We start from the raw sequence: 288,358 nt of genomic DNA on the forward strand, positions 1-288,358 counted from the left end.
CACATTCCACACGCTACTTATTTTCAACAATTAATTCTTTTATTAGTGGAGATGAGACACTATTTCATCAAAGCCTTTTTGTCATTTCAAAAATACTCAAATTTTTGTAAACTTTGATTCAAATTTGCTGAGGACACGCTTGAAATTGAATTGGTGTTCATCAGATGCAGGTATGATCAATGAGAGCAATGCCTGAACCACAGAGCCGGCAGTCCACAGGCAGATGGATGACAACGCATACGTCTCTTCCACTCTGTTGTTTGGGCCAACAGGGACAGCTTTCTGTGAGTGGTGGGCAGAAGGGAGGGGGGCTTGCTATTCTTTTTAACACTGAACTGTGCACTGCTGGAATTTACCCAACAGTGGGGGTAGGGGCTGGACAGGTTGTCAGTCTGTCATAGGACCAACACATAGAGACAGACAACCGGAGAGTGCCCAGAAAGAACCCACACAAACACAGGGAGAACATGCAAACAGAAAGGACCCAGCTGGTTGATAGAATCAACAGTGCTAATCACTGCGCCACCCACAGCCGCATGTGACATTATTCACTTTGCCACAGCCCGGTTATGGACTCAGCACCTGAGTGCCTTCATTGCTTTGATTTCAACTGTCTCAACTTGGACGCTACACTGCAACCTTTACAGTTTATGGTCTGTTCCAGGAGATCATTTTATCTATCTTGGACTTCCCCAAAACATTTTCAGAACCTGGCTTTAAATCAGAATGAGTGGTCAGAACTCATTCTGATTTTATTTGTGTTATTTTATTATAACACAAATATACACAATATAATTTAGTCTTATTTGTGTTGTTACTCAGGTTCTCTCATTTTATGTGCCCTTTCTTAAATTCTGTCATCTTTTCCTGTGTTTTTATGTCAGTTGATTCTTTGACATAAATTTGACTTTGACCTACAGTATGCTAATGCTAAGGATGCATACAATCTGACCCTGGGGTCACGGGTATAAACAGACTCAAACTCATCCACAAGGCTGGTTATGCTGTAGGGAAGGAGCTGAATAACTCTCCACCACCTCCACTACAATAACTGTACACCTTTAATACGTTCAAAATGTAAACTTCAAGACTTGCATTTTTTTTTTTTTTTTTTTTTTTTTTTTTTTTTACAAAATATATACAAATATGTGTATATGTCTATATGACCACTAAGGATACCCTACCCTAAGTGATTAAAACCATTTAACACATCAGGTTTGAACTATGTCATCCATCATAAAAAAGTTTGAATGAAGACATATTTTCAAAAAATCTAAACAGCTATGAATCATTTTATTTGAATAAACTAATATTACTGATTGGTGGGAATGAGACTTAAAAATCATACAAATTAAGACCCGATTCAAGTGAAAAACTTCTCCACTGGGAAATACAAGAACGATCAGTCACCCAATCAGACATGGTGTGTTCCAGTAATGCTATATGGTGATGATAAATAAATACCCAATAAAACAAATTTTGCACATACCTCTATTTTTCCTTGCCAGTGCAGTCCGAGGCCTGCAGAGACAACCTGAGCTCAGAGCGCTCGGAGCTCCGCGCAGAAGATCACTGTGCAGATCCCCTCCCTACTAGGACTCAGTAATCGCCCAGATTTAGCCTAGCACACCGTTCATTCAGAGTATAACGCAGATCCTTTCAGGCCCTCATCTGTCTGCTAACGTCGAAACGCAATTGCCTCCATCTTTAACAGTGACGTCAGCTTCTTCATCTCTCCGTTTGTGGGAGCTGTGACGTATTAGAGCAGCGCTACTGCCCCCTTGTGCGGGCCCCTGGTTTTCAAAATCTATTTTTTTTTTTAAAGTTGAAAACCATTTTTTTTTCAATTTTGAATTCGAAAATGGTTCTTCAAATGAGGATTTCTTTTTTGTGAAACTCTTTTCTTTAAGTATTTATTAATGGAATGACAATTCATTTTAAAATATTGATTTAAAAATAGTGTTTTTATTTTAAATTTAATTATTAAACAATAAATTACTTTATTAATGTTTGAACAAATGAAATAATAAAAATGGAATTTACTAATGCATATTTGATTGATTGATTGATTCATTATTTAAGCACAGAATTGATTATTCCAAACCTTGTGGCTCTTGTAGTCCTACATACCTGCCATATTTTTAGGATTCAGCTGTTTATAATACTTTTAACTGTGGATTTGTAATCAAGAGATTTCAATGACTTTTTTGCCAATACATCTACCCCATTTTTCCAGACCAACATCTGCTTGAACCCAAAGAAATCCAACATTGTTGACCATTGTTCACCTGTCCTTATTGCAGTCTGCAAGTTTCATTAGTGCTGATAAACTGTCAGATGCAATAACTATAGCTTTCTGAATATTTCTGCCCACTGCAAACCTAGCATTATGGCTTCCAGCTCTACTGTGTTATGATTGATTAAATGTCTCTTTTTAATAGTTACTCTAAGTTGAGGAATGAAGACTGCAGCACCGGTCTTTTGATCCATCTGTAAATATTAGGACTTCATCTGTATATTGTTTCTCCAAGTAAATCTGTGCTATATACTGAACAAGTGTATGACTGGACTTTCCGTTATTGCCTTTTGAATGTATAAGTCGCTATATAAGTTGCTTTTACTGTGCTCATAGCACTCTTGCGTGAGCTTATCTCTTCTACTTTGGAAGGACATTTCTCCCATTTCCACCTGCATGGCTGTTACTGGAGATTTAAATGCACCACTGCAAATTCTGAGGGCTTGGCTTATTCTGCATCCAGAAATCCCCCCCCCCCCCCCCCCCCCCCGCAAGTCCAACCTGTTAAATAACATGTTAGTCTGAGCCTTCCTGATCTCTGACTGTAGGCATAGCAGAGCATCCATTGCATTTCTACCTTTACTGGATCCATTTTGGTATGATGAAAACAGGCACTTGCTTTCTAAAAAATAAGTGAGTCTTTCAGTGACCATCTTTTCTATAGTTTTACCTAACTGAGACGTTAATTGGTCTGTAATTTGATGGATCTGATAGATCTTTTCTGGGTTTTAAAATCGGAACAATTGCAGACTGTTTCCAAGTAGATGAAATTATACCCGTTTCCCAAGCTGCTTTAAATAATCACAAAACAGCAACAACTCAGTCATTATCCATGTACTCCAACGCAGTATAACATTTACTGTCTTTACCTGGAGAGGTGTGACGAACATTTGTTAATGCTTTCTTAGTTTGGACTTACTGTTCAGTATGAATTGTCTCTGAATTCATTTCTTTTTACATTTACCCTGCATCTAAGGTTCTTTGCCAGTGTCTCATTCCTGCACTGTTTAGGAATATCTGATAAATTACCAGAACTATGAATCTTTACAAACATTTGAACATTGAGTTCTGCCTTGTCTATATTATTAATCGCTATTCTGTTCTCTGTCCCCACTGTTTGGAAGCTTGTTTGTCCTCCTCACCACACCCCAAATGTCCACTAACCATGTCTCTCTGCCTATACTATTACAGTACTATTACATTGCCTCCAATATGTATGCTTTGTAGACCTTTTAATTCTTCGCTTGTGCTCTTGTAGTGAATCAATGCTTTTATTGAGTGGTAATTTTTCAGCTGTCTAAATGCTCTTTTTCTGTTCTTTACCGCTTTACTTACACTCCTCATGCCACCAAGGTACATACAGACTATTATATCAAGTTCCTTTGCCATTATTAATACACACTAGCCCCACCCTATCCATAAAATCCTACTAGCACTGGACTGACTAATCTGTACCTTATTCCAGTCTCCACAAATGTGACCACTCCTTCCCCTTTACCATCCTTACTACCATTCCTAATAACCATATATCCATGTGTAAGTTCCACTTTTCCACTGTTTTAACCATGTTTCCTGGATACATATTGCATATCATTTTTTTGTAATTGAGAAATAAAATGACTATAATGAACTACCCCACGAGTTTGAGCTAGGATTCGTACCACTTATCATTTCCTCAACTCTCTTCCATTCTGGACTCATGATTCCCAGGTATTTGTCTGCAGCCTTCACAATTTAGGATTTGTTCAGTTTTCTTGTCTATTTGAGTTGTGCAGTTTATTACATCCACCACAACTAACACAAAATCCTTCTTGCTCATAACCAAAGCATCTTTCTTTATTTTGGTAGGTCCTTCACAAGAGGTTGCTTTCTGTTTCAGCTTCTCTGACTGAGAAACTCTCTTTACCGCTTCTACATCACTTCTACAATCCCAACATCTGAGTTTTGTTTTGTTTTTTTGGACTTTGTGCAATGCCCATTCTAATGCTAGCTAGCACTTCAAATAACTGACCCTGATTTGGATGGATGGATTCTTCATCATCTTTTTGCAGCTCCCTTCAGGGGTTGCCACAGCACATTACACATTTCTGCAACCAAAAATTGTAATAAAGTATTGATTTTTTTTTTCATTGCTGCTGTGCTTTTTAAATGAAAACTCTTCAAGTTTCGCAAAAAAAGAAAAAAAAACTGTATGCAAATATCCCATGCAGCTGAATTTTTTTTTTGCAGGCCTGTGATATCTGCTTCCATCTCAGCATCCCCCTCTGTGACACCAACCCTCTACATCTCCTCTTTCACTACGTCTTTACCTCCTGCCTGGCAGCACTATCTTCATTATCCATTGTTTAATATATCCACTTTTACTCCTCTGCACATGTCCAAACTGTCACAACCTCGCCTGTCAGACTTTGAGCTTTCTCTGATGTACTCATTTTTAATCCTGTTTGTGAGGAAGACTCCCCATTTATATGAACATACTGGGTTACATTAGACAGTAGCTTTAATTACTATGCCATGCATAATCTCTTTAGTGAAATATTATGGTCAGCAGTGTCAAACACTGCACTGAGGTCTGGCAGCACAAGCACAGAGATGAGTCCACTGTCAGAGACAGCAAAGACAACAAAGACAGCTGGGTCAAGTATTGACTTTTTAATTAATGGTTTGATTATTGCCAACTGTGATACTTAAGCCCATTAATAGAAATAATCATGTTTAACATCAAAACATGAATACTAGGACTTCTTTGAGCAGTCTTGAATGAATGGGATCTATTAGACACGTTGATCGTTTGGAGGAAGTGATTGTTGATGTTAGAAGTTTCAGTCTGAGAGAATGAAAAATTTAGTATCTGGTTTTGGGGGGTTTTCCACCTTTTTTCAAGCCCAGACTACTTGGATTATCTATCCACAGATAAAAAACAAAGACATTAAGATGAACTATTTTCTGCTCTAGCAAGTCATCTCCCTCCAACTGGCAGATGACTTGCTTTATCTTGTGAGTTACAGCCACCCCATTAAATTAATTAATTTAAATAAATCCCTGAAAGTGGCGATGTTTCTCCCAGGGCTCGAGTTCAACGACATCTATGTGTCTCATATGGAGAATTGCTCAGCGGGATTTATAGTCCTGCAAATGTGTCCATCTGGGTACACGTCTTAGCCAGAAAGAGGGGGGTGAGGGGTTTTCACCCACGTGAGACATGCTCCCATGCAGTCCTCCTCAATCCTGACTGCAGTATGCTGGAAGTAGATAACATAAGAAACTGCTGTACATAATTATATATCTGTGAGATGATTATGAATATTTTTTTCTCTAACTGTTAAATTTTTATTTGTGGAGAAATTCATGACATCATTACTAGTTATGGTTAAAGTGGTACAGAATCCACACGCATGAGGATATAAAACTATTAAAAGAATAATCTACTTCTCTGGGAGTAGAGTTTAGGTAGCTGCTCTATACTGTTTTGGCACATAGTATTGAAGCGAGTAGAAGTAGAAGAATTATATCCTTACATTTAGTTACAACACTTTCTGAAAGACATTTCTTATAATGAAATGTGTTCCCCACTGCTGTGTAATCCATTACTGTAAAGTTAAACGTTATTAAGAAATGATCACATAAATAAGGGTTTTTGGGGAACACTATTTATGGCAGCAATGATTTGACAGAAGAGAAAGATGGAAGAATAGTTTTCTGAATATCGTTTATCACAACTCTGTAACTTTAATCTTTTACCAGGTTTTTCAAAAAAAATACAATCTAAAGAATGTCACAAAATATCACGTCTAGTGTAGTTAGAAAAGTATATTTTAACTTTTGCATTCAGTTGCTGGGTATAGTTAGGTGCTGCAGTTGTCTGCATTGCCTTTTGCCAACATTATGAGCAGTTCTTTATAATAATCATCAATAATTAAGGTTGTGTGAAAATTATGTAAGGTCTGTTTAAGGCTAGGCATAAACATAGATATGATTATGGTAACCAACCATTGGGATAATAGCATTACTTCATAAATAGCATTACTTCAAGTCTAGGTTTAGTTATAGCCTTTCCTCACCCATCAGTTTATCTCACCTTAGACAGCATTTTAATTTAATTTTCAAAGTCAAGTCATGATTTATATGGCCACAAAACGTCAATATCATGAAAACAGAGACAAAACTTCTTCAAGAAACTGCTATGTTAAGTGTGTCCTTAATGTCTTTGTCTGTTTTTATTATGACATTTCAAGGGCAAGCATGTTTAATATATACCGAAAATAGTCAGATAATGAAGACCTCAAGAACTCAATACATGTTTATATGAAATATAAGCAGTATACAAAACGGAAGGGACTATGTTGGACATAATTTACACCTCGAATGAAATTAGCCCAGGCAATAATCTGTTCTGTTAAAAAGCAACTTACTTACATTTAATAGAAAATGAAGTTATACCAGAGGTAACGTTAAGAGTGATCATTTTCACATTTCCATCAGTGAAGGATGCGTTTTATTTTGCTGTTACTCGTTCATTTGACTGTAACACCATGAGAATATAATAAAAATTAACATGTGCTTAAGGTGAAAATGATACGAGTTCATAAGAAGAAATGGAAGCAGATGCCTTTATATCTTCAACAACCCTGTGTTTATCACAGTTTGGGCATTTTTCATATCGTATAAGAAGATTTTAAGCTAACCAGCTAGCTTCTAACCAGCAGCACAAACATCAGCTCTCTTGTGAAAAAAATAGCATACCAGAGTTCTTAAAAGCATACACTATACATAACAAGAATCACAATAATACTGCAATTAATATCGCTAATAGTATTCTTATTAGTATTATTATTAAACACTAAATGCAGCAGTCACAAAGCTTCAGACTGAAAGTTTCATCAAAGGAAAAACTTAAAGTGACATGCAAACTTTCTTCACTCCATCCTCTTCCATCGTCTTTGTTGCCATCCTTTAGTGCAGTATATTTATTAAAACAAAAAGTTTTTCTTCACAGTTTCTTTTTTTGTCCAGTTCACAGCAGTGAGAACTCCTACTGGCTCAGGTTTCAGTATCAGCAGCTGCCATTGACTGAGCATAAAGAACTCTGATTGGGTCTCAGTCTGTTTGGCACATCATCCAATTGACTTCAGAACTCTTATGAGAATACTATGCAGGTGCACATGCAAATGTGAAAATATATGTCAATGTATAAGCAAGGTGTGTTTGTGTTTATGCTGCAGTTGTGATGTGCTGACCTAGAAAGAGGGATGGGAACATATACTTCTCATATATTCTAAATATTTACAGAACCATATAATTAAAGGGAGCAAATTTAGTCCACCTCAGTTTGTGAAAACAGTATCTGGGGCTCTAAATAAAAGCTTTCATCCACTCGTCCGTTTTCTTCCGCTTTTCCAGTTCGGGGGGGGGAGCCTATCCTAACTGTGTGTGTAAACTGTAATTTACACACACATTTTTTGTTTAGATCTTTGAATGCAAATGTTCTTATTCTCTTTTGAATAAATTCTTTTTTTGTCTGATAGTCTTTTTTTCTTTAAAGAAAATAGAGCGTGTCTTTAAAATTAAATGCAATTTTTAAATTCTAGATCTAGATAATAGACCATTTACTACACTACAGCAGCCAACAGAAAGTGATTGTTTATAATATGGCACTGATATGAGTAACATTAGCCTATTTTGCTGCCAGTGGGTTGCACTTTATTGTGCCTTTCAATTTTTACTTATCAGCAAGTTCAAATTGTGAATATACAGTCATAGATACCATGCAAAACCAAATTACCAAGAAAGATCTGTGAAAAAAAGAGTGGTTTCTACAAGAATAGAAGAATAAAAACTGGTTTTTAACTGGTTTCAGATCAGTTTTAAAAAAATTATTATATTACAAACAAAGCATACTGACATGTGTAGGGTGTTACCAATTAATTGGGATTCATGAAATAGCCCTATTGAATGCCTTATGAATGTGTGTTTCTGTTTTTAGAGCTTATTAACGAATTTTAAATATCTTCACTTTGTGGAAGTGCAACAAAAAATGATTAAAGTACCCCTTCAGTGTCTTCATGACAAATGACTGCCAATAGCTGCCAAACAGCTACACAATTTATGCGACTTGTCTGTGTATTTTTTAGTCCCTGTTAGTGTCCATATTCAGTAAGGATACCAGTATATTAAATAACTGCACAAACTTAAAGTTGCTATTTTCTGTGTATTTATTTATGGATAAAACCAATAATATTTAGATAAGCACTAAAAACTAACCTGGGGCTGATGCTTCACAGAACTTTGCTCTAAAACTCAATCTGACCTGCAGTTTTTGATCGTTTTAATTCACCTTCACTTAGCTGATTTTAATTCAAGCCTATGTTTGTGTGTGTTTTCCCTTTATTTGACCCAGCTCCGAGTGTATACCACCTATCTCAGTCTTTAACTTGCTGGGACACCTTGCATTGCAGTTTGCTTCTGCTAACATACATTTTTCTTTCTTATCACCAACGAGTAAAACTTCCCTTACTAACCACACCGTGTGATTTGTCCATAACCAGGGTTGAAGCTCCATCTAGTTTTCCTAACTCTATTTTGTGTATATAATAATGGTTAAATCTAGCTATGGCTAAATCTATGATCCTGTAGTTAACAGTACAGCATGAAAAACAAGGAATGTAAAAACTGCCAATGTGCTGTTTACACAAGGTGTTAAAATATATTTAATGGATTCAACATGATTTATTATGTCTATTTTATAATTTCATATGCTGATCATTAAACGTTTAGAGCTGTGTGTCACACAGTCAAACATAAATCACTGTTAAGCTATTGCCCAATGAACAAGAGGAAAATGTAAACATATTTACAGTAATTTTGCAAAGACTATAAAATATTCATGTTACCAAGAATCCAATTAAAATTTTTAATTGGATTAAACACTAAATATTTGGGGAATTTTGTTTAATTATTTAACATATCTTGGAGTGGACAACATTTATTGCATTATAAACATTAGTAATTGCTTCATTTTAATCGTAATACTGATGAGTGGTCAGTTTGAGCCAGGGATATTCACTTTCTCAGATTGCATTTGTTGATGCTTTCGGTATCACACCTTGCTCAGGTACTTTTTAACCCATTTCAGCCCATCCCTGCATAAAATTTGTATGTTTTTGTAGTGTTGTGTTGTAGAAGTGTTTATACTGTGTACCTGTGGTTGCCAGTCCACGCATCCCTTAATCTGGTAAAAGTTTCCACTCATTAGGGATTTTCAGGGAAAAATAAGGAAAAAAAATAGGAACAATAGCAATATAATTATCTGCTACCACAATTACTAATATTTTATGGATGTGATATTTCATTTCATCAGTCTGCTTTTATAACTCCTGATCACATTCCTGATTAATATTGTTATTGCGTTAGCATCATTGTTTCTTGTTGTCTGTACAAGAGGGGGAAAAATCCATTAAATAATGATGTGTATTTGTTTAGAAAACTGTCCACTGTGCTTGATTGCTTTTCATGAATTTGTATATGAACAGCCATTCTTCTCACTGATGGTCAAGTGACTCTCTTCGTTGATGGGCAGGTCATTGCTGAAGCCTGACAGCCAAGTGGTGGGTAGACATCTGTCCAGTCTTTCTAGCTGTAAGGCACTGGCTTGGATGTAGTCAGGAGAGATCAGTCATGCTGAGACTCATGGGTAATCCAGGACGGAGGTAAGCCACTGGAACACGACCATTCTCGCTGGTCGATCCTGTGATAGACAGACGAGCTTTGGAGCGCATTGCATCCGTGAATTTCATCTGTATAAGGACAAAAACACGTTAGCCACATTTTCATCAATGACACGTAACTTAAAGCTGCATAGACAGGGTTAGAATCACCAGTTAACCAGAGTACTGAGAGGAATCCGCCACTGTACTTCATAGGCACTGGACTACTTGAATCTTTTTTTGTTGCACTCACCAAACCCTTTAAGTTCCCCACTTATATACCTAATTTCATTTTTCAATCCTTTATTCACAAGTAATACTGTACAGCTGCTAACATAGCCTTTTTTAAGAGAACGTGCTTTCTCCTGGAAACCCTTTTAAGCCTCCTATTTCTTTAAACTTTAATATTTAACATACTAACTGAGGCATGTAGAATTGTGCTATCGCTGGTACTACCTGCTGGACATTGTTGATCAAGGGTCCAATACTAGCTGATATGGCTGATATGACTGATTACAACAACCTTGTGAACAGCCTATTACACTTTCTTATATAACAACTATTGTTGGGGTACCAGGGTGTGCTATTGGCTGTATTGGCTTTAGAGTTGTGGCAGCCGGACTGTCACTGAACCAGTGACTTTGTCCTAGAGCCCCCCAGGGGGCCCAGACCTGGATGTAGCATTAGGAGGGAGCTGCTGAAGTTAAGGAAAGACTGTTGGACAGCTGTGCATTCAGCTGTTGCGAAACAAGATGGAGCTGGGCTTTGAAACAGCTGCTGGACTAGACGTGGACAGAGCATAGATTGTGTGGTAATGCCTTGCTTTTTGACTGTTTTATTGAGATTTTAGAATATTCCCTCATCTGCTTTTTTTTAAATTTTTTTACGGTAATATTTAACAATTTTTATAACTCTTGTTCCTATTACTATTTCAGGTACAGAGGTACTTCCAATTTATACTTGTGTTTTTATTTGTGGGGAAAAATTTCTTTGCCCCAATGTCTGTCTTTGGGCTCCTATAGGCTCTTTCAAACCTAGGAGGCATTGTTTTTGAGCATAATCTGCTACTTAGCTTGACCTTACCTTTACCATTTGCCCACTTGGCTGGTACACATATGAACAAATCTGTGTGTAACTCGTGTGTCTGAATGTTTTTTACACAAGTACAGAAGTCCTTCAGACCATGTATGTGAACAAATGATAACCTGGTTGTCTTTTAGAATTTAATCACAAGGCTGAAATGAGTGCTTCTGCTACGACTACTAATTGTTATTATTGATTTCCCAAAACATTGTATACCACAAAACCCTCAGAATTACAATGACAATTATTATGGCTTCAACATTTTAATAAGCACTTTAAGCGCTTATATAGATACAGCAGAAAAGCATTACACGAGAACCAGTCCATTTACTTGAGGCAGAGTGTCTCAGGGGAAACAATATTCAGCAACCTGTTGTTTGAGCTGGAGCCTCACTTTTTGGTTTGTTTATTTATTTTTAAAGTGGTCATTACTCCTGTGGACACATTCTGAAAAGCAGCCTTTTTTTCTGGCTTGCTCCTTGGACCTCGGACACTATTTTAAGTTTCTTTCACTTCGTTTTTGCTTTAAACAGCTTCTTTCTTACATATTTACCACTCTCTCCACTTCACCTCCAGGTAACCTTATTTCCTTGTGTAGCAAAATAGGGGTGTGCTGTATGCAGCCTGACTGCTGACTGACTGCTAATATGAGTCTAACTTAGCCTGATGCACAGCTGGACTGGCCACCCAGTGGGCTGATTTTTTGTTTTTATAGGCCGATGTTTTGGGGTTTTTTTGTTTTTGTTTTTTGTAACGGTATAAACAATGAAAGGTGGTGGATTGGCCAATTGGTCATGATCGACTCCGGGCTGGACCAGTTACCGCAGAGGAGGTCAAATGCACCCTCCCCATTGCTTGGGCAACGGCTCTGAAAGCAATCTTATCACAGACAAACAGAAAATGGTACTGAGGTCAAAAGGAACGTGATTTGTCCTGTACTTCAGCTAAAATGAAACAAGCACACAAAGCTGGAGTTATTCTGTGTCTTTACGCTGCACAGCTGCTTCTTCTTCTCTCATTCTCTCCCCCTCCCTCTCCTGTTGCTACTTCAATCATGAAACTGATCAATCATCAGCAAGTCCCATCTCTCTTGTTTGTTTATCGCCCACTTTGAGCCAGAAAGAGGAAACCAGTGGATGTTGCACTAAACAACAGCAACAACATGAAGATCAAACCAGGAGATGTCCTTACTGAATCATCAGAGCTGAACAGGTGATGGAGAAACAGGTTTACCTTTAGGTGACATGAATGAGTTGAAATCATGAACTGAGAGACAAATAACACCAGGATCCTTTTCTATGTAGCTGACAGCTGGTAACTGTGCAGGTGTGGATCTAGCAAAGTTTTGCCAGGGGGCCAGGTAGGGCATTAACAGGGAAAGGGGGGCACAAAGAAATACTTTTCTTTCTTATTCTCGTCTAGCTTTTAATAAATAATTATCTCAATCTTACAACCAAAGTGGTCCTCTGATGTAAAATCTTATAGAAATCATATATATATACCAACAAGACAGTGTACATCACTGTAACAACAGCGTTTGTTTTCATTCAAAGGCTGTTTAGCTTTTCATATAACACCTGGTGGGCCAGAAAATTTGCAGATTTTTTGCCCCAGACCAGCCACCGTCTGATTAAGGCAGTTACACTTTCTGGTGATCATGTAATCAAGTATATTTGATTAGCAGTAGCTGGCTGCCTTTAAAGTTTGTTTCAATTTCTGTGAATATAATACAAATATACTAAATAAATAAAACCCAATTTTGAAAAAAAAATGTAAAAAGTAAATAAAACAGAATGCAATGATCTGCAAATCTTAAAGCCACATTTTATTGATAATGCAACAAGAAAACATTTTTAGATGTTTAATTCAGCAACACATCTCAGAGTTGGGTAGCATGCCTGTGGGTTCTAACTATATGTAAATATCTGGGAACTGAGGAGAACAGCTGCTGGACTTTTGAGAGAGAAATATTGTCTCATTCTTGTCTGATTGTAGGTGCTCAACAGTCCTGGGTCATCTTTGTCATATTTTTTTTTCATTTATGGCACACCAAATGCTTTGTATTGGTAAAAGCTCTGGACTGCAGCTAGGCCAGTTCAGCACCTGGACTCTTCCTCTACAAAGCCATGGTGTTGTAGTAGCTGCAATTCAAGACTGTACATACTTTTCAATACTGATGGTATGCAAGCTGCCAATTACATAGCCAGTAATCCAGCTCCATACCATCAGAGAGATGGGCTTTTTTAAAGTGAGCCCAGATAAGAAGTCAGATGGTCCTGCTCCCCTTTAGTCTGGAGGATGCAAACTTCAGATTTTCAGTTTTGATTCATCTGACCAGAGAACAGTTTTCGACTTTGGCTTAGTTTATTTTAATTGAGCTGTGGTCCAGAGAAGATGGTAATATTTCTGGAATACATTCACATGTGGTCTCTTTTCTTCATGATAGAGCTTTAACCTGCATTTTTGCAATGTACTGTGAACTGTATTCACTAATAGTGATTTCTGTAAATATCTGTCAGTCTGAGGATGATGATCATCCAAAATTGATTTCAGGTTCTTGTGCACAGAGGCTTCTCAATATTTTTTTGAAACTTTTAACGAAATTTACTGTAAATAATGAGATATTTAAGCTCTTTGCAATTTTACACTGAAGAACATTATTCTAAAATTGTCATACAATTTTACAAGTTTTTGTTTTTGATTTGTATTTTTGCAAACCTCTGATATATTTCTTTCTGAGAAACTCTGCCTCTCTAAGATACTATTTATACCCAATCATGTGACCTGTTCATTAATGTAATTAGCTGCAAATTGTTCCTCCTACTTTAAATACTTGATGTGTTTTCAGTGAGTGATTGAATAAAGTTGAGGTTTAATAATAACTGCATTCTGTTTTTATTTATATTTCATATAGTGTTCCAGCTTTTCTTTGACACTGGGGTTGATAAGTGCTGTATAACACTCAATACAGCACTTGATATAAGATTTTCAAAAGACTGCATGAAATGATATGAAATTTTTTGCTTTTCTTAATATTAGATATTGTATATACTGTATATAATTCCATTGATACATTGTATTAATGGATAGTGGCTGTAGGCCAGGAGGTAGAGTAAGTCAACTACTAATTATCTTCTATGGTTGGTGGTTTGATCCCTGGCTGCTCTTAAGTCTTCTTGCACAAGACACTAAACCTTAAGTTGCTCTCCAATGAATTTATCGGAGCATGAATGTTAGATAGAAAGCACTTAGGCATAGAAAAAAGTGCTTATATGAATGGCTAAATGAGGCATGTTGTATAAAGCACTTTGATTGCTCAAGCAGAGTAGAAAATCACTATATAAGAAGAAGTCCACTTACCATTAGGAAAGAAGCTATGTCAAACTTTAAGTATACTATAAAGAAAATAATTAGTGGCAGCAACTAACCCAGCCACCAGGGCACGTGTATGTGACGGGGTGAGGCCAAACCAGTGTCCTCCTAGTGTTGGTCCCAAACCCAGATAAATGGGGAGGGTTGCAGCAGGAAGGGTCTGCAATGTAAAATCTTTGCTAACTCAAACATATGGATCATCAAGAATGAGATTTCCATACAGGAACAGTCAGAGCCTGGCTTAACAGCGACTCCCTCCTGTGCTATCCGGTCTTTAAGTCTGACATAGCCGTTTCCGGGTCCAAACTCCGCTTCAGGTCCCAAACTCAAACTAACACTGCGGCATCACTTAAAGTTACAAACCGTCTAAATTCTTTCATCTTTAATCAGTGATCAGCTGTACCAGGTGTAACAATTAAGTTTAACATCCAGGAAAACAGAATTTATGAAATTTAATCGAGTTAGAAGTTAGCAGGAAGTTAGCTCGCTAGCTTCCACCTAAACATGATATAGCATGTTCTGACTGAGAGATTTCGGAAAAAATTAAAACGTACAGCTCTGCTATCACTTCCAACATAAATGAAGACAGAAAACTAAACAGCAGTGACGTTTGTAGGGTTACTGAAGTTGGGCTAGTTGGTATACAATGATGTGCTACCTGATCGCTAGTGACATAGCTATGTTAGCTTAACATAAACGCTGTGAAGCTGGAGGATGAACGCCAACTTTTTTTCCACTCGATAAAAGTTAACGTGAGGGTTCCTGATGGTTAGGGACAAATGCAATCCCATGGCAGGATGCTGTAAACAGACCAAACTTCAGTAAGAACAACTGAGATAATCCATATACTGCTGCATGGGCTGGGCTGTAGTTGCATCGTAAGGGTTTAAAAACTGAGCTTTAAAATGGTGGTAACAGTAGTAATAAAAACCGAGAGAGGCCGACAGTGATCACTGACTTTTATAGGGCCTTGTTCAGATTAAATAGAACCGATACAAAGCATTAAAACATGTTAAAAACACAACAGCCTTAATAAATGCAGAGAGGTTTGGACCCGGAAGCAGGGTTCATACGTGATCACTTAAAGACCAGACTGGCCAACAGGGTGTATCATGCAGGCTGAAATTTCACGACTCCACTTCAGCCAGAAGTTAACTGAGAGGCTCAACATCCGGTCTTATATGTGATTTAAGCACTCTGTTATTTGTGTTTTTTGCCAATAGTATTCTTTTTCTTTATTCTTAATCAAAAAGATAAAATAAATATGAGTTTGACCAATATGTTAACAGAGAAATGTAGTCTGAGGATGTCTGTTCTAACATCTACACATTTTGTGTGTGTAGACATGATCCATCATCTGCCTTTTATATTCATGTCTGGGATTAAGATAAGAACTGTGTCACTATACTTTTGAACAAGAAAAATAATGTTAAATGTTGTAATTAATTATGCTCACTACTGATCAGAATATAGTCAGTTAAATATATATTGTTTACGTTTAGCCGAAAGGATGAGAGTAAGGCAATATAATAATGATTCTAAAGACAGGCCTAATTCAGGTCGAACTGAGAGGCTGGGTAGGTAAGGCCTTGAGAAACATGAGGGTGTGTGTGTGTGTGAGGGAATGAAGCAGGAGCCACTCTGATCGTTGAATTTCTGACTTTAAAAATACACAACTGAAGGGTGATGGTGTAGATCAGTGGGTGAGCAGGGCACTATACACCATATGGCTAGAAAGCAGTAGGCCTGGGTTTTAGTCTGACCCGCAGCCCTTTGCTGCATGTCTTCCCTTTTCTCTCTCCCTACTTTCCTGTCTGTCTACAATGTCTCTATCAAATAAAGGCTAAAAGCCCCCCACCCAAAAAAATCTATAAAATATATTCAATTTGGTGAAAAAAAAGTATTGAATAAATAGTGATTGAGAGATGTCTGTGAAGGTTCTCAGTCATCCAGGTCATCGTAGTCAAAGGAGCTTGCAAAGAAAAGTGTCTGGACTTCTTCAAGTTGCTTGAAGACGTTTCACCTCTCATCCGAGAAGCTTCTTCAGTTCTAAGGTCAAATGGCGGAGAGTCCCAGATTTAAACCCAGTGGGAGTATCCCCCCACAGAGGGACAAAAGGCCCATTTCCTGGGCCATCTGACCTCAGGAAATTGCATGATAAGGTGGGGCCAGGTTTCACAATGAGCTCACCCAAAACCCTGGCTGATTGGGACCCACACCCGTTTTCACACCTTGGCTCATGTGATTAGAGGATCATCAGGGGGTCCTTTTGTCCCTCTTTGGGGGGATCCTCCCACTGGGTTTAAATCTGGGACTCTCAACCATTTGACCTTAGAACTGAAGAAGCTTCTCGGATGAGAGGTGAAACGTCTTCAAGCAACTTGAAGAAGTCCAGATGCTTTTCTTTGCAAGCTCCTTTGACAGTGATTAGAGAGTTTTAAAGAGAAAAAGTATTTGGATTAAGAGGGATTATGCTAAATTGAATGTGCAAATGAAATCTAAACTGAATGAAACATGAACTGAAGCTTATTCATATTGGACTGAATATTCAAATTTAACGCAATTTTCCATGTTAAATTAGAGAGATAGAGAGAGAATGAGAATGATAATATCTGACTGAAGATCGGTGGATCTCATGCAAACACACCTGATTGGTTGATTAGATACCAGAGAGAGAGGTGGGGGGAACGGGACTTGACAAAGCATAAATTGGAGTGCCTAGAGGAGTCCCTGCAACCTGTGAGATGAGCAGTTCAGAAGACTGAATCTCACAACTGTTTGAAATGTCAGAGCTGAGGACGCCGTGATCTACCTGCTCAATTGTGTCTACACCTATCTGGACCAACCAGAGGGCACTGTGAGGGTCATGTTTTTCGACTTTTCCAGTGCATTCAACACCATCAGGCCAAGCCTCACAGGTGATAAGCTGACAAGGATGGAGGTGGATGCTTCTATCCCAGGGGTCAGCAACCTTTAACACCCAAAGAGCCATTTGGACCTGGTTTCCACGCAAAAGAAAACACTGGGAGCTGCAAATACTTTTTGCCATCTAAAATGAAGATAACATTGTTGCTTATGAAATCCATGAAGTGCTACAGAGAAAATTAAATTTTATTTATGTAATTAACACATTTTGAACTCTTTAAGAAATATAACGAAAGGAAAGACACCCAGCTGAACTAAAATGATCCATGTAGCAAACAAAAACTGTTATGTCGCCTTCGGGCTTTTGGAGCCTTGACCTGACTTTTAAAAAATTATTGGAAAAAACAGCACTATGCTGCCTAAAAATTCTGTCTAAATATGTATTTTACCACGTTAATGTGTGTGGCGGGGCGTGGTCTGCAGCACCGCTGCAGGGGAGGCTGATGCACCTGAGCGGCACCCGCAATCACGCCTCGCCGCCTTTATGTCTGCGCTATCTATGCTGTTGTGTTGGTGTGTGTCGGGCTGTGAGCTAAAAAGCTACAGCCGGCTGTATGCGTCAGCAACCGTGTGTGAAAAGTTGTCAATAAAGAGATGCTGAAAAGCGTGTTCATGCAAACATCGTCGGGTCTGCCGTGATATGTTTACAATGGGACTTCTGCTCCTGAACCTCTGCACACAGCGTCTGCAAATCGAGGCTGTACGAAGTGACTTTCATCTTCACGCAGGACTGTAAGCTGTCCTCTGTGAGGCGTGAGTGGTGTTTGTTTTTAACATAGTTCACAGTGGAGAATAGCTGCTGACATAATGTGGATCCATAATTGGCCTACCTGGGGTTGACAGTCTTGATAAATGCACGGCGTTTCGGCAGGCATACCAGCTTCCGCGAGTGTGACGCTTATTTTGAGCGATGAAAGAATAAAAGAATATAATTTTATTTTTATATTTCAATATCACAATAATCTTCCAATATAGAACTACAAGGTAAAAAAGAACTAACATAAATAAAATACACTTCAGCTAAATACTTTCCCAAACCACGCGGAGCTGCACTATAAGGACTAAAGAGCCGCAGATTGCCGACACCTGTTCTATCCGGTCTTTAAGTGATGACGTGACGAATCCTGCTTCCGGGCCCAAACTACCCTGCGTTTATCAAGGCTTTCGTGTTTTTAACATGTTTTAATGCTTTGTATCTTGTTCTATTTAATCTCAAAAAGCCCCTAAAACAGTCAGTGATCACTGTCGGCCTCTCTCGGATTTTCTTACCGCTATTCATTTTAAAGCTCAGTTTTTAAAACCTTACCATGTAACTACAGTCCAGCCCATGCATCAGTATATGAATGACTAACCTCGTATTGTGGATCGATTATCTCAGTTGTTCTGACTGAAGTTTGGTCCGTTTACAGCAGCGTGCCATGCGATTCCATTTGTCCCTGACCACCGAGAATCCTCATGTTAACTTTTATCGAGGGGAAAAAAGTGTTCATCCTCCAGCTTCACTGTGTTTATTATGCTAACATAGCTGTGTCGCTAGCGATCATGTAGCATATCATTATATACCAGCTAGCCCAACTTTAATAACTCTACAAACGTCACTGCTGTTTAGTTTCTGTCTTCATTTATGTTGGAAGTGATAGCAGAGCTGTACGCCTTCATTTGTTTCCAAAATCCCTCAGTCAGCACATGCTATATTGTATTTAGATGGAAGCTAGCGAGCTAACTCCCTGCTAACTTGTAACTCCGTTAAATGTCATAAAATCTGTTTTCATGGATGCCTGGATGTTAAACTTAATTGTTACACCTGGTAGAGCAGCCACACTGATCATTTTATTACAGATGAAAGAATTTAGACAGTTTTTCAACTCTCAGTGATGCCGCAGTGTTCGTTTGACTTATGGATATGCAGCGGAGTTTGGGCCCAGACACAGCTAATGATGTCAGACTCTTAGCTGGCGTCAGCCTTTATGTGGGTTTGGAGGATTTTGCTTTTATCTCTAAAGGTTTTACCCTCACGGCTATAGGAGAAGGGGACGCTGATGAAGTGCTTGTGGAAACTGTTTTACTATTTGCCAAAAATAAACGTATTGGCTAGGTATCAGAATCAGAATCAATCAGAATCAGAATACTTTATTAATCCCGAAGGAAATTAGGGATTAGTATGGTGTTAAGAAAAGAAATGCAGAACAACACATGGTGATGGATTTCGTGAAAAAGATGGAAATAGCTGTGGTGAATATGTACTGTGAACATGATCGACTACAAACTCTCTCTACTTTTAAATCGTGTCTAAAACCCATCTGTTCAGAATTGCATACTCTTCATCATGACTTTTAGTCTATTTTTTCTTGTTTAGCATTTATACTTACTTACTTACATTATTGTTTTTTTTATTTTTTTGTTTACTGTATGTTTTTATTTTGTTGTACTAACGTAAGGTGACCTTGGGGATCTTTAAAGGCCCCTATAAATAAAATGTATTATTATTATTATTATTATTATTATTATTTAAGAAGAGGGAGGATCATAGAGTGGCATATAAGAGTAAGTGTGCACAAGTGGACTTCACCTTACACAGATGGTGGGATCTTAAAGACATAGGAAGCTGCAAGGTGCCATCAGTGGAGAAGGTAAATTGTTTTCTTATATTGTGCAATGATGTTTGCATTACGTTTTCATATATGTTCAGGTAGGTGTGAATGTCCCTTAATAGATGAAAAGTGGCACTTCCAGTTGATTTTAAACCAAAACTGTGAGCATGACCTGCTCTGAACCAGGCTTTGTACACAACAAAAGTTACCATGACACTGAAAATTTTGACTTAAAGCACAGCATAGCTTGCTAACTTTGTTTGCTTAATTTTGTTTTGTAGTCTAAAGCCAAAAAACAACAACCAAAACAGCAGCAACCAAAAAACAACTGTTATCTAACAAAGTCTTTCTCGCAAACCGTGAAATCCATGAGCAATTGTGTTAACATTAGGGATGTAAATTTTTATGGTAAACAGACTCTGGGGTATCTTATATCTTATATAGCAAAATGTTGTCTTAAACTGATACGACAGGCTAAATGGTAAAGTTTTTAACACACACAAGCCTGAATCTGAATCTGGGGCAAAACGAAGGAAGAAACTGAGATAGAGGCGACTGTTTGTTTTTTTTTATCCATCTTGGATTTGCTCTTAAATTCAATTGCCAACCAATTCCCATGGCCACTCTAATGCTGATTCTGTCAGGTTTCTCTTTGTTAAAAGGGGGTTTTAAGTCTCCTCTGTTACCAAGGGCTTGCTCAAAAGAGAATTATTGGAATTTTCTCTCTTATATTCTAAGGGCTTGTAAACTCGCATAATCACAGGTTATCTAAAGCAATTATAGGGTGGTTTCCAATTAGGTAATTAACAGAATAACTCATATTTTGTGTTATTACCAGTCTAAATTATTAGGGCCACCGAATAAAAACTGACATTAAGTCACATAGGAGTACTCAGTAAAGAGGATGATTGGCTATTAAGACAAGAGTAGGAGAAAAGGATAACGTACAGACAAACATAAGAAAAAGTAAAAGGGCAAACAACGAAGTCAGAGAGAAGGAAAAGGAGAGGGCAAGGACAGAAAGGAAAGTTTGGAGGAGGAGTGGAGAAAAAATGGGAGCCAAAGAAAATGAAGAGAGAAGGAAGAGGGATGAAGGAGGCAAACGAGCTGTTGAGAAATAAGTAAACGAAGGAAAAGAGTACCACAGCCATACATAGTTTTGATCTTTTACTTTGAAGTTTTAAAAAAAGACTTTATTATTGTCTCAGTGTTAGTATTGTTTGTTAGGAAAAATTGCTGCATTCACATCATACTCTGAACACACACTGGCTCATATCACAATGCAATGCGAGACTCAATGGCAACTTTTGTATTTATGTTGTTCACAGTCAAAACAGTTCATGTATGTCAACAATGACTAAACAATGCTTTATTAATTATAACGTAAATGTCACTTAATTTTTAGTTTTTCATTTCAGAACAAGAATCTTTTTAAATTTTAAACAAAAAGTTTGCTCGTTTTTAAACAAAATGTTTGCTGGTCACTGGTGTCATAAACTATCTGTACATAAAAATAAATTGCTACACTATAGTGTTATCATAATATAGATATATTGTTTTGTAGAAAAATAACTACTATAATAATAATAATGATAATTTTTTATTTTTAATGTATTAATTCATTCAGTAACTACCACCTCTTTTAATTTACCATGTATATCTGCCAATTTACCACCACTAGAGTGATCAGTTAGCCTAACGAATGACAACACTGCAACTATATTAAAAGCAGAAATGTATACTTATATCTGAAATGGTAAAAAAAATTATATGGACAAACCAAGATCTGCACAAGTGTTTGTGAAACAAAACACTATGCATCTGGAAAATTTGCCTGCATATTCTCTATGTTAGGTAACATCTACAGTATGACATAAGGCACAAATTCAGATGTACAAAGATTTGCAGATGACTAGATCTGGGTGCAGAAAAGTACACATGCAAGTAGTTGTGCATTAACTATTTAATATACTTACTACTTATTTCCCTTCACAAGTTTTTCTTTACATTGGTAAATACAGACAAAATGACTGCACAAGTTTAACTCCAACTCTACGTTATTTTTGCCGCTGAGGTTGCTTTGCACCAGTTTGATATGAATACAGCTGTAAATTGAATTTAAATGGATGTTTGAAAAGATGATTTAACACCAATTAGTTGAATGTCTATGACACAAACATTGTCTATGGCTGTAAGGTAAGGACACTTTTAGCCATCAATCATCACTCTCCTACCCGTGTTAGATCTTGACGCTCTCAATGCCGTAAACGTTGTAGCCTTCTTTATAGGTGGCGTAGTTTGGCTGGTGGCTGGGGGACAGCAGGTTGTAGTTGGGGGGGTGTTGAGGAGAAGGCAGAGTGTGTGTGTAGTTTCCTGTGTGCTGGGGTGATGACAAGGTGTTGGCTGCCACCTTCATAACAAAAATAAAGTCATGGTTATTGCTGCAGTGATTTTTCTAAGAAAAATTTGTATAACTGTTATTATTGTTACTTTAAGTTACAAAGTGACAATAGTAGTTTGAGCTATAAGACCAATAATAATTGAAAAAGCAAAATATGGCAGAAGTCAAAAGAAAGAAAATAGTCTCCGTGTCCATCCATGCAAAGAATGTGGTAAAATAATAAAAAAAAACATGACAGCCATTTAGAACTCTATCTATCTATCTATCTATCTATCTATCTATCTATCTATCTATCTAACTGTATCCACAGTCAGGAATGGACCGGTCTACTGGGTATGTTCCTGGTGGCCAATGCACTTTTGGGCCGGTGGGTCAATTGAAGGGCTGCTGCGCACTAGCTGTACAACAGCTCATACATTCATACAACTTTCATTACTTACACTTCATCATACCTTCGCTGTGCACGCACCTTGAAGAAGAGTTTAGTGTGGAAAAAGTATTGAAAAGGTGGAGCTGTAAAGCTAAATAGAAATAGAAACTAAAAGTAGATGCAGTAAAATATGTCCAGTTAACCAACACGTTAGCTGTCGGGCCTGCTGCTGCACCGTCAACAGCAGTACCAGCAACAACTAGTAACAAGCCCTGGTTCACAGGAGGCTGCTGTTGGTAGCACCAGCTGTGGAGAAGAGTAGGAGGAGGGACAGCAGTCTCAACAACTAAGTGAGGAAGAGATGGAGTAAGGTGAAATTAACATAATTAGGAAAGGAAAGATTCAAGGATATAGGTAAAATGAATGGCTACTTTGACCATAAACCACTCCTAATAGCTAAAGTGTGGCTTTTAATTGTAACATGCTGCACTGCAGTGCAACTAAGATGTCCTAACAAAAGTACAACTGTACCAATAACAATTAATATCTATAATCAACATAATATGTGTATACATGACATATTTATTTAATTTATTTTTGAGTGATCATGGTGGGCTTCCTGCCAGGGCCAAATTTTTGTCCCAGTCCAGCCCTGTCCACAGCCCAAGGGCCAGAGTTACTAACCTTTGCACCAGTGCAAAGTGTGTTTTGGTGTAAAAATTAAAAGTAAGTATTTAAAGTAAAAAAAAAAAAGTATTTACTAAGACAAAATTTTGTGTAAGAAGTGGGACCTGATATTTTTGTGACTCACCCTCTTGCATATGCATTTCTGTGAGTTCCTTTCTCACGGTGTGAAACATGGTGCCAACTACTAACTAATGTTTGCAACATGCAAAGTACTGCTAATTGCGGCAATATTTAACACTGAAAAAAAGCATGTTATTTTATTATCTTATGGGACTTATGGGAAACTATTATTATTATTGCTTATAATATTTGTCTTTTGCTATTGCAGCAATTATTGCTGAGGGGTTAATAATTAATTTTCTGTTCTTTTTGAGTTACCTGGCTGCTGTTAGTTTTTCTGTATTATGTTTAGTTATTGTCCATGTGGTTTTCCCCTCTGCTGTCTCTCATTTGGGCAGGTCAGTTTGTTGAGTTATGATATTTAGTTAAGTATTATTTTTTTGAGCAGAATTCTGTTTAGTTGACCTCTGTTATAGGCTCAATTAGTTCTTAAAATAGCTTATTCTGTGACTGTATATTTTTGAAATGGGGCTATAATAAAACTCATATTTTGAAGAATACACCTGTTCCTGTATGTTCTTGGCTGCTTGGTCTCTAATACTCCACTTGTGTCAGTTTATTAGGAATGTCAGACAAAAATGTGATTAAAACATATAGATTACCAAGCACAGGAACCAATCTTCTTTCAGCTCTTCAGTTTTTGGCGTTGAGTTCATTTCAATGTACTATAGCTTCTGTGGCAGGAATTTTATTAGCTTTGTTCCAGGTGGTGACGTTACTAATGAAAAGAGTGTAGAGGTCCAGCTCATTCCCAACTAGCGAGGATGCCCTTCAGCAAGTAAAACAGGAGTTTCAAACTAATCAAATACATGTATTGTTAATCCCTGAAACTGACCATGTGTTCCATAATAGGAAGTACACATTCTCAATTATTGTGCAAGTATTTTGCTAATCTATAAACATTATAATAAGCGTGATGTCCAGGGGTATATCCAGGGTCTGTTTATGATGCCTCTGTTTTCCAGGGGAGCAGACTTTTTCAAAAACTGTAGGACGGAGAGTATAGAGAAGATTGGCTTTTAGGAGTATCTTTTTTATTTTCCAATGATCAGGATTTCATTATGATGATCATCTTAGTTCAAGGTGTTCATGGAAATTACCCCTTAGACTCATGGATTATGACACAGGTTCAAAGCCTGACCACATCACCAGAGCAGCGCTACAACCATGGCCACATCTGTACCCGAAGCCTGTTTCCATTATAATGACTCTGTTTGTCAGACTAACACCGTAGGCCTACATTTAACGTACACATGTGTGGCAATTGTTTAAAGGGTCATTGTGCTGGCTGTTTTACCATTTGACACTCAAAAGTGTTCCCAATGTCATATTCTGAAATCAATTCATTAAAATAAACTAACATCCAAATGACATCCTGACAAACTTGACTTTACTTGTAGAACTGTGATTATGTACAAATGTAGGTATAATATGCTTACATTTGCATCATGTAAAGTGTATGGTATACATGACCTATATGTCTGGTTTCTCTCTGGTCTCCAGGACACTTCCTTATCAGTCCGTCCAATCCTTTTCATCCATGATGAGTGAAGCTTAAACTCAGTGTTCCAGTTATATTTCCAAGTACGCCAAGTATTTTGCTAAACCAGATACTGCTGCAGTCATGCTCTTATGTCTGGGTCACAATGCTTTTGCATTTCCTCACGTCCTATACACTTCCTGATATGAGCTGGAGTTGACTCACAAAGTTTGGCAAGCTCTCTGGCAATGCCGATGTCTGCTTTGTTAGGCTTTGAGTATTTTCACGGCAATATCAGTGGGGTGGGTGGGTTTGTTGATTTTAAATATTTACACCGTAGCTGCGTCCATTCAGTAGACCTGGTAAAAAGTCACCTCTGCTGAAATGTGCACAGCAGTTGAAATTTTACCCTATTCAAGTCTAAAGCCCAAGTTCAAGAGTCACATTGTGTTTTTTTGCCCTGTCTCCCTCCCCTTATTCTCAACAAGTTTCATTTCAAGTCAGTACAATTTTATTTATATAAAGCCAAATCACAACAACAGTTGCCGCAAGGTACTTTGTCTTCTAATATAAAAAAATTAATGCAAGGAAAAAAGAGAAAATCCCTACAATTATGTGTCCCCCTACGAGCAAACACTTTGGGGACAGTGGGAAGGAATAACTCCCTTTTAACAGGAAGAAACCTCCAGAAACCTGCAGAACCAGGCTCAGGGAGGGGGAGCCATTTGCCGTGACCGGTTGGGGCCAGGCCAGGAATAAAGTCTATTAGATAGATAAGATGGAAACCACCTCATACGCTTAATACCTACAGCATGCTGTAATCTGTAATAAAATATGGTTAACAGGATCAAACATCGCACTGACTGAGATGAGTCAACATTCAGAGCCCACAAGATCATTTCATTAATGCTTTGCTTTGCTGTGATAAGCTCTGAAACCTGACTGAAACTCTTTAAACCACTGCTCTGCAAATCAGTAAGTTGTTTTACAACTACTCCTTCAAGAAATTTAGAGATAAAAAGAAATTTGGTGTATTGTTATAGCTAAGACAGTTTGGTTAAGTGATGGCTGTTCAAGTAACAGTTTAACTACTGCCCCCCCTTAAAAGCCTGTGGTATGTAGCCCATTAATAGAGTCAGACAGATTGTAATAAGACTGAAGCATTAATTACTTCCATTCCATTCTTAGAGCTGTCTTATAGAAATGGGGTCTAATAGACACTTTGATGGTTTGTATGAAGTACTTAAGTTAGAGAAAAGAATCTAAATGGATATCAGTAGTAGTGGAAGTGACAGTGCAAAATGTGTCTGTGAAGGTTCTCAGACATCCAGGTCATCGTAGTTTACGGAGCTTGGAAAAAAAACGTCTGGACTTTTTAAAGTTTCCTTGAAGACGTTTCACCTCTCATCTGAGAAGCTTCTTCAGTTCTAAGCACAATTGTTGGAGAGTCCCATTTCTGGTCGTCCCTAGATGGTGTCTGGTCTTCTTTTTGTGCATCTTTGCTGACTTGATGAAAGACCAATTAGGATTACCACATGTTTTAAGAGCCTGGGCCATTTGACCTCAATAGATCTCATGATAGGACTGGGCTAGGTTTCACACCTTGGCTCCTGTGACTCAGTAGAGGATCAATAGGGGGTCCATGACCCTTTTGGGGACACTCTCATAGGGACTCTCCACCAATTTTTCTTTAACCTGATAGCTCTTAGCACCTGTTATTGTGATTGTATTGTTCTGTGAGTCATGCTATTTTTTCAATCTTTAAAACAAATAAAAAGATTTGAAATTTGAACACTTAAAACATTGGGAAGCCTTTTTTACTATTAATTTATTAATATTAAAATTCATTCATTTTTAGTACTAATTAGTATCAGATAGTGGAATCCACTGGTATACTGTTATCACTTTCACGATTCACTAACTGTAAGACCTTTCTGTTTGTGGAGGATTAATTCCATCATGTTTCACATCATGTTTTTAGTGAGAATCCTCAATAAACTTTATTTCAACATTGTTAATATATCCTTATATTATTATTTAAGATTGAAATTCAAATTCAGTTTGTACTTATAAAGATCATATACCTTCATCTTTTTGGCTTCTGCACGACTCTTGTAGCAAAACTCGACCAGTGCCACCATCATGGCTAATCCCAGACCTCCAACCAGGATGTAGAAGACTCCTGCTACATTACTAAGAGAGAGTGCGCTGGTCTTCTCCTAGTATGCACACACACAAACACACACACACACACACACACACACACACACACACACACACAAGGAAGAAAAATCATCAGAAACCCCAGAGAAAGTTCTAGCGGCATGCTCTTATATTAATAGCTAACTTTATTTACTGGGAAGGTCTACTCAAAAGTAGACTCAAACTGAACCTAAATCAGTCAAGCTAAATATATTATAAATGACCTAGATTAAAACTTTACATGTAGAACACTGTCCTCAACCTTAATCATTCTGTGTCTCTGCATATAAGAAATATTTCAAGCCTTTTTTGTTTTATTTTTAATGATTATGGCCTCAAGTTAATGAAAATCAAAAAGCCAGGATCTCAGATTATTAGAATATTTCAAAGTGATTATTGCAACCTTGGTGTCAAAAAGGTCAGGAACTGGGACAAGCTTCACAATACTAAATAATGATAACAGAAATAAATTTTATCTGTCACCCCCTCCTTTGATTTTTTTACGTTACCATGTTGGAGAGGTTTGCATGCCCTAGTGATCCTGGAAGCTATGTTTCTAGGGCCGATGGCACCTCGTAGGATCCTGGGTGAGAGGCTAGACTAAGAGCAATTCAGAACAGTCTTATGATGATTGAAAAACCAAGGGCCCAAGTTACCTTTCTTGAGCTCCACAGTGGAGCGAGGGCAAGAGCCTGAGAACAAAGAGCCTGCAATAGAGGTATGGTAATGGCTGGGGTGTTGGGAAAGTAGAGGCCCTGATGTTCTGAAATTTAGCTTTCAAATTTGGCTACAGGGACACAGAATCTGACCTCTTTAAAGGGGAAGGACCTTGAGCTTGTCCATGAAGTTGAGAGAGACATGAGGTTGAGCTGGACTCACCTAATCACGTAACTTGCACATCTTAGGTTCTAAAACCAGCTATATGTATTGAACACTTGGATGAAGAGAGGAGCTGAACCTGTAACTGTTTAGTATCTGGTAGTCAGTTGGATCAGGTAGCGGGGGAAGAAGCCAGACACATCAGTTGCACAATAAAATACACTGAGTGAGCTGGCTACGGCCCAGATCTGTGAGATCTTCAACTCCCACAGCAGCATCAACAGCATTACAAGGCAGGCTGAGTACAGTGTTTGAATGGACAGTATTATTCATCTAAGGCTAAAGCAGCTGTCGGGAACTATTGTCATAAGGTAATTGGTGGATGAGGGGAACAACTTGCACATCACTTGGGCCCTGCACCCAGAGAGACCACAACCAATCTGTTCACTCTGTGTTCCTCAAGGCTCTTGCCGTTTTGGCCCTGTCTTGGTTGATATGCCTCTTTAACACTGTGAAGGTCTGGGGTGGTACCTCTGGATTGGCAAACTAGAGTGATGGTTCCTCTTTTTAAGAAAAGGGACTGGTAGCTGTGGTAAAACTTCAAGGGGTATCAACTTCTCAGCTTTCTGGTTGTGGAACATCAGAGCAGTTCTCCTATTGTGGAAATTGGAGCAGACATGGGAATTTGCCCAATTAAACAGAATACATGTGTGTGGCAGAAGTGTGGTCCATGGCTCAGCTGCAGGGGAGGGGTGGAGCAGTGAGCTCAAGGGGCAGTGACAGGGAGGTTGGTGGCACAGGTGTGTTTTGTTTTAGTTATTGAGCTCTTTCTCTCTTCCTGTGTGATTTAGTGAAGCTGGAGCAGAGAGTGGAGAGGTGTGTCAGAGTGCAGCTGGAAAGCTGCGCCCATGGGTGCCGAGCCAGAATAACGACAAAGAAATTGTCAGCAGTGTGTGTCGCAGCAATAAAAAGGGAAAATAAAAATAATAAACAGTGTGTCCACTTTTGGTCCATTTTCACACTGGTGCCAAAAACCCTGTTGCCATGTCGGACCCGCAAGCCATGCCACCAGTGCAGCCACTGCAGATTCCAGGCCTGCCGGATGACGGAGGAGGAGCAACCGTTTGCCTGGGCCTGGAACCTGCATGATGCGGCGGCGAGGTGGCTACAGCCCGGGCAGTCCAGAAGGGGAGGCCCACATGCTAGGGAAAGTTGTGCAGGAGCAGTCCATGGAAAAGGGCTGTCTGCAGACACATCGCGGTGGGTGCATTGGCACCAGTCCACGAGTGTGAGGGTGGCGGTCCTTTTTGCTGGCAGCCAGAGCGGAGGGGCCAGAGAGGGCAAGACAGCCAACAGGGACACAGGCCCTGGTGACAGTGCTGAGGCGATGGGTTCCAGCAACTGCTCCGGTGGAGCGCGCCCTACACTGCACCCCACTAACCTCTTTCTCTCCATTCTGCCTTCCCAGGGCCCGGAAGGGGCTGGCGCTGCCCCCTAGCCATGGAGGGCGGCACATTGTTTATTGTTAGAAGACAGGCTATATCGAGTGAATCGTGACACTTGCACGGAGGAGACACACACCCAGTTGTTGGTACCACAAAGCCGCCGAGAAATGATTTTCCAGGCAGCTCACTATAACCCTAAGACAGGGCATATGGGATTTGACAAGACTCTGGAGCAAATTATGACCCAATTTTATTGGCCAGGTATCCTAGAGGATGTGCACCGCTGGTGCGCATCTTGTCCGGAATGCCAACTCATTAAGCAGCCAGCCATACCAAAAGTGCCTTTGCGCCCCCTACCATTATTGGAGGTCCCATTTGAAAGTATTGGCATGGACCTCATCGGGCCATTTCACCGGAGTACAAGTGGCTATCACTTTGTATTGGTTCTAGTGGATTATGCAACGCCAGAAACACCCAGAAACAGTGTCGTTGCAAACCATCACTGCAAAGAGTGTGGTGCAGGCACTGTTTCAGGTCATCTCCCGAGTCCGTATTCCGAAAGAAATACTGACTGACCAAGGCATGTGATTCATGTCTTGCACACTGAAGGAACTGTACAAATCATGGGGCATTAAATCTATTCAGACCAGCGTCTACCACCCTCAGACTGACGGGCTGGTGGAGTGGCTGAATAAGACTTTAAAGTCCATGATTCTGAAGTTCATACATGAGGATGAACGCAATTGGGATCACTGGTTAGACCCTCTGCTATTTGCAGTGCGGGAGGTGCCCCAGGCCACCATGGGATTTTCTCCCTTTGAACTACTGTTTGCCAGGAAGCCGTGTGGGGTGCTCAACCTAATTAATGAAAGCTGGGAGGAAGGTCCAGCAACGTCAGCAGCATCTGTATAACAGAGTGGCCAGGCAATTTTCACCAGGGAGACAAAGTGCTTGTATTACTACCTTCTTCTAGCTCTAAACTACTCACCAAGTGGCAACGGCCCTTTGTGGTCACACAGCGAATGGGGAACGTTGACTATGAGGTCTCGCGGTTGGACAGAGAGGGGGCCACACAGATTTGTCATCTCAACCTCCTTAAAGCATGGAGAGAGACTGAAACTGCGTCTCTGGTGAGCCGGGTCAAGGAGAGAGATAAGTTGGGGCAGGAAGTACCAAATTGCACCATTCCCACCTCCCTCCATTGCAACGACCAACTCACATAGGCCCAGAGAGCTGATGTTGCCACATTGCAACAGTGCTTTGCAGACATGTTCTCCCCCCTGACCAGCTGTACGTCTCTCATCAAGCATCATTTTGAAATGCAACCTGGCGTGACAGTGCATTCATGACCCTACAGGCTTCCTGAACATAAAAGACAAATTGTTCAGATGGAATTGGCTGAAATGCTAAAAATGGGAGTAATAGAAAAGTCAAACAGCACCTGGTGTAGCCTCATAGTTCTTGTAGTGAAGAAAGATGGTTCTGTGTCGACTATCAAAAGATGAATAAAGTGTAATGCTTTGATCCTTAACCCATCCCCTGTGTTGACGAGCCCCTGGACCAGTTGGGCACGGCCTGTTTTTTTATGACACTGAATTTAACCAAGGGCTACTCACAGTTTCTCTTATCTGCAGAGTTCATGGAAAAAATGGCCTTCTCCACTTTTGTATGGTTTTTGCCAGTTCGGTACACTTCTTTTTGGCTTGTTTGGGCCCCGGCCACATATCAGCACCTCATGGACTGGGTGCTGCGGCTGCACACTGCATATGCTGCTGCCTACCTGGATGATGTTATCATCTACAGTGACACCTGGGCGGAGCATGTGCAGTGGGTGGCAGTGGTCCTGGAGTCCCTGAGGCAGGCGGGGCTCACAGCCAACCCGAAGAAGTGTGCAGTTGGACAGAGGGAGGTACAGTATCTGGGGTACCACATGGGAGCCAGGCAGGTGCGTCCACAGGTGGAAAAGACAGCAGCTACTGCACCCTGCCTGCGCCCCAAGACAAAAAAAGAAGTGAGACGGTTCCTGGGGCTGACAGGTTACTATCACTGGTTTGTGCCTGGGTTTTTTGACCTGACCAGCCCCTTGACTAATCTCACCCGAAAGGGTGCTCAGGATCTGGTCCAGTGGACATGGCTGTGCTAGGCGTTTGTGCAGGTGAAAAAATATCTCTGTGGGGAGCCACTGCTCCACACTCCAAACTTTTCTGTCCCTTTTCTTCTGCAGACTGATGTCTCAAACAGAGCGCTGGGGGCTGTTTTGTCCCAGCAGGCAAGGAGGGTCGACCGGCAGGAAAAGGAGTGCCTGATGGTTCAGCCGGATGGCTCCCCAGCCTCAGTTGGGCGGTGGTGGTGTGTGGCGGAGGTGTGGTCCATGGCTCAGCTGCAGGGGAGGGGTGGCACAGGTGTGTGGTGTTTTAGTTAATGAGCTCTCTTTTCCAGCTGGAAAGCTGCACGCATAGGTGCTGAGCCGGGAAAAACGACAAAGAAACTGTGTGTGTCACGGCAATAAAAAGGGAAAATAAAATGGCCTGTATTTGTATAGCGCTTTACTAGTCCCTAAGGACCCCAAAGCGCTTCACACATTCAGTCATCCACCCATTCACACACACATTCACACACTGGTGATGGCAAGCTACATTGTAGCCACAGCAACCCTGGGGCGCACTGACAGAGGCGAGGCTGCCGGACACTCGCGCCACCGGGCCCTCTGACCACCACCAGTAGGCAACGGGTGAAGTGTCTTGCCCAAGGACACAACAATGTGTTTTGTGGACTTGAAAAGGCATTTGACAGTGTCCATCGGGATGTACCTCCAAGTCTGATGTCATGATTTTCAGCTGGAAATAGATGGACTGCCCACTATGGGTTAGGAATGAGTTGCTGTGTGGAGGAGTATTTTGATGTCTTGCAAGTGAGGGAAGGGTGGAGTAGGAGATTAACAACAAACTGGTAGCGACTCAGTGACAGATCTTTACCTTGATACCTATAAATTTTGTTTCAGAGATAGTTCCTTCCTCAATGGGCAGAAAAGGTCTGTTAATACACTTTTTGGTTAGCATTATACATGTGAATATTGTTGAACTGTCTCTGTTCTTGACATTACCTAAAGCTGCAAGTAATCCATACTAACTACTGTGAAGTCTTACCGTGTATATTGAATGTGTGAACAGACAGTGTGTTTGACTGACCCACAGACATAAAACTAACCTTATTTGTGGAGTCCTTGAAGCCACATTCTCCTTTATCGTACCACCACTTGTTTTTCATCTTGTCTAGGGTCCCTTGCTCATTCAGTTTCAATACGGCAAGGTTTACTGGCACTCTTCAATGGGAATAACATAAATAACATCATTATCAATGTTATCTTATGTTATTAATGAGGCAGCGGTTCTCAAACTCTGGTCTAGCCACCAAGACAGGTCCCTCATGTGCTACTAATTATTCATCATTAAAACTTTCATTGCAGTATTTGAAAAGATTACTTTCAATGTAAAGATTGTCTAATGGCTTTCTTTATTTTGTATGAGACACCTTTTAGCAAGTTCACTGTCTGTTGATTTTCAAATATTAAATACTAAAAATATTTAGACATGACCATGAACAGGAAGTCTGTAAAGACTCTGTGGAATAATCTTGTTTAATTTGGCAAAGCTGCTTAAAGAAAATCTTGTGTTGTCAGGGCCTCTCTGCTTGGCCCTGGAGACAGAGAATGAGATGTGCTCAGCGAAAAGGCTTTCTGCTTTTTCAGTAGCAGTACTCCTCCAGGGCAGAGCCATTGATAAATAGAGTTTGGGCAGTTGCACAAACTCTTTATCGACAGCTCTTCTCCTGCACTGTTGCTACCATCTGGTGTGAGGTCACCTGACCCTGATCTGTAAGTCCTCATCTGCCTGCAAGTGTGCTCTGAACCTGACCTCAACCAAACAGGGGCAACATATCAGCAAAAGAAGCATTACAGACTACAATGCTACATGTTCTGGTTCCTTATTGCATCTGCTAAATCTAGTAGTTCTAGCGTATTAGTTTTTCTTTGTTCTTCAATTTCTGTAGGGGGTTACAGCTAGCTACTAGTGTTTGATGTCACATGTGGCATTGTAACTCTGTTTCTTCTTTACACTTTTTACATTTAATAACCCAGTGTCACCTGTGTGTTGTGTGCTGTAGTGTATGTGTGTGTGTGTGTGTATTAACCTTGCTCTCCCCTCCTCCGCTGCCGCATTCTCCCTTGTCATACCACCACTTGTTTTTCAGTTTGTCCAGCAGCCCCTGCTCGTTCAACTTTAACACCGCCAGGTTCACCGCATTTCTACATGAACACAGTGGCTGTTAGCAGTTCAACTCTTGCCAGTGTCTGTCCTCCTGCTGATATGCATGTTAATAGGATGTAAATAATAATAATTACTGTAAACACAATAGAGATAAAAGGAAATCGATTTTCTCATAACAGTTATCTTGAAGTAATATTTATATAATATGGTGTTTTGGTGGCTACACTCATGGAAATCAGAATGTTGTGTGGTATGTCAAATTTATATTTGTTGTTATAAAACAGAGATACACAGAGATGGATTTTTGGTTCTCATACAGTTGTCAAAAGTTTACATTCATCACTGAGATGAATGCCATAGTAATTTGGGACTTTTATATATGTATATATCAAACTAAAACAAATACCTGAATCTCAAATATCTATAAAGATTACTTGAAAATATAACACTGAATGTGTGCAAGGTTATTTGTTGGCTTCAATATACTATATATATGTAGTGTGGGGCTTAAAATCTACATAACTGCACTGTTAGGATTTAAAAGTACCAGTCTCTTGAGCCCACTTTTGATACAAGTTGAGTGAGCAGTGCTTTGTCTTCCTGCCAGGTCCTCTTAAATCACATCTATTGACTTCAGAGGGTTAAGATAGTGTTTGTATATTTTTGAGTCCGCATGTAAACCTTTGACCATGTGGATTATAAAAAATAAATTTAAACTTGTGCATCCAATCAATTCTGGGTTTTTTTAAGTAATTGAAGATATATGCTGTACAATTATTCCACCCTGAAAACCCCCCCCAGTTGTTCTTGCTCTGTAATTAAAGTAAGTAGACTGCCCCTGATATCTCCGTATATAAGGTGTTAGCAGTGTGTTACAGAGGATGAAATAGACTGTCACTCAAACCTCCAGTGTAGAATTTAGCACTTTTTAAATAGCTTTTATTTTTAATAAACTGCTGCCAAATCCTGCCCATTTATACAACTGCAATCATTCATCAAATTGTTTTGATTTCTCTAGCTACACCGATGTAAAAAGTGTGAATCTGAAAATAACATTCACACTTGAAATAGCTTTCAGGGTGATTCTAGTAAATGGCAATGATTAGGTCATTTTTTCGATTTTTTGTAAAAGTTACAGCAATGAAAAATGATTGCATAATTAAACTCGGAGTAGCTGGAAAAGTGAAAGTGAGAGGTTTTGTAATTTGGTAAGACATATGTCAAGGGCTAGGTTAATGCCTTTGCAGATTACCAGTAATACTTTATGGGTATTATGACATACCTTAGAATGATATGAAATATATTTAGAATGGTGAGCTGCTCAAATTCCAATTATAAATATCCATTATAAACCAGCATACCTTTATTATAATAAACTAGTACCTACTCTATAATAATGTTCCACATAACCAGACTAGGAGCTGATTGCACACACATTGTCAGTGTCATCTCATACTCATGCTTGGTCTTGAGTCCCTTTTAATCATATTTGCATTTAATGGTAGTGCCATTTTAAAATATTTTCTACCAACTGGAATTGTACAGGCTTGTTCAGTTTTGGTGGTTCTGGCCCATATCTAGATGACATACCACTTACCATGTATGCTATGCTATATTTCCATCCTGATACAAAAACAGTCCCATTTAAATATATATATATATATAACTTGGATTAGATTACCAGATCATTCAAGGCACTGGTTGCCACCAGCAGCACCGTTAATAAAGAGAGTACTGGTAGAAACTATGAAGCAACAGTCAAGGAGAGGAGGAAAGAATGTCTGAAGACAGCTGATAAAGTAGGAGTATGAAGTTGAGAATCTAAACTGTGACTATTGCGGTGAAGGGAGGAATGAGTCTGAAATGATACAGAGAAGGAATTATTAATATATACATTTGTGCAAGTGATGAGGCAGAAGAGGATTAAAGCCAATAAATAGCATAAGCAGCTATGGCTAACAGGAAGAAAAGGTCATCTGGTAATTCCGAGGTAGGTTGTTTGCACCCTGGCATTTCCAGTCAGCATATCAAAATGTCCTTTGGCAAGATACTGAAACAGTAAACACTAATTAAAATATATCTCAAATAATCAATGAACCTGCCAGGTCTAATATAAAGAACATTCCCTGATCTGTAATTTATCTTTTGTACTAATGGAAGTGACAGCGTCATTGGACAAGGTGTTATTGATTTAGGGCTTGAGCTACGATCCTATTGCATGTTACAGAAAAACCACCTTAAGGGAACCTAGAATTATTTTTAAGGGAAAAACAAGCTATTTCGCACAGTCTCACAGAAGCCAGCAGACCTGGGGAGGGAACTTAAAGGAGAATGCCTGGTGGCCATGGCAACCCAAAGAGATAACCCACATAGCAGACAGGTCTGGCCTGGATCTGGTATCAAGCCAGCACTGCTGGCTGACTTCTGGCATGGTAAGTGGTATGTCATCTAGATATGGGCCAGGCCCGGCGTAGATGGCACTGTTTATGTGATGGCATGCCACATCTGTCCCAATTGTGGTTTGGTTTATGTGGCCCAGGCTCATAGAAAACAGGTCTGGCCCGGATCCGGCACTTCTGACTGACTGGTGTCATGGCAGGGTCTCTGTCAACCAGATGTGGGCAAGGTCTGGCAATGATGGCACTATTTATGTTCCTATTTTCCTGTTTTAGTTAGAAGACCCAAATGTCATGTTACAATACTACACTGCTATGGTAGCCAATGTTTCAAATGCAGGTTTGACAGGTTTGTGAGTGTACACTTTAGCCAAAACCTAGTGAGGTTTACTCATGCTTATTACTGGGTGGTTGTAGCTCAGGAGGTAGAGCAGATCACCTACTAATCAAAGGGTTATTGGTTCAATCCCTGGCTTCTCCAGCCTGCATTTCAGGAGTATAAATGTAGTTAGGAATCACTCCGTTTAAAGAAAGTGTGTGATTGGGTGAATGTGGCATGTTGTATAGAGCACTTTGAGTAATCCATGAGAGTAGAAAAGTGCTATATAAGAATCAGTCCATTCACTGTCTGAGTTTTGTCATGTTACTTTTGCACTATTATGTTCTGGCACACGTTGTTATTACATGGCTTGATTAAGGTACACATTAGGCTAACATCTGGGGCCAGAGCTAAAACTGTGTGTGTCTGCAACTGGCCTTGTGCAGGCCCATGTGTGGGCCACCTCTGGCAAACCTGATCTGGGCCACCAAAGGGCCATCATTCTTTGCAGTATGTGGGCCATGTGTAAGCACATTGTGTGGGCCAGATCCGGGCCATACCAATTTTGCTATGTGGGAACACGGGCCTGTTCTCTTGTGTGCTCGCTATCTGCAGGAGGCATAATAGGGGTTTGGTGCAGCTGGTGTCAGGCGGCAGTCAGGGACTGAGGCAACAGGGAGGTCCCATCTGAGCTGTGCTGAATGATATTCAAAGTGCAAAGAAGTCTTGGAGTCATCCAACCAGGTGGGGCAGCTGCCAGTACCCCACCTAGTTGGGTACTTGGGTACATCCTAGGTCGCTCGATGATTGATTTTGTAATTGTATCATCATATCTGCAACAATGGGCTCTGGACACGTGGGTGAAGTGGGGAACTGAGCTGTCAATCAATTGCCACCTAGTGGTAGGTTGGATTAGGTGGCAGGGGAGGATGGTAGACAGGCCTGGCATGACCAAACGTATAGTGAGGGTGGACTGGGAGCTTCTGGCAGAAGCCCTGGCCTGTGAGATCTTTAACTTTCACCCCCAACAGAGCTTTGACAGCATTCCAATGAAGGCTGGGGACACTATGTTCTGTACTTCCACTGTTGTGCAGAGCTGTAGCTGCAATGTGGTTCGTGCCTATATAAAAAAACTTGACCATGACCTTGTCATAGTGGCAATCCCCAAACTAGATGGTGGAAAGCGGTTGTGAAGGGAGCAATTAACCTGAAAAGCAGTGTTATTGGGCTTGGTTAGTTTGTGTGACTGAAAACAGCTGACAAGTATCAGCAGGCAAAATGCACTTGGGCTCAAACAAAATCTTGGGTGTGGGAAGAATTCATTGAGGCCATAGAATGAGACTGTCAGCCTTGAAGTGATTCTGGTTACGTCAGGCAACTTAGGAGGAGAAAGCTGCACTCTACACATATTTACATAGTGTACAGTGCATCTGGAGCACTGCTGACTTCACTGATGATATGGTTTGGTGCTGAAAGTAATACTTTGAGGATCTCCTAAATCCCACTGACATATAACTTCCATCGTGGAAGCAGAATATGGGAATGGCTTGTGACCTGTGACCAGTGTTTGTGTTTTCAATTTATACAATTCAGTTTTATTTATACAGGGCCAAATAACAACAACAGTCACCTCAAGGTGCTTTATATTGTAAAGTAGACATTACTTTACAATATAAATATAATGTAAATATAATTTGTTTTCCTAACCCTACACTAACAGTCATGCTTGAAACTTGAAGCAAGACATAAGAGCCATCAGACTTTATCCTCCAACTGTCGCCAAAGAGCGACAAACTTTCTTTTAACAGGAAGAAACCTCCAGCAGGCTGAGCCTGAGTCTTGGACTTTCAAGTTCTGTTTATTTCTTAGTTTTTGCATTGTTTAGATTTTCACCTCTGCATCTATGCATAGTCTCTAATGGATGCATCTTAGCGTATCTTGGGGTTAGTGTCTTGCCAAAGGACATTTGGCATGCAGACTGAAGCAGCCAGAGATTGAACCACAAAGCTTGCAACTAGTAGATGACCGGCTCTACCTCCTGAGCCACAGTTTCCCTGCCTGCCTATTTTCCCATGTGCTATTCTGTATTGCAAGGTATATATTATGTTGTATTTTGGACTTTTTTTTCTTGTAGTCCCCTTCTGTCATGATGTGGAGTGTGATAGTGAGGAATGAGGACCTCAAATGCAGGATGCAAAGACAGAGTTTTAAAACAAAGCAAGCCATTTGAATGTAGCTGGATAAACCCCCATAATACAAAGTAACACAGTACGACATGAAAAACAGTACAACATAATGGAACACAGGCAAAGTAAGGTAATGAGTGAAGTGGAAACAAACAAACAAACAAAAAAAACCCAGAAATTAAAAGTCCAAAAACACAAACACAGGGTCATAGGACGTGACAAGTCTACGTGTAAAGTAACTTGTTTATCTTAAACACCATATACTGATTAACGTAAATATTTTTTTAAGATTTCTAAAATCCTATGTTTGTTATGTGATCTAAAATCTTACTTATAGCCACTTATAGCAACTAATAATATAATCACTTATTTGTCAGTATTGCCATTCATATATTTTAAGTTTGATGCTTTGTATATACCAGTGTCCTACATTTTGTTTCTGAACAGAGCCCATCAGTGACTTAACACTGCTAATCTGTAACAGTGAAAAAATGAAAGAAAATCTGTATGCCTATGCTAGGAGCAGAGACCATGCAATTCAATACAGCAAGTAATTCAGTATTTAGCTCAAATCAAGACTTTTTCATAAGAGAAACTGTAGAAATGAAATGTGTGTCTCTGGTTCTACCATGATGTATACAGTGACAACAGAAATCCAATAAAGCTGTAAAGCTCCATTAAGCAAAGTTTAGCATTCATTTAAAAAAATGAAATGTACGGATCCTAACACTCAACACTGAACTCAAAACCTTATAAAGATCTCTAAATTCATTGTTCTGACTTATAAGTCCAGCGTGTTAAATCCTAGTCCTTAGCAACTAGCAGCTGTTGGCTAATACTCAAGTCCTGTTCCTAACATATAGTTTAAAACATTTTTAAGGCCCATATCCTCATTGGGATTTCTTTGTTCCAATTAGCCACAATGTAAACAAACAATAGCAGTGAAATTTTCCTTCAGTCTTCTATAACTAGATAGCAGAGGTGGTAAACGTACAGAAACGTAGTAGAAGTACGGATATACGAGTGTTAAAAATTACTACAGTAAACGTTGAAATACTCAGTTCAATTCAATTATATTTATACAGCGCTAAATCACAACAACAGTCACCTCAAAGCGCTTTATATTGTAAGGTAGACCCAACAATAATATATACCAGGGGTCAGCAACCTTTAACACCGAAAGAGCCATTTGGACCTGGTTTCCACGCAAAACAAAACACTGGGAGCCGCAAATACTTTCTGACATCTAAAATGAAGATAACACTGTATATATTGTTTTTTTTTACCTTTATGCTTTGTTTGAACAACTAAAGTGTGTTGCTTATGAAATCCATGAAGTGCTACAGAGAAAATTACATTTTATTTATGTAATTAACACATTTTGAACTCTTTAAGAAATATAATGAAAGGAAAGACACCAACATGAATTAAAATGATCCATGTAGCAAACAAAAACTGTTATATCGCCTTCGGGCTTTTGGAGCCTTGACCTGACTTTTAAAAAATAATTGGAAAAAAAGCACTATGCTGCTAAAAAATGAAAAATAGACATTTGCAAAATTCTGTCTAAATATGTATTTTACCTGGTTAATGTGTGTGGCGGGGCGTGGTCTGCAGCGGCACCTGCAATCCGATCACGCATCGCCGCCTTTATGTCTGCGCTATCTATGCTGTTGTGTTGGTGTGTGTCGGGTAGTGATGGGTCGGTCGTGAATGAAATGGCTCTTAGAGCCGGGTCTTTGACGTGAACAACGCGAGCCAGCTCCTTATCGCGAGTTGTGTTTTTTTTTTTTTCTTTTTCAGTTGCAGATGATAAAGGATTCAGAAAGTTTATTCATGCAGGCCCATATGACAGAGAATATGCATGTTCTTAAATAATATATATATTATATAAGAACATATAATGTTTATAACATGAAAACATATAATGTTTTCATATTATAATTTATATTTAATTGTGTTGTGGTTTGCAGTGTTTTGTGTTGTTTCACTTTAAATTTGTAAAAGGAAAAAGCTGAAAATTTAAATAGTTAAAAGTTGAAATGTGAATAGTTGATTTTTGTATTATATGATTTATTTATTACATTTTATATGGAGTGAATAAATAAAAGTATATTTACGGTGGCCCCTACAGACAAAGCACATACAAACTTCAAATCACGTACGAACTTTGAAGCACGTACAAACCCTGAAGCACGTACAAACTCCAAAACACGTACAAACTCCAAAACACGTAAAAACACTTAAAAACTCCAAAACACGTAAAAACTCAGAAGCACACAAAAACTCAAAACACGTACAAAAGACAACAGAAGTGCTCCAGGACGCTAGGGGCAGTGTTGAACTTTTGTTACCTAGTGGCTACACAAGCCAGCAAGTACCAACGACTGGATTTGGTGTGTGGTAATAACAGGTAAATGAACTTTTTTTTTTTTTTATTATTTGACTATATATGAATGCTTGTGTATAAATACACAAACAATACACATATGCTTTCATGCTTTCAATTGTGTAATTTAAGTGATCTAGGTAGCTCTGTTTTGGAAGTTCAGTTCATGCTAGAAATGTGTTTTGGAGTTTGTACGTGTTTTGTCTCTCGGGGCCACCGCATATATTTATATATAAACATATATAAATAAAAGCACTTTTTTTTTTACATTAGTAATTCCTTTTGTGCATAATTTTATATTATTGTTAATAATAAATTAATTAAAGCAAGAAAACAACCTGAAGAGCCGGTTCGGAGCCGAAAGATCCGGATCTTTTTAGTGAGCCGAACCGAAAGAGCCGGTTCTCTAAAAAGAGCCGGAAATCCCATCACTAGTGTTGGGCTGTGAGCTGAAAAGCTACAGCCGTCTGTATGCGTCAGCAACCGTGTGTGTAAAGTGGTCAATAAAGAGATGCTGAAAAGCGTGTTCATGCAAACATCGTCGGGTCTGCCGTGATATGTTTACAATGGGACTTCTGCTCCTGAACCTCTGCGCACAGCGTCTGCAAATCGGGGCTGTACGAAGTGACTTTGATCTTTACGCAGGACTGTAAGCTGTCCTCTGTGAGGCGTGAGTGGTGTTTGTTTTTAACATAGTTCACGGTGGAGAACACATAATGTGGATCCATAATTGGCCTACCTGGGGTTGAAAGTCTCAATAAATGCACGGCGTTTCGGCAGGCATACCGGCTTCTGCGAGTGTGACGCTTATTTTGAGCGATGAAAAAAATAAAAGAATATAATTTTATTTTTATATTTCAATATCACAATAATCTTCCAATTTAGAACTACAAGGTAAAAAAGAACTAACATAAATAAAATACACTTTAGCTAAATACTTCTAATTTATTTTCCCAAACCACGCGGAACCGCACTATAAGGACTAAAGAGCCGCAGGTTGCCGACCCCTGATATATACAGAGGAAAAACCCAACAATCATATGACCCCCTATGAGCAAGCACTTTGGCAACAGTGGGAAGGAAAAACTCCCTTTTAACAGGAAGAAACCTCCGACAGAACCAAGCTCAGGGAGGGGCGGGGCCATCTGCTGCGACCGGTTGGGGTGAGAGAAGGAAGACAGGATAAGGACATGCTGTGGAAGAGAGACAGAGATTAATAACAGATATGATTCAATGCAGAGTGGTGTATTAACACATAGTGAGTGAGAAAGGAAACTCAGTACATCATGGGAATCCCCCAGCAGCCTACAACTATTGCAGCATAACATCTATGTTCTTAAGCAAAAAGGAAAGTTTTAAGTCTAATCTTAAAAGTAGAGACAGTGTCTGTCTCCCAAATCCAAACTGGAAGCTGGTTCCACAGAAGAGAGGGGCCTGAAAGCTGAAGGCTCTGCCTCCTATTCTACTTTTAAATACTCTGGGAACAACAAGTAAGCCTGCAGGGTGAGAGTAAAGTGCTCTAATGGGGTGATATGGTACTATAACGTCATTAAGATAAGATGGGGCCTGATTATTACAGACCTTGTATGTGAGGAGCAGGAGTTTGAATTCAATTCTGTAACTAATGAGAAACCTAGGGTTATTCTTATTTACTCAATCAGTGATGAATAATAAGATGTTCTTATAAAGCACTAAACTATTTCTTCAGGCTAAATGATGATCTTCTACATTTGTGACACGCCATTTCCTCTCCGGCTTACGAGTTATCTGCTTTAACCTCCTAAGACCCGAACTCTTCCACGGCATGCATTTTTAATTTCTCTTTGATATTTGGGCATATTGGGCCCCAGTGAATGTAAAAACAAAGAATTGCTAGATTTTTTTTTTTTTTTACCTTATTTTTGTTTTTAAGAAAAATAAGGTAGCATAGAACAGTAGCAGTATAATGTCCTTGTAAGTGGATATCAGGCCCTTGTAGAGCAAAATTGAGTATTTTGGTCTAAATAACCCAAAATGTGATGTCCACATATGTGGACGCCAGGTCCTAGGAGGTTAAGCTACGTGTTTGAAAATTATACCACAGAGTCAAATATTTCTGATTTGAGGCTCTATTTTTCACAGGAGCTATAGTATCCAGAGTCATATGTACTGAGGAGGTAAAATTATTAACAAGATGATCGACCTCTGTTGGAGCAGTGTCCAGGTAGCTGCTCTGCTCTGTGTTGGTACAGGGCATTGAAGATGATAACAGTGGGTGAATTATATTCTTAAACTTAGTTACAGCACTTTCAGAAAAACGCCTACTGTGATAAAGTCTACTCCCCACTGCTGTGTAATCAATTATTGTAAATGTAAATGTTATCAGGAAATGATCAGACAAGAGAGGGTTTTCGGGAAACACTGTTAAATGTTCAGTTTCTATGCCATATGTTAAAACAAGATCTAGAGTAAGGGTGGGTTTAAAAATCTCTATCTCTGTCTCAAGCTTTTATTCTTCTCTCTCTGTGAAATACAGTCAATGGACCTTTAGCTACTAATGCACTGTGCTGCAAACTGCACTCACAGCAGCAGTTTGTGTGTTTCCTGATGTCTGTTAAGCTGATAGAAATGTAGCATTTGAAATTACATGCCACTTTAAAAAAAGTAATCCCTTTATGCTTACTCCTTTTCTGTACTGGTAGCTAGATGCTGAAGTACCACAAGCGCAATTTATGGACAAAACAAACAAACAAAAAGCCGCCAGCCCATATTAACACTTGAATATGGCACACGGTTTTATCTCTTTCATCTCTTTTTATGTGATACCCCCTGGTGATTAATACATGAACAGGATTGTGTTGCATGTATTTGCTATTTAGACTCAAATCGGTGTGATGTTTGATAGCCTACAATGACGTGAAATAATAATTTCCATTAAATGTGTTTAATCAAAAGTAATGAGCCCGCTTTGAAAATGTGAGGGGTATAATGTAAAGTGCAGATAATTAAAAATTCTACGTATGTACAGTAACAAAGTATTTGTACTCCATTACTTCCCACCTACGTTTTATAGTCTTTTCCTACATAATTTGAGCACTCAAAACGCTTTCTAACTCCAAGCTTCATTCACCTATTCACAAACACAGTAATATAAGTACTTTTTGAACCTAACATTTATGCACTTATATTCCGATAGATACATTGTAGGCAACTCACAGTGGTTCAGAATGTTGGACAAGGATACTTTAACATGCAGGCTGGAGGAGCCACCAACCTTTCAATTGGTAGACGATGGATTATGAAAGAGTGCGTTTGTGGAGCATGTGGCTAAAACGGACAAGTGTCCTGGCAGGAAAGTGACATATAAACTGTCATGGTGTGACTGGGAGGAACAGCCAAGCCAACACATTGATCTGAACCTGAGTGGTGTTCTCTCACAAAACTTCTAGGTTCACAGATTGTCCATGATGAACATTATGATCAAGTAAAACCATGTTTGTGATAAGAGTTGGAACCAGGATGCCATCAGTCGCAGGTTGATGATTGATTTTGCAATTGTATCATTAGACCTGCTGTCATATCTTGCACATTTGGGTGAAAAGATCCATTCACCTGGTGGTGAACAGATCAGGTGGGAGGGGAGGATGCCAGACAGGACTGGTGTATCCACATATAAAGTGAGGGTGTGCTGGGAACCTCATTCTGATCTCCCCAGTGCAGGAGACTTTTAATTTCTGGAGAAACTGAGTCTGAATGGACCATGTTGTGCATCTCTATTGCTGAGGAAAGTATGGGGCTGTGGCCACCAGGGAGCCAAAAGGGAGCCAACACGCTGAAGGAGTCTGCTGACCTTGGCTAGCTTGTCGGATGCTGGAGAAAGGTATTAAGCAGAGCCCAGCTCTTGGTGCAGCTGAAGCTGAAGCATGTTGTATTATTGTAGGGTCTACCTTAAAATATAAAGCGCCTTGATGTGACTGTTGTTTCTGATGTTAAATTAGCTGGTATCTGATGATAGAGTTCTGCTGATCTGCAGAGGGTGGTGAGATCAGCACAGCGCATCACCAGGACTGAACTGCCAGTCATGCAGGATCTCTATAGACAGCGCTGCATGAGGAAGATGCAGCGGATCCTCTCTGATCCCAGCCACAGACTTTTCACACTCCTGCTGTCCGGCAGGCGGTTCAGGAGCATCCAGACCCGCACTACCAGACACAGAGACGGTTTTTACCCACAAGCCATTAGGCTTTTTTGAACTGCTGACATTCTATACACACCATTACACACTCACTACAATTACAATTACACACTGTCACTTCAACTAATCCCACTTAAATGCTCATTGCACAAGTTTTGCACAAACTGTAAATACCAAAACTTGTCTTAAATTCTCTAAATATTTAATACTTTTTTCTCTTTATCATTATTATTACTGTTATTTCTGTTATTTTCTTCTTCATTTAACTGCACACTTTTATATGCTCATGTAAAGCTGAGGAGCACAAGCCAAAGAATTTCATTATGGGTAAATGTGGCTACACTGTTTATCTGTACATGACAATAAAACTTGAAACTGATCTGAACCGAGAACCTAGTTAGGCAGTTCAATGAATATGCTGAGGATCTCTGTGACCTGACCAACAAACCTTTTGTACTGAAGGAGAGTTGAAGTCACAAAGATAGTTAAAAAAAAACTATTTGTGGTCCGCTTGGTGCAGCTTCTGCAGTAATGTGGATAAAGTCTAAGGAGCTTGGAAAGAAAAGCGTCTGGACTTCTTTAAGTTGCTTGAAGACGTTTCACCTCTCAACTGAGGCTTCTTCAGTTCTAGGGTCAAATGGTGGAGAGTCCCAGATTTAAACCCTGTCGGAGTATCCCCCCAAAGAGGGACAAAAGGACCCCCTGATGATCCTATACCTAATCACATGAGCCAAGGCGTGAAAACGGGTGTAGGTCACAATCAGCCAAGGTTTCGGGTGAGCTCATTGTGAAACCTAGCCCCACCCTATCATGTGATTTCCTCAGGTCTGTAAAACTATAAAACCTCTTACTACCTGTGGGACAAAAGCCCATGTCCAATCCTTTGGACATGGGCTTCAGTTGATATAAAATAAATAAAGTTAGTGTTTTAAATGGTTTTAAATGGTTTTGTAGCTCCCTGCTAGTGATGTGCGAATCATGAACGAATCGTTCAATACTCGAGAATGAGATTAAAGTTATTAGATTAGATTAGATAAAATAAAACTTTATTAATCCCCCGGGTGGGTTCCTCCTTGGTTTTCACACAGCTCAATAAACGTCAAACAGAAAACTGATTAAACAGAAGTTTGAGATGGTCGAGAATTTACGCCAGTGTCCTGTTAACATGGATAGCAAGGAGCAGACGGCCGAGTTTATTAAACTCCACCGAGACAGCCTAGACCATGGCTATTCAACTACGAAGTTAGTTGGGCCAGATTTTCAAACCGAGGAATTTATCTGGGCCAGATTTTTTTTTTGAAGCCAGTAAGCAGCAGATCATGATCAATTTCAAACCCACACAACTGTATTGAAAAACAAGTAATTTTTTATTCCTTTTCCCCTGTAAATCTGGTGACCTCACATATGCACACCAAAAGGTCCATTTAAAAAAAAAGGGAGCTATAACTAAACTATTTTTTGCACATTTGAAATAATAATAAATAAAAAAAACATTTTGATAATTCCCTTTAAATTAAAATAGATATTTCGCTGACGACTCACTTTTCCTGCCATGGATGGAGCCCCATCCGTCACAAGTATACAGACACGCTTCATATCCAGACCATTTTCCTCAAAAAGAGCTGAAATCTTCTCAAACATTATTTCGCCAGCTGTGTGTCCCTCTAACGGTAGTAAGCCGAGAAATTTCCCATCCAAAAAACGGACATATACGCACAACTGTGCATTATCAGTTCTGTCTGTGATCTCCTGCTATAGACATTACATCAGTTTTCTTCAGGTCATCTAACAGCATTTCAAACTTGTCTGACGCCAGAACTTCAACTCTACAAATATTTGAACTGTCCTACAGGGGTACGTTTTTAATAGCAGATGTCACACTTACTTTAATTTATTCATCACTTTTCACCGCATCCACCACGGCCAGCATGCAGTATTTCACCGTTTCAGAATCTGAGAAAGGCCTTTTCTTCTTCGCCAAGAAGCAAACACGAAGGGAAGATGCTGCAGCTCTCTCTTGGGCTGTACAGGACCCTCACCATGGTAGTACAACTCCGGTTGTAAGATTATTAAACTCAGTAAAATGAATAAGTATTTGTCAGTCCAGGCAGGGTTAAACCGACAGTTTTCATTGTCAATTTTGCGCTTTTGGAGTGAGAAAGACATGCTGTTGTCGCTTGTTTAATATTTTTTGTTGTTTAATATGTTTACATCACAGTGCATTGTGGGTTAAATATTGCTAGGCTACTAGGAGTGTTGCATTCACAGTCTACACTACGCTGTAGGAATTTTTAATTTTGTAATTTTTTTAAAATTAATTAATGAATTAATTTTTTGTGTTTCTGCCAGGACCACAGGCAGGGCCACTCGCAGGTTGCTTCTGGGCCACATTTGGCCCGCAGGCCGCCATTTGAATAGGCTTGGCCTAGACCGTCCAATTTCACAGCCGTTTACTTCCGGCCTACCTGACCTTCTGAGGACCTGGCCCACGTAGACCGTGAAGGCCGGGTCCTCAGGAGGATGCAGCCCATGAATTTGGAGATGACTACTCACTCACTCACACCCCCCCAACCTTCCTGGCTCACAGCTTCTTCTTCTACTTCTTGGTTGGCAACCAATGTTAAGGCACATTACCGGCCCCTGGCTCACAGCTCATTGGACATTTAGATGAGAAAATATATTGCAGTGGGTCAGGGCTGTTCGGGGTTCTGTTTGTACAGTTATGTTTTGTTTATGTTGCCATAGTGACAGGTGACGCCCTCTCGCTGCGACGGTGTGTCCTTCCGGGGTCAGAGGGCACCCTGTGTTGTTGTTGCCGCGCTGAGCAGTTAGCTAGCGGCAGTGTTCTTCTGCAAATGTGAATAAACGGCTGTGCTCCCTGGCTAGCTCACGGGAAGCAAGACCAAATGATACCTCCGTCTCCTCCTTGTCTGAGCTCGCCACATTGGTGTCAGAAGTGGGATAGCTCATCCTCGCCGTAATGGAGAGAGACATTCAGAGGCTGGAGCAAGCCGTCGAGGAGAACATTCCCCGCTTGGGAAACTGGCGATGGAAGAGAGAGGATGTGAGCGGCCATGTAAGTCCCCCGACGGGTCCCGATGGTGCGAGCGCACCGCGGCGGCGGCCCGTCGCGACAGATGCTAGGGCAATGCTTCATGGGCTACCTCTGTCGACCCACACGCCGAGCCCCCAACCGCGAGCAGTTATGCCTACCACGCCAGTTAAGGTACCGAAATACAACGGGCTAACCCCGTTAGAGCCCTACCTCTCACAAGTGCGGCTAGCCGCCAGACATAGTGGCTGGAGCGAAGAGGAGACTGCTACACACCTAGCACTAGCATTAGAGGGAGATGCACTGCAGATACTCCTTGACCTAGCCCTGGCAGAGCAGCATGAGCTCCAGGCCCTCACCGCGGCACTCGAGAGGCAATTCGGGCAGCGGCACTCCACTGATCAGAGCAGAGAGCAGCTAACCAACCGGAGCCGTCGACCAGGGGAGAGCCTGGGCACCTTTGCAGCAGACGTGTTGCTGTATGCTCGTCGTGGCTACCCGGAGTTTCCAGCAGCGGCCCGTGAGGAGCTTAGCCTGCATGCTTTTCTGCGAGGACTTTTCCCAGAGCAACTACGCCAACACGTCCGCCTGGCCATGCCTCAGACCCTCCGTGAGGCGCTCCTTGAGGCTGAAAGGGCCGAGCCGGTGCTCACCTCGCGACCTAACCAGCAGGTGCCCCCCCCCAAACTACCCCCAAATCAGAGCCGCAGACTGCGACGGGGAGGGGGAGGTCGCCGAGATGTCCCAGCTGCAACCCTCGGTGCCCCGGAGGCGTCCTCGTCGACCAACCGACCGCTGCTACCGGTGCGATGAGCCTGGCCACGTGGCGCGTGACTGCCCAGCAGCAGCCCCGAAGACCGGAACTACGCAGCCTCAGGGAAACGAGGAGGGAGCGGTGTAGCGAGGGGACCACCGCTCCAGCTTCCTGCCCCCCTCCAAGGACGATGCACGTGGTGGGCCGAGTTGGGCATCTCAAGGGACTCTACCTGAGCTGCTGTGTTGAGGACCAGCCATGCCAGGCCCTGGTGGACACGGGGTCTACCATTTCCCTGATACGACCTGGCGTGCTCCCTGAAACATCCGGGCCACTGGTGGAGGGTTGGTTGCCCACAGACACCCAGCTGATGACAGTGACGGGGGAGAAAACTGTTATGCGGGGGAAGAAACCGTTGCGGATCCGAGTGAAGGATCTAGAGCTGGTGCACGACTTCTGGCTCGCCGACATTCAAGACCAGTGCATCATTGGCCTGGATCTGCTGAGCCGCTGGGGGGCCTGCGTCGACACCGCAAAGCTGGCTATCACTCTTGGCGCAGAGACTTTTGCTCTCCAGCGCGGCCAAAAGCAGGGAGCGGGGACCAGACGAGACAGGCGTCGGGCAGCTGCCGCTCAGCAGATTTCGGATGCCGGTGGCTCCGGGTCATCTCCACTCGCCTCAGCCTCAGCTTCTCAGCCTGACAAACCTCCTTCGACCGAGACCATCGAGGCTGTTGATGACCTTTGGCAGCGCAGCAGCGTAGGCCTCAACGTCGACCAGCGCCAGCGGTTGAGGTGCCTCCTGGACAAGAATGTGGACATCTTTGCCGCCAGTGACAAAGACTGCAGGCAGACGAGTCTGGTCCAGCACACCATCGACACCGGCTCTGCTCAGCCCATCCGTCTGCGCCCACACTGGCTGCCCCTCTCGGCAGGTAGCGGAAGAGAAGATCCGTGAGATGGCTGCGGCTGGGGTGATCGAGCCGTCCAATAGCCCATGGGCGGCACCCGTGGTTCTGGTGGGGAAGAAGGATGGCAGCCCGAGGTTCTGCGTGGACTTTCGCCGTCTCAATGCAGTCACCAAGAAGGACTCGTACCCGCTGCCGCGGATCGACGAGGCCCTAGATTACGTTACCGGCTCCAGTTGGTTCAGCTCCCTCGACCTACGCAGCGGTTACTGGCAGGTGGAGCTAGCCCCCGACGCAAGGCCTAAGACTGCATTCACCATTGGACAGACGCCAAAACTCTCCGCCGCCTCAGGGGACGGTTCTACTGGCCTGGCTGCCTGCACGGCACAGAAGGGCCCAACTCAACGCTCCACTGCCCCCCTTCAGCAGTACCTGGTGGGGGCCCCAATGGAAAGAGTGGGAGTGGATGTTCTAGGGCCTTTCCCCATCACAGAGTCAGGGAACCGGTATGTGTTGGTGGCTATGGACTATTTCACGAAGTGGCCAGAGGCCTACGCGGTGCCGGACCAGAGCGCAACGACGACGGCCGAGAAGCTGGTGGAGGAGATGTTCACCCGTTTTGGGGTCCCGGCTGAGCTCCACAGTGACCAGGGGCGTAACTTTGAATCGAAGGTCTTCGGGGAGATCTGCCGGCGACTGGGGGTGGAGAAGACGAGAACCACACCGCTCCACCCACAAAGCGATGGCTTGGTTGAGCGTTTCAACCGCACGCTGGCCACCCAGCTCGCCATTCTCACTAGCTGCCACCAGCGAGATTGGGACCGACATCTGCCCCTGGTCCTTTGGTCGTATCGGACTGCGGTGCAGGAGTCCAGCCAGTGCACACCTGCCGCTCTGATGTTTGGATGGGAGCTCCGGACGCCTGTGGATCTGGTGTTCGGGTCCCCCCCCGAGCCGGAGATTGATGGTGGGCCAGAGATGGACTACTACAGGAGGCTCAGGGAGCGGCTGCAGGTGGTTCATGTCTACACCCGCCAGGCCCAGGCCAGCGCCGGAGTACGACAGAAAAGAGCCTACGACACCAAGTGCCGAGGGGGGGTTTTCATGCCTGGCGACAAGGTTTGGGTGTACTGCCCGGTTCGCAAGAGAGGAGTGTCCCCCAAACTCTGCAGTCACTGGCAAGGGCCGGCAGAGGTCATGGAGCGGCTAACAGACGTGGTGTACCGTATCCGCATGCCGGGCCCGGGGCGCATCGTGGTGTTGCACCGGGACAGGCTCTCACCGTACCGACCGCTCGCTCCAGCAGACGCCGGAGCAGGGGATGATGGTGGCACCCCATGTTCTGACCCAAGTGACTTTTCCCCCGCCGGTCGTGACCGGCCGGTGCGCCAAAAGAAGGCACCTGGACATTTGCAGGACTTTGTGTGGGGTAATGGGGTCGTCGGGGACGACTGACCCCTTAGGTGGGGGCTATGTAGTGGGTCAGGGCTGTTCAGGGTTCTGTTTGTACAGTTATGTTTTGTTTATGTTGCCATAGTGACAGGTGACGCCCTCTCGCTGCGACGGTGTGTCCTTCCGGGGTCAGAGGGCGCCCTGTGTTGTTGTTGTTGTTGTTGCCGCGCTGAGCAGTTAGCTAGCGGCAGTGTTCTTCTGCAAATGTGAATAAACGGCTGTGCTCCCTGGCTAGCTCACGGGAAGCAAGACCAAACGATACCTCCGTCTCCTCCTTGTCTGAGCTCGCCACAATATATTTGACATTTGAGGAAAAAACTAATAAAATACAATAAAAATAAATAAAATAAATTTTCCCTTTAGAAATCGTAATTTTTTTTTGCTCTTTTTTGCTCTATAAAAATAGTTGTTATTCTTTTTCAATCATCTTAGCAGTAGGATATACATGAAAAGAGAAACACATTAAGTTTGAGTGAAAATGTCATTTTTTTGCACTCTCTGGGCAACTGACTCAGTAATCAAATGACTCAAAAAATCCGATTCATTTTTGTGAGTGACTCATTAAAACTCGATTCAGTAAAAAGAATCAAATTTACCATCACTACTCCCTGCATTGTTTTTACTTACATTTCACATAGTTAACTTTTTTCTTTGTGGAAATAGGGGTGTGGATTAAAATGCCATTGGGTGTCATATGAATACGAGGCCAACAATGGTGTAACAGCCTAGAAACCGGAAAGATAATTTTGATAAGGACCCAATGTTTGTAATTTTGCCCCTATACACCACCAGATTTTTAAATGAAACAAGATTTAAGGAGGTTAACAAAAATACTGCATGAACAGTTTAAGAATTACAGTAGTTTTATACTGAATCTCTGAATCTCACATTTTAAGAGGATTTTCTAAACTTGCTGACTACAGCAATTTATTTCTGTCATGGTTATGGGTCTGGTGACCCAGTGTTTATGTTTTCGATTATATTTTTGTGATTTCTAGTTCTTAGGTTTTGTTCCTGTGCCTTCCATGTACCATCTACTGTAGGTTTATTTCTGCCTCCATGTTTATTCATCTGTTTCCCAGCTACATTTCTTGCTCCCTCTGTGCCTTATATCCAGTCAATCCACATCTCAGTTTTAGTCTCTGGCTTCCAGTTTTATTGTGATAGTTCTGTGTCCTGTGCTGGTGTATTCTGTTTTGCTTCCTCCCTGTCTTGTTATGTCAGTTTAGATCCAGCTGTGTTTTCCTCCTGTTGCAGATTCCCTCGTTACCCTCGGTGTATATATTGGCTGTGTCCCAATCCAGCGACCACATGCTTCGGAGTACGCATTTTGAGACCTATTATGTCACAGCGATGTGACCATGGCTGTCCCAATCCAAAGTGTACTCCAAATGCGGTCTCCAAATACGCCGTCGTTTTCCCCAAATATGAAGTTTGGTCCGCTGTAGACTTTGTGGTCCCATATATCCCAGAATTCATAGCGCGGCAGTGGGTGTGGATAATTTTGCGGAAAAAAGCGGCCGAAAAAGTAAACTTTCAAAAGTAAGTACTGAATATTATGTCACTTATTATGTGCAAATGTTTAATAATGAAGAACATTAAAACATTACTGTTGGCCACATGTCAGCAAAGTTGCAAACATTAGCAATGTTAGTACTATAGCTGACCTTAATCTTACAGAGAATGTGATGATTTTATGGATAATTAAAGTCAGTCATATATCCACAAACACAACAAGATGAAAGTCAGTGATGCTGCTCGGTTTGCAGTCCTGAATATCACGGCACAAGCAGGATTCACTGCACTGTTAATGTTAGCTATGTCATATTGCTGCCTCTGTTCGGTGGTGTCGAGCCAAACAGACTTTAACGTGTGTTTGAACGAGCTGACGGTTTCACTCGTTAAACTGAAAGAAAGATGCTTTAATCACAGGAGTCACACATGTGTCCACTGGACCATCTTGGAACTCTTCTTGTTTAGCACTCGTAATAACACAAACACTAAATCCTCCTTCTCTTGTGCTGGTTTGTAGCAGTGTATACACCTGAGACTGTCACCTGTCTGTCCTGCACTCTCTCTCTTTTTCTTTCTCTCTGATTGTGTAATAAAAGTATGAACATGTATTTATAAGTTACACTTGTGTTTGAATCCTGCAGCTTATCACACATTTGATTTCCATGTGTGACAACTGCAAGTGTCCAGAGTGAGGACAGACTGAGGGACCCACTGCTGCACATCATCTGTGAGGCTTTGCACCCCTGATGATCCACCAGGACAAACTCAGCAGTGTGTGAGGAAGAGGAGGAGGAAGAGCCAGCAGCAGCTGACAGATGGAGAGAATAGACAGACTGTTCCCTGTTTGTGAAGGACTGCTAGAAAAGTTTAAAATAACTAATTGTCTGTCCTGAATCAGTCTTATTAGGTCATGTTCAAATAATTTTATCATTCCAGTGTTTTCAGTGTGGGAGAAAGTACTCAGGGCCTTCAGGTTACACACTATGAAAGGCAGAAACAAGTTTAATATTCAGAAACCTAAAGTATGTATCAGCAGCAGAATGGACCTAAAAATAAATGTCCATGTTTGTTTCAGTTCACTTATTGGTAATGTCACAAGAAAAACAATGGCGTGCTTGGTTTCAACGTAACGTTATTCTTTCATGAGTTATTTACAAGTTTCTCTTTGTTTGTGAGGAGCGGATCGAAACTGTGTTGATATCTGGTGAACGCAGTAACCGGGTCATTGCAGCAGATTTCATTGCAAGACACCCTACGAGACCACCCATCTCCCATGCTACAGTTAGAAAACTGATTGCTAAGTTTCGTGAAACTGGTTCAGTGTTGGATTTGCAAAAATGTGGACGCAAGAAAACTGTCACTAATGAAGAAACATCAGTGGCTGTCCTCGCTTCATTCAGCAAGAGCCCACAGCGTAGCACTCACCGCATGTCACTGGAGAGTGGCATTAGTCGAACATCCCTTTGGCGGATATTAGCTACTCACAAATGGCACCCTTACAAACTCCAGCTACTGCAGCATCTCAACAAGGATGACCCAGATCGGCGCACAGAATTTGCAGAATGGGCAAAACAAAAATTGGAACAGGACCCTCAGTTCACGCAGATTTTGTTCAGTGATGAGGCAAACTTTTATGTAAATGGTGAAGTTAACAAACAAAACCACCGCTATTGGTCTGATACTAACCCACATTGGATGGATCCCTCCAAGACTGTTGGAACAACAAAAGTGATGGTTTGGTGTGGTATATGGGGTACAACGATAGTGGGTCCATTCTTCATCAATGGAAACCTCAAGGCCACTGGATATTTGAAATTGCTACATGATGATGTGTTGATGACGTGTTTCCCTCTTTATGCACTGAAGCTGGCACGTTCCCTGAGTTTTTCCAGCAAGATGGTGCACCACCACATTATGGGTGCCAGGTCCGAGCATTCCTAGATGAACAGTTTCCTGGAAAGTGGATTGGTTGTCGGGGGCCAGTTGAAAAGCCCCCAAGGTCTCCCGATCTGACCCCCTTAGACTTTTATATTTGGGGTCATCTGAAGGCAATTGTCTATGGTGTGAAGATACGAGATGTGCAGCACCTGAAGCTAGGGATACTGGATGCCTGTGCTGGCATTTCTCCTGCGGTGTTGCTATCAGTGTGTGAAGAGTGGGAGAAGAGGGTTGCATTGACAATCCAACACAATGGGCAGCACATTGAACACATTTTATAAGTGGTCAGAAACTTGTAAATAACTCATGAAAGAATAAAGTTACGTTGAAACCAAGCACACCATTGTTTTTCTTGTGACATTACCAATAAGTTTGATGTGTCACATGGCCCTCTTCCTATTGAAAAAACAAAAGTTGTATCCAAGATGGCCGACTTCTAAATGGCCACCATGGTCACCACCCATCTTGAGGAGTTTGCCCCTTCACATATACTAATGTGCCACAAACAGGACTTTAATATCACCAACCATCCCCATTTTATTACGGTGTATCCATATAAATGGCCCACCCTGTACAATACAGTGCATTGTTAGTAGATCACCCTGCAATTGTGATATCACAATAATTTGACAGTTGTGGACAGGTGTATTTTTATGGCTGGCCTTACCGCATATGTGTTTGTAAGAGTTTCATTTTCAGTAAGTTAAACTAAACCATGTTTAGTAAACAAACAGGGTGAATTATTGCCTATAAAATATAATACATCTTACATATATATATATAAATATTTACATGCTTCCATCTCCCGTTTTTGGTCCGTGACATCTCTTACTTTTCGGCTCTTTTTCTCCCTCCCTCGTTCACAGACACATAACTGGTATGGCAGTCCATTCTCCCTGCAGCACGGACTACACTGCCCATGAGGCTAGATTCTTTAAGGCTATGCCTGTAACACTCTGCCTATTGCCTTCATATTAAATCATTTTTGTGAATAATTTTTTAAAATATTTCTTCACGTCATTATGTGGGCCGCAAGTAGAGGTGACATGGGCCGTGAGATTGAGACACAGACATGAGAGCCTCTTAATGCGTGTTTTGTTTGGGTTTCCACCGGCGTGGACACCAAAAATATAGAGTTCATAGCCTCATGAAACAGGAAAATACCGCCGTGTAATCCATTCATTTGATTTGGTATTCAGAATACAAAGTAACTGTATTCTGAATACCACCTTTTAACACGGTAACTGTAACGCAATACAGTTACTCATATTTTGTATTTTAAGTACATAACGGCGGTACATGTATTCCGTTACTCCCCAACACTGTTGCTAATCCACTTAATACCATCTGATTTTTTTTTTACTACATTTATTAAAGTGTTCTTTTTCTGATTTTGCTTTGTTGATTCTGAAGTGTACATATTTTTTGTCATATATATGACACAAATATTGTTGAGCTATATACCATTCTTCTTATTTAAGCTATTTCTTAAGGGCCACTTTAGATAGGTCTATCTAAAGTGCTAAATGTTGTTTATTTATGAATGTAAATTTGTTGTATTTTCTGTAGCAATTTTTTTTAAAAAAAGGCTATTAATCTGCATGTGTAAACATGTATGTAAATTCTTGTGCAATTGCATGAGATAAAAGAAAAATATAAAACTACTACTACTTTCACATATTAAAAAAATAAGAGACAGCTCTGAGGGAATGTAGGGGGAAGCTAATTTATGTATAACTGTCCGTATGTAATTTAAACATTTTATGGTGACATATAGTGCCCTCCCTCTTCCCACCAGACACACACACACACACACACACACACACATGTGTACACACTCAGACAGACGCAAACACACACATGCAAATTGCAAATTCCAACTTCAAATGGAATGCAGCATTAGGTCATAAACTTTGCAAAAATCCCTTGATCCAGGTCTTAAAGAGCCAAGTTATCAATGGAGAAAAGCCTGCAGCCAAAAATAATAACTAACACTTAAAAAAAAAAAAAAATCAAACAGAATATGAAGACACTTTAATTTGCACAGGTTTGTTTAGAATGTTTTACACTATAAATGTCATCACATTTATTTTCAAGATAAAAGGAGCCTATCTGAAGGGGTTCTTTAAGACCTGGAAGCAAATCAAACACCCTATCCCCCATTTGTCATGGAAGCCACCGCTAGCCATTGGTCAGAGGTGGTAACCATGGTAATAAATACAAACCACTGAGATGGTGTCATCAGGGTAGGTGGATTATTATAACAACGAGTTAACCGCCGTGTCCCATTCATCACACTCGCATACTGCGACACCCAGCTGGCAGTAAGCCTTGGGATGAATCTATCTGCTCTCCGTAGTGAGTTATGTGTATAGGCACAGGGACAGCTTGAACACTGGCTAATTACCACCTGATAACAAGCAGTTTGTCAGCCAGGGTTATTACTGTGACTTCAAGCTACTGAGTTTAGGAAAAATCTGGATCTCTTTAAAGCTCAAAGTAGTGTAGCATGATTTTCTCTTTCATCTACATATACAGAGAGAAGAACTGTGGGAATTAGGAGAGGGATGGTATGCTAGGCAGCAGGTTAGTAGTGTGAATGGTACATGGCAGTGCAGGTTGGCCAGCATTGTTATACTGATCCACCCACCTTAATGGGGATCCTTTTGGTGTGGCGATGCCATAGCCTTTTGAGTCCAGGTTTCCTCCAACTTTCATTGTGTCACAGGGTTTCCTCTGCTCGATGTACTCATTCATGGTGGACTCCAGCAGGTAAGCGTACTTTCCCTTGGATTTCCTGACACGCTGGACACCCTCTGATGTTTTCTTGACAAAAACTGAAGGTTCTGCGTTTTTCATGTACTGCCACATCTTGTCAAACAAGGCGATTTTAGAACGCTAAAAAAGAGAAACAGACACAGATAGTATGCTATAACTTAATTTTCATAACTTACCTTTAGATAACCTGTAATGTATGTAAAGAAGGTGTTTACCTAAAGCACTTTTGAAGGTAAAGAGAGTATGACTGTATCCTGAATGAGGATACAAGACAATATTCTAAAACTAGCTCCATAATGCTCCACTGGGCAATGTTGTTAAGCCTAAATTGTAAAACTGTTAAAACCTAGTAATACTGTAGGTTCTGTGGGGATCAGGGAAATTATTTTACTGCTACTGTTCATAACCATCATCTTTATTATTGCATTAATCAGCATTGCATTAAAGCATTTATTGAAGCTGTTAACATTACATTAAAGTCTGCATTACAGGTGGTATCATAATCATATAATAATCTTTCATTGCAGGAGCAACTGTAATCATTTTATACACATTGCATTTTGGTGCTTATTAAAGAGTTGAAGCTCGGTCAGTTAATTGATGGTCAGAAGCTTTGTCCGGCGCGATCTATTGAGCAAAGTGGCCTAGAGCTATGGAAGAATTGCATACACGCTTGTAATACATATATCACATATAATCTAGAAACAGGCCTGAATAAAGACCTGAGTGTATTCAGCAACCTGCTGCGTTTGACTTTGCTTGGTAACAGATGACTCAGAGTAAGTCAGGAAGTGTACTTCTGAAATGTCTTTGTTTCCTCTGTAAAGTGTGCATTTTTTGGTGGTTATTTTGAGGAGCAGTTTGGATGATGCTATTTGAATAACCAGGTTATTCATTATTATCTTTTATTCATTTATATCTTTTGATTAAGCTTTTAGTAGTGGTTCTTGATTAAAACATTTATTCAACATATTACAGATATAGTTTCAGTTAGGTTATTATTCACATGAGAATTGGCCTCTCTTCTCATAAGACAAAGTTCGTGTGAGGTCGAGCCACACACACACACACGTACACATACACACATACAGAGTAAGTGAACTTAGGTCTAGGTGAGAGTTTAATCATATTTTGCTTGTGACTGCAAAATTGTGTCTGCATCAGTGACAGTTTGTTGCAGAACTGCTGCTGATGTTCCAGACGATAAGCGAGCGTCCGGCAGCGACAGGAAGCACCTGCCGCGGAGACGGAGACAATGTTCTTTTTTTAAACTGTGTCACAAGTTGTCAACAGAACATTTGTGGTTTTGAAACTTATGCATGTGATGAGGGGGCATCAAGAAATTAAACCCTGATGGTATAAAACAACTGATTGTGTATTGTTCGAGTGAGATCGATGCTGTCTGCGTACAGTGTTCATCTCCCACACGTGTGTTCATTAAAATCATCGTTTGACTCCACCCGGCCGGATCAGTGTTGTTATTTGGATTTCCTCCTGTATCCCTCCTCAATATTTGAACCCTTAACAATATACATCACTACAACTATTATAGCCCAAATTTTAATAATATGTATGCATTACGTGCATAGTAATTACATAAATTTAAAAAAAAGTGCAATAAACTACAAAAAAATTGAAAATCGTTTTTGTTTTTTTAACATTTATTTCTAGTTAGAGAAATTTAAGAGGCTTATCCCTCAAAACTGTAAATACAAAAAAGTTGCACAAAATAGTTTCCCACCACAGGAAATTTATTTTAAGTGTCTTCATAGTTTTATTTTTGAAATACACCAATTTTTATATACTGCAGGAAAAACGAAAATAAATATTATAATGCAAATTTGCAAAAAAAACAGCATATGCATCAAAATAAACTATTTCCAGCAGTGCAATATGAGTCCTAAGCATCCCAGAAACGACACAGAAAGTCATAATGTCAAACATAACTTTTAAAAACACCAGTACAGGCTCGCAAGGCCCTGATGGTAAAAAACTACATTTGCGCAAAATGACGTCGGTTTCGGGCAGGTCATGGTGGACATGCGATAGTTCGCGCTGATGGACGTAGGAAGTGTTACGAACAGCTGATCGGATCGGCAAAGCATGTTTCTGGAATATTATGTTTTTGTTGCTGCAAGTGCTTTTTATGCAGTTTTTGCAAAGCTATATGTGGAAGGAAACCGTGACCTAGGACAAGCTGATGGTATAAGATGTAAGTACAACTCCTCCGGTTTCATATGCAAAAAAAATTATTGCACTAGCTTACGTGGTTGCAGTGCTACCGGGATTTAAAAATAGTTACGCAAAACAGAGCGTGCCCGCTCCCACCGGCTTTAAAGGGTTAAAACAAGTACTCATAATAGACTTCAGGAGGCACAGACAGGTCCACGACCCTCTCATTATAAATGGAGAACAGGTGGAATCTGTCTCCACCTTCATGTTTCTGGGAACCCACATCTCTGCTGATCTCACCTAGACCCACAAAACAAACGCCCTGTTTAAGAAGGTCCAGTAGTACCTGCACTTCCTTCATGTCCTGAGGAAGAATAACCTGGGCCAGAAGCTCCTGCTGGACTTCTACCACTCCTCAGTGGAGAGCATGCGCTTCTACTGGCTGGGTGTTTAGTACACAGGGGCCACTACTGACAACAGGAAGGCAACACAGAGGGTAATTAATACTGGTCAAGTTGGCTGACCTCAGCCACCCTTAGAGGCCATTGCCAGCTCCTCCTGTCTCAAGAAAAACAAGGCCATCACAGGTGACCCCTTGCACCCCGCCTACCACCTGTCTGACCCGCTCCCCTTTGGTCGGCACCTCAGGTCAATCGGGTCCCACACCTACAGACAGACTAAAAGTTTATTCCCCTGGGCCATTCGGACTTTTAAGAAACACTCCCCCCCAACCCACCCCTGCCCACTCACCTCACTAATCTGAGTACCCTGATCACTCAGAACACTCACATGTGGACTCTAAACTCAGTGCAAGTGCTTTGCACTTCTTCCAAGCACTTTGTTCTCCAATATGTGCTTTTCTCTTGCTTTGTATACATTTCTTCTGTTTGTTATTTATGCCTGCTGTCTTACTATTTATATTTTAGTCCTGCACTGATGCTGTGGAGCCTCCATAATTTCATTGCATGTACAATGACAACAAAGGGTCATTGGGATGTGACAGTAGAGTCACATCCCACTCTGGGCAGCGCATGTTCTTCTCTCTGCCTCTTCATTTCAGACTCGCTGCCCCGTGGGAAACCTCCCATAGACTTTCTCCGCACATTTGCAAATAAGTTGAAACCTCACATATTCTCCCACTGTGCACCTGTAAATAAATTCACCATCACATCAAAGTACTTTGAGTTGTGTGTCCGCCCTCCAGTACCCTGTTCCCGTTACCAAAGGAGCCTGCTGAGCCCATGCAAATCGGGCAATCCAGGCTCACTCCGTAGGAGAGAGAAAGGCGTTTTCCTGCATGGGAGTTTGTACTGTGATCGGCCAGGGCATTTCATTGGCACCTGAAATTTGGGGGTACTGGTGGGCGTTTCAGGTGCAACTAAACTCCATCTCCCTCCCTGTGAAGCTCAAATACCGTCAGACCTCTCATTCGTGGAGTCCGGTTGTGAGAAAAATTTAATAGACATGGATCTAGCCCGACAGCAAGGTTTCCCTTGGTGCCTCTCAAGCCTCCCATTCCAGCCTCCACTCAAGGTTTTGCCTATATCACTCACAAAACCAAACCCGTGCAGCTAATCACATCGGCCAACCATTGGGAAACAATAACTCTCTTCATGTTTCCATCCCTTATCCTTGGTTTTCCCTGGCTGAAAAATCACAACTCCCACCTGGACTGGACTGCTAGCAAATACTTAACTGGATTTAAACGTGCCACTCTCTCTGTTTGCACTCAGCTCTACTCTCAGTTTCCAGCTCCTTTGAGGTGCTGTACACAACCATCTTAGATCTATTTCTGGTCCCGGAGGAGTACCATGACCTCAGAATGGTCTTCAGTAAGGAAAAGGTTCTTTCTCTGCCACCACATCATCCCTATGATTGTGCTATTAACCTCCTCTCTGGTGCCGCTCTCCCCTCCAGTCCACTATACAATCTTTCTAGGCCAGAGAGGGAGGCAATGGAGGAATACATTCAGGAATCACTAGCGGCTGGCATAATCCAACTCCTGACTTCCCTGGTAGTATTCCAAGCCCTCGTCCATGATGTACTAAAAAATTTTTTACTCACCCCCTGGTTGCAGAGACATAATCCTCACATTGATTGGACCGGGAAAAAAAATCACCAGCTGGAGCCTGTTTTGCTTGGCGAACTGTTTGAGGTCAGCCATTCCCACTGCAACAGCAGATCGAGCTCCACCCCTGTCACAAGCACCAGACCTTCCCTCCAGAGTATCATGATTTACAGGAAGTGTTCAACAAAGACAAGGCTCGCTCTCTACCGCCTCACCGACCATACGATTGCACCATTGACTTACTTCCGGAAGCCCCGTTGCCCTCTAGTAGACTGTATAACCTGTCCCGTCCTGAGAGAGAATCTATGGAGAACTACATCCAGAAGTCGCTGGCAGCAGGAATAAATAGACCTTCTTTCTCCCCAGTTGCTGCGGGCTTCTTCTTTGTAGGAAAGAAGGATGGGTCGCTGTGGCCGTGTATCGATTATCGAGGTTTGAACGATGTTACTGTAAAAAATAAATACCCTCTCCCACTAATCAACTCTGTTTTCGAGTCTCTCCAGGAAGCCACAGTTTTTACGAAGTTGGACCTACGGAATGCCTATCACCTGGTTCGAATACGAAAAGGTGATGAGTGGAAGACTGCTTTCAACACTCCATTAGGGCACTTTGAAACCGCCTTAACTAATGCCCCAGCGGTTTTTCAGGCCCTAGTCAATGATGTGTTACGAGACTTTATGAACTTGTTTGTTTTTGTGTATCTGGACGACATTCTGATTTTCTCCAGGACCCTTGAAGAGCATCACGTCCACGTAAGGAGTGTGCTACAGCGGCTGCTCGAGAACAGATTATACGTCAAGGCAGAAAAGTGTGAGTTCCACGCCTCATCTATTTCCTTTTTGGGCTACATTTTGGCAGGAGGACAGGTGAAGACCGACCTAGTAAAGGTCAAGGCGGTGCTGGAAAGAGTCACGGAAAAAGCTTCAAAGCTTCCTTGGGGTCGCAAACTTTTTACCGCCGCTTCATTCGGAACTACAGCCAAGTGGCTGCGCCTCTCACCTGTTTCACCTCATCTACGGTACCTTTCACCTGGCCCCCAGAAGCCCACACAGCTTTCGCTAAGTTGAAGCACATTTTTACATCCGCACCCATTCTAATCCATCCTGATACTTCTAAGCAGTTTATCGTGGGGAGTGACGGACTGAGGAGGTAAGTGACGGAAGTGACGGACAAGGTAAGCGACTCATGTTGTAACTGACGTCAGACCCCGGAGATTTTGGCGGAAAATTAAAGCGAATGGTAGTTTAGAATTGAACAAAGTTTCTTTAAGCTTCAGTATTACCAAATATACTAATCAATTGTCATATAACTAACAACATCTGTCCTATCATCTCTAACACCCTGGAGGACAACGGGGAGAGTTTAGACGCTCTCCAAGATTACATCGACCGCTGTTTCCAAGATTTAGTCATGAAGAAGGCTCAGAGTGCATCTTCCCCGGCCAAAATTGAGACATGTCCTATTGTGGCCAAATTCGGCCACTTCAAACAAAAGGAACAGGTGAAAAGCCGCGGCAGGGAATTAAAAGGAACGGACTTCAGCGTGAACGACCAGTTCCCCAAAGAGATCCTGGAACGACGCAGGGTCCTCTTCCCAATCCGATGCGGCTTCATCCAGAAGGGCTCCCGCGCTGTCATTGCTGTGGACCGGCTGTACGTGGACGGACAGCTTCACCGCGACCCCGACATCACTCCGTGGCTGTATTAACTTCACACCAGATAAGAATCCGCTACACCCTTTCCCTATCCACTCACACTAACTTGCATTAACTTAACATTAACATCTGTTTAACTTACCAGTATCAAATCGCATCTTAAGTGTGATATGATAGCAGAATTAACACCGTCACTCTCCGTCAACAGTTTGATTGGAATGTTTCCGGGTTTGTTTGGTTTTTTTTCCTTCTCGTTTTTTTCCTCTCTTTTTCCTCCTCTTGTTTTTATGCTGCTCACCCTTGTCCTTTGTTTCTTTCTTTATTTCTTTCACTGCTTCGATCACCTGCTTCCACACTTCCACAAACGACATCCTTTATTTTGACACATACGCACAGCACGATCACGCACAATCATGCGCTCAACGGCAGCACATTTACATCAGTCAGACAGCGCACACAGACCTATGGGATACACACACTTAAGCCAAGCGTACTCATACATTCTTTCTCTCTCTCCCTCTCTTTATTTACAAACAAGTGATGTATTCTCTCCACCTGTCTAAGCGACACACACAGCGTACACCCCTAGTTATACACAGACATCTATGGGGGCACTGAGGATTGTTACATGGAATATAAATGGAGCTGGCTCCAGAGAAAAGAGGTTAAAAATATTTAACCAACTCAAAAAACTACAGGCAGATGTTGTCCTTTTACAAGAGACCCACAGACCTCTTAGAGGTTCGAATGAACTTAAAACACCTGAGTTTCCTAATGTGTTCTCAGCTTGTTATAATTCTAGACAAAGGGGAGTAGCAATTTTAATACATAAAAATATTAATTTCACAGTACTCGATATAGTTATAGATCCAGAGGGCAGATTCTTAATCATTAAACTATCTATACTTGATAAAAAAAACTATGTATTGTAAGTGTATATGGTCCAAATGTTGATGATCCCTCATTCTTTCACGTTTTTTTCAGTGCACTCTCTGAACACTTAGATGGCACACTTGTTCTTGGAGGCGACCTCAACCTTGGACTAAATGAAGAAATGGATAGGCTCAATACAGCAGGAACTCAGTGCAATTGGCAGTCCACAAATATAATCAAACAGTATATGAGCGACTTTGGTCTTTGCGATGCATGGCGCTCCCTTCACCCCACCAGTAAGGAATATACTTGTTCATCACTCCTACTCTCGTCTGGATTATTTTTTGGTCAGCAGCTCACTGCTGAGCGACATTTCAGACACTGAGATTCACCCTATAGCTGTCAGCGATCATGCTCCTGTATCTTTAACACTAATGAACAAGAATAATACTACGCCAAGTACAAACTGGAGAATTAATACATCGCTGCTTAAAGATGAAGACTTTATTAAATATTTTAAAAAAGAGTGGACTTCATATTTAGACTATAATGACACTCCCGGAACATCAGCTTCTGTTCTATGGGAAGCAGGGAAAGGTGTGATGAGAGGTAAAATAATTTCTTTCTCATCACATAAAAAGAAAGAAGAAAACAAAAATATTCAGGAATTAGAAAAAAACATTAAATCACTAGAAGAAGCCTACGCGTCCCACCAAGATCAGGAAACATTGAACAAAATACGCAAAACAAAACTAGAATTAAATGAGATAATTGATAAAAAAAAAACAAAATTCTTAGTACAAAGACTACGCTTACAAAATTATGAACATGGTAATAAATCCGGTCAAGTTCTAGCAAACCAGCTAAAAATAAATAAAGAAAAAACAACTATATGTGCTATTCAAGATTCATCTGGGAACACAGTATATGACCCGAAACAAATAAACAACATTTTCAGGGATTTCTATAAAAGATTGTATTCACCACAAATAAACCCGTCTAAAAAGGAAATTGATCAGTTTTTAGACAACATAACACTTCCAAAATTATTAGACACTCAAGCAATGGCACTGGATTCACCACTGACATCAGGTGAACTCCAGGAAGCCCTGATAAGTATGCCCAATAATAAGGCTCCAGGTCCAGACGGCTTTCCTGCAGAATTCTACAAAGAATTCTGGACGATTCTAGCACCAGTTTTTTACAGAACGTTGTTGGAAATCAAAGAAAAGGGCAGACTTCCATCAAATATGAATTCTGCATTAAACATTAATCTCCTGCTAAAACCAGGCAAAGACCCTGTATATCCCTCAAGCTATCGTCCAATATCCCTTATAAATGTAGACCTTAAAATAATCTGCAAAGCTCTCTCAAAGAGACTAGAGAAAATAACCCCCCTCTTAATTCATCCTGACCAAACTGGTTTCATAAAAGGTAGGCACTCATCAACAAATACACGTAGATTACTTAATTTGATAGACTACTCATACAGTAAAAACCTTGAAACTACAATATTTTCTTTAGATGCAGAAAAAGCATTTGACAGAGTTAACTGGAAATTTCTATTTGCAACTTTACACAAAGTTGGTTTTGGATCCTCTTTCATTAACTGGTTAAAAATATTATATAACTCCCCAACAGCTTGTGTCAAAACAAATGACCAAAAATCCTCCAGCTTCTGTCTCCTGAGGGGCACCAGGCAGGGATGCCCACTCTCCCCTTCACTGTTTGCAATTTTTATTGAACCAGTAGCAGCAGCAATTAGATAGAATACAGTAATTAAGGGCATAAAATGCAAGAACGTGGAACATAAAATCAGCCTTTATGCGGATGATGTGTTACTTTTTCTCCAAAACTCACAAACCAATATCTCTGGGGTGATTGAATTGATAAACTCTTTTGCAAGAATATCAGACTACTCAATTAACTGGTCAAAATCTACAGTCCTACCGATTAATTGCTCCTTCCATAATTCTTCTTCTACAACACTGCAATCGGGAAATATAAAATATTTAGGTATTAATGTTTCTCCCAAGCTTGCAGATCTAACTAAATTAAACCATATCCCACTTTTAAAGAAAGTAGAAGGTGATCTGGCTAGGTGGAAATGTTTACCCATATCACTCATGGGAAGGGTTGCCGCTATAAAAATGATGGTCTTACCAAAAATAAATTATTTATTCTCAATGAGCCCAACTAAACCGCCACAAGATCAGATCTCTAGATTCATTCATGTCCAAGTTCCTTTGGAAAAATAAACCTCCCCGTATAAGCTTAAAAACACTACAAAAAGACCAAGGATAAAGGAGGATTAGAACTACCTAACTTTCAGCACTACTTCTTAGCCAACAGGCTTCAGTTTATCTCAGGATGGCTAAAACATACCCTCTTAGATGAACCTTGGCTAGATGCAGAACAAGCACTTTGCAATAATCTAGAGATTTCAGATCTACCATTTATCAGCTCAAACATCCAACGACATGAATGCTTCAAAAGCGTCAACATCAGCTCTTCTCTGGCAGCATGGCGGGAGTTTCTAAAATTGACGGAGTCTTCATTAATCCCATGCAAACGTACATATATCTGGAACAACCCTGACATATTACAAAACAATAATATGATAAACTTTCCAGATTGGAGTGGTAAAGGAATCAAATACTTAGAACATATATTAGAAGGAACAGAATTTATTCCATTTGACAGACTAGTTACACAATATGGGATCAACAAGAAAAGATTTTTAGAATATCAACAAATTAAATCCATAGTAAAAAAGAAATTTAAACTGGGTCAAGTTGAATTACAAACACCACCAAGTGTGGTTCAATTTCTTACTCTTAAAACCCCCAAATTACTATCCAAAATATACAGAATGCTTTCTAAAACAGATGAATCAATATCACTTCCTATTGCAAAATGGGAAGCGGATTTATCAGTTAACTTAGACCAAAACTTCTGGTCTCAGATTTGCTTAAAAACCTTTCATCTAATTAGAAATCCCAGTCTTCAATTAATTCAATACAAAATACTACATAGAGTGCACTATACAGGTCATTGGATGTTCAAGATGGGTTATACGTCTACCAACAACTGCTCACACTGCCAAACCAACTCACCGGACAATTATATCCATGTTCTTTGGTTCTGTCCACCAGTTCTGAAGTTTTGGCGCGAGATATGTGAGGACTTATCAAAGTGTCTGAAATGTAACGTTCCAACTTCCCCTGTGGTGTGTTTGTTGGGCAGCTTAGATAATGTCACTACAGATAAGAATATAGCCCATATGGTTTTCACTGCCCTATGCATAGCCAAGAAAACAGTCCTCATGAACTGGAAAAATAAAAATAATCTTAATTCTAACCAGTATAGAAATTATCTATTAGATTACATTAGTCTTGATGAGCCTCTGCCACCACATCAGATCAATTGCTCTGGGCTCCTTTGATTAGCTCCATCACCTAGCGGGGATGGGGGGTCATAGTTTGGTCCCACCTTCGCTGTTGTGATTGGTGTGGGGGTAGGGACAGGCTTAGGGCATCGGGGGGTTCCCCAGGAGCATCTACCTTGGAGGGCTCAACCTGGGGTAGCGGTCATGGCCTATTAAGGGCTCTGTTGGCTCTTAGGTGACGGTTTCCTCGTGGCTGTGTGCAGTGGGGCTAGGGGAGGGTCTGTGCTGACGGACGTGGGTTACTGACCTGGTAGTCTGGCTGCCCCGGGGTGGGTCCAGGACGGGCGTGGGGTTGTGGGGGTGCACCGTCTCCGGGCTGGGGCCCTGGCTGAGCCGCGGGGGCTTGGGTCCTGGTTGGTGTGTTGCCGGGGTTGTGGGCGGGTGGGTGTATGGGGGCCCAGCCCTGGCGCAGGGTGCCGCCAGTGCATCGAGCCACCTGGGGGGCTCTTCGACTGGTGGGGGAGGTTGTTACATCTCGCAGGAGCTCTCCTCTCTTCAGGAACTCACTCTGCAGGAGGGGGAGATACAGGAGAGGTGGAGGAAGATCTCAGCCTGGGCGTCTATTCTCTCGTGTAGTCTGGAAGATGAGTGGATGACGGGGTGGGTGCAGTTTTCTCTGTGGTGGGGTCGGGTGGGCTGTCCCGGGCTCTGTGGGGCCAGGCGGCGCTGCTGTACTGGGCCCCCGGTCCAGATGGGTCTGGGCCCCCTTTCCCTGGCGGGTTGCGGAGTATGGGGGTGCCTACTGGGGTCAGCGGGGGAGCTGGCCCCAGGGAGGGGTCACTTGCCCCTCCCTTCCTTCCCTCCCCATCTCCAGCTGCCTCCCTCTTCCCGCTCCACGACAATCACCCACACATGCAGGGCCTTGGGGTAAAGGTGTGTCACCAGGGTGCAGGGGAGGCATCCCCCCCTCTGTCTCCTTCTGGCTGCCTGTGCCTCAATTTTTATCTCACAACTTACCTGGGATTACTCCTTATCCCCTACACAACCCTGTTGCTGGTCACGTGCTCTAAAATGTTGTACGGTGGACATTTATGTGCTTTTCTGTGCAGAGGAGTTTTTTTGTTTCCTGTTCTCATGCTGTCCTCCTGTAGCCCAGCATGAGTAGAGGTCTCTTTTTTCCTCTTGTACTTTTCCCATTGTAGTGTCCATTTCAGTGGTTTTTCTGTAATGCAACCGTTCTCTGACTTGTATCCCCATGTGATGTCTGTGTTGTGTGTGTAAGGTCGGGGGGCGGGTTCATTCCACTGCAGGGCAACCTGCATGTGGCGAATAAACTTTAAACTTGAACTTCACATTACTCACACTCTTATAACACATACATATAGGATCTTGGGGGTGGGCACGCTACACGGACTCCAAATTACCATCAGGGTGTACACCTCACCCCTGGCGTCGTTGCCCACCTCTCAATTTTAAATACACGTAGACATTGAGGGCTATCAGGAGGGGCTATGCGCTTACCTGCTGCTCTCTGGCAGGTAGCTCCATGCCCTCCTGGGTTTTGAATGCACCTTAGAACACACATGCATCAACAATACATATGAGCGGGCGGAGGGAGGTCTGGAGTCTTCTCACACCCCCGTTCTCTGCGGCCTGATGGAGCGGGGGGGCTAGGAGGAGGAGTTGGCCGTCGACTGGGGTCTGGAATGTGGGGCCTCCCTGCTGCTGCGGAGTCGGGGCGGTCTGCATCTCCCCACCACAGGGAAAAGGGTAACACCACCTGGGTCTGGGTGCAGTTTCCCCCTCCAGGGGCAAGGGTACCTAGACCCGGGGCTTAGAGTACGCTTGGGGAGTGTGATTGTGTGTACAGTGTCTCTTTATGTCTGTCTCCACGTTGGGTGAGTGTTGAGTAATTGCATATGAGAGCATGAGGGTAGGAATGGATGTTTGTATCTGTATGTGCCTGTATCTCTGTGTCCATATGTCAGGTCGGGTATCAGACGTCACCTCTCTAGGGACATCTCAGGCCCTCCAAGGTATGGAGGCCTATCTCCCCCCCACCACTTCCCCTGCCAGTGGCAGACGCCCTCAGACATCGGTGCGTTGGTGGGTCTTTGTGTCCGGGGATGGGCGTCACACCGGCTCACTCCTTGGTGGCTGCTTATCGGGGCCTGGAGCCTGGGGCTCGCTCGGGCCACTTCGGGGGTGGGGTGCCCTCGGCCTCGGGCTCGATCACTCTGACGCAGCTGGCTGCAGGCGGAGCTCCCCGGGCACGTCACTGCTTATGCTCCGCGGCTGCTGAGTGACCCCTCATCTGGGACTCTCCTCAGCTCTTTCTGGGATAGTGGCGTGGCTGCCCCTCTGTTGGTCTTCCTTGGTCTCTTGTGTTCTGAGGGCCTCCGGATGTCTGGAGTTTTGATCTCCTCCATACCTGCTTCATGCCCTGGTGGACGGGGCTGTGGCTCCCCACACCCTCTAACAGATCATTACATGTAGGAACCTTTTAAAAACAAGCGCGTTCATGCTCACAGGTGTACAGACGGGTGCTCACACACACAAACTACACCCTTTTTGGCTCCGACCTTAAAGCACACTGTGCGCTGTCAATCTTACGTGCTGCACAATAATGTTTAACATTTAGTATTAACTGTTATATTCCCATAGATCATCACGATGTTGTTTATTCTATTGCTCTAGTTTCCTTCTGCTTGTTTTCTTTTTTCTTTCTCAACAGGTGATCCAGGAAAAGAAAAAGAGAAAAAAAAGACAAAGGTGATGAAGCAGTCTTTTCTCACTATCTCTTTTCTCCTTTTTCTTTCCCTCTCCTTCTGTTAACTTTCTTCTGAACTGTTCTTCTTGTTTTTCTTTCCCGTCACCGAGTCCAGTCTGGCCTGATTACAATAACTTATAAAAATATAAAAATAACTAATAAAGATCAAATAAACTATGACAATCAAGATGACCAGTATAGCAAAAGGCCCACTTGGGAAAGTAAATCTGTTGGGCATTTTTCTTGGCCTTCAGACAATAATTCTGATTGCTACAGTGCCAGACAGGACACACAAAAAAAAAAGCAGTTTATGCGTCCGACACCGAAGTTGGGGCAGTTCTCTCCCACAAGCTAAGCTCCAGCCATGCGCCTACTTCTCATGCCGACTCACCCCCATGGAGAGAAACTATGACAATGGCGACAGGGAGCTCCTGGCTATAAAACTTGCCTTAGAAGAATGGCGCCACTGGCTGGAGGGGGCGGAACAGCCTTTCCTCATATGGACAGACCATAAAAATTTATCTTACCTCAGAACGGCCAAAAGATTAAGCTCATGGCAAGCCCGCTGGTCTCCATTCTTCACTCACTTTGACTTCACTCTCTCCTATCGCCCAGGGTCACGGAATGTCAAGCCTGACGCGCTCTTCCGTCAGTGTTCCTCGGACACTGAAGCATCCTCCACTTGGTTCACTTACCTGCCCTGGGTGGAGTATGCCCATAACACTCTCACCTCGTCCTCCACCGGTTTATCTCCATTTGAAGCTTCCCTCGGTTATCAGCCCTCGCTCTTTCCTGAAGAGGAACTGAATCTCGCAGTTCCCTCAGCACCGCATCACCTCTGGCGCTGCCAACGGGTGTGGAGCAGCGTCCGGCGAACCCTCCTTTGTGCCAAGGAATGGCACGCACTGTGCCAATCACCGCCGTGCCCCGGCCCCTGAATATCGACCAGAACAGAAAGTCTGGCTAGCGGCTGAGAACATCCCGCTACGGGGCTCGTCTTGGAAGGTGGCCCCCCGCTTCATTGGGCTGTAGGAAGTGGAGAAGGTTATCAATCCGGTGGCAGTCAGGCTCAAGCTTCCAGCCTCCTGGCGTGTGCATCCCACATTCCACGTCTCTCAGTTTAAACCGGTCCGCCAGAGCCCTCTGCGCCCTCCTTCCGAGCCCCCTCCTCCCGCCTGGCTCATCGGCGGCCATCCGGCCTATGCGGTCCGGTGGATGCTGGATGCGCGCCGGCGCAGGCGGGGTTGGCAGTATCTGGTGGATTGGGAGGGGTACGGCCCCGAGGACCGTATCTGTGTTCCGCGTTCCTTCATTCTGGACCCTCGTCTCATCTCTGAGGACTATTTAGGGGGGGCGACCGTGGTTCAGGGGGTTGGGAAGCGTATCTGTAACCGGAAGGTCGCCGGTTCGATCCCCGGGCTCTCTGTCCTGGTCGTTGTGTCTTTGGGCAAGACACTTTACCCTACCGCCTACTGGTGTTGGCCAGAGGGGCCGATGGCGCGATATGGCAGCCTCGCTTCTGTCAGTCTGCCCCAGGGCAGCTGTGGCTACAACCGTAGCTGCCTCCACCAGTGTGTGAATGCGAGAGTGAATGAATAGTGGCATTGTAAAGCGCTTTGGGTGCCTTGAAAAGCGCTATATAAATCCAATCCATTATTATTATTATTATTATTTAACCCCACACGGCCGGCTGCTCTACGCCAGTCCGTCAACGGCTTCTAGAAAATTATATGTCAAAGCCGAGAAATGTGAATTTCATGCCTCCACAGTCTCTTTCCTCACTTTTGTAATGGGGGCAGGTGAAGACTGACCTAGCCAAGATTCGGACATTCGCTGAGTGGTCAGTTCCAGAAAGGTGAAAACAATTGCAACGTTTTCTAGTATTCCGAATTTCTACTGGCGCTTCATCATGGACTACAGTAAGGCAGCCGCTCCTCTCAAAAATCGGTTCGAAGAATTGTTCCTCAACAAGCTACTTTCTGTCTAGGCTGCTGGAGGATTCCCATGATGCACTGAGTGTTTCTTTTTCACTTACTATGTGTATGCACATTTGCATACACATAGTAAGTGATAATTGTGCTTCCCGAAACACAATCTGGCACCTCTTCTCCCCCATTGCTGTTCCTCATCCAAAATCTTAAAAAAGGGGCAGATTGACTACAAATTTATACAAAATAAAATCCAGAGAGTTAAATTAAGCTCAAGGGTATGGAGCGCCAGCAGAGCCCAAAAAAATATGCCATTAAATAATTAATTAAATGTTTCATTCATTCATTAAAATTGGAATCTCCATACAAGGGAAAACTTTTCTGTCTTGCAGATCAATGTTGTGACAAAGATAATTTGGCACAAATTATTTGACATAGTTTTTTCTGCTTAATGATCATTCCAGCAGAGCTCACGTTGTAAATGATAGCAGAAGTTATTTTCTAAATTTCAAATGTTCAGTAATCTAACCAGATGGCAAACATTTTTGATTGGGCAGGAAATGCAATCAATGAAAATGAAGTGTCAACATGACAAAAGAATATCAATCAGTCAGTACATTCACAAAGAAAGTGAAAAATAGATTCATTGTTCAGGGCTTCATCACTTTTATCTTTACATCTAGCTCAGTGGTGTGCCGTTGAACCACTACGTGAAACTAAGTTAAATGAATGTGACATACAAAAAATTAACATACAAAGGGCCTGAAACCATGCTGACTTGAATTCAAGTTTTCTTTTGGATGACAAAATTTTGTTTTGGGGACAAATATATCTTTCAGCTTATAAAGAGGACAGGTTTCAGGACATGATTCAGTTGAACTCCAAGGAAAGATCTATCGGAAATTTTGGATTAAGTTGCGAGACTACAATCATCATATTTTGTCATCTAAGGATTCCCATTTGAAACAATAAATTTCATAAACACTCTAGGTGCGTGGAAGTGCTGAAGCAGGCTCTTCCTATTGTCCAGCTGATACTAAAAGTCCTTACCCTGAAAAACTCCTTGGTGGATCCAGAGTCCAGTGTTCCATATGCTATCTCCGTCTGCTTAGCCAGGTCTTCAGCACTCTCAATGGGAGACACCATCCTCTCCACCGTGAGGAAGGCAGCCAGGTTAGCAGTGTATGATGAGATAATGATCAGAGTGAAAAACCACCACACCCCACCAACTATACGTCCTGAAAGAGACCTGCCCACATAAACACATGAATCAAATTAAACTGTTCTAGGACTCATGACAAATTCATTCAATTACATCCTGAGGCACTTGTTGTTATGATTTGACACATTGTAGATTCTTACTGAAGGCATTAAAACTGTAAATTAACACACATGGAATTATGTAATAAAAAGTGTGAAATAACTCAAACCATGTTTCATATTTAAGATTCTTCGTAACAGCCTTTGCTTTGATTACTGCTTTACACACTGTTGGCATTCTCTTGATGAGTTTCATGAGGTTGTCACTTGAAATGGTTTTCCAAGCATCTTGAAGGAGTTTCCAGAGATGCTGAGCACTTGTTGGCCTGTTTACCTTTACTCTGCGGTCCATTCCATCCGAAACCATCTCCTTTGGGTTTTAGGTCAGGTCTCCTTCTTGGTTCTAAAAGTTCTAAAAGTAATGATGGACTGATAATTCTCTTAGCTGTCATTTCTACTTAGCTGATTGGTTCTTGCCATAATATGAATTTGAACAGCTGTCAAATAGAGCTGTCAACTGTGTACCAACCTGACATCTGCTCAACACAACTGATGGTCCCAACTCCATTAAGAAGGCAAGGAATTCCACCACTGAACCCTGACAGGCACACCTGTGAGGTGAAACCATTTCAGGTGGCTACATCGTGAAGCTCATTGAGAAAAGGCCAAAAGTTTTCAGCACTGTGAACAAAGCAAAGTGTGGCTACTTTCAGGAATCCAAAATACTGCTACATAATTCCATATATTTTGCTCCATATATTTGATGTCTTCAGTATGTATCTACAATGTATAAAGTAGTAAAAACAGAGAAACAACATTAAATGAGAAGGCGTGTCCAAACTTTTGACTGGTATATATAAGTCATTGTGGATAAAGAAAATATTTTCAGCTGACAGGCTACAGTGACTTGCCCAACACAGCTAGCTACAGCAGCAATGCCATAGTGGCAACAGCCTCACCCAAACTGGACAGTTTAACAATGACCACATACATCTCTTCGTGGCCATAGTTAACATTACAAACATGATGCTATACCAAGTCAGTGTAAAAATATTAGGGTTGAAGTAGAACAGAACAATTGTAGCATGAACAGAGTTTCTAATGCACTTAGAATACGATAAGAACTGCGGCTGTTTTACAGCCCTTAATTAGTATTAATATTCAGTTCCTGATTAACGAGGCAGTGAATGTGTATTAATATAATATACTGATTACAACATCGGGAGCTAATACCGTATATGACTATGAAATGTCAAGGGCATACCAACCTTGGTGAGATGTCACAACCCTGTCGCATGAAAGCACCCAAAGAAAACCAAAGAGAATTAAAGATCCCAAACTCATTGGTGGATTCAGTGGTTAATGGCAAGGCTCCATCTTCTGGCTCCTCAAGCGTCCATTCATAAGGGCTGAACCTGGATACCTGCAGCAGCAAATCATTAGAATGTCAACAGAAATACACAAATTACATAGATTGTTATAACAGGGTTTTCTAAAAGTTTGCAAAAAAAGGCATTTCATTTTTTTCCACTGTTTCAAAGAGCCCAGCCAGAAAGTAGGTGCCTAGGCTGTGAAGAGGGGCTTCTGTCTAACTATACTGCCATAAAAATAAACAATTGCTCTTTAAGAAATGACACATTTTTAACTAAACTGCTCCTCTGTAGTGTACCTCCTTGTTGTTAAATCAGATTACATGTAATCAATTGATCATAAATATAAAATCTTGCTGAATCGAAGCAAGTTTCTAGTTTTCTATTAAATTAACCCTAAAGTTGAGGCAAGGAAGGTTGGGCTTCAAACTTGAACTACACTTTTTGAGACATAATACATTAGTCTCAATAAGTAGGTCAGTCAGTAGGTATTATGTCACTTATTTCAAACATAGTATTTATGCCTTCTTTTAACATAACCATATTAGGCACTGATACTTATGAAAACAGGATAGCACCTAAAAGAGGATTTCAACAAAGCATGCAAATTCATAATAGCAGGCTTACTTACCAGAAAGAGAACAACACTAACTCCTATGTAGGCAAAGACAATGCACATCCAGATTTCATAGGCCAGTGGGTCCAGAAAGGAGAAAACACCTGGTTTGGATTTTTGTGGCTTTTTAATCATGATGGAGATTCCCAAAGACATGAAGGGTTTGGAGAAATCTATCACCTCTTCACGGACAAGAGTGATTGTCAGGGGAGCAATAGCTATATCTGCTTTCTGTTGGGAAGTAGAGACACAGTGACAGGGACAATGTGATTGCTTCATGGACTTGGAAGAGCTGCTGCTACTACAGCGCTTTGGCAGTCGTGGTGATCACATAAGTGATTCTAGCCTACAAGCCACATTTAACTATACAATCATATAATGTTTAATTCTACACACTGTAAGGACGTTCACCTAACTTTACATCCATATCTCTGGACTGCAGGAGGAAGTACCTGTAGAATACTGGAACATGCACAAAGAAGACTTTAGAGGCATGCACCAGGGGCCACATGCCTGAAACAATAGTTTCTATGATTTTTTTTTTCTATGACTTTATGGTGATTTGTGTGATTAACAATTCAAGTATAGGTAAAATTTAAGATTATAATGGACCATAAGTTCCTAGAGCTCCAGATTTTTTCCTAGAGAACCAGCGAGAAGCACACATCAGTCCAGGCATAGCAGATGGCCCAGTCAGTGATTGAGGTCAAGGGTCATGCCGTTTGGGCTCCTACTGGTCACCTCGAGAGGATTCCAGAACCACAGCAATAACCACGAAGGGGTTGGCGGAAATCCAGAAGGACCAGACTAAGAAGGCCATAAGCCCTGACTTGGCTGAGTCAGAGAAACACCCAGACCTCAAAAAGGGGGCAGAATAATCCCCTGGTCTGTGGAAAAAGACCTCAAGGTGGTCCACCCATGAGGTTAAAGTAAGAAGAGGAGAAGAGCACAGAGAATTGCCTGTCCCAGAAGATTAGTTGTTTAAATGTAAAGAAGGTCAAAAGCCCTTTAGACAGAGTTTCTAGTTTGAGCACAAAGGTGGAAGCTGAAAAGTAATGGGAGGTCTGAGAGTATTAGCTTTACTAATAGTTTGTGTGATTTTTATGTTATGTTAATTGCCCGAACACAGTGGTCATCCCACATTTGGTCCAGCCGTTAAAGGGGGACAGACTGTGTGGCGTGCGTAGCCACCCGCCCACACCTGTTCACCGAACCTGGCCCTGTCTATTCAAATGACACGCGGGGATTTGGTTGTGTGCTTATAATAACCAGAAGTGCAATTCCACCAATTGATAATAAAACTACTCCGGGACCTTTTACCTGAAGAAACACTAACTATACCTGTTTTGATTTTACAGTGAGCAGCAAGGGAAGTCAGAAGTATGACATAGGAGAGATCCCAGCGGACTGGTGTATGGTGGTGTATCCAGCCCAAGGGAATGCCTCCAGGGGAAAACATGACATAAATTGGCCCGTGGGGTTTGTACTATTATGCTGGGTGAAAAGGGGGTAAGGGTCTCAGGAAACAGGGCAGGGCAGCTCACAGCCCAGTGTAGATGCAAGGTGCTGTTCTGGACGTAGACTTACTTGTTTGACTTATTTGTGGGGTTTTTAACATATACGGATGCAATAGGGGTGCCTAGGGGAGTAGCAGCATCAGAAGTATGGTGACCTTCTTTCGAAGGTCAAAAGGGGGAATTGTTGAAAATATATCATGAAGCAGTATTTCAGCAAAGGCCATATTAACCCAGCCGCTAATAAAATGTGCTAGATCATAGGGTATTACCAGAAGTGCTTTGATTGTAATTGCATACGTGCTTGCACAGCGACAGTCAGAACAGGATGGACTCAGGATGTGTCATTTACTATTATAAGACTCATAACGAGAACAACAGGAAACAGGTGGGGGTGAAAGGCAGTTAAGATAGATTTCTGAGTAATTGTAGAAGATCACCAAAAAAGGAATCGTGTCTAGCTGTCACTAACTGTAACTGATGCATGTTATGTTATCTGCTTACGCACGAAGGGGCGTGAACCCTGACATATAAAACTGTGTATCAAAGTGCTTCCTCTTTGAGAACTACACGGAAGGAGGTATTGTGTACATCTCCCTTGCATGCAAGCTAAATAAATAATTGTGAATTGACTAGACCTGCTCTGAGTATTGCTTGTTTGTTCTCAGCCCAACATCAAAGAATTTGGGACACCTTCATGACCCAATAGCCTACTTTGAATGGAGGGGAGAGTAGGGAATTACTAAGCTGGAGAGAGTGGGGTTGAAAAGCCTCCCTCCACTGTTTTCACAAATAAGAAGTGTCATGTGCTGGCAAAACTGTCTGTTGGTCTGGGTTCTTGTTACAAAAGATAAGAATATAGTGTGAACAGGAACAAAACAATAAATCTGGGCGATGAAGCTGGAATCCACCCCATCCTCTCCATTTTATCTATAAAATGGGGGATTGGATGGTATTAAATGGTTATTTGAGTCTCATCCAAGAATCTCATGTAATGGATTTGTCGAAAAATACGTTGTAACTCACTAAATTACTAAAGTTATTACACAGTGTTAGAGATGAAACCCCAACAATCAGCTAATCTTATATGAGGAAATTTTCTGAACTGGTGCTACATAAAGCTTAATTTTCCAGATTTTTCAGACTGCCTCCTCTAACTTAAATGATCGGAGTGTTTGGTCAGTTACTCAGATCTTTAATGAATGTTATTAATTACTAATAATACCAATGTAATCTAATTAAAAGTAAAGAAAAGTTCAAGTTTAAAGTGTCATTCACACTGCAGGACGTGCAGGTAAAACCACCATAAAGAAATATGCAGCTGCAGTTGGTGGATGTCCACAAATTTCCAGGCATTTGGTTAAATGTGCTCATGCAATTCTAAGAGAGAGGTTCAGCAGAGATAAAATCTAGTACTTAACAATTTCTATTCCATGTCTTAAGTAATATTTATAAACTTTGCTTTGAACATGGTTTTCACACACCATTTTTGTTTTGCACTACCACCAATATTTAATTTGTCTCATGCTCAAGTTAAATAAAACATTCTGTTGTTTATTGTGCCTGTGTAAAGTCTTACCCCATATACCAGCTCTCCAACCATACCATTCCAGATTTTGGTTTCAGCATCTCTTGCTCCATATTTTCCATCTCCCACAATCCTTAGCTGGTAGCGTATCCCACAGTGCTTTGCAATCTCCGCAGCCAGGTCGACACAGTAACCTTGCATCAGTACAAACAGCCAAACAACAAAGTCGCTTATATGAGATACAAGAGTAGTGTGTAATTGAATATCACATATCTTAATATCAAATTTACTCTAAATTAACGGCACCTTATGTGTCTTGAAAAAGTTTTAAAAGTAAGGAAAAACATATGCTATTGTGGTATCATAGAGCTATCTTCATGGCACATACTTCAAACAACAAATTATTTTCATTAATACTTCAAGTAGAGGAATGAATAATGAAAGGTTTTATATGCAGAATGCTATACACACTGGTTGCCACTCACATGGTGCTACTTTAAATGGTGGCAGTAGCATTTGTGTGTAATCTATAAATCCAATCCAACTTTATTTATATAGCACTTTAAAACAACAAAGTTGACCAGAGTGCTTTCCAAAAATAAAACAGACAAACGTTAAAAACCATACACTAAGCAGACAAAGAAATAAATATAAATAACAGTAAAAATAAATACATAAATGAAAATGATAAAAATAAATCAGTATATATATTAAATATTAAAACATGAGTAAAATAGACAATAAAATATACAATGAATAAAACTAACAAAATAAAAAAGATTAAGAGCAACAGCTGACTAAAAACTGACTCTGTTACTACTCCTAAAAAGCCTTTGAAAAAAACTGAGTTTTTAAAAGTGATTCAAACATTTCAAGTGTTGGGGCCAACCTAATATGGAAGGGCAGTTTATTCCATATTTTGGGGGCCACAACAGCAAAAGCAGTCTCGACATGGGGACAGCAAGGAGTGACTGGTCAGTTGACCTGAAAGACATTCGTGGAGTGTATCGATGTAGAAGGTCTGACAGGTAAGAAGGAGCCAGGCCATTTAAAACTTTAAAAGCAAACAATAAAATTTTGAAATGAATTCTAAAATGGACAGGCAACCAGTGTAAGGAGGCAAAAACAGGGGTAATGTGCTCACGTTTGCGTGTCCTTGTCAGCAGGTGAGCAGCAGCATTCTGGACCATTTGCAAGCGTGATTGTGAAGCCTGATCAATATATTAACCAATATAAAGCGCATTACAATAATTAAGGCGAGTGGTCACAAATGCGTGTAAAACTCTCTCGAAGTCATAAAAAGAAATAAAAGGTTTGACTTTAGAAAGCTGCCTCAACTGAAAAAAGCTATTTCTCACCACTGTATTTATTTGTTTGTCCATTTTAAGAGCTGTGTCAATTTTTACTCCAAGGTTGGAAACAATTGGTTTCACACAGGAAGTGAGAGGACCCAAGTCAGATGGAGGCACACCAGGGCCACTCGGCCCAAATATAATGACCTCTGTCTTCTTTTCATTAAAATTAAAAAAATTCAGAGCCAGCCATGCTCTGATATCTTTAAGACATTCTAAAATAGGCCTGAAGGGGTTAGGGTCATTGTGTTTCAGGGGTAAATAAATTTGACAGTCGTCTGCATAAAAATGAAATGGAATTTTATGTTTTTTAATAATATGGCCAAGGGGAAGTAAATACATGCTAAAAAGAAGGGGCCCAAGGATGGATCCTTGGGGTACACCACATGGGAGGGGGGCGGAAGATGAATAAAATTTACCAAGTGAGACAGAGAAACTTCTGTCAGACAGGTATGACTTGAACCACTCCAAGGCAGTGCCTCTAATTCCAACATGATGTTCTAGGCGAGAAATCAAAATGTTTTTGTAAACTGTTGCCACTCCTCCACCTCGGCCGTAGTCCTCGGTGAGTTAAAATAGGAACAGTCTGGCGGTAATAGTTCCGAGAAAGCGCTTAACTCACCGTCACTTAGCCAGGTTTCTGTCACACAGAGGAAATCCAGATTATGAGAAGTGAAGAAATCCTTCAATATGAACGTTTTATTTGCTAACAACCTAGCGTTACCCAGAGCAATCCGGGTAGGGTCCATCATTGCGGTGACAGCCATCCAAGGAACCTGTTTCACTGGATTCTGCGGATTTACTCCACCGCAGCGAAGACGAGGTAAGAGAAGGCGGGGACGCAGGATCTCCTCAGCCGAGCCGACAACAGGTACCAGCCAGGCAATAGGTTCCAGGAAGCAACGGGAGACGAAACAAAGGTCGGATTTCCGCCAGAGTGCATTGGGAAACTGTTCTGTCTCTGCCAGATGAAAAACCTAAATATGATTTCAATTTCACTAACAGCCCGCTGCGTTTTCTCCGACGTTTAAAGCGCTTCTTATGAGATGGGGTAGGGGTGTAGCCTAGGTGAGCCGGTACTCCAGAGAGTAGCGGAGGTGGGAAAAAGTCCTGTCCATCAGCGCTAGTCCTTACCAGTTTGTCTGTGGCAAGTCGAATATTTAACAGTTTCACGATCGTAGATCAGTAAAGAGTCAGCGTTGTTCAATAAAAGTGACAAAAACAATATAAACACGCAGAGCAAAAGTGGATCCGACAGCCGTGGACGGCGAGTCATGCACTCCGGCGCCATCTTGGATGTAGGACTTGGCTCTACTTTATTTTACGTCTTAATGCATGCGCCATCATCCAGGCAAGGAAATCCCAAAGGTTAATTTTGTTCATCTGCACGTAGCGTTGTCATTTAGATAAATGCTTCATCACTCATCCAAGTGACACTTTCTCCCACTGAAAACACTACGTCCACATGGACAGAATCAACCTTTTGGGATTCTGTACTGAACGTCCAGTTTCAGTCAGTCTCAATACAGAATACTGATATGACAATTTTGGTCAAGATTTTTTGGTTTAAATAACAAATAAAACGTTTTACTGTGCTGTAAATAACTTTTCAAACATTTTTTATGAGTATCATATAGACATATAGTACCTGATGTAACGTACCTTCATAACGGTCATTGTCTTGAAACAATTCAGCATTCTTCTTTAGCATCACATACGGTGCTTCCTATATACACAAACACATTGAAATGTTAACAATACAGTAGACTGGAGTATGAATGTGTGTGAGTATAGATAGAAAGCACTTAAAGGCATAAAATAGGTGCTTGTGTAAATGAGTGAATGAGTGCTCAGAGTAGTATCTTGCCCAAGGATGTTTGGCATGCAGCAGCCAGGAATCAACCAACAGTCTTCCAATTAGTAGATGAAAAGAACACTAAATAATACAGAATACTGAAATAAAATGCAAGATTATTAAAAATGCTAACTAGAATCCCCTAAACATCTCCAAAACTCAAAACCCTGGATCTAAACCCATGGCACTGTTTGTAACACAGTGGACCATCTCTTAAATTAGATCTCACTTTGTTGTTGTGAGATCATGCAAAATCTTGATGCTGTGTAAAAAATGTACAGACCAATCTCAAAGTAACATTTTACAGCAAAACTCTTAGAGAAGATTGTCTTCAGCTTCTTAAAAACAACATCCTTGAAAAAAATTCAGTCAGCATCACAATACTATGACTGTGTATTAGGTTACAAATTACATCTTAAAAACTGCTAGTATGGTGAATGTTCTATTCTTGCACTACCTCACATAAGTTCAGCATTTCATACAACAGGACATCAAATTCTGGCTGCAGCACTGGGACGGTGTCTGGGACATCTCTGTGGTGGTTTAGACAAACTGTAAGTTTTTTGTTTCCATTGGTGACCGCAGGTCTCTGTAGTCTGGACTGAACTGTGGAGTCCCCCAGGGGACCTATCCTTTTTAGAATTATTTATGGTACCATTTGGTCACAATATACAGAGATACAACATTTCATTCGACTGTATCGAGAAGACTGAGATCCCTCAGCTCAGCTCCAACCAGAAATTAAGTAAATTAATTTAGTAACTCCAGCCTTTGTGGGTGTTATAATGTAACACAGAGCGACAGAGTTTTATGTATGCACTTTCAATGGGCAGTTATTCCTGCTGCAATCAAATCAGAAACCTGATCAAAACATAATCAAGAATTAACAAGCTGAATAATTTAATCTAAGCTGAATAAGAACATAATCATTACAATGAAATAATTCTAATGTTAAGAATTTGTTTTCTGTGCAGATGTGACCTTGAGCTCTGTATGTGTGTGTAAGGAGTTAGACTAAACAATTGTCTGGGTGTGAGTAGAGTAGGCAGAAAGACAGAGAAATAGAAAGGTTTTTTTTTTTTTATCATGAACAACTAGAAAAAGTCATTTTAAATGTAATGTGACTGCAGATCTTAACAGGTGTTAAAAAGAGAAGACAAGAAAAACAGATTTTTGGACAAAAAGAAGTAATCAGAAATGAAAAATACATAGAATGATAGAGGGAAACCACATATTTCTTTTTAACATGATAAGAAATCATGTTGGTATTATGCAAACTGAAGTATAGTGTTGAATAAACATGACAATTGTAATAAAATAACTTTTGCTATAGAGAATGAGGGGAGGGGAGAAAGAGAAGAGGGAGAACCTCCCTCTTTTGTGAGGTTGTTATAGAATATTCTCCCTTTAAAAATTAAGAGATCTGTCACGGACCCAGCTCCGGGGACTCAGGGTCCGTGAGCAGTGTGGACTATTATTTCTATTATTTGATGTGTGTGTCTTCTGCACGATGCTGTCATGTCTATGTTCCACATGTTGTATGTGTAGGCAGGGTGTGTGTGTATATGTGTGTGTCTGCGGGTGTAGCCATAGCTGGACTGGCCATCGGGCATACCGGGCATTTGCCCGGTGGGCTGATGGTGATTTTTCGTTTTTATGGGCCGATGGGGTTTTTTTTTTTCTCGTTTTTTTCCCGTAACGGTATAAACACTGAAAGGTGGTGGATTGGCCAGATGCTGGGAGATGTGTAAAAATAACTCAGTTGTTTGGTGGTGGTTATTGCGGAGCTTCCACAGATTCAGTAACATTAGCAAGTGGTGAAGGCCAGCAGATGCAACACGCTGGCAGGTGGATGAGGGAAAGGCAGGAGGAGCAGAGACCCGAGGCGGTGAACTGAACTTCAGGTAAGAAGTTATGACCTGCAGTCTATCTGGGTCAGATATAAACCAAATTTAGGTGGAGTTTATTTTCATTATGCTGACTTTTTACAGTCAGTTACAATAACTCGTACTGCGTACTAGCTAGCATGACGGAATTTCTATACAGCTGGGCGGGTGCTATGATGTTAATGATGTTGAACTTGTTTTATCTTATTTTATTTATAAGGTTAATTATTAGAGTTGCCAACCGTCCTGTAAAAAACGGAATGGTCTCGTATTCAGAGAAAATATTAGGCGTTTCGTGTTGAGGTGAAAAGGAACACAGTTTGTCCCGGACTTCAGCTACAATGAAAAAGACACAAAGCTGGAGTTATTCTGTGTCTTTGCTGCACAGCTGCCGCTTCTTCTCCCATTCTCTCCCCTCTCTCTCCTGTTTCTACTTCAATCATGAACCTGATCAATGATCAGCTGATCAGCTTTTCTCTCTTGTTTGTTTATCGCCCACTTTGTGCCAGAAAGAGGAAACCAGCTGATGTCACGCTAAACAACAGCAGCACGTTTAAGCTTGATCAGCTGTTGTTAGAATTTATTTAATATTAATTTCTAGTATCAGCTGATGTTTGCTGGAGCCACAGCTGTAAAAGCTGCTGGTCATGATATCGGTTTGGTTATCTGGTGAGAGGGAAACATGAGGATGAAACCAGGAGATGTTCTTACTGAATCATCAGAGCTGAACAGGTGATGGAGAAACAGGTTTACCTTTTAGGTGACATGAATGAGTTGAAGGGAAGTTATGAACTGTTTCTGAGAGACAAATAACACCAGGATCCTTTTTTATGTAGCTGACAGCTGGTAACTGTGCAGGGGCGGATCCAGCAAAGTTTTGCGAGGGGCCCAGGTAGGGCATTAACAGGGAGAGGTGGGCACAAGGAAATACTTTTCTTTCTTTTTCTCATTTAAAATGTCTAGCTTTTAACAAATAATTATCTGAATCTTACAACAAACGTTTTCATCTGATGTAAAATGTATAGAAATCCATTATTGTACATAGTAATTTTCTTTAGGGTCCCATCATAATTTTTTCAGAAGTAGCTAAGTACTGTATATGATGCCAGTATTTTCCCACATTTTCTAGATTCTGTACCAGTACTGTGTGTAAAATGCCATCAAAAAGTCAATTAAGTTTTATTCTTTCTCATCTGTCTTTCTGTCTCCTTTCACTTTTTAAAGCTTGCCATGTTAGAAAAAATATTTTGCCCTGCCATGCTGTTTATTGATGTGGCAAATGAATGGTTTATGAAAATATATCTAAATCTGTCATCAGTATTTAGTAATGATCATGTCTCACCTCTAGTCTTCTCTGTCTTAATTTCAGGTTTTCACCATGTGTTGTAGATAGTTCAGGAGGTTAACTCAACCAAGCAGTCTACTTTCGGGTACTGCTTAGAATACCAGAATAGGGAGGATGGTGTAGGTTTAAGTTTATTAGACTGATGCATATATACCAACAAGACATCACTGTGACAACAGCATTTGTTTTCATTCAAAGGCTTTGTGGTTTTTCCTATAATACCTGGTGGGCCGGTCTCTAGTCAAAATGCCCGGGCCGATTTTTTGTCCCAGTCCAGCCCTGGGTGTAGCTGTAGGATGGATGGATGACAGGCACCTGCAGGCCTGATGGGTGTGGCCCTGCTGGAGGACTGGCCACACCTGAGGCCCATGTCACGCACCTGTTACTGATTCGGCTCGTCGGGGGAGCTATTTAGGAGAGTGATGGAGCTCTCACCGACGCTGGATCATTGAGTTAAACGCCAAGTCAGTGTGTGTCAGTGTACGGTAGTGCTGATTGTGTATGCCCACGGGGGTCAGTGTTTGATGTCTGCTTCTGTTGTTTTTCTGCAGGAGGAACGTGGAACAAGAAGGACAGCACGCACAGGGTGTGCAGAAACACGACAGCGGAGAGCACGAGCACGGACGTCGGAGTGGGACACACACACGGGAGTCTGCTGAATAGACACTTGTGTAGACATGCACAAAAATATGTAAAAGGGTATACATACATGAGTATGCATGTATGCACATGTAGATATGTATGTAGGCACTTAAAAATGTGTGTGTATGTTCCTGTTCCTAAAAATGAATAAAAATCAAGTGGAAAAAAAATTAAGAGACCTATTTTCCAGGCCACTATATCCTAGAAAATTTCCAAGTGCCATAGATCATTAGGGGGGAGTTACCATTAATGAATGTGGCTGTTGATGGTACCTTACTCAGGGTTGCTAATTGTAAATCCTAACAATGCATTATCTAGCAGACTGTGAGGTAGTGAGGGCTGGGTGAATTCCCCACCACCGGCTTAAATCTGTTTCTGTTAACCTATTGTGGTAATACTCAGAGACTCAGACTCTTTGAACAGAGGGTCTGTCCAGACTTCTGTATAGGGGCAACTTGTAAAATCCACTGATGCAAGTGACCCTTCCAACCTTAAAAAATGCCCAACAGATAGAAAAAATCGTGCAAAATTCATGAAAATTCATGAAATTAAAGTCAGATAAAGCAAAAATTACTGGTTACTGGTTCAGAGATGCTGCATCCAAGTAACATTCTTCTCAAGGTCTTTTATCCATACATGTCAAATCACCCGTCAGAAACCGGAGGGCGATTTTTGATTCTAATTTCATCTTTGAGAAACACATAAGAAATGTTACCCAGGCTTGCTAATATCACCCAAGGATACATTCAATGCAGAGAATTTATTCCCTCCTTCTTTGTCTTATATTACCTTATCTCAGAGATTAAACGAGTAGTTATACTTCTTCATGTTGACAGATATTGGAGTTTTGCTGGTCTGGCCCACATAAGATCAAAGTCAGCTTTATGTATGAATGAGCTTGACATCCCTGCTCTAGGCAGACCTCCTTTTGCCCTCAGGTCTGCTGGGGCTGACTAGATGCTGTACTAGCTACAGTCAGATGCAAATGTGCCCTCAAAGTGGATTTTAAGCAACCCCCAAAATTGTATCGTAAGAAAAGCAACTACTCAATGCTTTCGGCAGATTTCCATGTGTACATCTGTAATGTCTGTTTCATACAAGGCTTGAATAATCCGGTCCCATTTTATCTTAAAGACCTCATAGTACCATACTATTCCAATATAGCACTTCACTCTCAGACTGCTGATGTACTTGTGGTTCCTAGCGTATTTAAAAGTAGAATGCAAGGCAGAGCCTACAGCGTTCACGCCCCTCTTCTGTGGAACAAGATCCCAGTTTGGAATCAGGAGACAGACAGCCTCTTCAAAATTTCATGCTATTTTTTCACATTTTGGATCATCTTTACTACTGCACTATTATAGAATAGAAAACAGAAAACTTTTGACATTGACTGACATGGTCAATTGTAACTCTATTCATGGGTTACCAGTATCGTTGTAACGATGACAGTCTTATTTTCCATTCCCATTGTGTCATTTGGGTAAAGGTCTGACTTTGTCAGAACCATCTTATCCACCTCATTCCAATACCCAATCTGTGAACAGACACAAGTAAGGTTATGCAAATATCTTGCACATACAAGCTAGAAAATGTGTTCTAATGATACATATTATGGCAACCTGATGTTTAGTTACCTTAATAGGTCCATTGTTCCTAAGCTCCATGATTGTCACCGAATAGTTGATCCTTTTCCCGTACTGGTCAAACTGTATATTCCCTGTTAAACCATCTACATGCACCTGAATACACATTATTTGAATTATTAATGGCACAGCTTAAGAATGAAATTCAGTCAATTAAATTACAAAAATTAAAATGAAAATAGGCACTTTCTGGATCTCATGCACACCCAGACTTGATGGCTATAGTAGGATAAGTTAACAAAGGGCAACCCTACTTTTGGTCATCTCCACTGGTACCTTCACCACACACTACTTCCACTCAAACAAATGACTGATTGTGTTGCTAGAACAATTTTCAAATGATTATATTTTCAATTATATTTTCAAACATTAAATTTTAATAGCTTTTGACAAGTAACCAAATAAAAGACAGCAAGATTTTTCAACAAAATCTCTGATCTAAACTCTTACACCTAGCTTTTATGATTTCTTCTTTGTGCATTCAAACTAAAGACATTCAAATCCTTTTTACCTGTTTGAGGGCACGCTCAATTTCCACCCCCTGCGCCCAGGGCACTGCTGGATTAGCTAGACAGTCCCCACTGTTGCCACGACGACTTATATCTATTCTTTGCTTGTGCAGGAATCGGAATGCCTCAGTCATCACATGGACTGCATCATAGGTGAGGGCTGAAGTATACTGAAGGACATAAATAATGGCAAAAAAATATAGTTTGGGGACATTTTGCTTCATTTAACAGTTGCAATAAAGGCAATGCTGCAAGGGACCAACTGGCCAGGTGTCCAACCAGGGAGCTGTCTGTTAAGGAATTCTAACCTATGTCAAAATGTCTGATGTTGACTGTGAATCTCATAGAATTAACAAGAAATTTCAGGTGATTGGATCAGTTTGAAAGGTAAAAGGCACCTGCAGGTGACGACGTATCGTCGACATTGTTGTGTTTGTTGGGGAGAAAACTTACAAACATACAGTACAGCACTTCAGAGTCACACTGACAGCGATTGAAGATTTATGTAAATTTGACAAGCTGAACGCATTCTGTACTGTCAGGAGACACGGCACGAGATTGACTGATATTAAAAAAAAAGCATGCAAAATTGCAAACACACACAAAAAAAAAATATGCGAAACAGCGAGACCGCAAATGGTGAACCACGATATAGCAAGGGACCACTCATCAAGCATCAGCCAGATCTTTCTAACATAGGTTAGAATTCAAGGGATGAAACTATGACAAGGTTTCATCCCTTGTCATAGTACAGACTACATATGGCATGAACTAACGAGCCTCCAAGCTGACATTTTTTATGTTGAATATGGTGCAGTATTTTATTTGCCAGCTAAAAAGAAGGCAAAGAAGCTCTCAAACCCATTGATCATTTTCATATATGTCTCAGTCTAGTCTGAAATCTTCTAGAATTCCCTAGAAGTGCTACAGGTGTGACTTTTAATTTTAATGCACACCTAAGTCATGTACAACTCACTTTGATTACTCAAGCTGTATGTATTATACTTGTTTATGTATTATACTAAAGATTACTTGATATTAGAATACATTTTTGCTGGCCTGATTCTTAGACCATCTCCCGGCAATCTTAATCCATTTCTTATAGCATATAACTTTTGCTGAAATAACTAAAACTCCACTAAATTAAACAAAAAAAAGATTGTTGGATGTCCAAATCTTACTCTAATCCTTATATCAGCTCCAGGATACTCCTTTTCTTCCAAAGCCTCCCATCGCTGATCAAACTTTGCCACCACAGGATCATCAAAATCTACAATCTGAAAGCCAGACACATTTGCACCTCCATACTGGATTTTAGAGAGGTCACCATCCACAAAACCCTGGAACAAGATCAACAAAATATACAATTACTGAAATTTACAAAAAGTTTATTTAATACTAATATGCAAACACTATTTTCTTCTCTGCTGAGATCTCATGGAGCCTTGATCATGCAGAGCAAATGATGTGCCTCCAGCTATTTTTCAGAGATTTATTTAGAGCAAAGGTGTTAAACATAAGGCCAGAATCAGCAACATCTAAAAATACTGTTGAATGACACTGAGAATAGTCACAAAAGCAATCTAGTCCGCATGCCAATAGAGAAACGAGATACGGAATGAGTTATGACTAGTATCTACTCAGCAACTACTGCTCTATTATATAAATTGCAGTAGTGAAAGGTAGTCTTCTCACAGCATGTCTAAATGTGACTGCCTGCTTTAGGATCCCAGTTACTAAGTGTAAACCTGTTATTAGATCCTAATCTAAACTGAGTTATGTAAACCGCAGTTATTGTTAAACAGTCATACATAAATGGCCTGCAGTACATACATAAATATACTTGGTCAGCCTCATTTAAAGACTGGAAAATGACTCACCAAGTTTGCGATGATATAGTGATATCCTTTCACATGTCTGCCTATAGTGATCACCTGGTGAATAAGAGGAAGAGGTTATGTCAGCAATAAACAACAATTTTAAATGGTTAACAGGTTAATTATCCTAACCCAGAAAGAAACACTAGATGCTTCAATTCACTGGGAAAAAAAACATAATTTTTGGAGATACATGGTATGTAATTTTATTTATATAACACTTTTCTACTCTTACTAACCAGTCATATAACATCACATTTTCCCTGTGCTTTCAAGGAGCACTTTATTGTAATACCTCAAAACACTTCATTATCCTCACATTCATGGTTAATTCAGAATCACTAAGTAACCTAACATGCATGTCTTTGGGACTGTAATAGGAAATCAGAGTACCTGGAGGAAACCTATATAGGCACAGGAAAAACATGCAAACTCCATAGTAGGTTGTCACAGTGTTAGAATTTCATGCTCCATGAGTAATTGCATATGAGAGCATGAGGGTGGGAATGGATGTTTGTATCTGTGTGTGCCTGTTTGTCTGTGTCCATATGTCAGGTCGGGTATCAGACGCCACCTCTCTGGGGACATCCCAGGTCCTCCAAGGTATGGAGGCCTATCTCCCCCCCCACCACTTCCCCTACCAGTGGCAGACGCCCTCAGACATCGGTGCGTTGGTGGTTCTTTGTGTCCGGGGATGGGCGTCCAGGTACACACTTGTTGGCTGCTTATCGGGGCCTGGAGCCTGGGGCTCGCTCGGGCCACTTCGGGGGTGGGGTGCCCTCAGCCTCTCGGCCTGGGGCTCGGTCACTCTGGCGCAGCTGGCTGCCGGCGGAGCTCACGGGCACGTCACTGCAACCTTCTGCTCCGCGGCTGCTGAGTGACCCCTCAACTGGGACTCTCCTCAGCTCTTTCTGGGGTAGTGGCACGGCTGCCCCTCTGTTGGTCTTCCTTGGTCTCTTGTGTTCTGAGGGCCTCTGGATGTCTGGAGTCTTGATCTCCTCCATACCTGCTTCATGCCCTGGTGGACGGGGCTGTGGCTCCCCACACCCTCTAGCACAGTGGTTCCCAAACTTTTTTTGCTGGGCCCCCCTTGTTTTACAAAAAAAATGTTCGCGCCCCCCCGCATGCACGCACACGCACGCACACATCCTCCAACCACACACACCCATATTTTGCTCCATTGCGGTTTATTTCACACCTCAAACATTTAGTAAACAATTAAGCAAATACAAGTAATCTGCAGGTAGTAAGAAAATAAACTACTAACTCTTTACGCTACGTCCACACCTACACGGGTATTTTTGAAAACGCAGCTGTTTCTTCCACACGTAAACGGCGTTTGGAATCACCGAAAACTGAGATTTTTTAAAACTCCTTTTTTGCGTTCACGTGTGGACGAGGAATACAGAGTTCGTCACCCAACGTCAAAGGTATGTGCCTTTTTTCACGTCACACTGCGCGCCACGTTATTGCTTACCTGAGATGAATTGCAGAATGGCAGATAGAGACAAAATACTGTTAATCTGACTATCTGCAGGTTTTACACGCTTACATAAACACGCAGTTACTGTGCCTCCATTTACAAAGGCAGAGGCGTCACGGTGTGATTATTTTACGTGTAGTTGTTTTTTGTCAAAAAATGCCTCTCTGTGCAAAATAGGTTTAAAAACATAAACAGCTGTGGGATACTGTTTGTCCGGGATTTGAACCGGGGGAACAAATCGTGGCAGGTTCAGCCTGATATTATTTATATCCCGCTGTAACTTTACTGTATAAAGTATAGTATAGTATGTATATCTTCAAAATGTCAGCAGTAGTTAGTCATTACAAGAAGTGTTTGTGAACTAAAAATTACGAATGTGGGATGCTGTTTGTCCGTGATTTGAACAGCCCAGCGTGTGCTCCCGACAAAGGGAAAACCAATTCTGCAGGGGAGACCTACCTCGGCACTTGTGCAGGTGAAACCAAAGGGAAGATATGCTTCACCATATTTTCTAGTCTTTGGCTTAGAATGAAGTTGGTTTGGAAACATATTCAGCGATGCTTCATCTCCTGCTTTGCATTTCTGTAGGTGCCCGTGCTAGCAGTGTCCAAGCGTTTTGTTTCCCCCCCCCTTTTCATCCCGCGCCCCCCCTGCCATGGCCCTGCACCCCCCCACTAGGGGGCGGGCCCCACACTTTGGGAAGGTCTGCACTAGCAGATCATTACATGAAGGAACCTTTTAAAAACAAGCGCGTTCATGCTCACAGGTGTACACACGGGTGCTCACACACACAAACGACACCCTTTTTGGCTCCTACCTCAAAGCACACTGTGCGCTGTCGATCTTACGTGCTGCACAATAATGTTTAATATTTAGTATTTACCATTATATTCCCATATATCATCGTGATGTTGTTTATTCTATTGCTCTCGTTTTCTTTTTTCATTCTCAACAGGTGAAATTAAAAAAGTATCTACTGTTAGCTAGTTTATTGTGATGATGTTTTTATTATGTTGCTCTTTGTTGTTTGTTTTCTCTTCTGTTTCTGTATGTGCATGTTCATCTTACCCGCCATGATGCCTGACAGGCAGTGTTGGGGAGTAACGGAATAAATGTACCGGCATTATGTATTTAAAATACAAAATATGAGTAACTACAGTTACAGTTACCATTTAAAAAGGTGGTATTCAGAATACAGTTACTTTGTTGAAATAAATGGATTACACGGCGGTCTTTTCCTGTTTCATATGTTAGGCTGTCCCCTCTCTATTTTTGGTAATTTCACACCGGTGTAAATCCAAACAAAACACGCATTAAGAGGCTCTAATGCCTGTCTCTCAATCTCGCGGCCAATGTCACCTCTACTTGCAGCCCGCATTATGAAGAATTATTGTTCAAAAAATTAATTAATATGAAGGCAATAGGCAGAGTGTTACAGGCATAGACAGGCATAGAATGTAGCCTTATGGGGAGTGTAGCCCAGTTGTAAGTAAGCTATTAAGACTCTGTGTTTGTTTTTTTCTCCGAAACAATAAGTTCAGTTGGAGCAGCCTTTCAACGCCTCTCTCTGTCTCTCGCTAGCAAAGTTAACCCAGAAAACAAAGTAAAGCTAGTTTTCAGCTACGAGCCTGACACAGAACCCGACGTATTAGCCAGAGATCCCTTTACTACGGTTTGTAGCCACGGACCTGTTTTACATACGCCTGAATAGTTTTCTATATGAGATCGCTGCAAAAAGTGCAGCCTTACCTAATGTTCACCCTACTGTTACTCATTTATATTAAGATTTAAGCATCTAGTTGATATTGGTATGGCGAATAGCCTTCAGTAATAGTAATAAATCACACAGCAATAGTACATTCATGTAATTGTAAAAAGCATGATAATATATCTGAATACTTTGGATTATATAAGTAATCCAAAGTATTCAGGATATGTTATTCTCATTGAGTAATGTAAAGGAATACGTTTACAAAATTCATTTTGGGACATATATTCTGTAATCTGTAATGGAATACATTTTAGAAGTAACCTTCCCAACACTGCTGACACAAGCTTGCATGTGGTACCAAGGCAGGTTATTGGCCAGTAGTTGGATGGGACTGGTCACTTTTGGGGGTCCCTGGGGATCAGGACTGTCTTGCCTTTAGTTAGCCATTCTGGGTGTCTCTCATCGACTAGCAGCTGGTTCATTTGCACTGCCAGATGCTCATGGAGTGGAGTCAGCTTCTTTAGCCAGTAGGCCTGCTGTCCAACTCTTCATACTGGAGACCCTTTTTTGGATATCTGTCACTGTGACAGTTACTGGACTCTGTTCAGGGAGGTTGTTGTGGTCTGCTCTTAGATCCACTAACCACTGAGCATTGCTGTTATGGGTTGTGTCTTTCTCCCATATGCTCTTCCAGTATTGCTCCATCTCCAGCCTTGGATGGTTCTGTGGAGAACAGCTGGTTTATTCTCCTGCCTTCTATCTCTATACCTTTTCATGCAGCTGACTAAGGCTGTGAGTCTTTGATTGGCAGTTTCCAAGGCCTCAGATATGGAAAGCATGCTGTACTTCTTAGCCACCTTCCTTCATTGCACCTTCCTGCAGCTCCGGCAGTTGGCTAACCTCACTCCGTGCTACCTTTATTTTGGCCTCTACTCTCCTTCTCCATGGAGGGTACCACTCCTTGTGGTTGTTCAACTTGTAGCCAAGCATCTCACCAATCACTGCTGCCATAGTGTAGCGCAGCTGGTTAGTCTCTGTAATGGTTGCAGTAGGTATTGTCTGTAGCCCTGCATTCAGACATCTAGTCTATCTTCTGAGGGTACTTCATGTGATCTTGATAACCAGCTACAGAGGATCCATGTTTCAACCTTTGCCAAGATCCTATCACTCAGGTCAGTTCCTTTCGCACTCAGTGATCCTTCTTCCATCACACTTGGAGCTTGGTACCCAGTCACGGGTGGGGGTGATGATACCTCCCCCTTGACCTGTCGCTCTTGCTCCCCCTTGCAGTAGCATTTGTGTTGTACCTCGTCAATCTCTAGCCGTGAGAGCAGTTTCTTCTTCCAAATTTTGGAACACTGAGCTAGTAGTTATTTCGCTGTCAATCTGGATGCTGGATATCCATCCACTCTCGTTTCATCTTCATCACCCTCTTACATAGCAACAGATTTTTCCAATTATCCTGCCTTACCTGAAGCATGTCAGTGCCGTATACTAAAAAAAAAAAATGATTGGGTTCTTCTCTGTATGTATTATTGTAGGAATAATACATACAGAGTTTAATTTTGGTCTCTTTCTGACCAGACTGTACTCTCAGTATTTCACAGGCTTGCCTAAATGTTGTTCAGAACCTTTAAGCATGCTTCAACATGTTTTTTCTTCAGCAATGAATAATGGTTGAGTGCACTACTTATTGTTTTCTTTTAAATAGTACCTGCTGATTTCAAGTCTTTCTGTAGCTCTCTTCAACTGGTCCTTGCCTCTTAGACAACTCTCCAAAAGTGCTCACTGGGACCTTTAGTTGTTTAGAAATTTTTCTGTAACCAATGCCATTAGCTGGTGATTTCAGCTGGTGTCATGACTTTCTATCTGTGTCATTTCTTATTATTACACATAATTTATGGACATATGTCATCTGATTTCTTTGCATGTATGGATTAGAGTGTTACAGACATCTGGTCATGTCATGTCATGTCAATAGCACGTTTAGAAATATATCTATTTAAAAAATTGGTTTTGTCTTCATTACATTTTACATTACATTTTACCAGGTGAATATTTCCCCAAAATGCAAAAAGAAAATATTTTTAACATGAAATTCTTAGCCACAAACATGTATGTGTTTTAAACCTAACCTGAATTATAAGACAGCTCTGAGGCAGTAGGTCGGGAAGGTATTGAAGATGAAACAAATGCTCATATTTAACAATTTTTTTCTCAGTTACTATGCAAGTAAATGTGGATACTCCAGAATTTGTTTCTTTTCAGATTAAACTGCTGATAATTTTATTTTTCTGGTACAAAGTTGAATGAAAATAGAATTTTCATAATTTTCGTAATCTCCATGTTTTATTTTGCATTATTGTGAGATATAACTATCAACAATTCAGAAATTGCCACAAGTTGCATTTTGCAATGAGAATTTTTTTTTAATTAATGTGTGTTCAAATAATGGATTTTAAAGGAATACTTAATTTTTTTAATATTTTAATTACCTAATACTTAAACTTTCTTTAGTGTAGCTGCCAAATTACATTTCATGTTCAAGCATTGCTGCAGATTTAAAATTGGAGATGGTTCAGCAGATTTAAAAAAAAAAAAATTTAAAAAAGAGAGGAAGGCGCTCACATCACTTAGTGATGACAACAACATTATCATCCTTCCGGCAGACAAGGGTAGGTGCACAGTATTGCTAAACCAGAAAGACTATCATGAGAAGATTTTGTCACTACTCAGTGATGAAAATACTTATGAGCCCCTGAAACGAGACCCAGGGAGTGGCTACAGGAAGAGGGTGATAGACTGTCTGAAGCAGTTAGAACAAGACAAGGCTATCGACCGGACCTCATACCACAGGCTATACCCAGGGGAGTCTACACCAAGTCTGTATGGTTTACCGAAAATACATAAACAGGGTGCACCTTTAAGACCGATTGCCTGCATGATCAACTCTGTCACCAATAACATCTTTAAGTTTCTGGCTTCGATCCTCAACCCGCTGGTGGGCAGCTCTGAACACCACATCCAGAACACCCTGGATTTTGTTGAGAAGGTGAGAGATGTCATCATGGAGGCAGATGAAACCATGGTCTCGTACGACGTTACATCTCTCTTCACTTGCATCCCAGTCATGGAAGCGTTGGAGGTAGTCCGTAAGAGATTACAGGATGATCCCAACCTCAGCAACAGGACCACTCTCAGCATCGACCAAGTGTGTTTGCTTTTGGAACTGTGTCTTCATTCCACCTACTTCACATACAAGGGTCAGTTCTACAGGCAGAAACATGGGTGTGCCATGGGCTCCCCAGTTTCACCCATCGTGGCCAATTTGTACATGGAAGAAGTGGAAAAAAGGGCTTTGCTATCCTACCCTGGAACACCACCAAGCCATTGGTTCAGATATGTGGATGACACTTGGGTGAAGATCAAATCTCAGGACGTACTACTTTTCACGGATCACATTAACTCGGTGGACCGACACATCAAATTCACCAGGGAGGATATGAAAAGTGGCAGGTTAGCCTTCTTAGACTGTGAGATTTCCATCAGTAATGGGGGACATCTAAAAGCTGACGTGTACCGTAAATCTACACATACGGATCAGTATCTAAGGTTTGACTCTCATCATCCACTGGAGCACAAACTAGGTGTCATCAGGACGCTACAACACAGAGCAAACACCATCCCCACTGACACAGCGGCCAGGGAAGCAGAAGAACATCAAGAAGGCTCTGAGTAAATGTGGTTATCCCAGCTGGACATTTGTCAAAGCTGGGAAGGCACCTAAAGAAAGCTCCAGCCGATCCAGGAGAGAAGGACAACCGCTGCCCAAGCGAAAACCTGTAGTGATCCCATATGTGTCAGGAGTATCGGAACAGTTGAGACGCATTTTTTCTAAACACCAGGTCTCTGTGGCTTTTAAACCCCAAAACACGCTGCGCCAAAAATTGGTCCACCCCAAGGATCGGGTCCCCCGACACAAACAGAGTAACATAGTGTACGCTGTTAAGTGCCAGGAGGATTGGCAGGATATATACATCGGGGAAACAAACAACCTCTGGCGAAGCGGATAGCACAACACAGAAGAGCTATTTACACCAGTCTATTTACACCTACAGGCCAGTGGACACTCTTTCAATGATGAGGATGTACACATCCTGGACAGGGAGGAACGCTGGTTTGAGCGCGGAGTCAAGGAGGCCATTTACGTGAAAAGGGAAAGACCATCTCTGAATCGAGGAGGGGGCCTAAGGGTACATCTTTCACCATCTTACAATGCTGTGATTGCAGCCATTCCCCAGCTCTCTGTGAATGGTACTCATGGCCATTGATCAGTGGGCTTTGATCAGTGGTTGTTGATCAATGGTCATGAGAATTTGCATAATTATGATTAAGGAACTGACCTCCCAGCCCATTGTTCCATCAGTGGGCTGGTTTCAGTCATTATGCAAATGTACTGTTTATAAGATTGGGGAAACCTGCAGTCAGCTGAGACTGAAGAAGTCACTTGGATGAGTGACGAAACGTTTCTCCCACAAAACGCTACGTCCAGATGAACAGAATCAACTTTTGGAAAAAAAAAAAAAAGTTTATCTGAAGTCTCACTTTGCTTCTGGTGATTCGACACATAATTTTTCATCACTGATCAAATAGAGTTGGTAAGATATACCACCACTGTTTCTGTCTAGTTGATAATAGACTTTTCTCTCCACCTATCTGGGACTGTAAGAGGAACATGTTGCAGAAATAATTATGTTATATTGTTGAATGATCACTGTCTATTAACATTACAGATTACAACACTTTGCAGAACTAATAATACTTGCTGCCTAGCTCCCACATTAAGATGATTATTTTATTATTGGAAATAGCCGCTACTTTAATGCTAACTTAACAGACGGGTAATGTGGCTCTTGAATAACTGCTACAAGTTTGACAGTTGTGTGCAGTAGCCAAGTTAATGTTTATGATAACTGTTTAATACATTTTTTTTTTTTTAGAAACACGAGCTTTAGTGACCTTTCAAAAGTCTTCATGACTAGGGATGGGTATCGTTTAGGTTTTATCCGATACCAGTACCAAACCGGTACTTTTGAAACGGTGCCGGTGCTTAAACAGTGCTCGAACCGGTGCTTAAAGAATGGAGAACACAAAATTGGTCCAAAAACCTCTCATGTGCAGGTGTTTTTTTGTAAAAAGATAACAATGTTAGCCTTTTCTGCAGCTATAGGGGATTTATGGCATCACTCTTGGCTGGAAGCAGTGCTTAATCAATGGAAAAAACACAAACTTTGTCCAAAAACCTCTCATGTTTAACTGTTTTCCACTTTTTCTTTGGTCATTTTAGCCTTTTTGGCCAGGGTGAAGGGAGTATCTGCCATCAAACAAGAAGACAGCCGCATGTAACTACGACGGTGTTTGCTAGTTCACCTTACATGCATTAATGTAATAACGTGGTTAGCGTACTCAACGTAAATTACACACGAACAACATTAAGCTACTCACGCAGAGAAGAACGGCTGCTGCTGCCATCATCATCCGTCATCATTTCTGCTACACTGGCAGGGCTAGGGGCCAAGACTCTACTCTTCGGGTTTTTGGGGGATGTTGCTAACTCCGGGTCCGATAACAGGCACCACACCCGCAGTAGATGTGCTTGGTGTGAGGTCTCGCAGCAAGCTATCAAATACGGTGCATTTCTCGGCTTTTAAAAAAACGCTATACGTCGCCAGGTGTTTCATCAGATTCGAGGAGTTACCTCCTTTGCACAGTATCACCTTAAAGCACTTGTTGCAGGCTGCTGAGTTTGCATCTTTTGCTGTGAAGTACAGCCAGACTTTGACCGCTTCGCCTTGGGCATTTTTAATCTGTAGCTCTGCTCTAAAAGAACGTACGTACCTGGGCCCGCCTACTACGCTTGCAAAGGTAAAATGATTAGCTAGAATCCAAAGTGTATGACATCTCAGGAAAAAAAAAAAGCACCGAAATGTGCGCTGCTTTTCGGTCCTGTCACTACCGTTTATGTCAGAACCGGTGCCATAATGGCACCGGATACCGGTACCCATCCCTATTCATGACCCTAATAAACTTTTCTGGTTTGCAAAAAGCTTTCAGATTCAGATAGCACATCTGGTATCAATACTACTGCTAATGTGTATCCAATAGCTATTTTGATTCATATCAGAGTATTGATTTCTATTGTAACCCTACTCCACAGAGTAACAGTGCTAACAACTGCACCACCATGCTATCCGTATAGTAGCTACTATTTAGCTACTTTTCTTTGTATTTTTTTTTGTCTTCTGAGACAGAGATGCAACATATAGGGTTCATACAAATATTTAAAATCAGTCAAAACAAGTCCACTCCCCCAGAATTAACTGACTGTTTTGTATGCATTTGTCATATTTTCAAAATGTTCACTATTTAACAGCTTGTGCTTTGCAGATTTAACTTGCAGCATTTGCAGATGTCATGAGCAACATGCCCAGTTCTGATAATTGTGACATTATCAAAATAGAGTTTTCCAAATGATTATCATGAGCTGGTACCGTAAAGCAGTTAGCAGATAGGGGTCTAATTTTAGTTTTGATCGCAGTTTTGACCCAGCCAATCAAACCAAGCTGAAAAAGAAAATCCAACTATTTTCTAGATTATCATCATTACAGTGTAAGTTAACACTAATAATTATGTAGCAGCCATCTGCATGTGAACAGTGAAAGTTCTACACGATATCATTTTGCTAACCATGTAGAAAAGACAAATACTGGATACTAAGCACACATCATTTCCATTGTTTGCCATCTGATGATGGAAACAGGCCAACGGTACTTACCGAAGAGGAAATTAACTCTGCCAGAATAGAATTTGAAAGATTTCAAAACAAGTATACTAGTTTCATTTAATTGTTATTTAGGAAAATTAAAATGACACAGACACCATCATGACTAGTTCATGTCTGGTCTGGTATCACACCTAAAAAACATCCAGGATAACCACAATACTGAACAAAAGTCTCCAATAGTATGTTTTGCATAGTTTCATTACTTCTTTTACACACACACACACACACACATATAGAAATATTATCAGTTGACTCTGAGTTGGTTGGATGAGAGACATTCACTGTTTTTTAAGGAATGACCCAGTAAAGAATAGATCTATAGAATCAGCTTCATTTTTGATGGAGAGAAAATATTGCTCCTACTGGTAGCAGCAGTAACAAGATAAAAATCAACCTGCTCCATGATGTCTTTCACTTTATCTTGTTCGCAGTCCAGTATGATGCGTCGTTCCTTACGGATCTCCAGGTCCTAAAAAAATAAGACAACAAGCATCCAACATTATTACACAGTCTTTAAAGATTTGTGTGCTCACAGTACAAGATCAAATTGCATCTTCCTGAGGTGCAGTGCTGCCACATACTGCTTGACACCATAGGTTAGACAAAGATATTTATTATAACTAGCTACAAAACCCTGAAAAGCTTTCTGGAAAAGACAAACTAAAAGCTTAAGCTTATTTTAGTATTTAAAACAAGCATATGTAAAAACAATAGATAACATCAAAGCAAAGTATACTCTACAATGCTGTACAGCTGTACTGCTGCTACACTGTACAGCTGACAAAGCCCTTTTCCCAAGACATCACAGACCAAGTTTTGGTCAGGACCCATAGGCTTCAAATTGTAAGGCACTAGCTACTGTGTCAGTATGTGGTGGGAGTGGGAATGTGCTGAGCTAACTTTAGAATAAGTGCATAAAAGCATGTTTTTATTTTTTGAGGTTTTTTTTATGTCCTTTCAATCAGCAATCAGAATTATTGTCTAAACACCAAGAAAAGTGCCCAACAGATTTGTTTTCCCAAGTAGACCATTACAGCTATTGCTATATGGTCCACTTAATTGTCATATTTGTTTTTATTATTATTATTATTATTATTATTATTATTTTTATTTTTTTTCATTTTGAGTTATTACAATCAGAATGGACAGGACCGGGGACAGGAAAGAGAAAGAAAGAGAGGTTGGGAAGAGAGTTAAATGAAGGAGAGGGGAAGAAAAATAGAGGAAAAGAGGGATAGTGAGAGAAAAGACACTGAAAATCTGCTTGATCACCTGCTGAGAGAGAAAAAAAGACAACCAAAAAGAAGATAACACAGTAGGGAAACCACAGGTAAATAATAAATATTGAATGTTACTGAGCAGCATACAGTACTAATAATGCATGAAATGTTTAGAGGCAGCAGCCAACCAAAATAGTGTGTGTCTGTGAGTACCTGTTTGTACACTTGTGTGCACACCTGTGTGTGTGAGCGCACTTATGTTCATAGGATTTCTCCATGTAAGCATCTAATAGTGGGTATTGGAAGCCATAGCTCTGCCCCCCAGGTCATGATGCAGGACAAAAAAACATCCATCCATCTGCTTCCGCTTTTTTCAGGTCGTGGGTGGGGGCTGGAGCCCATCACAGCTGTCTTAGGGTGAGAGGCAGGCTACACCCTGGACAGGTCACCAGTCTGTCGCAGGGCTAACACACAGAGACAGACAACCATTCACACTAACATTAACTCCCCTTTGGGCAATTTAGAGTTTCCAATCAACCTGTCCTCACTAACTGCATGTCTTTGGACTGTGGGAGGAAGCCGGAATACCCGGAGAGAACCTACGCAGACACGGGGAGAACATTCAAACTCCACACAGAAAAACCCCAGCCTAATGGTGGAATTGAACTCAGGACCTTCTTGCTGTGAGGCAACAGCAGTTTGGCTTCTCTGAGTGTTTAGTCCATTTTAAATTCTGTTACCTTCTGTTAACCTACTTTCATGTGTTCCCTGGACTCCTAGACTCTGTTACCTTTCCTTCATGGAATTCCTTTTGGACTGCTTCCGCTACTATTTATTGTACATAATGAAGATGGTTTTTTTCTGGAAAAATCGTCATTCCAGAAGAGGGTTGTATATGATGAATGGAGGGTCCTTCACCAAGGGGAAGAGGTGGCTGTAGCTCAGAAGGATGCCCAGGCCATCAACTAATAAGAAGGTTGGTGTTCTGATCCCTGGCTGCTCCAGTCTGCGTGCCAAATATCCTTGGGTGACATACTAACTACAAGTTGCTTTCTGATGCATTCACTGGAGTGTGAACTACTAACTAGTTAGGAGCATTTTATCTCCTAACTAGTTAGTAGTTAGGAGATAAAATGCTCAGATGCTCAGCACTATATGAGGATATTTTGCTTTTTAGATATTGATAAAATGTTTTCATATAGCTGGATTAATGTGACTATTTTATTTTCATGTCAAATAGTTGGACTGAGTGCTGGTGAAAAAAAGACTTGTTTTGTAAAAACACTTTTTTGAGAATTGTGAACATGGTTTAAATAAAATAACTGAAAAAACCATATGGAGTTATTTCAACATTTATCCACTGAACTGTGAACAAAAAATAAAAAGACTGAATTCTTGGAACAATTCTCCAACTCATTTGAAGAGAGAAAAGAAAGGAAAGAGAAGCTTGTTTGTTATAATCTAAGCAAAATAACTTAAATATTTTGGACTGTGTCATTTGCTAAATTACTATGACATAGTCAGGATTTTCACATCAGGCCAACTGCAGTGCATGTACTTGCCAAAGAATAAATAACATAACAGAAGACACTGTTGAAAATGCTGGTTAGCAGCCTAAACTGATGAAAAAGCTGTTATGACCAAAATTTTAAATTTGTGTCTAGAATTTGATTTTCTCCGTCTCTCTTGCATTCCAATATAAGTGCAGAATACCAGTACCTGAAACAGGGACCGGTAGGCTTCATCCTTTCTCTCATCTTTCAGGTTTCCTACATTTATTGCAGTGACAACCCATTTTTTCTCTGCTGCAGTGTCCAGTATTACCTGAAGAGTCGAAAGACCTACACACACAGAGTCTCATTATTAATAATTAATAATTCATTAACTTATACATTTGTAGAACAAATCTCTATCTCATTCTTTTCTATTTATATGAAGCATATTTCTCTGCCTTGCTGTGCTTTCTATAACTGTAGCAAGTTTCTGCATTTGCTTAACATTTTCTGTATTTACAATTATTTCAGTATCTTATCTTCAAAATTAAGCACTAGCAATATTTATGCGATAAATGATGAGAATTTCCTTACCTCGATCACTGTCATACAGATAGGCAAACTTTTCCCATTTGTAGTATTCCACTAATGAAACTAGTGGCCCCTTGATGTCCGGCCTCATTTGGAGAACAAACTGATTCATTCCTTCTGCTGGGAAAGAAGGTGTAATGAAGGAGACATGAAGTGTCTCACAAAAGGATGTGATGGTGTTGACCGATTTCTTGTCATAGAAGCCAAAAATGGCATAGACACCCCGAGAGAACTGGGAACAAACTAGGAAAGAGAGAAGAAGAGAAAGATTGTACAAATTAAACAGTGAGTTCACAGGACCTGGGAAGAATATTTGCACTCATTAAGTGTCCCAGTGCCTTTATCCCAAATAAACACTAAACGCACACTTATATTTAATCACATTGAAGAACAGTTTTTTAAATTAGGGTACTACAAGTTGCTTTCTGATGCATTCACTGGAGTGTGAACTACTAACTAGTTAGGAGCATTTTATCTCCTAACTAGTTAGTAGTTAGGAGATAAAATGCTCAGATGCTCAGCACTAAGCACAGTAGTTACAATAGGAGTGGAAATTCTGTGGTTCACAATAACAAGTAAAATTAAATATTTCTAAAACAAAGCAACACAAAAATTTTTAAAAAAGAAGTGCTTCTGTCCAATTAAAAGCTAGAGGGCTTTATATCTGATGTAGACAGTGCTAAGTTTCTATAAGCTGCATAAAACAGTATAAGAGGCCAGGTGTAATAAGCTATAACCAATTACACTTAAGAGAAGAAAATTAAAATGCCAGTTCCAATCATCTGTTGAGAAAAAATGTCTGTATTTTGTGTCAGCATACATGATCCAGCTGTGTGGCTGCAGGAAGGTGAATTATTCTGAATGAGAGAATTGGTATTAAGTATCCCACTGTGGAAAGTGACGTCGGCGTGACGTCTTTCATAAATCATTTTCCAAATTTGGTCCACTGAAGGGGTTGTTTTATAACACCAGGCAACATCTTTTTTTTTTCAAACTCTGCTGAACGTATGTTGTTGTCAGCGGTACGGCCACGGTGTACGGGCTATTTATAGTCCAAATATGGTTGTTGTGGATGTCTTTTCAAAGTCAAACTTTGACTCATTTTAGAGATCATTTTTATAAACCAGCAGAAAAACCACAAACCTCTCTTACTTTCCATCACAACTTCTCCCACCTTCTCTCAACCTTAAAAATTAACTATATATACACATTGCTTCACAAATTTAAACGAGCAAAGGGAATTTCAATTTCAAAAATACTTTAACCATTATTATTTTACATTTTTAAATGGATTTCATCGTTTTTAATATATCAACAGATTTTAATAAATGACATTTTTAACCTTGTTACAAACAAATAAGTTGATATACTAAAATAAATAAACCAGTTAAAGAAAAACAGAAAAATGCAAAATAACAAAAAGAATTACCCACGTGTAGTGAAGAAATCAATAGGCTAACACATAATAAATTATACTTGTTTATACATAATCCATATTCATTTGTATCATGTTGACAAAATCAATGTTAATATTTGTCAATTTAAAAAATTACATTTATTAATCATGCAAATTTCCTGCAATTGTCATAGACGTCAACATGATGTCCAAAAATATTACCCAATCCAAAGTTCAAATGTTGATCAACATATTATCATCCAAATTGGGTCATGTTTAGGTGTCCAAATTGTGAAACTTGTTTGGACGTCATATAGATATCTAGAATTGGTCATGGACTGAGGGACCCAATATAGACATGGTCTCCATCTTGAATTAACTTCATTATTTATTTCCACCAAATCATTAATGTGTCTTTTAGATCCCGTTTCTACAAGACTGCTCAAAGAAACCCTACAATTAATTGATGCTTCAGTCTTAAATATGATCAGCCTATCTCTAAATAATCAGCAACAGGCCTTCAAGCCGTCAATGTTAAACGCTATCTAAAACATCATCACCTGAGCTTAGCTCGTTAGTTATAGGTGAATCTCCAACTTCCCTTTATTTAAAAAAATTCTGAAAGAGTAGCTATAAAACAACTAACTGATCATCTGCAGAGGAATTATTTATTTCACCATCTTTCCAAGATGGCGGTGTGGACACATGCAGCAGCTGCTCTCTGTCCCGATAAAACAGTTTTCCCGTCTTTCTTATGCTCTTTTCTTGTTTTTCACAAAAACGCTTATACAGTTGTGAGCTCCTGCTAAAAATCAACAAAAGCAAATCCACAAACTTTTCAGACATGGAAGAGCTACGAATTACTCTGAGGAACTGCAGACTGCTTTGGAGGCATCCACCATCAGCAACCCCTGCTACTAGATCTCGCCCACAGTGGAAACGTCTCAGGTGGTGTGGGAGAAAACAGAAGAGGGGTAGGCTAGCGGCTAATCCACATAAACCCACTATACCCACCAACATGCGCTCCCTGGACAACAAGTTGGATCTTGTACGCTTACTTCGGTCCACAAGTCAGTGAGGGAGTGTTGTGTCTTTGCCTTTGTGGAAACTTGGCTTAACAATCACATTCCCAACAGCAGCATTCAGTTCGACCAGCTAACATGCTTTTCATTTTCAATTCAATTCAACTTCATTTATACAGCGCCAAATCACAACAATAGTTGCCTCAAGGGGCTTTATATTTTAAGGCAGACCCTACAGTAATACATTCAGAGAAAAAACCCAACAATCATATGACCCATAAAACTCCCTTTTAACAGGAAGAAACCTCCAGCAGAACCAGGCTCAGGGAGGGGCGGCCTTCTGCTTTTGGGCAGACAGTGCTCTCAATGAAGGGGTAAGACTCACGGAAGGGGACTCTGTGGTTACATCAACGATGCCTGGTGTCGTGACGCTGTTGTGGATGGCAAACACTGTTCAACTCTGCCGGAGCTTATGATCATCAAGTGCAGACTGTTCTACCTACTGAGGGAATTTATACTGTTTGTTGCTGTCTGTATCCCTCCTTGCTCCAGTAACAACAACAGGAGTGAGGCACTAAATGAACTGTATCAGCGTGTCAGTGAACAGCAGATGTCCCACCCAGATGCTTTTCTCGTCCTAGCGGGTGATTTCAATCATGCATCGTGCATACTGTGCTTCCCAAACTGCATAAACACATTAAATTTCCTACACAGGGGGAAAAAACCCATTTTGGACAATGTTTTCACCACTCAGAGAGGAGATTACAAAGCCCTCTCCCTCCACCACCTTGGTGCCGGTCTTTTATTCTGTCTTCCTTCTCTCACCCCAACTGGTCACAGCAGATGGCCCCGCCCCTCCCTGAGCCTGCTTCTGCTGGAGGTTTCTTCCTGTTAAAGAGGAGTTTTTCCTTCCCACTGTCACCAAAGTGCTTGCTCATGGGGGGGGGGTCGTATGATTGGGCTTTTCTCTGTATGCATTATTATAGGGTCTACCTTACAATATAAAGCGCCTTGAGGCGACTGTTGTTGTGATTTAATAATGATAATGGATTGCATTTATACAGCACTTTTCTAGGCACCCAAAGTGCTTTACAATTCCACTATTCATTCACTCTCACATTCACACACTCACTGTACAACTGAGGCAGACTGACAGAAGCGTGCCATCGGCCCCTCTGGCCAACACCAGTATGCGGTAGGGTAAAGTGTCTTGCCCAACAACACAATGACCAGGACAGCAAGAGCTGGGGGATCGAACTGGCAACCTTCCGGTTACAGATGAGCTCCCCAACCCCCTGAACCACAGTCGCCTCAATTTGGTGCTATATATATAAAACTGAACTGAATTGAATTGCCTACCTGGAATTAGCATAACTGTTATGCTAATTCCAGCATACAAGCCCCTGGTCAAAGTCACCAAACCAGTTTGTAAGCAGGTACGTATGTGGTCTCAGAGACAATGGAAGACTGTTTTTTTCCACCACAGACTGGGAGGTCTTTAAACAGGCCGCCACACGTGACAACACCACAGACCTGCAGGAATAATCAGAAACTGTCATTTCCTATATCTCAGAGTGCATCGATGATTTCACAGAGACCAGGACTATCACTATCCAGGCCAATCAGAAACCATGGCTCACAGGTGAGGTCTACAGGCTTCTGAGGGAGAGAAATGCAGTCTTCAGAGCTGGGGATTAGGTGAGCCTAAGAACAGCAAGGGCAAACCTGCATCAGAGAAGCGAAAAGGCAATACTCCAGAAGGATTTCGCAAAGCTGGACGAGCACACAGGGACTGTGCTGCAGAACTCACAGATGTCTTCACAGACATCTTTAATACATCACTGAGCCAGGCTGTCGTTCCCACATACCTCAAAGCCTCCACCATCATTCCTGTACCAAGGAAGTCTCCTCCCTCCTGCTTTAAGAACTACCATCCGGTCGCACTCACCCTCAAGTGCTTTGAACAGTTAGTCATGCATCCATTTAAAACATCTCTTCCCCCCAAACTGGATCCATTTCAGTTCATATACCGGTCAAACCACTTGACCGATGATGCATTCTCAACTGCCCTTCACTCAGCCCTCACACATCTGGACACTAGAGACTCATGCGTCAGAATGCTGTTCATAGACTTCAGTTCAGCATTCAACACGATCATTCCCCAGCAACTCATTCACAAACTGGATCTGCTGGGGATCAGGAACTCGCTGTGTAACTGGCTGCTGGATTTCCTGACAGGAAGACCGCAGACAGTACAGGTCGGCTGCAACACCTCCAACACAAGAACACTGAATACGGGGGCTCCCCAAGGATATGTGCTGAATCCCCTTCTCTTCAGTCTGCTGACCCACGACAGCACACCATCACACAGCTCCAACATCTTCATCAAATTTGCAGATGACACAACTGTGGTAGGTCACATCAGCAACAATGATGAGCCCTGGCTGAGTGGTGCAGTGACAACAATATGCCCTGAATGTGGAGAAGACTAAGGAGATCATCACACCCTGCACACCCCACTAACCATCAATGGTGCTGCTGTGGAGAGGGTAAGCAGCACCAAGTTCCTGGGTGTGCACATCTCAGAAGATTTCTCTTGTTCAAAAAACACAGCATCACTGGTCAGTAAAGTCCAACAGCAACTCTACTTCCTCTGCAAACTGGAGAGCAAGAGCCTCATCCCCCATTGCGAGCACCTTCTACAGAGGCACCACAGAGCAGCATCACTGTGTGGTATGGCTCCTGCACTGCAAAGTAACGAGTAGTGAGAGCAGCGGAGAGGATTGTGGGCACTTTTCTTCCCTCCCTCCAGGACATCTACTGCACCCGCTTCACCTGAAAGCCCTCTGCATTACAGGTGACTCCACTTATTCATCCAACAGCTTCTTCAGTTTGCTGCCATCGTAAAAGAGACTGAAGAGCTTCTGGGCCAGAACCAGCAGACTGAGAGACAGCTTCGTTCATCAGGCTGTTAGGATGCTGAATTCACTCCCTGCTCTGTCCCTCGCAACTCTCACACACACGAACTCCAGACCTGCATTCACCTCTTCCCTCTGAACCCCCCCAGACCTCTACCGACGCCTTTTCACTGACTGCCCCACCCCCACTTGCACACGAACTCTTGCCAAAAAGCACTCTGATTGTGTTGGACACTGTTGTTTATGTAAAATTGTATTGTGTTGTACATAAGACTTGTATTTTATTTTTATGTTTATATTGTTTTAGTGTACACTGAGGGCCGTCGGAGAATTGCAGTTTCAAATTCCTGTGTATGACCAGTACATATGGTTTTTGGCAATAAAGTTGACTTTGACTTTCAGCTTTCAAGTTTCAGAGCATGTCACAGTACCGAAACAGCTTTAGTGAAGAATACAAATAATCTTCTTATATTCCTACAATATTTTATCATTAGAGAATGTTGTAGGTATTAGAGGTACTGCACTGCAATGGTTTAAATGGCATCTATCTAATACACTTCAATTTGCTTATGTAAATGAAGAGTTAATTATGGAGTTCCACAGGGTTCCATGCTAGGACCAATTGTGTTTCATAATATGTTTGCATTAGGCAGAATCATTAGAAGGCATAGAAAACATTTCCACTGCCTTGCAGAGGACACAATTTTTTTCTATCCATGAAACCAGATAACACACACCAATAAGTTAAACTACAGAATCATGGACATGTCCTTCAATGTCCATATTAACAAATATGTAGCACTGCTTTGTCCCATTTGCACAATATCTCTAAAATTCAAAACATCCTGTAAGAGTGCTGAAAAACCAGTTCATGCATTTATTAATCCTAGGTTGGACTACTGTAAGTCATTATTATCAGGACGTCCTACAAACTCCCTGAAAAGCCTTCAGTTAATCCAAAATGCTGCTGCATACTGTACTGAAAGGGACTAGAAAGACAGAGCATATTTTCCCAATATTGGCTTCACTTCAGTGTCTCCCTGTTAAATCCAGAATCAAATGTAAAATCATTCCTCTCACATGGAAGGTCTTGAATAATCAGGCCCTATCCTATCTTAAAGACCTTACTGTACCGTATCACTCAAATAGAGCACTTTGCTCTCAGACTGTGGGCGTACTGTGGTTCCTAGGATATTTAAAAGTAGAATGAGACAGAGCCTTCAGCTTCTAGGAGATTTCTTCCTGTTAACAAGGGTTTTTTGCTTCCCAGTATCACCATAGCTCTTGTTCATTGTCAGTCATCTGATTGTTGGGGTTTTCTCTGTTTTCTCTGTATTGTTTCTCTGTTGTGATTTAGTGCTATATAAATAAAACTGAATTGAAGGGTTTAGGGTTAGGATGAACAGCCACAGCACACTGCACAACTATTGCTACATATTGCCATGTTTGTATTTTTTTAAATTTCAAGTATTATTCTAGACTTTTAAATAATGACCCAATAAAAATAATTCTTTTTTTTTTTTGTTTAAAAATGAAGAGATCAATACTTACAGCAGTTAGTAACAGCAAAGCTGTTGGCCACCTCCAGGTTATCTATGTGTGGAGTTAGCCTGAAATCTGCCATCCCAAACTGAACCATGCCAACTCGGAATGCACTGTACTCCTGATCTGCGCCCCTGGGAAATAAACCACCTGAGAAAAACAGAGACAGAAAAGGTCGTGATCATAAAGAAAAACAAAACCAAGGGGAGAAACAGGTTTTCTAGCTACAAAAATGTTGAGATAGGGACATTTTTACCACTTTATGTCTTAAAAAACAACAACAAAGAAATTGCAATCCTTCATTAACAATTGCTAAATTTTAGTTTCGTCAAAATGTTTTTATAATGTGATATGGAATCTCAGCAGTTTAGGCTCTCCTTTTTCATATTTATTGAGTTATTTACTTTTTTGTTTGTTTGTTCTATATTAGTTCAAATGTTCTGCATTTCTCTCATAAACTTCATACCTACCTGACACCTCCTCATCACCTTTCTTCCATTTACCTACATGTCCACTGAAGTCTGCTCCAATCACCAGTCTTTTCCACATGGGGAAACTTTCTACCACTTCAGCTAGCTTACTTCAGAATCCTTCTCTCTCTCTCTCTTGTCTGACAACCTCGGCTGGTTAAGCCAAGCGCTGGCCAATCCCATATGGAAATCTTATTATTTATCAGCATGTTTGATTTGGTAAATATTTTACATTGGGAACCCTTCCTGACCCAGAACTCCCCGGTTGTCTGGGTTTAGGAACAGCAATAGAAATACTAATCAGTAATTCTGAGCTAGAGTCTGCCTGAGACAGAGATATCTATCTCAGGCAGACATTGTCTCTCTAAAGGACATATGTCCAAAAAATCGGTACATACATTCACCACTCCACAGTTCACTCACGTTTGTCCTGTTACAACTCAAAACAAAAAGGCAGAGTGATGTTAATTAAAAGAAACATAAACATTACCATTAGTAAGACTGTAGCAGATGTGGAAGGTAGATTTATAACACATAGCTCTCTGCGGTATTTCACCTTTAACAATGGTTTACCTTGCCTTCTTTGGCAACATTCCTTTCAGCACAACCTCACATGTCTGAAGTTATTTTTTTCATTTCCACATACTGTATTACCACAACTGGTCTAAAAGCACACAAAAAACATAACATCAGAGTGGGAAAAATGTGATTTTGTTTACTATGATGTCTCTAACGAATCATTTTTATAATTTGAAATGCAAGTATAAATCAGAAATTTCAGAAATGTATGCACATCCAATGGATGTGCTGGGATGCATCATTGGTGATGTATCCTGGGTTCATTAGGTGTTAGGATCTTACAACATCTTACACCCTCACCCAGGTGACCCAGCCGAGGTTGATCATGCCCTAGCTGCAGCAGCATTTGGCCATGGATCACCCCTCTCAATCCACAAGCACCTGGAAGCTTAGCAGTGTGTACGCTCTGTGGAGAGACTGGCCGGTGACGCCTCTGCAGCCTACTTCCACAGGGCATGCTTGCTAACCCACAGGGCATGCTTGCTAACCCACAGGGCATGCTGGCTAACCCTCCAACACTCTTCCAGAACACCCTGGCATTTGGCCAGCTACCTTCCAAATGCCCTCTATGCAGTCTCCAAGGAACCATCAATTCTATCAGAGCTATCTGTCTTGAGGCCTCTGACATTATCACAATATCTGGGCACAAAGATGTTTCTGCAATGTGTGCTGGATTGTGAGCGTTAGGTTGTTGCTTACTTGCTGTTATCACAGAGGAGATGCTTTCACCAGCTACCATCAGCAGCTGGTCACGGTGCCAGCAGAGGTATAAGGACTCGGTAAGATATCATATACAGCTTGGATGAGGAACTTTTATCACTACTTCTTAGCCAGTAGATTGCTGTTCTTCAAATTGGATCAAATCAAGCTCAGTAGACAACCCATGGTTGGACCTAGAACTAGCATTCTGCAGAAAATTAAAAATCTCTGATTTGCCTTTTATTAGCTCTAGAGTTAAGAATCATAACTGCCTTAAAAGTCTTTGCAGAAACACTTCTCTGACATCCTGCTGGGAATTTCTAAAAATAACAAAGTCTTCCTTTACCTCATGTAAACTGACAACCATTTGAAACAATCCAAATGGGTGTCCAGAACATGTTATTCAAGAGAAAACTTATTTTCATTCAAAGAACTTTTATCAAATTATGGAATCAGCAACAGTAAATTTCTTGAATATCAGCAAGTCCATTGTACAGAAAACAGCCGTCAGCTGAACTTAGAAATGCATACATGGGCAAGAGCATTTTTAAATCTTTGTATCTCTAAATTGTTATCAAAAAATGTTATTGTTAAAAATCGATGACTCAATTTTACTTCCAGCTGAAAAATGGGAGCGAGATCTCTCCATTAAAGTTACCTGGACACACATATGCTTAAATACGATCAAAATGTTGCAAGTCCCAACTTACAACTTACACAAACCTCTCCATAGAACACACTATACATGTTCCAAGTGGGCATTATACACTCAAACATATGCACCCACTGCACAGGCAATTCTGGAGCCAGGAACCTTATGCATACACATAAACATACACACACACACACACACACACACCTACACACGCACACACACACATACACACACACACAAATACAACACAAGACGGTTGATTTGTTTTTCTCTTCCGGGTGCTGTTTGTGATTGTTTTCTTGTATGTTTTTTTTCTTAAACTTGCAGCTTTTGGCGATTTATTGCTTCTCTGTTCTCTTTATCTTTTTATATATTTTCTGCCCTTTTTTTCTCTCTCTCTTACTTTTCAGCTTTGACACTGTTATGTTACACATGTACTGTAATAACAGAAATAATGTTCATAGAAATTAATAACTTAACATGTAAAGGAGGCACATGAACAAGAGTAGCCAAGAGAGACTTTATAGAGCTCATCTTGGAAAAGGAAATGTGTTTGCTACCACGCTGCATTCAGATCATAATTCTGATTGCAAAAGCTGCCAGACAACAAAGGCTAGAAATTTTTTTTAAAACTTAAGACATAACTGACTCCATCTAAGAATAAACACACATAAACTAGCCTACTGGACACAAGAAAGGAGGATATGTCAGTGTTGGTGGTGATTAGCTCATGCCCATCTAGCTGTCTGTATGGAGTTTGGATGTCTGTGCGTGGTCTCTGTGGTTACTCAGCTGTTGTCCCACAGTCCCCACTTAGCAGGATTATTTTAACAGGTGATTGTAAATTGGCAATATGTGCAAATGTGACAGTAAATGTAGGGCTGGATATTCACAAATCTGGAAATACATACTGTATACATAATTGACAGTTATCCATACCTCATTTATTTCATGATTTTATTTCATTATATACCTGTGGCACAGTGGTTAGCACTGTTGCTTTACAGCAAGAAGGTTCGGATTTCATCTCCACTATGTGGCCGGGGCCTTTCTATGTGGAGTTTTCATGTTTTACCCGTGTTTGTGTGGGTTCTGTCCGGGTATGCTGCATGCAGTTAGAAGTATTAGGTAAACTGGTGATTCTAAATTGCACATAGGTGTGAATGAGAGTGTGAAATTTTGTCTGTATCTATGTGTTAGGTCTGCAACAGACTGGCAACCTGTCCAGAATGTACCCCGCCTTTCGTCCAATGGTAGCTGGGATAGGCTTTGGCCCTCATAAGGATAAGCAGAAGAGAATGAATGGATGGATCTGCACTCTGCACATATAAATATAAATATGCTTTATTTTCTGTGTCATGTTGCTATTGTCTGTTTGTCTACTCTGTTAAGGACATAAGCTAAATTACTTGTATGTGTACACATACCTGATATTCTACACTATAATCTACAAATTGTACAGAATATACTATATTTCTGAAATATTATGTTTTAAATTATGGCTCCACAGTGTAATTGTTTACACATTTGCCTACAAAGTGAACAATCCCCTGTTATATCCCGGGAGGTGACAAATCCCTCGGGTTGCATCAACACAGGCATCTGGCATAAAAATGTGCCAAATCAAACATGCAGAGGTTCCTGCAGTGGTGATCATCTGGGAATAAGGGCGCATCTTTAAGTAGCTTTATACAAATATTTCCACTACACTTTGTGTAGTTTGTCTACTAGAACGATTGTCTCTGGCATCAAGTCATGCATTCCAGAACTTCAGGTGAAATGGAAATGTTCATACATGCTGTCATACCTCAATTACTGTCCAGAATGCTGCTTCAAGGATTTGCACGGAGTCCTCTATAAGGTAATATGTGACGTCTTTACATAGGCTAGTCATAAAGTAGGATTGGTAAATGCACTGTTCTTGTATAGTGCTTTTCTACTGTACTTGAGTACTCAACAAGCTTTATACAACATGGTGCATTCACACATTCATACAGTCACTTTTTCCTGTGCCTAAGTTCTTTCTATGTAGTATCCACACACATTCCCACTCTCATGAAAGCATCAGAGAGCATCTTGGGGTTCAGTTTGCAGGTGGTACCTCTGGTCACATTACAGAAAATAAAGAGACTGCTTTTGAGGTTGTAATTTCCAACCTGTGGAAGTTGCTTCAATTGGTCTTAAGCTGTGTTGTTTTAATGTTACAAATATATACATTTTTAGAACATTTTCTGATTCACTATCTGTGATTTGCTTAAAAATGTTAATCTTTTGGTTCAAAGTTTGAACATATGTGCTTTTACCTTCATATATCATAGTTTTCAGGCCATTTTGGCACATTGAAATCTGAAGCCATTCTTGAATATACCTCAAAAACAATTAAAGATAAAAGTATGACATTTGTATTTCCCTTTCTTAATTTAGATCTATAATTTGAAAGAAATACATTACAATATCTGAGATTTCGCTAGTTAGAATATTTTAAAAATCCAGGGAAGGTAATAACCTGAAATTCTTAAACATGAAAATTAAGAAAATTATATTTTCATTCAACTTTTATGCTCAGCATTTATTCAGACGGTTATCATACCCTTTCTCTGATCTCGCCTTACCTCTGGCAGCCGTGGCATTGTGGTTAGAGTTGGGTTAAGGGGTTAGGTGTTCAGCTGAGGTATTTAGGGTTCGTGTCTTATTAGCATCAGACTACCAATTCTGTCATGTGGACACAGCAGCTGGGTCTTGCAAGACTACATTATTATTCTAGGGGCCATGTTATTCATTGCTAAGTATATAAATTACTTGCTTGATGTTAAATAAGGAAATGGACTTCATGCCTATGAATAAACACAATTTAGTCTATGGGAAGCACCAGCACAGTTTGGTAGATTTTTAAGTGTTTTTTACTTCTTCTTCTTCTTCTTCCTGCCCCTTTAAATTAGTAAAAAAAAATTTAATTACTATTGATATTTCATGTGTTTTCATCATAGCACATGAAATACAAATTCTTTGAAGTATACATATATAATATCTGCTTCTCTGTCTCTGTTAGGTTAGAATATATAATCATTTTTCTAAAGCTCCCATTCCTTAATCAGCCCAAAGATACTTCTCTTCTGCCTGATTGCATTCACAGACCCATATCAGCAGTAGCATCTGGAGACTTTGTGGAACTGCCTTGATGTGGCAGATAAGCTGCCCATTATAGATAGGTCAGCAAACCCTCTGCTTAAGAAATGTATAATTTTGTCTTATTTCACAATTGATTTTTTTTTCTATTTAAGAGCCCCTTGCAGGTTTAGCGTAAATATTGTCAAATGGCCAGACTACAAAATCAGCAGTGTTTGAGTTCATATCTTTGCAAGCATTTATACTTTGAAATGCTGGACTAATTCGTCATATAGTAAAATGGAAAAATTTTGGGAAAAATATCTTTCATTGCCTCTATATAGTCTTTAAGTGTCTTTAAGTGCCAGTCTTAATCCTATAATTTACTGCCCTCTTGATGGCCACAGTTAGTTGTTGTCTTTGGGAGCTGGACTTCTGGACTACCAGTAACGGAAATGGTGAGCTAACACATTTAACATATTGATAGATCCTAAGTGTTTTGCCATTTTTTAAGTAGTGTGTCTCACAAAATCAGTTATTTGGCAAAACCTTTGCCACCCAACACCCCTCTCTAGACATGCTCCTGCTATAGCTGTCACATTATTAATGCCATGTCACTCCTAAATCAGACATCATCAGAAGCATACTACATGGGCTGAGGGCAAAAAGAACTGGAGTGATGCTTAGTGATCCATAGTCCTCTTTAGGGTGGAAGAGAGTGATACAAGAATGAGCCTTTAACCCGAAGGCTCACGTTTGCAAAAATAATATTGTAAAATGCCAGAAATGTAAAAATTACAGAGATATTTTTCTAATGTTTGCATATCTTTCAGAAATATTTAAGTAACATTTTCAATAACATTTTCAATACTGCAACATTTTCATAGTGCAATTATTGTTTGCAACGTGTTATTCGAGCCTTCTGAATTTTAGTTACATTAATATATTTTAATAAACCTTAACCAAGGTGTGGAAGTAGCTTTTTGTGAAAAGCTACATTTTTAGACTTATGCAGTCCTCAGAAGACAGAATTGGTACAACAATGTCTTATAAAAGTTTCAAATATAATTTAAAATTTGTTCAAAATATAAATGTATGTTTTAGTCTACTCCAACCAGTCTTACTAAGTACGAGCCAAACAATCCAGCTGAACCAAAATTTTAAGTTCAGATGGAAAAACATACCTACTCCAAAGAGAAAAGGCTGCTGTGATATTTAAAAAACATTTTTTTTTCCAGCACTGTATCATGTATGTAAAGTAAATGTAAAGTATGTAAAGTGTAAAGTATGAGATTTATAGTTCAAATGTAAAAGCAGTGTAATGTGACTGAGGAGGAAAAACTCTGAATAGCATAAAATACTGTAGATTTGAAAGCTAACTAAGTGTAATAATGGAAAACTTTACACAAACAACCAGTAATGTTCATTATAGCTTATTCTAACATTTTAATGAAATGCTGAAAATCACCCACTTCCACTAAGGGCTTGATGGATATAAGGTCCAACAAGAAATGCAGTTCAGGAAATAAGTCTCATGTGCTGCGTTTCAGTGAGCTTAGATCTTCACTTGTCCCTATGACAGCACCATTAAGACTTCTGTGCACACAGGAGCAATTGCAGATTGACGGAATGCTGCATTGTTAGCAAGACGTTTGGGACGCATATAATTCATTTTATTTTTTGATCTATTTAGTTTACTATTTAAATGATAAACATATTAACTCAATTAGAACACTGCAGCAGCAGCAGCCGTGCAATCACGAGGCCTGGCGTTACTGACAGCAGTATAAAGAGGATGGAGATGAGAGAGGCCCACGGGCCAATAAAGAAGACACGAAAAGACAATGAAAAGGAAAGGTTTGAACGGGTAAAAGACGAGCTTTAATACACGCTGGAACAGGAAAGGTGAGGATGACAACGATCGGGCGACGACAGATATAAAAATCCTACCAATCTGGACGCTCGGAGATCCGCACAATGCCCCGCGCCATAAGAGTGCCACCAAAAATAGCAGCTTCATTGTGGTATTCAGGATCCTCGCACAACACCACAGCATCTTACGATAGAGGTTCCTACCAAAACATCACCTCCATCAAAGACGATGTAATCTCATGGCGTTATTCCGGTGTTATTTAGAAACGTGTCGGGCTCTGCAGATGCCCGATCCTGTCTCCTGAGGTGCGCGTGCTGCTGCTGAAGCTGGACTCGAGGGCGCGCGCACTGAATTGCCCAGGAATGCCGATGAAGCACGAGAGAAAACCGAGAGCAGCCGACTGCTGCACATGAGGTTATTATAAACCTCCGCTCGAGGAGGCTGACACAAATTCTAACATAACAGATGCACACTGGGAATTTTTACAATAACTAATTTCTAATTGCATTAAGCAATGCCTAAAAGCTATTATAATAATTATATTATATACATTATAATTATGATTTCCTTCTGTCTTTTTTTCGTAATCATTACATGCGCCTTTAAATATGTTACTATGTATTTTCACATTGCTGTATAGCAGCTGTGTCTATATATATTGCCGTGTTACGTAGGGCAAAAAGAGACTGAAGCCATCCCCACCCAACGCCCGGCTACCTCTATATCACAGCTAACGGAGGGTAAACGGTCTTAAAATCCAGCCTGTGGATTGTGACTGAAAATGATCCAAGTGCAAAAACAGAGCTTTTCTGTATGTCCTAATAATAAGGCATTTGGATTCTTACTCAAAGATAAATCAAAATTAGTTAGATCTATATATAAATGTGAAATGTTGTTTGAGTAGTGAAAATGTTCTAATGGCTCAGTATTGTGTCTGTGATTGTGCGTGTGTGCACATGAGCCAGGAACGCAGGAAGACAATAACTGTGTTGTCACACAAAATCCTGAATCAGAACAATAATTGTTAAACACAGAACCAGGATTTATATGAGGTTTTACTGCTACAATCGCTTAAAACTGATCAAACTGTAACACAGCAAATGTAAATATGTTCAATTGGTCAATACTGGCATGTTGAATCAAAAATAAAATAAATAAAAATAAAAATGTTTAAGTTAACTAGTATAATAAATCAATAAATGTGATTCTAATAACTGGCCTCACTGAGAGCCTGTACAGAGTCTGACCTTGGTGTGTGTGTGTGAGTGTATGTGGATGTGTGTTTGGTGCAGGATGGGTCAACATGACACACTGGAGCCACTAATTTCAGTGAATGTCTGACTCACAAAATGTATGATTTTATAAAAGAAGATGACTAAAATAAATTTTAAAAATAAATAAACGTTGATTGACAAACATTATGAAAAGAAAGTATTATCTTCTGTATTTGAATTATAAAGGAATTATGTTACAATAAATGTTCATGTGAAAATGTGCTAAAAACAAATCTGAATTACATAAACTGAATGAAACAGAATAAATTATATCCATGTGTGACTGAATATTTAAATGTGATGTGAACTCTCTATACTAGAAATAACAAAGAATATGTAATAAAGTGGTTTTAAAGGTTAAACTTTGTGTTAAAGTTGGATAAACAGAGACTGATAGATAGGGTGTGGGTGGACACTGGATGATTAGACGTAAACAGCTTGACTGAATGACCAAAATATGAAGATGTGATGGCTAGTATGAGAGGGGGGAGAAAAGTGGGCTGTAATAGAGATTTGGGTTCTTTCCTTTTTGTCTTCTGTGAGATGAGCAGTTCAGAAGATTGGATCTAAGAGGTTCAAGTTAAAATTCCAGCAGGGATGCGAGTGTGAAAACAGCAGCACAATCTGTGAACCTGTGAATTGATCTTGTAATTTTTGTCTTTCCATCTCATCTCATTTTTTCCATGTTATGTGGTTAATTCACAAGGATTTTGGTTTACATTATACTTCCACTGGATGGCCAGCTGTTTGGAGATGATCATCCACTTGGAAACAAAGGGATAAGTGCAACTTTAGGTCTGGTTGTGCTCATTCTCTCGCCAACCTCTCTTCACCAAAGATAAGAACAAAATCAGCATTAGCTCAGAGTAGGTAAGTTATATAAGTATAGATTAAGTGATTTGATTATTGTTTTGTCATTATTACTATTTGCTAAATTGCTTTAGTATAATCCCCTGCAATTAAAGTTTAAATTGTGGACATTCACTTATTATCCTTTAGTGAAACACATTCGGCACAGGATTATCTGTACAGAACATGGCCAGGAAGTCCCGTTCCCTAGGGCAGTTGAGAATGATCGAGCTAACATCCTGTGGGACTTTTACAAATGGACAAATGGTGATGGTGGATGACCAGAGGAAGAAGGCTATAGTGATAGATGTAGTGATGGCAACATGAGGAAAAGGAACACGAGATGCTTGTGAAATAAGAAGGGCTGAGTGAGGAGCTCTAGGGTGGAGGGCAGCAGTGGTTCAGGTGATAATTGGAACACTTGGGGCAGTAACTTTCAAACTGGGCGAGTGGTTCCAGCAGATCCAGGGACCAATATCCAAGATCTCTGTGCAGAAGAGTGCAGTCCTGGAAACAGACAAGATACTCCACAGGGCCTTCAAGCTTGCAGGCTTCTGCAGGCTCACAGGACGGGTGTTGATTTTTTTTTTTTTTTTTTTTACTGATCATTGTGTGCTGTCTGGACCAAAGACAGCACACAATGACAGTCACCACAATTCTTGCTTCAGACTCCAGTGGTGGTGTGCTTTATACCAATGTATCCAACAATGTATGTCGTGTGGACCAACCACCTTTCCCCTCTTTATCCTGTTCATAACATTCTGTAACCAAAGGAATTGCACACCTTGCTGTAATTGTAACTCTTCTGCAATGCCAAGGTATTCTAGGGTCAAATGTGAAACCATCTGTTCAACAGCTAAGTCTTGGCCTAAACTGAATGATGCAGCAGGACAATGATCCCAAACAAAACTGAATATTTTAATTTGATTGGTACAACCCAGTACAGTAGTTATTGGTGCCAGATTGGCTGGTCTGGATATTTCAAAAACTGCTGATCTACTGAATATTTGCACAAACTAGGCCAGAGAATAGTCTGGAAAAAAAATCCAGGAAGGGCCAAGTTTCTTGGTGAAAATGTTTTATTGATGGTAAAGGTCAGAGAAGAATGGCCAAACAGTTTCAAGGTCACAGACAACCAAAAATGACATGGATACATGGATTCATCCTGCTGTCTATCAGCAGTTTAGGCTGCTGTTGCTGGTGTAATAGCATGAGATATTTTTCTAGCACACTTTGGGTCCTCGGCTACCAAATGAGCATCATTTAAGTCCCACATCCTACCTAAGTATTGTTGGTGACCACAGAAATTGTGATGGCTGTTTCCAGCAAAATAACACACTATGTCACAAAACTCAAATAATCTCAAACTGTTTTCACCTCTGCTGCATTCCAGTTCCACCTCCTCGGAGGAAGCATCAGTGTGAGTGGCAGAAACGCAGCGGTAAGCTGGTGAGCTGGTGAGGCTGAGCATTTCTCTGCTTATATCAATCAGAACTTTGTCATTCCTGAGTCTGTATCTTCAGATTCATAGGCGCTCAGCTCCTGGTTTCATTCCACCTGCAAACTATATTAGATGCCGTGGCCCCATTAACAACCAGCCTAAAACTAAATCTGAGCCCTGGCTAAATGACACAACTCATGCTGTTAGACATGAATGCTGAAAAGCTGGAAAAAAAAAGTGGAAAAAGGGCAAGCTGCAGATCTTGTTTCAAATATATTATTTACCTTATGGTAAATGGACCAATTCTTATATGTTTTTCTACTCTCCCAGAGCACTCAATGGCTTTATACCACATGGCTCATTCACACATTCACATCCACTGATGCTAAGATCCTGTGGGACTTCCAGATACAGATGGAAAAACTGGTGATGGCTAACCAACTGACCATAGTAGTGGTGGACAAGCAGAGGAAGACGGCCGTAATGATAGATGTAGCTATACCGAATGACCGCAACATCAGGAAGAAGGAACACGAGAACCTGGAGAAGTACCATACGCAGAGAAGAGCTCGAGAAGATGTGGAGGATGAAGGCAACGGTGGTTCCAGTGGCTCCAACAGATCCAAGGAACAACACCTGTGATCCGATCCAGTAATTTAGGCCAGTATCTCTAACCCAACTTTGCAGAAAATGTTTGAAGATTGCCCCTTCCTGTTCAAACATGGACCTGCAAGGTCCATAAAGACATGGATGAGCAGATTTGGTGTGAATGAATTTGACTGGCACGAAGTCCTGACCTCAGACCAACAGAACACATTTGGGATGTGGAATGGAGAAGAAGCATACTGTTAAACCTAGCTGTTAAAGCTGGGTTAAGAAGAAAGGTTATGATCAGTGAGCTGCAGTAGGCTTTATATTGCTCCTCACTGATCAGATGCAATGTTTGCTGTTAAAGTGTTGATGCAGAAGTATAGAGAAGGTCAGAAGGAGCTTCATTGTATTTTTGTGGGTCTAGAGAAAGCACATATTAGGGTACCAAGAAAAGAAAAAGTCAGTGTTTAGGTGTGCGGGAGGAATTACAGATGGGTTCAATGTGGGGGTGGGACAACATCAGGGATCTGCTCTGAGCTCCTTTATGTTTGCACTGCTGATGGAAAGCCTGACAGATGTGGTTGGGCAGGAATATAGGATATAATATAGGATTATAGTGTTTGCAGATGACATTGTAATCTATTTTGAGAGAAGGGAGTAGGTGGCTCCACCAATCCTAAAATCCATATACAGTTTTAGAACAACATCCAGATTACACCTTTTTCAGATGTATAATTCATATACATGATATTCAGCAAGATAATGCTAAACGCTATACTGCATCGACTAAAACACTAAGGTTTCATATTAGAAAAGCTGTTGGACTGGTTTGCCTACTTCCAGACCTGTTGGCAACTGAAAACATCTGGCCCATCATGAGCCAAAAAACATGACAAAGAAGACCCAGGACTGATTAGCAGCTCTATTTTTTCTTAAAATGGACCAGTTCCTCAGTTTAAACTGCATTCTGTAGTTTACATTTTACACACTGCCTGAAGTGTTTTGGATTTGGCTTTGTTTTAAGAATAAAAATATTACTTAACATCAGTTTTCTAATGCCAAAAACACTCTAAAGTCCAAATGCTATAGATTAAAGAGAAATAAGGTAAAGAGAGATCAATTTCAGATCTTATACTAGAAATACTGAAGGACAAACAAAAGATGCTGAAAAGGCTTAGGGGACCTAATTGGTTTTGCTGTCTTCTTGAATTTATTGCCATTGTTACCATGGGTACATTTTCTTTGAGAATGTGAACTGCTTCATGTTGTGTTTATTTTGTTTTTGTTTAAAAATAAATAAAACAAACAAACAAAAAACAAGCAAAAAACAAATGCAGCACATCTCTTCTTGGGGAAAAGAAAATTTTATTCACGTCCACGAAAATGATTCAAGTTCTTTGCAGTGCTGGGAAGACAGTACTTCTGAAATATATATCATGGCAATATATATTTTAAGAAAGGGCATAGCAAACAGTTTAGCAACTGGCAGTCAAGCTTAGCTGGTACTTAAAACTGTGCAATCTAACGTCAAAGTACTCTAGCAGTTAGTTAGAACACTCCAGCAAAAAGATATATCATCGATCTTTAGTGAAATTTGACATATTGCATAATGCCGTCAGTCAGTTATCAGTCTACTATATATGTATTTGATTCAGAGTCAGAGCCACATGGAAATATTTCTGATTCTTTTCCTTTTCTTGCCCATTCATTTAAATCACATCTCCACAGTTTTCCATTTGGCATTTTAAGTGAAGAGTTTCTTCCTTTTGTATGATTATATCTTTACATACTGGAATGTTACTGACTGAGCTGATTACACTTTATGTTACAAAGTATAGATAGCATGAAGTTATTCATAAAAAGCAAGGTGTCATAAGAACTAATAATTGTTAAATTAAACTTTGGAGTAGTTTTTCTGTAATGTTATGCTATGTAACATTAACTCCTTGCATTTTGCATACAGTTTTTCAAATTAAGAAAAAAAAGAACAAAATATATGTATGTGTGTATTAAAAATAACAGAGAAATATTCAGCAGCAGCAATTGTTCCTTGTTTTGTAATAGGAATGCACACGGGACAATAAGCCTAAATGTCAAGTCTCTAGTGAGATGTAGGTATCAAAAAGATCACACTAGAACAAATAGTTAATAGTTACACTGCGCAAAAAATTAAAGCACCACTTTGAAAATGTATCAGATCTAAATATGGATTCAAACGCACCCTGAAAATCGAAGTAAAAAAATTATGGTGCTGGCTAGTTCATTTTGACAGAATTTAGTTCCTTCCACTCAACATGGTACTCAGTAGTCAATATAGGCCCCACATGCTTGTCATTCCTGACAGTTCCTAATGAGATTCTTCAAAGAGTAGTTGTAAAACATTTAACAGATCATCTGCAGAGGAATGGTTTATTTGAAGAGTTTCAGTCAGGTTTCAGAGCTCATCACAGCACAGAAACAGCTTTAGTGAAGGTTACAAATGATCTTCTTATGGCCTCTGACAGTGGACTCATCTCTGTGCTTGTCCTGCTAGACCTCAGTGCAGTTTGATACTGTTCACCATAATATTTTATTACAGCAATTAGAGCATGCTATAGATATTAAAAGTTCTGTACTGCAGGGATTTGGATCATATCTATCTAACAGACTCCAATTTGTTTATGTAAATGGAGAGTCGTTAGTTATGGATGCCACACTTTGTGTACTAACACCGATTCTGTTTACATTATCCATGCTTGCCTTTGGCAGTATCCGTAGTAGTAAGTTAGATAGCACACACCAATTAGATTGCAGGAATTTCTTATAAAAGTAAAGACCTGGATGACCTCTAATTTTCTTTTACTCTACTGTGGCCTAAAAGAATGTTAGAAATATGGTATCTAACCAGATTCTTGCTATGGATGGCATTAAATTACAGGGCACTAGTGGTGGACCTACCATTAACACTGTGAGGAATACTGGAGTCGTTTTTGACCAGGATATGTCCTTCAATGCACATATTAAACAAATTTGTAGGACTGCTTTCTTCGAATTGGGCAATCTCTCTGAAATTAGAAAGATTCTGTCTTAGAGTCACGCTCAAAAGCTAGCTCATGCATTTATTACTTCTAGGCTGGACTACTGTAATTCATTACTATCAGGATGTCCTGAAAACTCCCTGAAAAGCCTTCAGTTAATCCAAAGTGCTGCAGCAAGAGTACTGACAGGGACTACATTGGCTTCTCTTCATTGGCTCCCTGTTAAATCCCGAATTGAATTCAGAATCCTGCTCCTCACATACAAGGTCTTGAGGACCCAGGCTCCACAATAGAGCATTTGTTTTCAGACTGCTAGTTTACCTTTGACTACTAGGGTAGTAAAATGGGAGACAGTGCCTTTCACTTTCCAGGCCCCTTTTCTGTGGAACCAGCTTCCAGTTCGGATTTGGGAGAAAGACACCCTCTCTACCATATAGCATATAGTTAAGGCTGAATCAGGTGACTCTGATCCTCACTTAGTTTTACTGCAATAGCCCTGGGCTGCTGGGAGCTTCCCATGATAGAAGTGTTTCTTCTTCCTCACTTTGGCATACACATGGTGCAGCCAGGAATCGAAACACCAATCGTCCGACTAGTAGATTACCCCCTGTACCCAGTACCAAGTTAAATTTTATGTAAGGTAATGGAATTTTAGGTAACAGGTTCACTTTCATAAACACCAAAGCAGATGATAGTGATTAAAAACCCTTGCTGCTATTTAAATGACCAGATCCATTTCCCAGAAGTTTAAGTGACTTGATGCTATACTCTGATTAAAACGTGTTCTTTTGAGCAGTGTATTTTAATCCAAATCCAAATCCAATTTGTTTATATAGCACATTATACAGCTGATCTAAGGGTCTGCGAAGGAATATAAGGCTGAAGCAACGTGGAAAGGTATGGGGGAGCAAGACCATTAAGGCATTTATAAACCAGCGTTAGGACTTTGAAAGTAATCTGTCATGAACAGGAAGCCAATGAAGAGAGGACAGGATAGGTATTACATGTTCATGCCTGTGGGTACCAGTCAAGAGGCGGGCAGCAGCATTTTGAACGAGCTGAAGACGTGCAAGAGACCCTTGGCTGACTCCAACATAAAGTGCATTACAGTAGTCAAGCCATGTTGAAATAAAGGCATGTATTACCTTCTCCATGTCACGTTTTGACAAAACTGGCTTCAGCTTTGTTATTTGCCTCAACTGGAAAAAGCTTTGTTGCAACACAGAACTAATATGTTTGTTCAATTTAAAATCTGAGTCCATAATGACTCCCAAATTTGTCACATGCTGTTTGATATAAGACCCTAGCCAACCACAATTTCTAAGCAGGTTGCATGAAATATTATTAGGTCTAAATACAATCACCTCCGTTTTACTCTCATTGCAATTCAAAAAGTTCAGAGCCATCCAAGCTTTGACATCTTCAAGGCCGTTCAAAGGGATTTGGATGGAGCCCGGGCCATTTGGTGCTAAAGGCAAATAAATTTGGCTGTTGTCTGCCTAGCAGTGAAAGGATATTTTGTGTTTTCTAAAAATAGACCCCAAAGGGACCAGGTATAATGAAAAAAGAAGAGGGCCAAGGATTGAGCCCTGAGGCACCCTACAAGGAAGGGGGGCTGAGGTGGACTCAAAATTTTCAACTTTAACACTAAACATTCTGCCACTCAAATATGAACGAAGCCAATCCAGTGCTGCACCTTTGATGCCAACCAGGTGTTCCAAACGAGAGGTAAGAATATTGTAGTCAAGAGTATCAAATGCTGCAGTAAGATCTAAAAGCACAAGGATCACAGGACTTCCACAATCACAAGCTAAAAAGATTAGTCTTAGTAACAAGTGTCAGCCTTCCAGTCTGGCTCTGTTACGCTGACGCAGTGATGAAAAAAAGGCTGTGAATCTAATATGACTTGGAGTTTTTTTACCTTAATATGAAAACACGGCATCTAATTAAAAACATTAAAATGTTTCTTTTTTTTCAATATGGTGCCAATAAAATGTCTAAATTAAGACTGTTATAATACAAATAAATTCAATCATGCTTCTATTGTCAAACTTGAAACAACAGGGAAATTTCAGAAGAATATTTTTACATTTTTTATTCTCTTTGGATTATATTTTCATCATGGAATTTATTTTATTTATTATTCGCCACTAGGGATGGGATTTCATGATTGATATCACTTATCGATCCGATTCCCGTATCCATTCTCATTTTCAGAGTCACCAACATCTCTAAGCACCATGTCAAAGACATTACTTTCATGCAAATTAATTACATCCGCTGGGTCAAATATTTGTGGATGTTGGAGGTATTTCCACTCTTTGTTATGATCAGGGGTCATTACTCAAAAGAAGGAGGAAGTACTTTGTTACACTATTTGTTACATTACAACTGCATTTCTCGGTCAAATGAACAAAAACATATTGTCTCATAATTACCATTTGCCAATATAAACCTGAATTTACAGTCCCACACATCAACACAAATCCCTGCCCTAATGAGGACACATATAATATTTCTCTTAGTATTTAGGTATGAACACAAAGCCTACAGCACAAAAAAAATGAAAACAAGCACAAACAAGCAACAAGAGGCTTTAAAGTGATCTCCATGTTGATTCTACTTCAGAAACATGAACAGATTGTTGTGATTTTGGGCTATATAAATATATAAATAAATATAAATATATAAATAAAAACAGGTAGAAACGAAGCCTGCAGCCTAACTGCTCATCTGTTTGTTACCGGATGAAGTTCAGTGGCAGCTGGCTTCACGGCAGCTCACAAGTGATGGCTCAGCCATGGGCTGGGATCAGCATTCACTCAGCTTAGCATCGCTCTGGGATCTTGGATAGCTTAGCATTTGCATGCTGTTCTTTGCAAGAACTGAAGTTATATTAGCAACAACCTGTTCTGTCCTGGATGCAGTTTGCACTTCCTTTTGTGCAATAAAAATAAAAATTATGTTCGTATCCACGCTGGAAACTGCCCTACAATTTGCTCCTCCATAACTGAAATCAGCTAATTGTAGAATACGTGCCAGAACTGATAAGCGGGATTGACAGGCAGGCAGACTAACAATTCCAAGGAATTGGACTACTAGGAACCGGTTCTTGTAGAGAACCTTCTTTTTCTCGATTCTCATCCACATTGGCCACTCTAGAATACTATACCTTTAGCATGAAGTGTGACCAGTAATGTTACCCTCAATAAAAAGCATTTATTTCTAATGCACAGGATACAGTTATATTTTAAACTGCATAATTTAAGTTATAACTAGCACAATGTCCTGTATTACACAAAGACAAACATGCAGTGCCTACTTAATATACAGGCTTTAAGGGAACTCAAGCAATAGGACGCTAAGTTTTATATTTGTGAAAATTTGCAGTTATACCCGGAACCACACTGGTTTTTGCAGCTTTGCAAACATGGCTCTAAACAGAAAAAAAGAGTTGTTAGTTAGCAACGACGTGCAATCTTGTGTAGGAACTTCTGGCAATAATAAATCCAGCCTTCATAATGGTTTATATTTTTGACACCAGACAAACTGACAGTTTCCAGTCTGTTTTGATCGACTGGAATAAAGCTGTGATAGGCATGGTTTCCTTGGAGCATCAACACTGCTGAACGAGTAAGACTGCTCAGAGATTACTGTTAGTTTGTTGGAAACATGTTCTAGTTGCAGGCATTTCTAATTTCATCACATATGGTGGATTTCTGCAATAGCTTGTTTTATGGCACATGTCCATTGTTAAAAAACCAAACAAACAAACAACCCACCAGTTTTTGTGTTGTATACCTGTATAGCAGATGTGAACAGGTTGAAAATGTAGGTAAAAAGGAGACCTTCCATGATATAACTTGCTTTAACCCGATATCTAACCCATATGGTGAGTTGACACTTACAAATGAAATTTCAAGCATCCATGTACCTTGGAAAATATTGACAGGATGAAGGTAATGTTATTCATTGCTCCCTTGAAAATACTAAAAATATTGTACATGAAAGCTGTTTCTGACAGAGTAAGGTGGGAACTTTTATCTGATTAAACAGATTTTTTTTTTAATGGAATGAACTATATATAAATTTACTATATGATTTATCAAAGAAAAGTGTACTTTTAATGTCAGCACTGTCCGCTCTGTACCCAAGATACAAATCACTTTCTTCTTCTTCCTCTTACAGATAGATTGACCAGTAGACAACATTGAAGAAGAGGAAAGAGAAGGGGAAAAGGGCTCTTGCATAAAGATCAATGCGCTTAGCAGCTGCCGGTATGACAGGTTTAGGTGGTGGTGGTTTCTTGTTGGCTTTGTTTTGGGATTTGAGGGCCCCTGTAACTTCAACTGGTTTACCATAACAGTCAAAGTTAGAAAGTTCAAAGTCTCGAGGTAAAGATCCCACGATGCTGAAGTCACTGGAGCGAAGGTCAGACTTCGAAGTGCAAACTTTCTTACAGCGAGTTTCAACGACCTGGTAAAAGACACATGCTGACTGAACAACATTAATAGATTTCTTTTTGCTCTTATAAAACAGATATTGCTATTAAGTCATTCCATCTCAAACAGAGACAGGCCTTTTGCTAAATAGTCTCTCATTTGCATAAAAAATTTATGACACATACATAACATATATAATGAGTGCGGTGGGGTTTTATCTTTATATTTCAAAATACTTATCAAGATATTTTTTTTCTTTGAAAAATGGCCAGTTCCAGGCCATTTTGTTGCACACTGAAATCTCTGGCATTGTTTGAATTAATGAATTAAAATGTTCTAAAAATTTGATGATTTGAAATGAAATTTCCCTCTAGGGTGTTACATGGAGCCTTTCAGCTATTTTCACACATGTACCACAGTCTTTAACTTTTCTAAACATTTGAATGAGAATCAAATTGGTTGGCTTAGACAACAATTAATCAATTCCCATATATAGAGTCCATATAATATCTGAATGAGCTAATGCGAAAATAGAGCAATCACCACCTTTTATTAAAACCAAATAGAACATTTGCAGTAGTGAGAATGCATTAAATGCATAGAATGCTCTGTTACGCATATGCAGCAAGTGACAAAACTTGGCTTCAGACAGTGTTCATGTCCAGATTCTCCTCCAAGTGTCCATAATTCATGTGTGAAAACAGTTTTCAAAAACAGCGTTCGAGAAATAAGACCAGGGGTCTCATGAATAAACATAGACATAGAAAAACAGACCTGAAGAGGCATATACCACTTCCCAGTAAGTTGGGATTTATTACAACAAACTTAAGAGGAGAATTTGTGCACTACTACAGAAAATCTGATCCATCAAAAGGAACATTTTCAAAATGGAAATTGGCAATGCATACTGGTCAAGTGCTGGACTGAAGTTATCTCTAGTCTATTTATCGCAGTCTAACGAGTTGCCCGCTCAGTGTCGCTGTGTCCTGCTGTAATCCTTCTGGCGTATTTCCTGTGGTCTCACGGGTTCAGGTCTGAAACTGTCAGACCAGCAAGTGAGAGTTTTGTCTCCAGGCTGCAGAGAGAGCTCAGTGTATTCCTCATGGTGCCGCGAAGTTAGACATTAAGTTCTATTTCTGCTATTATGTGCTGCCTTTAAGCGATAAGCCAGCATGCTATGCTGGCCAGAGAAAGTCCTCAGTCATTCATAGACTGTTCTGTCTTGCCTGCATAAACTGGAGAGACCCATTCTTGTTTTTGGGGGAAAAGTGCACTGGCCCTCCACTTTCTGATATGCCTAGGGCAGTTGGGAAAGTGGCTGCCTCACATGTGAGGGGGGAGCAGGCCCTAGGTAGGTGTCTCTACCTCCCCCTGATTGTGGCTTATTTCAGATTAGCCTCTTAGCAGCTCCTCTCTGGCCCTAGCTCCAGGGGAGCCGTTGACTGGAGACTGTGCTTCTCCCCTGATAAATACAACTTGTCTTGTATTTAGCCAGTAGCTAGTTCCCAGAGAACAGAGTTGGGCCACAATATTGGGAGGGCATCCAGGCTTATTGGCACATTGGTCAAGGGGTCATGACACGCTCAGTGAAACCTTGCTGTGGCATTGGGGACCTTACTGGGGTATTGTCTGCGGTCAGTGGTTTATGTACTCAGAAAAATATCAGAAAAAAGGTCCAGAACGAAGAGAGGAAGTGGATCCTGGTGGCTCCTCTTGGCCTCACATGCCATGGTTTTCAGCAATCCCACCGCTCCTGAACTGGACCGCATGGGTGCTTCCTGTCCAAAAGGACCTCCAGTCTCATAAGAGCAGGACCATCCATCTCTTCCCTGCAGGACTCAGGCAGATGGCCCGACCCTTTAGAGAGAGAGGCTCTGTGCCCTAGGGCTGCCTGAGCCAGTGGTGCAAACTCTGCAGGAGTTTCATGCACCATCCACTAGAGCTGCCTACTCCTACTACTGAAGACTGTTTGCCTCCTGGTGTGCAGTCCACCAGTTGGACCCCCACGAGGGCATATTTTACACCACTCTGCAGTTCCTGCAATCCCAGCTGGATGTGGGCAAGTCTGCAGTTACAGTTACAATGGGAGGTATGGTGGCAGCAATCAAGGCAGTTCGTATTGGTCCCCCAGCACTTATGGGACTGACTCCATCCTAATCTTGACGTTTCTTAGCGGTTCCCAGTGACTTTCAACTTGTAGACCTGGATGCCCAGTTCCCCCATGGACCCTGGTTCTTGGTGGGCTTTAGCGTATTCCCATTTAGCTCGGGCTGTGGTTACTTCCCTCTTGGGTCGGACCATAACGTAGCTCTATGCTAGGCTGCTCCCTGGGTCTTCACAGTGTATAGCAGGTGCATTCAGACAATTAGGAAGATGCGTTCAGAGTGATGTGCAGTGTTAGTTTTCCGCCACACATAGCGTTTTGCATTTTAGCCAAAAAGTTCCATTTTGGTCTCATTATGACCAGAGCACCTTCTTCCACATGTTTGCTGTGTCCTCCACATGGCTTGTGGCAAACTGCAAACGGGACTTCTTATGGTTTTCTGTTAACAATGGCTTTGTTCTTGCCACTCTTCCCTAAAGGCCAACTTTGTGCAATGCACGACTAATAGTTGTCCTATGGACAGATTCCCCCACCTGAGCAGTAGGTCTCTGCAGCTCGTCCAGAGTCACCATGGGCCTCTTGGCTGCATTTCTGATCAGCCCTCTCCTTGTTCAGCCTGTGAGTTTAGGTGGACGGCCTTGTCTTGGTAGGTTTACAGTTGTGCCATACTCCTTCCATTTCTGAATGATCGCTTGAACAATGCTCCGTGGGATGTTCAAGGCTTCGGAAATCTTTTTGTAGCCTAAGCCTGCTTTAAATTTCTCAATAACTTTATCCCTGACCTGTCTGGTGTGTTCTTTGGACTTCATAGTGTTGTTGCTCCCAGTATTTTCTTAGACAACCTCTGAGGCCGTCACAGAGCAGCTGTATTTGTACTGACATTAGATTACACACAGGTGCACTCTATTTAGTCATTAGCACTCATCAGGCAATGTCTATGTCTATGTCTATCTGCACTCAGACCAAAGGGGGCTGAATAATTACGCACACCCCACTTTTCAGTTATTTATTTGTAAAAAATGTTCCACTTCTCACGTGTACACCACTTTGTGTTGGTCTTTCATGTGGAATTCCAATAAAATTTATTCATATTTGTGGCTGTAATGTGACAAAATGTGGAGAAGTTCAAGGGGGCCGAATACTTTTGCAAGCCACTGTAGTCTCTTACTCTGAATCCCAGGGTTACAAAGTAACCATGCATTCTCATTAGTGTGGTATATCCAGTTATCCTATGATGTCTAATCGCTATATATATATATATATATATATATATATATATATATATATATATATATGCTCATATATTGCTTTATAAATCAAAAAAATTCCTGGATCATTTTTTGCTTTTTGTGCACATCCATACTTTTAGTATTCTTTTCACTCACTGCTGCATGCATGAAGCCTGAGGTGATCTTGACCTGCCATTTCCTTTATATGCATTAGACAATTTAAGTATTGACCTGCACATATTTTTCTTTATTAGACTCAAAAATTGTCTTTTTTTCTTGTATTGATTTTTAAGGATAGATGTGCACTTATGACAAACAATGTAAAAGAGCAGAATACACTATATTTACAGATTTTAGAAGTCAGTTACCCAAGTTGTGATCACCTGCAGAGTGTTGACGTGCATTGGTGTTCCACCAGTGCCATTGATGGTGTTGTTAGGTTTAGTTAAAGGCTTCTTTCCTTCTTTCTCCTTCAAAGCTTTTTCTTTTGTGGCCATTTTGGCTTTCTCCTCTTCGATCAGTTTAGGACTGTTCAGCATCACCTTTATAACAAAAGTAAAAAGGAGTGAGGCACAGAAAAAGAGAAATAGAGACAAGAAAAGAGAGAAAATTGAAAGGTTCTTAGGGTTCTCTATATATTAAGGAATCTTTTTATTTCAACACTTGACATATAAATCATGCCAACTAATCAAACTCAAATGTCTGACTTGAGAAAATCATATCTACAAATTTGTATATAACAAAATTGAATTGAATGTGCATATATACATATACATATATATACACACACACACACACACACACACACACACACATTTTATACACACACACACACATATATATATATATATATATATACATATATATATATATATATATATATATATATATGTACGGAGGGAGGTTAGCCAACTATCAGAGCTGCAGAAAGGTGAGACAAAGAAGGTGCCTAAGAAGTACAGCAAGCCGTCCATACCTGAGGCCTTGGAAACAACTCACAGCCTTGGCCAGCCGCTTGAAGAGGTACACTAGAGAGATCGAAGGTAGGAGAATAAACCAGCTGTTCTCCACAGAACCAGCCAAGGTGTACTCTCACTGGCAGGGGAACAATATGGCTACGTTCACACTGCAGGCGAAAGCGCATCAAATCCAATTTTTTTGACCCTATGCGACCCATATCCGATCATGGTATGACAGTGTGAACAGCACAAATCCGATATTTTCAAATCCGATCTGGGTCACTTTCGTATGTGGTACTGAATCCGATACATATCCGATGTTTTAGAAAGCGACTGCTGTTTGAACGGTCATGTCGCATTGAATCCGTCTTTTACGTCACTGACACAAGACAGACGCCGGAGAAGCGCCCGAGAGGACATCGTGAATGCTTCCTGGCCATCCAGTGTACATGTTAGTGAAACTGTTGGGAAGACAACGTGAACATTTTATTTGTACTGTATAATCTGCAGATTCTGACAGAAATCTGCAATTATCCTTTGAAGCACCGCTCCTCTCTAAAACAGCAATAAGGATAATTATTAGGTTATTTACATTATTATGTAAATAACAAAATAACTTAAAGCAAAAATTGGGAAACGTAAAGTCCGAAGTCTTTATATTAAGGGCCATCAGTCAAACAATACTGTTTGCTCTGGGTCTAAACAGAGCGCGTTGTGTGTGACGTCTTCTTTTGCGCATGCGGGCCACTTTGAGCGTTCACACTAGAGCACGTTTGCTGTCACATTTTATTTGTAGTGTGAACAAGCAGACAAAAAAATCGGATTTGATCAAAAAATCAGAATTGTGCATTAAGACCTGCAGTGTGAACGTAGCCTATGAGAACAGCACCACCAAGGCTGGAGAGGGAACAATACTGGAAGAGCATATGGAAGAAGGACGCAACCCATAACGGTAATGCTCAGTGGCAAGTGGATCTGAGGGCAGACCACAGTAAACTCCCTCAACAGGGTCCATAACCATCACCGTGGCAGGCATCCAAGAAAGGGTCTCCAGTGTGAAGAGCTGGACAGCACCAGGCACTGACATGGTTCACGCCTACTGGCTAAAGAAGCTGACTGCACTCCACGAGTGGCTGGCAGCACAAATGAACCGAGAACTGAGGGGATCAAACTACCAGAATGCAACATTGCAGACATAGAGGACAGCTACAAGTACCTGGGGATCCCACAGGTAAATGGGAACCATGAAGAGGTCGCTAGAAAAGCTGCAACCACCAAATACCTGCAGAGGGTCAGGCAAGTCCTGAGAAGTCAGCTGAATGGTAAGAACAAGATCCGGGCTATCAACACCTACGCATTGCCCGTGATCAGGTACCCTGCTAGGTAGGGCTGGGCCATATCATACCGTTCACGGTAATACCGGTATAATGTTGGGCAACGATAAGAAAATGAAATATCGCGATAGAATATGGGTAAAACGCGCATGCGCAGTGCCTTTGCTTTCATACGCACATGGTGGAAAAAGCGTGGCGGCGACGGAGAATGAGAAGGGCGAAAGCGGATGGTTGAAACGGATGAACCAGAATTGGTTTGTAAAAATGCTGCAACTTCAGTGGTGTGGAACTGGTGCCCCTTATAATCCCGTGTGCCTTATGTATGAATGTATGAATGTATGTATGAATTCTGGTTGTGTTTACTGACCTCGAAATGATTTTATGTACACGGCGCTCGAAAATCTGTCAAATGTTGTAGTACAACTTTGCTAAGCTATGAACCCGCACCGCTTGATGGATTGTCGGAGCATTACAGCTATCATAGGCAGGAGCCTCGCGGAGTGATGCGTACTGTGCTTCAACATAATGTTACCGTATTGTGTGTGTATAACCTCTTTTTAAGTTTTGTGGATATTCTACATGGTTGTGCTGAGGATATGTCGATCAATTTCCACTGGAAATGCCTTTTGGTTAAACTGTCAGTAAGGAATTTGCATTTGCACTGTTAAATTTTTATATAACTTTAATGCACATAAAAAACAGCTGCTTGTTTAAGTGAAAATACATTGATTTTTTTTTTTGCACTAATAAAGTTGTGGAGTTGTAAAGTGTTTTGTCTAGTGTCAATTATATCATCAGTTATATCGTTATCGCAAATTTTCAAATGTATATCGTGATAAATATTTTTGGTCATATCACCCTGCTCTACTGCTGGGATAATGAGCTGGCCAAAGGAGGAGATAGAAGCCACTGACATCAAGACAAGGAAGCTCCTGACCATGCATGGAGGGTTTCACCCCAAGTCCAGCACCCTGAGGCTGTATGCTAAGTTTAAGGAAGGAGGCCAGGGACTGGTGAGTGTCAGCACCATGGTCCAGGATGAGACAACAAACATCCACGAATACATCCGGAAGATGGCCCCAACCGACCGTGTGCTCAGTGAATACCTCAGGCTGCAGAAACCCAAGAATGAGGAGGAAGAGGAGGCACCATCATGGAAGGACAGGCCCCTGCACGGTATGTACCACTGGCAGATAGCAGAGGTGGCTGACATCCAGAAATCCTATCAGAGGCTGGACAAAGCCGGACTGAAAGACAGCACAGAGGCACTGATCATGGCAGCACAGGAACAAGCTTTGAGCACAAGATCCATAGAGGCTGGGGTCTATCACACCAGGCAAGACCCCAGGTGCAGGCTGTGTAAAGATGCCCCTGAGACAATCCAGCACATAACAGCAGGGTGTAAGATGCTAGCAGACAGGGCATACATGGAATGCCATAACCAAGTGGCCGGCATAGTATACAGAAACATCTGTGCCGAATATGGCCTGGAAGTCCCAAGGTCAAACTGGGAGACGCCCCCTAGGGTGGTGGAGAATGACCGAGCTAAGATCCTGTGGGACTTCCAGATACAGACGGACAAAATGATGGTGGCTAACCAACCAGACATAGTGGTGGTAGACAAACAGAAGAAGACGGCTGTAGTGATAGATGTAGCGGCATCAATGACAGCAACATCAGAAAGAGGGAACACGAGAAGCTTGAGAAATACCAAGGGCTCAGAGAAGAGCTCGACAAGATGTGGAGGGTGAAGGTAACGGTGGTTAATGGTGGAGTTTGAAGGATAGACCATAATTGCCTGTAGGCTGAAATGAAGGTGTGACAGTATGTTTTAACATGCATACTTATCTGCAGTGTGTGACTTTTATTCAAAATGTGAAGCACTTTGCAAGCCTATCTTTTAAAAAGTGCTATACAAATCAATTTATTAATAATAATTAATAATAATTAATATTAATATTAGTATTATCAAGGGTGGGGCACATAACAACAATGCTCAGTAGATAGGGAAGCTAGGACCACAGCACCACCTTGAACAGGATCCAGTAACCGTCACAGTGGCAGACCTTCACGTGTCATATATTCACACCTATTGCCTAAAGAAGCTAACTGCACTCCATAAGCAGCTTCCAGTACAAATGAACTAGCTGCTAATAGATAAGAAACACGCAGAATAGGACAGAAGGCCAGACAGTCCTGATCCCCAAGGATCCCCAGAAGGGAATGATAACCTGCCAAAGCACAACATGGAAGCTCCTGTCAGGCCGCATAGCAGCTAAGAGGATCAGGCACATAAGGAATTGGCAAAAAAGAAAGAGTGTTAGGGTTTAAAATGATTAAACAAAGCAGTTTTTATTGTTTTTATATACACAATGCAGTGTGCTCATAAACAAGTTAGCGCTCCATGTTTGAAGGTCAAAAGCTTCATCCAGCGGCATGTCTGGACTGAAATATTGAAGAGTTGACTTAGCGCAGAGGGTTTTGCAACATGCTTACACGTCACACTTGATAATGGTTAGAAGGATATTCTCTGGACCGAAGGGAGTCTGAACAGAATGTCCTGAACTAGATATGTAGAATCAGTAATATTAAAATGATCAGCGCTAAGCAGGGAGGTGTTTTTGTGTCTGTCTTTGTGATTCCAGGAAAAAGGAGCAGATAGGAGGTGGGGACAGAGTGAAGACTCATAAGGAGACAACAGGACTGCCACGTTGCTTCCGGAAGAAGATACCCATAATAGTACTTGTTATTGTTGTAGTATAAAACTGTACGGCCCAAACCAGGGTTATCCTGAGGCAGACAGCTGTTCACATCCGTGTCCTTGTAATTTGAACAACAATGCTATAACCTATAGGCCAAATTCAAGACAACTGAACAAGTCACCATCAAGTACCAAGGAGATGCTCTGTCCCAACTGCTGTTCTTCATAGGCATGAAACCCATCACCCATACCTTTAACAAGATTGAATATGGATACTGACAGTGGAATGGAGCAACTGTTAGCCATTTCCTCTAAATGGATGACATCAAGTTGTATGCCAGGGGTGAGCAAGACATCGATTCACTCATCCACACCATGAGGATATAAAGCAACAACAGCTAAATGTCATTCGGAGAAGCAGAGAGGGAAGGTAGTCAGAACTGTGGGGATTGCACTAGCAGAAGGCAGACATTGAGGACGGCTACAAGTACTTTGGAATCCCACAGGCAAATGGAAACCATGAAGAAGCCACTAGGAAAACCGCAACCACCAAATACCTGCAGAGAGAAGGTAGGTGCTGAGGAGTCAGCTGAATGGGGAGAAAAAGATCCAGGTAATCACCGCCTACACCCTGCCGGTTGTGAGATACCCTGTTGGGATAATCAGCTGGCCAAAGGAGGTGACGCCACTGACATCAAGACAACAAAACCTTCGGCTGTAGAGGCCCGAGTGCCACAAAAAATAAAAGCAAAAAAAAATTCAGGAAAAAACAATAAAGAACCATGAATACATCAGAAAGACAGCCACAACTGATCATGTACTTAGTGAATACCTCAGGCATCAGAAACCTGAGAAAGAAGAGGAGAACTTTCAACACATTCTTACTGTCATCCAACTACTGTAAATCTGTGCCAAGTTTAATCTCTATTGGCTGCAATATTCCACAAAAATTAAAGGACAGTTTTGCTCAATACAGTCAACGCAATATGATCACATCACATCAAAGGAATGTGATAACATTGTGTTAAAAATGTATGTAATGTTCTGAAAGGCACATTCAAATAAAATGTATTATTATTGTTATTATTATTATTATTATTATTATTATTATTATTATTATTATTAAAGATCAGCAGTTCAGACCCTCCAAGGTTCAAGGTTACTGTATTTATACCTTTAGGTAAATTTGTTTTACAGAAAAAAAGATGGCATATGGCATCCCTTCACAAAACACACACACGTATTTAATCCTGACAGACACATATTTGGTAAATAGACAAGATGACTCAAACCAAAAACAGTTCTTATTAGGTTTAGTGAGAGCAGCAGGGACAAAGCTGTTTTTATAATGCTTTGTCCTGCATCTTGTAACTAGAAACCTCCGTCCAGAGGGAAGACACTGAAATTCACCCCGTAGAGAATGGGAACCATTATAAAGAACTGATAAAGCCACCCTGTACCTGTTTAGAGTACAGAGAGGCTAAATCTGATTTAGTGAGTTTTTCTCTGTGACAGAGGTCTGACCAAACCATGCCACCAAACAAAGAGATAAAACAGACTCAATAGAAGAACGATAAAACAAAGTTAAAATTGATTAAAAGACAGTCTAATAGATGGGTTATGGTCAGCAAATCCCAAAGAGGGAGGGATTTACAAGCATTCTTCCACTGAATTTCATGTCAACTATTGAAGATGATTGTTTATGTACATTTTTATTTATTAAAATAAGCCTGTTGGCAGACATGTAGAGAAGGTAACCCAGAGGAAGAGTCAACTGGCAATTTCATGTCCACAATCACAGATAAATTTTTTATGTAATGTTATATTGAATTTGAACAGAAATGTCCTTATGTTTGTACAGTGGATTGCGATGAGATGTCCAAGAAGAGGAATCTGATGAGAATTTGAAGTTGAGCATAATTGTCCTTTATTTTCTGTGGGATATTGCTGCCGATAGAGATCAACCTTGACAGAGATGTAGAGTAGCTGAAGGAAGAATAACATTGCCACCCAAACTGAAAAGAAGAATAAATGAACACCCAATCAGGAAAACAATGGTGCAGGAGCTTAATTTCTCTTAATTTCCTGATGAGAAAAAAAGTGAATGTGTTCATTTGTACAGGGAGTGCAGAATTATTAGGCAAATGAGTATTTTGTCCACATCATCCTCTTCATGCATGTTGTCTTACTCCAAGCTGTATAGGCTCGAAAGCCTACTACCAATTAAGCATATTAGGTGATGTGCATCTCTGTAATGAGAAGGGGTGTGGTCTAATGACATCAACACCCTATATCAGGTGTGCATAATTATTAGGCAACGTCCTTTCCTTTGGCAAAATGGGTCAAAAGAAGGACTTGACAGGCTCAGAAAAGTCAAAAATAGTGAGATATCTTGCAGAGGGATGCAGCAGTCTCAAAATTGCAAAGCTTCTGAAGCGTGATCATCGAACAATCAAGCGTTTCATTCAAAATAGTCAACAGGGTCGCAAGAAGCGTGTGGAAAAACCAAGGCGCAAAATAACTGCCCATGAACTGAGAAAAGTCAAGCGTGCAGTTGCCAAGATGCCACTTGCCACCAGTTTGGCCATATTTCAGAGCTGCAACATCACTGGAGTACCCAAAAGCACAAGGTGTGCAATACTCAGAGACATGGCCAAGGTAAGAAAGGCTGAAAGACGACCACCACTGAACAAGACACACAAGCTGAAACGTCAAGACTGGGCCAAGAAATATCTCAAGACTGATTTTTCTAAGGTTTTATGGACTGATGAAATGAGAGTGAGTCTTGATGGGCCAGATGGATGGGCCCGTGGCTGGATTGGTAAAGGCAGAGAGCTCCAGTCCGACTCAGACGCCAGCAAGGTGGAGGTGGAGTACTGGTTTGGGCTGGTATCATCAAAGATGAGCTTGTGGGGCCTTTTCGGGTTGAGGATGGAGTCAAGCTCAACTCCCAGTCCTACTGCCAGTTTCTGGAAGACACCTTCTTCAAGCAGTGGTACAGGAAGAAGTCTGCATCCTTCAAGAAAAACATGATTTTCATGCAGGACAATGCTCCATCACACGCGTCCAAGTACTCCACAGCGTGGCTGGCAAGAAAGGGTATAAAAGAAGAAAAACTAATGACATGGCCTCCTTGTTCACCTGATCTGAACCCCATTGAGAACCTGTGGTCCATCATCAAATGTGAGATTTACAAGGAGGGAAAACAGTACACCTCTCTGAACAGTGTCTGGGAGGCTGTGGTTGCTGCTGCACGCAATGTTGATGGTGAACAGATCAAAACACTGACAGAATCCATGGATGGCAGGCTTTTGAGTGTCCTTGCAAAGAAAGGTGGCTATATTGGTCGCTGATTTGTTTTTGTTTTGTTTTTGAATGTCAGAAATGTATATTTGTGAATGTGGAGATGTTATATTGGTTTCACTGGTAAAAATAAATAATTGAAATGGGTATATATTTGTTTTTTGTTAAGTTGCCTAATAATTCTGCACAGTAATAGTCACCTGCACACACAGATATCCCCCTAAAATAGCTAAAACTAAAAACAAACTGAAAACTACTTCCAAAAACATTCAGCTTTGATATTAATGAGTTTTTTGGGTTCATTGAGAACATGGTTGTTGTTCAATAATAAAATTATTCCTCAAAAATACAACTTGCCTAATAATTCTGCACTCCCTGTATGTGTGTGTGTGTGTGTGTGTGTGTGTGTGTGTGTGTGTGTGTGTGTGTGTGTGTGTGTGTGTGTGTGTGTGTGTGCTTGCGCCTGTGTTTTCAATCAGCAACAAAGAAGAAGCGCTACTGTAAAGCTTAGTGTAGTCAGTGTAAGAAAATTGATGTCGGCTCACTTGACTGCAGTGCTCTGTGTTAGCCACTGTTGACCATTACTAGGATTCCTTTTAAGTTCTGTCAACTTATTTCCATGGGAAACATGAATGAAAAGTTCTAGGTACTATTTTTGCGTCTCAAAAGACTGTGAGGGGACTTCACTCAGAGATGGAGAAATATGCAAAAACAGCAAACGGCAGCCAAAATAAACGCTTGCTTTTTGTTTAGAATTCCATCTCTGCACATCTGCATCTGGACCCTAAACTCTGACAGAAACCTCTACACTGCAAAATAGTATGCAAATATTTTGTTGAATTGCTGATGCAGTTATTGTTATCTTGTCCCAAGGCTTGTTCCCCAAGTAGGTTTTCCAACTAAGCTATGTGTACACAGATATTTTATATATAGCAAGATGTATTTTACAGTACAGTGTGAGTGGTTGTTTGCAAGAACTGACCTGGACTACAGCATATTCCACCAGGGATGAAAAACCAAAGAGCAGACAGGCAATGAGCCAAATATCAATAGCCTTTACATAGGAAACCTTTGGTAGCTCTGAAGCCAAGGACATGCTCTCACTGGATAGCGAAAGCACTGACAAAATACCTAGAAAAGCACAGACGTTAACATGTTAATTTTACCATTTTATAATAATCATTTCCAGGTAATTGAGATTTGTGATCATTTAATTCTGCTTGGATACATCAAAAAGAGGAGATTCAATTTTGAAAGTAGTGATCATTATAATACACCATATTGAATATACATATAACATCGTATTTGCTACAACTCAGTTACATCTGAATGCCTTCTTTAAGAGTTCTGTAAATTGAACATTATGATCCTTTATCAAGCACAGTATTAAATGTATGGCTGCATCAGTATGTTAATCTGAGCAGAGGGAAACAGTAGTATTAAAATATGTTTTAGTGAGGTAAAGTTTTAAGAAGTGAATGATCAGTCTACAGTTACAGCTAGAACTTTTTTTCTCATCATTCAATATTCAATCTGTCTTTGTGGGAACAGAGCAACGAGGAATCTTGACTGAAATTAGGTACTGATTCATAATGAAAATCTCATGCATGCATATAATAATGCTCTCAACTTGAAAACTGACTTGAAAACAAATTTAACATCAGGAAGAGGATGTTTCTCAGAAAATGGCCTGGTTAAAGCCCCTCTGAGACATGCATCTTGTTATTTAATTTGTTGATGTCATGTCTTATTAATCCAATTACAATTCTGTAAAGGCCAGCATAGTCAGATTTGCTTTATATTTGCCCGAATTACATGCTATATATGCTGAAATAACCACATGTTCATAGCAATTGATTACTGAACTAGGTTTGATAAGTATTGCTTTACAGTAGCTTTGTGAAGGTGAAATGTAAGAAACAAAATATATGGCTCTACACAGATAAATGACAAATTTGTCTTCCAGTAACAGTCGTAGCCACAACAAATAAGAATATCCTCATGTACACACAAAGATGCCATACCATTTCTCTATTCTAAAATCTGGATGGCAAGCTTTATGGAACTTAATGGGGTCCATTTTATATAAAGTAACATGAGATCAGGCATTGCTGGGGAGACTGGATTCAATCAGAACCGATAAAGCTGGGGAGACAGGTGAGACAAGTTTAGAAATGATCCTTGTGCATTAAGGTTAGACATAGACATTTAATCTACATCTGCTTTTTCTTTCTTTTCAGTACATGGTACAGCTTCCTCCCATGCTCCTTGTTTCTCATGAAAACACAGCAAAAGGTTGACCCTTGGAGCTACTCTCACTGGAAAGACATGAGACCTCTACACTTTATATTTTAGTCAACTGAATCAACTTAGATTTAATCTACTATAATCTTATGACTTTTGGTTAACTAAAACTATACTAAAAGTAAAAGAATTTAGGTGACAATATTAAACGAAAATCATCTGTCAAAATTAACAAACTCTTGACAAATGCTTTTCATAAACTTAGTGTTTTCCATGAATTCAGCTGCTGTTTTCAAGAAACCTATTTCAAAGCTGAGATTTTAAAGGGAAGCACAGTAATAGAACGTAACTCATTGTCCCATTAATTGCACCAGTATGTATTGACAATGGACCAGCATGGTCAATGCAAGACCTAAGTGGAAATTAACAATTATTAAGTGATTTGTATGTTTTTTTTCTTTGAGGTGTCCAACTGTCTTGAATAAAGAAGCAGCTGTGTTACCTGCAAACACAAATAATCAATGCCTGTATTGAAATTCAAGCATGAGGAGTCTTAGACCAAACACTTCTCTGTATAGGGTACCCAGCGCTGAAATGCAAACATTTGGTTACAGTTTACTTAAATGTAAAGTGATTCAAACAAAGAATGCAAAATGTGTTTTTGTGGTACTCACCTAGTGGCACCCTTGCAGCTGAGGCATCAGGGTTGATCCAGAATGACAACCAGGACAAAACAACAATCAACAGTGTTGGAGCGTAAACTCCCATCATGTAAAAACCGACCTGCCGTCGCAACGTAAATATAACCTCGACACAGGTGTAGTATCCTGGAAACAGAGAATGATTAAATACTCAAACACACAGATCTTAAATACATTAGATAAGCTGTTCATATTCAATATTTTCTGCATTACTTTGAGACAGACTACCTTATTTTCATTGTAGTTAATAATGGCAAATTATCTTTTTAGACAATCCCGACAATCAGACAACTCCTATGAGCAATCACTTGGTGACGACGCGAACAAAAAAACTCGCCTTTAACAGGAAGAAACTATTTGCCATTTTCTGTCACTGGTTGGGGGTAGGGGAGAGTAGGAGTGACAAAAGACACACTAGAAGAGAGCGATAGAGTTTAATCACTGCTAATGATTAAAAATAATAATGGTAGATAAATGCACAGAACACGAAAATGAGTTGAGCGAAGAAGAAACAATCAATGAATCATGGGAAGCCCCAAGCAGCCTAAGCCTATTGCAGCGTAACTATGGGAGGATTCAGGCTCACCTGATCCAGAGTTGTCAAAAAGGAAAATTTTAAGCCTAATGTTGAAAGTAGAGAGGGAAGCTGGTTCTGCAGAAGAGGGGCCTGATAACTGAAGGCTCTTCCTCCCATTCTGCTTTGAGAAACTCGGGTAATTCTGCAGTCTGAGAGAAGTGGCCTACTGTGACAATATACTACTATTATTTATTTAAGATAAGATTGGACTTGATTATTTAAGACCTTATTTAAGAAGGATTTTAAATTCTATATTTAACAGGTAGTCTGAGAGTAAGCGATGGAATTAGGAGAAAATATCATCTCTCTTTCTAGTCCCTGTCAGTACTCTTGCTGCAGCATTCTAAACAAACTGAAGGCTTTACAAGAAGCTCTTAGAGTGACCTGATAATAACAGGTTACTATAGCCTAGCCTAGAAGTAATACATGCACAGACTAGTTTTTGCCTGCATAGTATAATAAAATTTCAATTTACAGAAATTGGACATAGTCTTTTAATTCAATTACAGATTACTAACCTGTTCCTTGGTAGTACTTTGTGCAGTTTCCATATTTTATATCCTCTTGCTTGATGTCAAACTGTGGGAGAGCAATCTCATCCATTTGAACTGGGTCAGACTGCCACATGAACACAAGATCGCTGGTGGTGTAGCCAACTAAAACATCAAAATTAGAATCGTAAATTTTACAGCATCAGCATAATAGACATAAAAAGTACACAATATAATACATAATATGAATAGTTTACATTTTGACCTCAATTTATTTTTTAATTTCTTTGTTTCAACTAATTTTGCCTTCTCCCACTGCAGTATACCATTAGATGAGTATGTTAAAATGGGGATAGCAGCCCCAAAATCTGCTGGAAGTAATTTAAAATCAAGATTCCAGAAGCTACTGGAAGAAGAACAGAGCTCTTTATATTACAGCACGTGGTAGTTTTCATGAAATATAACATACAAAGTACTGAGCACTTGTTGGCCCCTTTGACTTCACTCTATGCTCCTAAACCATCTTGATTGGGCTTTGGTTTCTCTTCAGCACTGTAGCCAGGCTGACAAAAAGTCAGAGCACTGTTGAGCCAACCATTCCTTTAACAGCTAGTAATGACTTCATGAACTTCTTCACAAATAAAATTTTAACCATTAGAGAAAAAAAATGACTTATAATCATCTCACAGATGTAACATTATCTACAGCACCATTGATATTCATTTAGATTCTTTTTCTCCGATTGATCTTTCTGAGTTAATTTCAGTAATTCATTTCTCCAATCCATCTAATGTCTTTTAGACCCCATTCCTATAAGACTGCTCAGAGAACTCCTGCCATGAATTTAAGCTTCGATCTTAAATATAATCAATCTATCTCTAATAATCGGCTATGTACTACAGGCTTTCAAGCTGGCAGTAATTAAACTTAAAAAGCCATCTCTAGAGCCAGCAGTGTTAGCTAATTATAGGCCAATCTCTAACCTTCCTTTCATATCAAAAATCCTTGAAAGAGTAGTTGTCAAACAGCTAACAGATCATCTGCAGAGGAATGGCTTATTTGAAGAGTTTCAGTCAGGTTTCAGAGCTCATCACAGCACAGAAACAGCTTTAGTGAAGGTTACAAATGATCTTCTTATGGCCTCTGACAGTGGACTCATCTCTGTGCTTGTCCTGCTAGACCTCAGTGCAGCGTTCGATGCTGTCAACCAAAATATCCTATTAGAGCGATTAGAGTACGCTGTCGGCATTACAGGTACCACACTGCAGTGGTTTGTATCATATCTATCTAATAGACTTCATAGGTTTTCACTGCTATGCAGATAACACACAGCTTTATCTATCCATGATACAGGGACTAGAAAGAGAGAGCAGATTTCTCCAGTATTGGCTTCCCTTCATTGGCTTCCTGTTAAATCCAGAATTGAATTCAAAATCCTGCTCCTCACATACAAGGTCTTAAATAATCAGGCCCCATCTTAATGACCTTGTAGTACCATATCACCCTATTAGAGCACTTCCCTCTCACACTGCAGGCCTACTTGTTGTTCCTAGAGTATTTAAAAGTAGAATGGGAGGGAGAGCCTTCAGTTTTCAGGCCCCTCTTCTGTGGAACCAGCTTCCAGTTTGGATTCGGGAGACAGACACTATCTCCACTTTTAAGATTAGGCTTCAAACTTTCCTTTTTGCTAGAGCATATAGTTAGGGCTGGACCAGGTGACCCTGAATCCTCCCTTAGTTATGCTGCAATAGACGTAGGCTGCCGGGGATTCCCATGATGCATTGAGCTTTTCATTTTCAGTCCCCTTTTTCACTCAGTGTGTGTTAATAGACCTCTCTGCATTGAATCGTACTTGTTATTAATCTCTGTCTCTCTTCCACAGCATGTCTTTATCCTGTTTTCCTTCTCTCACCCCAACCTGTTGCAGCAGATGGCCGCCCCTCCCTGAGCCTGGTTCTGCCGGAGGTTTCTTCCTGTTAAAAGGGAGTTTTTCCTTCCCAAAGTGCTTGCTCATAGGGGGTCATATTATTGTTGGGTTTTCCTCTGTATGTATTATTGTAGGGTCTACCTTACAATATAAAGCGCCTTGAGGCGACTGTTGCTGTGATTTGGCGCTATATAAATAAAATTGAATTGAATTGAAAAAGATATGACCTAAGTATTTCGCTAAGTATTTCCAATACTTGGTCAGCTAAATAAAAAGATGGAAAATTTAGCAAAACGACTATCAGTTGTTATTATATACTTTTGAAAAATGCATCAAAAATGTTTCAAACTGCACTAATACCAAGAACCAACACAGTTGCCCTGAATGGGAAAAAAATTTGTGTTTCTTGTTTACGTATTTATTTTCCTGTTGTCTTTTCCTCATTCTTAGGCTACGTTCACACTGCAGGCGAAAGCGCATCGAACACGACTTTTTTGACCGCATGCGACCCATATCCGATCATGGTATGACAGTGTGAACGGCACAAATCCGATATTTTCAAATCCGACCTGGGTCACTTTCGTATGTGGTACTGAATCCGATACATATCTGATGTTTTAGAAAGCGACTGCTGTTTGTGTCACAGCTGCCGAGGCGAGCTGTGTGGTGTTGGAGGGAAAGATGCAGGCAGTAGATTGATGATGCTAGTGACGTTTATTTCCAAGTGACAGAGTGACAGAACAGGCAGTGAGGCATGACAATTAACTGAAGAAACCTAGACTGGAAAAACTAAATAACAAACCGGAGATCATACGAAACGGGGTGAGGGGCAGAGAGACGCAGACAAGGAACAGAACACCATGAAACACAGACGAGCCGACAACGAGCACAGACCGACACCCACTATATATGCACACACACAAGGTAATCAGGTAATCACACACAGGAGGGAAGAACAGCTGATCCTAATACACAAAGACGACTGGAGGATACAAGCTGAACACAATGACAACACACACAGACCTTCAAAATAAAACAGGAAATCCAGAACACAAACAGGGCACAAGGGGAGGACACAGAATACCAAAATCAGAATAACTAGAACAGAGGAAAATAATCATATAAAACCCAAAACGCTGGGTCAACGACCCAGCACCATGGCAGTTTGAATGGTCATGTCGCATTAAATCCGTCTTTTACGTCACTGACACAAGACAGACACCAATTACCAGCGCCGGAGAAGCGCCCGATAAGACATCGTGAACGCTTCCTGGCCATCCAGTGTAGATGTCAGTGAAACTGTTGGGAAGACAATGTTGGAGATATGTGAACATTTTATTTGTACTGTATAATCTGCAGATTCTGACAGAAATCTGCAACTATCCTTTGAAGCACCGCTCCTCTCTAAAACAGCAATAAGGATAATTATTAGGCCATATGTAAATAACAAAATAACTTTATAACTTAAAGCAAAATTGGAAAACATAAAATCCGAAACAGTCAAACAATACTGTTCGGTCTGGGTCTAAACAGAGCGCGTTGTGTGTGACGTCTTCTTTTGCGCATGCGGGCCGCTTTGAGGGTTCACACTAGAGTGCGTTTGCTGTCACATTTTATTTGTAGTGTGAACAAGCAGACAAAAAAAATTGGATTTGATCAAAAAAATCGGAATTGAGCATTAAGACCTGCAGTGTGAACGTAGCCTTAGCTGCACAGCTGTGACTTGTGACTGAACCTTTTTTATCTGATTCTGGGTCAACAAGACTGAAGATGTTTTACTGCTCAACAGAGCTCTTGTGTGGTTGATTTAAGAATGCTGGTCCAGTCAGCCAAGTGGTATTAGTGAACTGAGAGGCTTGGACACTTGATGTCCTGCATGTGGTCTTCTGCTGGAAATGCTCTCAGAACATTCATGCTGTTTGATACGATATTTTTAAGGCTTAAATAAGACTCTGAAAGAGAGGTTTGTGTTCCCTTAATCAGGCAAATGGCTTCCTCTTTAGTTGGTTCATTTGGAAACCAGACCCTCATCCACATAGAACTCACATTCTACAAAGTGTTTGGAGTCTGGCCCCTGTTGCATTGTTGTTGTTGTGTATGTGTGGCTGGCAGCCGGGACACTGCAGCCGAGAAGTGTTGTAACAGCAACTGCGAAATAATAAAAAGTAAATGCTGAAAAGCATGCAAACATTGCTGGGTCTGTCAGGGTTATGTTCCATCTATAGCTGGACTCATCACATTTTAATGCAGCTTTGCAGGTGCGGGCAAGATGTCCAGATGATGAGCAGCATCTGAAACAATTTTGTTGCTCTTTTAAGCAGGCTTTCTAATCTTCAGTTGTTTCCAATCTAAAGCCACAGCATTTCCTCAGTGGGTGAGGCTTGTAGTGGATGGGACAATATTTATCTGGTTCATCGTTAGCTGTTACCTTCTGATCTGCATCCGACTAGACATTAGTCTTTTGCATCGACACTGGTTTCCTGAATTTTACAGGCTTTAAGAAAAGCCTCTCTAGCTTGGGAAAATAGTTGCTTTGATGTACAAAGCTGGGATCATTCTTTGTCAAGACAAGGAATGATCCCAACTCAGTTTATCTGCCACCAGGCAGATAAACTGCCTGGTGGCAGATAAACTGAGTAAGGAAAGAGACGGGATGATAAGATACATGATACTCTTCCTTATACTTTGATCCTTGAGAAATCCATTTGTCCTGCAAGTTGCATGGCGGCTTCTGCACAATGGGGCTAATGGTGCAAGCAAGTCCAACTCTTAACTGGTGGTAAGGTTTAAATCCTTTATTGTGGTAAGGAAAGATGACGTTTATGATCTGTAGGTTTCTGGACAGTCATCAAATTGTGATAATTGTGACCGACCAGTTCTCTATGTGCCAAAGTTTTTGCCATGTCCATCACACCTGCACTGGATGCATACTCTTCGTCAGGGGACTAGCTGCATATTGGTTTTTATTTGTTCATGGTGCAGTCAAAGCACTTAACATTCACATGAGCACTTTCTTCCTCACTGTTCTTCTTCTATGATTAAAGTGCTTAAGCATATTCATACTCTGATGGATGCATCGGAGAGCAGCTTTGGTTAATATCTTGCAATATTTGGCATGCAGACTTGGGGGAGCCAGGGATCGATCCACCAAACTTTTGATTCCAAACCTTCCAGTAGATGACCTGCTCTGCCTCCTGAGCTACAGCAGCCTGCGGCCTTTAATGTGTCTACCTTGGCAATGTCTACCTGGGCAATGCAGCTGCTGCCTACTTTTCAAAATGCAGGGCATCTAAATTAGCCTCCAATCTTGCTTTGGAAACCTTGATGGCATTTTCCCTTTCTACAAATGTTTCACAAGCTCTTGCAGCTTCTGCCAATGCTCTTGCTCATGCCGCTTCAACACCCCCAGATGATTTTGATGAGCATTTAGAACCAGAATGTTTAGAACTGATGCCTTATCTTTAATGCTCAGTGATTTCTTCAGTGAAGGGCTTCTCCAGCATGTCTTGTCCATGTTTACTGTTCACTTCAAAAAACTGCGATGTACAGGGTGGGCCATTTATATGGATACACTGTAATAACATGGGAATGGTTGGTGATATTAAAGTCCTGTTTGTGGCACATTAGTATATGTGAGGGGGCAAACTCCTCAAGATGGGTGGTGACCATGGTGGCCATTTAGAAGTCGGCCATCTTCGATACAACTTTTGTTTTTTCAATAGGAAGAGGGCCATGTGACACATCAAAGTTATTGGTAATGTCACAAGAAAAACAATGGTGTGCTTGTTTTCAACGTAACTTTATTCTTTCATGAGTTATTTACAAGTTTCTCTTTGTTCACAGCCATTGACATGTCGAAGAGTTTAACACGTGAGGAGCGGATCTAAATTGTGTTGATATCTGGTGAACGCAGTAACCGGGTCATTGCAGCAGATTTCAATGCAAGACACCCTACGAGACCTCCCATCTCCCATGCTACAGTTAGCAAACTGCTTGCTAAGTTTCGTGAAACTGGTTCAGTGTTGGATTTGCCAAAATGTGGACGCAAGAAAAATGTCACTAATGAAGAAACATCAGTGGCTGTCCCAGCTTCATTCAGCAAGAGCCCACAGCGTAGCATTCGCCGCATGTCACTGGAGAGTGGCATTAGTCGAACATCCCTTCGGCGAATATTAGCTACTCACAAATGGCACCCTTACAAACTCCAGCTACTGCAGCATCTCAACGAGGATGATCCAGATCGGCGCACAGAATTTGCAGAATGGGCAAAACAAAAATTGGAACAGGACCCTCAGTTCACGCAGAAGATTTTGTTCAGTGATGAGGCAAACTTTTATGTAAATGGTGAAGTTAACAAACAAAACCACCGCTATTGGTCTGATACTAACCCACATTGGATGGATCCTCCAAGACTGTTGGAACAACAAAAGTGATGGTTTGGTGTGGTATATGGGGTACAACGATAGTGGGTCCATTCTTCATCAATGGAAACCTCAAGGACACTGGATATTTGAAATTGCTACATGATGATGTGTTTCCCTCTTTATGCACTGAAGCTGGCACGTTCCCTGAGTTTTTCCAGCAAGATGGTGCACCACCACATTATGGGTGCCAGGTCCGAGCATTCCTAGATGAACGGTTTCCTGGAAAGTGGATTGGTCGTCGTGGGCCAGTTGAAAAGCCCCCAAGGTCTCCCGATCTGACCCCCTTAGACTTTTATCTTTGGGGTCATCTGAAGGCAATTGTCTATGGTGTGAAGATACGAGATGTGCAGCACCTGAAACTACGGATATTGGGTGCCTGTGCTGGCATTTCTCCTGCGGTGTTGCTATCAGTGTGTGAAGAGTGGGAGAAGAGGGTTGCATTGACAATCCAACACAATGGGCAGCACATTGAACACATTTTATAAGTGGTCAGAAACTTGTAAATAACTCATGAAAGAATAAAGTTACGTTGAAACCAAGCACACCATTGTTTTTCTTGTGCCATTACCAATAAGTTTGATGTGTCACATGGCCCTCTTCCTATTGAAAAAACAAAAGTTGTATCGAAGATGGCCGACTTCTAAATGGCCACCATGGTCACCACCCATCTTGAGGAGTTTGCCCCCTCACATATACTAATGTGCCACAAACAGGACTTTAATATCACCAACCATTCCCATGTTATTACGGTGTATCCATATAAATGGCCCACCCTGTAGCATCCCAGCTCCCGATGCTTTATTTTACATTGTACCGCCACATACCATTAAATCAGAGTGAAACTAAAACATAAAAACAAAAGAATACTATAGTAAAGGGATTAATATAATGATATAGTACAATGCCATATGCATATTACACAATTTTGTTTGGGGTAAATTAAGCAATAGTTTGTTGAGCAGATTTAACAAAAATGTATGAGTACCGTGAAAAATGAGGAAATCTAATAGATTTAACTAATGAAAGCATTTTCATTTCAATCATTCTACACTTCCGCCTGTAGTCTGTTGTGCCACGTGCAGGACACACACGCTTCAGCAGTGGATGATCTCCATTTTGTCCGAGGTAAGATTATCTTAATTTGTACGAATATACGACACGTTTTAAACAATAACGTATAGCAGTTTTGAGTAAAAGTTCTAAACAGTATGATATGTCAAAATTAGATTAATAATGACCACTGTAATGACAGTATTGTATTTTTACACAAAATGGCACGAAGTGGACTGCTAGCATAAGGTCACTTTCCAAGCCTTCGCAGCTGTGTTACTTAAGAGCTATGACTAACCACGTTTTACCATATTAAAAAAATATATCAATTATGTATTTCGATGGGCTGTAACCTCCCTCATTTACTTTTAAAATTTTATGAAAAAGTTTTGCACTCAGCAGTGAGTGATGTAGTTAAAATCATTTGTGCGGGATTTTGTCAGTCACGGTTTTTCAAAGCTTTTGTCTCCACGCAGTGTTTTTCAGTTGTGGTAATTAAGCTAAAGTGGCTCAGTCCAGCAAAATAACTGGTTTTCATTTTCATGCTGTCGGAGCCCTGTGAATTTAGTGCAGGCACAGCTCACATAGAGGGATAATGCAAGTTTCCAGTTAAACTTGGTCGGTGTATCAGTGAGACCCATGCTCAGTCACGATGTAACGATCTTCAAGACAAAGGTACATTCAGGAAATAATATAGTAATACGTGTTTAATCTGACATAAGTCTTTCATAATTTCTATGTTTAACACCCAATGGTGTTTGGATACAGAGATGACCTTGTGTAGATTAAAAGGACATCTTTTCAAATATGGAAAGATATATACAGTATATAAATACACAAATAGTGTTATTTCATGTCATGATCTGTCACCAAATCGGTACAGAAAATAGAGTCTATTCCCTTTTTAATCTAATAAAGAGTTTCATTGTTTTATATGTGAACCTCACCTTTAAAAATTTTAGTATTAATTCAAATTTGTCTTTAACAATTTGTGTGTGTAAAATTTTTACTTTGGAGAGTGCGATTGTTATTAATGTTGTGTTCTTTTCAGTTGTTGGAAGATCCCTCAACTTAAATTCAGCTGATCAGTATGTAGACTATGCATTTTGAATAGGTTTTGATGGATGATTGTATTGAATTAAACTACTAGTTTTGAAATTGAAGCAGCAGAAAATGACAAAGTTGACCCTACGTAATCTAACTTAACTCTGCCCATTTACATTTTATTCTAGGTTGAACAAGATAGAGCTCCATGTAATCACTGATGACCAAATGGAGAAGTTGGTTCTTCCATCAGGGATCCCACCAACAGTAGAGGAGCTGCAAAGTGTTGTGAAGGATACCTTTGGGATTTCAAACGACTTAAGTCTTCAGTATTTTAAACCAAAATTTCAGGACTACTTCACTATTCGCAGAAGTGACCAGATAAAAGACAAAGACACTGTGAAGGTTGTTGGCATCACCCTGGTCATCCTGCCAGTTTTCGGCAGCCCCTCTGATCAACTGTCAACTGACTATGACTCATCATCCAATCCACTTGTATCCAATGCAGACTCTGCTGCAACCACATCTTCTCAGGACACCATTATTCTCAAAAGGCAGAAGTTCACAGAACGTTGTGAGCCCTGGCCAAAGCTGTTCCCCATTCCAGTCTGCACATGAAACTGAAATGTAACTGGAAAGAGCCACCGAGGAGTATAAAAAGAATGGAAATCTTCTGCCCACCTCCAAAGTAAAGACTGACATTCTCGAGAAGTTGGCTGAAACTGTATTTTCAATTATGGCCTATTCTTCCTATTATTTTGGGGCAAGCACTAGTGAAGAATTTCAGTGCATACAATCTAAATTAATCAGAAAAATGTTATATTATAAATTTTGTATATGATTTATATTCCACAATAAAAACAATTACTGTTTGAATGTTGTCTTTGTGAAATTGATTCATTTTACTCAGAAAAGAAGTTAAATTAATTTGATTTTCTCTTACTATTCAGTCATTAATTATAAAGTTTAATTGGAAAATTAGTGAATCCAATTTGAGTTTTAATTAAAAACAAAAAGTTTTAATTTTTTTGTAATGGATATTTTAGTCATTTTTACTAAACCTTTGCCAGATCGTTAGTAAATTCAAAGTAATTTTTATCAGAGATTCATTTCAAATGAACTAATTTTTTGTTACAATTTTAACCTTCAATTTGAGATTTTGTCCCTAAATTCAACACATATTTACAAGACAATGTCAATAATATCTATTATTGTTTTTTGTTTAAATTTAATTAACATTTTATCTAAATTTTACATAAATCACTTGAAATTAAAATCTACTTAAGTAAATTAAGTGTCACTTTGTTGCCATAGGTTTTTTTAAGTAACCTCTAGTCACAGTTTTTACAGTGTAGTTCCTCTTATAGTATATTTAGTTTTTTTGTATTCAGACAGACAAACTTCAGATGGTTAATGAACTCGAGGAGTAATGGTGGACAAGCAGAGGAAGACAGCCATAGATGTAGCTATAACAAGTGTCAGCAACATCAGCTGGAAGGAAGGCGAGAAGCTCAAGAAATAACAAGGGCGGAGAGAGCAGCTAGATCAGGAATATACTCACAACTCTCCAGCTGCATCTTGCATAGCTGTGTGTCCATTGGGAAAAGCGTAAGATCCAAGGGACAAGACAGTGTCACCGACAGCCTGCATGTGTAAACAGAAAACACACAACAGGCTCAACAGGACAAAGAAAAAATTGCCCTATTACTGTATAATCCTTTTTTAAAAATAAGTTAATTTACCAGCTTTTTATGCTAACAACACATCCTAAACTCTTTCTTACTGATTCCAGAGATATGTAGAACGAGATAGCAAAATTAAAATTCTATGAAAAATAATATTTAATATGTTATCTAATAATAACACAAATAAAACATAACATTTTACACAAGTTGTTAGGTGGAAATTTTCTCAAGTATGAAGAAAAATGTCCTCATGTGTTGCTCTGCCCCTCTTTCCCTGCTCTCCACTTCGTGTTCGAACATCCATACCGCCTAAACAAATTTCACAAAAAAACAAAGGTTCTTAGAGTTTTAATTAAAACTTAAAACTTAAAACTAAATTAAAGCTTAATAGCTTATTAATAGCTATTAATATCAATAAACACATACAAAAATTGACTTTTGAACAAAAATGTTCTATGGAGAGATTCGTTTTGTAAGGGAAATTACATTGTGATTTTTATCAGTGCTAAAACATTTTGTGGCTTGTAAAAAATTCCCCTCTCTCACAGTATTCATCCCATCCTTCAAACTCGGGTCCTCTACCAGATGCCTGGGAGCTTGAGGGTCCTGCGCAGTATCTTAGCTGTTCCTCGGACTCCACTCTTCTGGACAGAGATCTCAGATTTTATTCCTGGGATCTGCTGGAGCCAGTCGCCTAGCTTGGGGGTCATTGAGTGCTGCAATTACCACTGGGACTACTGTTACCTTCATCCTCCACATCTTGTCGAGCTTCTTCTCTGAGCCCTTGGTACTTCTCCAGCTTCTCGTGTTTCTTCTTCCTGATGTTGCTGTCATTTGGTATCACTTCATCGATCACTAGAGCCGTCTTCCTCTGCTTGTCCACCACTACTATAACTAGTTGGATAGCCATCCCATTTTGTCCGTCTGTATCTGGAAGTCCCACAGGATCTTAGCACAGTCATTCTCTACCACCCTTGACCTCTCCCATTTTGACCCCGGGACTTCCAGGTCATAGTCGGCACAGATGTTTCTGTATACTATGCCGGCCACTTGGTTGTGGTGTTCCATGTATTCCCTGCCTGCCAGCATCTTGCACCCTATGTGCTGGATTGTCTCAGGGGCATCTTTACACAGTTTGCACTTGGGGTCTTGCCTGGTGTGGTAGATGGGTCTTGTTGTCAGAGCTTGTTTTTGTGCTGCCATCATTAGTGCCTCTGTGCTATCTTTCTGTCCAGCTTTATCCAGTCACCGGTAGGACTTCTGGATGTCAGCCGCTTCCTCTATCTGCCGGTGGTACATACCGTGCAGGGGCTTGTTCTTCTATGATGGTTCCTCCTCTTCCTCGGGTTTCTGCTGCCTGAGGTATTCACTGAGCACACGGTCGGTTGGGGCCATCTTCCTGATGTACTCATGGATGTGCATTGTCTCATCCTGGACCGAGGTACTGACACTCACCAGTCCCTGGTGCCTGACCCTCTGCGGGTTCTAGGTGGATGGGACTGGCCCCTTTTGGGGTCCCTGGGGATCAGAACTGTCTGGCCTTAAGTTAGCCATTCTGGGTGTCTCTCATTTACTAGCAGCTGGTTCATTTATGCTGCAAGACACTCATGCAGTGCAGTCAGCTTCTTCAGCCAGTAGGCATGAACCATGTCAGGACCTATTGCTGACCAACTCTTCATACTGGAGACCCTTTCTTGAATTTCTGCCATTGTGATGGTTACTGGACTCTTCAGGGAGGTTGCTGTGGTCTGCTCTTAAATCCACTAGCCACCGAGCATTGCCGTTATGGATTGTATCCATCTCTCATATGCTCTTCCAGTATTGCTCCATCTCCAGCCTTGGTGGTGCTGTCCTCATATTGTTCCCCTGCCACTAAGAGTACACCTTGGATGGTTCTGTGGAGAACAGCTGGTTTATTCTCCTGCCTTCGATCTCTCTAGTGTACCTCTTCAAGCAGCTGACCAAGGCTGTGAGTCTTTGCTTGACAGTTTCCCAAGACCTCAGATATGGACAGCTTGCTGTACTTCTTAAGCACCTTCTTCACTGCCCATTTATGCAGCTCCGATAGTTGGCTTACTTCCCTCCATGCTACCTTGATCTTAGCCTCTAGTCATCTTCTCCATGGAGGGTACTGCTCCTTGTGGCTGCTCAACTTGTAGCCAAGCATCTCACTGATTACTGCTGCCGTAGTGTAGATCAACTTGTTAGTCTCTGTAATGGTGGCGGTAGGTATAGTCAGTAGTGCTGCATTTACATCATCTAGTAGACAGAGGGCACCTCCCATAATCTTGGTAACCGGCTACAGTAGCGAGCTCCTCTCACACTTAACGATCCTTCTTCCATTGCACTTGGGGCTTTGTACTCAATCCCGGGTGGGGGTGAAGATATCTCCCCCCGACCTGTCATCTGTGATATATATTTACAGAGACAAAACTCCACAGCATGTGCTCCTATATTAGAAACATACTATAACCCTGCAGTTACCACAGATGTGCTCAGCACACTGACAACATGTGTGTAGTGCTATACTACTCAATGAAGCCTAATTACTCTTTTTCCCAAATGTGAGAAAAATAAAATATTCATATTTTGCATGATCTAATTTAAATTCAATCAAGACTAAAGCATATTTCATACAAGATAGCAAAAAAAGAAAGGCTGATAGTAAAACCTGTCACATTGATAGATGCCTCTGATTTTAAGCCTCTAGCCGTCAGTTACTAATACTTGTCACCTACCATTTGACAATTTTATAGGCTATGCCAGACCATATATTGCCACCACTGTTCTTAATAGTGATGCATGTGAATTATTTAATGCTACAACAGTGCCACTGTTACTGTTCTAATCCCTCAAAATAGAAATGGTTCTGATTTTTTACATAAATTTTTTTCACATCTTATTCTTTATGAAAGCAAGAGCAAGTTGAGAACCAATGTAAAAACAGAATTCAAAACTAGGTCTACCTAACATTTTATATAAACTCAACAAAGAAAAGGCTTATGTGCTCAGGGAGCACATAAGCCTTTTCTTTGTTGATATATCACCATATAATACCTAAAAGTTAACCAATTTTTTCTAAAAACAGCTTAGAGTCACTGAAAAAAAGACAAGATTAAAGTCACTTTTATGAATCAATAATTTCTCCATGACCCTCAGAGAAAGACAAAAACTTTAAACTGTCTCTAAAGTCTACAGACTCTGCTATAAACTGAGGTCAGTGGGCTTTTCTGGAAATTATAACTTTATTTTCCAGACAACTGATTAGTTCTGCATGTATTAATGACTTCTATAACACTGTTCCAGGTCACTTTGGGTGTACAACGAACGGGTACTCATGAGAGCTTTCAAGAGAAACAAAGCTTTCTTGCTCCCCTTAAGTGTTTGCACCTTCTTGATTTACACACTACAAGCCACCTTTTCATGCACCATACTAACATGTTAACTTTTTGTAGGGCTAAATATGTATGGCTGAGGCTCATGAGAATCACTCACTTTTTTTAAAAGACCAAAATGTGATTTCTTAAACATAAGTCATGACAGGATAATCACAGTGATTGTCCAATTCATAGCAATCCATCCAGAAGTTATTTTCTTCAGAATATTAAAAGGTATTCATTGTTTAAAAAGAATGAGGCAAAAAATGGATTATGGGTCCCATAGATTGATTAAAACAGATTTAAAAGCACACCTCATGCTGATCAGGACGTCTCCATTCCTGAAGATGAAGAGCAGTATATTGTCTTGTGTGACATCATGAAAGTTTGCATTTTTTTCATTTGCAAAGAAAAGATCTGGTTTCCATAAACACTGGAACATTTTGGGATCAACAGTTAGTGCTTCACTCTTATAATCTGTAGGAAGCTGTAGACGAGGGTCATTCCATCTTTGTCGAAGAAATATATTTATTCTGTAGTCCTGCAAAGACAAATATTGTATTAATAATTTGCACTACATCAACTCCTACTTGTTAGGGCTAATATTTAAAATGAAACATATTGTGAAACTTTTCTTTTTTTTATTCTGCTATTTTTCTTAAGTCTGGTCATACTTGTGCAATCCTATTTTTTTCCATATGTCACCAATAAACAGCTGTATCCTGAGTCAGGCTAAAACAGTAACATGTAGCAAGTGTCTGCTCAATTCTTCAGTATTAATAATACTAATGTAGTTATGGTGATTCATTCATTTAACAGAATACAGTGAATGACTATCATTAATGCAATGCGTATTTGTAAAAATATACAATCTGCATCTTTATCTTATCTGCATCTCTCCAACATTTAGTAGTTTGAGCCAAATTCCATTAATCTAATATCCATTGTTTGTAGCTGTATTACCATAGTCGTCTCCTGGATAGACCCAAAGCTGTTAATGAAGATGTTCACTCTGGACTCAACTGGGATACCTGAGATATAGACACAAGGACACAAAGCAATATAAAGTAAGATGATTCTAAAAGAAGGGAGTGCATACTGAATAAATTAGTAAACATTCTTTTACTGGTCAGCAAGTTACCCCATGTGATCATGCAAACACAGGTAAAAACAAAACAAAACAAAAAAACGTGCATTTTTACAACTTTAAAAAAGGATTTTTTTGTCTTTTGCATTGGTACCAAACAGTACACCTACACTGGAATTTTACATAAGATTCAGCCTTTTTAGAAATAAGAAGACACAGCACAGCAATAAATACCCAGCCAGCTGTCAGCTAACAGTCCCTCCTCCTTCCCTTTGGGCTTATCTATTTTCTACTACAAGCACACTCCTTTCACTCAATTGTGGTGACACTTTAAAAAAAAAAAAAGCCTCAGTATTATTGTGAAGTCTTTGCCTTATAATATAAAGCCCATTGAGGCCACTGTTTTGATTTGGTGCTAAATAAATAAAACTGAACTGAATTTCACATTGATATGAAAGCTTTCATTGTAAACCTCTTCACCCATTAAAAAATGAAAATTTAAAAATAAATGAAGTCAGTTTGACAATTCAGACATTTTATACTGCTAAACTACACCAAAACTATTTCCAGTAAACAGTTCTTCATGTAGCCATTTCAATACAATCCAATAAATGCATACAATTCATAGAAAAATAATATTCTTGTACACAAGCTTTCACATGTATCTCAAACAGATGTGGTTTGGGATCTGGTTTCTGAGAGTGGTAGAACAAATTTTTTCATTTAGCATTATGAGACTTATGAGCATGTCCTTCATTTTTTCTGTTAGGTTGCAGCTTAATATTTTCACTAATTCTCTAGATTTATTTAAACTGTTATATTGTGTATAAAGTCTTAAGTGACCTATAATTTCTCTATAATATTTCTCTGCACTGCATGAGTGTCTGTATATATGTATATATGTATGTATGCATGTATGTATGGATGGATGTGTATGTATATATATATATATATATATATGTGTGTGTGTGTGTGTGTGTGTGTGTGTGTATTATTTGTTCATGCAATTTGTACTAATCTCTTGCACAATCTCAGTCGCACTTTTACCTCTTTAACTTAAAAAATAAAAATTAGGTTATCATTCTCAGGGGGGAAAGCAAACAAAACACAACCCACATGTATTTAATGAAATTGGCAGACTTAACAATAGCAATTATGATGGACATGTACACTTGTGCATACTAATGTACTCATATAAAACTATTTGTATTATAAACCAATAAACTTTTTCACTAAAAATTGTGTTTGAAAACACCCATCTACCTGTGCAGTAAGTAATATGTGAGAGGTATATGTAGTACTTAGTACTATAGTGTTATAATGATCACTTTTAGTATTATTGCATTAGTTGGCATATGTCAGCCCATCACTTATTAGACCACAAATAATATCCCTGCAAAAACCTAATCTGCAAATCTTTAGTAACTCACTGTTATTCTGATTAACCATTTCCACTAAAGAAACAGAGCAAAACATTCCAGAGCAACCTGTGGCTGGTTTTTAAGTGTATGTTGAACAAGGCTCCCTCCCATTAACTCTGTCACCACCAGTGTTGGTCAAGTTACTTGAAAAAAGTAATCAGTAACTAATTACTGATTACCTCCCCAAAAAAATAATCCCGTTACTTTACTGATTACTTATTTTCAAAAGTAATTAGTTACTTTTTAAAACATGATTTACACCCTAAATAGGTAATAAAGAAATAGATCTTTCAGCCCAATTCTACTTTTTCTGCATAATCCTTCATATAAAATGTAATCAAATGAAAATATCTCATTTTAAAACTTGTTTTATTAGTTTTAATCTTTTAACTTTATGCATCAAGCAAACATTATATGCAACATTCTCTGACTGGAAGAAATTTGTTTAACATTTAAACCTATTTTCTGCATATTCCAGCATATAAAATAAAATCGTTTTTTGTGTTTACCCTCACTCTTTCAAATAGATGCATGTAAAATAAATAAAATCAAAGACTGAGCGGTCCTGTTGCTCTATTTTCACCTGTATAGCAGGAGTGGGGCAGGCGGAGGTTTGCCCTGGTGCAGGTGTGCCGCAGCGGTCAGTGGAATGATACGGCAGTTTCTCTGTGAATTTCACATTCCAGTGGCAGCGTATTTGGTGCTTGCTTGGAAGTTTAGGGGTTTTTTTCGCTGTAAAAATAAGTTTTCTTCCCACGCAGTGAGCAGCGGACGCTAATGTTTTTGTCACTTTTTACGGAATCAAACTCAAAGTAAGGTCAGTACTTCCACACTTTAAATGTTGCACACTCATACTCTCTCCCGCTCTTGTTATATTATCCATTTTTGATCTGCACACAGCTGTTGCCACGAACGTTGCACTCGCTTACCTCATTGACATGAGACACTCTCGCAAAAAAAATCACGGTTTTAGTAACGCAGTAACGCAGCGTGCGTACGGGAAAGTAACAGTAATCTAATTACCTTTTTGGCAATAATAATCCCTTACTTGAAAAAAGTAATCGGATTACCCATCTCTGGTCACCACTGTCCCATTGATAGATAAATAAATAAATAAAAACCCCACACTATTTTACTTGATTTGACTCATACTGTTCAATCTAAAATATCAAAAAACCAAGTGAAATTTAATGGAAGAAACAACACAACAAAAATAATCCTACTGATCTTTCCATCAGAAGCAAGAATTCTGTGGTGTTTTATGTTATTATTTAGAAATCACTCTATACACTTTGACTGCCATAAGAAACATTGATGGGACCGTGTTAAACAAATGGCCCTGACTGCCTAAATTTAGAAATATCCCAACTCCATGATGCTGACAAATTAGTTCATGCATTTGTTTCTTACTGAATTAGTGTGATTCCTTACTATCTAGCACTTGTATTAATGAGGACTCAAAAGTCTTATAGTATTATATCATCTCAATATATCATCCTGCTGTCAGACTAAATCAGGGATTATACTTTCTGTCTCCACTAAGGTCCGCTTGAGTTCCAGTGACGTAAATTATCATCATAAGACGATAAGTATGAGGATCCATGCAAACACAACTGCCTGTTTTTTGTGACCATGTGAACTCCTCCGCAGAAAATTTACATTTCAGTAATTATGCATTCACTCAGAAGCAACTTTTAAAGTGGGATGTTTTGATGCATATCAATACAAGAGCTGTGATTGTTCAGTTGGCCTTAATCATTGTATTAGTGTTGTGTAAATGATGACAGGCGACATCAAAATGACAGAGCAAGCTGTGTTTTGGGATTTTTCTTTTGAAGACTTTGAAATTCATCTTCATGGCAAAAGTCTTTCTTTACATTTAATGAAATTTAGATTGAAAAATCTATATAAAATTTGCATAAGATGATACTTGTCAAGATGTTGTTGGTGTGTAGAGAATGCTGATTGGACTGAAAGACAATAACCTTTTCTTCCTCCACTGACGGTGACATATGACTTTATTCAACAGAAGATCAAGGAAGTTATGAAACTAGTTATAAAACAGCTAAAGCCTTCCTTCTCTTTGCTTATGTTTCACTGTCTTGCCCACCCCACCCAGATCACAAAAAACATTTTCTACATGCTGTCTACCAAAAGACACAACTCAGCAAGAAACTTGTATATTCCTCCCACTGACCTGCCCAACTCTATCCATTATCAGTATAATATTTTACTGCCAAAAAAACAGTAAAAAACAATCTCGTGAGCAATGTCATATCTAGATAACTAGATCAGAAATTGCCAGGCTGTAAATACTGTTGAACAGCTAGCAATGGATACACGTATTCTAGAGTACTTTAAGTATAAGTAGTTTGATAGCATCTCTTCTTTTCTGTATCCATCTTTCAAAGCTTGTCTTTAGCCTCCCTCCTTTTCTGGCCCTATTTAATGATTTGCTTGCACGAACAGAGCTGCTAATGTTAAAGTCATATCCTGCATTCTTCACTGGCTCGTGTCTTTATCAGTAGTGGCTTTCAAAGGGTAGACTTACTCATAGCAGTGACAGGACATTCGCTCTCCCTACCCCCACCCCTTTTCAGTGAGTGCTTGAATTACAGTGCCTGATAGGAAAGCTGTCACTCGAGCAAGGATTTTCTTTTTAGCCACTATTTCATTTTCTCCCACTCTGAAAATGGATTCCTTATTGCTAGTAATGGTGTTTGGTGGTTGATTTTATACACCTGTGGCAATGTGGCTATACCATCTCTGAATCGAGGAGGGGGTCAGAGGGTACATCTGTCACCATCTCACAATGCTGTGATTGCAGCCATTCCCCAACTCTCTGTGAATGGTACTCATGGCCATTGATCAGTGGTCTTTGATCAATGGTCATGACAATTTCCATATTAATGAAGAAACTGACCTCAAAGCCCATTGTTTGCCAGTGGTGGTAGTTTCAGTCATTGTGCAAATGTACTGTTTATAAGGTTGGAAACCTGCAGTCAGCTGAGACTGAAGAAGTCAGTTGGATGAGTGACGAAACGTTTCTCCCACTAAAAAATCCATGCCCATGTGAACAGAATCAACTTTTTGGGATTTACTTACCTGATTGAGCATGCATCAAGACAAGGCTGACATGGTTTGGGCATGTACAGAGAAGAGATAGTGGATGGAAGGAAGGAACAAAAGAAAGAGACCTCAGAGGAGGCTCATGGATACATACAGAGGGCTGATATGACAGAGGAAGATGCAGAGATAGGATAAAATGCAAGATGATCTGCAGTGGTGGCCCCTACAGGAAAAAGCTGAAAGATGTTTGCACTATGAATAGTTGAAAGTGTTGGACTTTTTTCTTTTTTTGATACTTTATTTTTATGGTTTTTTTTAAACATTATACAGGGGAGATAGAGAGTATCAACAAAACAGAACATAAAAAGAAAAAGAAAAAAATGAATAAAATAAAATAATAATTAAAAAAAACTGGACTGGAAAAAAATGGACTTTTTCCTATAAATTGAAGTAAAACTTTTTTTCACAGAACTGTTGGACATCATAACAATTTAAGTTCAATGGTAAATTTCATATCCAACTTTTTTTCTGCTTTGTTTTTTAATATACAGGGTGGGCCATTTATATGGATACACTGTAATAACATGGGAATGGTTGGTGATATTAAAGTCCTGTTTGTGGCACATTAGTATATGTGAGGGGGCAAACTCCTCAAGATGGGTGGTGACCATGGTGGCCATTTAGAAGTCGGCCATCTTCGATACAAATTCTTCTTTATTCTTTCATGAGTTATTTACAAGTTTCTCTTTGTTCACAGCCATTGACATGTCGAAGAGGTTAACACGTGAGGAGCGGATCTAAATTGTGTTGATATCTGGTGAACGCAGTAACCGGGTCATTGCAGCAGATTTCAATGCAAGACACCCTACGAGACCACCCATCTCCCATGCTACAGTTAGCAAACTGCTTGCTAAGTTTCGTGAAACTGGTTCAGTGTTGGATTTGCCAAAATGTGGACGCAAGAAAAATGTCACTAATCAGTGGCTGTCCCAGCTTCATTCAGCAAGAGCCCACAGCGTAGCACTCGCCGCATGTCACTGGAGAGTGGCATTAGTCGAACATCCCTTCGGCGGATATCAGCTACTCACAAATGGCACCCTTACAAACTCCAGCTACTGCAGCATCTCAACGAGGATGATCCAGATCGGCGCACAGAATTTGCAGAATGGGCAAAACAAAAATTGGAACAGGACCCTCAGTTCACACAGAAGATTTTGTTCAGTGATGAGGCAAACTTTTATGTAAATGGTGAAGTTAACAAACAAAACCACCGCTATTGGTCTGATACTAACCCACATTGGATGGATCCTCCAAGACTGTTGGAACAACAAAAGTGATGGTTTGGTGTGGTATATGGGGTACAACGATAGTGGGTCCATTCTTCATCAATGGAAACCTCAAGGCCACTGGATATTTGAAATTGCTACATGATGATGTGTTTCCCTCTTTATGCACTGAAGCTGGCACGTTCCCTGAGTTTTTCCAGCAAGATGGTGCACCACCACATTATGGGTGCCAGGTCCGAGCATTCCTAGATGAACGATTTCCTGGAAAGTGGATTGGTCGTCGTGGGCCAGTTGAAAAGCCCCCAAGGTCTCCCGATCTGACCCCTTTAGACTTTTATCTTTGGGGTCATCTGAAGGCAATTGTCTATGGTGTGAAGATACGAGATGTGCAGCACCTGAAACTACGGATACTGGATGCCTGTGCTGGCATTTCTCCTGCGGTGTTGCTATCAGTGTGTGAAGAGTGGGAGAAGAGGGTTGCAGTGACAATCCAACACAATGGGCAGCACATTGAACACATTTTATAAGTGGTCAGAAACTTGTAAATAACTCATGAAAGAATAAAGTTACGTTGAAACCAAGCACACCATTGTTTTTCTTGTGACATTACCAATAACTTTGATGTGTCACATGGCCTTCTTCCTATTGAAAAAACAAAAGTTGTATCCAAGATGGCCGACTTCTAAATGGCCACCATGGTCACCACCCATCTTGAGGAGTTTGCCCCCTCACATATACTAATGTGCCACAAACAGGACTTTAATATCACCAACCATTCCCATATTATTACGGTGTATCCATATAAATGGCCCACCCTGTATTTTGAAAGCTAGGGTTTGTTTTTTTTACTTGTTATCTTGTTAGGTGCTATAATCTGTTGTAACCTCTGCTGCCCTCTTCCCACGTTTCTCTTCAAAAAATAGTTTTTAATCTCAATGTGTCTTATAAGCAGTGTTGGGACTAACGCGTTATTAAGTAACGCGTTACAGTAACTACGTTATTATTGTGGTAACGACCACGGTAACTAGTTATTATGCCAAAATCAGGAACGCGTTACTCGTTACTGGGATTTAGATAGGCTCGTTATTCGTTACTTCGTGTGGTGGCTATCGCGGAGCTTCCACAGATTCAGTAACATTAGCAACTGGTGGAGGCCAGCAGGTGGATGAGGGAAAGGGGAGGCAGGAGGAGAGACCCGAAGCGGCCGCCCGTCCGAGTGTCAGGTGAACTGAACTTCAGGTAAGAAGTTATGACCTGCAGTCTATCTGGGTCACATATAAACCAAGTTTAGTTGGAGTTTATTTTCGTTGTGCTGACTTTTTCGTACTGCTAGCATGACGGAGTTTCTATACAGCTGGGTGGTGCTATGTTACTGATGTTGAACTTTATTTTGTTCATACGGTTAATTATTAGAGTTGCCAACCGTTCCATAAAAAACGGAATCGTCTCATATTCAGAGAAATTATTACGCGTTTCGTATTTAGGTGAAAAGGAACAGTTTGTCCCGGACTTCAGCTACAATGAAAAAGACACAAAGCTGGAGTTATTCTGTGTCTTTGCTGCACAGCTGCCTCTTCTACTCTCATTCTCTCCCCTCCCTCTCCTGTTGCTACTTTAATCATGAAACTGATCAATGATCAGCTGATCGGCTTTTCCCTCTTGTTTATTTATCGTCCGCTTTGCGCCAGAAAGAGGAAACCACCGGATGTCACGTTAAACAACAGCAGCACGTTTGATCAGCTGTTGTTAGAATTTATTTAATATTACTTTCTAGTATCAGCTGATGTTTGCTGGGGCCACAGCTGTAAAGCTGCTGGTCATGATATCGGTTTGGATATGTGGTGAGAGGGAAACATGCAGATGAAACCAGGAGATGTCCTTACTGAATCATCAGAGCTGAACAGGTGATGGAGAAACAGGTTTACCTTTTAGTTAACATGAATGAGTTGAAGGAAAGTTATGAACTGTTTCTGAGAGATAAATAACACCAGGATCCTTTTTTATGTAGCTGACAGCTGGTAACTGTGCAGGGGCGGGTCTAGCAAAGTTTTGCCAGGGGGGGCAGGTAGGGCATTAACAGGGAAAGGGGGGCACAAAGAAATACTTTCTTATTCTCATTTAAAATGTCTCGCTTTTAATAAATAATTATCTGAGTCTTACAACAAACGATTGATAGATTGATACATATATACCATCACTACAGTGTACATCACTGTCACAACAGTGTTTGTTTGCATTCAAAGGCTTTATATTTTTGCTATAATGGCGAGCCGGTCTCTAGTCAAAATGCCCGGGACGATTTTTTGTCCCAGTCCAGCCCTGTATGCAACTCATCTGCAGTCTGGTGTTGCCTACATCTTCCTATTCGGAAGGCAGAATCTCTGAGTTCTGAGTACAATCAAAAGCACCACGACTGCAGTTTTTGTGTTGGATGTAAAAAGCGCACATGACGCTGTAACGTAGGCTAGAATCATGGCGGTGGTCAACGACGGTCCAGGCGTGGGATTTCTCTCGTGGAAATATGCACATTATTTTTTCCTTTGGTAGGTGGCACAGTGCACTTGTGGCAAGTAAGCAAGCTAGAAGACTGGCACTCTTGCTGGGTATCCAGTTAGCAACACATTAACAAGAGAAGTCTGAGTAAAACCAAACTTACTTTCCCTAGTAACTAGTTACTTTGAAAGTAACGAGTAACTTGAAGTAACTGAGTTACTTTTGATGGAAGTAACTAGTAATGTAACTAAGTTACTAATTTAAAGTAACTTACCCAACACTGCATATAAGTGAATAAATAAATGAAGAATATATACAAACAAAATTCACTCAAATTCATGATTTGACATGATGGCATGTAATAAGACATAAATCACACTAATGGTAGTTATCAGACATAAGAGAGTCAAAAAATGTAAAGTATTTACCTGAACTTTCATAAAGAGATTTATAACAATAGATTTGTATGTGTTACTTATCATATATTTAACATACTTTCCAGATTCTGTCCAGTCTGCATTCAGCTTTCTTTTCATGATACCTGTTTGAAAAATGGGGTCCTTTAGCTAAAGGTATCCCATTTAATAATCATTTTATAATCAATATATGGTATTACACAATGGGACACTGTCTGTACTGACAAACTGTTTGAAATCCCTACACTTTTCATATATGGAAGGAAAAGCATGATTCCAATTTACTATAATAGAGGCTTATACAATCGTGCCACAATCAATAGAGGAGCTATCATTAACAGGTGGGATTGATAGGATTTGACCAATGTCACCATGCACATCTGCAATAGAATGTTGAAAAGATTTATGGCATGTATTATGCATGTGTTATATGTCAGGAATGTCAGTGTCATGACCATTTCAACATATTTAAACCAAAGTCTGTCTTTAAACAAAAGTCATGAGTGCAGACTTTGCATGTATTTTGGGAAATGTGTTTTGACTTGATGAAAAGACAAATGTAATTCTGCATGGTGGTTGTATACACTGGAACTTTACCTTGAAAGTTAGGTCTTATTCTTGGGTCATAACTGACCATCAGACGATTCAAAATGTTGGAGGTAGAGTTAGCTGGAACCTGTGCCAAATCTTCTGGAGACAACTGCCTGTTAAAGAGGATGATATTGGACAATAATTAATATGATTTGAGCAGATGATAGATAAAAGTAATTTAAATAAAATAATTTAAATCTAAAATACTAAAAGTGTTAGAAATGATGGTTTCTTGATGGATACATATGACTTCATACTTCTGGGGGTGCCACAAGCAGGCAGCGGCTGATAGTGCTCCGGCTAATTCAGTGTCCTTGTATTCTGTAAGCTGAGGACCACCAGGTTCAGTATTTTAAAGTTACATATAACACGTTCACTCATCGATTCAGACAAGTACTTTTTCTGTGCTTAAGTGCTTTCTAGCTAACATTCATACTCTGATTAATGCATTGTGACGCAACTTGGGGTTAGTATTTACCAGACAAAAAAACAGTCAGGGATTAAACCACCAACATTCCAATTAGTGGATGACCTGCTCTGCCATCTGAGCTACAGCCACCCCTGTCCTAATGGTCTGAGTGCACGTGATATACACTGTGAAAACCCAGACAGAGCATACTGCATCCTGGCAGTGAGCTACCTCCTGGTCGACCAGTGGGAACTGACTGTAGCTCCATAAACTGAGATAAGTTGAAGTCAGATAGAGTCTTTGACAGAATGCAGGGTTAGAATAGGGGTCCTTCTGCTCTTGAAGGGGCTCTTTGGAACTAAGAACTCTGTCCCACCTGAGTGGAACATTGTTTTTCTGCAGGGAGAAGAACAGATGGCAGTGTGTCAACTCCCTGGATGAAAAAAGGGTGACCTCTGCCCTTCCAAAGTGACTACCTGAGGACAGAGTCTCCACTCTCGAGAACTCAGGCCCCCTCTCAACATGTCTGCCACCACATGCAAGGGCCCTGGCACATGAACTGCTCTGAGTGAGTGGAAGAGGGGGTGAGTCAACTGCCACAACCCAGTTGCCACCTTGCAGAAGAAGGGAGACCCTAGGCCCATCTGGACCTGACCCTTCTTGAGCCCCTGGTGCATCTGGACAGGCTACTTTACATCTCCTCTGTTAAGTCTTCCAAGTCTGGTGCAATAGTTGGCCTCCTACTGGGCCAACATATCTGAAGGGTTAACTGGCAGTTCAGCATTAGTTAGAAAGCCATCTATAACCTTGCAGTTCCTGCTGCCGCGGGTGGCTTTGCTGAGACAGGCTAAGAAATGTTCTTGGTCGTGCATGTTAGCAAACCTCTCCTACATAGAGAGGACCATCTGTGCAAAACAGCGGGTGATTCATATTGTCTTCACACCAGGTCTTTTAAGTCAGGCAGAGGCTGCAACTCCATCTGCAAGGGTCGACACTGTGTGGGTTCCTCAAACTCAGATGCGAATGCCACAGGGTTCTCAGGTTAAAATCCAGGGCCCTGGTTGCCCTACCATTAACCTCAGAGACAACTGCGAGGTGAGCGTGTGAGCATATATATATATCTGCAAGCAATGCACTGGCTAGGGATCACAACCAGAATCAGAACAGAAAACAAAATGAAATAGTAATCCTGGATGCAGATTCATTAAGTATTGTGATGAATCTAAATACAGATGTGGAGTTGAAGCACTGGTCCTGTGATGCAGTCAAAACAACATGGACCTGAATACTCTCAAAAGCCCAGATAGGTTTGCAGAAAACATCATTAGTGCCGACTTGCTCTCGATTCAGGATTTGTAGAAATCTGAAGTCAGGAAACAACAAGACAACACATCACACCCTGGTCACAGACTGTTCCAATTTTTCTCCTATGCTAGGCACTGTTGAAGCACTGTATGCCAATACAGACAGACAAGCAGATATCTGTTCTGTTCTTTCTACAGGCCATACTCACATAATATCTGTACTGAAATAACATCCATGATGCTAACCAAAGCATGCTGTTTGTTCACACACACACACACACACATATATATCAGAGGCTTGGGAGCTTGAGAGTCCTACGCAGTATCGCTGCTGTTCCTAGGACTGCGCTGTTCTGGACAGAGATCTTGGATGTGGTTCATCTATCACTATGGCTGTCTTCCTCTGCTTGTCCACCACTACTATGTCCGGTTGGTTAGCCATCAACAGGTTGATCCTGCAGCATCTGGACTCCCCGGGAACCTACGCCAGGATCCTGTTTGTGGACTTCAGCTCTGCCTTCAACACCATCATTCCAGACCTTCTCCAAGGGAATATGCCTGATCCCATCTGCCGGTGGATCACTGACTTCCTGACGGACAGGAAGCAACATGTGAGGCTGGGGAAGAATGTCCCGGATTCCCAGACAATCAGCACCGGCTCCCCTCAGAGCTGTGTTCTTTCTCCTCTGCTCTTCTCCCTGTACACCAACTAGTGCACCTCCAACCACCAGTCTGTCAAGATAATTAAGTTTGCAGATGACACCACAGTTATCAGACTCATCTCGGACGGGGATGAGTCTGCCTACAGGATGGAGGCTGAACTCGGGTGTCCTGGTGCAGCCGCAACAACCTGAATGCCGAGAAGACAGTGGAGATTATTGTGGACTTCAGGAAGCAAACATCCCGACTCCCCCCCATCATCCTGACTGACACCCTCATCACCACTATGGACACATTCTGCTTTGTGGGTACCATCATCACCCAGGACCTCAAGTGGGAGCCCACCATTCCCTCCGTCATAAAGAAGGCCCAGCAGAGGATGTATGTCCTGAGGCTGTCAGGGTCCTGGGTCTCCTGACCCAGCATGTTTAGTTCTTTGTGATTTTTGTATTATTGTACTTGTGTGAGTTATTCTATGGTTTCTAGTTTCGATCCCTTGCCCTTCATGTTTCTCTGTGTCCGCTCTGTTCTGTGTAAGTCTGTGTCTGCATGTTTGAGTTTCCCTCTGTGTCTTTCAGTTCTTAGAGTCCTCTGCCTTATGGTTTATGTCTCTGTGTTTCTTAGTTGCTGTCTCCACCGTGTCAAGTTCGCGTCTCTGTGTGATACTTCCGTTTTACTTTGATGGTCCGTGTCTTATGTGAATGCGTCCTGCTTTGCTTGTCTCGTCAGTCCTGATTTCTCCCAGCTGTGCCCTCCTTCTGTGTCTCATTCCCCTCGTTACTTCCCAGTGTATTTAAACCCTGTGTACCCTGAGTTCTTTGTGTTTAAACCTCGTGCCTGAGTGCCTGCATTTTGGGTCCAACTCCTGCCTGCCATAAGAACAGTCTCTTCCCCTCTGCTGTTGGACTCATGAACAATAACCATAAGACTGTTCCCACCACTTGCTCAAACACATGACCCTGTATTGTGTTCTCTGTACTAGTGATGTGCGATACCACTGATTTCCTTTCCGATCCAATACCAAGTAATTTTCAGGGTGGTATCGACGATACTGATTCGATACCGATACTTTATACAAAAAAACGTATTTTATTTATTGTATCTCAAATTATAGCGTCATAATGATTACAGGACATCAGATTACTTGTTCTTATCACTTAATAATGCAGAGTTCATCATATAGAAATAAAAAAAACTGAAGTTGTGCGCTATTTGAACACCTTGCCTGCCTGCAGCACTAAAAGACTCCATGAGAGAGGTCTGTCTCGCCCTAGCAGCACCTGTCCCTCTCCTCCTCTTCAGTTCGTCTCAACATACGCGCCTCATATTCTGTGATATGATTTACTCTGAGGTGTTTGACAAGGTTAGTGATGTTGCCACAACCATACATGCCAACCCTCCCGATTTTTCCGGGAGAATCCCAGAGCCACCATTCTCCCGAATTTCCACCTGGACAACAAAATTGAAAAACCATATCACAGAATTCATAGCGCGGCCGAGCCAATTCCAGTTTCCAACAATGGCGGCAGCTACTTAGTTTTAATATTACTCTTATTTCTCTTTCTGGGTCGCAAAAAAAAAACAACTTTTAACATGTTTTCAGGTGAGAATGTAGCTGTGTAAACTTCAAATATCTGAGCCGACCGACACATCGTCTTCAAACCCCCGCGGCCTTTCGCTACTCAGGTTAAACATGATATATAAGTCACTTTGATGACCTAAAAATGTTATTGTTTGGCTTTTTCAGTGTTTTATTTGTTCGTGAGTAAATCGGTTTGGCTGAGATTAAAGTTATTAGATTAGATCAAATTAAATTTAACTTTATTAATCCCTCGGGTGGGTTCCTCCGGGGTTTTCACACAGCTGAATAAACATCAAACAGAAAACTAATTAAAGAAAGTGTGAGACGGTCGAGAGTTTACGGCAGCGCCCGGTTATATTTTAGATAGCGAGGAGCAGACGGCTGAGTTTCACTCCACCGAGGGAACTCATGACGTACTACCCGGCTTTCTTTAGACCGCGAAGGGCGGGTCCTCAGGTGGAAGCAGCCTCTGAATTTGGACACCCCCACTGTTTCCGGGCCGGCTAATAATAACGGTGACATTTAACGTATTTTATCCGATAAATAAACCCTGTAAAATGTATTTATCACCCCCCCAACAGCCCTTTTGAATGTCTCCCTAATTCTGAGGTCTCAAGGTTGGGAAAGTATAGCCACAACACCTCACTCTTGGAGCACTTTTTTGCCACATGTATCGCAAACCATGTCTCAGCTGTTTGTGGAGTAAAATACGTCCGCACAATTACGCTCAGCCATTGTTGTGAGTGCGCGCGCCAAGGGGCTGCGAGACATTTATACAGCCGTATTTCGCACATGACTATGAAAGGCGGAAGAGGAAGTAGTTCCTTTGAATGTAGACAATCCGAATGTTATAGTTTCTTTCCACTGTGTTGCTGTTAATGGTAAACTACAAATTAACCCTAAATTACTAAAAATATCGATATTTTAATGTGAGAATCGATTCTAGAACATAAATGACTGGTATCGGAGGAATCGATATTTCAGGATCGATCCGCACATCACTACTCTGTACCTGTTCCATTTTTGCACTGATCATCACCTGCATTCATGTATATATCAATCTGCTTAGCACTTTTTATTTTTATTTAAATGTTTCTCTTATCATATGTCTCGCACAAAGTACCGCAGCAATTTACTAATGTTGTAAATCTGCTCAGATCTACTCACTCAGTTCAATTCACTTCAATTCAATTCAATTTTATTTATAGAGCATGAAATCACAACAACAGTCAGCTCGAGGTGCCTTATATAGTAAGGTAGATGCTACAATAATACATACAGAGAAAAACCCAATAATCATAAGACCTCCAATGAGCATCTGCTTTGGCTTGTGTGTATTATATATATATATATATATGTATATATATATATATATGCATGTATGTATATGTGTGTGTGTATATATATATATATATATATATATGTATTGGGGTGCAACAATACTCGTATCGATATTGAACCGTTCGATACAGTGCTTTCGGTTCGGTACGCATATGTATCGAACAATACAAAATTTTGAATTTATTTTATCAACTTTTCTTCTGACGATGCTGTCTGTGTTGAGCGCTCAGTGGATCTGCGCTCGATAGTGCAGCCTAGGCGGAGTAGTCGAACGCAGATTCACTGAGCGCAGGGCAAGCTAGCGAGACAGAAGTTAAGCTCTTGTTGCAACATGGCAAATTGAACCTCCCCCACCCTCATTCAGATCTAGTGTTTGGAACTATTTTGGTTTTCATGTGACGTATGACCCTGAAGGTAAGCGTGTCATGGACAAAACTAAAACAGTATGTTGGATGTGCCACTAGTGATGGGATTTCCGGCTCTTTTTAGAGAACCGACTCTTTCGGTTCGGCTCACTAAAAAGATCCGGATCTTTCGGTTCCGAACCGGCTCTTCAGGTTGTTTTGTTGCTTTAATTAATTTATTATTAACAATAATATAAAATTATGCACAAAAGGAATTACTAATGTAAAAAAAAAGTGATTTTATTTATATATGTTTATATATAAATATATGCGGTGGCCCCTAGAGACAAAACACGTAAAAAACTCCAAAACACATTTCTATCATGAACTGAACTTCCAAACTTCCAAAACAGAGCTACCTAGATGACTTAAATTACACAATTGAAAGCATGAAAGCATATGTGTATTGTTTGTGTATTTATACACAAGCATTCATATATAGTCAAATAATAAAAAATAAAAAAAAGTTCATTTACCTGTTATTACCACACACCAAATCCGGTCGTTGGTACTTGCTGGCTTGTGTAGCCACTAGGTAACAAAAGCTCAACACTGCCCCTAACATCCTGGAGCACTTCTGTTGTCTTTTGTACGTGTTTTGAGTTTTTATGTGCTTCTGAGTTTGTACGTGCTTCAGAGTTCGTACGTGATTTGAAGTTTGTATGTGCTTTGTCTGTAGGGGCCACCGTAAATATACTTTTATTTATTCACTCCACATAAAATGTAATAAATAAATCATATAATACGAAAATCAACTATTCACATTTCAACTTTTAACTATTTACATTTTCAGCTTTTTCCTTTTACAAATTTAAAGTGAAACAACACAAAACACTGCAAACCACAACACAATTAAATATAAATTATAATATGAAAACAAAAAGAAGATGCATATTCTCTGTCATATGGGCCTGCATGAATAAACATTCTGAATCCTTTATCATCTGCAACTGAAAATAGTTGTGGATGATTACTATACCTTTCTAATGTGATGTTGTTGTCCCTGGCTCTCTTTCTCTCTCTCTCTCCCTCCTGCTCTGTTCCTGTGCTACTGAGTGTAACTACCACCCCTCCCCCCTCTTCCCAGCGTAAAGCACAAGGCTCGCATGCTGAGTGAAGCGAAAAAAAGTGCGAGAGAGAGGTTGAGAGAAAGAAAAAAAAAACCATGGCTCGCGATAAGGAGCCGGCTCGCGTCGTTCACGTCAAAGACCCGGCTCTAAGAGCCATTTCGTTCGCCACCGACCCATCACTATGTGCCACGCAATGCTCAATTACATTGGTGGGAACCAGTGCAGCGCAGTTAGCTTGTTAACGTGTTGACGCCGTCCAGCCCCACCCACGGGGCGATCCGCGGTAGCTCGTTAACGGAGATTTGCTGTGTTGTGGCGTTAACGTCATTTCAGATTAACGCTGACAGCACTAGTGGGAACACAACGAATATGACTGCACATTTACTCCGACATCATCCTAGTGCAAAGACAAGTGGAAGCAGACAAAAACAACAAGCATGCATGCTACAAACTTTACAGAGTAATTTAGACAGCTGTTAGCACATGATTCTCCTTATGGGGACCTGATATGTTTAATATGCTGCTGAGAATATAGCTCAGAAGAAGCATATAGTATAGCTTTTATTTTGGAAAGAGCCATTTCTCTGTAATAAACTCTCTTTTCCAAAGATGAGTGATTTCTCGATCAGATAGATTTATTTTTTTATTACTTTGTTGTTTCAGCAACATTAAATTTAAAAACTGTACTTTTGAGTTAAAATATATATTTATAATTTTAATAAATGACAAATTAAAAAGGCATGAACATTTTTTTTTGTATCGAAAAAATATCGAACCGTGACACCAAATATATATATATATATATATATATATATATATATATATATATATATATATATGACAACTGTATGTTACTCACGATGGACAGACAACTTGCTTTCCTTTTTTTCCTTTCTTTGTGGATTTTCCTTCTTTACTTGAGGCAAGTTGCCAACAGCAGAGCAGCAAAAGCAGCAAAATCACTGGCCTCAATCCAACAGCCATGGTGCCTGAAACAGAGTTTAATACTGGCCTCAGTACATACAACATATAGCTTTGAAAAAGAACAATATTGTTGCAAACTTAGCACAAGATTTCACCACATGTAGGAATCCACTAGAATTTATTTTTTTATGCATATCATAATAGATGTGATTACGTTTTGGAAATACATCACTTTGTTTGAGACTCTTTACAGTATTTATCTGTGTCTATGCTATCACATTCAGCTTAAAGCTTGAAAAATACTTCACTGAAATTTGTCCTAGAAATGTTCACTGAGTATAAAACAGAAAGGTATTTAGCTGACAAACTAGCCAGACAGAAATAATAATGAAAATAAATAATAATAATGATCTATTATTGCTGTGTCCCTTATACACCTAGGAGTGGCAGCACCATTTATACTCGCCTCATCTTAATTGGATATAGTTATTCAATTCATTAATCCATATATCTACGGTCAAGGATATTTTTTAAAAGCAGGATGCCACTTTCTACATGAAAATGGTATATGTAGGTTTTTGAGATGCCTCACTTGAAGTATTTTACCATTATATTTTATCAAGATATTTAATGTGACAAAAAATCATGTTGAGAAGAAATAAATTCATAGCTACATAAATCGCTTTTTACATTCTTTGGTTTTATACATGTAGCTTACAGTATATGTACTAAAAGTCTGTATACTCAGTAATGCAGCATTGGTACATTTTGGTAGGATGGCCATGATTGTCTATGAGTAACAATAATAATGACATGTTCAGTGACCTTTCTGACACAGTTTAAAGGTGCACAGTTTGCAGCCAATCAAAAATGTTCAGTGTGATTGCCCTTCCTGATCTGTAGGTATCACTGGCTCTGATGCTCCCCGAGCTGACCACATCAAAATACAACATCCTCTTCACTATAAACTGAAGAATTTTGTGGCACATGTTGAAAGACCTCAGCTTCCTCAGAAAATAGAGCCTGTCCATAGAATGTTTTTTTCTGGGATAGTAATGCTAATTCCAACATTTCAAGTTTATGAATGTTTTTGCTATTGCTATATAAACAATTAATATTTGGTTAAAGTTCAACTTTCATTCAAAGGTTTTCGGAAAATATTTTGCAACTTTTTGGAAAATTATTTAATTAATAATAGCCTTTATACATCCTCCTCATTCCATCTGAAGTTGATCACCATTTCTTTGTCTTTGGCCTTATTAAGATTCAGAAGATGATGAGTCAATAAAATGAACAAGATTTCTGTACTCCTTGCCCTTGCCCATCACTTTAAAAGAGCTATCCAAGCACAAGCAAAATTCCCAAATTAAACACTCTGTTGTTGTTTACTTCTGACCAGTTACTGGGATCGAAGATTCTCTTGCCCTTTCTACCAGCAATTTGAATGTTTGTCTTTAATAAAAAACATGAATACAATAAATATATAAATAATCACAAATCAAAAGGAAAGGTTCTTCTATTCAAAAGCATTATATGCTGTACATCAAAATTCTCCTCTTTTTTATAATGATAGACTGACAGATAATTGAGGAAATATTTTAAATTTCTCCAAACTCCTCTGATACATCGAACATGCAGACCCAAGCTTGTTTCACCATTGGCATTTATTATCAGTGGAGTGATTTTAATATCACCGGATGGCTTATATAACTGTTTTATTACACCAATCTTATCACTGCCAATAACAAGCTAAGTAACTGGATGCTGGCTTAATTTACCTAGTCATAGTGGCTTATAGGAGCGTGTGTGTTTGTGTGTCATATTTTTTTAAACATGCATCCATCCATCCATCCATTCATCCATCCATCCATCCATCCATCCATCCATTCATCCATCCATCCATCCATCCATCCATTCATTCATTCATTCATTCATTCATTCATCCATTTTCTTCCAGGGCCTGGTCGCGGGGAGGTAGCCTAAGTATAGAAGCCTAGACCTCCCTCTCCCCAGCCACCTCCTATAGCTTATCCGGGGAGAACACCAAGGCATTCCCAGATCAAGCGAGAGAATTAACCTCCTGGGTCGGCTTCCTCCTGGTGGGCCATGTCAGAAGACTTCACCCTCACTAAGATTATGCCAGTGAGGATGACTACTACCACTCAGTGTCCTCCTCAATTTTGCATTCTTCTTGTGTTGTAAGTGCTATTTTCTAGTTTTTTGGCAACAACTATGACAGACAGACTCTTTTAGACATCCTACAACATTCATAATCTGGGACCACACTGGTGGCTTAACTTGGATACCTGAGCAGAAACAACGCTGGAGGAAAAGGGAGAAAAGAGCCAGAGTTCTGGTCAGGCTGAGAAACAGACAACACTTTTCCCCTTTTTCCAAGATTCTTCTAGCTAACATCCAAATTTTGGGAAAAAAATGGATGAACTGCTTTCCACAGCATATTATGGACTGCAATGTCTTTATTTTTACAGAGGCATGGTTGGATGCCTCAATCCCTGAATCGGCTATTCTTCCTTCTCCATTCATCGTCAGGACTGGACAAAGGAGTCGAGTAAGTGGAGGAGAGGTGGCGTGTCTATAATGACTAACAAGCAATGGCGTGTTTCATCAAGGTGCTCCCCTGATGTTGAACACCTCATGATCAAATGTGTTCTGTACCGCTGTTTATATTTTTTCCCCCTACGCTGACACTGTGTGGGTGCTGCCCAAGCTGTATGATGTCAACCACTGGCAAGAAGTACTACACCCCAAAGCGACAAAGCCAGCCTGAAGAAAGTTCTGCCATGTAAGCTTTCCAACATGAATTAGAATAGAATTCAACTTTATTGTCATTGCACATGTCACAAGTACAAGGCAACGATATGCAGTTTGCATCCATCCAGAAAGTGCTTTAGCAATAGATATATTACAAAATATATATTAGCAATAAAATCGATATATAGATATACTACAAAAATGGGTCTATTATGGGTATGTTACAATGTACATGGTATGAAGGTATGTTATGAATATGCTATAACTATAAGTATGTACAGGCTGTACTGAGTGTACAAGCTATGTACAGGCTATGAACAGGATATAAATATGAAAACTATACAGAGATATGAAATATGAAACTATACAGAAATATGAAATATGTTATAAACAGTTGAAGAACTATAATTATTGTATTGTACAGAATGATTGCCTATAAAGCATTTACAGTAGTGCAGTTTAGATCAGTGAGATATGTGGCTGATTTCAACAGTGGTTCTACAGTGGCTATAACATCCTGGATCACCTTTAGACCCCTTTCACATGTGCCTATAAAGCCCACCTTTCAGCAAATCAGATTACTCCTCAGTCCTGCTGCTACCAGCCAATAGGCAGAGGCTGAAGCACGAGCAACCAGCGACAATGAAATGATTGGGTTCAATGCTGAACCAACTAATCACACATGGTCCTGCATCACTCCTTCCACACTATGTACTGGGAAGTTTTTCAAACTGCTGCCAACAATAACATAAATGACCACACAAACTGCTTACTGGATACATCCACAAATGAATCAGTGTGGTTGACGTTGTCTCAAACATCAGGCGCATGTGGAGTGGGCTAAAAACCATAACACATTTCAAGGGGAAGAGCTACAGCACAGTGGAGATGACTGGTTCCCTACCTGAGGAGCTGAATGACCTTATAAACAGTACCGTCTGTGAAGGTTCTCGGTCATCCAGGTCATTGTAGTCAAAGGAGCTTGCAAAGAAAAGCGTCTGGACTTCTTTAAGTTGCTTGAAGACGTTTCACCTCTCATCCGAGAAGCTTCTTCAGTTCTAAGGTGAAATGGTGGGGAGTCCCAGATTTAAACCTAGTGGGAGTATCCCCCCACAAGGGGGGGGGGGATTTAAACCTAGTGGAAGTATCCCCCCACAAGGGGGGGGGGGGATACTCCCACTAGGTTTAAATCTGGGACTCCCCACCATTTCACCTTAGAACTGAAGAAGCTTCTCGGATGAGAGGTGAAACGTCTTCAAGCAACTTAAAGAAGTCCAGACGCTTTTCTTTGCAAGCTCCTTTGACTATAAACAGTACCGTTTATAAGGTTGGGGAAACCTGCAGTGAACAGACACTGAGGAAGTCACTTGGATGAATGACGAAACGTTTCTCTCACTGAACACTACGTCCAGATGAACAGAATCAATTTTGGGGATTTCCTTACCTGGATGATTGAGCATGCATCAAGACATAATTTTAGAGATAATATGCAAAATGGAAGAAAGCAGTTCTACATATTTGTTTAATATGTGCATTGAAGGACTTATCCTAGTCAAAAATGACTCCACAGTGTTACTGGAGACCAAGGTAATGCCATTCAGAGTAAGCATCTGGTTAGATACCATATTTCTAAGATTTTCTGGGCCGAGTACAAAAACTTCAGTTTTATCTGAATTAAGAAGCAGAAAGTTAGAGGCCATCCAGGTCTTTATGTCTTTAAGACATTCCTGCAGTTTAACTAATTGGTGTGTTTTATCTGGCTTCATGAATAGATAAAGTTGTCGTCTGCATAGCAGTGACAATGCGTTCTATCCCTTATGATACTGCCTAAGGCAATGGTTCCCAAACTTAACTTAAGATACTGTATAAAGCACCTTGAGGCGACTGTTGTTGTGATATGGTGAGTATAAATAAAATTGAATTGAACTGAGTATTTTTTTTCCTCTTCAATGGTTAAAATTTTATTTGTGAAGAAATTCATGAAGTAATGATTAGTTAAGGTTAAACAAATGCTTATCTTAATAGAGCTCTGACTTTGTGTCAGTCTCAGGATCTGAACTGTCACATCATTTCAGATCTTTTAGACCTATTTTATAACTACAAGACTTTTATTCTCTGTAGCTGTTTTATAAGGTTTAGGCAAGAAATTCTGACTTTAATTTTCATGGTTTGATTAGGTTTGAACAACACAACTATTTGGCACCTAAAGTACACAATGGCTGCACAGTGGAACTGCAGTTAACATTGGTAACATTACTGCAAGTTGGTTTCTTGTTCAGACCACACATGGCCTCTGTGTGGAGGTTGTACGTAATAGGTTTCCTTTAGCCATTCTAGTTTCCTCCCACAGTCCATAGACATGCATGTTAGATGACCGGTGATTCTAAATTGCTCATGGAATTGTAAAATGTTTCAAATGTACAGAATAAAAGCAAAACAGCAATAGATTGGTATTAAAAGTTAGAGCTGGTTAGTTAAAATGTTACTTCCATTCAATCTGCAAAAAGCTTTTTCATCCACTGTGAACAACTCCCACCCCCGGTGGTCATATCAGACTTTGTCTCAAATTTTTCAGGGCTTGGTTGGATCACTTTTGTTTAGCAATGTGACTCCTATTCTTTTATTGTTTTAAGAAAAGTTATTTTCTTCAAGAACTTTTGGAAAGAGATTTTTCTGGTTATATTGCAAGACTGACGCTGAAGGTGACAAACACCTTGTTCATCAGCAAATATAGCAAAAACAGTAAATAGGTTCATGGTAAAATATATCACCCCCTCCCCTTTTGTCATCTGTTTGCCCATCTAGATTGAATAGATGCCCTTTCCATCTATACATAGCAAAGTAATATATTATTTATTTACAGCAGAACTATATCTATTGGTGACCCAGCCCTCTGCATCTGACAAGTTTTACCTTGAGAAGATTAAGTTAGAAGAATAATCATTCAGAGAAACTAGTGGAACAGAGAAAGGGGAAGTGACAGAGAGAAGCATAGCATGTAGGGGAGGTGGGGGGTGGGTACTGCGGCGTTAGATCACACTGTCGAGATGCAATGACACAGCTCACTGATGCTGCTGTAGTTTTACATAGGAATTGCTCTCTGGTGCAAGAAAACTGCAAGTGTAGCAAAAACTCATACATCACAGGTACAAAATGTACAGGGTCACAAGGACAGGACAATACTAAAGCCTTTTGGTATAATATGATTTACAACTATCTGTTATGTTGTCTCTTCTCTTTTTCTGTCTCGACTATGCGCATGCAATCTGCCCTACAACTGCAGCCACAGAAAACAGTCAGAGATATTCAGCATTCCTTTGATTCTTACCTTTCTTTAGTTGGGCCATTGATTCTGCTGCATTACTGAGATTCAGCGGTTAGTCAGGGTGATGCTGCTCTGGCTAGAGCTAGGCTACATCCTCTCTCCCTCTCCTTCTCTGCTGCACTCTCTGGTGCATGTTCCTTTATCTGCACTGCTCTTGTCGTCTATTCCAAGTTCCTGTCTGTCTGGCTAGAGGAAGTAGCACAGTAATGTCACTGATTAACAGCTCATGAGTAGGGAATTTTATACATATTACATTACTTGTGTGCTAATTGCTTATTTATTTATTCCCTTTTTTAAAACATATTTAACAAATGGAGAAGAAAAGAGGAAGCAAGAAGTCTAAAATCTATCTACAACAGATTAACAGTATTTGAAAGTTATATCCCTAAAAACAGAAAGAAAACCCAGCAAAGACCTGACACAGCACCTGAGAGATGCATCTGGACAGTCAGATGGGAGCGTGGTTGTCAAGAAATCATTTTTAAGGAAAGACATAGGGTGAAAAGGTTAAGGTAAACACAACAACAACAAAAAACTTTGTCAAAATGTTTGATGCCGTGATGAATCCAAATGTGAAAATTTTGGTTCAGATTGTTGGTAATATATATGGATTATGAATGGAGGAGGTTGTCAGCAAGAAACAACAGTCACTGTCTACAGCCAAAACGTTTTGGATGCTTGGTTTGGGTCCTGCATTTCTGCCTATGTTTATATAAAAGAGGGATGGCCTGGCTCCACTTCCTCCCTCTGTACTAATGTGAAGAAAACTGCCATCTTGCATTTTTACTGCCACAGTATGTGTAGTAGTGATTTGGGGTGGAGTTGCTGCAACAAACCCCGCCCACATATCTGACCACAAACACACCCCTTGCACTTCTTATGCAGAGATGGGCAGTAACGCGTAATCCGATTACTTTTTTCAAGTAACGAGTAAAGTAAGGGATTACTATTGCAAAAACGGTAATTAGATTACCGTTACTTTGCCGTAGGAACACTGCGTTACTGCGTTACTAAAACCGGCTCATATATTGAGTGCGGGAGAGAGTGTGAACGTGCAGCGTTTAAAGCGTGGAAGTACTGACCTTACTTTAAGTTTGATTCCATTAAGTGACAAAAACATTAGCGTCAGTTGTGCGTGGGAAGAAAACTTCTTTTTACAGCGAAAAAAAAAACCCTAAACTTCCAAGCAAGCACCGAGTGTGCTACGACGTAATGGGAAATTCACAGAGAAACTCGCGGATTCTTCCACTGACCGCTGCGGCACACCTGCACCAGCAGTGGCGGTCCTAGCCTGTTTGGCGCCCCGGGCGAACACTCCCTCTGGCGCCGCCCCTCCCACACACACACACACATACACATACATAAAACATATTAAGGATTGTACATGAACATAAAACTGTTGTCGGAACCATACTGAATTTCACCAGAGAAACACACACGCATATGAAGAGAGAGAGAGGGTATGCATTACATGCAAACGGCTACCAAACAGCCATCATAATTCGTCATACAATGAGAACAGGACAAATCAACAATTGACAATGACTAATTAATATTAAAATCTGTAACCCAATGTATTTTTTGGAGTTTAGTCTGTTACTATTTTTACCCTTTTTTTTGGAGCAACTGTAACCCACATAACTTCCTTAGGGAGTAATAAAGTATTCTGATTCTGATTGTTTCAGCATGACCTGCCATTATCCAATGACACATCTGCTTACCTGCATCTTTTGCTCGTTTCTCCTCCTCTTCTTTTCTCTTTTGTCTAAATTGAGCACCTGATGGCTTTGAACTTTTCTTGTCCATCTTCCATTGGTTTTAATTTTGCCCTCCAGTATGAACACAAAACCACCAACTCGAGGATCGCCACAACATAACCTAATAGACCTACGCCTTAGTTCACAGATTCACTTTGTCTAAGGTGTATTTCTGGGATTTCACACAACCCAGGATTCAGATCATGAATACATAATGGGCTTGGATTTACAACATTATGAATGAAATGTGTTCTATTTGGAAGCAGCCGCCCCCCTCCCCTTTCGACGGGTTGTGTGTGAGACTTTAGATCATCAAACTGTAAAATATACATTTTAAATTGTTATTGATCCCTTTACCCCGAGTCCTAAAGTGTATATTTATTTTCTTACTCTTCTTATATATATTGTTTGTTTACTTGCACTGCTGTAACTGGAGCCTCCTCGTCTCGTCTCTATATACTGGACTGTATGTAGCGGAGATGACAAAGTTTACTTTGACTTCAGCAGCGAGCAGGCGCACCGAGGGCTCTCGCGCTCACTTTTGACGTTTCCAAAAAACATCAGTGCACATTATAAGTCTGTATCATAATGTCTGGTGTTTTCGTGTTTGTTGTTTTGTTTTTATTTTGTTTTATTTTGCAAGTTGGTTATTAGATGCCGCTCCAGCCAGTCAGAGAATCCCCCGCCACCCCGCCCTCTCCTTCCTGTGCCACAAGCAGCAGGCGCACCTGGCAAACGGAGGGCGCCCTTACTTCCAGCAAATGGGCGATAGAAAACCGATCGGTGCCTATGCCATTCCCGATATGCGCCGGCTGATGTCGGGCAGCATGAGTACGAGCAATTTTTTTTTTTGCCGATGCCCGTGATGCCGCCCCCCACCACGATGCCGCCCCGGGCAACCGCCCGTGTCGCCCGTATCAAAAACCGCTACTGTGCACCAGGGTAAACCTCCGCCTACCCCACTCCTGCTTTACAGGTGAAAATAGAGCAAAAGGACCGCTAGTCTTTGACTTTATTTATTTTCTGCTGTGTTTTACTTGCATCTATTTGAAAGAGTGAGTGTAAACACAAAAAAAATATATTTTATGTGCTGGAATGTGCAGAAAATAGGTTTAAATTTTAAATTTCTTCCAGTCAGAGAATGTTGCATATAATTAAATTTTTGCTTGATGCATAAAGTTAAAAGATTAAAACTAATAAAACAAGTTTTAAAAAGGGACTTTTCCATTTGATTACATTTTGTATGAAATTCTACATTATGTAGAAAAAGTAGAATTGGGCTGAAAGACCTATCGCTTTATCACCTATTCAGGTTGTAAATCGTGTTTTTAAAAAGTAACTAAGTAATTAATTACGTTTGAAAATAAGTAATCAGTAAAGTAACGGGATTACTTTTTTGGGGAAGTAATCAGTAATTAGTTACTGATTACTTTTTTCAAGTAACTTGACCAACACTGTTCTTATGTTGTCAAGCTGCTTGAGTTTTAACACCCAGTACTGTCACCAGGGAAAGGCTACTCCATGTGTATTTAAGCCCTCAGTTTTCCTTCATTCTTTGTCATGTTGTCCGATTACGTTATCCATATCCATGCTCCTTTGCCAGTGAGTCTTTTCCTGATATCTTTAGTTATTTCGTTTTTTCCAGCAATAAAGCTGCATTTTGAGTCTAATGTCTGTGTGCCAAGTATTGTATTTTGGTCCTACACTGCCCACCACACAGCCTACCCCATGACTAGAGAGAGACCAGGAAACTCACGGTGAGCATGGATTAGAGAGGAAATGTCAGAAGCTGAAGATGGCATGGAATATAATCCATGCAACCGAGACCAAGAAAAAACTGATGAGGACAAATTCAGTGAGGAAGAGGATCGCCATGATGAGACTGTTGTCACGTCAACAAGTCAAAGAATGGGAACTTATCCCCACCTGAGAATCAACTTGGGCTTTCAGCTGAAACCCTAATTTGAAAATAATGGTAAACTATAGTGGTAAACATGGAGGTAAGCCAGAAAGACATCAAAGCATACATGAGGGTTTTTTTTTATTTTCAGTGGAGATCCGAGAATGAATCTACCAACAGTTTATGGATGTAGAGTTCAGTCTGACAATTTTTTGGGCCACCATGTTACTCTATAAATTTTACATGTTGACAGGTTTGTGGAGCGCCAGCCACTCATCTATATCCCATCTTTCAGGAACCCATAGATGGTGTTCCTGAAAAGAGGTAATTTTAGTATAATGTTGGAATCATTTGGTCCATACACAGCTAAAATATTCCAGGTCACTTTGACAGCTGTGATAAACAGTATACATGTTTGATCTGGTTATTATAGTCAAAATAGAAATGATGTGTTTCGACTCAAATATAAGGCATAAAGTCATATTAATGAGACATACGGGGTCATAAATAACAGAAGTTCAAAAACTTTAGTTGATAAAACAATCTAACACGACAAGAAAGGAAATATATCTATTATTATAGCTTTTATGATGAGTCGTAATGAAACAGTCATTTTTAACTGTGAACACAAAATAGTTTAACATAAAACGAACACAAGGGTTAATTGAAGTAGTACTGCACATAATTAGAAAGATTCAGTTGTCCCTTATTATCCCAGCAGGGCATCCAACAGCCATCAGAGGGTAGGTGTTGTGATGGAAAGTTTCTAGTTCATTCTTATATGTATTAGTAGGTGCTTAGAACTTCTTGTATTTCTTAGGTGAGTCTGTGTGTCAATATGACCTGGTGTAACTATGCTTAACTACGTTTCACTATGTTATCTGCTGACTGTTAGGGCATAGAAGGATGAAATTCCCAGGGAAACCACATTCAAGGTGCTTCCTGGAATATGGATAGCAGGAGTTGCTCCCTGCCCAGCGAGGGTTGAGACAAGAAGCTGTTGTAACTGTAGTGATGCACCAGGAGTTGTGTGTGAAGGTATAAAAGAGGCGGCGCGACGTCTCAAGGGCAGAGCTATCCTGACTGCATAACTGTGATGTTTGCAGTCTGTTTGCTCTCTTGCATCCTGTAATTAAAAAGCTTTGGCCACAGCTGACCGCGTTGCAGACTTTACTAACAGGAAATTCCAAGACAGTGTTCATTTCCCAGATCTTGTTCTTCAGATTTACCTGACTGTTTAGGACTATCCTCAATGTTTGCAATGTTGCCTTCTGCTAGTGCAGTCCCCTAAGTTGTGACTACCTTCCCTCTCTTTGTTACCATCCAAATACACTTCTCCAATCTGAATGACATTCCAGTGTCATTGTTGTAGATCCTAGTCGTGTCAGTCAATATATATCTCGTTCACTCGTGGCATAATGCTTGATGTCATCCGTTCTGCAGTTGGTAACCACAGCCAGTTTTGTTAATGCTTCTAATCTGGGCTCAATCAGGTGATTATTTATGCTGCAGTAGATCAAGGCTGCTGGGGGATTCCCAGGGGATGGATGGACTACTTCTTCTTCACTCACCTTTTTTTTTTTTCTTCACACTGTGTGTATACACTACTGTTCATTTAATCAGTTATTTTTAATCTCTGGCTGTTTTCCACAGTGGTTTTTTGTCCCATCTCCCCTGCCCTCATTCCTAGCTGATCGCAGCAGATGGCTGGCCTGGTTTTGCCAGTTTTCCTTCTAAGGCTACATTCACACTGCAGGTCTTAATGCTCAATTCCGATTTTTTGATCAAATCCGATTTTTTGTCTGCTTGTTCACACTACAAATAAAATGCGACAGCAAACGCGCTCTAGTGTGAACGCTCAAAGCGGCCCGCATGCGCAAAAGAAGATGTCACACACAACGCGCTCTGTTTAGACCCAGAGCAAACAATATTGTTTGACTGATAGCCCTTAATGTAAAGACTTCGGACTTTACGTTTCCCAATTTTTGCTTTAAGTTATTTTGTTATTTACATAATAATGTAGATAACCTAATAATTATCCTTATTGCTGTTTTAGAGGAGCGGCGCTTCAAAGGATAGTTGCAGATTTCTGTCAGAATCTGCAGATTATACAGTACAAATAAAATGTTCAAGTTGTCTTCCCAACAGTTTCACTAACATCTACACTGGATGGCCAGGAAGCGTTCGCGATGTCTTCTCCGGAGCTGATAATTGGCGTCTGTCTTGTGTCAGTGACGTAAAAGACGGATTCAATGCGACCTGACCATTCAAACAGCAGTTGCTTTCTAAAACATCGGATATGTATCGGATTCAGTACCACATACGAAAGTGACCCAGATCGGATTTGAAAATATCGGATTTGTGCCGTTCACACTGTCATACCATGATCGGATATGGGTCGCATAGGATCAAAAAAATAGGATTTGATGCGCTTTCGCCTGCAGTGTGAACGTAGCCTAAAAGGAAGCTTTTAACATAAAGCTTGTCACCAAGTGCTTGCTCATAGGAGGTCGTCTGATTGCTGGGGTTTTCTCTGCAATATTGTAGGGTCTTTACCTTACAATATAAAGCACCTTGAGGCGGCTGTTGTTGTATTTGGCATTATATAAATAAAAACTGCATTGAAACATTTTCTGTACATCGTTTTTCCACACTTGAAACAACTTTCTCCCAGAAGGTTCTTTATTTGCTTCAAAGTGGAAGCAGCATGATGAACATACAACTCACTAGATGATAATCCATGCACCCTTACACTGACAGTGAAGATGAAATCCAGATTGCAGTCTACCCTCGGGGTACATGCTCACACTGACATAGCTTGACTCAGTCTACATGTTATTAAATTCAATTTCCACACAAAGTATAGTCTTCATTGAATGATAATATACTAGACCAGGCTGTGACAGCTTTAGACTCCTTACACAAATAGCCAGTGGGGTATTGATCGTTCTACAATAAATATCGAATAATATGATACTTAGGATATTTATGTTATGTTTAAAATAAGAATGGACAACAAAACTAAATCTAAACTGACCATCCATTTCCTCTGGGTTTGAGTCAAAATGTGTGTGGGGCGCAAAAGATGGTTTGTGTATACTGTACATTTGTACACCTGCATGTCTGTGTGTGATGTCTATCGATATAGGTAATCAGCTTGTATGTTGGCAGCAATCTCTGCTTCCCACTTGTCTCCATTGTTGAGGAGCTTTTCCTTATTGTAGAGCAGTTCTTCATGAGTTTCAGTAGAAAATTCAAAGTTAGGACCCTGAAAAAAAAGGAAAAATGGATTACAACAACAGGTCTGCAAACACGAGGAGAGGAACAGAAGAAAATAACAGAAACAAAACGCGGAGAAAAGAGACCGCAAAGAATAAGAATAATGAAAGCACAAACAAAAAGATAAAGATCTTTGCAATAAAAATTACTGCCAACTTTTATTATGACTCTGCCCGTATTTCAGCCCTTTTCACAAAGTGTAACTAATTAAATATTCTTTTTTGGGGGGGTGGGGGGGACTTTAGTCGATAGACACAGTGATGAGAGGACAGGAAAGCAGGGGTAGAGAGAAGGGAAGACCTGGGCCGGCCGCTCCCAGAATATATTTCTAAAGGCGATACTGACATGAAATACTCATTAGATATCAGTAACAACCCATCCAATCTACAAACGCAAAAAACTCAAACCACAGATGTTCATATATTACGTGTAATAATGAAAAAAGTATTAAACATGCTTTACTGAAATTTGTTTTAACACTTTGCGCAAAAGCCTTTGTTGGTAAAACAGCTTCAAGGCTCCTTCTGTATGGAGAAACTAGTCGCAGGCATTGCAAAGGTGATTTTGGCCCATTTTTTATATCCTGACGGTTCTGTGGGCCCATTCTATGAACTCTTCTTTCCATAGACTTTCAGTTTGATTTAGGTCATGTGATTGCCTGGGCCATTCAATTCAATTCAATTTTATTTATATAGCGCCAAATCACAACAACAGTCGCCTCAAGGCGCTTTATATTGCACAGTAGATCGTACAATAATAGATACAGAGAAAAACCCAAAAATCATATGACCCCCTATAGCAAGTACTTCGGCGACAGTGAGAAGGAAAAACTCCCTTTTAACAGGAAGAAACCTCTAGCAGAACCAGGCTCAGGGAGGGGTGGGGCCATCTGCTGCGACCGGTTGGGGTGAGAGAAGGAAAACAGGATAAATACATGCTGTGGAAGAGAGACAGAGATTAATAATAAGTGTGATTGAGTGCAGAGAGGTCTGTTAACACATAGTGAGTGAGAAAGGTGACTGGAAAGGAAAAGCTCAATGCATCATGGGAATCCCCCGGCAGTGTACGTCTATTGCAGCATAACTAAGGGAGGATTCAGGGTCACCTGATCCAGCCCTAACTATATGCTTTAGCAAAAAGGAAAGTTTGAAGCCTAATCTTAAAAGTGGAGATAATGTCTGTCTCCTGAATCCAAACTGGAAGCTGGTTCCACAGAAGAGGGGCCTGAAAACTGAAGGCTCTCCCTCCCATTCTACTTTTAAATACTCTAGGAACAACAAGTAGGCCTGCAGTGTGAGAGGGAAGTGCTCTAATAGGGTGATATGGTACTACAAGGTCATTAAGATAAGATGGGGCCTGATTATTTAAGACCTTGTATGTGAGGAGCAGGATTTTGAATTCAATTCTGGATTTAACAGGAAGCCAATGAAGGGAAGCCAATACTGGAGAAATCTGCTCTCTCTTTCTAGCAGCTTTATTTTCTTCCTGCGCAACTGGCTCGGCTGTGTGTTTGGGATCATTGTCCTGCTATAGCTTCCACCCTACGTTCATCTTCATCATTCTGGTAAATAGCAGCAGATTTTTATCAAGAATGTCTCTGTACATTTTTCCATTAATTGCATTCATTCAGTACTGTATGCTGAACACAGGCCCACATCATGACGTTCCCATCTCCAAACGTCACTGTGGGTACGTTGTTTTTGGGGTGATATGCAGTACCTTTTAACTTCCAAACAGGGTCTGTATTATGGCATCCAAAGAGTTCAGTTTTGGACTGTTTTCCCCCAGTATTTCACAAGCTTGTCTGAATGTTGTTCAGCAAACTTTAAGTACTCTCCAACATGCATTTTCTTAAGCAATAGATACTTGCATGGTGAGTATTCATACAGGCCATGGCAGTTAAGTGCATTGCTTATTGTTTTCTTTGAAACAAGTGTACCTGCTGATGCCAGGTCTTATTGTAGCTCTTCACAAGTGGTCCTTGGCTCTTGAACAACCCTTACTGATAATTCTTTTCACTTCTCTGTCTGAAGTCTTGCAGTGAGCACCTGGTTGTGGTTGCTTTACAGCGAAATTATGTTGTCTCCACTTCTGGATTATGGGCCAGTGGTCACTGTAACATGACATCAGTATGTTTTGCAACAATAATCTTGTAAAGGTCTTGAGAAAGCTCATTGGTTTGATCTATCATGAGCTATTTCTTGTGTAAATCACTGGTAATGAGACACTTTTTTTAGGCCATCAACTGAACCAGCTGACATCATTTGGCCCCATTGTCTTTCTTCTTGTGTTCAGTATTTTTCCCTGTGTCATTTCTCATTATTACACATAACTTATGGACAACTAAGGTTTCTTAGTATATGTGGATTGGATGTATCGTTATCGACATCTGATGAGAATTTCATGTCAATAGTACCTTTAGAAGTATATGTGACGTGTTCAACACTCGTTTTACATGAATGGTAGAGAGAGACGGGTAGATATAGATATACAGATAATATTTGTGTTTGTTTGAATAGTTCTTAGTTGTAACAATGTTTTTCAGCAATAACTTGTATACCATTGGACAACCTGTTTTTCCCTTTAAATACTGCAGACACAATTGACTAATGTGCAGGGTCTATGCTTACTAGTTGGTTTTTCATGGGTACAACCCATATACTCAACTCTGCAGCTGAACCCACAAATGCAATTGTTTACAAATGTGACAAATTTAAGAGGAAATAAACAGGCTTTCCAACCAGACATGTATTCCAAGTAACATTTTTAAATCCCAGAAATAATCAACCAAATTTCCTCATTTTTTGTGCCTGGTTTATATAACAGTTTGTTTGCTGTCCCATTACAGACAGCACAGTATTAGAGCTACTGCATGCCAATTAAAACTGCTTAACTGCTGCTGACCTTCTACCGCTCGTCCATTGAGAGCCTGCTAACCTACTGCATCACGGTATGGTACGGCAGCTGCACCAAGGCGGATAGAGTGTGGTCAAGACAGCACAAAAGATCATCGGCTGCCCTCTCCCCTCCCTGATGGACATTTATTCCTCCCGCTGCCCAGCAGAGCAGCAAACATTATCAAGGACAGCTCCCACCCTGGTTTCAACATGTTCAGCCTGCTTCCCCCAGGGAAGCTCTACAGGTGCATCAGCACAAAAACCCACAGACTCAAAAACAGTTTCTTCCCCAAAGCCATAACCACCCTGAACTCACACATGCACCGATAACACAGCCCCCCCCCAATTTTTTTTTTCTTCCCACTTCCTCTATGGACCACCACTGTGCAATACCAATCCTATGTGCAATAACTCAACTGTATATACACAACACTATTTATTACATATTACTTTTTTTAAAAAAACGGCTTGTATATTTGTACATTTTATATATATATACACATATCTTTTTCCCTATGTTAATACTGTCCATATGTATATAGCGTTGCAGAACTGTACCCCCTCCCAGCATGTTTACACTGAGTAGGAGATGCTCTGTATCTCATTGCACAACTGTATAGTGACAATAAAGGCATTCTATTCTATTCTAATAAAAAGCCAAAACCTTTAGGACTGGAGAGAGGGAAGAACTGAGGAGGGTGCAGCTCAACTTAAGAGTGAAGCTGAGGAAATGCAGGGACTCCTAACACATTAAGCTGGAGGCCAAATTTCAGCGGAATAGTACAAAGGATTGGCTGGCACATGTATATAACAACCTGATAAACACAGCTATGCAGAAATGTATTTACCTTTTAGACATGCATTCATTTCCATTTTTTTAACCACATCTAATGCCTAATGACATTTTTGGCTCAGCCCAAAACAGCAATAACACGCACATAAGGTCTAACATTGCCCTGCCTAACTACCTAACTGAAGTTCCCATCATACACTCCCTTTCTTTTTCCTTCACTTATGAACTAGACCTTGAGATCCTTGAACACCCCCCTTTTGAGGCAGCAACTCATTACCAGCCAGAGTGGGCACTAATTGCCTTGCTGGCTGAAAACCACGGCCTCATATTTTGAGGTCCTAATTTCATCCCAGCCATCATTTGATAAAGCCAACAGAACCACATCACTTGAAAAAGACAAAAGACCCTGAGACCACACAACCTAACACCTTCTGCACCTGGTGTTTATATTAGAATTATAGACTGAATTGATGTCAATGAGCAGCCTCTGCAGAATCCAAAAACCACTGTGAACAAGTTTGACTCACTGCCACCAGTGCAAACCCAGTACTCACCACAGTTGTAGGGGGTCTAAATGGACTATCATTATGGGCACCTAATGCCTTGCATTCCCCACAGAGGAAGTTGTATTTTTATTCGTAAAGGACTTTATTAAAAGTGCTCCCTATCAAATATTTTTGTGCCTGAATGTTTCTGGTAGAATACAGTTTCTTAATTATTTTAGAGACAATGATCATACAACAATATAGATACATCTTGGATTTAACTTCCTATTAGTTTGAAAAACACAAAAGATAAAAACATAATTAGTTGAATCTCTGTCTACAGCACAGCAAACTGCACTTTGTACTGTTTGACTTTGTCAAAATGGTGACATTGCTGGCCATATTCCCCCGAGCTTATACTCGCTAGCGAGCAGAAAAAATTAATAAATAAATGTTTAAATACCTATGAAATGTGTGATATGAAAATTGCATATACGATTAGACAAATTCTTAAATAAATATAAATTACTCTCTGACAGTCAATATGGATTCAGATCAAAAAGATCAACATCTCTGGCATAAATGAAATCCATCAAGTCCATCAAGTCCATTCCTCATCATGCTTGGACATTGCTTGTGGTGTTCCACAAGGCTCTGTACTGGGTCCAAATTTATTTATTATTTATCTAAATGATTTGCAAGGCATCTGATATATTAAAATTAGTATTATTTGCAGACAACACAAATATTTTTTGTTCTGGGGGGAATCTAAAGGAGCTGCTGGATACAATTACTTCAGAAATGTGCAAAATTAAAAAATGGTTTAACAGGAACAAAGTAACGCTAAACCTTAGTAAAACTAAAATAATCTTATTTGGGAATTCCCTTAGAAATGCACAAGTGCAGATTCATATAGATGGTGTGGAAATTGAAAGAGTACTTAAACATGTTTCTAGGTGTGATTATAGATGATAAATTAAACTGGAAGTCTCATAAATCATATACATAACAAAATTTCACATTCTGGACCACAAATCACTCCACATTCTCCATTGTTCCCTGATTGCACCATATTTGCATTACTGTGCAGAGGTTTGGGGCAATACTTACAAATGTTTGCTATCATCAATCTTTATATTACAAAAAAGGGCCATAAGGATAATCCATAAAAACTGGTGTGTGTGTATATATCGCTCGATCTATATCTATATATATCTATATATCTATATCTATATCTCTCTATATCTATACCGCTATATAGATCTATACCGCTATATAGATCTATACATATATCTATATCTATCGCTATATCTATCTATATATCTATATATCTCTCTATATCTCTATATATCTATATCGCCCGGATCAACAAGGTCCGCGTCAGGTGTTGAGGAACCAGTACACCCTGACGAGAAGTGGGCTACTGGAACAAGAAGGTATCGGTGGGCAAGAGACGAAAACAGGGCGTTGTTGGAATGCTACTACGCAAGTAACCCTGGCGGAAGGGGCTACATGAATAGGATGAGGGACCTATTGAGTCTTCGATACCCAACATCCACAATGACGGAACTAGTAGCTCAGTGTTCCAACATTCAAAAGAAGGGACTGCTCTCACAGCTAGAGATTGACGAGGTACAACATAAATGCTACGGCAAGGGGGAGCCAGGACGCCAGGTCAGGGGGGAGATATCATCACCCCCACCCGAGATTGGGTACCAAGCCCCAAGTGCGATAGGAGAAGGATCGTTGAGTGCAAGCGGAATTGACCTGAAAGATAGGATCATGGGCAAGCTTGAAACCTGGACCCCCCCGTAGGCGGTTTCCAAGATTACGTGAAGTACCCTCAGAAGGTCTGCTAGATAATGTTAATGCAGCACTACGGACGATACCTACAGCCACGATTACCGACACTAACAAGCTGATCTACAATACGGCAGCAGTGATCAGTGAGATGCTTGGCTACAAGTTGACCAGCCATAAGGGGCAGTACCCTCCATGGAGAAGGAGGCTAGAGGCTAAGATCAATGTAGCACGGAGGGAGGTTAGCCAACTACCGGAGTTGCAGAAAGGCGTGATGAGGAAGGTGCCTAAGAAGTACAGGAAGCTGTCCATACCTGAGGCCTTGGAAACTGTCAAGCAACGACTCACAGCCTTGGCCAGCCGCTTGAGGAGGTACACCAGAGAGATAGAAGGCAGGAGAATAAACCAGCTGTTTTCCACAGAACGAGCAAAGGTGTACTCTCAGTGGCAAGGTAACAATAAGAGAACAGCACCACCAAGGCTGGAGACGGAGCAATACTGGAAGAGCATATGGGAGAAGGACGCAACCCATAACGGCAATGCTCAGTGGCTAGTGGATCTGAAGGCAGACCATAGCAACCTCCCTCAACAGGGTCCAGTAACCATCACGGTGGCAGACATCCAAGCAAGGGTCTCTAGTATGAAGAGTTGGACAGCACCAGGCCCCGACATGGTTCACGCCTACTGGCTGAAGAAGCTGACTGCACTCCGCAAGCGTCTGGCAGCACAAATGAACCAGCTGCTAGTTGACGAGAGACACCCGGAATGGCTAACGGAAGGTCGGACGGTCCTGATCCCCAAGGACCCCAGGAAGGGACCGGTCCCATCCAACTACCGACCAATAACCTGCCTCAGTACTACATGGAAGCTCCTGTCAGGCATCATATCGGCTCAGATGAACAGGCACATGGGTCAATACATGAGCGGGGCACAGAAAGGGATTGGCAAGAATACCAGAGGCGCAAAACGCCAGCTACTGGTAGACAGAACAGTCAGCCGAGACTGCAAGACCGGGCTGACCAACCTGTGCACTGCCTGGATTGATTACAAGAAGGCCTATGACTCAATGCCCCACAGCTGGATACTGGAATGCCTAGAACTATATAAGATCAACAGGACCCTGAGAGCCTTCATCAGGAACTCAATGGAGATGTGGCGAACAACACTAGAGGCCAACTTCAAGCCCATAGCACAAGTCACCATCAAGTGCGGGATCTACCAAGGAGATGCTCTGTCCCCACTGCTGTTCTGCATAGGCCTGAACCCCCTCAGTGAGATCAATGACAAGACTGGCTACGGATACCGACTCCGGAACAGAGCAGTTGTCAGCCACCTCCTGTACATGGATGACATCAAGCTGTATGCCAAGAGTGAATGAGACATCGATTCACTGATCCACACTACCAGGATATACAGCCATGACATCGGCATGTCATTCGGGCTGGAGCAGTGTAGTCGGATGGTAACAAAAAAGAGAGGGAAGGTAGTCAGAACTGAGGGGATCGAGCTACTCGAAGGCAACATTGCAGACATAGAAGACAGTTACAAGTACCTGGGGATCCCGCAGGCGAATGGGAACCATGAAGAGGCAGCTAGGAAAGCTGCAACCACCAAGTACCTGCAGAGGGTCAGGCAAGTCCTGAGGAGTCAGCTGAACGGTAAGAACAAGATCCGGGCTATCAACACCTACGCCCTGCCCGTGATCAGATACCCAGCTGGTATGGTAAGTTGGCCAAAGGAGATAGATAGAAGCCACTGACATAAAGACAAGAAAGCTCCTTACCGTGCATGGAGGGTTTCACCCCAAGTCCAGCACCCTGAGGCTGTACGCTAAGTTTAAGGAAGGAGGCCAGGGACTGGTGAGTGTCAGCACCACAGTCCAGGATGAGACAACGAACATCCAAGAACACACTGGGGAGATGGCCCCAACTGACCGAGTGCTCAGTGAATACCTCAGGCTGCAGAAACCCAAGAAAGAGGAGGGAGACGAGGAACCATCATGGAAGGACAGGCCCCTGCACGGTATGTAACACCGGCAGATAGAGGAGGTGGCTGATATCCAGAAATCCTACCAGTGGCTGGACAAAGCTGGACTGAAAGACAGCACAGAGGCACTAATCATGGCAGCACAAGAACAAGCTCTGAGTACAAGATCCATAGAGGCTGGGGTCTATCACACCAGGCAAGACCCCAGGTGCAGGCTGTGTAAAGATGCCCCTGAGACAATCCAGCACATAACAGCAGGGTGCAAGATGCTAGTAGGCAGGGCATACATGGAACGCCATAACCAAGTGGCCGGCATAGTATACAGAAACATCTGTGCCGAATATGGCCTGGAAGTTCCGAGGTCAAAATGGGAGACGCCCCCTAGGGTGGTGGAGAATGACCGAGCTAAGATCCTGTGGGACTTCCAGATACAGACGGACAAAATGGTGGTGGCTAATCAACCGGACATAGTGGTGGTAGACAAACAGAAGAAGACAGCCGTAGTGATCGATGTAGCGGTTACGAATGACAGCAACATCAGAAAGAAGGAACACGAGAAGCTGGAGAAATACCATGGGCTCATTGAGTGCAGCACGGAGAAGATCTTGGAGAACGCACGGCTGCCGTGAATACTCAGAACAAGACCTCTGAGTGAGAAACTCGATTACATCTAGAGGGGCTAGCTCGAATAACACCTTTGAGCGCAAATTCGATCACATCTTGGGGAAGTGCACTGCGGTCGTGAGTTCTCAGAACCTGCTCTTTGAGCAAAAAGAATGACAACATCACGGAACGTAAGTTTGGATAACATCATAGAAAGCTCACGGCTCTCCAACAGGAGATTGAGAGACCAGTGTTGGACTGTTAGAACAGCTTTGAAATTCATATGAGTTGTTTGCACTAAAGTAAAAACCATCATCACTTCATGCGGAGACCCCTTCGGCGCCAGCTGCGGCCTCAAGGCTGGAGCTGAACAAAACACCCTGACAACGACTGTGTTTAGACTGTTCCCCCTATTCCATGCAAGGCCACCTGGGTTGGCTGGAAGACTGTTTACTTAGCCTGGCGGGGCGAAGGACACTGTCTCAGCTGAACTCTGGAGACACACACACACACACTGATCCCCGCTCCCTTTCCAAACGCCTTCGATGCTTGTGCCCTACCGGGGAAGATGGCAGTCGACTGGACCAGCGCAGACATGCTGCAGGACCGGATGCCCTGTCTACACCGGCTCTCTCTTACCCTTTACCCACCCCTGTTGCTTGTCTTGTGTTTCTATGGTGTATTGATAGTCATGTGCTTTTTGTGCTGAGGTGTTTTTTCTGTTATCAAACTGTTCTCCCACTAGGAGCTCAGTCTGAGTGGAGTTTTTTTTCTCCTCTTACCTCATGTTATGTATTTTCGTTGTTTTTTTCCTTATCAGCCGACCTTTCTGACATGTCTCCCCAATGTGATGTTTGTGTAAAGTTGGTCAGACGGTTCCTTTGTAAGTGCGCATGCGCCATTAGCGTGCTGCCTGCTGTCACCCTAATTTCCTTCGGGATTAATAAAGTATTCTGATTCTGATGCTGAAGAGCTCGAGAGGATGTGGAGGGTGAAGGTAACGGTGGTCCCCGTGGTAATCTGAGCACTAGGTGCGGTGACTCCCAAGCTAGGCGAGTGGCTCCAGCAGATCCCGGGAACAACATCGGAGATCTCTGTCCAGAAGAGCGCAGTCCTGGGAACAGCTAAGATACTGCGCAGGATCCTCAAGCTTCCAGGCCTCTGGTAGAGGACCCGAGCTTGAAGGATAAACCGCCCGCAGGGGCGAGCTGGGTGGTGTGTGTGTGTATGTATATGTATATATATATATATATATATATATATATATATATATGTGTGTGTGTGTGTGTATGTGTGTATATATATATTTATTTATTTATTTATTTAAAAAAAATACATGTAACATATAATGTAATTGACCTTAGAACTGAAGAAGCTTCTCGGATGAGAGGTGAAACGTCTTCAAGTAACTTAAAGAAGTCCAGACGCTTTTCTTTGCAAGCTCCTTTGACTAATTGCAAGGAGGTACTTCTGTAGTCTATTGATTACTAGATAGTGGGAAAGGGGTGGGATTAAATAAGCTTATGCTTCTTCCTGCTCCTTTTTGAACATCAAAGTTATTTGTAGTTGTGGTTGCTCGTTTTCCTTTTGTTTTGCTTTGTTTATTTATCTCTTTTTAATTCTATGTTGTTGTACTTTTTCAACATGTTCAAAATAAAGATTCAATCATTCAAACAATCAATCAATCAGTCAATCAATCAAACATGCAGTGGGGCTACCCACACTATCCAAGACTGTGCTATGCTGTGGAAAAAGACACACCTCTACAATGGCATCCACAGGACATGCCTCCTGACAGAAACCGCAGTAGATACATTTGGTCATGTCAATGTCGTAGCGAGTTGTCCTCCTGCTGCCATCAGCACGCGTCTCTGCCTCTATGGTGATGGCCTGGAAAGGAAAATTGTTAGCGATGATATCAACAGCGCTATCTGGTATTTGTACTAATAATGAATACAAACATTCATTCCCCAGTATACAGTACTGTGCAAACGTCTTGACCCTCCTATCTTTTCTTTTGGTTTTTTTTTTTGCTTCCATGGAGCGCTACATTCAAATCAAGGCTCTACTCTGATCGCATCCTTAATGAGTGGTCTTGAGTAATAGTTCTCCAGGGTTTCTTTGGACATTACCGTTAGTTTCGGGCTATAAGCCGCTACTTTTTGCACAAGCTTTGAACCCCGCGGCTTTTAGTCAGGTGCGGCTTTTCTATGGATCGTCCATGATTTTTGTGATATCGTAAGAGGATTTGTTTTGGTTGTTCCGCTGTTGTACGGCACTACGTTGCCTGGCGGAAGGGCATGTGATCAGACACACAAGAGTACAAGTGTGGTATGCTGGTCACATGTCCGTCCGGAGCGCGAAAAACAAACTTGATTAGCAAGAGCAAGAGGAGTATTACAGGAGCAAAGGAAGCTTTCATCCAAAAACCCTCAGTATGGCAAACAAAAGAAATGCATATGATGCAGCTTTCAAATTAAAGGCAGTCGATTTGGCACTCAGCAAGGGAAATAGAGCTGCTGCACGTACCCTTGGTATAAACTAATCAATGGTGAGACGTTGGAGACGAACTGGCTCTGTGCAAAAAGACGAAAAAAGCTTTCAGAGGAAATAAGAGCAGATGGCCCAAACTTGAAGACTGTATTGAAGACTGGGTGAACACACAGAGAGCAAACGGGCGAGGTGTTTAAACTGTGCAGATCCAACTAAAAGCCAAAACAGTCGCCAACGAAATGAAGACAGAACATTTCAGAGGTGGGCCATCCTGGTGTCACAGATTTATGAAACGAAAAGGACTGTCCATGAGGGCACGGACGACTGTGTGTCAGCAACTCCCTCCCGACTACGCAGAGAAAATAACAAACTTCCGCAAATTCACACTAAGAAAGACAAACGAATATTCCATCGGACCGGACGAGATCATGGATGAAGTGCCGTTGACGTTTGACCTGCCCCTCACTAGGACTGTTAACAAGCAAGGCGAATCAACCATCACGGTGAGAACCACTGGCCATGAGAGAACGAATTTCACTTGTGTGCTGGGCTGCACAGCATCAGGGTTTAAACTTCCGCCAATGGTGAGCTTTAAGCGGATGACTATGCCAAGAGAAGAGATCCCGAGCGGCATCTCTGTTAAGGTCAACAAGAATGGGTGGATGGTGGAAAGCGTAATGAAGGAATGGCTGCAAGAGTGCTATGGGAAGCAACCTTGAGGATTCTTTCGCCAAAAAAAAAAAAAAAAGAAAAAAAAAAAAGCGTTGCTTGTTTTGGACAGCATGAGGGCCCATATCACAGACTCTGTGAAAGCAGCCATTAAGAGCACAAACTCGATTCCAGCTGTGATTCCTGGAGGCACAACGAAGCACCTGCAGCCACTCGACATCAGTGTGAATCGTGCGTTCAAAGTAGCACTACGCGTTCAGTGGGAGGCGTGGATGACGAGCGGCAATAAATCATTCACCAAAACTGGTCGCATGCGAAGAGCAAGTTTTGCCCAAGTCTGCCAGTGGATTCTGACAGCGTGGAGAAGTGTAAAAGCATCCACGATCACCAAAGGATTTCGAAGGGCTGGACTGCTGCGTGATGGAGAGGGGGACACCACCACTGCCCTTCAGAGGGTGTTCGACTCCGACACTGACAACGAGGATTTCTTTGGTTTTGAAAGTGACAACGAAGGAGAGTAGCGGAGAGTGGATGACGAAGCCATCCTGAGCCTGAGGACTTTATGGGTTTTAGTGCGCAGGAAGAAGAGAAAGATGGTGGTGAATGACTGACTTTTCTTCTTCTTAAAGCCGTGTTACTGCACCTGAGCCTAAAAGGTAGGCCAAATCTCTTTTTCTGGTGTGCTGTAGGTTATTGTTATACACTACATTTGTTACTCGTTTATAAAGCACAGTACATGTTTCGTACTTGTAATTACCGGTACTTGTGCATATACGTAAAAAGTTATGCAAATATGTACCGGTAACTTGTTTTTCAAAATATTAATAAAAGGGATGTGGTCCCAAACAGCCATCTCTTTCCTGACAATCCCCTTTGTGCATATTCTCTTACATATGGTAAGTAAACATTAAAACACCTGCGGCTTTTAGTCAGGTGCGGCTAATGTATGTACAAAACAGGAGTTTCCCCTAATTTTAGCTTGTGCGGCTAATATTCAGGTGCACTTTTTCAGTCCAGTCCTTGACTGAAAATGACTTTCAGAGGACAAAGGTTTTTTAAGACACTTTTAACACTGACTTTTGAATCATTCAAGCAATAAAAAGGCACCTAACTCCTGGGAACCAGTGTTGTGTCTACACATAACAGACAACTTAGCAACAAAACAATTTTAGATTGCATCCTTTCAGCCTGTCACATAAATCCATTATTTAGTCCTATATTTCAAAGACAACAGTTTGAGGGGCATGAAATACGATTTTTATAGCAACAAGATTAGTTCTAAGAACTGCTAACCAAGAACCTGGCATATCTCAGCTAAGTGGGCTAATTTGAGGAAATTGGACAATTAGGGGACAAAAAAAAGTGGCAGGTATCTGAAAGTCATATAAAAAATATCCAGCATAGACCTGACACATGACCTGATAGGTGAACCATGGGAGCCAGATGCATCTATCTACTGTTCGCCAAAGCCTCAGAATTGCTCGCAGTGGAGGGTGGCATCCAAAGAACAGCTTTAAATGCCCTTCAAGAAGCCTGGTGAACCATTCCTGAAGACTGCTTAAAGAAATTACACAAAGAGAATTCAAAGCTGCTCCTACCAAATATTGATTTTCAAGCTCATTAGAATTGTACAAATTATGTTTTTGACTTATCTATTGTATTTCCATTTATGCTTGAACATGTTTGAATAAATCTCTGCACATATTTCCAAATTTCCCAGCAAAATACAAAGACATGATAGGTGGCTCAAGACTTTTGCACTGTATCATATACATGTTCAGTTATACAGTTGAGGTCCTGTGAGGACAGTTATGCTGCAAACATATCTATAGCCAAAGTTGTTTTTATCTCATTCATATTTGTTCACATAGGTATGACTATTTGTTTATACCTGGGCAGGACAGATTGCTTCACACAGCTTGCAAGCAATGCAACGCTCTTCTCCTGAGGGATACCTGTTTTGACACATTCCAAAAACTAGGTGAGGTTTGATTACTAATACAGTGTTATCTCAGAGCCTCCTATAAAATCTCAGATGTATGGAGGTGTTTTCAGATACTATTCAAAGATGCTAATAGTTTAGAAAAAAAAGTTAAATCTAAAACGTTAATGTTTTTCTTGCATTGCATATGATTCTCATTATATAAGAAGTTACTGGTCAATTTGTTAAACAGACACAAACACACACTGTATTGTGTGTGTATATCTCTCTCTCTCTCATATATATATATATATATATATATATATATATCAAAGCACCAATCAATGACTATCAAATTTATTATTCTGACATCTTATCATTGCTACCAATCATATTACACTGACTGGTGTTTGTCAAATAATCATCCTCACCTGCGCAACGCATGTTCTCCTCTGAAGCGTGGCGACAGTGGTCCTTTTTCAAACGGGTAGTTAATGGTGGCAGGCTCTCTGAACAGGTAGCTCATTGTCATGCCTAGACCTGGCATTACAATAAAACCACATTTTCAAATGAGAACACTTACAATTATTAACACCTCCATGAAAATTTTATGCATCTGTATCAAAAAAATTCCCCATCTTTTATCTCTCAAGCTCAGGTCCCCTGCCAGAGGCCTTGGAACTTGATGGTCATGCACCTTTGCTGTTCCTAGGACGGCGCTCTTCTGGACAGAGATCTCAGATGTTGTTCCTGGGATCTGCTGGAGACACTCGCCTAGTTTGGGGGTCATTGCACCGAGTGCTCCAGTTACCACTGGGACCACTGTTACCTTCACCCTCCACATCTTCTCGAGCTCTTTTCTGAGCCCTTGGTATTTGTCCAGCTTCTCGTGTTCCTTCTTCCTGATTTGCTGTCATTTGGTATCACTACATCTATCAGTACGGCTGTCTTCCTCTGCTTCCCTACCACTACTACGTCCGGTTGGTTAGCTATCACCAGTTTATCCGTTTGTATTTGGAAGTCCTACAGGACCACCATTTTGACCTCGGGACTTCCAGGTCATACTCGGCACAGTATACTATGCCGGCCACTTGGTTATGGTGTTCAATGTGTGCCCTGCCTGCCAGCATCTTGCACCCTACTTACGTGCTGGATTGTCTCAGGGGCATCTTTACACTGTGCTGTCTTTCGGTCCAGTTTGCATCTCTTTTGCTTCTCTTCCCTTTGGCCAGCTTATTATACCAGCAGGGTACCTGATCATGGGCAGGGCGTAGGTGTTGATAACCCGGATCTTGTTATTACCGTTCACCTGACTCCTCAGGACTTGCCTGACCCTCTGCAGGTACTTGGTTGTTGCAACTTTCCTAGCAGCCTCATTGTGGTTCCCATTTGCCTGTGGGATTCTCAGGTACTTGTAGCTGTCCTCAATGTCTGCAAAGTTGCCTTCTGGTAGTTTGATCCCCTCAGTTCTGACTACCTTCCCTCTCTTTTCTGTTACCATCCGACTACACTTCTCCAATCCGAATGACATTCCGATGTCACTGTTGTAAATCTTGGTGGTGAATCAGTGAATCAATGTCTCACTCACTCTTGGCAAACAGCTTGATGTCATCCATGTAGAAAAGGTGGCTGACAATTGCTCCATTCCGTAGTCAGTCAGACACCACATCTCCATTGCATTCCTGATGAAGGCTCTTAGGGTCCTGTTGATCTTGTACAGATTGAGGCATTCCAGGATCCAAGTGTGGGGAATGGAGTCATGGGCCTTCTTGTAGTCAATCCAGGCCAGTGCACAGGTTGGTGAGCCCTGTCTTGCAGTCTCAGGAGACTGCTCTGTCTACCAGCAGCTCCTCTGGTATTCCTGCCAATTATTATTTTGAATTATGTTTTAGGTCGGTGACGTGTTGGAAGATAAATTGACGTTCCAGACCCAGTTTTGCTGCTAACTGCTTGAGGTTTTATTTCAAACCATTTACCATTGAAATGTAACATCCAGATGCACAGAATCAACTTACTGGGACAAAAACATTAAAATATCATGGGGGGACTAATGTTTTCCTCATCTGTAAGATAACAAATACAAAGAACATTTTCCATGAAGTGACAGTACCCCAACTACTTCCACTGGTAAAGGAAAACACAAACATCCAATTATTTGTACAGGACAGAAACATTCAACTGACCTCTGAAGAGCTCTGTCCATAGCAGTGTTTGTGCTGCTCTGTCTGTGATGGACTTCATGTCGACAGGGATCTCCTGAGCATTCACATACTCTTATGTAGACAAAGAAAGGAACACACACACACACACACACACACACACACACACACACACAGCTGAAACAAAATAATGGTAATATGCCCAATTTACATGAGTGTAAACTGTAAAATATCAGTGTAATTCATAAATCTTTTGTTTTTTCGTCAAGTGCAGGCTGTTCTGTTCCTCATAGGGCTGGGCCATATCATACTGTTCACGGTAATACCGGTATAATTTTGGGCAACGATAGAAAAATTAAATATCGCGATAGAGTATGGGTTAAACGCGCATGCGCAGTGCCTTTGTTTTCATACGCACACGTCGGAAAAAGCATGGCGGCGAAAGCAAATCGTTGAATGAAACGGATGAACCAGAACTGGTTTGTAAAAATACTGCAACTTCAGTGGTGTGGAACTGGTTTAGCTTTCGTCCGTCAGACACACAACAAAGCACTATTTTTGGTTAAGCCTGCTAGCGGGCCGTCGTTATTACCGTGTTTTTTGGAAAATACGGCACACTTAAAATCAATCCTTCGATTTTTCTGAAAATCAAGAGTGCCCCTTATAATCCAATGGGCCTTATGTATGAATTCTGGTTGTGTTTACTGACCTCGAAACGATTTTATGTGGTACACGGCGCTCGAAAATCTGTCAAATGTTTTAGTACGACTTTGCTAAGCTACGAACCCGGACTGCTTGATGGATTGTCGGAGCATTACGGCTATCATAATGTCAGGAGCCTGGCGGAGTGATACGTACTGTTCTTCCACATAATATTACCGTATTGTGTGTGTATAACCTCTTTTTAAGTTTTGTGGATATTATACATGGTTATGCTGAGGAAATGTCGGCCAATTTCCACTGGAAATGCCTTTTGGTTAAACTGTCGGCAAGGAATTTGCACTGTTAAATTTTTTATATAACTTTAATTCACATAAAACAGCTGCTTGTTTAAGTGAAAATACAATGATGTTTTTTTTTGCACTAATAAAGTTGTGGAGTTGTAAAGTATTTTGTCTAGTGTCAGTTATATCGTTATCGCAAATTTTCAAATGTATATCGTGATGAATATTTTTGGTCATATCGCCCTGCTCTAGTTCCTCATATACCAATTTGTGGCATATTTGGGCTTTAGGTATCATATCAAAATTAAAATGACAGGTCCAACAACTAAAGCTCCTAAAAGTCACCAAAGCTGTTTTCAAAGGCAGCGCAGGCTTGAACTTTTTTTGGACCTGACATGACAGCGGTACCTGTGAGAATGACAGTATTTACCTCTCAGTGAGATTGGACTTTAAATGTTCTTTAATCCTGACTAGGGCTGTGCGATATGACCAAAATCTCATATCCCGATATAAGACATCTATCGTCCCGATAACGATATAAATCACAAAAATTTAACATTTTCTGTAAACTCTGTGAATCTCGGGCAGCTCAACTTGTGTGAAGTGTTTCCAGCTGGGCGTCGTGTACCTGGAGTCGAGTGTTTTAACCAATGCATGAAACGATACATTTTTAGACACAAGTTGTAACGGCCGCCGTTTTCTTTGTGAGTATTTTTTACACAGCGTGCTGCGGGGAAAAAACCTGTTCTAACGTTTGAGTCTAAGGTTTATTTTTTAGCACCTGACGGCTCTTTGTTGCTTCTCATCCGTAAATACTCTACATACTCTTTCATGTGATTCAGTTTATTTTGAAAAGTCTCAACAGGATCTTGACCTTTATTGTGAAAGGTTTATGTAGAAAATAAACAAGCGGACACACAATGGTTTTACCATCGTTGTTGCTAACGACAACGCATAAAAACAGGCGCTTGTCTGTCCGTAGTGTGGTTATATTAAATATAAGAGAAAGAGAGAACTTTAAGAAATTAATATAGCCACTACAGTGACCATCAAAACGATGAAAAAAATATTGCCGTAAACAGTTTATTTTGCGATACCATGAAACAAACGATAGTGTAAAAAGAAACGATAGACGTTTTTATATTGTCATCCGATATATATTATTATATCGAACAGCCCTAATCCTGACCCTACTAAAGAAATCTGTGTGATGTCGGCTTTTGCTGAAAGAACACATAAACACACAGAGTATTTCCAGTAGTCCAAGCTTTTCTGAAGCTGAGTACATCCTTCTTCAGGATGTAAGAATGTGAGGAAAGCCCAACTAAGGAAAACATCCTGAACTAAATTCTAAAACTGTCTGAAATCCATGTGTGAATGAAAATATCGTGGTACAGCCTCTGAAAGCCCTTGAATTGAGTTGTGTTGTAGCAGCACTTACTGAATCCGTCCCTTTGTGCCGACACACTGAAGGACCTTGCTAGATTCTGGCTGGCCACAAAAAAACCTGAAGGTAAAAACATTTCAGAAAAGATAAACAGTACACCTACTACAATGCAGTCAACTTGACACAACAGGAACCAGTCTAGAGTGGAGTAATACAATAGAATTTTCCATCAACACAGAGTATAAATATTTCTCACTTTTAGCTTCTGTCCAGAAAAATTTAAAACTCTTGTGATGGTAAATGAATTGCTAATTATATTGCCGTTTTCTATTCTTGCCTTACTACTGAGCACTAAAAGCAACAACTAACTAGCTTTTATTGTCTCTTCACTGAACCTAGCAATAGTTATGGATATCACAGCCTAATCTGCACCAGTCAAATATAATCCCTTACATTGAATAATACAACAAGACTACAAACAAACCAACTTAGTCTACATTCCAACAAAGTGAACAGCCTATTGTTGTCATACAACACTGATTTTGAATAATGAAATGTTTATAAATCACTTTGCTTTTCAAGACATCTCTTTATGGTAAATACCCAGATGACATCAGCAACAGAATAATGTTTCCTCTCCTGTCACCTCTTTCTTACATCTCTCTCTACTTGTAAGAATGAATTTATCACACAATAACTTCCTTGTAAAAACAGAAATGTTACCTTTAGGTAGCAGAAATATTGTGTTAGAGTTAAACTTCAAAACTACAGTTTCCTTATTGAGGTGTTTGACATTACCTGCTACTTCTAAAGCTTAAAAAAGCATTTAATGTGATAATGCTCACTCTCATTCTGTGCTAGGGCTAGGCTGCAACTTTACCGACATCTGTATACATCAGGGGTCCCCAACTCCAGGCCTCGAGGGCCGGTGTTCTGCAGGTTTTAGATTTCACTCTGGGTCTACACACCTCAATCAAATGATTAGTTCATTATCAGGCCTCTGGAGAACGGCAAGACATGTTGAGGAGGTAATTTAGCCATTTGAATCAGCTGTGTTGGATCGCGGACACTGGCCCTCGAGGCCTGGAGTTGGGGACCCCTGGTATACATAAATGCATGACAGGGGTGAGAAATAAGAAAGGATATGTGGCAACAAGGCTCTCTGAATTGTTGAGTGAATAAGAATGTAAGGCCGTCATACCTGGCCTTGATGCAGAGTAAAGTACACGCAGTGTTGCAGCCATCACGTCTTAAATCTGAAACCAGACATCAAAGTTTATGCATTAAGGTGTAATAGTTGAAAGAGAACACAACGTGGATAATATTAACAGATTAAAGTTCATTTTTATTTTTTTTATGGGGGGGGCACAGGTAAGTTATGTCATATGAAACAATATGCATGCAAACGTTTATTAATCCTGTATTGTTACTTTCTAATATTAGATGTAATATACAATGCAACATATCCTTTCTAGATTATATAACAATATCAACATTTGGAAATAAAAGTACTTCGGCAGAACTCAATAGTGACAGTGACTACTAAAACACACACACGTCATGACAAATTGACAACCAACTGCCCATCATTTAATACACAATAAATACTAGCAGAGTTTAGGTTTGCCTTCCAAACGGAACGTAAGCGATTCTTGCTAAGCTCACCTGTTTCTTAAACTAAGCTAGCACTGAATAGCAGCCGATTCGGAGCGCACATTGTCAAGGACTTTTGCACATTTCCTTTTAACTAAATTGCTGTATCTATATCCCATCCTATATAAACCGAGCATGACGCCAAATCAACAATTCACTGTTATAAAACAACTTGGAAATTGTTTCTCTACCTTTAAGGTTTTTGAAATGACCGACACGTCGGTACTTGGCCTTCTGAACCACAACAGCGGACGATTTGAGGAACGGACCCGAGATTACAGGAAGTTACACGGGATGACGTCACGAATACGTTCGCAAAGACGAATTGCTGCCCTCATGAGGCGCTAGAGTGTAGGTGCACCTGACATTAGCGCTTCAGTTCTTACTGGCAAAAAGAAATTAGGTTCGCCAGACGTCTTATTTGTGAGCGCCTCCTGCAGTCAGACAGCGCAGTGCGGAAGTAACGGTACATAGATTAATTAAATAATGGTAAATGGACCTGTTCTTATAAAGCGCTTTTCTAGTCTGAGCACTACACAACCTCATTCACCCAAGCACTTTTTTATATGCTGTTTCTATGCGCCTTTTGTCTAAAGCATACGAGCAACATGGGGTTAGTATCTTGGCCAGGAATATTTGGCATGCCGACTGGGATCAAAACACTAACGTTCCGGTTAGATGACCTGCTCTTGCTCTACCATCTAAGCTACAACCACCCCTGTAATAATGCAAACAGAGTTGTGTTCCAGAGGATTACACTTGGCTGCCGTTATTAGCGTTATTCTCATTACTTTATTTTATTTATTTAGAGGAAATAAATTATTTACAGCTTAAGTGGTTGAAATTCTGTTGTTCCCTTGGGACTACGTCATAAAGCTAATAAAGACAAAGTTTGTGGTAAAAACTATTGTGATAATTAGGTTTAGATTCTGTAATAATAACTTTGGTTAACTTACCTACTGAAAAAAACTTGACAGTTAAGATAAATTAATAGTTCTAAAAGGTTTCTATAAGGTGAAGTCATCTGTTTGCTGGGAATACTGTGAGGTTCTGTGGACTGAGACTCAGATGGAGCAGAGGATTTATCCAGAGCAACTCGCATAATTACAAACTTTTCCACCATAAGACCCTGAACTCTTTAAGTAACAGCTCATCTGTTGAGATGTATACAAACACCAACATTCAGATGAGCTTTGAATGAACCTTGTGTGATATGTGGTTCTTTACAAAAGAAAAATAAAAATAATTCAGGCTTAAATGTGCCATCTCATCAAGATCATGTTTTTCAACATGTTACAGGAGTATATGTACTGGAAAAATCAATTAACACATCATCATGGACACAGTATCATGGATCATTGACTTAAATATTTCATTTCATTTGTTAATTGCTATGTTTCAAAATTACATGAAAATAATTCAGTGAAATTTTGAGAAAATTTCAAAGACTACTAAATGAAATGCAGTCTTCTGTCTCCCTAGAGGAAATAAATTTCCTTGGTCATGAGTGGTGGTTAATCCACTCATGACCAAGGCAATTTGGAAATCTAAAGCTAACATTTTAATGTCATGTCAGACTAACATGTAGCCTGAGCAGCAGAGATATTGGAAAACTAGAAGTTACTATATATTCTTATTGTTTTTATATAAAGATGCATATATTATATATACTGTAAATACCAAATATTCAGTTTTCTGTATTGCTATTTTTTGCACCATATCATCGAGAAAAAAAATCCTCATCTGTGTAAAAACTTGGCAATAAACATAATTCTGATTTTGGTTCTGATTATGCATAGTATCCGATTTTCAAAGGCTCAAATGTAATTGAGAGAGAACCAAGCTTGTTCCTATGTGATATCATGAATCATTAAGAAGATCTGGAGCCCAAGATTTAATTCCAAATGTTGAACTTTCACTGAATTCTCAATATGAGATTGTTGCAGGTTAAGGAGCGTTAAGGCGGATCTCCAACCTCAAAACTCATAATAAACCCAAAACATCTAGTGAAGAACTGTGTTCAGTAAGTCGGTGTATCATTGTCAAGTCTATAGTCAAGAGATACCTTCATGATGAGAGGGGGTTTACAAAGATATTCAAAACAGTGGTTACACAAGAACACGATTTCAGGAAAAATCTCAATAAAACAAAAGAATAGAAAAAAATGGGAAATAATTTCTTTGGACTTATGAAAATAACATTAACTTGCTAAGTTCATGATCCGAAGCATACCAAATCACTGTCTGGAGGCAATGTTGTGGTGTGGATGTATGGGTGCTAATACAACAGTGTCAGTGTTTATTGATGGGGTTGTTGCAAAGCAAACAGTCCCATTATATGTTTTGTAGGACAAAAAGTTTATTATCGTGAATGCCAATTTAATATTCACAGTATTGAGATCCAAATCTATTATTGTGAATGCTGATTAAAGATTCACATATTGTCATGTGAATCCAGGTGTGGCAGACAGGGGTGGAGCCTCAGCAGACTCCCCCTGGGAGTAATCAATATACTCCCAGGTAAGCGCCCAGGGTGTGATGTGAGTGAAGTTGCTCCCCCCCCCACCTTCTTCAAATCCAACAAAAGTGGTATCAAACGTTTGTGCTACGTTTGTGCTGCTATAATTTTAAAGATATTAATAAAAATTTCTAGAGGTCATCAGAGGTCAACCAGCCCCCCCACATTAATTAAATCAAACAAAATGGGTGTCAATCAACTGTGCTACGTTTGTGCTGGTTTGTGCTGCTAAAATTGTTGTTTGTGCTGCTTCTGTTTTAAAGATATTAATGAAAATGTAAAGGTCAAAAGGTCAACCAGCCCCCCCACATTACCCAAATCAAACAAAATTGATGTCAAACGTTTGTGCTACGTTTGTGCTGGTTTGTGCTGCAAAAATTTTTGTTTGTGCTGCTATAATTTTAAAGATATTAATAAAAAATTCTAGAAGTCATCAGAGGTCAACCAGCCCCCCCACATTACCCAAATCCAAGAAAAGTGGTATCAAACGTTTGTGCTACGTTTGTGCTGGTTTGTGCTGCAAAATCTTTTGTTTGTGCTGCTATCATTTTAAAGATATTAATAAAATAACATCTTGATGCATGCTTAATCATCCAGGTAAGCAAATCCCCAAAGGTTGATTCTGTTCATCTGGACATTTTCAGTTGGAGAAACGTTTCGTCACTCATCCAAGTGACTTCTTCAGTCTCAGCTGACTGCAGGTTTTCCCAGCCTTATAAACACATGTGAGTGAAGTTGGCCCCCCTACCTTCTTCAAATCGAACAAAATTGATGTCAAAGATTTGTCCTGCAAATTATTTTGTTTGTGCAGGTTATGTTTCTCTAATTTTATACACAGTACATGTACAGTGAGAGAGAGATGTTACATCTGTCTTCACTTGCATCCCAGTCACGGAAGCGTTGGAGGTAGTTCATAAGAGATTACAGGATCACCCCAACCTCAGCAACAGGACCACTCTCAGCACTGATCAGTTGTGTTTGCTTTTGGAACTGTGTCTTAATTCCACCTATTTTGCATAAGGGTCAGTACAGGCAGAAACCTAGGTGTGCCATGGGTTCCCCCAGGCCCCTGGTCAAAGGCAGGCCTACTTGTTGTTCCTAGAGTATTTAAAAGTAGAATGGGAGGCAGAGCCTTCAGTTTTCAGGCCCCTCTTCTGTGGAACCAGCTTCCAGTTTGGATTCGGGAGACAGAAACTATCTCTACTTTTAAGATTAGGCTTAAAACTTTCCTTTTTGCTAAAGCATATAGTTAGGGCTGGACCAGGTGACCCTGAATCCTCCCTTAGTTATGCTGCAATAGACGTAGGCTGCCGGGGGATTCCCATGATGCATTGAGTTTTTCCTTTCCAGTCACCTTTCTCACTCACTATGTATTAATAGACCTCTCTGCATTGAATCATATCTGTTATTAACCTCTGTCTCTCTTCCACAGCATGTCTTTTATCCTGTCTTCCTTCTCTCACCCCAACCGGTCGCAGCAGATGGCCGCCCCTCCCTGAGCCTGGTTCTGCCGGAGGTTTCTTCCTGTTAAAAGGGAGTTTTTCCTTCCCACTGTCGCCAAAGTGCTTGCTCATAGGGGGTCATATGATTGTTGGGTTTTTCTCTGTATCTATGAAGCGCCTTGAGGCGACTTTTGTTGTGATTTGGCGCTATATAAATAAAATTGAATTGAATTGAATTGAAAGTCACCAAACCAGTTCGTAAGCAGGTACAGGTGTGGCCAGAAGGGTCCTCAGAGGCACTGCAAGACTGCTTTTCCACCACAGGCTGCCACACACGACAACACCACAGACTTTCAGACTACAGAAACTGTCATTGCCTACATCCCAAAATGCATCGATGATGTCACAGAGACCAGGACTATCACTGTCCGGGCCAATCAGAAACCATGGCTCACAGGTCAGGTTTAAATGCTCCTAAGGTTGAAAAATGCAAGCCTTCAGAGCCGGGAATTAGGTGAGCCTAAGAACAGCAAGGGCAAACCTGTCACGTGGCATAAGCTACAGCAAAGCTTCAGCGACAGCAGAGATAGTTGGAGGCAGTGGCAAGGAATACAAACCATCACAGACTACTAGCCCACTCTACAGACCGTGGTGACACAATCCCCAGACAGTGTGTGGAGATCCCTTGCCAAAATGAGTACACGCAAAGCTCCAGGTGCTGATAACATCCTTGGACGAGCACTGACGGACTATGCTGTGGAACTCACAAATGTCTTCACAGACATCTTTAACACATCACTAGGGTCAGGCCGTCGTTCCCACATGCCTCAAAGCCTCCACCATCATTACTGTACCCAAGAAGTCATTTACCTCCTGCTTTAAGGACTACCGTCCTATCAAACTCACCTCCATCATTATGAAGTGCTTTGAACGGTTAGTCATGCATCAAATCAAATTATCGCTTTCCCCCAACCTGGATCCCTTTGAGTTTGCATACGAACCAGTGGTGGTACAAAACGCTCAACCGATGATGGAATTTCAACTGCCCCTCACTCAGCCCTCACACATCTGAACACTAGAGACTCATATGTCAGAGTGCTGTTCATAGACTTCAGTTCATCATTCAACACCATCATTCCCCAGTAACTCATTCACAAACTGGATCTGCTGGGGATCAGCACCTTGCTGTATAACGAGCTGCTAGATTTCTTGACAGGAAGACAGCAGACAGTACGGGTCGACAGCAACACCTCCAGCCCAAGAACACTGAATACGGGGGCTCCCCAAGGATGTGTGTTGAGCCCCCTTCTCTTCACTCTGCTGACCCACGACGAGATCTACTACAGGGGTGAAGTTAACCATCTGGTAGAGTGGTACAGCAACAACAACCTGTCCCTGAATGTGGAGAAGACCAACAGCAAGTCTACTTCCTCTGCAAACTGAGAAGCACAAGAGATTCAACCCCCATTATGAGCACCTTCTACAGAGGCACAGTTGAGAGTATCCTCACCAGCTGCATCACTGTGTGGTATGACTCCTGCACTGGGTTCTGCAGGAAAAAATGACAACGGGTAGTGAGAGCAGCCGAGAGCATTGTGGGGACCTCTCTTGCCTCCCTCCCCAGGAGATCTACTGCACCTGCCTCATCTGGAAGGTCCTCTCCATTACAGGTGACTCCACTCATCCCTTCAACAGCGTCTTCAGTTTGCTGCCATCAGGAAGGATACTGAAGAGCCTCCGGGCCAGAACACGTAGACTGAGAGACAGCTTCGTCCATTGGGCTGTCAGGATGCTGACCATAGCTGTGTCCCAAAATGTCGGCTGCATCCTTCGGAGGACCCGGCCTTCACGGTCTACGTGGGCTGGGTCCTTCAAAGACCGAGAAGGCCGGAAGTGCGAGGCTGTGAAATGGGACGGTCTAGCCTTCAGATTTGCGTCACCGCTGTGTTGGTGGAGTTTAATAAACTCGGCCGTCTGCTCCTTGCTATCTAAAATATAACAGGACACTGGCGTAAATTCTCGACCGTCTCACACTTCTGTTTAATCAGTTTTCTGTTTAACATTTATTCAGCTGTGTGAAAATCCCGGAGGAACCCACTCGATGGATTAATAAAGTTTTATTTAATATAATAATCTAATAACTTTGATCTCAGCCAAACCGATTTACTCCGGAACAAATAAAACAATTACATTTTTAAGTTATCCAAGTGACTTATATCATGTTTAACCTGAGTAGCGAAAGAGCGGGGGTCTTTGCTACATCTACACCACACTCAGGCCCTGGTGTGGTGTAGGTGGCTCTGGCTAAGGCCATCTACACACCACCAGGGCCTGAGTTGCCAGTTGAGGCCACCTACACCACACCAGGGCCTGAGTGTGGTGTAGATGTAGCAAAGACCCCCGCTGGCATATACCATCCAAATTACACCAGGGCCATTGCTTCCTGGGAGGCCATCATCACCACACCATGGGCTTATGCTGCTCGTTGATGCCATCCACATTACACCAGGGTGTGTAGTGCTAACCAATACCATCTATATTTCACCAGGGCCAGTGTTGATAGATGAGGCCATCGACATTACAACAGGGCCTGTGCTACTGGCTGAGGCCAACTACATTTCACCAGGGCATATGTTGCCAGCTGAGGCCATCTACATTTCACCAGGGCCTGTGTTCTAGGCTGACGCCATCCACAATACACAAAGGCCTGTGCTACTGGCTAATGCCATCCACATTACACCAGGGCCTGTGCTCCCTGTGAGGCCATCTTCACCACACCAGGGCCTGTGCTCCCTGTGAGGCCATCTTCACCACACCAGGGCCTGTGCTCCCTGTGAGGCCATCTACACACCAACAGGGCCTGTGCTGCTCGTTGATGCCATCCACATTACACCCGGGCCTTTGGTGCTGACCGATATCATGCACATTTCACCAGGGCCAGTGGTGTTGGTTAAGGCCATTCACATTACACCAGGGTGTGTGGTGCTGTCCAAAACCATTCACATTTCACCAGGGCTTTTGTTGCTGGCTGAGTACATTAACATTACACCAGGGCCTGTGATGCTGGCCGATACCAAACACATTTCACCAGGGCCTGTGTTTCTGGCTGATGCCATCCACATTTCACCAGGGCTAGTGCTCCCTGTGAGGCCATCTTCACCACACCAGGGCCTGTGCTCCCTGTGAGGCCATCTTCACCACACCAGGGCCTGTGCTCCCTGTGAGGCCATCTTCACCACACCAGGGCCTGTGCTCCCTGTGAGGCCATCTTCACCCCACCAGGGCCTCTGCTGCTCGTTGATGCCATCCACATTACACCTGGGCCAGTTGTGTTGGCTAAGGCCATTGACATTACACCAGGGCCTGTGGTGCTGGCCAATACCATCCACATTTCATCAGGGCCTGTGGTGCTGTCTGAGGCCATTCACATTACACCACGGACTGTGATGCCGGCTTCTACCATCCACATTACACCAGGGCTAGTGCTCCCTGTGAGGCCATCTTCACGGGCCTGTGCTGCTGTCTTAGGAAATCTTAGGAAATCAACATGTCACCTGAGCCTGCGTTGCTGGCTGATGCCTTCCACATTACACTAGGGCCTTTGCTACTGGCTGAGGCCAACTAAAATTTCACCAGGTCCTGTGTTCATGGCTGAAGCCAACTACATTTCACCAGGGCCTGGGTTGCTGGCTGATACAATCCACATTAGACGAGGGCCTGTACTGCTGGCTGATGCCATCCACAATACACCACGGCCAGTGCTCCCTTTGAGGCCATCTTCACCACACCAGGGCCTGTGCTTCTGGCTGAGACCATCTTCACCAGACCAGGGCCTGTGCTGCTGGCTGATACCATCTTCACCAGACCAGGGCCTGTGCTACTTGTTGATTCCATCCACATTAAACCAGGGCCTGTGGTGCTGGCCGAAACCATCCACATTTCACCAGGGCTTGTGTTGCTGGCTGATGCAATCCACATTTAACCAGGGCCAGTGTTGTTGGCTGAGGACATTCACATTACACCAGGGCCTATGCTACTGGCTGATGCAATCCACATTACACCAGGGCCAGTGGTGCTGGCTGAGGACATTCACATTACACCAGGGCCTGTGGTGCTTGCCAAAACCATCCACATTTCACCAGGGCCAGTGTTGTTGGCTGAGGCAATCCACATTACACCAGGGCCAGTGCTCCCTGTGAGGCCATCTTCACCACACCAGGGCCTGTGCTGCTGGCTGATACCATCCACATTTCACCAGGACCTGCGTTGCTGGCTCATGCCATCCACATTACACCAGGGCCTGTGCTACTGGCTGAGGCCAACTACATTTCACCAGGGCCCGTGCTACTTGTTGATGCCATCCACATTACACCAGGGCCTGTGGTGCTTACCAATACCATCCAAATTTCACCAGGGCCAGTGTTTTTTGGTTGAGGCCATCCACATTTCACAAGGGCCAGTGGTGTTGGCTGAGGACATTCACATTACACCAGGGCCTGTGGTGCTGGCCAATACCATCCACATTTCCACAGGGCCACTGCTGTTTGCTGAGCCCATGCACATTTCACCAGGGCCTGTGCTGCTGTCTGAGGCCATCCACATTACACAAGAGACAGTGCTTCCTTTGAGGCCATCTTAACCCCACCAGGGCCTCTGCTGTTCGTTGATGCCATCCACATTAGGGCCTGTGGTGCTGGCCGATATCATGCACATTTCACCAGGGCCAGTGGTGTTTGCTAAGGCCATCCACATTACACCAGGGTGTGTGGTGCTTTCCAATACCATCCATATTTCACCATGGCCAGTGTTGTTAGATGAGGCCATCCACATTACAACAGGGCCTGTGCTGCTGTCTGAGGCCATCTACATTTCACCAGAGTCTGCATTGCTGGCTGATGCCATACACATTACACCAGGGCTTGTGCTACTTGCTGAGGCCATCTACATTTAAACAGAGCCTGCGTTGCTGGCTTGCTTGCTGAGGCCGTCTTCACCAGACTAGGGCCTGTGCTACTGACTGATACCATCCACATTATACCAGGGCCTGTGCTGCTGGCTGAGGCCATCCATATTTCACCAGGACCTGTGTTGCTGGCTTAGGCCAACTACATTTCACCAGGGACAGTGCTACTCGTTGATGCCATCCACTTTACACCAAGGCCTTTGTTTCTGGCTGATGCCATCCACATTGCAGCAGGGCCAGTGTTCCCTGTGAGGCCATCTTCACCACACCAGGGCCAGAGGTGTTGGCTGATGCCATCCACAATACACCAGGGCCTCTGCTACTGGCTGAGGCCATCCACATTTCACCAGACCCTGTGTGGCGATCTTGGCTCAAAGAGTTGGCAGTTCGTCTTGTAACCGGAAGGTTGCCGGTTCGAGCCCAGGCTCGGACAGTCTTGGTTGTTGTGTCCTTAGGCAAGACACTTCACCTACTGCCTACTGGTAATGGCCAGAGGGGCCGACGGCGCGATATGGTAGCCTCGCTTCTGTCAGTGCGCCCCAGGGCAGCTGTGGCTACAACTGTAGCTTGCCTCCACCAGTGTGTGAATGTGAGAGTGAATGAATAGTGGCCCCAAAAAGCGCTATATAAATGCAATCCATTATTATATTATTATTTCTGGTGTTGGCCAACTACATTTCACCAGGGCCTGTGCTACTCGTTGATGCCATGCACATTACACCAGGGCCTGTGGTTTTGGCTGTTACCATCCACATTTCACCAGGGCCTGTGTTGCTGGCTGATGCCATCCACAATACACAAGGCCCTTTGCTACTGACTGATGCAATCCACATTGCAGCAGGGCCAGGTGTAATGTGCTGTGGCCATCCACATTATACCAGGGCCTGTGTTGCTGGCCAATACCATCCACATTTCACCTGGGCCAGTGTTGTTGGCTGTGGCCATCCACATTACACCAGAGCCAGTGTTCCCTGTGAGGCCATCTTCACCACACCAGGGACAGTGGTTTTGGCTGAGGCCATCCACATTACACCAGGGCCTTTCATCAAAACGGTGCGTTTCTTGCGATTTCCAGCTGTAACTTTCCTATCAAAAAAATATGAAGTTGTACAAAAACGCTTTCTTTCGTCAAGACAGTGCGTTTCTTGCGATTTCCATGCATTTGAATGGGGAACTCGGCCGAAAGAAAGTATAGGTTTTCATTATGTGAATAACTTGAAAATCTTAGCGCAAAGAGCTGCAAAACCTGTTTGCCCAGCACGGGGATATTGAATTCTATAAGATAAAGCCATAAATATGTGTGTCTGAGTCTTCTATCAAAAGTTACACCTATTTATATGAAGTTGTACAAAAACAATTTCTTTCGTCAAGACAGTGCGTTTCTTGCGATTTCCATGCATTTGAATGGGGAACTCGGCCGAAAGAAAGTATAGGTTTTCATTATGTGAATAACTTGAAAATCTTAGCCATCCACAATACACAAGGACCTGTGCTACTGGCTGATGACATCCACATTACACCAGGGCCTGTGGTGCTGGCCGATACCATCCACATTTCACCAGGGCCAGTGTTGTTTGCTGAGGACATTCACATTACACGAGTAGCCTGTGCTACTCGTTCATACCATCCACATTTCACCAGGGCCTGCGTTGCTGGCTTATGCCAACTACATTTAAACAGAGCCTTTGTTGCTGGCTGATGCCATCCACAATACACCAGGGCCTGTGTTCATGGCTGAGGATATCTACATTTCACCAGGCCTTTATTGCTGGTTGATGCCATCCACATTACAGCAGGGCCTGTGCTACTGGCTGAGGCCATCTACATTTCACCAGGGCCTGTGCTACTCGTTGATGCCATCCACATTACTCCAGGGCCAGTGCTACTGGCTGAGGCCATCTACATTTCACCAAGGCGTATGTTGATGGCTGAGGCCATCTACATTTCACTAGGGCCTGTGTTGCTGGCTGAGGCCAACTACATTTAAACAGAGCCTTTGTTGCTGGCTGATGCCATCCACATTACTCCAGGGCCAGTGCTACTGGCTGAGGCCATCTACATTTCACCAAGGCGTATGTTGATGGCTGAGGCCATCTACATTTCACTAGGGCCTGTGTTGCTGGCTGAGGCCAACTACATTTAAACAGAGCCTTTGTTACTGGCTGATGCCATCCACAATACACCAGGGCCTTTGTTGCTTGCTGATGCCATCCACAATACACCAGTGCCTGTGCTCCCTGTGAGGCCATCTTCACCACACCAGGGCCTGTGCTCCCTGTGAGGCCATCTTCACCCCACCAAGGCCTCTGCTGCTCGTTGATGCCATCCACATTACACCTGGGCCAGTTGTGTTGGCTAAGGCCATTGACATTACACCAGGGCCTGTGGTGCTGGCCAATACCATCCACATTTCATCAGGATTTTGAATTCTATAAGATAAAGCCATAAATATGTGTGTCTGAGTCTTCTATCAAAAGTTACAGCTATTTTTATGAAGTTGTACAAAAACAATTTCTTTCGTCAAGACAGTGCGTTTCTTGCGATTTCCATGCATTTGAATGGGGAACTCGGCCGAAAGAAAGTATAGGTTTTCATTATGTGAATAACTTGAAAATCTTAGCGCAAAGAGCTGCAAAACCTGTTTGCCCAGCACGGGGATATTGAAATCTATAAGCTTACGATTAAGCTGAGGCCAACTACATTTCACCAGGGCATGTGTTGCTGGCTTAGGCCATCTACATTTCACCAGGGCCTGTACTACTGGCTGAGACCATCGACATTAAACCAGGGCCTGTGGTCCTGGCCGAAACTATCCACATTTCACCCGGGCTTGTGTTGCTGGCTGATGCCATCCACAATACACAAGGACCTGTGCTACTGGCTGATGACATCCACATTACACCAGGGCCTGTGGTGCTGGCCGATACCATCCACATTTCACCAGGGCCAGTGTTGTTTGCTGAGGACATTCACATTACACGAGTAGCCTGTGCTACTCGTTCATACCATCCACATTTCACCAGGGCCTGCGTTGCTGGCTTATGCCAACTACATTTAAACAGAGCCTTTGTTGCTGGCTGATGCCATCCACAATACACCAGGGCCTTTGTTGCTGGCTGATGCCATCCACAATACACCACGGCCAGTGCTAGTGGCTGAGGCCAACTACATTTCACCAGGGCCTGTGTTCATGGCTGAGGATATCTACATTTCACCAGGGCCTGTATTGCTGGTTGATGCCATCCACATTACAGCAGGGCCTGTGCTACTGGCTGAGGCCATCTACATTTCACCAGGGCCTGTGCTACTCGTTGATGCCATCCACATTACTCCAGGGCCAGTGCTACTGGCTGAGGCCATCTACATTTCACCAAGGCGTATGTTGATGGCTGAGGCCATCTGCATTTCACTAGGGCCTGTGTTGCTGGCTGAGGCCAACTACATTTAAACAGAGCCTTTGTTGCTGGCTGATGCCATCCACAATACACCAGGGCCCTTGTTGCTTGCTGAGGCCATCCACAATACACCAGGGCCTCTGCTAGTTGCTGACGCCATCCACATGTCACCACGGCCAGTGCTACAGGCTGAGGCAAACTAAATTTCACCAGGGCCTGTGCTGCTGGCTGATGCCATCCACATTACACCAGGGCCTGTGCTGCTGGCTGAGGCCATCCACATTATACCAGGGCCGGTGCTGCTGGCTGATACAATCCACATTTCACCAGGGCCTGTGTTGCTGGCTCATGCCATCCACATTACACCAGGGCCTGTGCTACTGGCCTAGACCAACTACATTTCACCAGGGCCCGTGCTACTTGTTGATGCCATCCACATTCCACCAGGGCCTGTGGTGCTGTCCGAAACCATCCACATTTCACCAGGGCTTGTGTTGCTGGCTGATGCCATCCACAATACACAAGGGCCTGTGCTACTGGCTGAAGACATCCCCATTACACCAGGGCCTGTGGTGCTGGCCAATATGATCCACATTTCAGCAGGGCCAGTGTTGTTTGCTGAGGACATTCACATTACACGAGGGCCTGTGCTACTCGTTGATACCATCCAATTTTCACCAGGGCCTGTGTTCATGGCTGAGGCCAACTACATTATACCAGGGTCTGTGCCACTGGCTGAGACCATCCACATTACACCAGGGCCGGTGGTGCTGTCCGAAACCATCCACATTTCAGCAGGGCTTGTGTTGCTGGCTGATGACATCCACATTACACAAGGGCCTGTGATACTGGCTGATGCCATCCACATTACACCAGGGCCTGTGGTGCTGACCAATACCATCCATATTTCACCAGGGCCAGTGTTGTTAGATGAGGCCATCCACATTACAACAGGGCCTGTGCTACTGGCTAAGGGCAAACTACATTTCACCAGGGTGTATGTTGCCAGATGAGGAAGTCTGAATTTCACCAGGGCCTGTGTTCATGGCTGAGGCCAACAACATTTCACCAGGGCCTGTGTTGCTGGCTGATCCCATCCACAATACACAAATGCCTGTGCTACTGGCTGATACCATCCACATTACACCAGGGCCGGTGGTGCTGTCCGAAACCATCCACATTACACCAGGGTGCTGTCCGAAACCATCCACATTTCACCAGGGCTTGTGTTGCTGGCTGATGACATCCACAATACACAAGGGCCTATGATACTGGCTGATGCCATCCACATTACACCAGGGCCTGTGATGCTTGCCGATACCAAACACATTTCACCAGGGCCTGTGTTTCTGGCTGATGCCATCCGCATTTCACCAGGGCCAGTGCTCCCTGTGAGGCCATCTTCACCACACCAGGGCCTACGTTGATTGCTGATGCCATTCACATTGCACCACGGCCACTGCTCCCTGTGAGGCCATATTCACCACACAAGAGACTGTGCTGCTGGCTGATACCATCCTCATTTCACCCGGGCATGCGTTGCTGGCTCATGCCTTCCACATTACACCAGGGCCTGTGGTGCTGTCCGAAACCATCCACATTTCACCAGGGCTTGTGTTGCTGGCTGATGACATCCACAATACACCAGGGTGCTGTCTGAAACCATCCACATTTCACCAGGGCTTTTGTTGCTGGCTGATGACATCCACAATACACAAGGGCCTATGATACTGGCTGATGCCATCCACATTACACCAGGGCCAGTGTAGTTGGCTTAGACCATCCACATTACACCACTGCCAGTGCTTCCTTTGAGGCCATCATCAAAACACCAGGGCCTGTGGTTCTGGCTGAGGCCATCCACATTACACTAGGGCCTGTGATGCTTGCCGATACCAAACACATTTCACCAGGGCCTGTGTTTCTGGCTGATACCATCCACATTTCACCAGGTCCAGTGCTCCCTGTGAGGATATCTTCACCACACCAGGGCCTACGTTGATTGCTGATGCCATTCACATTGCACCACAGCCACTGCTCCCTGTGAGGCCATATTCACCACACAAGGGACTGTGCTGCTGGCTGATACCATCCTCATTTCACCCGGGCATGCGTTGCTGGCTCATGCCTTCCACATTACACCAGGGCCTGTGGTGCTGTCCGAAACCATCCACATTTCACCAGGGCTGGTGTTGCTGGCTGATGACATCCACAATACACCAGGGTGCTGTCCGAAACCATCCACATTTCACCAGGGCTTGTGTTGATGGCTGATGACATCCACAATACACAAGGGCCTGTGATACTGGCTGATGCCATCCACATTACACCAGGGCCGGTGGTGCTGTCCGAAACCATCCACATTTCACCAGGGTGCTGTCCGAAACCATCCACATTTCACCAGGGCTTGTGTTGCTGGCTGATGACATCCACAATACACAAGGGCCTGTGCTACTGGCTGATACCATCCACATTACACCAGGGCCGGTGGTGCTGTCCGAAACCATCCACATTTCACCAGGGTGCTGTCCGAAACCATCCACATTTCACCAGGGCTTGTGTTGCTGGCTGATGCCATCCACATTACACCAGGGCCAGTGTAATTGGCTGAGGCCATCCACATTACACCACTGCCCGAACTTCCTTTGAGGCCATCATCACAACACCAGGGCCTTTGGTTCTGGCTGAGGCCATCCACATTACACCAGGACCTGTGATGCTTGCCGATACCAAACACATTTCACCAGGGCCTGTGTTTCTGGCTGATGCCATCCACATTTCACCAGGTCCAGTGCTCCCTGTGAGGATATCTTCACCACACCAGCGCCTGTGATGCTGGCTGATACCATCCTCATTTTACCCGGGCCTGCGTTGCCGGCTCATGCCTTCCACATTACACCAGGACTTGTGTAACTGACTGAGGCCAAATACATTTCACCAGGGCCTGTGCTACTCGTTGATGCCATCCAAATTACACCAGGGCCTGTGGTGCTGTCCGAAACCATCCACATTTCACCAGGGCCTGTGTTCATGGCTGAGGATATCTACATTTCACCAGGGCCTGTATTGCTGGTTGATGCCATCCACATTACACCAGGGCCTTTGCTGCTGGCTGAGGCCATCCACATTACACCAGGGCCAGTGCTCCGTATGAGACAATCTTCACAACACCAGGGCCTGCGTTGCTGGCTTATGCCATCCACATTACAGCAGGGCCTGTGCTACTGGCTGAGGCCATCTACATTTCACCAGGGCCTGTGCTACTCGTTGATGCCATCCACATTACTCCAGGGCCAGTGCTACTGGCTGAGGCCATCTACATTTCACCAAGGCGTATGTTGATGGCTGAGGCCATCTGCATTTCACTAGGGCCTGTGTTGCTGGCTGAGGCCAACTACATTTAAACAGAGCCTTTGTTGCTGGCTGATGCCATCCACAATACACCAGGGCCCTTGTTGCTTCCTGAGGCCATCCACAATACACCAGGGCCTCTGCTAGTTGCTGATGCCATCCACATGTCACCACGGCCAGTGCTACAGGCTGAGGCCATCTACATTTCACCAAGGCGTATGTTGATGGCTGAGGCCATCTGCATTTCACTAGGGCCTGTGTTGCTGGCTGAGGCCAACTACATTTAAACAGAGCCTTTGTTGCTGGCTGATGCCATCCACAATACACCAGGGCCCTTGTTGCTTGCTGAGGCCATCCACAATACACCAGGGCCTCTGCTAGTTGCTGATGCCATCCACATGTCACCACGGCCAGTGCTACAGGCTGAGGCAAACTAAATTTCACCAGGGCCTGTGCTGCTGGCTGATGCCATCCACATTACACCAGGGCCTGTGCTGCTGGTTGAGGCCATCCACATTATACCAGGGCCTGTGCTGCTGGCTGATACAATCCACATTTCACCAGGGCCTGTGTTGCTGGCTCATGCCATCCACATTACACCAGGGCCTGTGCTACTGGCCTAGACCAACTACATTTCACCAGGGCCCGTGCTACTTGTTGATGCCATCCACATTCCACCAGGGCCTGTGGTGCTGTCCGAAACCATCCACATTTCACCAGGGCTTGTGTTGCTGGCTGATGCCATCCACAATACACAAGGGCCTGTGCTACTGGCTGAAGACATCCCCATTACACCAGGGCCTGTGGTGCTGGCCAATATGATCCACATTTCAGCAGGGCCAGTGTTGTTTGCTGAGGACATTCACATTACACGAGGGCCTGTGCTACTCGTTGATACCATCCAATTTTCACCAGGGCCTGTGTTCATGGCTGAGGCCAACTACATTATACCAGGGTCTGTGCCACTGGCTGAGACCATCCACATTACACCAGGGCCGGTGGTGCTGTCCGAAACCATCCACATTTCAGCAGGGCTTGTGTTGCTGGCTGATGACATCCACATTACACAAGGGCCTGTGATACTGGCTGATGCCATCCACATTACACCAGGGCCTGTGGTGCTGACCAATACCATCCATATTTCACCAGGGCCAGTGTTGTTAGATGAGGCCATCCACATTACAACAGGGCCTGTGCTACTGGCTAAGGGCAAACTACATTTCACCAGGGTGTATGTTGCCAGATGAGGAAGTCTGAATTTCACCAGGGCCTGTGTTCATGGCTGAGTCCAACAACATTTCACCAGGGCCTGTGTTGCTGGCTGATCCCATCCACAATACACAAATGCCTGTGCTACTGGCTGATACCATCCACATTGTAATGTGGATGGTATCAGCCAGTAGCACAGGGCCGGTGGTGCTGTCCGAAACAATCCACATTACACCAGGGTGCTGTCCGAAACCATCCACATTTCACCAGGGCTTGTGATGCTGGCTGATGACATCCACAATACACAAGGGCCTATGATACTGGCTGATGCCATCCACATTACACCAGGGCCTGTGATGCTTGCCGATACCAAACACATTTCACCAGGGCCTGTGTTTCTGGCTGATGCCATCCGCATTTCACCAGGGCCAGTGCTCCCTGTGAGGCCATCTTCACCACACCAGGGCCTACGTTGATTGCTGATGCCATTCACATTGCACCACGGCCACTGCTCCCTTGTGAGGCCATATTCACCACACAAGGGACTGTGCTGCTGGCTGATACCATCCTCATTTCACCCGGGCATGCGTTGCTGGCTCATGCCTTCCACATTACACCAGGGCCTGTGGTGCTGTCCGAAACCATCCACATTTCACCAGGGCTTGTGTTGCTGGCTGATGACATCCACAATACACCAGGGTGCTGTCCGAAACCATCCACATTTCACCAGGGCTTGTGTTGATGGCTGATGACATCCACAATACACAAGGGCCTGTGATACTGGCTGATACCATCCACATTACACCAGGGCCGGTGGTCCTGTCCGAAACCATCCACATTTCACCAGGGCTTGTGTTGCTGGCTGATGACATCCACAATACACAAGGGCCTGTGATACTGGCTGATGCCATCCACATTACACCAGGGCCTGTGGTGCTGTCCGAAACCATCCACATTTCACCAGGGCTTGTGTTGCTGGCTGATGCCATCCACATTACACCAGCGCCTGTGGTGCTGACCAATACCATCCATATTTCACCAGGGCCAGTGTTGTTAGATGAGGCCATCCACATTACAACAGGGCCTGTGCTACTGGCTGAGGCCAAATACATTTCACCAGGGTGTATGTTGCCAGCTGAGGACATCTACATTTCACCAGGGCCTGTGTTCATGGCTGAGGCCAACAACATTTCACCAGGGCCTGTGCTACTGGCTGATACCATCCACATTACACCAGGGCCGGTGGTGCTGTCCGAAACCATCCACATTTCACCAGGGTGCTGTCCGAAACCATCCACATTTCACCAGGGCTTGTCTTGCTGGCTGATGACATCCACAATACACAAGGGCCTGTGCTACTGGCTGATACCATCCACATTACACCAGGGCCGGTGGTGCTGTCCCAAACCATCCACATTTCACCAGGGTGCTGTCCGAAACCATCCACATTTCACCAGGGCTTGTGTTGCTGGCTGATGACATCCACATTACACCAGGGCCAGTGTAGTTGGCTGAGGCCATCCACATTACACCACTGCCCGAGGTTCCTTTGAGGTAATCATCACAACACCAGGGCCTTTGGTTCTGGCTGAGGCCATCCACATTACACCACTGCCCGAGGTTCCTTTGAGGTAATCATCACAACACCAGGGCCTTTGGTTCTGGCTGAGGCCATCCACATTACACCAGGACCTGTGATGCTTGCCGATACCAAACACATTTCACCAGGGCCTGTGTTTCTGGCTGATGCCATCCACATTTCAGCAGGAACAGTGCTCCCTGTGAGGCCATCTTCACAACACCAGGGCCTGCGTTGCTGGCTGAGGCCATCCACATTGCACCACGGCCACGGCTTCCTGTGAGGCCATATTCACCACACAAGGGACTGTGCTGCTGGCTGATACCATCCTCATTTCACCCGGGCCTGCGTTGCTGGCTCATGCCTTCCACATTACACCAGGGCCTGTGCTACTGACTCAGGCCAAATACATTTCACCAGGGCCTGTGCTGCTCGTTGATGCCATCCAAATTACACCAGGGCCTTTGGTGCTGTCCGAAACCATCCACATTTCACCAGGGCTTGTGTTGCTGGCTGATGATATCCACAATACACAAGGGCCTGTGATACTGGCTGATGCCATCCACATTACACCAGGGCCTGTGGTGCTGACCAATACCATCCATATTTCACCAGGGCCAGTGTTGTTAGATGAGGCCATCCACATTACAACAGGGCCTGTGCTACTGGCTAAGGGCAAACTACATTTCACCAGGATGTATGTTGCCAGCTGAGGACATCTACATTTCACCAGGGCCTGTGTTCATGGCTGAGGCCAACAACATTTCACCAGGGCGTGTGTTGCTGGCTGATCCCATCCACAATACACAAAGGCCTGTGCTACTGGCTGATACCATCCACATTACACCAGGGCCGGTGGTGCTGTCCCAAACCATCCACATTACACCAGGGTGCTGTCCGAAACCATCCACATTTCACCAGGGCTTGTGTTGCTGGCTGATGACATCCACAATACACAAGGGCCTGTGATACTGGCTGATGCAATCCACATTACACCAGGGCCAGTGTAGTTGGCTGAGGCCATCCACATTACACCACTGCCAGTGCTTCCTTTGAAGCCATCATCACAACACCAGGGCCTGTGGTTCTGGCTGAGGCCATCCACATTACACCAGGGCCTGTGATGCTTGCCGATACCAAACACATTTCACCAGGGCCTGTGTTTCTGGCTGGTGCCATCCACATTTCACAAGGGCCAGTGCTCCCTGTGAGGCCATCTTCACCACACCAGGCCCTACGTTCATGGCTGACGCCATCCACATTGCACCACGGCCACTGCTCCCTGTGAGGCCATATTCACCACACATGGGACTGTGCTGCTGGATGATACCATCCTCATTTCACCCGGGCATGCGTTGCTGGCTCATGCCTTCCACATTACACCAGGGCCTGTGCTACTCGTTGATGCCATCCAAATTACACCAGGGCCTTTGGTGCTGTCCGAAACCATCCACATTTCACCAGGGCTTGTGTTGCTGGCTGATTACATCCACAATACACAAGGGCCTGTGATACTGGCTGATACCATCCAAATTACACCAGAGCCTGTGGTGCTGTCCGAAACATCCACATTTCACCAGGGCTTGTGTTGCTGGCTGATGCCATCCACATTACACCAGCGCCTGTGGTGCTGACCAATACCATCCATATTTCACCAGGGCCAGTGTTGTTAGATGAGGCCATCCACATTACAACAGAGCCTGTGCTACTGGTTGAGGCCAACTACATTTCACGAGGGTGTATGTTGCCAGGTGAGGATATCTACATTTCACCAGGGCCTGTGTTCATGGCTGAGGCCAACAACATTTCACCAGGGCCTGTGTTGCTGGCTGATCCCATCCACAATACACAAAGGCCTGTGCTACTGGCTGATGCCATCCACATTACACCAGGGCCAGTGTAGTTGGCTTAGGCCATCCACATTACACCACTGCCATTGCTTCCTTTGAGGCCATCATCACAACACCAGGGCCTGTGGTTCTGTCTGAGGCCATCCACATTACACCAGGGCCTGTGATGCTTACCGATACCAAACACATTTCACCAGGGCCTGTGTTTCTGGCTGATGCAATCCACATTTCACCAGGGCCAGTGCTCCCTGTGAGGATATCTTCACCACACCAGTGCCTGTGCTGCTGGCTGAGGCCATCCTCATTTTACCCGGGCCTGCGTTGCCGGCTCATGCCTTCCACATTACACCAGGACTTGTGCTACTGAATGAGGCCAAATACATTTCACCAGGGCCTGTGCTACTCGTTGATGCCATCCAAATTACACCAGGGCCTGTGGTGCTGTCCGAAACCATCCACATTTCACCAGGGTTTGTGTTGATGGCTGATGACATCCACAATACACAAGGGCCTCTGCTACTGGCTGATGCCATCCACATTACACCAGGGCCTGTGGTGCTGTCCGAAACCATCCACATTTCACCAGGGCCAGTGTTGTTAGATGAGGCCATCCACATTACAACAGGGCCTGTGCTACTGGCTAAGGGCAAACTACATTTCACCAGGATGTATGTTGCCAGCTGAGGACATCTACATTTCACCAGGGCCTGTGTTCATGGCTGAGGCCAACAACATTTCACCAGGGCGTGTGTTGCTGGCTGATCCCATCCACAATACACAAAGGCCTGTGCTACTGGCTGATACCATCCACATTACACCAGGGCCGGTGGTGCTGTCCCAAACCATCCACATTACACCAGGGTGCTGTCCGAAACCATCCACATTTCACCAGGGCTTGTGTTTCTGGCTGATGCCATCCACATTTCACCAGGGCCAGTGCTCCCTGTGAGGCCATCTTCACAACACCAGGGCCTGCGTTGCTGGCTGAGGCCATCCACATTGCACCACGGCCACTGCTTCCTGTGAGGCCATATTCACCACACAAGGGACTGTGCTGCTGGCTGATACCATCCTCATTTCACCCGGGCCTGCGTTGCTGGCTCATGCCTTCCACATTACACCAGGGCCTGTGCTACTGACTCAGGCCAAATACATTTCACCAGGGCTGGTGCTGCTCGTTGATGCCATCCAAATTACACCAGGGCCTTTGGTGCTGTCCGAAACCATCCACATTTCACCAGGGCTTGTGTTGCTGGCTGATGATATCCACAATACACAAGGGCCTGTGATACTGGCTAATGCCATCCACATTACACCAGGGCCTGTGGTGCTGACCAATACCATCCATATTTCACCAGGGCCAGTGTTGTTAGATGAGGCCATCCACATTACAACAGGGCCTGTGCTACTGGCTAAGGGCAAACTACATTTCACCAGGATGTATGTTGCCAGCTGAGGACATCTACATTTCACCAGGGCCTCTGTTCATGGCTGAGGCCAACAACATTTCACCAGGGCGTGTGTTGCTGGCTGATCCCATCCACAATACACAAAGGCCTGTGCTACTGGCTGATACCATCCACATTACACCAGGGCCGGTGGTGCTGTCCCAAACCATCCACATTACACCAGGGTGCTGTCCGAAACCATCCACATTTCACCAGGGCTTGTGTTGCTGGCTGATGCCATCCACATTACACCAGGGCCAGTGTAGTTGGCTGAGGCCATCCACATTACACCACTGCCTGAGCTTCCTTTGAGGTAATCATAACAACACCAGGGCCTTTGGTTCTGGCTGAGGCCATCCACATTACACCAGGACCTGTGATGCTTGCCGATACCAAACACATTTCACCAGGGCCTGTGTTTCTGGCTGATGCCATCCACATTTCACCAGGGCCAGTGCTGCCTGTGAGGCCATCTTCACAACACCAGGGCCTGCGTTGCTGGCTGAGGCCATCCACATTGCACCACGGCCACTGCTTCCTGTGAGGCCATATTCACCACACAAGGGACTGTGCTGCTGGCTGATACCATCCTCATTTCACCCGGGCCTGCGTTGGTGGCTCATGCCTTCCACATTACACCAGGGCCTGTGCTACTGACTCAGGCCAAATACATTTCACCAGGGCCTGTGCTGCTCGTTGATGCCATCCAAATTACACCAGGGCCTTTGGTGCTGTCCGAAACCATCCACATTTCACCAGGGCTTGTGTTGCTGGCTGATGATATCCACAATACACAAGGGCCTGTGATACTGGCTAATGCCATCCACATTACACCAGGGCCTGTGGTGCTGACCAATACCATCCATATTTCACCAGGGCCAGTGTTGTTAGATGAGGCCATCCACATTACAACAGGGCCTGTGCTACTGGCTAAGGGCAAACTACATTTCACCAGGATGTATGTTGCCAGCTGAGGACATCTACATTTCACCAGGGCCTGTGTTCATGGCTGAGGCCAACAACATTTCACCAGGGCGTGTGTTGCTGGCTGATCCCATCCACAATACACAAAGGCCTGTGCTACTGGCTGATACCATCCACATTACACCAGGGCCGGTGGTGCTGTCCCAAACCATCCACATTACACCAGGGTGCTGTCCGAAACCATCCACATTTCACCAGGGCTTGTGTTGCTGGCTGATGACATCCACAATACACAAGGGCCTGTGATACTGGCTGATGCAATCCACATTACACCAGGGCCAGTGTAGTTGGCTGAGGCCATCCACATTACACCACTGCCAGTGCTTCCTTTGAAGCCATCATCACAACACCAGGGCCTGTGTTTCTGGCTGGTGCCATCCACATTTCACAAGGGCCTGTGCTCCCTGTGAGGCCATCTTCACCACACCAGGGCCTACGTTCATGGCTGACACCATCCACATTGCACCACGGCCACTGCTCCCTGTGAGGCCATATTCACCACACATGGGACTGTGCTGCTGGATGATACCATCCTCATTTCACCAGGGCATGCGTTGCTGGCTCATGCCTTCCACATTACACCAGGGCCTGTGCTACTCGTTGATGCCATCCAAATTACACCAGGGCCTTTGGTGCTGTCCGAACCCATCCACATTTCACCAGGGCTTGTGTTGCTGGCTGATTACATCCACAATACACAAGGGCCTGTGATACTGGCTGATACCATCCAAATTACACCAGAGCCTGTGGTGCTGTCGGAAACATCCACATTTCACCAGGGCTTGTGTTGCTGGCTGATGCCATCCACATTACACCAGCGCCTGTGGTGCTGACCAATACCATCCATATTTCACCAGGGCCAGTGTTGTTAGATGAGGCCATCCACATTACAACAGGGCCTGTGCTACTGGTTGAGGCCAACTACATTTCACGAGGGTGTATGTTGCCAGGTGAGGATATCTACATTTCACCAGGGCCTGTGTTCATGGCTGAGGCCAACAACATTTCACCAGGGCCTGTGTTGCTGGCTGATCCCATCCACAATACACAAAGGCCTGTGCTACTGGCTGATGCCATCCACATTACACCAGGGCCAGTGTAGTTGGCTTAGGCCATCCACATTACACCACTGCCATTGCTTCCTTTGAGGCCATCATCACAACACCAGGGCCTGTGGTTCTGGCTGAGGCCATCCACATTACACCAGGGCCTGTGATGCTTACCGATACCAAACACATTTCACCAGGGCCTGTGTTTCTGGCTGATGCCATCCACATTTCACCAGGGCCAGTGCTCCCTGTGAGGATATCTTCACCACACCAGTGCCTGTGCTGCTGGCTGATACCATCCTCATTTTACCCGGGCCTGCGTTGCCGGCTCATGCCTTCCACATTACACCAGGACTTGTGCTACTGAATGAGGCCAAATACATTTAACCAGGGCCTGTGCTACTCGTTGATGCCATCCAAATTACACCAGGGCCTGTGGTGCTGTCCGAAACCATCCACATTTCACCAGGGTTTGTGTTGATGGCTGATGACATCCACAATACACAAGGGCCTGTGATACTGGCTGATACCATCCACATTACACCAGGGCCGGTGGCCCTGTCCGAAACCATCCACATTTCACCAGGGCTTGTGTTGCTGGCTGATGACATCCACAATACACAAGGGCCTGTGATACTGGCTGATGCCATCCACATTACACCAGGGCCTGTGGTGCTGTCCGAAACCATCCACATTTCACCAGGGCTTGTGTTGCTGGCTGATGCCATCCACATTACACCAGCGCCTGTGGTGCTGACCAATACCATCCATATTTCACCAGGGCCAGTGTTGTTAGATGAGGCCATCCACATTGCAACAGGGCCTGTGCTACTGGCTGAGGCCAAATACATTTCACCAGGGTGTATGTTGCCAGCTGAGGACATCTACATTTCAACAGGGCCTGTGTTCATGGCTGAGGCCAACAACATTTCACCAGGGCCAGTGCTACTGGCTGATACCATCCACATTACACCAGGGCCGGTGGTGCTGTCCGAAACCATCCACATTTCACCAGGGTGCTGTCCGAAACCATCCACATTTCACCAGGGCTTGTGTTGCTGGCTGATGACATCCACAATACACAAGGGCCTGTGCTACTGGCTGATACCATCCACATTACACCAGGGCCGATTGTGCTGTCCGAAACCATCCACATTTCACCAGGGTGCTGTCCGAAACCATCCACATTTCACCAGGGCTTGTGTTGCTGGCTGATGCCATCCACATTACACCAGGGCCAGTGTAGTTGGCTGAGGCCATCCACATTACACCACTGCCCGAGCTTCCTTTGAGGTAATCATCACAACACCAGGGCCTTTGGTTCTGGCTGAGGCCATCCACATTACACCAGGACCTGTGATGCTTGCCGATACCAAACACATTTCACCAGGGCCTGTGTTTCTGGCTGATGCCATCCACATTTCACCAGGGCCAGTGCTCCCTGTGAGGCCATCTTCACAACACCAGGGCCTGCGTTGCTGGCTGAGGCCATCCACATTGCACCACGGCCACTGCTTCCTGTGAGGCCATATTCACCACACAAGGGACTGTGCTGCTGGCTGATACCATCCTCATTTCACCCGGGCCTGCGTTGCTGGCTCATGCCTTCCACATTACACCAGGGCCTGTGCTACTGACTCAGGCCAAATACATTTCACCAGGGCCTGTGCTGCTCGTTGATGCCATCCAAATTACACCAGGGCCTTTGGTGCTGTCCGAAACCATCCACATTTCACCAGGGCTTGTGTTGCTGGCTGATGATATCCACAATACACAAGGGCCTGTGATACTGGCTGATGCCATCCACATTACACCAGGGCCTGTGGTGCTGACCAATACCATCCATATTTCACCAGGGCCAGTGTTGTTAGATGAGGCCATCCACATTACAACAGGGCCTGTGCTACTGGCTAAGGGCAAACTACATTTCACAAGGATGTATGTTGCCAGCTGAGGACATCTACATTTCACCAGGGCCTGTGTTCATGGCTGAGGCCAACAACATTTCACCAGGGCGTGTGTTGCTGGCTGATCCCATCCACAATACACAAAGGCCTGTGCTACTGGCTGATACCATCCACATTACACCAGGGCCGGTGGTGCTGTCCCAAACCATCCACATTACACCAGGGTGCTGTCCGAAACCATCCACATTTCACCAGGGCTTGTGTTGCTGGCTGATGACATCCACAATACACAAGGGCCTGTGATACTGGCTGATGCAATCCACATTACACCAGGGCCAGTGTAGTTGGCTGAGGCCATCCACATTACACCACTGCCAGTGCTTCCTTTGAAGCCATCATCACAACACCAGGGCCTGTGGTTCTGGCTGAGGCCATCAACATTACACCAGGGCCTGTGATGCTTGCCGATACCAAACACATTTCACCAGGGCCTGTGTTTCTGGCTGGTGCCATCCACATTTCACAAGGGCCAGTGCTCCCTGTGAGGCCATCTTCACGACACCAGGGCCTACGTTCATGGCTGACGCCATCCACATTGCACCACGGCCACTGCTCCCTGTGAGGCCATATTCACCACACATGGGACTGTGCTGCTGGATGATACCATCCTCATTTCACCTGGGCTTGTGTTGCTGGCTGATGCCATCCACATTACACCAGCGCCTGTGGTGCTGACCAATACCATCCATATTTCACCAGGGCCAGTGTTGTTAGATGAGGCCATCCACATTACAACAGGGCCTGTGCTACTGGTTGAGGCCAACTACATTTCACGAGGGTGTATGTTGCCAGGTGAGGATATCTACATTTCACCAGGGCCTGTGTTCATGGCTGAGGCCAACAACATTTCACCAGGGCCTGTGTTGCTGGCTGATCCCATCCACAATACACAAAGGCCTGTGCTACTGGCTGATGCCATCCACATTACACCAGGGCCAGTGTAGTTGGCTTAGGCCATCCACATTACACCACTGCCATTGCTTCCTTTGAGGCCATCATCACAACACCAGGGCCTGTGGTTCTGGCTGAGGCCATCCACATTACACCAGGGCCTGTGATGCTTACCGATATTAAACACATTTCACCAGGGCCTGTGTTTCTGGCTGATGCCATCCACATTTCACCAGGGCCAGTGCTCCCTGTGAGGATATCTTCACCACACCAGTGCCTGTGCTGCTGGCTGATACCATCCTCATTTTACCCGGGCCTGCGTTGCCGGCTCATGCCTTCCACATTACACCAGGACTTGTGCTACTGAATGAGGCCAAATACATTTCACCAGGGCCTGTGCTACTCGTTGATGCCATCCAAATTACACCAGGGCCTGTGGTGCTGTCCGAAACCATCCACATTTCACCAGGGTTTGTGTTGATGGCTGATGACATCCACAATACACAAGGGCCTGTGATACTGGCTGATGCCATCCACATTACACCAGGGCCTGTGGTGCTGTCCGAAACCATCCACATTTCACCAGGGCTTGTGTTGCTGGCTGATGCCATCCACATTACACCAGCGCCTGTGGTGCTGACCAATACCATCCATATTTCACCAGGGCCAGTGTTGTTAGATGAGGCCATCCACATTACAACAGGGCCTGTGCTACTGGCTGAGGCCAAATACATTTCACCAGGGTGTATGTTGCCAGCTGAGGACATCTACATTTCACCAGGGCCTGTGTTCATGGCTGAGGCCAACAACATTTCACCAGGGCGTGTGTTGCTGGCTGATCCCATCCACAATACACAAAGGCCTGTGCTACTGGCTGATACCATCCACATTACACCAGGGCCGGTGGTGCTGTCCCAAACCATCCACATTACACCAGGGTGCTGTCCGAAACCATCCACATTTCACCATGGCTTGTGTTGCTGGCTGATGACATCCACAATACACAAGGGCCTGTGATACTGGCTGATGCAATCCACATTACACCAGGGCCAGTGTAGTTGGCTGAGGCCATCCACATTACGCCACTGCCAGTGCTTCCTTTGAAGCCATCATCACAACACCAGGGCCTGTGGTTCTGGCTGAGGCCATCCACATTACACCAGGGCCTGTGATGCTTGCCGATACCAAACACATTTCACCAGGGCCTGTGTTTCTGGCTGGTGCCATCCACATTTCACAAGGGCCAGTGCTCCCTGTGAGGCCATCTTCACCACACCAGGCCCTACGTTCATGGCTGACGCCATCCACATTGCACCACGGCCACTGCTCCCTGTGAGGCCATATTCACCACACATGGGACTGTGCTGCTGGATGATACCATCCTCATTTCACCCGGGCATGCGTTGCTGGCTCATGCCTTCCACATTACACCAGGGCCTGTGCTACTCGTTGATGCCATCCAAATTACACCAGGGCCTTTGGTGCTGTCCGAAACCATCCACATTTCACCAGGGCTTGTGTTGCTGGCTGATGCCATCCACATTACACCAGCGCCTGTGGTGCTGACCAATACCATCCATATTTCACCAGGGCCAGTGTTGTTAGATGAGGCCATCCACATTACAACAGGGCCTGTGCTACTGGTTGAGGCCAACTACATTTCACGAGGGTGTATGTTGCCAGGTGAGGATATCTACATTTCACCAGGGCCTGTGTTCATGGCTGAGGCCAACAACATTTCACCAGGGCCTGTGTTGCTGGCTGATCCCATCCACAATACACAAAGGCCTGTGCTACTGGCTGATGCCATCCACATTACACCAGGGCCAGTGTAGTTGGCTTAGGCCATCCACATTACACCACTGCCATTGCTTCCTTTGAGGCCATCATCACAACACCAGGGCCTGTGGTTCTGGCTGAGGCCATCCACATTACACCAGGGCCTGTGATGCTTACCGATATTAAACACATTTCACCAGGGCCTGTGTTTCTGGCTGATGCCATCCACATTTCACCAGGGCCAGTGCTCCCTGTGAGGATATCTTCACCACACCAGTGCCTGTGCTGCTGGCTGATACCATCCTCATTTTACCCGGGCCTGCGTTGCCGGCTCATGCCTTCCACATTACACCAGGACTTGTGCTACTGAATGAGGCCAAATACATTTCACCAGGGCCTGTGCTACTCGTTGATGCCATCCAAATTACACCAGGGCCTGTGGTGCTGTCCGAAACCATCCACATTTCACCAGGGTTTGTGTTGATGGCTGATGACATCCACAATACACAAGGGACTGTGATACTGGCTGATACCATCCACATTACACCAGGGCCGGTGGTCCTGTCCGAAACCATCCACATTTCACCAGGGCTTGTGTTGCTGGCTGATGACATCCACAATACACAAGGGCCTGTGATACTGGCTGATGCCATCCACATTACACCAGGGCCTGTGGTGCTCTCCGAAACCATCCACATTTCACCAGGGCTTGTGTTGCTGGCTGATGCCATCCACATTACACCAGCGCCTGTGGTGCTGACCAATACCATCCATATTTCACCAGGGCCAGTGTTGTTAGATGAGGCCATCCACATTACAACAGGGCCTGTGCTACTGGCTGAGGCCAAATACATTTCACCAGGGTGTATGTTGCCAGCTGAGGACATCTACATTTCACCAGGGCCTGTGTTCATGGCTGAGGCCAACAACATTTCACCAGGGCGTGTGTTGCTGGCTGATCCCATCCACAATACACAAAGGCCTGTGCTACTGGCTGATACCATCCACATTACACCAGGGCCGGTGGTGCTGTCCCAAACCATCCACATTACACCAGGGTGCTGTCCGAAACCATCCACATTTCACCAGGGCTTGTGTTGCTGGCTGATGACATCCACAATACACAAGGGCCTGTGATACTGGCTGATGCAATCCACATTACACCAGGGCCAGTGTAGTTGGCTGAGGCCATCCACATTACACCACTGCCAGTGCTTCCTTTGAAGCCATCATCACAACACCAGGGCCTGTGGTTCTGGCTGAGGCCATCCACATTACACCAGGGCCTGTGATGCTTGCCGATACCAAACACATTTCACCAGGGCCTGTGTTTCTGGCTGGTGCCATCCACATTTCACAAGGGCCAGTGCTCCCTGTGAGGCCATCTTCACCACACCAGGCCCTACGTTCATGGCTGACGCCATCCACATTGCACCACGGCCACTGCTCCCTGTGAGGCCATATTCACCACACATGGGACTGTGCTGCTGGATGATACCATCCTCATTTCACCCGGGCATGCGTTGCTGGCTCATGCCTTCCACATTACACCAGGGCCTGTGCTACTCGTTGATGCCATCCAAATTACACCAGGGCCTTTGGTGCTGTCCGAAACCATCCACATTTCACCAGGGCTTGTGTTGCTGGCTGATGCCATCCACATTACACCAGCGCCTGTGGTGCTGACCAATACCATCCATATTTCACCAGGGCCAGTGTTGTTAGATGAGGCCATCCACATTACAACAGGGCCTGTGCTACTGGTTGAGGCCAACTACATTTCACGAGGGTGTATGTTGCCAGGTGAGGATATCTACATTTCACCAGGGCCTGTGTTCATGGCTGAGGCCAACAACATTTCACCAGGGCCTGTGTTGCTGGCTGATCCCATCCACAATACACAAAGGCCTGTGCTACTGGCTGATGCCATCCACATTACACCAGGGCCAGTGTAGTTGGCTTAGGCCATCCACATTACACCACTGCCAGTGCTTCCTTTGAGGCCATCATCACAACACCAGGGCCTGTGGTTCTGGCTGAGGCCATCCACATTACACCAGGGCCTGTGATGCTTACCGATACCAAACACATTTCACCAGGGCCTGTGTTTCTGGCTGATGCCATCCACATTTCACCAGGGCCAGTGCTCCCTGTGAGGATATCTTCACCACACCAGTGCCTGTGCTGCTGGCTGATACCATCCTCATTTTACCCGGGCCTGCGTTGCCGGCTCATGCCTTCCACATTACACCAGGACTTGTGCTACTGAATGAGGCGAAATACATTTCACCAGGGCCTGTGCTACTCGTTGATGCCATCCAAATTACACCAGGGCCTGTGGTGCTGTCCGAAACCATCCACATTTCACCAGGGTTTGTGTTGATGGCTGATGACAACCACAATACACAAGGGCCTGTGATACTGGCTGATACCATCCACATTACACCAGGGCCGGTGGTCCTGTCCGAAACCATCCACATTTCACCAGGGCTTGTGTTGCTGGCTGATGACATCCACAATACACAAGGGCCTGTGATACTGGCTGATGCCATCCACATTACACCAGGGCCTGTGGTGCTGTCCGAAACCATCCACATTTCACCAGGGCTTGTGTTGCTGGCTGATGCCATCCACATTACACCAGCGCCTGTGGTGCTGACCAATACCATCCATATTTCACCAGGGCCAGTGTTGTTAGATGAGGCCATCCACATTACAACAGGGCCTGTGCTACTGGCTGAGGCCAAATACATTTCACCAGGGTGTATGTTGCCAGCTGAGGACATCTACATTTCAACAGGGCCTGTGTTCATGGCTGAGGCCAACAACATTTCACCAGGGCCTGTGCTACTGGCTGATACCATCCACATTACACCAGGGCCGGTGGTGCTGTCCGAAACCATCCACATTTCACCAGGGTGCTGTCCGAAACCATCCACATTTCACCAGGGCTTGTGTTGCTGGCTGATGACATCCACAATACACAAGGGCCTGTGCTACTGGCTGATACCATCCACATTACACCAGGGCCGGTGGTGCTGTCCCAAACCATCCACATTTCACCAGGGTGCTGTCCGAAACCATCCACATTTCACCAGGGCTTGTGTTGCTGGCTGATGCCATCCACATTACACCAGGGCCAGTGTAGTTGGCTGAGGCCATCCACATTACACCACTGCCCGAGCTTCCTTTGAGGTAATCATCACAACACCAGGGCCTTTGGTTCTGGCTGAGGCCATCCACATTACACCAGGACCTGTGATGCTTGCCGATACCAAACACATTTCACCAGGGCCTGTGTTTCTGGCTGATGCCATCCACATTTCACCAGGGCCAGTGCTCCCTGTGAGGCCATCTTCACAACACCAGGGCCTGCGTTGCTGGCTGAGGCCATCCACATTGCACCACGGCCACTGCTTCCTGTGAGGCCATATTCACCACACAAGGGACTGTGCTGCTGGCTGATACCATCCTCATTTCACCCGGGCCTGCGTTGCTGGCTCATGCCTTCCACATTACACCAGGGCCTGTGCTACTGACTCAGGCCAAATACATTTCACCAGGGCCTGTGCTGCTCGTTGATGCCATCCAAATTACACCAGGGCCTTTGGTGCTGTCCGAAACCATCCACATTTCACCAGGGCTTGTGTTGCTGGCTGATGATATCCACAATACACAAGGGCCTGTGATACTGGCTAATGCCATCCACATTACACCAGGGCCTGTGGTGCTGACCAATACCATCCATATTTCACCAGGGCCAGTGTTGTTAGATGAGGCCATCCACATTACAACAGGGCCTGTGCTACTGGCTAAGGGCAAACTACATTTCACCAGGATGTATGTTGCCAGCTGAGGACATCTACATTTCACCAGGGCCTCTGTTCATGGCTGAGGCCAACAACATTTCACCAGGGCGTGTGTTGCTGGCTGATCCCATCCACAATACACAAAGGCCTGTGCTACTGGCTGATGCCATCCACATTACACCAGGGCCGGTGGTGCTGTCCCAAACCATCCACATTACACCAGGGTGCTGTCCGAAACCATCCACATTTCACCAGGGCTTGTGTTGCTGGCTGATGACATCCACAATACACAAGGGCCTGTGATACTGGCTGATGCAATCCACATTACACCAGGGCCAGTGTAGTTGGCTGAGGCCATCCACATTACACCACTGCCAGTGCTTCCTTTGAAGCCATCATCACAACACCAGGGCCTGTGGTTCTGGCTGAGGCCATCCACATTACACCAGGGCCTGTGATGCTTGCCGATACCAAACACATTTCACCAGGGCCTGTGTTTCTGGCTGGTGCCATCCACATTTCACAAGGGCCAGTGCTCCCTGTGAGGCCATCTTCACCACACCAGGGCCTACGTTCATGGCTGACGCCATCCACATTGCACCACGGCCACTGCTCCCTGTGAGGCCATATTCACCACACATGGGACTGTGCTGCTGGATGATACCATCCTCATTTCACCCGGGCATGCGTTGCTGGTCATGCCTTCCACATTACACCAGGGCCTGTGCTACTCGTTGATGCCATCCAAATTACACCAGGGCCTTTGCTGCTGTCCGAAACCATCCACATTTCACCAGGGCTTGTGTTGCTGGCTGATTACATCCACAATACACAAGGGCCTGTGATACTGGCTGATACCATCCAAATTACACCAGAGCCTGTGGTGCTGTCCGAAACATCCACATTTCACCAGGGCTTGTGTTGCTGGCTGATGCCATCCACATTACACCAGCGCCTGTGGTGCTGACCAATACCATCCATATTTCACCAGGGCCAGTGTTGTTAGATGAGGCCATCCACATTACAACAGGGCCTGTGCTACTGGTTGAGGCCAACTACATTTCACGAGGGCGTATGTTGCCAGGTGAGGATATCTACATTTCACCAGGGCCTGTGTTCATGGCTGAGGCCAACAACATTTCACCAGGGCCTGTGTTGCTGGCTGATCCCATCCACAATACACAAAGGCCTGTGCTACTGGCTGATGCCATCCACATTACACCAGGGCCAGTGTAGTTGGCTTAGGCCATCCACATTACACCACTGCCATTGCTTCCTTTGAGGCCATCATCACAACACCAGGGCCTGTGGTTCTGTCTGAGGCCATCCACATTACACCAGGGCCTGTGATGCTTACCGATACCAAACACATTTCACCAGGGCCTGTGTTTCTGGCTGATGCCATCCACATTTCACCAGGGCCAGTGCTCCCTGTGAGGATATCTTCACCACACCAGTGCCTGTGCTGCTGGCTGAGGCCATCCTCATTTTACACGGGCCTGCGTTGCCGGCTCATGCCTTCCACATTACACCAGGACTTGTGCTACTGAATGAGGCCAAATACATTTCACCAGGGCCTGTGCTACTCGTTGATGCCATCCAAATTACACCAGGGCCTGTGGTGCTGTCCGAAACCATCCACATTTCACCAGGGTTTGTGTTGATGGCTGATGACATCCACAATACACAAGGGCCTGTGATACTGGCTGATGCCATCCACATTACACCAGGGCCTGTGGTGCTGTCCGAAACCATCCACATTTCAACAGGGCTTGTGTTGCTGGCTGATGCCATCCACATTACACCAGCGCCTGTGGTGCTGACCAATACCATCCATATTTCACCAGGGCCAGTGTTGTTAGATGAGGCCATCCACATTACAACAGGGCCTGTGCTACTGGCTGAGGCCAAATACATTTCACCAGGGTGTATGTTGCCAGCTGAGGACATCTACATTTCAACAGGGCCTGTGTTCATGGCTGAGGCCAACAACATTTCACCAGGGCCTGTGCTACTGGCTGATACCATCCACATTACACCAGGGCCGGTGGTGCTGTCCGAAACCATCCACATTTCACCATGGTGCTGTCCGAAACCATCCACATTTCACCAGGGCTTGTGTTGCTGGCTGATGACATCCACAATACACAAGGGCCTGTGCTACTGGCTGATACCATCCACATTACACCAGGGCCGGTGGTGCTGTCCGAAACCATCCACATTTCACCAGGGTGCTGTCCGAAACCATCCACATTTCACCAGGGCTTGTGTTGCTGGCTGATGCCATCCACATTACACCAGGGCCACTGTAGTTGGCTGAGGCCATCCACATTACACCAGTGCCCGAGCTTCCTTTGAGGTAATCATCACAACACCAGGGCCTTTGGTTCTGGCTGAGGCCATCCACATTACACCAGGACCTGTGATGCTTGCCGATACCAAACACATTTCACCAGGGCCTGTGTTTCTGGCTGATGCCATCCACATTTCACCAGGGCCAGTGCTCCCTGTGAGGCCATCTTCACAACACCAGGGCCTGCGTTGCTGGCTGAGGCCATCCACATTGCACCACGGCCACTGCTTCCTGTGAGGCCATATTCACCACACAAGGGACTGTGCTGCTGGCTGATACCATCCTCATTTCACCCGGGCCTGCGTTGCTGGCTCATGCCTTCCACATTACACCAGGGCCTGTGCTACTGACTCAGGCCAAATACATTTCACCAGGGCCTGTGCTGCTCGTTGATGCCATCCAAATTACACCAGGGCCTTTGGTGCTGTCCGAAACCATCCACATTTCACCAGGGCTTGTGTTGCTGGCTGATGATATCCACAATACACAAGGGCCTGTGATACTGGCTAATGCCATCCACATTACACCAGGGCCTGTGGTGCTGACCAATACCATCCATATTTCACCAGGGCCAGTGTTGTTAGATGAGGCCATCCACATTACAACAGGGCCTGTGCTACTGGCTAAGGGCAAACTACATTTCACCAGGATGTATGTTGCCAGCTGAGGACATCTACATTTCACCAGGGCCTCTGTTCATGGCTGAGGCCAACAACATTTCACCAGGGCGTGTGTTGCTGGCTGATCCAATCCACAATACACAAAGGCCTGTGCTACTGGCTGATGCCATCCACATTACACCAGGGCCGGTGGTGCTGTCCCAAACCATCCACATTACACCAGGGTGCTGTCCGAAACCATCCACATTTCACCAGGGCTTGTGTTGCTGGCTGATGACATCCACAATACACAAGGGCCTGTGATACTGGCTGATGCAATCCACATTACACCAGGGCCAGTGTAGTTGGCTGAGGCCATCCACATTAAACCACTGCCAGTGCTTCCTTTGAAGCCATCATCACAACACCAGGGCCTGTGGTTCTGGCTGAGGCCATCCACATTACACCAGGGCCTGTGATGCTTGCCGATACCAAACACATTTCACCAGGGCCTGTGTTTCTGGCTGGTGCCATCCACATTTCACAAGGGCCAGTGCTCCCTGTGAGGCCATCTTCACCACACCAGGGCCTACGTTCATGGCTGACGCCATCCACATTGCACCACGGCCACTGCTCCCTGTGAGGCCATATTCACCACACATGGGACTGTGCTGCTGGATGATACCATCCTCATTTCACCCGGGCATGCGTTGCTGGCTCATGCCTTCCACATTACACCAGGGCCTGTGCTACTCGTTGATGCCATCCAAATTACACCAGGGCCTTTGGTGCTGTCCGAAACCATCCACATTTCACCAGGGCTTGTGTTGCTGGCTGATGCCATCCACATTACACCAGCGCCTGTGGTGCTGACCAATACCATCCATATTTCACCAGGGCCAGTGTTGTTAGATGAGGCCATCCACATTACAACAGGGCCTGTGCTACTGGTTGAGGCCAACTACATTTCACGAGGGTGTATGTTGCCAGGTGAGGATATCTACATTTCACCAGGGCCTGTGTTCATGGCTGAGGTCAACAACATTTCACCAGGGCCTGTGTTGCTGGCTGATCCCATCCACAATACACAACGGCCTGTGCTACTGGCTGATGCCATCCACATTACACCAGGGCCAGTGTAGTTGGCTTAAGCCATCCACATTACACCACTGCCATTGCTTCCTTTGAGGCCATCATCACAACACCAGGGCCTGTGGTTCTGGCTGAGGCCATCCACATTACACCAGGGCCTGTGATGCTTACCGATACCAAACACATTTCACCAGGGCCTGTGTTTCTGGCTGATGCCATCCACATTTCACCAGGGCCAGTGCTCCCTGTGAGGATATCTTCACCACACCAGTGCCTGTGCTGCTGGCTGATACACATCCTCATTTTACCCGGGCCTGCGTTGCCGGCTCATGCCTTCCACATTACACCAGGACTTGTGCTACTGAAAGAGGCCAAATACATTTCACCAGGGCCTGTGCTACTCGTTGATGCCATCCAAATTACACCAGGGCCTGTGGTGCTGTCCGAAACCATCCACATTTCACCAGGGTTTGTGTTGATGGCTGATGACATCCACAATACACAAGGGCCTGTGATACTGGCTGATACCATCCACATTACACCAGGGCCGGTGGTCCTGTCCGAAACCATCCACATTTCACCAGGGCTTGTGTTGCTGGCTGATGACATCCACAATACACAAGGGCCTGTGATACTGGCTGATGCCATCCACATTACACCAGGGCCTGTGGTGCTGTCCGAAACCATCCACATTTCACCAGGGCTTGTGTTGCTGGCTGATGCCATCCACATTACAACAGCGCCTGTGGTGCTGACCAATACCATCCATATTTCACCAGGGCCAGTGTTGTTAGATGAGGCCATCCACATTACAACAGGGCCTGTGCTACTGGCTGAGGCCAAATACATTTCACCAGGGTGTATGTTGCCAGCTGAGGACATCTACATTTCAACAGGGCCTGTGTTCATGGCTGAGGCCAACAACATTTCAACAGGGCCTGTGCTACTGGCTGATCCCATCCACATTACACCAGGGCCGGTGGTGCTGTCCGAAACCATCCACATTTCACCAGGGTGCTGTCCGAAACCATCCACATTTCACCAGGGCTTGTGTTGCTGGCTGATGCCATCCACATTACACAAGGGCCAGTGTAGTTGGCTGAGGCCATCCACATTACACCACTGCCCGAGCTTCCTTTGAGGTAATCATCACAACACCAGGGCCTTTGGTTCTGGCTGAGGCCATCCACATTACACCAGGACCTGTCATGCTTGCCGATACCAAACACATTTCACCAGGGCCTGTGTTTCTGGCTGATGCCATCCACATTTCACCAGGGCCAGTGCTCCCTGTGAGGCCATCTTCACAACACCAGGGCCTGCGTTGCTGGCTGAGGCCATCCACATTGCACCACGGCCACTGCTTCCTGTGAGGCCATATTCACCACACAAGGGACTGTGCTGCTGGCTGATACCATCCTCATTTCACCCGGGCCTGCGTTGCTGGCTCATGCCTTCCACATTACACCAGGGCCTGTGCTACTGACTCAGGCCAAATACATTTCACCAGGGCCTGTGCTGCTCGTTGATGCCATCCAAATTACACCAGGGCCTTTGGTGCTGTCCGAAACCATCCACATTTCACCAGGGCTTGTGTTGCTGGCTGATGATATCCACAATACACAAGGGCCTGTGATACTGGCTGATGCCATCCACATTACACCAGGGCCTGTGGTGCTGACCAATACTATCCATATTTCACCAGGGCCAGTGTTGTTAGATGAGGCCATCCACATTACAACAGGGCCTGTGCTACTGGCTAAGGGCAAACTACATTTCACCAGGATGTATGTTGCCAGCTGAGGACATCTACATTTCACCAGGGCCTGTGTTCATGGCTGAGGCCAACAACATTTCACCAGGGCGTGTGTTGCTGGCTGATCCCATCCACAATACACAAAGGCCTGTGCTACTGGCTGATACCATCCACATTACACCAGGGCCGGTGGTGCTGTCCCAAACCATCCACATTACACCAGGGTGCTGTCCGAAACCATCCACATTTCACCAGGGCTTGTGTTGCTGGCTGATGACATCCACAATACACAAGGGCCTGTGATACTGGCTGATGCAATCCACATTACACCAGGGCCAGTGTAGTTGGCTGAGGCCATCCACATTACACCACTGCCAGTGCTTCCTTTGAAGCCATCATCACAACACCAGGGCCTGTGGTTCTGGCTGAGGCCATCCACATTACACCAGGGCCTGTGATGCTTGCCGATACCGAACACATTTCACCAGGGCCTGTGTTTCTGGCTGGTGCCATCCACATTTCACAAGGGCCAGTGCTCCCTGTGAGGCCATCTTCACCACACCAGGGCCTACGTTCATGGCTGACGCCATCCACATTGCACCACGGCCACTGCTCCCTGTGAGGCCATATTCACCACACATGGGACTGTGCTGCTGGATGATACCATCCTCATTTCACCCGGGCATGCGTTGCTGGCTCATGCCTTCCACATTACACCAGGGCCTGTGCTACTCGTTGATGCCATCCAAATTACACCAGGGCCTTTGGTGCTGTCCGAAACCATCCACATTTCACCAGGGCTTGTGTTGCTGGCTGATGCCATCCACATTACACCAGCGCCTGTGGTGCTGACCAATACCATCCATATTTCACCAGGGCCAGTGTTGTTAGATGAGGCCATCCACATTACAACAGGGCCTGTGCTACTGGTTGAGGCCAACTACATTTCACGAGGGTGTATGTTGCCAGGTGAGGATATCTACATTTCACCAGGGCCTGTGTTCATGGCTGAGGCCAACAACATTTCACCAGGGCCTGTGTTGCTGGCTGATCCCATCCACAATACACAAAGGCCTGTGCTACTGGCTGATGCCATCCACATTACACCAGGGCCAGTGTAGTTGGCTTAGGCCATCCACATTACACCACTGCCATTGCTTCCTTTGAGGCCATCATCACAACACCAGGGCCTGTGGTTCTGGCTGAGGCCATCCACATTACACCAGGGCCTGTGATGCTTACCGATACCAAACACATTTCACCAGGGCCTGTGTTTCTGGCTGATGCCATCCACATTTCACCAGGGCCAGTGCTCCCTGTGAGGATATCTTCACCACACCAGTGCCTGTGCTGCTGGCTGATACCATCCTCATTTTACCCGGGCCTGCGTTGCCGGCTCATGCCTTCCACATTACACCAGGACTTGTGCTACTGAATGAGGCCAAATACATTTCACCAGGGCCTGTGCTACTCGTTGATGCCATCCAAATTACACCAGGGCCTGTGGTGCTGTCCGAAACCATCCACATTTCACCAGGGTTTGTGTTGATGGCTGATGACATCCACAATACACAAGGGCCTGTGATACTGGCTGATACCATCCACATTACACCAGGGCCGGTGGTCCTGTCCGAAACCATCCACATTTCACCAGGGCTTGTGTTGCTGGCTGATGACATCCACAATACACAAGGGCCTGTGATACTGGCTGATGCCATCCACATTACACCAGGGCCTGTGGTGCTGTCCGAAACCATCCACATTTCACCAGGGCTTGTGTTGCTGGCTGATGCCATCCACATTACACCAGCGCCTGTGGTGCTGACCAATACTATCCATATTTCACCAGGGCCAGTGTTGTTAGATGAGGCCATCCACATTACAACAGGGCCTGTGCTACTGGCTGAGGCCAAATACATTTCACCAGGGTGTATGTTGCCAGCTGAGGACATCTACATTTCAACAGGGCCTGTGTTCATGGCTGAGGCCAACAACATTTCACCAGGGCCTGTGCTACTGGCTGATACCATCCACATTACACCAGGGCCGGTGGTGCTGTCCGAAACCATCCACATTTCACCAGGGTGCTGTCCGAAACCATCCACATTTCACCAGGGCTTGTGTTGCTGGCTGATGACATCCACAATACACAAGGGCCTGTGATACTGGCTGATGCCATCCACATTACACCAGGGCCTGTGGTGCTGTCCGAAACCATCCACATTTCACCAGGGCTTGTGTTGCTGGCTGATGCCATCCACATTACACCAGCGCCTGTGGTGCTGACCAATACTATCCATATTTCACCAGGGCCAGTGTTGTTAGATGAGGCCATCCACATTACAACAGGGCCTGTGCTACTGGCTGAGGCCAAATACATTTCACCAGGGTGTATGATGCCAGCTGAGGACATCTACATTTCACCAGGGCCTGTGTTCATGGCTGAGGCCAACAACATTTCACCAGGGCCTGTGCTACTGGCTGATACCATCCACATTACACCAGGGCCGGTGGTGCTGTCCGAAACCATCCACATTTCACCAGGGTGCTGTCCGAAACCATCCACATTTCACCAGGGCTTGTGTTGCTGGCTGATGACATCCACAATACACAAGGGCCTGTGCTACTGGCTGATACCATCCACATTACACCAGGGCCGGTGGTGCTGTCCGAAACCATCCACATTTCACCAGGGTGCTGTCCGAAACCATCCACATTTCACCAGGGCTTGTGTTGCTGGCTGATGCCATCCACATTACACCAGGGCCAGTGTAGTTGGCTGAGGCCATCCATATTACACCACTGCCCGAGCTTCCTTTGAGGTAATCATCACAACACCAGGGCCTTTGGTTCTGGCTGAGGCCATCCACATTACACCAGGACCTGTGATGCTTGCCGATACCAAACACATTTCACCAGGGCCTGTGTTTCTGGCTGATGCCATCCACATTTCACCAGGGCCAGTGCTCCCTGTGAGGCCATCTTCACAACACCAGGGCCTGCGTTGCTGGCTGAGGCCATCCACATTGCACCACGGCCACTGCTTCCTGTGAGGCCATATTCACCACACAAGGGACTGTGCGGCTGGCTGATACCATCCTCATTTCACCCGGGCCTGCGTTGCTGGCTCATGCCTTCCACATTACACCAGGGCCTGTGCTACTGACTCAGGCCAAATACATTTCACCAGGGCCTGTGCTGCTCGTTGATGCCATCCAAATTACACCAGGGCCTTTGGTGCTGTCCGAAACCATCCACATTTCACCAGGGCTTGTGTTGCTGGCTGATGATATCCACAATACACAAGGGCCTGTGATACTGGCTGATGCCATCCACATTACACCAGGGCCTGTGGTGCTGACCAATACCATCCATATTTCACCAGGGCCAGTGTTGTTAGATGAGGCCATCCACATTACAACAGGGCCTGTGCTACTGGCTAAGGGCAAACTACATTTCACCAGGATGTATGTTGCCAGCTGAGGACATCTACATTTCACCAGGGCCTGTGTTCATGGCTGAGGCCAACAACATTTCACCAGGGCGTGTGTTGCTGGCTGATCCCATCCACAATACACAAAGGCCTGTGCTACTGGCTGATACCATCCACATTACACCAGGGCCGGTGGTGCTGTCCAAAACCATCCACATTGCACCAGGGTGCTGTCCGAAACCATCCACATTTCACCAGGGCTTGTGTTTCTGGCTGATGCCATCCACATTTCACCAGGGCCAGTGCTCCCTGTGAGGCCATCTTCACAACACCAGGGCCTGCGTTGCTGGCTGAGGCCATCCACATTGCACCACGGCCACTGCTTCCTGTGAGGCCATATTCACCACACAAGGGACTGTGCTGCTGGCTGATACCATCCTCATTTCACCCGGGCCTGCGTTGCTGGCTCATGCCTTCCACATTACACCAGGGCCTGTGCTACTGACTCAGGCCAAATACATTTCACCAGGGCCTGTGCTGCTCGTTGATGCCATCCAAATTACACCAGGGCCTTTGGTGCTGTCCGAAACCATCCACATTTCACCAGGGCTTGTGTTGCTGGCTGATGATATCCACAATACACAAGGGCCTGTGATACTGGCTAATGCCATCCACATTACACCAGGGCCTGTGGTGCTGACCAATACCATCCATATTTCACCAGGGCCAGTGTTGTTAGATGAGGCCATCCACATTACAACAGGGCCTGTGCTACTGGCTAAGGGCAAACTACATTTCACCAGGATGTATGTTGCCAGCTGAGGACATCTACATTTCACCAGGGCCTCTGTTCATGGCTGAGGCCAACAACATTTCACCAGGGCGTGTGTTGCTGGCTGATCCCATCCACAATACACAAAGGCCTGTGCTACTGGCTGATACCATCCACATTACACCAGGGCCGGTGGTGCTGTCCCAAACCATCCACATTACACCAGGGTGCTGTCCGAAACCATCCACATTTCACCAGGGCTTGTGTTGCTGGCTGATTCCATCCACATTACACCAGGGCCAGTGTAGTTGGCTGAGGCCATCCACATTACACCACTGCCTGAGCTTCCTTTGAGGTAATCATAACAACACCAGGGCCTTTGGTTCTGGCTGAGGCCATCCACATTACACCAGGACCTGTGATGCTTGCCGATACCAAACACATTTCACCAGGGCCTGTGTTTCTGGCTGATGCCATCCACATTACACCAGCGCCTGTGGTGCTGACCAATACCATCCATATTTCACCAGGGCCAGTGTTGTTAGATGAGGCCATCCACATTACAACAGAGCCTGTGCTACTGGTTGAGGCCAACTACATTTCACGAGGGTGTATGTTGCCAGGTGAGGATATCTACATTTCACCAGGGCCTGTGTTCATGGCTGAGGCCAACAACATTTCACCAGGGCCTGTGTTGCTGGCTGATCCCATCCACAATACACAAAGGCCTGTGCTACTGGCTGATGCCATCCACATTACACCAGGGCCAGTGTAGTTGGCTTAGGCCATCCACATTACACCACTGCCATTGCTTCCTTTGAGGCCATCATCACAACACCAGGGCCTGTGGTTCTGTCTGAGGCCATCCACATTACACCAGGGCCTGTGATGCTTACCGATACCAAACACATTTCACCAGGGCCTGTGTTTCTGGTTGATGCCATCCACATTTCACCAGGGCCAGTGCTCCCTGTGAGGATATCTTCACCACACCAGTGCCTGTGCTGCTGGCTGAGGCCATCCTCATTTTACCCGGGCCTGCGTTGCCGGCTCATGCCTTCCACATTACACCAGGACTTGTGCTACTGAATGAGGCCAAATACATTTCACCAGGGCCTGTGCTACTCGTTGATGCCATCCAAATTACACCAGGGCCTGTGGTGCTGTCCGAAACCATCCACATTTCACCAGGGTTTGTGTTGATGGCTGATGACATCCACAATACACAAGGGCCTGTGATACTGGCTGATGCCATCCAAATTACACCAGGGCCTGTGGTGCTGTCCGAAACCATCCACATTTCACCAGGGCTTGTGTTGCTGGCTGATGCCATCCACATTACACCAGGGCCTGTGGTGCTGACCAATACCATCCATATTTCACCAGGGCCAGTGTTGTTAGATGAGGCCATCCACATTACAACAGGACCTGTGCTACTGGCTGAGGCCAAATACATTTCACGAGGGTGTATGTTGCCAGCTGAGGACATCTACATTTCAACAGGGCCTGTGTTCATGGCTGAGGCCAACAACATTTCACCAGGGCCTGTGCTACTGGCTGATACCATCCACATTACACCAGGGCCGGTGGTGCTGTCCGAAACCATCCACATTTCACCAGGGTGCTGTCCGAAACCATCCACATTTCACCAGGGCTTGTGTTGCTGGCTGATGACATCCACAATACACAAGGGCCTGTGCTACTGGCTGATACCATCCACATTACACCAGGGCCGGTGGTGCTGTCCCAAACCATCCACATTTCACCAGGGTGCTGTCCGAAACCATCCACATTTCACCAGGGCTTGTGTTGCTGGCTGATGCCATCCACATTACACCAGGGCCAGTGTAGTTGGCTGAGGCCATCCACATTACACCACTGCCCGAGCTTCCTTTGAGGTAATCATCACAACACCAGGGCCTTTGGTTCTGGCTGAGGCCATCCACATTACACCAGGACCTGTGATGCTTGCCGATACCAAACACATTTCACCAGGGCCTGTGTTTCTGGCTGATGCCATCCACATTTCACCAGGGCCAGTGCTCCCTGTGAGGCCATCTTCACAACACCAGGGCCTGCGTTGCTGGCTGAGGCCATCCACATTGCACCACGGCCACTGCTTCCTGTGAGGCCATATTCACCACACAAGGGACTGTGCTGCTGGCTGATACCATCCTCATTTCACCCGGGCCTGCGTTGCTGGCTCATGCCTTCCACATTACACCAGGGCCTGTGCTACTGACTCAGGCCAAATACATTTCACCAGGGCCTGTGCTGCTCGTTGATGCCATCCAAATTACACCAGGGCCTTTGGTGCTGTCCGAAACCATCCACATTTCACCAGGGCTTGTGTTGCTGGCTGATGATATCCACAATACACAAGGGCCTGTGATACTGGCTAATGCCATCCACATTACACCAGGGCCTGTGGTGCTGACCAATACCATCCATATTTCACCAGGGCCAGTGTTGTTAGATGAGGCCATCCACATTACAACAGGGCCTGTGCTACTGGCTAAGGGCAAACTACATTTCACCAGGATGTATGTTGCCAGCTGAGGACATCTACATTTCACCAGGGCCTCTGTTCATGGCTGAGGCCAACAACATTTCACCAGGGCGTGTGTTGCTGGCTGATCCAATCCACAATACACAAAGGCCTGTGCTACTGGCTGATGCCATCCACATTACACCAGGGCCGGTGGTGCTGTCCCAAACCATCCACATTACACCAGGGTGCTGTCCGAAACCATCCACATTTCACCAGGGCTTGTGTTGCTGGCTGATGACATCCACAATACACAAGGGCCTGTGATACTGGCTGATGCAATCCACATTACACCAGGGCCAGTGTAGTTGGCTGAGGCCATCCACATTAAACCACTGCCAGTGCTTCCTTTGAAGCCATCATCACAACACCAGGGCCTGTGGTTCTGGCTGAGGCCATCCACATTACACCAGGGCCTGTGATGCTTGCCGATACCAAACACATTTCACCAGGGCCTGTGTTTCTGGCTGGTGCCATCCACATTTCACAAGGGCCAGTGCTCCCTGTGAGGCCATCTTCACCACACCAGGGCCTACGTTCATGGCTGACGCCATCCACATTGCACCACGGCCACTGCTCCCTGTGAGGCCATATTCACCACACATGGGACTGTGCTGCTGGATGATACCATCCTCATTTCACCCGGGCATGCGTTGCTGGCTCATGCCTTCCACATTACACCAGGGCCTGTGCTACTCGTTGATGCCATCCAAATTACACCAGGGCCTTTGGTGCTGTCCGAAACCATCCACATTTCACCAGGGCTTGTGTTGCTGGCTGATGCCATCCACATTACACCAGCGCCTGTGGTGCTGACCAATACCATCCATATTTCACCAGGGCCAGTGTTGTTAGATGAGGCCATCCACATTACAACAGGGCCTGTGCTACTGGTTGAGGCCAACTACATTTCACGAGGGTGTATGTTGCCAGGTGAGGATATCTACATTTCACCAGGGCCTGTGTTCATGGCTGAGGTCAACAACATTTCACCAGGGCCTGTGTTGCTGGCTGATCCCATCCACAATACACAACGGCCTGTGCTACTGGCTGATGCCATCCACATTACACCAGGGCCAGTGTAGTTGGCTTAAGCCATCCACATTACACCACTGCCATTGCTTCCTTTGAGGCCATCATCACAACACCAGGGCCTGTGGTTCTGGCTGAGGCCATCCACATTACACCAGGGCCTGTGATGCTTACCGATACCAAACACATTTCACCAGGGCCTGTGTTTCTGGCTGATGCCATCCACATTTCACCAGGGCCAGTGCTCCCTGTGAGGATATCTTCACCACACCAGTGCCTGTGCTGCTGGCTGATACACATCCTCATTTTACCCGGGCCTGCGTTGCCGGCTCATGCCTTCCACATTACACCAGGACTTGTGCTACTGAAAGAGGCCAAATACATTTCACCAGGGCCTGTGCTACTCGTTGATGCCATCCAAATTACACCAGGGCCTGTGGTGCTGTCCGAAACCATCCACATTTCACCAGGGTTTGTGTTGATGGCTGATGACATCCACAATACACAAGGGCCTGTGATACTGGCTGATACCATCCACATTACACCAGGGCCGGTGGTCCTGTCCGAAACCATCCACATTTCACCAGGGCTTGTGTTGCTGGCTGATGACATCCACAATACACAAGGGCCTGTGATACTGGCTGATGCCATCCACATTACACCAGGGCCTGTGGTGCTGTCCAAAACCATCCACATTTCACCAGGGCTTGTGTTGCTGGCTGATGCCATCCACATTACAACAGCGCCTGTGGTGCTGACCAATACCATCCATATTTCACCAGGGCCAGTGTTGTTAGATGAGGCCATCCACATTACAACAGGGCCTGTGCTACTGGCTGAGGCCAAATACATTTCACCAGGGTGTATGTTGCCAGCTGAGGACATCTACATTTCAACAGGGCCTGTGTTCATGGCTGAGGCCAACAACATTTCAACAGGGCCTGTGCTACTGGCTGATCCCATCCACATTACACCAGGGCCGGTGGTGCTGTCCGAAACCATCCACATTTCACCAGGGTGCTGTCCGAAACCATCCACATTTCACCAGGGCTTGTGTTGCTGGCTGATGCCATCCACATTACACAAGGGCCAGTGTAGTTGGCTGAGGCCATCCACATTACACCACTGCCCGAGCTTCCTTTGAGGTAATCATCACAACACCAGGGCCTTTGGTTCTGGCTGAGGCCATCCACATTACACCAGGACCTGTCATGCTTGCCGATACCAAACACATTTCACCAGGGCCTGTGTTTCTGGCTGATGCCATCCACATTTCACCAGGGCCAGTGCTCCCTGTGAGGCCATCTTCACAACACCAGGGCCTGCGTTGCTGGCTGAGGCCATCCACATTGCACCACGGCCACTGCTTCCTGTGAGGCCATATTCACCACACAAGGGACTGTGCTGCTGGCTGATACCATCCTCATTTCACCCGGGCCTGCGTTGCTGGCTCATGCCTTCCACATTACACCAGGGCCTGTGCTACTGACTCAGGCCAAATACATTTCACCAGGGCCTGTGCTGCTCGTTGATGCCATCCAAATTACACCAGGGCCTTTGGTGCTGTCCGAAACCATCCACATTTCACCAGGGCTTGTGTTGCTGGCTGATGATATCCACAATACACAAGGGCCTGTGATACTGGCTGATGCCATCCACATTACACCAGGGCCTGTGGTGCTGACCAATACTATCCATATTTCACCAGGGCCAGTGTTGTTAGATGAGGCCATCCACATTACAACAGGGCCTGTGCTACTGGCTAAGGGCAAACTACATTTCACCAGGATGTATGTTGCCAGCTGAGGACATCTACATTTCACCAGGGCCTGTGTTCATGGCTGAGGCCAACAACATTTCACCAGGGCGTGTGTTGCTGGCTGATCCCATCCACAATACACAAAGGCCTGTGCTACTGGCTGATACCATCCACATTACACCAGGGCCGGTGGTGCTGTCCCAAACCATCCACATTACACCAGGGTGCTGTCCGAAACCATCCACATTTCACCAGGGCTTGTGTTGCTGGCTGATGACATCCACAATACACAAGGGCCTGTGATACTGGCTGATGCAATCCACATTACACCAGGGCCAGTGTAGTTGGCTGAGGCCCATCCACATTACACCACTGCCAGTGCTTCCTTTGAAGCCATCATCACAACACCAGGGCCTGTGGTTCTGGCTGAGGCCATCCACATTACACCAGGGCCTGTGATGCTTGCCGATACCAAACACATTTCACCAGGGCCTGTGTTTCTGGCTGGTGCCATCCACATTTCACAAGGGCCAGTGCTCCCTGTGAGGCCATCTTCACCACACCAGGGCCTACGTTCATGGCTGACGCCATCCACATTGCACCACGGCCACTGCTCCCTGTGAGGCCATATTCACCACACATGGGACTGTGCTGCTGGATGATACCATCCTCATTTCACCCGGGCATGCGTTGCTGGCTCATGCCTTCCACATTACACCAGGGCCTGTGCTACTCGTTGATGCCATCCAAATTACACCAGGGCCTTTGGTGCTGTCCGAAACCATCCACATTTCACCAGGGCTTGTGTTGCTGGCTGATGCCATCCACATTACACCAGCGCCTGTGGTGCTGACCAATACCATCCATATTTCACCAGGGCCAGTGTTGTTAGATGAGGCCATCCACATTACAACAGGGCCTGTGCTACTGGTTGAGGCCAACTACATTTCACGAGGGTGTATGTTGCCAGGTGAGGATATCTACATTTCACCAGGGCCTGTGTTCATGGCTGAGGCCAACAACATTTCACCAGGGCCTGTGTTGCTGGCTGATCCCATCCACAATACACAAAGGCCTGTGCTACTGGCTGATGCCATCCACATTACACCAGGGCCAGTGTAGTTGGCTTAGGCCATCCACATTACACCACTGCCATTGCTTCCTTTGAGGCCATCATCACAACACCAGGGCCTGTGGTTCTGGCTGAGGCCATCCACATTACACCAGGGCCTGTGATGCTTACCGATACCAAACACATTTCACCAGGGCCTGTGTTTCTGGCTGATGCCATCCACATTTCACCAGGGCCAGTGCTCCCTGTGAGGATATCTTCACCACACCAGTGCCTGTGCTGCTGGCTGATACCATCCTCATTTTACCCGGGCCTGCGTTGCCGGCTCATGCCTTCCACATTACACCAGGACTTGTGCTACTGAATGAGGCCAAATACATTTCACCAGGGCCTGTGCTACTCGTTGATGCCATCCAAATTACACCAGGGCCTGTGGTGCTGTCCGAAACCATCTACATTTCACCAGGGTTTGTGTTGATGGCTGATGACATCCACAATACACAAGGGCCTGTGATACTGGCTGATACCATCCACATTACACCAGGGCCGGTGGTCCTGTCCGAAACCATCCACATTTCACCAGGGCTTGTGTTGCTGGCTGATGACATCCACAATACACAAGGGCCTGTGATACTGGCTGATGCCATCCACATTACACCAGGGCCTGTGGTGCTGTCCGAAACCATCCACATTTCACCAGGGCTTGTGTTGCTGGCTGATGCCATCCACATTACACCAGCGCCTGTGGTGCTGACCAATACTATCCATATTTCACCAGGGCCAGTGTTGTTAGATGAGGCCATCCACATTACAACAGGGCCTGTGCTACTGGCTGAGGCCAAATACATTTCACCAGGGTGTATGTTGCCAGCTGAGGACATCTACATTTCAACAGGGCCTGTGTTCATGGCTGAGGCCAACAACATTTCACCAGGGCCTGTGCTACTGGCTGATACCATCCACATTACACCAGGGCCGGTGGTGCTGTCCGAAACCATCCACATTTCACCAGGGTGCTGTCCGAAACCATCCACATTTCACCAGGGCTTGTGTTGCTGGCTGATGACATCCACAATACACAAGGGCCTGTGATACTGGCTGATGCCATCCACATTACACCAGGGCCTGTGGTGCTGTCCGAAACCATCCACATTTCACCAGGGCTTGTGTTGCTGGCTGATGCCATCCACATTACACCAGCGCCTGTGGTGCTGACCAATACTATCCATATTTCACCAGGGCCAGTGTTGTTAGATGAGGCCATCCACATTACAACAGGGCCTGTGCTACTGGCTGAGGCCAAATACATTTCACCAGGGTGTATGTTGCCAGCTGAGGACATCTACATTTCAACAGGGCCTGTGTTCATGGCTGAGGCCAACAACATTTCACCAGGGCCTGTGCTACTGGCTGATACCATCCACATTACACCAGGGCCGGTGGTGCTGTCCGAAACCATCCACATTTCACCAGGGTGCTGTCCGAAACCATCCACATTTCACCAGGGCTTGTGTTGCTGGCTGATGACATCCACAATACACAAGGGCCTGTGCTACTGGCTGATACCATCCACATTACACCAGGGCCGGTGGTGCTGTCCGAAACCATCCACATTTCACCAGGGTGCTGTCCGAAACCATCCACATTTCACCAGGGCTTGTGTTGCTGGCTGATGCCATCCACATTACACCAGGGCCAGTGTAGTTGGCTGAGGCCATCCACATTACACCACTGCCCGAGCTTCCTTTGAGGTAATCATCACAACACCAGGGCCTTTGGTTCTGGCTGAGGCCATCCACATTACACCAGGACCTGTGATGCTTGCCGATACCAAACACATTTCACCAGGGCCTGTGTTTCTGGCTGATGCCATCCACATTTCACCAGGGCCAGTGCTCCCTGTGAGGCCATCTTCACAACACCAGGGCCTGCGTTGCTGGCTGAGGCCATCCACATTGCACCACGGCCACTGCTTCCTGTGAGGCCATATTCACCACACAAGGGACTGTGCGGCTGGCTGATACCATCCTCATTTCACCCGGGCCTGCGTTGCTGGCTCATGCCTTCCACATTACACCAGGGCCTGTGCTACTGACTCAGGCCAAATACATTTCACCAGGGCCTGTGCTGCTCGTTGATGCCATCCAAATTACACCAGGGCCTTTGGTGCTGTCCGAAACCATCCACATTTCACCAGGGCTTGTGTTGCTGGCTGATGATATCCACAATACACAAGGGCCTGTGATACTGGCTGATGCCATCCACATTACACCAGGGCCTGTGGTGCTGACCAATACCATCCATATTTCACCAGGGCCAGTGTTGTTAGATGAGGCCATCCACATTACAACAGGGCCTGTGCTACTGGCTAAGGGCAAACTACATTTCACCAGGATGTATGTTGCCAGCTGAGGACATCTACATTTCACCAGGGCCTGTGTTCATGGCTGAGGCCAACAACATTTCACCAGGGCGTGTGTTGCTGGCTGATCCCATCCACAATACACAAAGGCCTGTGCTACTGGCTGATACCATCCACATTACACCAGGGCCGGTGGTGCTGTCCCAAACCATCCACATTACACCAGGGTGCTGTCCCAAACCATCCACATTTCACCAGGGCTTGTGTTTCTGGCTGATGCCATCCACATTTCACCAGGGCCAGTGCTCCCTGTGAGGCCATCTTCACAACACCAGGGCCTGCGTTGCTGGCTGAGGCCATCCACATTGCACCACGGCCACTGCTTCCTGTGAGGCCATATTCACCACACAAGGGACTGTGCTGCTGGCTGATACCATCCTCATTTCACCCGGGCCTGCGTTGCTGGCTCATGCCTTCCACATTACACCAGGGCCTGTGCTACTGACTCAGGCCAAATACATTTCACCAGGGCCTGTGCTGCTCGTTGATGCCATCCAAATTACACCAGGGCCTTTGGTGCTGTCCGAAACCATCCACATTTCACCAGGGCTTGTGTTGCTGGCTGATGATATCCACAATACACAAGGGCCTGTGATACTGGCTAATGCCATCCACATTACACCAGGGCCTGTGGTGCTGACCAATACCATCCATATTTCACCAGGGCCAGTGTTGTTAGATGAGGCCATCCACATTACAACAGGGCCTGTGCTACTGGCTAAGGGCAAACTACATTTCACCAGGATGTATGTTGCCAGCTGAGGACATCTACATTTCACCAGGGCCTCTGTTCATGGCTGAGGCCAACAACATTTCACCAGGGCGTGTGTTGCTGGCTGATCCCATCCACAATACACAAAGGCCTGTGCTACTGGCTGATACCATCCACATTACACCAGGGCCGGTGGTGCTGTCCCAAACCATCCACATTACACCAGGGTGCTGTCCGAAACCATCCACATTTCACCAGGGCTTGTGTTGCTGGCTGATTCCATCCACATTACACCAGGGCCAGTGTAGTTGGCTGAGGCCATCCACATTACACCACTGCCTGAGCTTCCTTTGAGGTAATCATAACAACACCAGGGCCTTTGGTTCTGGCTGAGGCCATCCACATTACACCAGGACCTGTGATGCTTGCCGATACCAAACACATTTCACCAGGGCCTGTGTTTCTGGCTGATGCCATCCACATTACACCAGCGCCTGTGGTGCTGACCAATACCATCCATATTTCACCAGGGCCAGTGTTGTTAGATGAGGCCATCCACATTACAACAGAGCCTGTGCTACTGGTTGAGGCCAACTACATTTCACGAGGGTGTATGTTGCCAGGTGAGGATATCTACATTTCACCAGGGCCTGTGTTCATGGCTGAGGCCAACAACATTTCACCAGGGCCTGTGTTGCTGGCTGATCCCATCCACAATACACAAAGGCCTGTGCTACTGGCTGATGCCATCCACATTACACCAGGGCCAGTGTAGTTGGCTTAGGCCATCCACATTACACCACTGCCATTGCTTCCTTTGAGGCCATCATCACAACACCAGGGCCTGTGGTTCTGTCTGAGGCCATCCACATTACACCAGGGCCTGTGATGCTTACCGATACCAAACACATTTCACCAGGGCCTGTGTTTCTGGCTGATGCCATCCACATTTCACCAGGGCCAGTGCTCCCTGTGAGGATATCTTCACCACACCAGTGCCTGTGCTGCTGGCTGAGGCCATCCTCATTTTACCCGGGCCTGCGTTGCCGGCTCATGCCTTCCACATTACACCAGGACTTGTGCTACTGAATGAGGCCAAATACATTTCACCAGGGCCTGTGCTACTCGTTGATGCCATCCAAATTACACCAGGGCCTGTGGTGCTGTCCGAAACCATCCACATTTCACCAGGGTTTGTGTTGATGGCTGATGACATCCACAATACACAAGGGCCTGTGATACTGGCTGATGCCATCCAAATTACACCAGGGCCTGTGGTGCTGTCCGAAACCATCCACATTTCACCAGGGCTTGTGTTGCTGGCTGATGCCATCCACATTACACCAGGGCCTGTGGTGCTGACCAATACCATCCATATTTCACCAGGGCCAGTGTTGTTAGATGAGGCCATCCACATTACAACAGGACCTGTGCTACTGGCTGAGGCCAAATACATTTCACGAGGGTGTATGTTGCCAGCTGAGGACATCTACATTTCAACAAGGCCTGTGTTCATGGCTGAGGCCAACAACATTTCACCAGGGCCTGTGCTACTGGCTGATACCATCCACATTACACCAGGGCCGGTGGTGCTGTCCGAAACCATCCACATTTCACCAGGGTGCTGTCCGAAACCATCCACATTTCACCAGGGCTTGTGTTGCTGGCTGATGACATCCACAATACACAAGGGCCTGTGCTACTGGCTGATACCATCCACATTACACCAGGGCCGGTGGTGCTGTCCCAAACCATCCACATTTCACCAGGGTGCTGTCCGAAACCATCCACATTTCACCAGGGCTTGTGTTGCTGGCTGATGCCATCCACATTACACCAGGGCCAGTGTAGTTGGCTGAGGCCATCCACATTACACCACTGCCCGAGCTTCCTTTGAGGTAATCATCACAACACCAGGGCCTTTGGTTCTGGCTGAGGCCATCCACATTACACCAGGACCTGTGATGCTTGCCGATACCAAACACATTTCACCAGGGCCTGTGTTTCTGGCTGATGCCATCCACATTTCACCAGGGCCAGTGCTCCCTGTGAGGCCATCTTCACAACACCAGGGCCTGCGTTGCTGGCTGAGGCCATCCACATTGCACCACGGCCACTGCTTCCTGTGAGGCCATATTCACCACACAAGGGACTGTGCTGCTGGCTGATACCATCCTCATTTCACCCGGGCCTGCGTTGCTGGCTCATGCCTTCCACATTACACCAGGGCCTGTGCTACTGACTCAGGCCAAATACATTTCACCAGGGCCTGTGCTGCTCGTTGATGCCATCCAAATTACACCAGGGCCTTTGGTGCTGTCCGAAACCATCCACATTTCACCAGGGCTTGTGTTGCTGGCTGATGATATCCACAATACACAAGGGCCTGTGATACTGGCTAATGCCATCCACATTACACCAGGGCCTGTGGTGCTGACCAATACCATCCATATTTCACCAGGGCCAGTGTTGTTAGATGAGGCCATCCACATTACAACAGGGCCTGTGCTACTGGCTAAGGGCAAACTACATTTCACCAGGATGTATGTTGCCAGCTGAGGACATCTACATTTCACCAGGGCCTGTGTTCATGGCTGAGGCCAACAACATTTCACCAGGGCGTGTGTTGCTGGCTGATCCCATCCACAATACACAAAGGCCTGTGCTACTGGCTGATACCATCCACATTACACCAGGGCCGGTGGTGCTGTCCCAAACCATCCACATTACACCAGGGTGCTGTCCGAAACCATCCACATTTCACCAGGGCTTGTGTTTCTGGCTGATGCCATCCACATTTCACCAGGGCCAGTGCTCCCTGTGAGGCCATCTTCACAACACCAGGGCCTGCGTTGCTGGCTGAGGCCATCCACATTGCACCACGGCCACTGCTTCCTGTGAGGCCATATTCACCACACAAGGGACTGTGCTGCTGGCTGATACCATCCTCATTTCACCCGGGCCTGCGTTGCTGGCTCATGCCTTCCACATTACACCAGGGCCTGTGCTACTGACTCAGGCCAAATACATTTCACCAGGGCCTGTGCTGCTCGTTGATGCCATCCAAATTACACCAGGGCCTTTGGTGCTGTCCGAAACCATCCACATTTCACCAGGGCTTGTGTTGCTGGCTGATGATATCCACAATACACAAGGGCCTGTGATACTGGCTAATGCCATCCACATTACACCAGGGCCTGTGGTGCTGACCAATACCATCCATATTTCACCAGGGCCAGTGTTGTTAGATGAGGCCATCCACATTACAACAGGGCCTGTGCTACTGGCTAAGGGCAAACTACATTTCACCAGGATGTATGTTGCCAGCTGAGGACATCTACATTTCACCAGGGCCTCTGTTCATGGCTGAGGCCAACAACATTTCACCAGGGCGTGTGTTGCTGGCTGATCCCATCCACAATACACAAAGGCCTGTGCTACTGGCTGATACCATCCACATTACACCAGGGCCGGTGGTGCTGTCCCAAACCATCCACATTACACCAGGGTGCTGTCCGAAACCATCCACATTTCACCAGGGCTTGTGTTGCTGGCTGATTCCATCCACATTACACCAGGGCCAGTGTAGTTGGCTGAGGCCATCCACATTACACCACTGCCTGAGCTTCCTTTGAGGTAATCATAACAACACCAGGGCCTTTGGTTCTGGCTGAGGCCATCCACATTACACCAGGACCTGTGATGCTTGCCGATACCAAACACATTTCACCAGGGCCTGTGTTTCTGGCTGATGCCATCCACATTACACCAGCGCCTGTGGTGCTGACCAATACCATCCATATTTCACCAGGGCCAGTGTTGTTAGATGAGGCCATCCACATTACAACAGAGCCTGTGCTACTGGTTGAGGCCAACTACATTTCACGAGGGTGTATGTTGCCAGGTGAGGATATCTACATTTCACCAGGGCCTGTGTTCATGGCTGAGGCCAACAACATTTCACCAGGGCCTGTGTTGCTGGCTGATCCCATCCACAATACACAAAGGCCTGTGCTACTGGCTGATGCCATCCACATTACACCAGGGCCAGTGTAGTTGGCTTAGGCCATCCACATTACACCACTGCCATTGCTTCCTTTGAGGCCATCATCACAACACCAGGGCCTGTGGTTCTGTCTGAGGCCATCCACATTACACCAGGGCCTGTGATGCTTACCGATACCAAACACATTTCACCAGGGCCTGTGTTTCTGGCTGATGCCATCCACATTTCACCAGGGCCAGTGCTCCCTGTGAGGATATCTTCACCACACCAGTGCCTGTGCTGCTGGCTGAGGCCATCCTCATTTTACCCGGGCCTGCGTTGCCGGCTCATGCCTTCCACATTACACCAGGACTTGTGCTACTGAATGAGGCCAAATACATTTCACCAGGGCCTGTGCTACTCGTTGATGCCATCCAAATTACACCAGGGCCTGTGGTGCTGTCCGAAACCATCCACATTTCACCAGGGTTTGTGTTGATGGCTGATGACATCCACAATACACAAGGGCCTGTGATACTGGCTGATGCCATCCAAATTACACCAGGGCCTGTGGTGCTGTCCAAAACCATCCACATTTCACCAGGGCTTGTGTTGCTGGCTGATGCCATCCACATTACACCAGGGCCTGTGGTGCTGACCAATACCATCCATATTTCACCAGGGCCAGTGTTGTTAGATGAGGCCATCCACATTACAACAGGACCTGTGCTACTGGCTGAGGCCAAATACATTTCACGAGGGTGTATGTTGCCAGCTGAGGACATCTACATTTCAACAGGGCCTGTGTTCATGGCTGAGGCCAACAACATTTCACCAGGGCCTGTGCTACTGGCTGATACCATCCACATTACACCAGGGCCGGTGGTGCTGTCCGAAACCATCCACATTTCACCAGGGTGCTGTCCGAAACCATCCACATTTCACCAGGGCTTGTGTTGCTGGCTGATGACATCCACAATACACAAGGGCCTGTGCTACTGGCTGATACCATCCACATTACACCAGGGCCGGTGGTGCTGTCCCAAACCATCCACATTTCACCAGGGTGCTGTCCGAAACCATCCACATTTCACCAGGGCTTGTGTTGCTGGCTGATGCCATCCACATTACACCAGGGCCAGTGTAGTTGGCTGAGGCCATCCACATTACACCACTGCCCGAGCTTCCTTTGAGGTAATCATCACAACACCAGGGCCTTTGGTTCTGGCTGAGGCCATCCACATTACACCAGGACCTGTGATGCTTGCCGATACCAAACACATTTCACCAGGGCCTGTGTTTCTGGCTGATGCCATCCACATCTCACCAGGGCCAGTGCTCCCTGTGAGGCCATCTTCACAACACCAGGGCCTGCGTTGCTGGCTGAGGCCATCCACATTGCACCACGGCCACTGCTTCCTGTGAGGCCATATTCACCACACAAGGGACTGTGCTCCTGGCTGATACCATCCTCATTTCACCCGGGCCTGCGTTGCTGGCTCATGCCTTCCACATTACACCAGGGCCTGTGCTACTGACTCAGGCCAAATACATTTCACCAGGGCCTGTGCTGCTCGTTGATGCCATCCAAATTACACCAGGGCCTTTGGTGCTGTCCGAAACCATCCACATTTCACCAGGGCTTGTGTTGCTGGCTGATGATATCCACAATACACAAGGGCCTGTGATACTGGCTAATGCCATCCACATTACACCAGGGCCTGTGGTGCTGACCAATACCATCCATATTTCACCAGGGCCAGTGTTGTTAGATGAGGCCATCCACATTACAACAGGGCCTGTGCTACTGGCTAAGGGCAAACTACATTTCACCAGGATGTATGTTGCCAGCTGAGGACATCTACATTTCACCAGGGCCTGTGTTCATGGCTGAGGCCAACAACATTTCACCAGGGCGTGTGTTGCTGGCTGATCCCATCCACAATACACAAAGGCCTGTGCTACTGGCTGATACCATCCACATTACACCAGGGCCGGTGGTGCTGTCCCAAACCATCCACATTACACCAGGGTGCTGTCCGAAACCATCCACATTTCACCAGGGCTTGTGTTTCTGGCTGATGCCATCCACATTTCACCAGGGCCAGTGCTCCCTGTGAGGCCATCTTCACAACACCAGGGCCTGCGTTGCTGGCTGAGGCCATCCACATTGCACCACGGCCACTGCTTCCTGTGAGGCCATATTCACCACACAAGGGACTGTGCTGCTGGCTGATACCATCCTCATTTCACCCGGGCCTGCGTTGCTGGCTCATGCCTTCCACATTACACCAGGGCCTGTGCTACTGACTCAGGCCAAATACATTTCACCAGGGCCTGTGCTGCTCGTTGATGCCATCCAAATTACACCAGGGCCTTTGGTGCTGTCCGAAACCATCCACATTTCACCAGGGCTTGTGTTGCTGGCTGATGATATCCACAATACACAAGGGCCTGTGATACTGGCTAATGCCATCCACATTACACCAGGGCCTGTGGTGCTGACCAATACCATCCATATTTCACCAGGGCCAGTGTTGTTAGATGAGGCCATCCACATTACAACAGGGCCTGTGCTACTGGCTAAGGGCAAACTACATTTCACCAGGATGTATGTTGCCAGCTGAGGACATCTACATTTCACCAGGGCCTCTGTTCATGGCTGAGGCCAACAACATTTCACCAGGGCGTGTGTTGCTGGCTGATCCCATCCACAATACACAAAGGCCTGTGCTACTGGCTGATACCATCCACATTACACCAGGGCCGGTGGTGCTGTCCCAAACCATCCACATTACACCAGGGTGCTGTCCGAAACCATCCACATTTCACCAGGGCTTGTGTTGCTGGCTGATGCCATCCACATTACACCAGGGCCAGTGTAGTTGGCTGAGGCCATCCACATTACACCACTGCCTGAGCTTCCTTTGAGGTAATCATAACAACACCAGGGCCTTTGGTTCTGGCTGAGGCCATCCACATTACACCAGGACCTGTGATGCTTGCCGATACCAAACACATTTCACCAGGGCCTGTGTTTCTGGCTGATGCCATCCACATTTCACCAGGGCCAGTGCTGCCTGTGAGGCCATCTTCACAACACCAGGGCCTGCGTTGCTGGCTGAGGCCATCCACATTGCACCACGGCCACTGCTTCCTGTGAGGCCATATTCACCACACAAGGGACTGTGCTGCTGGCTGATACCATCCTCATTTCACCCGGGCCTGCGTTGCTGGCTCATGCCTTCCACATTACACCAGGGCCTGTGCTACTGACTCAGGCCAAATACATTTCACCAGGGCCTGTGCTGCTCGTTGATGCCATCCAAATTACACCAGGGCCTTTGGTGCTGTCCGAAACCATCCACATTTCACCAGGGCTTGTGTTGCTGGCTGATGCCATCCACATTACACCAGCGCCTTTGGTGCTGACCAATACCATCCATATTTCACCAGGGCCAGTGTTGTTAGATGAGGCCATCCACATTACAACAGGGCCTGTGCTACTGGTTGAGGCCAACTACATTTCACGAGGGTGTATGTTGCCAGGTGAGGATATCTACATTTCACCAGGGCCTGTGTTCATGGCTGAGGCCAACAACATTTCACCAGGGCCTGTGTTGCTGGCTGATCCCATCCACAATACACAAAGGCCTGTGCTACTGGCTGATGCCATCCACATTACACCAGGGCCTGTGGTGCTGACCAATACCATCCATATTTCACCAGGGCCAGTGTTGTTAGATGAGGCCATCCACATTACAAAAGGGCCTGTGCTACTGGCTAAGGGCAAACTACATTTCACCAGGATGTATGTTGCCAGCTGAGGACATCTACATTTCACCAGGGCCTCTGTTCATGGCTGAGGCCAACAACATTTCACCAGGGCGTGTGTTGCTGGCTGATCCCATCCACAATACACAAAGGCCTGTGCTACTGGCTGATACCATCCACATTACACCAGGGCCGGTGGTGCTGTCCCAAACCATCCACATTACACCAGGGTGCTGTCCGAAACCATTCACATTTCACCAGGGCTTGTGTTGCTGGCTGATGACATCCACAATACACAAGGGCCTGTGATACTGGCTGATGCAATCCACATTACACCAGGGCCAGTGTAGTTGGCTGAGGCCATCCACATTACACCACTGCCAGTGCTTCCTTTGAAGCCATCATCACAACACCAGGGCCTGTGGTTCTGGCTGAGGCCATCCACATTACACCAGGGCCTGTGATGCTTGCCGATACCAAACACATTTCACCAGGGCCTGTGTTTCTGGCTGGTGCCATCCACATTTCACAAGGGCCTGTGCTCCCTGTGAGGCCATCTTCACCACACCAGGGCCTACGTTCATGGCTGACACCATCCACATTGCACCACGGCCACTGCTCCCTGTGAGGCCATATTCACCACACATGGGACTGTGCTGCTGGATGATACCATCCTCATTTCACCCGGGCATGCGTTGCTGGCTCATGCCTTCCACATTACACCAGGGCCTGTGCTACTCGTTGATGCCATCCAAATTACACCAGGGCCTTTGGTGCTGTCCGAAACCATCCACATTTCACCAGGGCTTGTGTTGCTGGCTGATGCCATCCACATTACACCAGCGCCTGTGGTGCTGACCAATACCATCCATATTTCACCAGGGCCAGTGTTGTTAGATGAGGCCATCCACATTACAACAGGGCCTGTGCTACTGGTTGAGGCCAACTACATTTCACGAGGGTGTATGTTGCCAGGTGAGGATATCTACATTTCACCAGGGCCTGTGTTCATGGCTGAGGCCAACAACATTTCACCAGGGCCTGTGTTGCTGGCTGATCCCATCCACAATACACAAAGGCCTGTGCTACTGGCTGATGCCATCCACATTACACCAGGGCCAGTGTAGTTGGCTTAGGCCATCCACATTACACCACTGCCATTGCTTCCTTTGAGGCCATCATCACAACACCAGGGCCTGTGGTTCTGGCTGAGGCCATCCACATTACACCAGGGCCTGTGATGCTTACCGATATTAAACACATTTCACCAGGGCCTGTGTTTCTGGCTGATGCCATCCACATTTCACCAGGGCCAGTGCTCCCTGTGAGGATATCTTCACCACACCAGTGCCTGTACTGCTGGCTGATACCATCCTCATTTTACCCGGGCCTGCGTTGCCGGCTCATGCCTTCCACATTACACCAGGACTTGTGCTACTGAATGAGGCCAAATACATTTCACCAGGGCCTGTGCTACTCGTTGATGCCATCCAAATTACACCAGGGCCTGTGGTGCTGTCCGAAACCATCCACATTTCACCAGGGTTTGTGTTGATGGCTGATGACATCCACAATACACAAGGGCCTGTGATACTGGCTGATGCCATCCACATTACACCAGCGCCTGTGGTGCTGACCAATACCATCCATATTTCACCAGGGCCAGTGTTGTTAGATGAGGCCATCCACATTACAACAGGGCCTGTGCTACTGGCTGAGGCCAAATACATTTCACCAGGGTGTATGTTGCCAGCTGAGGACATCTACATTTCACCAGGGCCTGTGTTCATGGCTGAGGCCAACAACATTTCACCAGGGCGTGTGTTGCTGGCTGATCCCATCCACAATACACAAAGGCCTGTGCTACTGGCTGATACCATCCACATTACACCAGGGCCGGTGGTGCTGTCCCAAACCATCCACATTACACCAGGGTGCTGTCCGAAACCATCCACATTTCACCAGGGCTTGTGTTGCTGGCTGATGACATCCACAATACACAAGGGCCTGTGATACTGGCTGATGCAATCCACATTACACCAGGGCCAGTGTAGTTGGCTGAGGCCATCCACATTACACCACTGCCAGTGCTTCCTTTGAAGCCATCATCACAACACCAGGGCCTGTGGTTCTGGCTGAGGCCATCCACATTACACCAGGGCCTGTGATGCTTGCCGATACCAAACACATTTCACCAGGGCCTGTGTTTCTGGCTGGTGCCATCCACATTTCACAAGGGCCAGTGCTCCCTGTGAGGCCATCTTCACCACACCAGGGCCTACGTTCATGGCTGACGCCATCCACATTGCACCACGGCCACTGCTCCCTGTGAGGCCATATTCACCACACATGGGACTGTGCTGCTTGATGATACCATCCTCATTTCACCCGGGCATGCGTTGCTGGCTCATGCCTTCCACATTACACCAGGGCCTGTGCTACTCGTTGATGCCATCCAAATTACACCAGGGCCTTTGGTGCTGTCCGAAACCATCCACATTTCACCAGGGCTTGTGTTGCTGGCTGATGCCATCCACATTACACCAGCGCCTGTGGTGCTGACCAATACCATCCATATTTCACCAGGGCCAGTGTTGTTAGATGAGGCCATCCACATTACAACAGGGCCTGTGCTACTGGTTGAGGCCAACTACATTTCACGAGGGTGTATGTTGCCAGGTGAGGATATCTACATTTCACCAGGGCCTGTGTTGCTGGCTGATCCCATCCACAATACACAAAGGCCTGTGCTACTGGCTGATGCCATCCACATTACACCAGGGCCAGTGTAGTTGGCTTAGGCCATCCACATTACACCACTGCCATTGCTTCCTTTGAGGCCATCATCACAACACCAGGGCCTGTGGTTCTGGCTGAGGCCATCCACATTACACCAGGGCCTGTGATGCTTACCGATACCAAACACATTTCACCAGGGCCTGTGTTTCTGGCTGACGCCATCCATATTTCACCAGGGCCAGTGCTCCCTGTGAGGATATCTTCACCACACCAGTGCCTGTGCTGCTGGCTGATACCATCCTCATTTTACCCGGGCCTGCGTTGCCGGCTCATGCCTTCCACATTACACCAGGACTTGTGCTACTGAATGAGGCCAAATACATTTCACCAGGGCCTGTGCTACTCGTTGATGCCATCCAAATTACACCAGGGCCTGTGGTGCTGTCCGAAACCATCCACATTTCACCAGGGTTTGTGTTGATGGCTGATGACATCCACAATACACAAGGGCCTGTGATACTGGCTGATACCATCCACATTACACCAGGGCCGGTGGTCCTGTCCGAAACCATCCACATTTCACCAGGGCTTGTGTTGCTGGCTGATGACATCCACAATACACAAGGGCCTGTGATACTGGCTGATGCCATCCACATTACACCAGGGCCTGTGGTGCTGTCCGAAACCATCCACATTTCACCAGGGCTTGTGTTGCTGGCTGATGCCATCCACATTACACCAGCGCCTGTGGTGCTGACCAATACCATCCATATTTCACCAGGGCCAGTGTTGTTAGATGAGGCCATCCACATTACAACACGGCCTGTGCTACTGGCTGAGGCCAAATACATTTCACCAGGGTGTATGTTGCCAGCTGAGGACATCTACATTTCAACAGGGCCTGTGTTCATGGCTGAGGCCAACAACATTTCACCAGGGCCTGTGCTACTGGCTGATACCATTCACATTACACCAGGGCCGGTGGTGCTGTCCGAAACCATCCACATTTCACCAGGGTGCTGTCCGAAACCATCCACATTTCACCAGGGCTTGTGTTGCTGGCTGATGCCATCCACATTACACCAGGGCCAGTGTAGTTGGCTGAGGCCATCCACATTACACCACTGCCCGAGCTTCCTTTGAGGTAATCATCACAACACCAGGGCCTTTGGTTCTGGCTGAGGCCATCCACATTACACCAGGACCTGTGATGCTTGCCGATACCAAACACATTTCACCAGGGCCTGTGTTTCTGGCTGATGCCATCCACATTTCACCAGGGCCAGTGCTCCCTGTGAGGCCATCTTCACAACACCAGGGCCTGCGTTGCTGGCTGAGGCCATCCACATTGCACCACGGCCACTGCTTCCTGTGAGGCCATATTCACCACACAAGGGACTGTGCTGCTGGCTGATACCATCCTCATTTCACCCGGGCCTGCGTTGCTGGCTCATGCCTTCCACATTACACCAGGGCCTGTGCTACTGACTCAGGCCAAATACATTTCACCAGGGCCTGTGCTGCTCGTTGATGCCATCCAAATTACACCAGGGCCTTTGGTGCTGTCCGAAACCATCCACATTTCACCAGGGCTTGTGTTGCTGGCTGATGATATCCACAATACACAAGGGCCTGTGATACTGGCTGATGCCATCCACATTACACCAGGGCCTGTGGTGCTGACCAATACCATCCATATTTCACCAGGGCCAGTGTTGTTAGATGAGGCCATCCACATTACAACAGGGCCTGTTCTACTGGCTAAGGGCAAACTACATTTCACCAGGATGTATGTTGCCAGCTGAGGACATCTACATTTCACCAGGGCCTCTGTTCATGGCTGAGGCCAACAACATTTCACCAGGGCGTGTGTTGCTGGCTGATCCCATCCACAATACACAAAGGCCTGTGCTACTGGCTGATACCATCCACATTACACCAGGGCCGGTGGTGCTGTCCGAAACCATCCACATTTCACCAGGGTGCTGTCCGAAACCATCCAAATTTCACCAGGGCTTGTGTTGCTGGCTGATGACATCCACAATACACAAGGGCCTGTGATACTGGCTGATGCAATCCACATTACACCAGGGCCAGTGTAGTTGGCTGAGGCCATCCACATTACACCACTGCCAGTGCTTCCTTTGAAGCCATCATCACAACACCAGGGCCTGTGGTTCTGGCTGAGGCCATCCACATTACACCAGGGCCTGTGATGCTTGCCGATACCAAACACATTTCACCAGGGCCTGTGTTTCTGGCTGGTGCCATCCACATTTCACAAGGGCCAGTGCTCCCTGTGAGGCCATCTTCACCACACCAGGGCCTACGTTCATGGCTGACGCCATCCACATTGCACCACGGCCACTGCTCCCTGTGAGGCCATATTCACCACACATGGGACTGTGCTGCTGGATGATACCATCCTCATTTCACCCGGGCATGCGTTGCTGGCTCATGCCTTCCACATTACACCAGGGCCTGTGCTACTCGTTGATGCCATCCAAATTACACCAGGGCCTTTGGTGCTGTCCGAAACCATCCACATTTCACCAGGGCTTGTGTTGCTGGCTGATTACATCCACAATACACAAGGGCCTGTGATACTGGCTGATACCATCCAAATTACACCAGAGCCTGTGGTGCTGTCCGAAACATCCACATTTCACCAGGGCTTGTGTTGCTGGCTGATGCCATCCACATTACACCAGCGCCTGTGGTGCTGACCAATACCATCCATATTTCACCAGGGCCAGTGTTGTTAGATGAGGCCATCCACATTACAACAGGGCCTGTGCTACTGGTTGAGGCCAACTACATTTCACGAGGGCGTATGTTGCCAGGTGAGGATATCTACATTTCACCAGGGCCTGTGTTCATGGCTGAGGCCAACAACATTTCACCAGGGCCTGTGTTGCTGGCTGATCCCATCCACAATACACAAAGGCCTGTGCTACTGGCTGATGCCATCCACATTACACCAGGGCCAGTGTAGTTGGCTTAGGCCATCCACATTACACCACTGCCATTGCTTCCTTTGAGGCCATCATCACAACACCAGGGCCTGTGGTTCTGTCTGAGGCCATCCACATTACACCAGGGCCTGTGATGCTTACCGATACCAAACACATTTCACCAGGGCCTGTGTTTCTGGCTGATGCCATCCACATTTCACCAGGGCCAGTGCTCCCTGTGAGGATATCTTCACCACACCAGTGCCTGTGCTGCTGGCTGAGGCCATCCTCATTTTACACGGGCCTGCGTTGCCGGCTAATGCCATCCACATTACACCAGGGCCTGTGGTGCTGTCCGAAACCATCCACATTTCACCAGGGCTTGTGTTGCTGGCTGATGCCATCCACATTACACCAGCGCCTGTGGTGCTGACCAATACCATCCATATTTCACCAGGGCCAGTGTTGTTAGATGAGGCCATCCACATTACAACAGGGCCTGTGCTACTGGCTGAGGCCAAATACATTTCACGAGGGTGTATGTTGCCAGCTGAGGACATCTACATTTCAACAGGGCCTGTGTTCATGGCTGAGGCCAACAACATTTCACCAGGGCCTGTGCTACTGGCTGATACCATCCACATTACACCAGGGCCGGTGGTGCTGTCCGAAACCATCCACATTTCACCAGGGTGCTGTCCGAAACCATCCACATTTCACCAGGGCTTGTGTTGCTGGCTGATGACATCCACAATACACAAGGGCCTGTGCTACTGGCTGATACCATCCACATTACACCAGGGCCGGTGGTGCTGTCCGAAACCATCCACATTTCACCAGGGTGCTGTCCGAAACCATCCACATTTCACCAGGGCTTGTGTTGCTGGCTGATGCCATCCACATTACACCAGGGCCACTGTAGTTGGCTGAGGCCATCCACATTACACCACTGCCCGAGCTTCCTTTGAGGTAATCATCACAACACCAGGGCCTTTGGTTCTGGCTGAGGCCATCCACATTACACCAGGACCTGTGATGCTTGCCGATACCAAACACATTTCACCAGGGCCTGTGTTTCTGGCTGATGCCATCCACATTTCACCAGGGCCAGTGCTCCCTGTGAGGCCATCTTCACAACACCAGGGCCTGCGTTGCTGGCTGAGGCCATCCACATTGCACCACGGCCACTGCTTCCTGTGAGGCCATATTCACCACACAAGGGACTGTGCTGCTGGCTGATACCATCCTCATTTCACCCGGGCCTGCGTTGCTGGCTCATGCCTTCCACATTACACCAGGGCCTGTGCTACTGACTCAGGCCAAATACATTTCACCAGGGCCTGTGCTGCTCGTTGATGCCATCCAAATTACACCAGGGCCTTTGGTGCTGTCCGAAACCATCCACATTTCACCAGGGCTTGTGTTGCTGGCTGATGATATCCACAATACACAAGGGCCTGTGATACTGGCTAATGCCATCCACATTACACCAGGGCCTGTGGTGCTGACCAATACCATCCATATTTCACCAGGGCCAGTGTTGTTAGATGAGGCCATCCACATTACAACAGGGCCTGTGCTACTGGCTAAGGGCAAACTACATTTCACCAGGATGTATGTTGCCAGCTGAGGACATCTACATTTCACCAGGGCCTCTGTTCATGGCTGAGGCCAACAACATTTCACCAGGGCGTGTGTTGCTGGCTGATCCCATCCACAATACACAAAGGCCTGTGCTACTGGCTGATACCATCCACATTACACCAGGGCCGGTGGTGCTGTCCCAAACCATCCACATTACACCAGGGTGCTGTCCGAAACCATCCACATTTCACCAGGGCTTGTGTTGCTGGCTGATGACATCCACAATACACAAGGGCCTGTGATACTGGCTGATGCAATCCACATTACACCAGGGCCAGTGTAGTTGGCTGAGGCCATCCACATTACACCACTGCCAGTGCTTCCTTTGAAGCCATCATCACAACACCAGGGCCTGTTGTTCTGGCTGAGGCCATCCACATTACACCAGGGCCTGTGATGCTTGCCGATACCAAACACATTTCACCAGGGCCTGTGTTTCTGGCTGGTGCCATCCACATTTCACAAGGGCCAGTGCTCCCTGTGAGGCCATCTTCACCACACCAGGGCCTACGTTCATGGCTGACGCCATCCACATTGCACCACGGCCTGTGCTACTCGTTGATGCCATCGAAATTACACCAGGGCCTTTGGTGCTGTCCGAAAACATCCACATTTCACCAGGGCTTGTGTTGCTGGCTGATTACATCCACAATACACAAGGGCCTGTGATACTGGCTGATACCATCCAAATTACACCAGAGCCTGTGGTGCTGTCCGAAACATCCACATTTCACCAGGGCTTGTGTTGCTGGCTGATGCCATCCACATTACACCAGCGCCTGTGGTGCTGACCAATACCATCCATATTTCACCAGGGCCAGTGTTGTTAGATGAGGCCATCCACATTACAACAGGGCCTGTGCTACTGGTTGAGGCCAACTACATTTCACGAGGGTGTATGTTGCCAGGTGAGGATATCTACATTTCACCAGGGCCTGTGTTCATGGCTGAGGCCAACAACATTTCACCAGGGCCTGTGTTGCTGGCTGATCCCATCCACAATACACAAAGGCCTGTGCTACTGGCTGATGCCATCCACATTACACCAGGGCCAGTGTAGTTGGCTTAGGCCATCCACATTACACCACTGCCATTGCTTCCTTTGAGGCCATCATCACAACACCAGGGCCTGTGGTTCTGGCTGAGGCCATCCACATTACACCAGGGCCTGTGATGCTTACCGATATTAAACACATTTCACCAGGGCCTGTGTTTCTGGCTGATGCCATCCACATTTCACCAGGGCCAGTGCTCCCTGTGAGGATATCTTCACCACACCAGTGCCTGTACTGCTGGCTGATACCATCCTCATTTTACCCGGGCCTGCGTTGCCGGCTCATGCCTTCCACATTACACCAGGACTTGTGCTACTGAATGAGGCCAAATACATTTCACCAGGGCCTGTGCTACTCGTTGATGCCATCCAAATTACACCAGGGCCTGTGGTGCTGTCCGAAACCATCCACATTTCACCAGGGTTTGTGTTGATGGCTGATGACATCCACAATACACAAGGGCCTGTGATACTGGCTGATACCATCCACATTACACCAGGGCCGGTGGTCCTGTCCGAAACCATCCACATTTCACCAGGGCTTGTGTTGCTGGCTGATGACATCCACAATACACAAGGGCCTGTGATACTGGCTGATGCCATCCACATTACACCAGGGCCTGTGGTGCTGTCCGAAACCATCCACATTTCACCAGGGCTTGTGTTGCTGGCTGATGCCATCCACATTACACCAGCGCCTGTGGTGCTGACCAATACCATCCATATTTCACCAGGGCCAGTGTTGTTAGATGAGGCCATCCACATTACAACAGGGCCTGTGCTACTGGCTGAGGCCAAATACATTTCACCAGGGTGTATGTTGCCAGCTGAGGACATCTACATTTCACCAGGGCCTGTGTTCATGGCTGAGGCCAACAACATTTCACCAGGGCGTGTGTTGCTGGCTGATCCCATCCACAATACACAAAGGCCTGTGCTACTGGCTGATACCATCCACATTACACCAGGGCCGGTGGTGCTGTCCCAAACCATCCACATTACACCAGGGTGCTGTCCGAAACCATCCACATTTCACCAGGGCTTGTGTTGCTGGCTGATGACATCCACAATACACAAGGGCCTGTGATACTGGCTGATGCAATCCACATTACACCAGGGCCAGTGTAGTTGGCTGAGGCCATCCACATTACACCACTGCCAGTGCTTCCTTTGAAGCCATCATCACAACACCAGGGCCTGTGGTTCTGGCTGAGGCCATCCACATTACACCAGGGCCTGTGATGCTTGCCGATACCAAACACATTTCACCAGGGCCTGTGTTTCTGGCTGGTGCCATCCACATTTCACAAGGGCCAGTGCTCCCTGTGAGGCCATCTTCACCACACCAGGGCCTACGTTCATGGCTGACGCCATCCACATTGCACCACGGCCACTGCTCCCTGTGAGGCCATATTCACCACACATGGGACTGTGCTGCTTGATGATACCATCCTCATTTCACCCGGGCATGCGTTGCTGGCTCATGCCTTCCACATTACACCAGGGCCTGTGCTACTCGTTGATGCCATCCAAATTACACCAGGGCCTTTGGTGCTGTCCGAAACCATCCACATTTCACCAGGGCTTGTGTTGCTGGCTGATGCCATCCACATTACACCAGCGCCTGTGGTGCTGACCAATACCATCCATATTTCACCAGGGCCAGTGTTGTTAGATGAGGCCATCCACATTACAACAGGGCCTGTGCTACTGGTTGAGGCCAACTACATTTCACGAGGGTGTATGTTGCCAGGTGAGGATATCTACATTTCACCAGGGCCTGTGTTGCTGGCTGATCCCATCCACAATACACAAAGGCCTGTGCTACTGGCTGATGCCATCCACATTACACCAGGGCCAGTGTAGTTGGCTTAGGCCATCCACATTACACCACTGCCATTGCTTCCTTTGAGGCCATCATCACAACACCAGGGCCTGTGGTTCTGGCTGAGGCCATCCACATTACACCAGGGCCTGTGATGCTTACCGATATTAAACACATTTCACCAGGGCCTGTGTTTCTGGCTGATGCCATCCACATTTCACCAGGGCCAGTGCTCCCTGTGAGGATATCTTCACCACACCAGTGCCTGTACTGCTGGCTGATACCATCCTCATTTTACCCGGGCCTGCGTTGCCGGCTCATGCCTTCCACATTACACCAGGACTTGTGCTACTGAATGAGGCCAAATACATTTCACCAGGGCCTGTGCTACTCGTTGATGCCATCCAAATTACACCAGGGCCTGTGGTGCTGTCCGAAACCATCCACATTTCACCAGGGTTTGTGTTGATGGCTGATGACATCCACAATACACAAGGGCCTGTGATACTGGCTGATACCATCCACATTACACCAGGGCCGGTGGTCCTGTCCGAAACCATCCACATTTCACCAGGGCTTGTGTTGCTGGCTGATGACATCCACAATACACAAGGGCCTGTGATACTGGCTGATGCCATCCACATTACACCAGGGCCTGTGGTGCTGTCCGAAACCATCCACATTTCACCAGGGCCAGTGTTGTTAGATGAGGCCATCCACATTACAACAGGGCCTGTGCTACTGGCTGAGGCCAAATACATTTCACCAGGGTGTATGTTGCCAGCTGAGGACATCTACATTTCACCAGGGCCTGTGTTCATGGCTGAGGCCAACAACATTTCACCAGGGCCTGTGCTACTGGCTGATACCATCCACATTACACCAGGGCCGGTGGTGCTGTCCGAAACCATCCACATTTCACCAGGGTGCTGTCCGAAACCATCCAAATTTCACCAGGGCTTGTGTTGCTGGCTGATGACATCCACAATACACAAGGGCCTGTGCTACTGGCTGATACCATCCACATTACACCAGGGCCAGTGTAGTTGGCTGAGGCCATCCACATTACACCACTGCCAGTGCTTCCTTTGAGGCCATCATCACAACACCAGGGCCTGTGGTTCTGGCTGAGGCCATCCACATTACACCAGGGCCTGTGATGCTTGCCGATACCAAACACATTTCACCAGGGCCTGTGTTTCTGGCTGGTGCCATCCACATTTCACAAGGGCAAGTGCTCCCTGTGAGGCCATCTTCACCACACCAGGCCCTACGTTCATGGCTGACGCCATCCACATTGCACCACGGCCACTGCTCCCTGTGAGGCCATATTCACCACACATGGGACTGTGCTGCTGGATGATACCATCCTCATTTCACCCGGGCATGCGTTGCTGGCTCATGCCTTCCACATTACACCAGGGCCTGTGCTACTCGTTGATGCCATCCAAATTACACCAGGGCCTGTGGTGCTGTCCGAAACCATCCACATTTCACCAGAGCTTGTTTTGCTGGCTGATGACATCCACAATACACAAGGGCCTGTGATACTGGCTGATACCATCCAAATTACACCAGAGCCAGTGGTGCTGTCCGAAACCATCCACATTTCACCAGGGCTTGTGTTGCTGGCTGATGCCATCCACATTACACCAGCGCCTGTGGTGCTGACCAATACCATCCATATTTCACCAGGGCCACTGTTGTTAGATGAGGCCATCCACATTACAACAGGGCCTGTGCTACTGGTTGAGGCCAACTACATTTCACGAGGGTGTATGTTGCCAGGTGAGGATATCTACATTTCACCAGGGCCTGTGTTCAAGGCTGAGGCCAACAACATTTCACCAGGGCCTGTGTGGCTGGCTGATCCCATCCACAATACACAAAGGCCTGTGCTACTGGCTGATACCATCCACATTACACCAGGGCCGGTGGTCCTGTCTGAAACCATTCACATTTCACCAGGGCTTGTGTTGCTGGCTGATGACATCCACATTACACCAGGGCCTGTGGTGCTGACCAATACCATCCATATTTCACCAGGGCCAGTGTTGTTAGATGAGGCCATCCACATTACAACAGGGCCTGTGCTACTGGCTGAGGCCAACTACATTTCACCAGGGTGTATGTTGCAAGCTGAGGACATCTACATTTCATCGGGGCCTGTGTTCATGGCTTAGGCCAACAACATTTCACCAGGGCCTGTGTTGCTGGCTGATCCCATCCACAATACACAAAGGCCTGTGCTACTGGCTGATACCATCCACATTACACCAGGGCCGGTGGTGCTGTCCGAAACCATCCACATTTCAACAGGGCTTGTGTTGCTGGCTGATGACATCCACAATACACAAGGGCCTGTGATACTTGCTGATGCCATCCACATTACACCAGGGCCTGTGGTTCTGGCTAATGCCATCCATATTTCACCAGGGCCAGTGGAATTGGCTTAGGACATTCACATTACACCAGGGCCTGTGGTGCTGGCCAATACATCCACATTTCACCAGGGCCAGTGTTGTTGGCTGAGGCCATCCACATTACACCAGTACCAGTGATCCCTGCGAAGCCATCTTCACCACACCAGGGCCTGTGTTGCTGGCTGAGGCCATCCACATTGCACGAGGGCCTGTGATGCTTGCACATACCATCCACATTACACCAGAGCCTGTGATGCTGGCTTATACCATCCACATTACACCAGGGCCATTGATTCCTGGGAGTCCATCTTCACCACACCAGGGCTTGTGCTGATCGTTGATGCCATCCACATTATGCCAGGGTGTGTGGTGCTGACCAATACCATCCATTTTTCACCAGGGCCAGTGTTGTTAGATGAGGCCATCCACATTACAACAGGGCCTGTGCTACTGACTGAGGCCAACAACACAGGCTCTGATCACCAGGGCGTGTGTTGCTGGCTGATCCCATCCACAATACACAAAGGCCTGTGCAACTGGCTGATACCATCCACATTATACCAGGGCCGTTGGTGCTGTCCGAAACCATCCACATTTCACGAGGTCTTGTGTTGCTGGCTGATGATATCCACATTACACAAGCGCCTCTGATACTGGCTGATGCCATCCACATTACACCAGGGCCTGTGGTGCTGACCAATACCATCCATATTTCACCAGGGCCAGTGTTGTTAGATTAGGCCATCCACATTACACCACTGCCCGTGCTTCCTTTGAGGCCATCATCACAACACCAGGGCCTCTGGTTCTGGCTGAGGCCATCCACATTACACCAGGGCCTGTGATGCTTGCCGATACCAAACACATTTCACCAGGTCCTGTGTTTCTGGCTGATGCCATCCACATTACACCCCTGCCAGTTCTTCCTGTTAGGCCATCATCACCACACCAGGGCCTGTGGTCCTGGCTGAGCGCATCCACATTAAACCAGGGCCTGTGCTACTTGTTGATACCATCCACATTTCACCAGGGCCTGTGTTTCTAGCTGATGCCATCAACATTTCACCAGTACCAGTCATCCCTGTGAAGCCATCTTCACCACACCCGGGCCTCCGTTGCTGGCTGATACCATCCTCATTTCACCCGGGCCTGCGTTACTAGCTCATGCCATCCAAATTACAGCAGGGCCTGTGGTGCTGTCCGAAACCATCCACATTTCACCAGGGCTTGTGTTGCTGGCTGATGACATCCACAATACACAAGGGCCTGTGATACTGGCTGATGCCATCCACATTACAACAGGGCCAGAGTTGTTGGCTGAGGCCATCCACATTACACCACTGCCAATGCTTCGTGTGAGTTCATCATCACCACACGAGGGCCTGTGGTGCTGGCTGAGGCCATCCACATTACACCAGGGCCTGTGATGCTCTCCTATACCAAACACATTTCACCAAGGCCTGTGGTGCTGGCTTAGGCCATCCAAATTTCACCAGGGCCAGTGCTCCCTGTGAGGCCATCTTCACCACACCAGGGCCTGTGCTTCTCTCTGATGCCATCCACATTACATCGGGGCCACTGCTTCCTGTGAGGCCATCTTCACCACACCAGGGCCTCTACTCCTTTCTGAGGCCATCTACATTTCACCAGAACCTGCGTTGCTGGCTGATGTCATCTACATTACACCAGGGCCTGTGTTTTCTGGCTTAGACCAACTACATTTAATCAGAGCCGGTGTTGCTGGCTGATGCCATCCATAATACACAAGGGCCAGTGTTGCTGGCTGATGCCATCCACAAAAAAAAGGGTCTGTGCTACTCGTTGATGCCATGCACATTACACCTGGGCCTTTGGTTTTGGCCGTTACCATCCACATTTTTACCAGAGCCTGTGTTGCTGACTGATGACATCCAAAATACACAAGGGACTGTGCTACTGGCTGATGCAATCCACATTGCAGCAGGGCCAGTGCTCCCTGTGAGGCCATCTTCACCACACCAGGGCCAGTGGTGTTGGCTGAGGCCATTCACATTACACCAGGGCCTGTGCTGTACCAATACCATCCACATTTCAACAGGGCCAGTGTTGTTGGCTTTGGCCATCCACATTACACCAGGGCCAGTGCTCCCTGTGAGGATATCTTCACCACACCAGTGCCTGTACTGCTGGCTGATACCATCCTCATTTTACCCGGGCCTGCGTTGCCGGCTGATGTCATCTACATTACACCAGGGCCTGTGTTTTCTGGCTTAGACCAACTACATTTAATCAGAGCCGGTGTTGCTGGCTGATGCCATCCATAATACACAAGGGCCAGTGTTGCTGGCTGATGCCATCCACAAAAAAAAGGGTCTGTGCTACTCGTTGATGCCATGCACATTACACCTGGGCCTTTGGTTTTGGCCGTTACCATCCACATTTTTACCAGAGCCTGTGTTGCTGACTGATGACATCCAAAATACACAAGGGACTGTGCTACTGGCTGATGCAATCCACATTGCAGCAGGGCCAGTGCTCCCTGTGAGGCCATCTTCACCACACCAGGGCCAGTGGTGTTGGCTGAGGCCATTCACATTACACCAGGGCCTGTGCTGTACCAATACCATCCACATTTCAACAGGGCCAGTGTTGTTGGCTTTGGCCATCCACATTACACCACTGCCAGTGCTTCCTGTGAGGCCGTCATCTCCAAACCAGGGCCTGTGGTGCTGGCTGAGGCTTTCCACATTACACCAGGGCCTGTGATTCTGGCTGATACCATTTATATTACACCAGGGCCAGTGCTTCCTGTGAGGCGATGTTCACCACACCAGTGCCTGTGCTTCTGGCTGAGGCCAACTACATTTAACCAGGGCCTGTGCTACTCGTTGATACCATCCACATTTCACCAGGGCTTGTGTTGCTGGCTGATACCATCCACAATACACAAGGGCCTGTGCTACTGGCTGAGGACATTCACATTACACCAGGGCCTGTGGTGCTGGCCAATACCATCCACATGTCACCAGGGCCATTGTTGTTGGCTAAGGCCATACACATTACAACAGGGACAGTGCTTCCTGTGAGGCCATCTTCACCACACCAGGGCATGTGCTGCTGTCTGAAGTCATCCACATTTCACCAGGGACTGTGATGCCGGCTTCTACCATCCACATTACACCAGGGACAGTGCTTCCTGTGAGGCCATCTTCACCCCAACAGGGCCGCTGCTGCTCGTTGATGCCATCCATATTAGGGCCTGTGGTGCTGGCCGATATCATGCACATTTCACCAGGGCCAGTGCTACCTGCTGACGCCAACAACATTTCACCAGAGCCTGCGTTGCTGGCTGATGCCATCCACATTACACCAGGGCCTGTGCTACTGATTGAGGACATCTACATTTCACCAGGGCGTAAGTTGCTGGCTTAGGCCATCCACAATACACCAGGGACAGTGCTTCCTGTGAGGCCATCTTCACCCCAACAGGGCCGCTGCTGCTCGTTGATGCCATCCATATTAGGGCCTGTGGTGCTGGCCGATATCATGCACATTTCACCAGGGCCAGTGCTACCTGCTGACTCCAACAACATTTCACCAGAGCCTGCGTTGCTGGCTGATGCCATCCACATTACACCAGGGCCTGTGCTACTGATTGAGGCCATCTACATTTCACCAGGGCGTAAGTTGCTGGCTTAGGCCATCCACAATACACCAGGGACAGTGCTCCCTGTGAGGCCATCTTCACCACACCAGGGCCAGTGGTGTTGGCTGAGGCCATCCACATTACACCAGGGTGTGTGGTGCTGACTAACACCATCCACATTTCACCAGGGCCAGTGTTGTTGGCTGAGGCCATCCACATTACACCAGGGTCTGTGATGCTTGTTGATGCCATCCACATTTCACCAGGGCCATTGATTCCTGTGAAGCCATCTTCACCAAACCAGGGCCTGTGCTTCTGGCTGATGCCATCCACATTACATCAGGGCCATTGATTCCTGTGAGGCCATCTTCACCACACCAGCGCTTGCTTTCTGAGGCCATTAACATTTCACCAGAAACTGCGTTGCTGGCTGAGGCCATCCACATTACACCAGGGCCTGTGCTGCTGGGCAATACCATCCACATTTGACCAGGGCCAGTGTTGTTGGCTGTGGCCATCCACATTACACCATGGCCAGTCCTTCCTGTGAGGCCATGTTCACCACACCAGTGCCTGTACTTCTGTATTGGGCCAACTAGATTTAAAAAGGGCCTTTGTTCATGGCTGATGCCATTCACAATATACAAAGTTCTGTGCTACTGGCTGATACCATCCACATTACACCAGGGCCAGTGCTTCCTGTGAGGACATGTTCACCACACCAGTTCCTGTGCTTCTGGCTTCACCAGGGTGTATGTTGCCAGCTCAGGCCAACAACATTTCACCAGGGCCTTTGTTGCTGGCTGATCCCATCCACAATACATAAAGGCCTGTGCTACTGGCTGATGCCATCCATTTTACACCAGGGCCTGAACTGCTCTCTGAGGCCTTCTACATTTCACCAGGGCCTGTGTTGCTGGCTGATGCCATCCACAATACACAATGGCCAGTGTTGCTGGCTTATGCCATCCACAAAAAAGGGGCGTGTGCGACTTGTTGATGCCATCCACATTTCATCAGGGTGTGTGGTGCTGACCAATACCATCCATATTTCACCAGGGCCAGTGTTGTTAGGTGAGGAAATCCACATTACAATAGGGCCTGTGCTACTGGCTGAGGCCATCTACATTTAACCAGGGCCTGCGTAGCTGGCTGATTCCATCAACATTACACCGCGGCCAGTGTTTTTCTCGCACGAAAAAAAAAGTATAACTTTTCATCAGGTGAATAACTTGAAAATCTTAGCGCAAAGAGCTGTAAAACCTGTTTGCCCAGCACGGGGATATTGAATTCTATAAGATAAAGCCATAAATATGTGTATCTGAGTCTTCTATCAAAAGTTACAGCTATTTATATGAAGTTGTACAAAAACGCTTTCTTTCGTCAAGACAGTGCGTTTCTTCCGATTTCCATGCAATTGAATGGGGAACTCGGCCGAAAGAAAGTATAGGTTTTCATTATGTGAATAACTTGAAAATCTTAGCGCAAAGAGCTGCAAAACCTGTTTGCCCAGCACGGAGATATTGAATTCTATAAGATAAAGCCATAAATATGTGTGTCTGAGTCTTCTATCAAAAGTTACAGCTATTTATATGAAGTTGTACAAAAACGCTTTCTTTCGTCAAGACAGTGCGTTTCTTGCGATTTCCATGCATTTGAATGGGGAACTCGGCCGAAATAAAGTATAGGTTTTCATTATGTGAATAACATGAAAATCTTAGCGCAAAGAGCTGCAAAACCTGTTTGCCCAGCACGGGGATATTGAAATCTATAAGATAAAGTCATAAATATGTGTGTCTGAGTCTTCTATCAAAAGTTACACCTATTTATATATAGTTTTACAAAAACGCTTTCTTTTGTCAAGACAGTGCGTTTCTTACGATTTCCATGCATTTGAATGGGGAACTCGGCCGAAACAAAGTATAGGTTTTCATTATGTGAACAACATGAAAATCTTAGCGCAAAGAGCTGCAAAACCTGTTTGCCCAGCACGGGGATATTGAATTCTATAAGATAAAGCCATAAATATGTGTGTCTGCGTCTTCTGTCAAAAGTTACACCTATTTATATGAAGTTGTACAAAAACACTTTATTTCGCCGAGACAGTGCGTTTCTGACTATTACATGCATTTGAATGGAGTTCTCGCCAGAAAACAAAGTATAGGTTTTCATCTTGTGAATAACTCGAAAATCTTAGCTCAAACAGCTTTAAAACCTGTCTGCTCAACACGGGAATATAGAATTCTATAAGATAAAGCCATAAATACGTAAATCTGAGCCTTCTATCAAAAGTTACAGCTAACTTCATGAAGTTGTACAAAAACAGTTTATTTCGCCGAGACAGTGCGTTTCTGACTATTACATGCATTTGAATGGAGTTCTCGCACGAAACAAAGTATAGGTTTTCATCTTGTGAATAACTCGAAAATCTTAGCCCAAACAGCTTTAAAACCTGTTTGCTCAACACGGGGATATAGAAGTCTATAAGATAAAGCCATAAATACGTATATCTGAGCCTTCTATCAAAAGTTACATGTAACTTCATGAAGTTGTACAAAAACACTTTATTTCGCCGAGACAGTGCGTTTCTGACTATTACATGCATTTGAATGGAGTTCTCGACAGAAAACAAAGTATAGGTTTTCATCTTGTGAATAACTCGAAAATCTTAGCTCAAACAGCTTTAAAACCTGTCTGCTCAACACGGGAATATAGAATTCTATAAGATAAAGCCATAAATACGTATATCTGAGCCTTCTATCGAAAGTTACATGTAACTTCATGAAGTTGTACAAAAACACTTTATTAACCGAGACAGTGCGTTTCTGACTATTACATGCATTTGAATGGAGTTCTCGCACGAAACAAAGTATAGGTTTTCATCTTGTGAATAACTCGAAAATCTTAGCTCAAACAGCTTTAAAACCTGTTTGCTCAACACGGGGATATAGAACTCTATAAGATGAAGCCATAAATACGTAAATCTGAGCCTTCTATCAAAAGTTACAGCTAACTTCATGAAGTTGTACAAAAACAGTTTATTTCGCCGAGACAGTGCGTTTCTGACTATTACATGCATTTGAATGGAGTTCTCGCACGAAACAAAGTATAGGTTTTCATCTTGTGAATAACTCGAAAATCTTAGCTCAAACAGCTTTAAAACCTGTTTGCTCAACACGGGGATATAGAATTCTATAAGATAAAGCCATAAATACGTAAATCTGAGCCTTCTATCAAAAGTTACATGTAACTTCATGATGTTGTACAAAAACACTTTATTTCGCCGAGACAGTGCGTTTCTGACTATTACATGCATTTGAATGGAGTTCTCGCACGAAACAAAGTATAGGTTTTCATCTTGTGAATTACTCGAAAATCTTAGCTCAAGCAGCTTTAAAACCTGTTTGCTCAACACGGGGATATTGAATTCTATA

At 43.7% G+C, this 288,358-nt stretch overlaps 4 protein-coding genes across 10 annotated transcripts in view; all 4 read right to left on the reverse strand.

The window, feature by feature from the left end:
- The window catches only part of LOC146386234 (uncharacterized), a 15,048-nt gene extending 13,325 nt beyond the window's left edge, over window positions 1-1,723 (reverse strand). The window contains exon 1 of the mRNA XM_084932327.1: window positions 1,490-1,723. The gene's annotated coding sequence lies outside the window, so the exon portion shown is untranslated. The remainder of the gene's footprint in view (window positions 1-1,489) is intronic.
- A 4,759-nt stretch (window positions 1,724-6,482) lies between these two features.
- Window positions 6,483-117,843, reverse strand: LOC146386235 (glutamate receptor 2-like). Of its 5 annotated transcripts, none has more exons than XM_084932322.1 (20): window positions 117,552-117,842; window positions 110,103-110,243; window positions 103,219-103,458; window positions 102,851-102,972; window positions 100,306-100,380; window positions 89,877-89,930; window positions 89,178-89,336; window positions 87,999-88,166; window positions 87,479-87,583; window positions 87,271-87,378; window positions 81,779-81,842; window positions 78,816-78,958; window positions 75,738-75,953; window positions 75,005-75,159; window positions 73,527-73,725; window positions 57,496-57,743; window positions 32,702-32,816; window positions 27,113-27,247; window positions 22,205-22,380; window positions 9,975-10,089 (listed from the first exon to the last, which is right to left on the reverse strand). In XM_084932322.1, exons 1-19 carry the CDS (start codon window positions 117,655-117,657, stop codon window positions 22,210-22,212), a joined length of 2,724 nt encoding a protein of 907 aa, XP_084788448.1. In that variant the 5' UTR covers window positions 117,658-117,842; the 3' UTR covers window positions 9,975-10,089; window positions 22,205-22,209. The 5 variants fall into 5 exon arrangements, with proteins under 5 accessions (XP_084788451.1, XP_084788449.1, XP_084788448.1 ...); XM_084932321.1 differs by lacking the exon at window positions 32,702-32,816 and adding an exon at window positions 33,686-33,800; XM_084932325.1 differs by lacking the exon at window positions 22,205-22,380 and having other exon boundaries at window positions 6,483-10,089; window positions 117,552-117,843.
- Window positions 117,844-122,974: 5,131 nt separating this feature from the next.
- LOC146386236 (glycine receptor subunit beta-like) lies at window positions 122,975-182,666 on the reverse strand. Of its 3 annotated transcripts, none has more exons than XM_084932330.1 (11): window positions 182,396-182,572; window positions 176,231-176,360; window positions 168,608-168,714; window positions 159,202-159,269; window positions 158,553-158,779; window positions 154,738-154,820; window positions 144,759-144,896; window positions 143,637-143,789; window positions 141,701-141,849; window positions 132,790-132,963; window positions 122,975-129,122 (listed from the first exon to the last, which is right to left on the reverse strand). In XM_084932330.1, exons 1-11 carry the CDS (start codon window positions 182,412-182,414, stop codon window positions 128,829-128,831), a joined length of 1,542 nt encoding a protein of 513 aa, XP_084788456.1. In that variant the 5' UTR covers window positions 182,415-182,572; the 3' UTR covers window positions 122,975-128,828. The 3 variants fall into 3 exon arrangements, with proteins under 3 accessions (XP_084788456.1, XP_084788457.1, XP_084788458.1); XM_084932331.1 differs by having other exon boundaries at window positions 132,805-132,963; window positions 182,396-182,567; XM_084932332.1 differs by lacking the exons at window positions 122,975-129,122; window positions 132,790-132,963 and adding an exon at window positions 138,138-139,430 and having other exon boundaries at window positions 182,396-182,666.
- A 6,047-nt stretch (window positions 182,667-188,713) lies between these two features.
- On the reverse strand, window positions 188,714-209,418 carry LOC146386237 (NADH dehydrogenase [ubiquinone] iron-sulfur protein 8, mitochondrial-like). The gene is made up of 8 exons (XM_084932333.1): window positions 209,310-209,418; window positions 208,667-208,721; window positions 207,520-207,585; window positions 205,159-205,248; window positions 203,407-203,515; window positions 202,946-203,009; window positions 199,654-199,782; window positions 188,714-189,317 (listed from the first exon to the last, which is right to left on the reverse strand). Exons 2-8 carry the CDS (start codon window positions 208,707-208,709, stop codon window positions 189,186-189,188), a joined length of 633 nt encoding a protein of 210 aa, XP_084788459.1. The 5' UTR covers window positions 208,710-208,721; window positions 209,310-209,418; the 3' UTR covers window positions 188,714-189,185.
- Window positions 209,419-288,358: the final 78,940 nt, after the last annotated feature.

Source organism: Perissodus microlepis, chromosome 6, assembly GCF_051167445.1.
Source record: "Perissodus microlepis isolate ML-2025 ecotype Zambia chromosome 6, ASM5116744v1, whole genome shotgun sequence".
In the NCBI taxonomy this organism is placed as follows: Eukaryota; Metazoa; Chordata; class Actinopteri; order Cichliformes; family Cichlidae; genus Perissodus; species Perissodus microlepis.

Excerpts from the sequence above, each read along its gene's own strand:
- LOC146386235 (XM_084932322.1), bottom strand. The coding sequence starts at position 117,657 with ATGCTGTGGTGTTGTGCGAGGATCCTGAATACCACAATGAAGCTGCTA. Across the intron at positions 89,337-89,876 it reads ACTATATCATCGCAAACTTG|GGTTTTGTGGATGGTGACCT; the intron begins GTGAGTCATTTT and ends ATCTTGTTCCAG. Across the intron at positions 73,726-75,004 it reads GGTTGTGACATCTCACCAAG|GTCTCTTTCAGGACGTATAG; the intron begins GTTGGTATGCCC and ends TTATGTGGGCAG.
- LOC146386237 (XM_084932333.1), bottom strand. The coding sequence starts at position 208,709 with ATGGCTGCAACACTGCGTGTACTTTACTCTGCATCAAGGCCAG. Across the intron at positions 205,249-207,519 it reads GGCACAAAGGGACGGATTCA|AGTATGTGAATGCTCAGGAG; the intron begins GTAAGTGCTGCT and ends TGTCTACATAAG. Across the intron at positions 189,318-199,653 it reads CTGTGGATGCCATTGTAGAG|GGTCCTAACTTTGAATTTTC; the intron begins GTGTGTCTTTTT and ends CTTTTTTTTCAG.
- LOC146386236 (XM_084932330.1), bottom strand. Across the intron at positions 168,715-176,230 it reads AAGCAAGTTGTCTGTCCATC|GCAGTTGTCTCCAGAAGATT; the intron begins GTGAGTAACATA and ends CCTCTTTAACAG. Across the intron at positions 159,270-168,607 it reads AATAAGACCTAACTTTCAAG|GTATCCCAGTTGAGTCCAGA; the intron begins GTAAAGTTCCAG and ends TCTATATCTCAG.